Source organism: Neofelis nebulosa, chromosome 4 (genome assembly GCF_028018385.1).
Source record: "Neofelis nebulosa isolate mNeoNeb1 chromosome 4, mNeoNeb1.pri, whole genome shotgun sequence".
NCBI lineage: Eukaryota > Metazoa > Chordata > Mammalia > Carnivora > Felidae > Neofelis > Neofelis nebulosa.
In genome coordinates, this window is record NC_080785.1 from 42,829,544 (window position 1) to 43,117,901 (window position 288,358).

Genomic DNA, 288,358 nt, shown 5'->3' on the forward strand with positions numbered 1-288,358 from the left:
TACTCTTCTGCTAAGCACCTCCTCGAATGCACATCTAAGTACCATATTCTGTTGAAATGCCCCAGAAACGGATTCTTCATCCACCTACTCATTCAACAAAGACCCTAAGGACACATAATAAGTGGAGCACAGGGCTGGAGGTAAAAAGATGAATGTGATACTATCAGTACAACTCCCCTCTCCACACATACCAAAAAGGTCCCACAGACTAGGGACCCAACAGCTATACCGCACATTTACATAGTATTTTGTAAACAACTGATTCCTTAAGTCCTCTGCAAGCATTTATTCGGGTAAGAGATCATAAAATATATTTTTATAATACACATAACAAAAACACATTGAATGAATACAAATTAAATGACAGGAGGTGACGGAATTTAGTGTTTATAAATGAGATCGTCAATAACTTTAACAATTCAGAGAAGAAATTCAAAGTATATTTAAAAGATGTGACCATGCTTTACAATACTTTATCATAAAATAAAGAATTGGGCTTTCAAAGGTAATGCATGACTCAATAGTTTTTCAAAAGATTTCACAATGTGCTTCTAGACACTGTCCTGCTTGGACAGGGAAAAAAAAAAAGACAAGAACTTTGGCAGGCAAAGTATTAGTCCATAGCAGCTTGGTAAAGTTTACTTTCTTTATACAAAGATTCTTCAATTTACATTTATTCTTGTTACAAGAGCAGAAAGAACTGATATGCCAAGTGGAGTCTTAGCTATATAGCAAAAATAATTATTTTTAAAAGCCTGTACTCTATGAAAATGTGCACCACACAGCATCTATAGAAACTGAGTAAATGTAAACCATGTGATTATTAACTCTTCTATAGAAAATATTTAACCCCCAAATCTCCCACAATATCCCCTATGTCCACATCTCCTGTTTAAAGGCAGCCTCAAGCTTTAAACAAATGTACATTTGCTATTTAAAAAGTTCTTGCCTCCATTACTAAAAATGTTTCTGTAAAGTCCCTTGGAAGTTTTCTCAGTACTCTACTAACAAGATATCTCATGATCAGTAAACGATCACAAACTTTAGAAAGAAGTACCAAGGCTAGAGAAAAGATGAGCAAGTCAGAGGTTTCTGTCTCCAGCCCCCGGAAGACCTTTCTACTTTGAGACCCACAGCTCCAAGACAACTCACAATTCCTTACGTTTAAAAAAATATTTTGTCATGAATAACTGAATAATTAGGTTTCTAGGAAAATGAGGCTTTTTTAAATTAAGATTTAGCAAAACTGACTATAATGAATTTTCTTCCAATCATTTATGAATGACAGAAGAGAAATCAGTTGAAATTTTACATACAAAAGATATAAATACTGCATAATATGTAGTGAATATTGGCACATACCCTCTCGTAATTAAAGCATAAAATGCAATCAGCAAATCTGATGCTTTTAAGGTACATTTATGACATAGCTCAAAAAAAACTCTAAATGGCCTAGAAACTTCCCACAGCTTAAGGCTTCCCGATAGGTTTGTAGCAAGCATCAGGTTGCCAGAGGCGAATATCAACAAGAACTTGATTGAGTTTTTGCATCCAGAGATCCCTCTCTTCCTTGGTATCTGCAGACAACCAGTTCCTACAGGAAACAAACAAAAGGTCAGGATCTTTTCCTCCATTCCATTCCTCCCTATACTCTTGCTAAGGGTGGAAGAAAGCCTAAGCAAACCAGTAAAATGAGTTACTCTTTACCGTCTTTTAACAGATACTAATCAAAAGCCCCAAACTGAGGTGCTTCTTCAATTGCAGTAAAGGAAAACTATCCCCATAGACTGGTTAACTGAATCAAAATTCACACTGATCACATTTGGTTAATGATGGAGTTTCCACACTGAAAGATCTTGTACAGGTGGTGTGGCCTGGGCAATTTGGTAGTACAGGATACCCACTGAGTGTGGGCCACTTCCTATCAAGAGCTAAGGCACCACAGGTCTTTATCTAAGGAGCCTCCCAAATTCCTCAGACATGGGATCCCCAAGAGCTGGAATCACCAGCTTGTGGACCCTCACCTGGCTCTACAGGTAATACGATTTTGTACGGTCTCCTATTATTTTTGTGTTAGTACTGTGTTAGTAGAACATGGTATTTACAATAAATCATTTAAAGATTCTAAGACTTTGTCTATCCTGACCTCTCTGTCCCTATCAGGAATCTCTTCTTTGCACCCATATTTAGCCACAAATTGAATAACCAGTTGATGAGGCAGGTGAGGGTGAGGGAGGGGAGAATTCCCTAACTCACAAACCAGATCATTCTTCTAGGAACAGCAGTTGTTAGAAGGTTTTTATACTGTATTCATTCTGCATCTTTGTAATTTCTCCCCACTGGTGCTAGAAATTGGATAAGTAGTGAGCTGATCATCTATTAGTCAACAGATAGAACACAACATTTACTAATAATGACCATTTGTTGAGCTCATTCCATGCACTTGAGACTGTGCTAAGTGTGTTTACTCATTAGTCTCTGTTGCTGCTCTGTGGAAACCTAGGCTTACATCCTGACTCAGTGTCTTATTACCAACTATTACCATGGCAAGTTACTTTACTTTGCTGGCCCTCATTCCCGATAGTTTATTCTATTAATCTCCAACCAGAAATTTGCAGAGTAGCATGAGATTGTTTTTGTAAGTCACTTGAGTTCGTTGAGAGCATTTTGGAATGGAAAGGAAGGGACATGTAAAGCCTCTTTAAATAATATTTGCCTTCTCAATTGTATACAAAATCTTCAATCTTAACCCAAAGTACATTAGCTAACTGCTGTGGCTACACTATGAGTACAATGGAAAACTTGATTATCTAAGATACAGACTGAGTGTCATGCTTTTCTTAACTATATTAATTTGGTTATTAGATTGTTCCCTTACTGATGTGTGTGTATTTTCTTTCCTCATTAAGACTGTACTCTTTTCAAAGACTAGGACCATCTCTGGTATTTCTTAAAATGGTAATGACATAGTGGGCAATCAATTGCTTACTGGACAGAAATATTTATATTTATAGCTTAATACATACTTGGTGACACAGAGAGTGTCCCTGCATTGGCTAACAAGAGTCTCTCGGTCATCTTCTCTCTGTGGTCGGACAGTAATTAATTCAAAAGTGTTGCGTCTTGCACAAAATTCTCTGTTGGCTGGTTCTATTTGATGGCTTGTACAATTGGCCAGATTTATCCTTCCTATGGGATTCTTTAAAAACAAATTAATAGAAAATAAGATCATTTACATCAATGAGCATTAAGCAGTATTTAAGTTGGTACAAACTCAAAATTAAAAAGCCATTAATTTAAAAGTTAAAATTTAATTATAATAGGTTTAGAGAAACACATCTGTTATTGTTTCTTGCTGGACATAAAACTAGAAGCCAAAACTGTCAACTGGAGCTTTTAGCCAACTTAAAAAATAAACTCTTTATTATGGAATACTTCACACAGATGCAAAATTAAAGCCATAGTATAATAAGCTCCCATTAACCAGCTTCAAGAATTAGAAACACACATTACTTTGTAATTATTTATTTCCATTTTCCAGTTTGGGGATAATAAATAATAATACTTTGGCAATAACATTAAATTCTTTAAAAATGAGACTCAATTTATCACATGAAATCCTATTATCAAATTTCAGAAACAAAATTAAAATCACTATACTCCTGTGGTGATTTTCCATTACTGTTTTATCCCAGATTTAGGTAAGTCAACTATTAATAAAAACAAAATTGAATTTAATATATTTCTAACTAAAAATGTTATTTAAAAAATGGTATGAAACGTTCTGAAAGAAAAGACAAATATGTACCTTAAGGTATTTTAAGAGTGGCCAAATCACGGGTAATGGAAAAGACATAAAACTTTTACACAAATACTAACACACACAAAAACAGGTCTCACAACAAGAACATTTTTAATGGCTTAGTCAATGTACTCAAAGGGGAATCTGGGTGGGTGTGGAGACCAGAGGGAACTTCTGTATGAAAAACTACTTGAAAGTCAGAGCTTTCACCACTAACCAGGACTATTAATATTACCTTCCGTTTCTCATCATCTGGATAAGTCCAATAAGAGATACAATTTCCTGAAAGAACACACCATCTTCGATGCCAGGCACCAAAACCACTAACATCTTCAAATATGGTCTGAAAAGTCAATGAAACACTAACTTGAGAAACTTGAGAATCAATTAAATGATAAATCTATAGGCTAAACTTCAATGTGTTGACATATTTCATACTTCAAAATCTACTTACATTATTTTTACCATCTTCTACCTTAGTAATGAAAATCACTGATTGCTCATATCCAGAAATTGACCCAGATTTTCAATATCATCAGTAAGCACGTTGAAGAACTTCTAAACATTAACCCCAAATTAATACCTCTAATTTAGACATTTTTAAAGCCTAGTGTCCCAAACCAAATGCTCCTTAAATAAGAGAAAAGTGCTCTAAGTATTGTAGAGTAGAATACCCTGCCTTATATGTTGACAAAACTATTCATAGCTTATTAAGTTAGACCCATCTTAATATAAAAGACAGGCATTTAATATTCATTCAGAAGAACAAAACAGGATTAGAAAGGAGTCATCTAGTAATTATACATGCTGATGGATTACTGTGATAAACATCAGAGACCCACGTTTACAGCCATCAAGCACATCTGACATAGCATCTCCCTGTAGTCAGGCAGCTGGCCAGCTCATGTCTTGGGCGAGTGCAAGCCTTAGAGATGCAAGCTACATTCTAAAGGGAGTGAAGCAGCCATGTTGGTTAAGGTCAGGACTCTGAAGCAGGCAACTAACAATATCTGGCTCTTTTCTATGAAAGTACTTCTATTTAAACAGTGTAAGTGAAAGCCGCTCCCTCGCCGCCCCCCCCCCCCCAGACCTCACTATTTTTTCATTGTAGTCCTAATAAGCCCTAATTAAAAGTCTTTACTTTTGATTTAAAAGAAAAAAAAATTCCTTTAGGAACTACTATTTTTTAAAGCACAAGGCAGGGTAAAATGTAACAATTCTAAAGATCAGAGATTGGCAAACTTTTTCTGTAAAGGACCAGAGAGTAAAGATGTTAGACTTTGTGGGCTATAAGGGCTCTGTCACAACTGTTCAATTCTGCCAGGGTAGTGCAAAAGTAGTCCTAGATAATATGTAAACAAATGAGCCCATGTTCCAATAAAACTATAAAAACAAGCAGTGAGCCACACTTTGCTGACCCTAGCTAACATAGATAATCCAAAAGCATATTGGTGTTTGACTTCAGAATGCATATGGCTCTTCTACCTTCACAGGGATCAACTAAGCCTCATACCAACCCTAGGATAGTGGACATATGCTCTTCTCGTTCACTGATTTGTGTGAATTTACCAATAGTTGGCTTGAGTTAGGAAAACAAGCTCTGACCATGGAGGAAAGTTACTTTGTATGAAGAAATGTTTCCATGACAGAATGAAGTCTGTTAGCTTAATTAATTAGCCCAAATTAATTAGTTTACTCTAACCATATATCCTCTTACCCCACCTTAGTTTCCTCCTCCCCAATTTATCCGCTTTCCTCCCAAGGCATGCTTTTTCTAGGCAATACTGGCTCAAAACCATCCAGGGGAAAAAGACAGGAATGTTGTTCTTTTAATCTTAAACACAAAATTAGTATAAATGACTCACCAGCTCCCTCTTACGTTTATGTTCACCTTTTACATCATAAAGGTAATAGACATGGAAAAATTTTATGGGTAAGAATAACACATTGTTACTATACCCTACTATTATCAGAGAAGAATAAAAAGAGGACAGCATTTTCATTTTTATAGTTGAGGAAAGTTCAGGCCAAGGAAATCAAATGATGGTACATAATCACAAGGCAGAACTGGAAACTTCTAGCTAATCCAGAACTTCCTCTCTTGCTGCTCCTCAGTCAAGGCAGAGCCAGATTAGCACCATTTCAGAATCACTTAGTAAGTTTCTTTGGTTTGTAGTCACCTTGCTTCTAGCTGTTCTGACATATCAGGAAGGAAAACTGAACCAAGCAACTTTAAGTTACTACCTTTATCTTATAAAGGGTAGAGGTAGTTAAAAGGCACGTTTGGCAGACTTTATTTTAGGGAGTTCTGAGCAATTTCTTACCACATATCTGTAAGCATGGATGTAGTAAGAATGGGCTATAGGATCTAAGACAGAGTAAACCTGAAGAGACCTAACACTAAACTAGCTGAGAGGTGAGCTCAAAAATTAAATAAGTCTGACATTATATGCAAATGAACTAGCTGCCATAACAGAGTCTGTCAGTTGCTAAAGGTATGCTACAGTAAAATATGAAAATATTTACACTAAAAAAGTCAGTAGGTAAATATTGCCTTCAAGTCAGAAATTTATAAAAATACTTTTCCAAGAATATCTAGTGCCACCTACTGGATTTACATCAAAAAAGCTAAAGCAGACTGATTTACAGTTATGTTGGCCACAGAGCTTTCTGCACCCTCGGATAGCAATTGCAAACTGATTTTGTGATATCCTTTGTATCATTCAAATTCTTGCTTCACAAACCCAAAGCGATCAGATTTTCTCTACTTCGTGCACAATACCCACAATCTTCTGTATATTCTACACACGTACTTTTCTCCTCTGATAATGGAAAAAGTATAGTGGACCCTTGAGCAACCCAGAGGTTAGGGCCACCAAAAATCCACATATAACCTGACACCCTACCCCCCACCAGAAGTGACTACTAATAGCCTACTCTTGACCAGAAGCCATACCGATAACATAAGCAGTCAATTCACATACATTTTGCATGTTACATGTATTATACACTGTAAGCTTACAAAAAAGCAAGTTAGAGAAAAGAAAAGGTTAAGAAAATCATCAAGGAAGAGAAAATATACATTCACAGTACTGTATGTATTTACTGAAAAAAAATCCAAGTATAAACGGACCCATGCAAGTGTTGTTCAAGGATCAGCTGTACTTCTGAATAAGCTCAAACCATGAACTGTGGCTTGGGTCTTACTTCTGCTCACTCTCATGACCTCGTTCCATGTAATACTCCATAACCCTAATGCAGGTTCCCCATTGCACCTTCAACCCCTCTGCCCTATTAGAAGCCACCCACTCGAATGTAAAGATTCTCGAGTCTCTTTGATCTTATTTAAATGCCAACCAAACTCTTCTCTCACCCTACACAGCTCTGCAGGCACCACACTCTCTTTGCCCTTTGCAGCCAAACGTTGTTTCAAAGAGCTGCAAATGCTTTCATTCCTCCCCTCCCACCCTGTTCATAACCGTCTGCAATCTAGGTTTGTGCTCTGCCTTGTAAAAGAGTCCCATGGTCTCTGCTAGGTCCTGAGCTAACTTGACCACTCCCTCTTTCAGATTCTCTCTTCCTCAGCAACCATGACATACCACCTCCCCCACTAGGCTCCTTTGCGAGCTTCTCTTCCTGGATCTGTGCTTTAAATGTGAGTGTTCCTCCCGGTTCTGCTTTGCTCAACTTCCCTGCACTTCAATCACTATCGCTCAACCAAAATTCCTCTCTTGAGCTTCAAACCCCGATCTTTGGAGGTACCTAAAATTCAAATTGTTGGAAACTTAATTCATCCCACCTTCCCACCTGGGGTGGGGACTGACTGGTAGGAAGGAACTTTCTAGGGCAATATTCTGCATCTTAATAGAAATTTGGGTTACAGAGATGTATGCATGTGTCAAAACTCAGGGATGTACACTTAATATCTGGAGGAACATGTTAATGTCTACAATATACTTTAAAATTCTTCCCCCCCAAATATATTTTCAGCAGTGGCCAGAAGGATAGCTGGAAGGATGGCTAGGTAGTAGATACATGATAAAGCAAGGATAGTAAAACATGTTAAGGGCACAATCTAGATGGTGGATATATGGGTGCTTGTTGTAAAATTCTATCAACATTGCTGTATATCTGCAATTTTCCACAATAAAATTTGGGGGGCAAAAAACACTTTCTACCCAAACATGCACACTTGCTCCTCCCCCAAGATCCCTGATCTTAGTGGCATCACTGTCACCCAACGAGTTGTACAAGGCAGGGATGAAGGTGACATCCTTGCTTCTGCTTTCCACACCCTACGTCACACAGCCAAACCACTGGGTCTGCCCTTCCTCCTGCTTCATCTCTCCTGGCGCACCTCACTGCCAGGCCCTATCACCTCTCTTGGAGTCTCCTCACTAGTCTTCTTCAGGGTCGCAAGTCTCCAACCTCCTTTCCACATGTCAGGCAAATGGCTTTTCTAAACCTTAAATTTGATGTTATTCCTCTGCTTAAAATCCTGCCAGTGAACCTCATTGGCTTCGAGATAAAGTCCAAATTCTTTCAGAGGCCCTTTAACACCTGGCCCCATCTCCCCTAACCACACTGTCCGCAATCGCTCTCCTTACTGTCCCTCCTGCCCATAGACACTCACACCCTAAGCACCGGCTGAAATACCTGCCGCTGTCTGTGTCATCCTTTTCGGTCCTGGTGAGAGAGGGAAGGGCCCTCCAGGCCATCGTACATGCTCTTCCCCTTACCTGGAGCACTTCTTCCTCCTCTTTCTCCTTGTCTAACTTACTCGGCAACTTACCAGTTACTTCTTCCAGTGGTTTCCTTAAGGCCCTGTACCCATACTTCAGACCTGGTGTCCCATCAATGACCCCCATGCACACCAAGCTCCCACTTCTTACAGTGCTGTATTGCACTTGGCAGTTTACTTGTACTTCCCCCTGCTACACTAAAAGTTTCTCAGGGAAGATTATTTCTCATGGCCTATTAGATTCCAATTCCAGCACAGTGACTGGCATATAGCAGACATGCAACAAATCTTTACTGAACCAATTTATCACTTAATCACATGGGTTTTCATTCCTATGCGAAACCAAGTCTATACTTCACAACATGAAAAAAAGGAAAACAGAGTAAGTGATGTTACTTACTAGAAAACCTCTTTCTTCAACACTTGAATTCACTTGACATTTTATTTTTAAATAAATATGACCTTCCAAGGGACATAAAAAGGGTACCTGTGAAGACAGAGGGTAAATTATTTGCAAAACAGTTTCACTGTGATTTTTTTCTTGATAAAACATGTATAAATCATGAATAAAGAATATTATGCCTTGAAAGCACAGTATTTTCTAAAATTGGAATATAAAAGAGGTGGCCAAAAGGCCACTGGTTCCTTAGCAACAAATGCTTTTGAAGAATAAATTCATTCAAGGTAGAGTTTGATAAAAACAGAACCCTAAGTCCCAAGTTAATGCAATAAGGAAAACACAGATTTAAGAAGAGAATACATGTGCTTACCCATTCTCCATCAACAGAATATACTCGACTGGTAAGTTAATATAATACATTATTACCAGCAATAAAGAATAGTGAGCTTCAGAAATGGAAAAGCTGATCCTCAAATTCATATGGAATTGTAATTATTAATTATTAATAACCAAAACAGTCTTTAAAAGGAAGAACAAAATTGGAGGAATCATACTTCCCAACTTCAAAATTTAATCCAAAGCTACAGTAATCAAGGGGCGCCTGGGTGGCTCAGTTGGTTAAGCGTCCGACTTCGGCTCAGGTCACGATCTCGCGGTCCGTGAGCTCGAGCCCCGCGTCGGGCTCTGTGCTGACTGCTCAGAGCCTGGAGCCTGTTTCAGATTCTGTGTCTCCCTCTCTCTCTGACCCTCCCCCGTTCATGCTCTGTCTCTCTCTGTCTCAAAAGTAAATAAACGTTAAAAAAAAAAAATCAAAGCTACACTAATCAAAAGACAGTGTGGTAAGGGTATAAGGAAGATATACACCAAAGGAACAGAATTGAGAGTCGAGAAATAAACCCATACAGCTATGGCCAATTGATTTTCAACAGGGGTACCAAAACCTTTCAATGAGGAAAGAGCAGTCTTGTAAACAAATGGTGCTGGGAAACTGGGTATCTACATCCAAGAGTGAAGTTGGTTCCCTACCTCATATCATATACCAAAATTATCATATACCATTACCTAAAAAGGCTCAATGACTTAAATATAACAGCTAAAACCATAAAACTCTTAGAAGAAAACATAGGAGTAAATCTTCATGATCATGGATTTGGCAATAGATTCTCAGATATGACACCAAAGCATGAGTAACAATAGCAATACCAAAATACATAAATCAGACTTTATCAATATTGAAAGCTTTTCAGAGGTTTCTCCAAAAAAAATTAAAAATAGAACTATCACATAATCAAACAGGTATTTATCTAAAAGAATAAGAAACCAATTCGACAATAAATCATATTTTTAAAAAATAGCAAGAGAATTAGAACAAAAATGAATAAATAAATAAAAATAAAAACAGATTCTCAAGGGATGCGTACACCCCCATGTTCACTGCAGCATTCTCCGCAACAGCCAAGAGGTGCACACAACCTAAACGTCCATCAACAGATGAATGGATACAGACAATATGATGCTGAATCCTTTCTCCCCACTTCTGAATATGAGAACTACTCTAGGCCACGCAGATCCTGTTCTTTTCAAAGTATGAAGTTTGTCTTCCAGGCTCTGAAATTCCCCCGCATGTGTTCTCTTCTGTGCCCTAACCCATAGCCCCATACTTTGCACAGCAGATCCTTGAGGTCAACTATCATGTCTTTTCCATGTTGGTTCCCATAGCCCACTGCCGAATTCTATTCAGGCATTTGACAAATGTTTGCTAAAAGAATACTGTTTGGCCAAGTAAGTACCCAGAGTTTTCCTATTAAGGAGGAAGGAAGGGAAAAGGGAAGAAAAAAGAAAAGAAAAGAAAAGAAAAGAAAAGAAAAGAAAAGAAAAGAAAAGAAAAGAAAAGAAAAGAAAAGAAAAGAAAAAAGAAAAAAGGAGAAAATGTAGCACACAGGTAACCCCTGGCTTTTCAAAAGTCTGCCCACTTCACTTGTACAAAAGACCTACGTTAGTACCTGTTTTTTGCTAACTGAAAGAAATCCAAAGAGGATGTTCGCTTTTATGAAAAAAGGCAAAAAGCAAAAAGAGCATTCAGCATTTGTTTTGCAGGTGGCTGTGATGGAGGCAGCATGCACCCCTAAACAGCAAGAGTGGCACCAGTTCTTTCCTGGGGACCACACTCAGTATCTCAGCATCAAGCCGCCATGGCTCTGACCTGTGTCTGTGGGAACCTGTGCTTTGTTTTGATTTATTTTGTGCACCTGTTAGCAAATGTGTCCTAGGGTATCAGAAAATCCTGAGAGAAGCTACTTTTGAGTGTAAAAAGCGTCTTTTGAGTGTAAGGTTAGTTTCCAACAATTCAGTCCTCCAACACAATAAAGATAAAGTAATGGGAGAATTCTTAGCCAAAAAGGACAGATTTCAACAGACTAATTCCATGAGATAAACCTCTAACTTTTTGAATCTAAAAGGCATCCAAAATGTAGAATCAAAACATAAGGTACCTCATGATCCTTTTTGTTATAAATTCCCTCATTTTTTTCTTTTCCGTATTGTCCGTTATAAGTTCCTCAGGCTCTCAGTGCTAATTAATAGAATCTCACGTTGAACCCAGAGAATGCTGCCGGTAAAAAGAATCTCCGAAAAATGAGAAGAAAATGTTCACCCTTTCTCTACAGCTATGAAAAGTTGACAATATTCTTGGTCAGAAGCTTGTCCTGATGAGTGAATTGAGAATATTCACAAAAGGGTCAATATTCATACCCCCTGTGGAATGTAGAAACCTGTGAAAATGTATGATCCTATTCGGTTTTCTGCTTAACAAAGGGGTCTTTGAAGATATGCTCACTTCAAAGATCATTGTTAAGAGCTATAAAATGTAACTTACAACCAGGGTGGCTGTAATTTTTCATAAAGTGGGAGATCTCTGAGAGAAAGGGGTACTGTTAATAATTATACTGGCCCAATGGGCAGACACCAGGACTAGGATAGCTTTGGGTACAGCAGAACACACCTAATCACTCCTCCTATAACCTTGAAATTCTACAATGCTAACTGGTTGTCTTACTTCACATTTGTTTGCCCCACCGCTATGTAAATTGCCATCTCTATTTCCAGTAGGGTGTAAATACCTATGAGGTTTCTTTAAGTCAAAAGATGAGCTGTGGGATGTCCTTTTCTCTTTATCCATGAAAGTGTAATAAAATCTATGACTATTTCGGATTCTCTATTCAAAGAAAAGACTTGAGAGCCTGTGACTCACGGAGATTCGTAATTTAAATTCCAGGATGCCAGACTTAACCTCAAATAAGAAGGCAATTGCTATCAGTGGTCTCCTAAATCTACAGAGCAAACAGTCTGGGATAACCTCAACAGGAATTCCATTCTGAAGGTGACCTAAGAGATAACCTTTATGACTGCTGTTGTCACGGCACCAATAAAATAAGCAAACACTCACTTTATATCGCTGGTATCTGATTGGATATGGGTCACTTGTCTATTTTCTCAAAGTCAATTAAATAGGATTATTATAGGAGTATAAAAGGTCTTCCATTTTTCTCACCAATTTAAAGAACATCTAAACTTTACTATTTTAAGTATTCTCCTACATCAACTATAAACTATTGGAACAAATATTTGCTTCCCCCTGCCACTCACAAAAGCATGTGATTGTATTTGATTCAGAAAGAGATTTTAGAGTATTAGACACAACCAAATTGAGTGATTTGATTTTGTGCCCAATCATGTGGTTGGCTATTTAAGACATAATTTCAAAGATATTAAAAGAATGAAAATATCGGCATTTTTTTTTTATTTGTAAGGGTGATATTTTGAATTAAAATGGCACCCAAAACATTTCTCAAGACCAGTCTATATTTAACATACCTCATTGAAATCTCTTTCATTTTAAAGATTAACAAAATCTCTTACACGTGTAGAAATTGGCACTTTGTAAATTTCTATATACCCACAGAATGTCTGCAATTGATATTTGCAAGGAAATTAAAAATCCTAAAAAAAAACCTGTAAAACATATGATTATACTTAGTACAATTTTAGTGTTAAACACACTTTAATTTCAAAGTCACTGAACAAAGCATCATCTACATAGCAATAATCCTATTAGCCAATTGAGACCACTTTTATAAACATCAACAGTAGCTCTTTCAATATAGGGGAGGTCAACAATACTGAATACATTTTAGTTTTAGTTATTAATTTGGTATTTTAGTACACATAAAATCAAAGTTGAAGTGACTATGGAATCTTAAAGAATTGTAACATAAAAAAAGAATATAGAAGAAAAGACCAAGTACCAAACATGCATGAAAAAAATAAGAGGACTGTCAAAGAGAGCTTTAAAGAATTATGAGAGTAAAGAAAAAGACACCCATCTGCAAGAATCTAAAGAAAGAATAATGTACATCGTGTCCTTAATTATTTAAAATAACCAAGAATACATGAGAGTGGTTAGTGAAATGAATACATTTGAGCCAAAAATTAAGGATTGATTTTTTAAGCTCATTAGTTTCAAGCAAAGAAAATATGGCAACCTTTTCCTGGAACATATAGCCCAGTAGCTCTCGCTCTTTTACATCATAATTTATCTAAAACACACAAAATAAAAGACCCAAGATCACTCAATTTGTTAAACTACCTGAATTACTAAATAAAAAGTTATATAAAGTTTTAAAAGTTGACATGTTAAGATAAAATACATATGCATTAACAACAATCAAAATTTCAAAGGTAGTCTGTTTTATGTCTATCAACTAAAAGAAAAATGTTTCATAGAATTTTAAAGTTGGATTGTTTTAATCTAACCTAATATTCTCCGCTGGGAAAACAAGATCCTGGAGAAATGAGTTGACTTTGCTCCATGTTAAAAAGGAAATTACTAGCAGGGCCAACATGAGGAACCAGGCCTCCTAATTTTTATATTTCCTCACTTCCATATTCTGACTAGGAAAATCTCTTAAAATATTTAAAAATACCTCTGTATTATACCCAAAGACCAGAGTTTGCCACTAGTTCTCCCACTCTTTAAAATGGTCTTGTTGGGGTGCCTGGGTGGCTCAGTTGGTTAAGCGGCCGACTTCAGCTCAGGTCACGATCTCGCGATCCGTGAGTTCGAGCCCCGCGTCAGGCTCTGGGCTGATGGCTCAGAGCCTGGAGCCTGCTTCGGATTCTGTGTCTCCCTCTCTCTCTGCCCCTCCCCCGTTCATGTTCTGTCTCTCTCTGTCTCAAAAATAAATAAAACGTTAAAAAAAATTTTTTTTTAAATAAATAAATAAAATGGTCTTGTTGGCTATTTTAAAAGTTTAGTCATATTGGGGCGCCTGGGTGGCGCAGTCGGTTAAGCGTCCGACTTCAGCCAGGTCACGATCTCGCGGTCTGTGAGTTCGAGCCCCGCGTCAGGCTCTGGGCTGATGGCTCGGAGCCTGGAGCCTGTTTCCAATTCTGTGTGTCTCCCTCTCTCTCTGCCCCTTCCCCGTTCATGCTCTGTCTCTCTCTGTCCCAAAAATAAATAAAAAACGTTGAAAAAAAAAAAATTAAAGTTTAGTCATATCACCTTATGGTGAAAAAGCACTCAATAGTGACAGATGCAGATCTGAATGATGAAGCTTTTAATTTGGGGAGGAAAGTATGGGAAAGAAATCCCTTAGATTCATGAGTACTTTTCTAAGAAATTAACCTATCTTTCCCTATCTTGTCAAAACTAAATCTATAAAATAGTATTCATTTCAAAATACTGGTTCAAATGGGCAAGTTATTATGGTTAAAACTGTAAGCTTAACATGCAAGAAGTAATACATACTTGTGTGGTCAGAAGTAACATTTAGAATAAATCACTATACACTACTTTGAAGATTTAACTATTAAGAGATGAGAGAGAAATACTTCCAACATCAAGAATGTAGGTTTAAAATACTTGAAAGTGTTGGGGCATTTCTACTGACCTAATTTGTCTAAAAGTAAATAAATAAATACATTTGGATTACCTTGTCCAGAGCAAATTTAGTGTTTCCTACTGAAGATAATGACAGTATGTAAGACCCAACAAGGGCAAAGTTGCTGGTACGCACAGCATGGAGACCACCTGGACTGGCCATGACTGGAGAGAAAGGAAATGAAGGTGAGTCCAGAGTGATTTTTGCAAGTATAAGTAACAATTCTTCACCTCACCCCAAAAGAATTAAATTAAGTCACCACAGAGAAAACTGCCATTTTCCTCCATTTTTAAAAAATGAAAAAAAACTGTTAAGTACTTTACATTAACTTAGGTGAGGCAATATAGACATTCCTTATCATTCCTTTGGGATGGCTGTATGTTTAAGACACAGAACTTAAAAATGTGCACATAAAACAATTTTCCTACAAACAAAAACAACAATAAAAAAAGCAATCTTCCTAAAAGAGATGTGAAAAGACTTCATTGCTCTAGTCTAGGATGATATAATTAGCAGCAGAGACTATATCTGCAGTTTTTCTTAGTTACCCTCTTGTGCCAAGAAGAGACCAGAAGCCCAAAGGAAGGACTAAAACCAGCTCCATCCTAATCCCCTTTGGAAAACTCAGGCCTAAAGCCATTCTAGAGAATGCCTTTCACAACTTCCTGGGAACTAGAAAGATGCTTTTCTGACATGATACAACGCCAGTCATGATCAGCAAAGTTAAATGAGGTCAAGTCCACAGTGTGGAAAGCACAAAACCAATCTACAGAACAACAGAAGTTGGGGTGAAGAGTGATGCCACTGGCTGCAGCTATGGCCAGGTGACTTGCTATCATACGGTACTGCCTGCTAGAGCCTATATAACGTGATGCCTGGCGGCCCATGGTGACATCTGACAGCATGCTATTCTGCCCAGCAATCTTATGTGTTACCAGAAACCACACCGAAAATATTATTCAAAGGAGACTAAGGTGCACGCTCATCAGGACGCCTGTGTGCATAAAGCACGTGTGTGGTTGCTTAGCTCATTTACTGACTCTAGTGTTGGAAATAGTTCAAGATCCACTCACCTGAAGAATGAAGGCTGCTCTTCTAAAACAAAAGTGGTGTAAAGAAGAAACACAAGTTATTTCCTTTATTCGATACAAAGATTTAGATATTAAACAGTAAACTCTCTAATACTGCAAAAGCTACATTTCAGAAAATATTATTTTTTCCTCTTTAAATAATCAGATGTTTCCCCCCAGTATATTTTAAAGATTTCCACAGTGCTAAGAGTTTAGAAACGGTTAACCAATTTACAATCGTGTGGGTAAAATGAAAATTTCTCAAGGGAGCTAAATTTTTTAAGATTTACTTACTGTGGTTATAGATGTGAGAAGTCGCTTTGGAGTAATAGCCTAGAAGAAAAGGTAACAGTGTATTTACTGCTAAACATTATGATTCAGAGCTTAAAACTAACCAACCTTGAGATACTCCCACATAGAAAATAATTCTTAAATGTGAATACATTTATACTTGAGTCCTCTATTAAGGCTTTCTCCATACTGTCATTCCTGTTTTCGCTGGAGCTAAAGTAAAATTCTTCTAAGTGATGTTAGAAAAAGCACTAAAGACCAAAGACTGGGAAGGCTAAATACCACCCTACAAGTTCTCACGGCTTATGCCCGCACAAGTACTGGTGAACCGAGAACATGGTGAGGCAAGAGCTCAGAGGAAAGGCTTGAGAAACATTTAAACAGGTTATAAAAGCTGGTTGTCAAATAAATGTAGAGAAATTAAAAACTGATATATGTATTATCTCTGATGATGATCCCTTTCCTGGGTTTTTCCTTCTCACCTTGGACTTGTGTGCCTTTTTCTTCTTATCAGGGCCTGAGAGTTCTTTCTTTTGTACCTACACACAAACCCAAAGCATAATTAAAGATCTAATATGTCTAAGAATAACATAATATTGGTTATTTTACAAAGCTTTCACTGCTTACCAAGCTGTAAACTTCAATATTTATTTCAAAGTCATTGGATACATCTTGCCTGGGAAGATAAATCGTTAAATAAAACTGTAAGGAAAACACACACTTATGCCATTAAAAATGATGCCACTAATATTGTTACATGATCCTGAGAGTAAAGGAATTCACAGTGTTTTTAACTACAGGCAGTAGTTACAAACCATTAAAGAACATAAAAATTGGTAAGAAAAGTCTACTTTTACTATAATACAAGTCAAATATTTTCTTCAGTATTTTACAATTCAACGTCTTTAATAAACAATTTTTTTCTAGCTGGATTTTGACTCTGTATTTTCAAAATTAATTTGTGACACTAAATACATCTTTTCACCGAGTTGGAATATTAAGTACATTATAAGATTTAAAGCACATAAATAAAATATTAAGGTCTAGATCTTATACATATGTTTATATTTACTTATTATTTTTTTTTATTTTTGAGAGAGAGAGAGAGAGAGAGAGTGGAGGAGGGGCAGAGGGAGGGAGACACAGAATCCAAAGCAGGCTCTAAGATTCAAGCTGTCTGCATACAGCCCAGCATGGGGCCCGAACTCGTGAACTGTGAGATCATGACCTGTGCTCAAGTCAGATGCTCAGCTGACTGAGCCACCCAGGTGCCCCTGTATGTATTAATTTATATAATATATAATATTATGCATGTATTTATGTTTTATGTATATGTCAAAACATTAAATACATATATTCACATGGACGAAATGTGCTACACAATGGAAAGAAATATCAGAAACATGTAAAAGATTTAAACCAACAAATTGAAACAGTTATTTGTCCACATGAGAATGAACATACTGTATTTCAAAGACTATACATTCCATCTGTACTAACTCCATTAAAAGAAAATGTGTTTGACCCAGCAAAAGCATAATTTACTTACAGAGTAAACGTAGTAGGGAATGTCAGAGCATCACCATTAAGAGAATTTGAAGTACATGCTAATGGTGTGGCTACCATATTTTCAGCTCCTGCTTTTAGTATAATTAAGAAATAGTAATTTGCTGCATCTGCAAAAGGTAATCACATTACATAATAAGCACAAGCAAAATCAGATTTAGCTAATCAGCATTCTGGAAAACCAAAGGAATAAAGTAATACTGTGACTAATTTATATAATGTATGTAAAAATTACTAAAATCAACTTTCTAGACACAAAAAGCTAAGTAAGACATATAAGCAGTCATAATCATCATCAATAAACATCAGGCAAGATCTCTTCCTATTATTTATGTGAACTGAAATAATGCCACTCCATAATCCCTCAATTTCTGCTGACTTAGTATTTTACCTATTGACTAATTCTTTAGCTGACAGTATATTCCTCAAAAAGAAAATTAGGGTTTATTATTTCAAAAATAAAATACTACCTTTCTGTGAAAGTTACTTAGAGATAAATTCTAATAAAAACATAAACTGTTCCTTCACTGTCATTGAATACCCACATATTCAAGGTACATACTATGTTACCAATAGATTTCTTCCACACCACATCCAAATCAGACAACAGCAATAATCAGAACCTAAGTCACCTCCTCCCTACAATGATGCTTCAACTTTTAAAGATCTACATTCTTTCTTTTCCCTGTACCTCAAATTCACTTCTCACCTATGTCTAGCCCTCCTTTCCCTCAGAGAAAGGTCCATGCAAATGAAAATTTAAAGGAATCTTAAAATAACTTCACCAAAATTTAATGAAACTTTATTCAGCTCGCTATAATTACCCTGCCCTGTTTTCAGATCCTGGTGCCATACTCTCCTTTACCCACGTTGCTATGATTTTTCGTAGAATACATGTTTATATTTATTCAATCTACAGTGACAAAGGCGATACAATTTCAATAGAACCATCTTCACTGTGGTGGTGATCTTCACCTCTACAACCAATCATTCAAGATTTGGGGGATGGGTTTGAAACAGAAAAGAATAAGTAAAATAGGTTCTCTCAGATGTCCCCATACTTTCCACAAATTAAAGAATGAAAGTTGAGTGATCTGCTGTGTCAAGATCATCTCATCTTCGGAAATACTTCATGCTCGAAGCTATGTTTAACCAGCCCTGCTTTCAGTTAGAGCCATGTCTGTCACCATGTGGATCAGCAACCACATATGAAATTTTCCCTTGGTTATTTTTACGCACAGATCTTCCATCAAAGAACTAAAGGCCCAAGATACAAGCTGCACACTCTTTTGCATGTTCTACTTGCTCACATTGGCATCATTCCTGCCTAGGTAAGTTCATAATTTAACATAGGATCTAGAAGCGGTGAAAATAAAAATCACCATACCTGGTTTCTGAACTGTACCACAGACAAAATCTGCTTTTAGAGGCAAGCGGATTTCTGACAAAGTAACTGATCCCTTGGATGCGACAAATTCACTTGGGGATATGGGACCAGCCTTGTTCTTCCTCTGGGGCCCTTCGTTCTTCAATTTATTCAACTCATCAATCAAAAGTGTTCTCTTCTCAGCTATGTAAAAATATGCAAGGTCACAAATATTAAAACTGCATCTGTCTCTAAATGAGACCGATTCAAGAAAATGCACTGATGCGGCAAATGTACGTAAGATCAAAGACAAGATCAGTACTTCTTTGTACAAGCAGGTGGTGGGTGGTTGGGTAAAACCTTGACTGCTCATCCGTCTACCAAATCTTTATGATTTAATGCTTGAACTTGCAGCCAGTTTTCTTGTATGGTATAATCTCTCCACCCTAACATGCCCTGTCATCTGCCACTACACATACACAACAAAGTTCACAGACTTTTTTAGCTACATGTAGATAGCCAGGTGCACAGACGAGAGAGAGAGAGAGAGAGAGAGAGAGAGAGAGAGAGAGAGAGAGAGACATTCATATATTCATTTTCCGGATACTTCAAAACTGCATTTCTTCAACTGCATTCCAATTCCTTTCACCTTTCATGCAAGCTACATTTTATTTTACATGTAGAGTATTCACAAATGTTATAAGAAACAAACAGAAACACAGATCAACTAAAACAGAAAAAGCCCTTTCTTTAAAATAGAGATTTCTAACTATCCTGGACAAAATAAGTCCTGATTTGGAATTCTGTTGGAATGGTTTCAGGTGTATCACACGTACTAGCAATGAGGAGAAGTCTTTCTGCTTCAGCTTCTTCTAGTGACCCTTTTCCGTGATCTTCATCAACACAGCAGTTAAGAGCCTGGCTGGCTTGATAGATTACTGTCTGCTGCAAATTTATTTCATTATTGAGTTCCTAGGGAAACCAAAGAAACGAGAAAAAGAACTCACATTTTTTTTATCACCATTTTCACTTTATTTAAAACTTCAGTTGTAACTAATCCTGTTGGATAATTTCCAAAATATCCATAGAGTGAAGTCAAAATGAAATTCTTTCACTGTTCAAGTGTCTGGACTATGCACCAAAAACATTCAACACGCTATAAAAATTACACTATAAACATTCTTATGAAAAGACTTTCAACTCACACTGAATAAAAATTATACTCGGGGCTATGTTCGACAAAGTAAAGATGTAGAAATTATCTGATTCATTTTATTTAAATTACATGTATGTTGTACATGACTTCCTTAGCATCAAAGAACCTCTAAGAGCAAAATGAAAGTTATACTTTAAGGATATTTATGACAAACGTGTTTAAATGTTTCAGCTATATCAAACAAGCTTCCAACCTGCCCAACAAAGAGGACCTTTCTCAAGTTACAATGAATTCAAGAGTGATTTACTGAACTCCAGTGTGTCAGACACTGTTCTACTCACTCAGGGTACGGAGACGAATAAGGCTGGGCCCTTGTCCTTAAGGAGTGTACGATCTAGTACAGAAAACATTCCAAGTCTCCTTTCCACGGAAGTACATACCTGCATTTTCTGTTTGATGTTCACTTGACCAGGAAAGGCATTCTTTTTCTCATCCAACTTCGAAGTAACATCTTCCTTCCGAACAATCACTTGCTTTATTGAAGGACGTTCTGTTTCTTTGAATCTTTGAGATCTGTACGCATCAATGCTTCAGGAAATAAGGTATACTCTATTAGAAATCCAGCAACATGTTGAGCACTCTCTTTTTGTGAACATGTGGAAAATGCCATTTGGTAAAAGAGAGGCTGACAAAAGTCATTCCAAAGTTTTATACAGGTGAATTAATAACATTATAAGTTATAAATCTAAACTATGACCCTTAGTGAGTGAATGCCTTTTGAAAAACATGCTTACCTATAAAGAAGATCACGATCTTCAGAACCAATGCTATCACCTGACTCAGCTCGAGGAACACGGGTTCTTTGGAATTTCCCTGGCTTTGGACTTTCATCACTTACACTGGAATCTTTCAATTCCAATCGAGGTGAGAAAACTAAACTCTGCAGTGAAGCACATCAGGTATTAGTAGGTTTTATGAATGACACTGATTCTAAGTGATAACTCTGAGGAATTGAATAAATGCTCTATTATTAGGAAATGAAGATCCAATAAGTCAACTGATTTATGATGCATCATAAAAACAAAGGCAAACTAAAAAATAAGTTCCCTAAATAGTAAATGAATAAAAGTTCAAAGACAGCTAAAACCTGCACTTATAACTCTCTTAAAAACTTTTTCTAATTGAATCAATTTCTCAAACTGTAGCTATTCAATTTAGGGTGATAGCTAAAAACAATAATTGGCTCTCAATAAATGTTAGTTGTCTGTCTGCTGCTATGTACTAATATACTAGTGATTTAATATTCATATTAACCCCATGATATAGGCACTACTTTTAACCTCACTTAACAGGTGAGGGAACTGTGGCAAAGAGGTTAAATAACCCGGCCAATAAACAGCCAATGGCAGAGCCAGGATTTGAGCCCAAATGTCTGACCTTTTAAACCATGTCACAGTTTGCATTTTATCCAAGGTCACAGGAAACCACTGAAGCATTTTAAGCTCTCTTTTATGAGAACTGACGTCAGAGTTCCAGCATCCCCCTGGCTACCGAGTGCCAAATCCCCATGTACCAACTCAAACAAAAGGGCATCTCGTGATTGCTGCTTCTTTGTGTCCCGGGCCTGTTGACATTTAATCTTTTCTTACCTCCGGACTTACCACACCAACGGTCTGTGCTAACGGAGCAAGCAAAGACATGGAGGAGATGTTCAGTGCATCTTCCTGTTCTTCAGCGCTTTCTGCTTCTGCGTGGTCCATCTCCTCTTGGCTCTTTTCCATGTCCAGCTCACCTTCCACCAGGACATCACTGAAGATGTCATTAATTACTTTTGAACTATTGATATCATCGTCATCATCCACACTCATCTCAGTTTCACGTACCACTTCTGAAAAAGATTTCAGGAGGTGATTCTGTGACTCAGACCTTTAAGAATTAAAGGGATAGCAGAGCAGACCTAACGTTCACGGGCTTACTAAATAAACAGCAAAGCAGTGAAAGTTGGAACTGCCAAAAGCTGACTAAACACTTTGGATTTAAGAAAGAATATTAACTAAGAATGCGAACAACAAGATAATAGCCAGAAACTTCAGACTTACAAAAAAATGTTCTTTCGAGTAACTCTTTTTGTTTTTGGGGGAATGCCTTTTCACGTGGCTGTCAATAATAGGAAAATATTAACAGCACTTAAGGCAGGGTTCCCAAATAACCTTCAAGAACCACTAACCTCCCTAACAGTATATAAAGAGTGTGGAAGGGCAGTACATTTCCTTTCCCTATGAAAGTGAGTGATAGCTTTAATCAGATTTTCACAGGGATCTGTGACCTAAGATAACTGTTAACAGTGCTATCTCTTTGTGGAAGCTAGAATATTTCCTAGTGAAAAAAAGAGAGAAGGGTGCCTGGGTGGCTCAGCCGGTTAAGTGTCCGACTTCAGCTCAGGTTATAAACTCGTGGTTTGTGAGTTCAAGCCCCATGTTGGGCTCTATGCTGACAGCTCAGAGCCTGGAGCCTACTTTGGATTCTGTGTCTCCCTGACCCCCCCACCCCCCATTCTCTCCCTCTCTCTCTCTCAAAAATAAATAAAGATGTTAAAAAAATTTTAAAAAGAGAGAGAAAGAGGAGCGCCTGGGTGGCTCAGTCGGTTAAGTGTCTGACACTTGGTTTCAGCTCACGTCACACATGATCCCACAGTTTCATGGGTTTGAGCCCCACATCTCTGCACTGGCAGCATAGAGCCTGCTTGGGATTCTCCCTCTCTCTCCGCCCCTCCCCTGCTCACCCTATCTCTGTCTCTCTCAAAATAAATAAGCTTAAAAATATTCTTTAAAAAAAGAGAATATTACAGATCATGAGACATTTTGAAATACAGAACATTATATATTTGAATATGTGCTTCTACCAATATATTATATCTTATAGTGAGTTCAGAATTAATAGGAAATAAAGCATAAAAACCAACCAGTCTGCTGCTCAACCTTTGGGTCTGATGTTACTTTTAAAGACTTATCCTCTTCTAAAAACAATGTGATTTTCAAAGGGCTAGACTTCGTCATTTTATGTTCAGTGAAACCTAAAAAAAATTTTTAAGAAAAACCATATTACTATATGTAGGAACCTAGAATTTTTCAGTTGAGATATGTTTTGTATTCTTTTTTCTGATCATAAAACTATGCATTTCAGATCTAAATATGTATAGAGAATCCCCCAAGACAACTGTCCTCTCTTAACGTTCCCATCTCTCTTCCTCCCCAACAAGAGAAAGGGGACACCAATATTACCAGGCTATTTGTCCTTCCAGTTCCCCTGTATGTATGCAAATGTTATATCCTTTTGTTTTATCAGAAGGTCATCATCTATGCATGCATTTTATTTTTCACTTTTTAGAAAAAAGTGCCAATAAGAACACTTCATAAGCTAGCAATAGAAGGAAACTGAAACTACCTCAACAGAATACAGGCCACAAATGAAAAGCCACTGGCTAACATGATACTAAGTAGTGAAAAACCGAAAGCTTTTCCTTTAAGATCAGGAACAAGACAAGGATGCCCACTCTCACCACTTCTATTCAGCATAGCTTTGGAAGTCCTAGTCAGAGAAAATAGGCACGAAAAAGAAATAAAAAGCATCAAGATTTGAAAAGGAGAAGTAAAATTACCTCTGTTTATAGATAATAGGATATTATATGTAGAAAACACTATAAACATTCCACAAAAAATCCTGTTAGAATAAGCAAATTAAGCAAAGATGTAGGATATAAAATCAACACACAAAAATCACTTGCATTTCTGAACACTAACAAAGAAAAATCTGAAAGGGAAATTGAGAAAACAATCCCATTTACAATAGCATCAAAAAGAATAAAATACTTAGGAAAAAACCTAACCAAGGAGGTGACATAATTGTCCACTGAAAGCTGCGAAACATTGCTTAAAAACATTAAATAAGGCACAAATAGCTGGAAAGACATCCCATGATCATGGATTGGAAGACTTAATAGTGTCAAGATGTCAATAGTACTGAAAGCAATCTACAGATTCAATGCATTCTCATCAAAATCCCAGTAGCGTTTTTTAGAGAAACAGAAAAGTCCATCCTAAAATTCGTATGGAGCTTCAATTCAATAAATCTTGAATATACAAAATACCTTTGAAAAAGAACAAAATTAGAAGACTGACGTATCCAGATTTCAAAACATATTACAAAACTATAGTAATCAAAACGCTATGGCACAAACACAGACCAAGGGAACAAGAACAGAGAGCCACAAAAGAAAACCTCACATGTATGGTCAAATGATTTTTGACAATGCTGCCAAGATGATTTAGTGAGGAAAGGACAGTCTCTTCAACAAATGAGGCTGGGAAAACGATATGTACATGCAAAAAATGAAATTGGAACCTTATCTGATACCATATACAAAATTATCTCACAATGGATTAAACACTTAATTGTAAGACTCAAAACCATAAAGCTCCTAAACATAGGAAAACATCCATGACAATGGATTTGTCAGTTTCTTGGGTGTGACACCAAAAGCACAGGCCACAAAAGCACAAGCAGACAAATGGGACTACATCAAATTTAAAAACTTTTGTGCATCAAAGGACACATTCAACAGAGTTGAAAAGTCAACCTACAGGGGGCGCCTGGGTGGCGCAGTCGGTTAAGCGTCCGACTTCAGCCAGGTCACGATCTCGCGGTCCGTGAGTTCGAGCCCTGCGTCAGGCTCTGGGCTGATGGCTCGGAGCCTGGAGCCTGTTTCCGATTCTGTGTCTCCCTCTCTCTCTGCCCCTCCCCCGTTCATGCTCTGTCTCTCTCTGTCCCAAAAATAAATAAAAAATGTTGAAAAAAAAAAAAAAAAATTAAAAAAAAAAAGAAAAGTCAACCTACAGAATGGGGGAAGATATTTGTAAATTGTGTATCTGATAAGAGGTTAATATATGGAATATATAACTATGACTCAACAACAAAAATAAAATACCCTCATTAGAAAATAAGCAAAGAACTTGAACAGACATTTCTCCAAAGATGATATACAAATAGCCAACAAGCATATGAAAAGATGCTCAACACCACTAATTATAAAAGAAATGGAAATCAAAATCACAATGAGCTATCACCTCACACCCTAAAGGATGGCTACTATAAAAAACCAAACCAAACAAAACAAAAAAACAGAAAATAACAAGTGTTGGCAAGGATGCGGGAAAATTGGAATCCTTGTGCAGTGTTGGTAAGATTGTAAAATGGTGTGACTGCCACAGAAAATAGTATAATTATTCCTCAAAATACTTAAAATAGATCCACTATATGATCTAGCAATCCCACTTCTGGGTATATATCAAAAGAATTCCAAGCAGGGTCTCAAGGAGAAATTTGCATACCTGGCACTATTCACAATAACCAAGAGATGGAAGCGACCAAAATACCCATTGATAGACAATGGATAAACAAAAGGTACATATACACAATGGAGTACTATTCAGCCTTAAAAAGGAAGGAAATGCTGTCACAAGTTACAACATGGATAAACCTTGAGGACATTAAGCTAAATTAAATAAGCTAGTTACAAAAAGAAAAATACTATATGATTCCACTTATAGGACGTTTCTAAAGTAGTCAAATTCATAGAGACAGAAAGCAGAATGGTGGCTACCGAGGGCTGCAGAGAGGAAGAAATGGAGAGTTGCTGTTTAATGGGTACAGTTTCAGTTCTACAAGATGAAAAGGTTCTGGAGATCTGTTCTGCAACGATGTGAATATACTTAAAACTACTACTACTTAAAAACTGTTAGGATGGTGAATTTTAGTAACGTGTTTTTCACCAGACTTAAAAAAAAAACTAAAATGTTTAAGTGTCTCTGACATATTAAATGTCATTACATACAAAGCTATCGTATTCTTTTAAGCAGCTACATAATATTTGAGGACATGGATTTAGCATAATTTATTTAAACAGTTTGCTACTGATGGACATTGAGGTCATTTACACCTTATTACTAACAGTGCTACATTTCATCTCTTTGTATATACATCTTTGCACACTAGTTTTAAGAAGTCAACTTGTAGAAACACTTGTAGAAGAGCTAAATTAAAGAGCATGCACACTTTACAATTCAACAGATATTACTGAATCTTTCTCAAAAAAAAAAAAGAGTGGTAGTAATTTATCCTCCCATCAAGAGCATGAGTCCTGAGTCTGGAGAGAGAACTATGGAAGAAGCATATTGCATGGCTGAACTTTAAAGAATGAGTAGAAATAAAGACATTAATCTATCTTTTTACATTGAAGCAGTATTTCCGCTTTCCAATGCAATTTCCAAAACTCCAGTAGACTGAAAGCTACATATAAGTGGAGCAGAAGTGGAAAATGCTGACCTGTAGGTTCTGTGCTGGAAGGTTTTCCTGGTGTTTGATTTTCTGTCACCTTTTCCGTTACTGGAAGCGATGGGGTATTTGAAACAGCTTGGTGTTTTTTGAGGGGAGTGTTCTGACAGTGAATTTCCTGCAGAAAGGAAATGAAGATTTTATTTCTCAAAACTATAGATTTTCTGTCTATTTTTACATGTTATTAAATGAAACAAACACGAATCATTCTTTTATATAAGCTTCCTCAGAACAAAACAATGTATGTGAAAGGTCGCAGCCATGTTTAGATCACAAGAAGCCCTCAGTGCTGGTTCATTACTCTTAGTAATTCCCAGTACGTACAACTTTTAACAGACTAGGAGGCAGGAATGAAAATTCACATCAGAGTAGTTTTAGACAAACTGATTTAAGTGAAATCCACACAGAGAAAAGTAATTCCCCATATGTCACTTATCTCCTCCCACACCTATAAAATCTACTGACAGTTCCTGCATTAGGATTCCCCTAAACGGTTACTCAGGAGTAAAAGGCCAGGAAAACAAAGAACCAAAAACAGATCTGAAAAGAAGGAAAGAAAAAGAAAAAACAGGAAATCCCTCTGAGTCTTTTTTTAATCATTTATAAAGGCAATGGAAGAGAAACATTGATTGTTTGTTTCGGAAAAGGCTTTATGATTAAAGCAATAGTAGAAATAATCAAGTAAGAATAAGAATAACAGCAACCAATGCTTAGTAGAGCCTCATTTGTGCCAGTCACCTTCCCAAGCACTTGGCATTGCCTCCCTGAGTCCTCCCAATAACCCTGTAAGTTAGGTGCTACTACCTCCATTTTACAGATGAGAAGACCGAGACGCAGACGAGTTCAGCAACTTGCACACTCGGCTAGTAACTGGCAGGGCCAGTTTACAAACCTACACATTCTTATTCCCGATGTAATTTCAGACCGTGTTGTCTCTCGAATTAGAAGAAGCTTTTGATGCACGAACACAGGGTAAACTATCGAATGCTGTGCTGCAGACCTGGCTCTCTTGTGAAGGCAGGACTTCCCTACAATATTCTGTAATAAAGGTGGTTCTCTCCCCTAGACCCTGATGGCATGAGGGACAGCCCCTCTCCAGTCTCTAACACTAATTCCAAGGTCTCAGTAATCCTCTCCTCCTGCCCCTGCTCCTCTAGGCTCACGCCCCCTGGTTACACTGCACTCACCATCCTGCCTCTCCAGTCCAACACCTGCCATCACCTGGGTGATCTCAGTAGCCTCTTACAAAAAAAAAAAAAAATTGTAAGCAGCAAGAGATAACTCTTTTACAAAAGTCCGAATGAAAAGGAGGCAAAGAAAGGGGGGGTAAACAGGGGTCAGGAGAGTAGTTTTGGTTTTAAGATGACAGATAAGCTTGCTTATATATGGTTGCTATATATGGATGGGAAGCATTAGCACATTCCTTCCTTCCTTCCTTCAAGGACAAATTTATTGAGCCCCTACTGTGATCCAAGCACTAAAAACACAGATAAAGATGGATAAGGTCCTTGTGGACAGTGGTGGAAAGCAAAGGTAGAACAATTACAGGAAGATAAGTATTCCAGTCGAGGTAAATACAGGATGACATGGTGAAAAAAAAGAGGGGCCACTTAGGAAAAGGGCCAAGCAAGGATTTCCAGAGGGGACTAGAGTTTGACCTATTCCTAATGAAGTAGGAGCTCACCACAGAGATACTCTGTGCGGACAGAACAGCAAGGCAAAGGCCAAGAGATCTGAAAACGTGGATACATTTGAGAAACTGCAAATAGTCTACATGACAGGACTGAAGCACACGTGTGGAGGAGCAGTGAGGAGCCAGATTCTGAATGATTCTGGATGTCAAGCCAAGCACTTGAGACATTTTCTGATGATAGCTATGGAAAACTTTCCAGGATTTTAAGGAAGTGAATACACAAATATCTGCTTTATAAGACTATTTCCCTGGCAGCAGTGGGTAAGGTGGACAGGAAAACAGCCAGACTAGAAGCAGGGTTTTCAATACAAAGTTCTGGAAGTGATTAAGGTAACGGCAGAGGAAAACAGAGAGGACAGGCAGCTTGTGACATATTTAGAAAACATCCAATGATGTGTATGTGTTTGTGTGTGTGTGTGTGTGTGTGTGTGTGTGTGTGTGTGTGTGCGCATGCTAGGGGAAGATATAGTAATAAGAGGAGGTGGGAAGACACAGTAATAAAAGGAAGGAGCCAAGGAAGAACTCCCAGACTGTTTTAGCTGATGAGGTATAGAACAAAGACCTAGGTGAAAACAGAGACTCCATGGAGAATATACTTCTGCAAAACAGAGAGAAATACACTAGCTAGCCAGGCCAGGAGTTCAGGAGAGAGGTGAACACAGCATAGCTAAGCACCTTAGCATTTGTGTGCTTGGCTGAAGCTAAACATGAGGACAGAGAAGAGAAGCCCCAGGGCAAATGAGGAGAAAACAGGGTTAGGTCAGAACCCTGGGAAACATGATTTGTTAATCAAGAGAACTAGTAAAACAAAATCAATTAAATAGATCTTTGTCAAAGTATACTGGTTAAATGTATAGTTCTATTTCTACTGGTACCCACTTTAAATATAATTCTATTATTTTTAGCTGAAAAGTATATCCTAATACAGTATTTTGTACAAGTAGGCATGTAAATGAAGCAGAAAATAATTTACACTAAGGGACTTGGTTGAAGGCTGATTAATGAAATTTGACAGCAGGTAATATAGGAATAAACAGAAATTTGGGACATAATTGGTGACTGAAAAGGATTATGGATAGTCTGAAAGTGTGGTATGTGGGGAGGGTATACAATCAGTACTAAAATAAGTAGATTCTGAGAAACACTTTAGAACCAGCATGTAAGTAGAATATTAAAAGAAATGTGAAATAAATTGAATGATGAGAAGTTTTAAAATTTGATTTTAGGTAGCTCATCAGTGAATACGTTAAGAGTTCCACTGAATGGGAAAACATCACAAGAGAAAAGCAGAGTTGGAATGCATGCTGAAGGAGTTTATGAGTGGAAGGTGGCACAGTAAATTGGGACGGGATAAAGAAGTGTTTTACAACCAAACAGAACCAAGTTAGATCCCAGCACTGCTTTGGTACCAGGTTCACTTTCATATTTCTTGTTTACACCACCTGTTTGGTTTCTAGTTGTTTGCTTCTCGAGCTTTCGCCTTTTTCTGCACTCCATAAATTGCCCTTGTCAAATCGGCCACGAAGACATGCTAGTTCTTTCTCACGTTCCTAAAACAATCAAAAGCTCTATTTGATACGAGAGCAATAGTATGCTTAAGAATAATATACAAACATTACTAAACTTTGCTTGTCTTCAGTTTTAAGGGTAAAAAATTCACAATATTCATGGAATACAAGACAAAGTATTTCTAACTTGAAATAAGTGATACAAAGAATCACGATGCTATTTATCTCAGTCAAAAGACTGGTATCAGCATTCATAATTGGATTTCTAGGTCCTATGTCGAGACCACATGATGAATAGTGTTAAAAGCAGTAAGCCAGACCTGCTTGAGCTGTTGTGCCAAATGAGTAGTAGATGAAGATGTGTTTTGCTTGAATAATCTTTCTTGGATGGCCCTTGTATTTGGAGTGATAATGGGGGTTCTTTGGGGTGTGCTCCGAGCAGGACTTTGTTTGCTGTGTTCTTGACAACGCTCTCCAAAGCGCTCCAGGAAAGGCTTAATTCCTGCTCCTCGTACAGAAAACACACACATTTTGGAGGCCATTTAGAAGAAATAACAATTATCATTTCTATTGAAAAAGTTCTAAAATCCAGTAATGGCTCTAAAATGCTTTCATTCTATTTAGAATACTCATTGGGAAAGTAAACAGTAGGAAAATAGCTTTAAAAAAGAAATTTACCATACGATTCTATTTAATTCAAAGTCCTAAAATTTATAAGATTTTGTTCCTTAAAAAAGAAAGAAGAATTAAAAAAATTTTAAAAGATAGAGTGATGGGGCGCTCTGGTAGACTGGGTGGCTCAGTGGGTTGAGCATACTCTCTCTCTAAAAAAAAGGGGGGGTGAGGTAGAGTAAGAGAGCAGTGGGAGTTAGAAAACCTTTCAACTACATAATCAGAACTGGAAATAATCCTAAAGGATTGGAGATTCACAGTGTGTTTATTAATAGCACTCCCTGACCACCAAGTGCCCGAGCCATGATCACCCAACTACTTATATTTCTATAGCCCAATGTATTTCATCTTGCTTTTAGCAAGTCTAATATACTAAAATCCAGGGATTAAATCCTTCTCTCCCAAAAGAAAAATTAGAGATCATTCACTTTATCAAGGGATGTCTTCAATCTATAAAGTCTTAAACCAGTATTCCTTTGAAATAGTATGAAGTACATTTAAAGTAGAACAAATGAGGGGCGCCTGGGTGGCTCAGTCGGTTGAGTGTCTGACTTCAGCTCAGGTCATGATCTCATGGTCCGTGAGTTCGAGCCCCACATCGGTCTCTATGCTGACAGACCTGACCCTGGAGCCTGCTTCGGATTCTATGTCTCCCTCTCTGTCGGCCCCTCCCCCTCTTGTGCTCTGTCTCTCTCTCTCTCTCTCAAAAATAAATGTTAAAAAAAAAAAAAATTTAAAGTAGAACAAATGGGGGGTGCCTGGGTGGCTCAGTTGGTTGAGCATCTGACTTTGGCTCAAGGTTCATGAGTTCTAGCCCCACATGGGGCTCCCTGCTATCAGCGGGCACTCTGCTATCAGCATAACCCACTTTGGATCCTCTGTCCCCCTTCTCTCTGCCCCTCCCCCACTTAATCTCTCTCTCTTTCTCTCTCTCTCTCCCCCCACTCTCAAAATAAATAAATAAACTTTAAAAAAAGAAAAGTAGAACAAATGGGATATATACCACCCCCATCATGAAGATGATAGGGTTGTACTATATGAAAAGAGGCTTATCTCTATCAGAAATCAGCATTTTCCTACAAAAGGCCAGATAGTAAATATTTTGGGCTTTGCAGGCCCATTTGGCCACTGTCATAACTACTCAACTCTGCACTGAAGCATGAAAGCAGCCACAGACAACATGTAAATAAATGGGCATGGCTATGTTCCAATAAAACTTTATTTGCAAAAACAGGTAAAGGGCACAATTTGACCCAAGACTCCACATGTCACTTCACACCATTATCTCTAACTAAAACCACTAAGAATAGGTGTGCCTGGGTGGCTCAGTTAAGCATCTGACTTCGGCTCGGGTCATGATCTCGTGGCTCGTGAGTTTGAGCCCTGAGTCAGGCTCTGTGCTGACAGCTCAGAGCCTGAAGCCTGCTTCAGATTCTGTGTCTCCCTCTCTCTCTGCCCTCCCCTGCTCATGCGCATGTGCACACACTCTCTTTCTCACTCTCTCTGTAAAAACAAATAAACATTAAAAAAAAACATTTTAAACAAAATCCACTAAGAAGACAAAGAAACATGTAAATTAAATATCTCTGAGGCCTGATAATAAATTCTGGGCATATCCAATAGCCAAGAATAATAATAATTAAAAAAAAGGCTTCTTATCTATGCCATAAGTCTTCAGAAAATTGGGGATAACTAGTTCTGTTCCATGTGGGGATTTTGCTATTGCTTCAAATTCTCATTTCAGCTCCTCTGGAAACTGACTACTGCTTTCCTAGCCCATAACTAATGGATTCCCACTGTTATCTCTCTCTACTTCTCTTTTATAATGAACTACTGTTTCCGAGAGATTGTATTTTTAAGAAGTTAAAATTTTGAACTGAAAGTCTTTCCAAAAGCAATTCTAATGGAAAAGAATATTGTTCAAAGTAAATTATATCTCTATATATTTGAACCACGCTTTTTAGTCCTGGGTTTCTTTTTTTTTTTTTTTTTTTAATTTTTTTTTCAACGTTTTTTTATTTATTTTTTGGACAGAGAGAGACAGAGCATGAACGGGGGAGGGGCAGAGAGAGAGGGAGACACAGAATCGGAAACAGGCTCCAGGCTCCGAGCCATCAGCCCAGAGCCCGACGCGGGGCTCGAACTCACGGACCGCGAGATCGTGACCTGGCTGAAGTCGGACGCGTAACCGACTGCGCCACCCAGGCGCCCCAGTCCTGGGTTTCTCAACCAACAGCATGTGGGGGTATGCCAGAAGGTTTAAGCCCCCACAAGATAAATACGGATTTCTAGGAACATCAATTTACTATAGGGAATTTCGAACTTCCACATGTATATACTCACACACAATATAACCACATACAAATATAATTAGGAGTGGAGTCATTTGTATACACCTCATTTTCCTTTGCTATCAGGGGTGCCTTCATATTTAAGTTTGGAAAGCATTGCTCTGCACACTTGGTTTTAAGAATGTTTCTCCATTATGCCCTTAAAATGTGATTTCCAGTTCTATACGCTTTGTCTCCATCAAAAAGTATGGAAGAAAGAAACTACATGGTCATTCTAGAAAAAAACCATGTCTAAGTTGTTAAAATGTAACAAGTTACATACTTTGACCAGTAACTGGACAAGTCTACACTAATGAATATTCATTCAATGAGTTAGAGCTGAATTTGAAGAAGTTCCATTTTATACATTCAGACACTTGCCATGGCAAACCACGAACATACAATTCATGACTCGACACCTAAAACGCTGAGAACAGACATTCTGAAAACAGTCAGCAGTAACTAGATTTTTAAAAAGATACATAACCTGGTGTTGCAGATTTGTCTTTAGATTGAGACTGCCGACATATTTCTCTATTTAATTCTTCTTTGGGCCCAACTGTCTGGGATACGGTTGACTTCCCAGTTGGTTTCGATACCTCTGTTTTCAGGAGACTAACAGGAGTTTTGTGAAGTAGCTCAGGATTTTGTACCTCACAATTTTTAGCTTCAGCAAGGGATACAGTAGAAGATTTCACTGGGGAAGAAGCAGCTTTCTGAAACATGATAACACTTAGGGTAAATAACAATATTCATAATATCTAAAGGTAGACTTAAAACAAGTTAAATTCTATTTGCTTAGTAGCCTTTAAGTAAACTTATGAAAAACAATTTTTCCCCCTAATAGATCAAACCATTTTGAAAGGTTTGACAAAAAATCAACTTAGAAAATGCTACTATTTGGGGTGCCTGGGTGGCTCAGCCAGTTAAATGACTCTTGATTTCAGCTCAGGTCATGATCTCACGGTTCGTGAGTTCGAGCCCCAAGTCAGTCTCCGTGCTAACAGTGCAGAGCCTGCTTGGGATTCTCTCTCCCTCTCTCTCTGCCTCTCCCCTTCTTATGCTTTCTCTTTCTCTCAAAACATGTAAAAAGAATTTAAAAAAGAAGAAAATGGTACTCTTTTTTTTTTTTTTTTTCAACGTTTTTAATTTATTTTTGGGACAGAGAGAGACAGAGCATGAACGGGGGAGGGGCAGAGAGAGAGGGAGACACAGAATCGGAAGCAGGCTCCAGGCTCCGAGCCATCGGCCCAGAGCCTGACGCGGGGCTCGAACTCACGGACTGCGAGATCGTGACCTGGCTGAAGTCGGACGCTTAACCGACTGCGCCACCCAGGCGCCCCTAGAAAATGGTACTCTTTAAATTATAATATATAATTTAGTCTGCATAATATATTGAGGAATAATTTCATGTAAGGGATAAGGTCACTCCCTATTTTAAAAAACAATTTCTTTTATATTATCTCACTAGCACCTTTAATAAATGTTAAGCATATTAGAGCACATTGCATATTTTTGGTATTTTAATTAAGTCAGTATTAATTTAACAAAATCATATGTATTTGATGGCTAACTATAACATATTAAGTGCTTTATGCAAAGCACTTTGCTGTGGGTTTTATACACGTTGTCTCATTTAATCTTCCCAATAACCCTTTCTTTCCCATTTTACAGATGGGAAAATAAGGTTTTACAAGATTAATGTCTAAAGCCACATTTTCAATTACGTGGCAGAGCTTGGGTTGAATGCAACTCTATCAAATTCCCAAACCTGGCTCTACATTTAAAAACAATGCACAGAAACATACTACTCTTTTGCTTTTCTGTTTTTTAAGATTGTTTTTGAAAGCTGTTGATGTAATTCATGTGCAAGGGAAAACTTTCAAACATTTCAAAAGAATATATGGTAAAATTATCATACCCACCCTTGACAATCTTGTTCAGCAAATGCCTTTGGAAGGCAACTTTAGCTACTAGTTTATTAAATGTCCCTTCAGAGAAATTTGATATCTTATATTTATACACATACATAAAGCATTCTGCAGAGAAAATAATTATCAGTTGCTCTCCCTGCTGACTAAGAAGAGGCTCCATCATTCCATTATTATTATATACCTTGGAATTGTATGAACTTAGTGTAATTTAGTTGTCAATTACTAATTTATTTGGTATAGGCTACCAAATTTAGGATTTTTACTTTCTACGCCCCCAATTTCTAAAAATACATACAAACACCATGTATATATGATACATACCTACACACACATACACATTATCACTCATAACCAAAAAGAAAAGGTTTCCCAAGACTGATACTGCATGACTTACCACAGAGCTGGAAACTGTAGCATCATTCAAAGATGCACCCACAGCACTCGAGGACGGAGCTTTATTCAAAGAGGCCTCACCATCCCTTTGGGAACAGCATGCAGCTTCCTGCTTGACACTGCTGCTATTGATCCTAGCAGATGCTCCACTTGCAGAGGAAAATTTGGATAAACAAGTGGTACCAGGCTGTTCTTGTGCACTGTTTTGCTTTGCAGATGAGTAATTTACATCATCTTCCCACGAGCAAATAGTTGCGGCAAGGTTGGCCAGACGGCCCCTTCTACCAACTGGAGTTGCCGAGGCATCTGCAGGGGGTGGTTTGGGAGGCGAGGCAGCCCTTCCCTCTGATGGCATTGGTGACATGAGTGAGCTTTCGGGTATCTCGTCTGAAAATGTTTTCAGAAAAAGAGTAAGACCCATGTTCAAGCGTGACGCATACGTGTAATCCCAGGATCGCTCCACTCAGAATTTTAAGAAGAGGTTCGTAGAGGGGTGCTTGGGTGGCTCAGTCAGTTAAGCATCTAACTTCGGCCCAGATCATGATCTCACTGTTGGTGAGTTTGAGCCCCGCATCAGGCTCTCTGCTGTCAGCACAGAGCCGGCTTCAGATCCTCTGTCCACCTCCCCCCCCGCCCCATGTCCCTCCCCCATTTGCTTTCTCTCTCTCAAAAACAAATTTAAAAAAGTTTTAAAAAAATAAAGAGGTTAGTAGGTTTCAGAACTAATAAAAAGCTCTCGTATGCATGAAACTACCAGCTGCTTAAATTTGACAATACCTTTTCAAATCAGAGGATACTTAATCCAAATTAAAACAAAAAGAAACCCACGAACTTCTTATACCTATTTTTTTTCAATTTTTAATGGATCATGAATGCCCGAAGGTACTGTACATTTAGGTTATATTTTTAGAATTAAATCATTTTGTTACACTACTGCACAGTTTAAGCTTACAGATGCCACAGGTACTTTTTGTTTTAAAAATGGAGTAAACCAGTGCTGTACAATCGAACTTCCTGCAATGATGGAGACGTTCCATATCCGTGCTATCTAGTACAGTAACCAACCACTAGCCAGCCACATGTGGCTAGTGAGCACTTGAAATGTAGCTAGGGCAACTCAGAAACCTCATTTCATTTCATTGTAATTAATTTAAATCTTAAAGGCTACATATGGCTATTGTCTCCAGAATTGGATAGCACAGGGCTAGACAGCAGTGTTTTTCCACAGTTACTTCATTTTCCACAGTTACTTATCGATCTCACGTTAGTAATGGATAGCTGACGAAGCCCTGTACGTATTCCTCCTCTGTACAAACACTTTTTGTCTCTGCACATAATTATGCTCAAGTCGGTCTCATCTTTTTTTTTTTTTTTTTTTTTTAAATTTTTTTTTTTTTTTCAACTTTTTTTTAATTTACTTTTGGGACAGAGAGAGACAGAGCATGAACGGGGGAGGGGCAGAGAGAGAGGGAGACACAGAATCGGAAACAGGCTCCAGGCTCCGAGCCATCAGCCCAGAGCCTGACGCGGGGCTCGAACTCACAGACCGCGAGATCGTGACCTGGCTGAAGTCGGACGCTTAACCGACTGCGCCACCCAGGCGCCCCCAAGTCGGTCTCATCTTAAAGCTAAACACAAATACCCTCTCACCAACATATACCCCTCTGCAGCTGCCCCTCTTGCCCTGCACAAATATTCTCTCACCACTCAGCTCCCTTCAACCTGCCTCTGCCTACACCGCAGCCCGCAAGTTGCATTTGCTGTTGTCACTAGATGCCAGTGCACACTCTGTAGGCCTTGTGTTTCTGCTGGTGACATCATGCTCTGCTAGTTCTGTCCTTGTGCCAGATCTTCCATGGTGTCCTTGCAACTACCGACCACTTCCATTCGGCTACCACCCAAGCACCCCAAATAACATATCTGACGTTGAGACTGCCGCAAACATGTTCCTCCTCATCATGACCTCTTCCTCCTTCTCCCTTCACCTCCTTCACCATCCAGGCATCAAGTTCCAGAGATTGTCTCCTAAATCTTACAGATCTGGCCTCTCCCCTTCACTTCCACAGGCCTTCATCCCACATGTGGACTATAACACGAGCCTTCTAACTGATCCTCCTGCTCGAGTCTCTGCCCTATTCAGTCCCTCCTTACTTCTGATGCCAGAGTGATCTCTCTACAACATTTGCCCACTTAAACTCTTCCAGTATGCCACCATCACCTCCTGGTTAAATTCCACATGCTCTGGACCCCTGCTGCTTTCTTCAAACCGATCTCATTTTTCTACCAGAAAATACCTACTCTTTATGCACACAGTGTGTTTATGGTAACTCTGCTTTTTAGGCATTCTGTTGCTTCTGCCTAGGATACCTCCTCCACTGTCTGAAGCCAGTGGTCCTTTGGAGTCCAGGTTGATTGCCTCTGCCTCCTCCAGAGAGTCTTCCCTGAACCCCACTGCCCTTGCAAGACCCCTTTGCATACCTCTGTTGCTTTCCTGAGAATAAGCCCTGTCCTCTATGCAGATGACAGTTTTATTATCATGTTTTAGGAATGAGCTTACTGGAACTCTAGCTCCACTAACTGTTCTCGATCAGAAAAGAAACTTCAGATAAGTTCTATTTTAGTATAGTTCCTCATTTAATTGGCTGCTACCCACATCCTGGATAACATTCACTAAATCATTCACTGCAAGTGCTTTATTCTCAAGTGTCAGTGCTTAGAATCAGACAGGCTATGCCTTAATGAGATTTATTTTCAAAGCTGAGGTAGGCATGTGTTAACATTTGCTTTCAAAATGTTCAAAATCACTGCTGCAATGCTTTCTGCTCTAGAATGTTGAGGGTCTTATCTGTTCTTTTTTTTTTTTTTTTAAATTTTTTTTTTTTCAACGTTTTTTATTTATTTTTGGGACAGAGAGAGACAGAGCATGAACGGGGGAGGGGCAGAGAGAGAGGGAGACACAGAATCGGAAACAGGCTCCAGGCTCCGAGCCATCAGCCCAGAACCTGACGCGGGGCTCGAACTCACGGACCGCGAGATCGTGACCTGGCTGAAGTCAGACGCTTAACCGACTGCGCCACCCAGGCGCCCCGAGGGTCTTATCTGTTCTAAGCGTGGATTCTGTCACAGCCCTCTCTCCACTATCCGTAAATACCTCCTACAAAACAGAAATGGGACATCCTTGTGTTTAGGAACATGTACCAGTTAGCCTCCTTGGGCACTGTAAAGCATGGTGAGCCCTGCCCACTATTAAGATAAATAGGCATAACAGACAATATGGAACATCTGTACTCTGTTACATGCCCCAAAATACCAAGTAAGTCAGGGCACCTGGGTGGCTCAGTTGGTTAAGCGGCTGACTTCAGTTTAGGTCATGGTTGCATGCTTCGTGACTTCGAGCCCCATGTCAGGCTCTGTGCTGACAGCTCAGAGCCTGGAGCCTGCTTTGCATTCTGTGTCTCTCCCTCTCTCTGCTCCTCCCCTTCTCCCCACCCCCCAAAATAAATAAACATTAAAAAAAAAAAAAAAGCTAAAAGTCATCAGGTAAGTTATAGCAGGCAAGAGTTGAGCACTAGAGTCAAACTACTGAGCTTGGAATTTTAGCTTCTAATTCTAGGCAGGCCTCTTGCTCTCTCCAAACCCAGTTTCCTTTTCGATACCATGAACATAAAAGTGGGATGTATGTCATTAGATTTCTATAGGAATTAAATGCTATATTAGAACAAATAATGTTTAGAATGCCTAGCACTTTACACAGTATTTGCTCTTGAAATTACCATCACTGCCAAAAAGAATAACTTTAAATGCTCTACTGTCCAATACTTATCAAAATTTCAGACAAAAAGAATTAATATTTACGAAAGACTGCCTAAATCTGTGTAATGCATCCATTTCTTCAAGTCACTTGGTCTCAATTCTGTCTACGCATCAGAGTAACATACAGAGCTTAAAAAAAAAAAAAAAAGACAAAAGCACACCCCAGGGCTCCACCACACTCCTGAGATTCTAATCCAACAGTCCAAATGTTTCCATTACACGGCTCCAGGCCGAAAGCCAAAGCTAAAGGAACATTTCCTTGGGTAAGGCCCAGTTGCCAGTGAGCTGTCCACCTGTACTGTGCTGGCTCTCTTTGCAACTGTGCTTACTGAACTGAGCTTGGAGCCAGGCCGCCTGCCTACCTTGAAAAACCTTACACATTTACCACCTTCTGCAAAGTCATCTTTCAGGACCCAGGAAAGAAAGTTCTCTTGGGTCTTAGTTCCGGCCATGGTTCTGCTTTCATCTTGTAAACAAACACCAGTCACGTAACTGATGGTGTTTCACCTCTTTGCATGGGCTGCTAGTAAGTTCAGAACTCTGGCAAGTGAGATGGACCTTAAAGCCTGTATTTAATAAAATAATTTTACCCTTCCCTTCTTTGTTTTTCCTTCCCTTCACCCTGGAATTTCCTTATTTTTCTTGTTTTGTAATATAGTTGTTTTTGTAAGTCATCTCAAGGCTTTTTTTGGTAAGAAGATAGGAGACAAAATTGATCATAGAACACATAATCCTGCAGCATGACTGCTGATTTGCTGTGACACTCTCCATGTGAGTATGAGCCCAGGTCACTTCACTGGGTCCCAGCACCTTAGTGTAACATGCTTTATACGTGCTCAATAAGTGTGTAAGTGTTCTCTCCCCTCTATTAAATAGTACTGCATACTTTAGCCACTCAAATTTATTTAATTAGTTAATCCATCAAATGGGATTTCTTGCATATAGAGCTGAAGATCAGCAAGGCTAATAATGCCAAGGTAAGTTTGTTCTCTATTGTTTTTAATTGAAAATATAAGATGATTCTGTCATAAGACCATGCTTTTGTGAGCTGGTCTAAGAACCTCATCAGCACCCACTTCAATGAGAACACAACCAACTTATAAATATGCTATTGATATACAAACCATTTGTAGGCAACGGATACTCAGGAGATAGATAAAACAGAAGCGTTTATCTTTCGTGTGTTAACCAATAAATCAGATTTTCAACCTACCAAGTTGAGTCTTCTTGAAACAGATTTGAAGGACCATGCCATCCCTCTAATTCATACCTGTCATGTCATTATTATCCCAATGGCGCCGCTGCTCCGCCAGTCTTTGCATTCGTGTTTTCACTGAAGAGCCTGCCCTCGCTTCCAGTCTTGAGTTAAGCCCTGTCCTCACACCCGGCAGCGGTGCCGGGACAGCCTCGGCATCACTGACAGGAGCTGGCGTCTGTGGCTGCGCCCGAGGAGGCAGAGGACTTGGAGGACAGGCTTTTGCAGAAGCTGACTCCACTGGCTTTTCATTTTCCAAGTTAGAAACTTCTACTTCAGCGTTGTCAGAACAGCGTTTTTTTGATGGTGATGGTTTTGTACAAGATTTCTCTAGATTAAAAAGGATACCCCCCCAAAAAAAACATTCAGAAGTCTGCAATTTCTCATAGCCTAAACAACTTGCAGTAGGTATGTGACAAATTATTTTAAAAACATCATGTTTCTCTAGACTCTTTAAATGATTTTCCTTGCAACAAGAAATATGTAAAATTCTACTTTTAGTGACTTAGAAATCTGATATGAAAGATTTCTTTTTCAGCAAACATATAATTTCTAGTTTAAAACACCTAAATAAAAAGATGTTCAAATAATATTCTCCAGACATATGCCTGATACTTTATGTAGTCTTAAGACGCTAGGAAATAAAAAGTGCATACACATATAATAAGCAAATGTTTTGAATGATTTCAAAGATCACACAGCCCAATTACCTCATTTTTAGATAAGGAAAACCAAATGCAGAGCAATGATGTTACCTGCCTAAAGCAACACAGCTAAGGGTAGAAATAGGCTTTCTGTTTTTAAAACAATCTTTCGTGAACCATACCATATACATGCAGTATATCATACACGCAATATATATATACAATATATACCATGTATGTCTGATATATAGGTCACATATGTGTAACATATATACCATGCATGTGTAACAAATCACATGTGTAATATGTATACCATATATATGTGATATATATGGTATTCCTTCCTTCAAAATGTATAAACATATGAAAATAAATTCCTATTCTATGGTTAGCTTACAAAGTTAACTGTGAGCCTGCTCCATGCCCCCATCTCTTGTAATATTGATTTTGCCTTCTGTAATGCTCTTTTTCTATTTGTATTTTTAAATTTATACTAAGGAAAATTATTATCTCCAGACTATTCCACACTCTAGGAAAACACTAAAGCAGCCAGCTTACTGATGCAGGCTGGGGATGCCAGGATTTAGGACAGAATAAGTTAAATTTCCAGGTGAGTTTAGGTTTGTTTATTTGTGTGTATTTATTTGTTTTTGTTTAATTCACTGGTTCTTAAATTAACAACCTATACATCGAGCCTAGCTCTAGAGAGCTGGTTCAACTGACAGAGGATGAGAATACTCACTAAATATCAAGCATCTGCGAGCAGGTAAGCCTTTCGCTGCCCTACTCATGCCAGAGACACTATCTGAACTGGGTGGTCAGCTATTCTGGCATCGTTGGGGTGGATAAAGTCCATGCCACCACTGTGTAATTAAGTGTTCCCCTGCTCCTTTACTTTTCTTCCCTTGGGGGTTTTAAATAACCTTAGGTTGAGGAAAATAAAATTCAACCAATTAATTTGAAGTATTTATTAGATACTCTGCTCTGGCCTGGTAGTTCTAGGCCTAATATAACAGACCTAAAATAGAATAGAAGGCTGATCTTTCCCCAGAGGCTATTATATATTTGTCTCCCAAAGACCTTGGTTTTTCTACACGCGCAATAAAATGTTTGGGGCTGATCTCCTTTAAAAGATGCAAATTTTACTTTTCCCCACAAAGTCTTTTACCTTCACTACCAGGTAGAGGCTGTTGGTTACTTGCTTCAGTAAGTGGCTCTCTGGTTCTCTTAGCATGCATGGCAGACCTTGCTGCTGCTGTGGGCCTCTCAGCCATCTTTCTCTGAAGATTCTCTCGCCTGGCACGGGTTCGTTCAAGCAGTTTCTACATATATAATATATCAACATTAAAACACAAGTTTAGTCAAAAGTTCACAAAACTTGAGGCACCTTCTAAAATCACTAATTGCCATGTAGGATAACAGTTAAATACATTTCAAAAATGGGATCCTAAGTAATTAAGTCAAAATTCACCAAAGAAGCACCCCAATGTCAAAATTATTACAGGGGTGCCTGGGTGGCTCGGTCAGATAAGTGTCCAACTCCTGATTTCAGCTCAGGTCACGATCTCATGGTTCATGAGTTTGAGCCCCACGTCAAGCTCCGCATTGACATTGCAGGGCCTCCTTGAGATTCTCTCTTTCTCTCCCTCTCTCTCTGCCCCTCCCCTGCCTGCTCTCTCTCTCTCTCTCAAAAATAAACACTAATTTTTTTTTAACTATTACAGGTGTAATATGAATAAAATGTGTAAAGTTGGTTTATGAGATTTAAAATAACCAGAAATTTTTCTGCTTTTCATCAAAAGGTAGAATCTATTTCCATACCCTCAAACTGGGCTGGCCTTATGATTTACTTTGACCAACAGAATGTGGCAGAAGTGATACGGCATGACTTCCAACCACAGGCCTCAGAGGTCTTGCGGTTTCTCTTTGCACTCTCTTGGAACGGTGCCATGAGGTGTAGAGACACCTGCCCAAGACTGCACAAGCCTGCTAGAGACACCTGGCCCAGCTGAGAGCTGGCATCAACTACCGGACCGATGAGTAAGGCCACGTTAGAGCATTCAGTCCCAGCTAATTTGCCAGATCACTGCAGACTCCTGTATGACAGCTGGGGACACCACCAGAAGCACAGCCTAGCTGAGCCCAACACAAATTGCTGAGCCACTGAATCAGGAACTAATGTGGTGGTTGTTTTAAGCACTTTGGTAGGGAGAATAACAGTCCCCAAAGATGTTCATTTCCTAATTCCCTGAACCTGTGAATGTATTACTTTACTTGACAAAAGGGGCTTGGCGGATGTGATGAAGAATCTTGAGATGAAAAGATTATCCTGCATTACTTAGGTGGGCCTAATGTAATCACAGTTGTCCTTCTGAGAGAAAAGTCAGGAAGGTCAGAGAAGATGTGACAACAGAAGCAGAGCTTGGAGTGATGTGATTGGTGGCTCTGGAGATAGAGGAAGGGGCTACAAGCCAAAAAATGCAGGTGGCCTCTAGAAGTTAGAAAAGGTAAAGAAACAGATTCTCCTCTAGAGCCTCCAGAAGGAACACAATCCTGCCAACACCTTGATCTTAACCCTGTAAAATCCATCAGCCTTATGATCTTCAGAAAATAATAACTATATGTGATTTTAAGCCACTAAGAGTATGATAATTTGTTACAGCAACAAAGCTAATACAGCCACTAAGATTTGGTATAATGGTAAACAGCAAGAGATAATGGACATATTTACTTCTTTGAAAACCTGACATTTCCTAAGATGACAGGAAAAAAAAAAAAAAGCCAAGCTAAAAAAATCCCACATTTTATTTAATTGAATATCAATACATAATAAAATAATCTTGAGTTGATATCTTAACCATTCCATAAAATCAGGATTACTCTTTTCTTACCCTGAATCAATTAATGCTTCTATTTGAAACAGTGTAGTTGAACAAACACAAGATCCTATAAAACAATACTTTCTCTTTCAAAAGTATACAACTAAAGGAGATATGAGAATTATTGGCTGGAGTTTATACACTGCCCTGCACACACAGATACAGTAGTTAACACAGACTAAGGAATTACACTCCCATTTGACCTTTTTAATTGCTTAATTAAAAATAGAATAATTATTCTTTAAAATTCCTCTGAGTGGGGCGCCTGGGTGGCTCAGTTGCTTAAGTGCCGAGCTTTGGCTCAGGTCATGATCTCAGTTAGTGAGTTTGAACCCCCTGTTGGTCTCTGTGCTGACAGCTCAGAGCCTGGAGCCTGCTTCAGATTCTCTATTTCCCTGTCTCTCTACCCCTACCCCACTCATGTTCTCTCTCAAAAATAAATAAACATTAAAAAAGATTATAATTCCTCTGAATGTGCAAAAGAAATGGAGCTAAATTTAGAGGAAGGCACAACTCTCCACTTTTCTTGGGAATGATTTCTCATTCAAAGAGTGACACTAAATCTAAATGCTATATCACTGAAAGTAATTTATGAGCCAAATGCCTTCCAAAACACAAGACATTTACCCTTGAAATAAAAGTCTTCAACAAACTCAAAAGCAGTATTGTTACACCAATTCATATATATATATATATATATATATTTTCCCCCCTAATAAAATATATCACTACCCAGATAAAAAAAACTAGCCTAATTTTCTTCGTTCATGTACATGTTCACATTCCATTCCTGTCAGTTAGAATACTTGTGAGTCAGTATATTTTCAGTTACTATGAGCAAGAGGTTGGTCACAAAAGAATGCAGCTCTGACATTCAAACATATACAAGTACTCTATTGTCTACATTAGATTCAAAGATTTCAAAATCTATTAAAATAGGTAAGCAGAAGTTCCCTAATATATAAAATAAAGGTCAAAGATTAATTTAAAAGAAATTTATCTAAGGGACAAAAACTCAACAGCTCAATAAATCTAAGTCCCTATAATAATGCATCAGGAATCCAAGGGTTCTTTATTTATAAAGTATATTCCTTCAAATATCACACCTCCTGCTTTAAATAATAAAGGCATTTAAAAAAACTGCAATAACTAACGAAACCAGGAAATAAGACATTCCATGTGGATGAATCTAAAATAACTGAAGCTTACAGTCCTTAAGCAATTTCTGCCACACATACACCTCAAATCGTTAGACAAAAATCTTTTTAGGAGGTATTGCTTATTTCCCTGCCTTCTGAAACAAGAGGCTCAATATAAACTAACTCATTATTTTCAATATGCTCTATCAGCATCCTTTCCGAGATCAATACAGAGATTTTCATTTAATTCTGAAAAATAAGAGAAATTCCATTCAGACTAGTAACAGCATGTTCATTTATTTATTGCACAAGAGAAGATGTTTTACAGAGTATTTTAACTGTAGCTTTTCTCTTTTAAGGGTCCTACACAGAAAGCTCTGACTCAGCACGGCCAGCCATGGGGTTCCCTATGACGGTCTTAGGGAATGGCCATCCCCCATGAGATCTTCAAACTAAGAGGCTAACGCTAATGTTATGAGCATTAAGTTTATGGTTTTACATTCACCTAATGGCAAGCACAACAGCACCAATATTTATGTAAGTACTTTCAGTGTCTGCACACAAAATCTCATTTCATTTTCAAAATTTTGCTTGGCAGGTTCTGTTTTTACTACTGTTTTCACAGATGAAGGAACCCAGGCACAGGTTAAAAAACAAGCCATAAGTCTCATAGCTAAGTGGTAAGGCAGGATTCAAACCCAGACTCCAGAGTTTGAGCTCTTAACCACTTGCCTATAAACTCTCTTTTGATTAAACCCAATGACTCTTTTTTAAGAACTTATTGTCAGGAGCACTAACTTCATATCAACATAACTTTCTAAATGTTATCAGCTGATCATAATAATAAACAATAAACATCTGCCTTAACTGCTTGTTCATCCATGAACCAAGATGGCTTCTTTATTTCTGGTTCTTCCAGGAAGAATATAGAAAGATATTGCCCTGTGGACCCTGCCTAGATCCTGATTCAAACAAACTGCAAAACCATGACACTTAAGGAAATCTGAATATTGACAGAATATTTGATATTAAGGAATTGTTGATTTTTTAGGTATGATAATGGCACTATGATTTTTTTAAGTCCTTAGTGTTTAATGATAAATACTGAAGTATATATATATATATATATATATATGTGTATATATATATATGTGTGTGTATACACACATATACACATATATATATATGTGTGTGTGTATGAAATTATATAATCTCTAGAATTTGCCTCCAAATAATTCAGTGGGAGGGATTAGAGGGGAGTACAGTGAAACAATACGGTCATGTGTTGCTGGGTGATGAATCCATGAGGAATCATTACACTTGAGTAATTTGAAATTTTCTACAAGAAAGCAAAGAATATGGCTAAAATGTTCTAATAGTTACTGTTGTACATAGTTATTTGTTTGTAAAATAATTTGCACTGAATGGCTCTCTTTATTATTTCAGCAGAATGTTATTGGATGTGCTTGATGTTAGGATGTGCTTGATGTTTCAGAGGGAAACATCCCTCTGAATAGGAAAGAACAGGCCTGCATTCATGAAGCTCACATTCCGGCAGGAAATATATTCAACAGGTAATAACAGTGCAGGGAGAGCACTGCAAAAGGTGATCTGCCCCCTGAAGAAGGGAAATCCAAGTCCGAGCTGGAGGTTACATCAGTTTGCCAGGTGCAAGAGACAGGGAGAGGAAGAGTGTGCCAAACAGCACTGGTGACAGCAGGGAGAAGCAATGCACAACAGCCTTGTTTAAGAAAAGAAACTTTAGGATGGTTGTGGCTTTCTCAACCAGAGTTATCAAGAGAATTAGCCCTAATGCCCTGACATGAATGTAATGAACTAACATTTCTCCTATGCTTATAGGATGGCATGGTGATGAATCACCTTTGGGAAAATTAACAAAACAGCCTCTCAAATCATTTTCTGTGTTCTGTGGTTCTGATAAAGAACTCTGGTTGAGAAAGTCATTTTAACTTAGTTTCAGTCCTTTTCAGACAAAGAACTGCACCAGTTCACTTCCCTGTGCAAGAATGTTATGAATGCTATAATTAAGCACCTACTCCCTGAAACCATTTCAAATAGTTCCCTCATTACCAATTAAGGAAAACAGTCAAAGCTGTTTATTCCAACTGCAACTGATCTGACTTTTCATAATATAAACCATACACGTTTCTGAGCACACTCTAAAACAAAAGGTTTGTTTCAAATAAAAGTTTCTTTCAACTGAAATTTGCACTAGCTTAAGAGAGGCATTGTTAAGTAAAATGAAGTACAATTTTCAGCCAACTTTCAAAATGCTTGGTTCCTGTCAGTTACTTAGGAGACTAACAGGAATATTCAAGACACATAGGGCTAATTTTTTAAGGAAGACTATTCTAGATTACTAACATAAAATAATCTATCCTTTTTAACTTCAAAGTACGAGAAAAATACATGCTGCATGATCCTTATTTTTTAAGGCTAATACAAAAATGTGTTCTGGGTTTTCTGCAGATCTTTAAGTAAGTTTAACAAATTAATGTGTTTTCCCTAGATGATTGAGAATTTGAAACAAAAATAAATACTGTTATGTTTGAATATAAGTAAACTGTAATTGTTGAAACTATCTTAAGATTTATGGAATTGTAAATATAGGTTCCCCCCAAAAAAGTATTTCTACTCTCCATAGCATTTAAGTTTTGAATCTAGTGTAGAGACATCTTTAGGCCCACTCTGCAGCAACTCAAAAAAAAAAAAAAAAAAAAAATAGCAGTTTGAAACTTGCACAACCTAAAGGAACAGGAACTGTCCTGTAAGAAAAGGGAGTGGACAAGTGGTCTACACTAAACTGCTGAGTGTGTCCATGTACATTCTTAACAAGATTGACCAAAGCTAGAGAAATAATTGACACATGATGTAATTAATCCATATTCAATTTCCAAAGGACAAAAGAGAAGTTAAAAACTATCACTGTAATGTTAGGCTCCATAAACACACACAAAGAGGTTTATTTCTTTACTCTGGTTTTTTTACATTGTCGGCTATTAATTTTGTTTGTATATATTCGGCCAGTACTTTTTCCTTTCCATTCAAGTGTCAATCTCGGGGATTAAATTTCTTCCCTATTTAGCTGAGCAATCAAATCTGAAGAATGTATTCACTTTATAGGAACGGATGCAATGGTTTCAGTATTGGCTTATTAAACATTTTGCCGTCATTTCATTAACAGGATCTTTTACATGCATAACACCTCTGCGGGCGACCTGAACCCCGCAAATCACATTCCATTTGCAGGCGGCGACTGCACACAGCACTGAGTCATTCAGGCACCCGACTCCACCCTACACCTTATCCTCGCTTTCCCTTCCAGCAGGACCAGTTCCGCCCAGGCCCCAACCTCACTCTCGGAAGGGACGGGGCTCCACTTCACAGGGCGTTACAACAATCGGGGCTGGCAGAGGGCTTTTCGGTAACGCCTAAAAGGACAGACTCAAAATGTCCCTCCCTGAGCTTCACTGCCGGACAGCAATAAGTAAAACTCGGACGAACAGCAGCCGCAGAGTAGGCGACGTGCGCCCTCCAGCCGCTTCTCTCCCACGGTTCTCCCAGCCGCGCCCCGCACACACACGCTGCGCAAGCGCGCGCACGCGCCCTCGGCCCGGTGGGCCCAGAGGTCGGCAGAAGGTGGGAAGGGTGGGTAGGGGCCGAGAGCCGGGATGGCAGGCTGCGCCCGCAAATTTTCTCACCTCGGTAAACGGGTCCATCGCCCCGGAGTTCGCGTGTTGATTGCGAGACGACGGAAACGGTGGTTCAAATTCAGAAAAAGAAAAGTGAGTCCCGATTCAGTGTGTCACTTGAAGAGAACCAGAAGGCCGTGGCTGGGAGAACTCTCCCAAACTACTCTCCTCTATCCCTCAGCCTCCAGTGTCAGATTCGGCCTCCTGCGGCCGTTCAAATTTGAATTTCAGCGCCCGTACAGCGCGCCTGCGCGCGGGGCGGAGAGGACACGCCTCGGCCCGCCCCGGCTCTCCGTCACGTGGCTTTGACGGGCGCGGAGGTTCCCATGGGTGGCTGGCTTTTTCTCAGTCACACCCCAGCCCTGGAGGCCGGGATGAGGCAGGAGGTGCGGCTCCGCTCTGGCCGTCCTCCAGCCGCCTCGGGACCGAAGCCCCACCCCCAACGCTCGCACAAGCCACCCTGTTTAAGCTGATCTCTTGGAACCCGTGGTACTTGGACTTTCTTGCCTTCCTTCCTTCTTTAATATAGGATTAAGAGCCCTTGTGTTTGAAATCCCACTGCCCTTTTGGCCTTCTGTAGCTTTCTTTCCGCTCGCCTTCACGTCACCCTGATGGAGACTGCAAGCTTGCCCTCATGAGGGCCCTCCCTAGTGGGTCCTCGAACACTTGGGGCTAATGATCAGTGACCCACCCACCTGGGGCCCTGAAGACCTTTCTTATTGGGAAAATAACATTAACAGACTGTGTGTGAGAAGTTCATACACAGAACTCCTGTCTGCCTTCCTATTTGTTTCTTTAGAGCAGGCATGATCTCGAAGAGGGGCAGAGGGAGACAGAAATCTTGAGGCTCCATACTCAATGGAGAGCCAGACATAGGCGCTGGACCTTAAGACCCTGGGATCTGACCTGAGCAGAAATCAAGACCCAGATGCTCGATCTCAATCGTCTGAGCCACCCAGTAGATTCCTATTTTAAATTCCATCTAAATTTATACAGTGTTAGAGCTGGAAGGATTGAGAAGGCATCCACCTTAATCCTTTTACAGCCAAGAGCAAGGAAACCCTGAGACAAGTAACTCTTGTCCAGGAGAAATGAAAATCCCATTCTCAGCCCATGGTACCCTTTCCACCAGGAGATCAAACTGTGTCTCAATAATTAATCTTTACAGATTACTCGGAATTGTAAAATACGTTATATAATTACTGTATCAGATTCCTTTCTTATTTAGCAAGTCTGCTCAAGGGCTTGTGAAGACAACAGTTCTCGACTTGTTCAGCTGAAAAGCAACACCATGTAGATTACGGAGTCATTTACAGAGTGACTGCCTAAAGGCTGACCAAACCAAAACTATTCCTTCCAAGTTAGATGTTTTGGTATATTTAATAACACTTCCATCTTAGCATTCAGTAGACATTACAAACAGTATTTCACTAATAATCTCTCTGATTTGAATTTTGATGCTATAGGTTGCAGTAAAAAGAATTCTGAGTGTAGAGTAGGAAGAAATTGCTTGGGGTCTTGGCTCCTATAGGACCATGTGATCTTAGGCAAATCATTTAACCCAGTATTTTTTTAAACCTTTTTGGGAAGTAATGGGCCTTTTAAAAAATACAAGTAAAGCTGACCCTCTACCTAGAAAAATGACCATTTAATCATAAAGTATTTGACATAGAATTTTGTGAACCTCATGGTCACCAAGTTAGCAACTCTTTTTAAATTATTTTAAATGTTTATTTATTTTTGAGAGAGAACCTGCATGCACACGTGTGAGTGGGGGAGGGGCAGAGAGAAAGGGAGACACAGAGTCCCTTGCAGGGTCCAAACTCTGAGCTGTCATCACAAAGCCCAACCAGGGGCTCGAACCCATGAACCATGAGATCATGACCTGAGCTAAAATCCTGCACTTAATCGACTTAGCCACCCAGGCGCCCTTCCAAGTTAGTAACTTCTGCTTTAGCCTCTCTGGATTTTGATTTACTCATCTGTAAAACAGGAATAATCAACTGTGCTGCCTTCCTCAGAGTTGTCAGGAAGATCAGATGAAAATTAAATTGAGAGTTCCAAAAGTATTCTGTAATAAGGCACCACCCAAGTGTTTAGTGTATCAAATTATTAATATTTAACTCCAAATATGCTACTTATGCTCCAAAGTAAAAATGTTTGAATTTTTCTCACTGCTCGACAGGAAAGGGGTGTGTGTGTGTGTGTGTGTGTGTGTGTGTGTGTGTGTGTGTGTGTGTTGGAGAGGAGGGAGAAGAGTGTGTGGTTTAAACAACATTGGAAAAGAAGTCATTAGAAATTTACGTAGTCTTTGTGCCTTCCAGCCTTGGCTTCTGTGAGGCTTAGATTCTTTATAACCAGATTCTAGTCAAGACTAAAAAAGATGCATAAAGCACATAGTGCAATATAACTACTCCAAATATTAGTTTATCTTTCTTCATGTCTTTTAATCTTTACACTGATGACAATTGATGACAGCAACCACCACAATAGTTACAACTTGTTAAACACCTACCAGCTACCAGAAGCTGTGCTAGATACTCAAGTCTACTCTTCCTAGAGTACAGCGACTGTTACATAACATGTCACCTTTTTTCCATTCTTACCCCCTGGTAGTTCATTCTTCAGTTTATAAGCTAGAATTACTTTTCTTCTTTTAAAACTTGTGTTATAAAATATTTCCAGTTTACAAAAAAGTAATGAATAAAACAGATGACTATCTACCCACCACCTAGCCTAGCCTAAAGAAATAAATAATCCTATACTTGAAGTCTCCTGTGTGTCCTTTCTTAATTCCATTCACGTTCCGCTCCCCAGGGACAAAACTATCCTGATTTTAATGTTTTTCATTCCCATGAAATGTATGTACTTTTATTATATCTACATATATATCCATAACAATATATTGTTTTACATAAATTTTTTAACTATATCTTTCTGCAATTGTTTATTTTTCTGCTCAGTATCCTTTTTATGAGATTCATGTCAGTAATAGCTGTACTGCATTGATTTTCACTGCTGTATTATATTGTATGAATATACTTGCAATTTGTGTATCCATTATCCTGTTAATGGATGTTTAGCTCATTTCAAATATTTCATCCCAAAGATTCTGTGATGCCATAAATATTTTTTAATGTTGTATTTTTATTTATTTTTGAGAGAGAGAGAGCTGGGGAAGGTCAGAGAGAGAGGGAGACAGAGAATCTCAGCGCAGAGCCCAATGCAGGGCTTGATCTCATGAACCATGAGATCATGACCTGAGCTGAAATCAAGAGTCAGACACTTAACTGACTGAACCACCCATGCACCACAATGCCATAAATTTTTCATGTCTCCTTATATACACATGCAAAATTTTATCTAGAGTAATATACCTAGGAATTAGAGGATCATTTCGATAAACGTTTCAATATTATTGCCAGATATTAAAAATAAATTACTGTTCAAAATTATTGTCACAATTTTTAACTTCAGTCAGCAGTGCATGAGCATGCCTACTACTGCAGGGCCTCCCTAACTGTCAGATACTTTTTAGATTTTGCCATTCTAGTCTGTATTCACTTTTCCTATCACTCCTGATCTTGACCATTATTTCATGTGTTTCTTGGCTTTTCAGTTTTCCTTTTCTGTGAATTTCAACTCTATGTCCTTTGCCATGCAGCTATTTGATTTTTTCTTGTTGATTCATAGGTCCCCCACCTTGGGTAAAGAGATTATTTTTTTAATCTAATTATTTATTTTTTATAATTTACATCCAAGTTAGTTAGCATATAGTGCAACAATGATTTCAGGAGTAGATTCCTTGATGCCCCTTACCCATTTAGCCCATCACCCCTCCCACAACCCCTCCAGCAACCCTGTGTTTGTTCTCTATATTTAAGAGTCTCTTATGTTTTGTCTCCCTCCTTGTTTTTATATTATTTTTGCTTCCCTTCCCTTGTGCTCATCTGTTTTGTATCTTAAAGTCCTCATATGAGTGAAGTCATATGATATTTGTCTTTCTCTGACTAATTTCGCTTAGAATAATACCCTCTGGTTCCATCCACATAGTTGCAAATGGAAAGATTTCATTCTTTTTGACTGCTGAGTAATACTCCATGTATATATATATACCACATCTTCTTTATCCATTCATCCATCAGTGGACATTTGGGCTCTTTCCATACTTTGGCTATTGTTGATAGTGCTGCTATAAACATTGGGGTGCATGTGCGCCTTCAAAACAGCACACCTATATCCCTTGGATAAAAACGTAGTAGTGCAATTCCTGGGTCATAGGGTAGTTCTATTTTTAATCTTTTGAGGAACCTCCATACTGTTTTCCAGAGTGGCTGCACCAGTTTGCATTCCCACCAGCAGTGCAAAAGAGATCCTCTTTCTCCACATCCTCGCGAACATCTGTTGTTGCCTTGATTCATAGGTTTTTTGTTGTTTGTTTAGTATTTTCTGGAAAAATAACTCTTTTTGGCTTGTTAATATCTTTTCCTCACTTACGGCTCATCTTTTCACTTTAGGATATCTTGGATGTACATAAATGTTTAATATTAATGTAATTAGATCTATATTTTCATTTGGGCTTGTGCTTTTTGGTCTCAAGAAATCCTTCCCTACTCTGTGGTTATAAAGATGTTCTCCCATATTTTCTTCTAAAAAGTATTGTTTTCATCATTTTGCCTTTAAATTATCTAGATTGATTTTTTTTTAATGTGGATAACCAAAAGTCTTAGCCCATTCTTAATTATTTGCCCGTTCTTTCCCCACTGACCTATAATGCCACTCTTGTAATATATCAGCTTTTTATGGAGATGTAGGTCTATTTTGGAGCACTTTATTCTCTTCTACTAGTTTGGCTATTTCTCTCCCAATATCAAACTGTCTTAATTGTAAGTGTTGATATCTGGTAGATAAGTTAAAAATTAACTTGGCTTGGCTAATTGATTTGGCTAATTTGGCCCCTTGTTTTTACATATACATTTTATGATCAGATTGTCAAGCTCCACAAAGAGAAAAAAAAAGTCCTCTTGAGGGGCCCCTGGGTGGCTTAGTCGGTTAAGCATCCGACTTCGGCTCAGGTCATGATCTCTCAGTTTGTAAGTGCGAGCCTCACATCAGGTTCTATGCTGACAACTTGGAGCCTGGAGCCTGCTTCAGATTCTGTGCCTCCCTCTCTCTCTCTGTACCACACCCCGCCTCTCAAAAATACATTAAAGAAAAACAATTTTTAAAAAATCCTCTTGAGATTTTTATTGGAATTGTACTGAATTTATCACATATTTTGGAGAGAATTGACATCTTTGTGTTATTGAGCCTTTCTATTTGTGAACATGGTAGGTCTTCATTAATTTAGGCCTACTTTAATATTCTCCACAAATGTTTATAATGTGCTTCCATACAAAAATTTAAACTGATTGATTTATTCCTTTGTATTGTTGTCATTGCTACTTTTACATATAATATCTTTTTAACTATTTTTAAACTACTACTGGTATGTAGGAACATAAAAGATTATTGCAAATTTACTCAACTATCTTATTAGTTTTAGTAATTTATTTATAAAGAGGGATTTTTTAATGTAAATTATGCATTGTTAATTCCTTATGCAGAGCTAGTTTGTATCTTCCATTGCAATAATAGAATAATATCCAAATTCTTTATCATATCTACTAGGCCCTAAATAATCTGGACTCTGCTTGCCCTTCCTAATATCCACAAATATCACAATACTCTCCCTTTTTTTCACTAGGCTCTAACCTCATAGTTCTTTTCTGTTGGGAAAAAAAAAAAAACACCAAATTCCTTTCTTTTTCAAGAACTTTCTACGTCCTAGAAACTCCTTCTCTAGATCTACCCATATCTGTCTCATTAATTAAATGAGTGTGAGCTGGAATGTACTACCTCCTCAAAGACTTCCCTGATTGGGTGGCCACACCCTTCCTCTCTGCCTCACCGCCCCCCGCCCCCCCCCCCCCACTTTCCATCCTATTACTCTGATTTATTTTCTCCATTGCATATACCACTTTTGTGGAATTATTTTTGTTATGTATTTATGTTTATTATCTGCCTCTCCTACTAGAGGCTATGGAGTGTCAGGGACATGTCTTGTTTATACCACCTTCTGGGAATATGAGTTCAGTAGACATTAAATGATTGAGTATAAAATAACTATTATTCCTATTTTAGATATAGGGAAACTGAGATACAAAGTGATCAGACCATCACCTAATAATTTGAACTAGATCTGCCTGACTTCAAATGCTAGTTGTTTATACTTTTGACATTTCAGTTTATGTATTTATTTTGGTCACTAAAGACACAATAATGATTTAAATGTGCCCTTGAGCTATGTCTAAAGTCCTGAAAAATAGTAACCATGGTTTTCTCTTGGAATTTCTTTCTTTAAATAAAAAAATTCATTTTAACTATTAAGTTAAAGAAGTAAAAAAAAGAAATGCATGCTGTAATCACATGATTAGTAGTTAGACTATACAGTTTGGCCTAAATTATGTAAATATTTTAAAAATCATCAGAAGTGTCTTCCCTGTGAAAACTGCAACCTCTCAAGTTAGTTAGGTAAAGATCACAGCTTATTACATTTATCTAAGAATAGAATCAAGACATTGTAGATTAAAGGTGATACAAGTAAATGAGTATTTGCTCCTTCTAAGATCCTTTTCAACAAAAGAAATATTCTGTGTGTCACAGATAAAATTGATAGAGGGCTAAAAACACAAAAATTTGAAAGCATTTACTCAATAAAGACACTCTAAACATTGTATATTTACAGTTACTATTTCAAAACACATTCACACACATTCTCATTTCATTCACAAATGATACAATGATGTAAATATTCTTATTTTTACAGGGAGAGAAAAGGCCAAGGTCTAACCACAAGGCAGTGGCAAGAAGGATTAAAGTCAAGTTCTCTACTTCAGGTTATCTGGCTGAAGGGCCACTTCTTTTACACATTTATTATAATGAAGAAATAAGAACAATCAAAGGATGTTATACATGTTACTGGAAAGGGCTGTTTTAGTTGTTACGAACCCTGCTATTAATGGCCCCTAGCATCACATTTTAATGGTTCTTAGTATCAGGTTTTTTTTCTTTTCTAATTTAATTAATGAAAATGTTTCATATTCCAAAGTGAGGGAAAACAAATTGTGCTTTCTGAACATATTGTATTGTTTTTAAAACCCAGTGTAACTACAGACATATTTTCTTCACTCAATAGACTATTCTCAAAATTTACACAGCTTTAATCTCCTTTTTTACTTTTCCAAGTGGTGAATAAGGATATGAAGAGAATTAATATTTAAAGGACTATAGCAAATCTTTTATAAAGAGGAAGAACTCTTTTATGTACTTATCACATTATAATTTATATATTGATAATTTTACATTTCCATACCTAGACTTTTTAAGTTATATTCAGAGAACCAATATTTAAATTTTTAAATGGTGCATATTAAAGAAGAGCAGTTATTAAATATTACAAAGTAGAAGCCAATGCTTCTTAAATATCAAAATCTCTCTATTGAACATCAAAAATTAAATTTGATATGAGGAGATTCATTGTACTCCATTGATGTCTGTCCTGAACTTCTTTACCTCCCAAACACTTCAAAATTTCTCTTCACATACTACTTTTAGACTATGATTCTTCTACTCTTTCATTAATTCACAAATTGACACATTTGGGCATTTGTGACATCCACCTTCACTTCCCACTTCCCCGCTTCTTGCAGTTGGACATCATCCTGGTCTTCCTCGGCACCATTCATGCCTGACATGTAATAGGCCGTCAAGAAATGTTTGCTGATAAACCTTCAGTGATTACAGTCTCCTACACCCTGACCTCACCGTTCCTCAGACCTTCCAACTATACTGATGTCCTCTTCTCCTCTGCTCATCTGTCACATGTATGGCCACACATGGATGTTAATCAACACTTGGAAGTGCTCCATCTCTAAGATTTCAAACCCCAAAGCTGGCCTCCTGATTGTAATCTTGAATCTTTACCTCTTCTCTACTGCTGCTCACTCTTGCTAACCCTGCAAGCCCTCCTAACCCTAACCTTCAGTCCATTCTCCTTTCCCAACTTTTGGTCACATTTAAAATGTTACAGCTCATGCTTTGTATTAGCCCTGACCTTCCACCTTGCCCTTTTCTATGAGGCCCCCTGCTCAGTAGTTTTGCCTAATCAATTCTTAAAAGGAGGCTTAGTGAAAAGGGAGTTTTAAAAAAAGATAAGAGCGGGGCGCCTGGGTGGCGTAGTCGGTTAAGCGTCCGACTTCAGCCAGGTCACGATCTCGCGGTCCGTGAGTTCGAGCCCCGCGTCAGGCTCTGGGCTGATGGCTCGGAGCCTGGAGCCTGTTTCCGATTCTGTGTCTCCCTCTCTCTCTGCCCCTCCCCCGTTCATGCTCTGTCTTTCTCTGCCCCAAAATAAATTTAAAAATGTTGAAAAAAAAAATTAAAAAAAAAAAGATAAGAGCTGGTAGGGATCACCTAATTCAGCCCCTTAAAATAGTACATGAGGAAACAAGAAGATTGTGACTAGTCTAAGATTTCTAGAACCTATTATTGGCCCTTTCCAGGTCTCTCCCCCAAACATCGCCTAGCCCCCTTTGTGTTTTATCTGTTCCCTACCCAGCCAGTCCCCAAGGGGAACCATTTCAATACCATTTTCCTTGGGCCCTTGTCCTTCTTGCTGCATCTAATTTGCCAATTTCTAACCTTCTATTTTTTTCTATTATTCTTGGCTTGCTGAGCATTGAGTCAGTTCCATTTCAAATCTATCCCAAGTAACTGGATGTTTCATGTTCTCACAATTCTTTCATTCTTATCCACTTGAATACCTATCAAATTTTCTATCGGTTTCCCACGCCACTCTTTTAACTCTGCAAACGAGTTTACTACTCACTTCGCTTAATGTTTAGAGCCAAGGAAAGTGCTCAAAAAATAGAAAACTCTCACTCACTTGCTGTTTCCTGAACATAACCCTACTCTGCTACATCCCTTGTTTCTCACCTTGATCCTGCTACTGAAATGCTCCCACAATACCTTTGGATATCTATATGAGGCCAGCTGAATATCATGTCTTAAAAGACCCCACCCAGCCTACAGTGAGGTCATTTTCTACAGTGGTACTCAATTTGCACCACTTTATTTTGATACAATTTCAGACTTAAAGTTTCAAAAGTTTTATACATATACACATAGAAAAAAGTAGAACAATTCCAGGATGCCTTTCAACTAGATTCTTAATATATTAAAATTTTACTACATTTGCTTTATTCTCATTCCCTCTCTTTCTCTCTCTCCCTCTCTCTGTACATGCACACATACACATACACACACATATTTACATATATACATACATAATCTGAAGTATTTAAGGGTAAAAGGGCATCATGTCTGCCAGCTAATCTTAAACAGGTCAGAAAAAACACTTGTATGCACACATATATACAGATATTGTTGTATAGTTATGTATATATTACTCCGTGTATATATGTGTATATACGTATACTTGGAAAAAAGAAACAAAAACAGAAAACCTTTGTTGGATCCTCTTCCTCTGCTCCACAACTGATGACTAAGAACTCTAAATTCTAGCTTGAGCTCTCCTATCTGCCTACACACACTCCTTCGGTAATTTCATCAGTCCCATTGATTTAAAATGCTGCCCCTATACTGATCGCTCCCAGATTTATTTCTTTAGCATAAGCTCTTCCCTGAGCTCTGAACTCTAATATCCAACCACCTATTTGCAATCTTGACTTGGACTTCTAACTGGCATATTAAATTTAACCAAAATAGAATTCCCCACTAAACCTGTTTTTTCCCTAATTTTCTTCATTTCCATACATGATACTACTATCCACTCAGTTGCTCAAGCCAAAAACCTAGGAGTCACATTCAATTCCTCCTTCCTCTCCTCCCCACAAAGTCAGCCTGCGGATCAATTCCTCTATGTGCTGGGTCTCCTTCTTTCCCTTTGTACTGCTTTCATTTCCACTCTAAGTCACCAGCACCCTCATTTGGCCCACTATAAGTCTCCTATCTTGTTTTCTCACTTCCATTCTCAACCTCTTATCCATTGTCCTCAGAACAATCAGTGCAATCTTTAAAAACAAGTAAGCCATATTATGTCACTGCCCTGTTTAAAATGAACCAGTGGCTTCTGATTGCACTGAGAATAAAGTCCAAATTCCTTATGCTGGCCCCTGCCTACTTCTGAGATCTTTTCTTCTAACACTTTCCCCCAGCTCGCTGGACTCCAGTCATGCTGACCTTCATGTAGTTCCAGGATCATGGCAAGATCATTGCCATCTCAGGGCTTTTGCATTTACAAGTCCCTCCATTTAGAATGCTTGTCTCTCCCACCCACCTCACCCCAGCCCTGCCAAATTTACTATGGCTGACTCTTCTCCTTCAGATCTCGGCTCAAAAGTCTTTTCCTCAAGAGGTTTTTCCTGACACCCCCCTTACAAGTCACCATCTAGCATACTTTCCTGATTTACTGTACTTCATAGCACCTATCTGTATCTGTAATCACACATTTGTTAATTTGATTCTCGTTTGTTTCTCCCACTATAACATATGTTCCGAGAGAACCGAGACTCTTACCACAGCACCCTTGATGTATGTGCTCAAAGACTGGCTGATGTATGTACATCATGTTCACATATGTATGTATGCACTATGAGTAAGTTCTCTCAGGGTAGGTACTGTGTTCTTTTCATCATCTTTTTGCCTTGTATATAGGAGACACTTAAATATCTGTGAAAGGATTAAACTAATGCACATCTTGTTTTTTTCAAAATATAATTAAGATAGGCAATTTTTTTTGTCTGTTTAAAAAATATCCCTCCTCCCCCAATCACTAACAACAAAACATCCTATCAAAATAATCAGTGTTTCTCAGGATTTTTGTGCTCTTCTATTTTCATTGAGGTGAAAAGGAAGAGGAGGTTTCACAGAGCATTCTTTGATTTGTCTCCCACTTAAGGCTTTTCATTCTCTTGAAAAAGACATACTGAAAACATTCCATTCTCTCAAAACAGACATCCTGAAAACAATCAAGTGCCACTCAAAAAAATGTTGTTTGTTTGTTTTATTTATTTTTGAGAGAGAGAGAGAGTGTGTGTGTGTGTGCAAGCAAGGGAGGGACAGAGAGAGAGGGAGACACAGAATCCGAAGCAGGCTCCAGGCTCTGAGCTGTCAGCACACAGCCCAATGCAGGGCTCGAACCCACCAACCATGAGATTATGACCTGAGCCGAAGTTGACTGCTTAACCGACTGAGCCACCCAGGCACCCCCCCAAATTTTTTTAGAGTCACAGAAACTATTTTTTGGATTTTTTTTCCCTTTTATGAGTCAAGGAACATTATTTACAGCTTGCCCTGAGGCTTCTGTTAATGTTTGTTAAGGATGGGGTGTTGCAATTAGAGTCGCTCTGTTCTCCTATAAAAGCAGATTGCTGCAGAATAACTTTCCTCAACTGCTGTATTTTCAGTGACACAGAATGTTATAAATTGTTTCCAATAAACAGGAAGGAAAGGGGCACCTGGGTGGCTTAGTCGGTTAAGTGTCAGACTTGGGCTCAGGTCATATCTCAAGCCCAGCATCGGGCTCTGTGCTGACAGCTCAGAGCCTGGAGCCTGCTTCAGATTCTGTGTCTCCCTCTCTTTGCCCCTCCCCAGCTCACGCTCTGTCTTTATCTCTGGCTCTCTCTCTCTCAAAAATAAATAAACATAAAGAAAATTTTTTTAAACAGGAATAAAAGTCAAAAGTATTTTCTAGAAGCTTCTCTTCCCCCCTTTTTGAAGTCTCCTCTATAATTTAAGTGAGGGGCACCTGGGTGACTCAATCAGTGAAACGTCCAACTTTGGCTCAGGTCATGATCTCACAGTTCCTGAGTTCAAGCCTTGCATTGGGCTCTGCCCTGACAGTGCAAAGCCTGCTTCAAACCTTCTATCCTCTCTTCTTTCCTCCCTCTCCCTTTGCCCCTCCCCCGCTTGTGCTCACTCACTCTCGCTCTCTCTCTTTTTAAAAAATTAAAAATAAAATTTAGGGGCGCCTGGGTGGCGCAGTCGGTTAAGCGTCCGACTTCAGCCAGGTCACGATCTCGCGGTCCGTGAGTTCGAGCCCCGCGTCAGGCTCTGGGCTGATGGCTCAGAGCCTGGAGCCTGTTTCCGATTCTGTGTCTCCCTCTCTCTCTGCCCCTCCCCCGTTCATGCTCTGTCTCTCTCTGTCCCAAAAATAAATAAAAAACGTTGAAAAAAAAATTTAAAAAAATAAAATTTAAGTGAATACATGTGATTTGAATGTTCTAATTTATTTTAGCTACTGAGATAACTTTTTAAGAAATTAAACCTTTTCTCAGTTTCAAGCATAATATATATTTGATCAGCTCTCACCAAAACGAACCTTTTCTATAGAAGATGAAATAGAGTTATTTGTCTTTCCACTAGCATTTGCAATACTTATTAATTAGCAGCTTTCTCCAGTTGTCCCCATCTCTCTTTTCCTTTTTCTTGGTCTTTACTACACAGCTCCACCATTCAAGGTAAATGATCAAATGTATTCTAAGTATCTAAAAAGGAAGGTATTGATCTTTTTTCTAAAACCAAAACAAAAATGATCCTCTCTTATTACAGAGATATTTTGGCTGACTTTTTTTATTCAGTAACTCCATCGATTATGAATAGTTTACTCTGTAGCATGTACATGGATATACAGATTAACATTTGAGTTAAATAAAAGTTACTATTAAATAAGAAAAATATAAGCTTTTTACATAACAAAAATCTTAGCACACACAAAAGAATAATATTTCTATCAAAATTGCTATTTTTCCATCATTTTCATATCTAAGACCTGAATGGAAGTCATCATTAAAGATAGTGATCAAAATGATCCACAATATAATATTGGTAGTGTATGTAAAAATGACTATAAACGTAAAATGAAGAATAATGTTATGGTAGGATAACTACAATGACATCCTTGGATAACATTGGAAAACCTTAGTTTAGTCAAACTTTATAAAGAGGGGAAGTGTATCCTTAAATATAAGTTATTAAAGGCAGTTTTAATAAATTATTAACTTTATTTTGCGGTCAGTGCTTTGAAAATGGAGTAGTAACTGATAATCACATCAATCCTTTTGTCTCAATATTAACGGTTTATATAGAAACGGATATAAAGAAAGTTTCTCAGAAAGATGGAATTGTTCATTGTTCTGTCGGATATGTAAAAACAATGCTGACTCAAAAGCAGCCAAGTGGACAGCTGCAGATGCTGTACCCAATGGAAATACTAAGCAGGCATAGCACAAATCAATAATTAACAAAGCAGATGCACAAAGCTTGATGAGGATGAATAATTGCATAGGCAGGAATGGTAAAAGGAGCTGATAACAGTACTAGTTTTGTAAGAAATTAGATAAACTCTTTGTATTCACAAATTTGTTAGCAAGAGGACTTCAATGCCTAATGGTACACAAAGAATATCTTTTCAGAATGGTTTGATTAAATTGATATGCACCTTTAATAACAGTTATCACTAAAAGTATTTAGAAATCAAAATTACCCACAAGAAAATATTGGTAGGGTGAACATAAAAATAATTTTAAAAGTAAAGAATGAAATAGTGTTCTAGGTGCGCGAACTACAGGAGCATCATCAAATTGTTTATTTGGGGAATGCTTAAGTTCAATGGAATGTTGAAGAGGGAGGTATACATTTAGTGTACATCCTTTTCTAACTTTAGTTTGTGTGTGTGTGTGTGTGTGTGTGTGTGTGTGTGTGTGTGTAAACCCTTTCCTAACTAGTCAGTAAGTTTCTTGAGGATAAGTATCATGTTTTATAATGTAGTCTAAAAGCACTAAGCTCAATGCTTTATGTATAAATAAATACCTGTAGAATGAATAACATATCTTGATTTCTTCAAAATATAATGGATATGGACAATATGATTAAGCATGCTTTAGTAAAAGCATTCAGAGTAAATTCTTTACGTAGATGCTGAATATGTGACTTGGAAACATCTTTCAGGAGTCTTTATGTTTCTGAGAAATTAGTTCTTAAATTGCAGTGACTTTAATAGATACATTTTATAGCAAACTTGGAAAACATGTGTCCGAGTTTTAGGTACATAAGGAATTCAGGTTTTTAAGGTTCATTTATAGGCTTTTTCCTTGGGACATATGTTGAAAGAATAACTGCCCTTGTGAATGCAAGGAGTCATTGCTCAAAACTGTTTCAAGTGCTTTAAACTGAAGATTCATTCTTTTTTTTTTTTTATGTTTAGTTATTTTGGGGGGCGGGGGGTGGGGGGTAGAGGCACAGAGAGAGGGAGAGAAAGAATCCCAAATAGGCTCTGCACTGTCAGCATAGAACCCAATGTGGGGCTTGGTCTAACAACTTGTGAAATCTTGACCTGAGCCAAAATCAAGAGTCAGTCACTTAACCAACTGACCCACCCAGGCACCCCTGAAAATGTATTCTTTATCCAGATGCCTGTTTTATATCATTCTATTTTCTTTGAGTTATCATTGAAAATACATACTTTCTATTATCTACTTATTCATTGATTCACAGATATTTATTGAGTATCTATTGTGTACCAGGTACTATTCTAGATGCCAGGAATATAGCAGTGAGGTAGCAAAAATCACTGTATTTATGGAAATTTTATTCTAGGGGTGGAGACAGACAATGGAGATAAATCAGTAAACTATGCAATAAGTTAGTGTTTGGTACTAAAGGGAAAAAAATATAGCAGAGAAGTACGGTAGAAAATCTGAGAAGGAAGTGGGATTTTAAATTGAGTGGCCAGGAAAGGCCTCACCGAGAAGTGACATTTGGATTAAGTCCTGAAGGAGGTGAAGGAGCTAGTCCTTTGGCTGTTTGGGGAAAGAGCATTCCAGGCAGGGGAAATCCCAAGTTACATAAGTCTTGAGGTGAAAGAGTGTTTGGCATAGTTGAGAAATATCAAGGAGGTCAGCATGTCTGGACAAGACCAAGACGGAGTGTGGTGGGACATGAGATCAAAGAGATGACGGAAGGCTAGGTCATAAAGGACCTCATAGGAAAGAAAGGAAGCCATTGAAGTGTTTTGCACAGAGTAGTGACATCTGACTTTTTAACGGGACCACACTGGCCACTGAAGAGGGCAAGGGTGGAAATAACTGAGATCATTTATAGTTATGGCTATAATCCAACAAGAGATGGTGGTGGCTTGAACCAGAATGGTGGCAGGGGTTATAATGAGAAATGACTGGATTCCAGATATATTTTGAAGATAGTATTCACAGGATTTTCAGACAATATAATGTGAGGTTATCTACTACTTGTGATAGTTCAAATGTCCACTGTTCACTCCTAATTGCTAAAAAAGATACAAATTCTCACACGTTCTCTGTTATTTCTAGATTATGATGTTAACATAACTTTTCTTTTGTTCCTGGGTTTGAAAACACATGTCAGCTACTTGTGTCCTGTCTCAACCTTGAGAAAGGGTAAAGAGAAAATGTGGCTCAGAAATTTGAAAGTGCCAACACTATCCTATGAGCTCCTCCTAGACTGTAAGCTCTGTGAGACCTATGTCATTTACCTTATGTCCTCCAGGCCTGCGTCAGAACCTTGCACACATCAGGCTCTCAAAAAATGTTCAATGGTGTACTCTCTACATTTCCCAAGGAATAACAAAGCAAAGGACAACATCCAGCCGTATCAATTGCACAATCATAAATTAAAATTTGTATTTTTAGTATTAAGGACATTATTCTGGGATATTCAACTTGGAAATGTATTTGAGCTTCCGCAAATACTGAACACCGTTCAATCTAAAGTTGTTTTAGCTTTTCCGAACCTCTTAACTAAAGGGCGGAGAAGACTGGCTTTGCAATACACAGCTGGGCTGTCATATTACACCGCCTCTCAGTTGTGAAGCTACCGCAGCATTAAGCCCTCTTGAACAGGGCACAAACGTCTTCTCTACAAGAATAATCAGACAAAATGCACGTACACCAGCAGCCGAAGAACCAAGTCTGTCCCGGGGCTTAGCCCACAAATCTCCGGGGCCACGGGCCTGCGCAGTGCTCGCCGGGGGTTGTAGTTTCCTTCCCTCCTCTTTCTTCTTGCGAACTCGGCCGCCGTTGCGCCAGCGCCCCAAGTGGCGGGCAAGCTCTGTGAAGCGCAGCGTACGCCGCGGCGCGGAGCGTTTCCTAGCAACGGGGGAGCGGCAACGTCACGGCGGTGGGTTCTTAGCGCAGCTGCCCCTTGTAGAGCCGCTGTGTGTACCTTCCAGCACCTGCGGTCTGCAGGGAGCGCTTCTCACAGCCTCCTGGTGCGCACGTCTTCGTCCGTCCTTGTCCGCTTTATCCTGCCCCAGGACGCGGAGAGCAGCCTGCCGCCGCGACCCCTCCTCTGAGGTCCCGGCCCGAGGCTAGAGGCAGTCCGGCCGGTTCTCGCCGGCCCTCGCCCCCCGCGCCCCTGGAGCCAGCCAGCCGCCCGCGGCCTCGGCGGGACGATGCTGGAGTCCATTCGCGTGACGGGTGAGTGCCCGGAAGGGCTGGCCCCTGTGCTGGCGGGGGCGGACAGTGTCCTCCCGGCTCCTGGCGACGGGTGTGAGGCGACTCGGGGCCCCAGTCGCCCCGGAGGCCGAGGAAACGGCTTGAGTGGGCTCCGCGCGCGGCCGGGGCGCTCAACCCGGCGCCCGGAACAAGTGCGTGGCGCGCAGGAGGTGCTCAGGAAAATTCGCGGAGGGAAGACAGAAAAACGGTCCCTTTTCCTTTTGTCGCTTATTATCAGTAAGCACGTGCCATGGAATCTAGGGAAGTGAATCATAATCGACAGATTACTCATCCTACAAATGTGCGCTGTAAATAAGCCATTTCAAAGCATATTAGCTATGTAGTTAGGCATTATACTGTACTGGCGTCTAATTTTCTAGAATGTTCAGAAAAATCAGAGCTAAGCAAAAGAACACATTCCGGTATATGAGTATTTATACAGTGTTTATTTCTCTCTGTTTTTTTTTTTTTTCCCTGTGCTTTTATTTTTAAGTCAGAACGTTTTGGGTTAATACTATTAATAGGTCACTTTATGGTATGTATGATTCTAAGCAGAAGAAATGGGTGTTCAGACCCCAGGTCAGAAAATTTACTTGCCTTTTATATTATTTAAAAAATAGGTATTGATGTTAATCATTTAAATATTAGCTTACGTATTAGAAGAGTTCCCCTAGGACATTATTCTGCCTTTAATTCTCTGTAACATTTCTGCCAGACAGGGTTTTTGGTAGTCCAGTATCATGACGAACAACAGTAAAGGGAAATGCTTAATCTGCAAACTAGTGTCAAGGCCAGAATTTTTTAGTTTCAGGCACTGCAGTACCAAACAGACTATTTTTAAATTCTAAAGTTTTAGAGTTAGACTAGTTTTTAAATTCTAAAACTGAATTCTTTTCCAGTGAAAATACTTGTGGTCTTAATTTTATGCTGTTTTATTTCATGATTCATGTTTTAAAATATGGAGCTGATTTTGTACTTTATCTCATTGTTATTTGTGTTGACAGGAAGCGTAAGAGTTACAGGAAGCAACTTAAATTGGCATTAGTTTTTTAAATGTAATTTGATGCAGATACTATTTTTTCACCTTAAAATACAGTGAAAAATTTGAAAGTTACTTAAAAATACCATACCTTCTTTTTGGGAGCAGGTACTAGATACCCTCCCTCGCCCACACACCCAGTTGTGACAACCAAAAAATGCCACCAGACATTGTCAAGTGTTCCCTGGAGGGCAAAATTACCCCCCCTTTCCCATTGAAAGTCACTGCCTTGCAGAAAAATACAGTTTGATTTTGTCAAAGTGAGGGTTATTAGATACTGATTGAGAAATAATATCAATTATGATAATTTCCCCAAAGCAAAACAATCATTGTAGAGAGAGAATACCATTATGATATTAGTATTAGAAAGTGGGTATTCAGTCAGAATACCACTTAGATCCAACTAAGTGGATCTCCTGCTTTTCACTGTGCAGAGTTGGAAGTTTGAGGAGAGATACTTTAAGAAATAGTAGACTGATTCCTCTTGCCTCAACTCCCTTTCTGTGATTTAGTGGCAGAAATCAATCCAACTGTACGTGTTGCATACCCTGAGATAGGTTATTCTGCAGTGAATTTCTATAGTTCAGTAAGAATTAAAACAGCCATTTGAGAAGTAGAGCATCAAATTTACAGCCCCTTTAGAAATAATTGATCGGGTTATTTTTCAAAATAGTTTTTTTTTTTTTTTTCAACGTTTTTTTTTTTTTTTATTTATTTTTGGGACAGAGAGAGACAGAGCATGAACGGGGGAGGGGCAGAGAGAGAGGGAGACACAGAATCGGAAACAGGCTCCAGGCTCCGAGCCATCGGCCCAGAGCCCGACGCGGGGCTCGAACTCACGGAGCGGGAGATCGTGACCTGGCTGAAGTCGGACGCTTAACCGACTGCGCCACCCAGGCGCCCCTAAAATAGTTTTTTTTTTTAAATTTTTTTAAAGCTTATTTATTTTGAGAGAGAGAGAGAAAGAGTGCACAAGTGGGGAAGGGGGAGGGAGAGAGAGAGAGAGGGAGAGAGAGAATCCCAAGCAGGCTGCACACCACCAGTGCAGAGCTCAACGCAGGGCTTGAACTCACAAATTGCAAGATCATGACCTGAGCCAAAATCTGACGCTTAACTGAGTTACTCAGGTGCCTCTGAAAATAGTTTTTATATGGTACTTGACTAGTTAAAACAATAGTTCCAGAACCCTAATGCAAACGTTTTCACTAACATACCAGAAAGCCCAACTGGGACAACTAGAAACTTTATGAAGAGAATGTAGCTGAAAACATGACCCCCTTTTCCCTTGCTGTCCTCTCAGTACTTGTTGATACCTAAGAAGCCATCTTCTTCTGGTGGTTTTTAATCTCAGGATGGAAATAATTACTTAAATATTTCTGAAATCGCTTCCTATATGATATCTTACTCACTTTTGACTTATTAGTCATGACTTAATATAATTAAATATAACATTCTGATAGAGCTGCCGACTGGAGGAACAAAATAAGAAAGCTGTGTATGCTGTTTGAAATGGAATCAAATCAGAAAAGGGTTTTTTTTGCCTACTTACAGCTTTTTAAAGATAGTTTATTATACTAAAGCCACTAAAATGTCGATTCTAGAATATAGAAGTAATTACTGTTAAATTTACCTTGGAAATCCAAATTTAATGATTCTAAATACTTTCCCATTTACATTATTCCATGGAGTATTTCTGTAGGAGCTGACTATAATATTGAATTTAATAACAATACCGATAGTTAACACAGGCTGCTTACTACAGGTTGGCACTGTTCTTAGTACCTCATAGATATTACCATTTTCAATCTTCACACGAATACTGTGAAATATGTATTATTATCCTATTTACAGAAATGGAAACTACAGCACAAAGAAGTTCACTTGGTCAAGGTCACAACTAATAAGCAGCCAAGATTCAAACTGGAGAAGCTCCATTCCAAAGCCCATGTTTTCAACCACTAGGAAAGGCAGAACACTATTACAGTGACTATATGTTGATTTAAGCCACAGAGTTCAACATGAAGATCTCACTTAACATCAGTGGTGCATTATCTGTTAGTTGAGTCAAGATGTTTTTTAAGCTATTATCACAGGCAAATCTGTAAATAATTTTTGCCTGGAAAGATTGAATTTCACTTGAATATAAAATTGTTTTCAAAGTAGAAGACATCTAGCCCATTCAGTGAGTGACAGGAAACTGTAAGAAGCCTTATAAGAGTATATTAATATATGATTTCCTACTGCCCATATTTTGTATGTTATAAAAGAAGTGATAGAGTCATCTGGAAATGAAGCTCCTTTCTAACAAAAGTGAGTGTTTAAAAATACTGGAGACAAAAGTTTTCTTAAGGCCAGTGTTTGGCCATCTGATATGGATACACTTAGGCGCGTAGCTCCTGTTTGTCCTATAGCATTAGGCATCTGCCATTAAAACTTGTCTTCCACAGGGGTGCCTGGGTGGCTCAGTCGGTTAAGCGTCCAACTTCGGCTCAGGTCATGATCTCGCGGTCCGTGGGTTTGAGCCCCGTGTCAGGCTCTGTGCTGACAGCTCAGAGCCTGGAGCCTGTTTCAGATTCTGTGTCTCCCTCTTTCTCTGACCCTCCCCTGTTCGTGCTCTCTCTCTGTGTCTCAAAAATAAATAAACGTTAAAAAAAAATTTTTTTTTTTTTAAAAACTTGTCTTCCATATCACTGGTTGTTTCATTTTTTTCATGTGATCCTGGTATGATTTTCTTTCCCTCAACCTTCAGGCATTCAAATCCGGTATCCTTTCCTTTCCTCTTAAATACTGGTTACCTCTCAGGCCATCCTTTCATGAGCAAGTCAGTGAATGAGCAAAAACAAACACAGATGTTTGCCATAATGGGACTTACAATTTCAGTATTGGAGGAGTCCTTCATACAAACAAATGTAAAACTACAACTGTGACAGGTGCTTCAAAGAACCTTCCAGGGGAGGTTTCCGGAACAAGTGGTATTTGAACTAAAGGATGAGTGGGAATTAATCTGATGGGAAGAAGCACTCTCCAAACATAGGGGACAGTGTATGAAGAGGTGTTGTGTCTGAAGAGAGGCTGGTGAGTGTGAGGGATTGACAGAATGAAAGGAAGCTAGAGTGGACTGAGTAAGGGCGACATTGTGCAAGGAGGCAAGAGAGGCAGGGTGACCTGACGGTAAGTGACATCATATGCCACGGTCAGGAGTTTTGTCTTCATCCTAAGGGGAAAACCATGGGGAACTTTGTTTTCTGGCACATTCACTGTTGTTTCAGATGGTTTTTAAAACGGTTTCTTTTACCACAACCACCATTTTCTGGCATTATAGAATACCCTGCATATTTCTAACTAAAATAATAACACACAATTCCTGACCAAAGAACAACCGCATCACATTATAAAGAATCATTGTTACTAGTTGAGTAACACTGAAGTACTCCTAACTGGGATTGTGACATTTTTGGGAATCCTGAAGTAAAGTCAATTTTCTCAGTTCCTGAATGACATGAGCAGTGCCTTTTCATCTCCTTTTTTAACTTACAGTTGAGAAACTATATGGGGTTCTGTTGAATTCAGAGATGTTAAAAATAGTAGATTATCTGTTATAAGGCAAATTGGGAAATAAGTATGTCTTCAAAGATACTGATGTTTTCACATATCTTAAAAGATTAAGGTGTGGGGCTCCTGGGTGGCTCAGTTGGTTGAGCGTCCAACTCTTGATCTCTGCTCAGGTCATGATCTCACAGTTCGTGAGTTTGAGCTCTGTGTCGGGCTCTGCCCTGGCAGCAGAGAGCCTGCTTGGCATTCTGTCTCTCCCTGTATCTCTTTCCCCCTCCCCGCAAAAAGATTAAGGTGTAACTTACATTCAGTAAAGTGCACAAGTCTTAAGTGTGTAACCCAATAAATTTGTGCATATGTAACCACTGCCCAGAAGAAGATAGCCTCTTCCTAGGTTATAACCCATCCCTCAGTGGTAACCACTATTCTGACTTCTAACACCATAAATTAGATTTGCCTGTTTCTGAGCTATGTAAAAATGGAATTATACTGTATGTACTCTTTTGATCTGGCTTCATTTGCACAGTATTGCCTGTGAGATGCATTGTATTGTTGCTTGCACCCTTAGCTGCTTTTTCATTGCAATGTAGTGTTCTGTTATACAGGTTACCATAATTTATTCATTTTTTTCTATTCTTGATATTATATCATTTAAGTGATAAGCAACTACTTGATAAAGTGTTTATCTTGTTTTGGGACTATATTGTTTTGTTTTACCTTTTCTTCTGTTTGTAATCAATCTATTGTCTTATTATGTAAGATTATCCCATATTCTTAGGTTTCATAAATTCTAGTGAACTGTATGAAATTGCCATTTTCTGAGTCAAAATTGGTTGAATGGTATTTTCCACCAGCCGTTGTTTCTGGTGATCTAATCTTCCTTTCAGCTGGGGAATCTCATAATTACTGTGAAACCTCACCTCTTCACAGTCATGAAAAACAAAGTTTAGTGAGTCCCTCTCTCTTTCCTTTAGATGAGGAACATGAGGCACTGATGGGCTTAATGATTAGGCTAATATTACAGAGAGGTGATTGAAAGAGCTGAGGATGGAAGCCAGGAATCCTGGTATCCTTTTCACCTGTTCTAGAAACAAATTAAGCTTTCATTGTGTTGGTAATTTCAGTATATTCACAAGTAGGTGAATATACTGAGTATCAATTTTAATGTATTATTATTTCCTTTTTTTCCCCCCTCAATATGGGTAATCAGGTTGGTATGAATGATTTCTTTGAGCAACAAATTATTTTTGTTTACTCTAAAGTTGTAGTGAAGAAGATTGCTGATGGCTAAAATGTCACATTACATAGTGACTTTTAATATGAGAAAGTAGGACTGATTGCCTTATTTTCTGAGGGAAAATGAGTACACTTCCCCCAAAGAAGCCTGTGTATGCTTTTTAAAAGTTTGATTTTTCAGGGGTGCCTGGGTGGCTCAGTGGGTTAGGTGGCTGACTTCGGCTCAGGTCACGATCTCAACGGTCTGTGAGTTCAAGCCCTGCCTCGGACCCTGTGCTGACAGCTTAGAGCCTGGAGCCTGCTTCAGACTCTCTGTCTGCCTCTCTCTCGGCCCCTCCCCTGCTCACACACTGTCTGTCTGTCTGTCTCTCTCTCTCTCTCAAAAATAAGTAAACATTAAAAACTATTTTTGAAGTTTAATTTTTCATTAAAAATAGACCTACCCTATGACCCAGCAATAGCACTGCTAGGAATTTACCCAAGAGATACAGGAGTACTGATGCATAGGGGCACTTGTACCCCAATGTTTATAGCAGCACTTTCAACAAAGCCAAATTATGGAAAGAGCCTAAATGTCCATCAACTGATGAGTGGATAAAGAAATTGTGGTTTATATACACAACGGAGTACTACATGGCAATGAGAAAGAATGAAATAATGGCCCTTTGTAGCAACATGGATGGAACTGGAGAGTGTGATGCTAAGTGAAATAAGCCATACAGAGAAAGACAGACACCATATGTGTTCACTCTTATGTGGATCCTGAGAAGCTTAACAGAAACCCATGGGGGAGGGGAAGGGAAAAAAAAAAAAAAAGAGGTTAGAGTGGGAGAGAGCCAAAGCATGAGAGACTCTTAAAAACTGAGAACAAACTGAGGGTTGATGGGGGGTGGGAGGGAGGGGAGGGTGGGTGATGGGTATTGAGGAGGGCACCTTTTGGGATGAGCACTGGGTGTTGCATGGAAACCAATTTGACAATAAACTTCATATATTGAAAAAAAAAAGTTTAATTTTTCAGGGAAAAGAAGGAGAAGATGAAATCTTACTGGCTTTTTATGATGTTTTTATGCATGTGTAAAAGTCATTTTTTAAGTAAGCAATAATATTTAAAATTTAAAAAACAGTACTTTAGGGTCTCTCATAGTAGTACACTTTAATACAACTCAAATAAGATCAGTGTGATTCTGAGGATTTAATTTATATTCATCATGAGTTATTTGATCACCTGCCCCACTTTTATGAACTTCATGGGATATCAGCATTTGGCACAATTGGCGTTTTATTAAATAAATACACTATTGGCACTCCCAAACCCTACTCATCAGCAGATGGAGCTTAAAAAGTACTGGGGCTAATCCTCTCAGGTAGGTAATTAGCAAGTGAGCCGAAATGCTACAACTCCTGGTGGAAAGGGTTCTGTCCTACACACTCTGTCACCTCCCATTGAGTGTTTTTGGCAGATGGTTTAGGACTTTCATTAAGAATCCTGAAGTGATAGATTGTTTGAGGTGGAACAAAATTCTGAATTTATTAAAAAAAATTTTTTTTAATGTTTATTCATTGTTCTCTGTTGAAAAACAGCACAAGCAGGGGGGGGGGGGGGGGGGAGGGGACACAGAATCCAAAGCAGGCTCCAGGCCCCGAGCTGTCAGCACAGAGCCCGATGCAGGGCTTGAACCTTGAGATCATGACCTGAGCTGAAGCTGGATGCTCAACCGACTGAGCCACCCAGGCGCCCCCACAAAATTCTGTATTTAGTGATCACTGATGCCTTATGACAAAACAAAAGAACTCTGAGTTCAGCTCTGTAGTCGTATAGCTATTATGTTTTAGGAACCAAAGAAAGCATTTTTAAACTGAATTCATTTTTAAACAAATATATTCAACACAACACACCTGTAATAAACCATCAAAATTGGGAATTATTTAGAATAGTTTTATTCACTGATTTTAATTTGATGTAACTTTCTCTCCTTTTATTATGAAGACCAAAAGAAAAAAGAACCTGATTACCTCCCTTTACCTTCCTGGCTGTGCCTACTTCTCACCTGACTTTTCTGTTTGTGATACCCTTATTCTTATTGCAGGTTTTTTTCTCTTTTTTTCTTTTAGTGTCCATTTCATTCTTCCTTTCCTAATCACCTCTTGTCTCATAAACTTGTGATGTCTTTCTAGGGAAACTGACATTGTTCATGGGCATTTGGGCTACAGCCTGTGCTCTGGTGTTCCTTAGCCTATGTTTGCCAAGCCTGCCCAGTTTGGACTATCGGTTGGCAACATTTAAGTCTGAAACCCCTGAGGGACTGAGACCTACCGGCCTGTAACGAAAGTTGTGTTTGTTCTGTTTATTTTTGGCTGTTTTTTTCCATTTATTGAATGGCTTCTTTGTGTAATCAACCTTCAACATGACCCTGTATCTAGCTCCTACTTCTCATCTTGTGCATAGAATAGACATTTAGCCTCTGCATATTTTTGCTTTTGTCTTTAAGACACCAGAATTCAAATTTCACATATTGGCCTAGAAAATGTTAATTAGAGGGACTATTACCTTACGTATTTGGATTATTACCTGTTTTTTTCCTGGTATTTTACCAAATCTTTACCCTAAACTCTATGACTTCTAAGCTTTAAAAACTTACATTTAGGGCAGGGTTTCTCTACCACAGCACTATTTTAGAATGGATATTTTTGTTGTAGGAGGCTGTGCGATGCATTGAAGGATATTTAGCATCATTCTTGGCCTCTACCCAGAAGATGCCAGTAGCACCACTCCCTTGTTGTGACAACCAAAATGTCTCCAGACACTGCCATATGCCCCCTGGGGAGCAAAATTGCCTCTGGTTGAGAACCACTGGTTTCCCTGTTATATTTCCACTTCTGCAGTGACTTCATAGAACTGTAGAATGGTCCCAGAACTACAAATATCTGTTTATCTAGAATGGTTGGAGATGACCTGTTTAGGGTCGTGCCATTCATTCGTTCATTCATTTATACATCGTGCACTAACAATGTCTACCAGATCCATGCCGGATGTTGGAAAGGAAGAGATGAATAAAACACGGTTCTGGTACCTATCTTAGTACATCAGTGATTCAGATTGCCATGTCTCTGTACATGTTCTGTACAGAGAAAGAAAAGGTACAGTGCTGTGCTTATAGCTGACAATATTGAATAGCTGTTGATAATTGAATGAATGTTATATGTTATATACATAATAACAAGCCTGAACTCTAATTACATACACCCACTCTCAAATCATTTTGCTGTTTATTACTTTATTGTAATATAACATTGAACAAATGATTTAACATTTCTGAGGATTAAGTGATACAACATGTATAGTTTTCTGTGAAATCCCAAACTCACATAAATGTGTCAACAAATGGTATCTGCCATTATTGTTATTATTATGTATTACTACTCATTGTAGAGAGGATCCCTGAATGTCAAACCTTGAATGAGTGAATGACAGATGTACGTGGATAAAGTTTTTAAAAAATTGAAATAAATTGTTTCTTAGCAAGGCAGGCAGCTGTTCAAGTTGGCTAGCATTGAAGTTGCTTCCGTAGTAGGAGCCAAAGGTTGGGGCTAGAGGCATAAGGGTCCATGAGACTTGGAAAAGAGAATTGAGAGAATCATATGTCATTTGAAAGACTTAAGGTTTAGAAGCATACTTGGCCAGAGGTCGTATTTGTAGATAGGACTTGGGCTGGAATCTAGTTCTAATAAGTAGGATTTAAGACAAATTCAGACACTTCATCAATTTAGAATTGAATCTGAAAGTTAAGGGTCTAGCCGAAATCTCATGTTTCTCTTCACATTACTTTCTTCCTTCTCTGAACTCTGTATTTTCTGCTTTTTGCTTTTAAACTTATACTGTCTTGTATTACTATTCAAATCTTCATAGGCTTGTCTTGCCTTCAGAGCCAGATTGGAAGCTGGTTGAAGGCAGAGACAGTAGATTCATAAAGATGTTTCTCATAACGTATGTTTCTCATAGTACCTAGTTAGTAGTATTCCATGTATTTGTGGAATGAAACAATGCAGGTCAACACAGTTTTAAAGCAGAGCATGAGCGTCAGTATATGGGATGGTTTGTACCTCTTTAAAGCACTGTGAAATCTAAAGGCAAAACTGACCTCTCCTTAATTTACCATTTGATATTCTTATGTCTAGGTAATAACAGTTACAGTTTTTTTTCAGATTTGGCAAGGAAAAAAACCTTAATTTTCTTTTAACTTGTAGCCTAGAATTAAGAAAATCAAACAATTGAGTGACATTATGAAAACATGCTTTAACATACACATATCATTTATTTAATTTTAAAAATTGTTTCTGAGATAAATAAGGCAGTGTTGTCCTTCTTTTCCTGATAGCTATCTTTATTTACAACATCTAATTTCAAGATTGTATTGGCTTTTAAATGCCTTGGGTCTTGCTTTGATATTGTTATTTACTATTGAAAATTATATCCTTACTGTGAAATTATAGTTATTGGTAGAGTTGAATATTCAGATTACTTATGTGTATTATCTCACATTGATATTAAACTTTGATCATCTTAATGGCTTCAGGCTGAGAATTTTTAAAATTTAGCATATATATGCTTATATAGAAGTGACAATGTCTAGCATGACCAAAGCTTGGTAATATATTTAATATTTAAAATGTCTTTTCTAAAGATCGTTGCAAAATTATAAGGTTTGCAGAACCTTCAGAGTACTTTTTGTATAATAAGCAATTTGCTTCATCTGGTATCTTTGTTATTTCTTTTGTTTTGATTTTGTTTATTAACACAGAAAAGCTTCACTGGCCTGAGCAAGAACTTGCTAAGAAGTCTGTTCTAAATGCAGAAGAGTCATTGATCACTGACAGCAAAAGAAGCATTTCACATTTATCTACTGGGATACTAAAGGACATTTTCACAACTGGAACCAGTAGTTACAATGTTCTGCTACAGAGCAAAGAGGAGAAAAAGCATCATTCACAAAAACAGCCTTCCTCCACCTACTCCAAAAGATGTAGAAAGCCCAGCAAATCTCCTAGTTCTTCTCGTAGTAAAGATCTTCGCAAGATGAAAGCCCCAGTGCCTGTGATGAGCAGTGGTACTTGGTACTGCCTAGAAAGGCAGCCTGGTGTCTTTGTCACTAGTTCAGTGTCGAGTCCTATAAAGTTTACACATGATATCTCTGTTACAGGGAGCAGCATAGTACTGCCGCCTAAACCCAAAAACAAGGTAAAGCGACGCCATTTCTCCACTCTGCCAAAGCCAAAGCCACAGCCTCAGCTGTCTAGAAGTTTTGAAAAGGGAGATGACTTTTCTGGGAAGAAATTTTGTATACTGACTGCTATAAAGCCCACCAACTTGGAGAAAGAAAAACTGAGATTTTTCAAGTCTGACTATACCTACAATCCTCAGTTTGAATATGCAAATCCATCTCTGCCAAGTGTGTTGGCCAAACACAGCAATGCATCTGACCGATTTCTTAAACAGGTAAAACGCTACTTCAGTAGTGGTATTTCATTTTTATGTAACTAAAGCAATTATTTACAGTCTTATAAAAAGAAAAAAAAAAGAAAAAAAGACTTTAAAAAACATTCCAGTTATTTATATGTTATAGTTAACTCCCATTCAGTACATGTAAATATGTGATAGGAAATCTCCAGGTGAGTGCCATAGCCTATATGTAAACTATGCACTAGTCAGAATCTATGAAGAATCTGTTAGATAGACTTTGTGGCAGGAAGCAGCTATATTTGGAAAAAGCTTAAGATTCTGGTTCTAGGCTTTCATTTGGGAGTTACAGACATGTAGGCCATTAGCCAACCCAGAGACCAGTGTTATGCAGCTCACACTGTGTTTGCATTTTCCATTTGATTTTGAGGGCCTTAGGTAGATCATACAGTCTTTGGTTCCCCTATGCTATTACACTCCCATCTTTTTTAGGCTCCATAGGCATTTTGGAGAGCTAGACTTGATACTTGCCCATGAACTTCTTAATGCTTTGTTGTCATTGTTAATCATTGTCAAATAAATATTTCAGCACTCATTTAAAGAAGAAAATAGTGGAGTTTTAACAATTATTTTCAAGGTTAGAAAATCATGATGTGAAGGATATGAGCAACACTTTCGATATTGCTCCATTTAGACACGTGGCACATAGTTTTGTGTATTATGAGGCTTAAAAAACTTTGAAATCCTTAAATTTTTGAGGAGAAATTGGCTGATGTTTATCTGAAAGGCATAGTGTTGAGATGATAAAGGCAGACTACCTTTGGTTAAATTAACTTTCTGCACGCTTTTATAATACATGAGGTTCAACTTGGCTTTGTGAGTGATTGAAAATCTGTTTGTAGGCTAGGTGAAACTGCGTGGTTCCATTTGCCTGTGGTGTGTGCCCTATTTTAGCATTTTTGCTATAATACCGTTCCTTGGACTTGTGGCCAGCAGATTTTTGTTGTAATAAATGACAGAATCTGACAAGCCTTTTGAAGCCATTATGTAAAGCTTATTTTAGGATTATAATAATTTTAGTTTTGCTATTTATTTTCCTTTATTAGAAGAAACCTTTTCAACTGCTTCTCTAGATTTTTAATGGGCACTTTTTATTTAGAAGTGCTGAGATTGTACTAAATACTAATAAGGGCAACTATTATCTTTATTCCTGTTTTGGCAGTCATTTTGTGATTTTTATTTCGGACATTGCAATCGACTGAATAGGGATTTCACTCATTTAAAATTTATGATAATTATGAAAATGCTATTTGCTTTTTTCCCCATTAGTGCTGAAAGAGATGGCTGAGATTTACCTACCAATATTCTTTAATTTGGTGTCCTACCCTAAACCCTACCAATTGGGAAAGAGATTTCCCACCATTGCATCAAAATGAGTGTTCTCTCATTTCCCTGGAAGACAGAAAGATCAGCTGCTCCACAGATTGAGAACTGACACTGCTTGGCCTGTGGCTTTACAGTCTTTATTTTAACCCAATTCCGGCTTGAGGAGATAAACCTATACTTGGGTTGCTCGAGTAAATAGCACCAGCAGTCCTACTGGCTGTACTTCAAAGGCCACCCTTTGGGAGAATGCTGTCAACAAATGCCTAGTGTACTGTTTAAACCACTTTAATTGAATAAAAGGGATTCATTAGAACAAGGCCTCCATAAAATTTGCTTAAATTTCTATTTAGTATCTGAGTGGATTATGACATGATGTCATACATCCTTCCCCCGCCCCCAGCTGTGAAGCAAAAACACAGCTTCAGAGCTAGTCTTGGGATTCAGAAACATGCTACACAAGGGGACCAGGATAGCCAAGTCACCTGATGGTCTCTGGCCTCCACCCTCAAGGCCTTGTCGACCCCTAGCAGATAGTCAGGATCTGAATCCTTCAATGGAAGGCAGTCTGCACTGTTGTTGGAGTGACCATGGTCCTCTCCAGTGCACACATTGGCAGAACAGTGCTAAACTTTCCATGCACAAGATAAGTCTATCAGAATGGAACCAAAGCAGTGCTCAAGCTCTGGTCATTCTCAGTTGATTGTCCCATCAATGTCCAGGAGTTCCAGGATGCAGGTTTTTGTGATCTAAGCATTAGGTCCCCCAGGAGACAGGTCCGTGAGGTGGTTCATGGGGTCTAGCATGGGCTATTGGACTTGAATATAATTCCAGGTGGAGCCTGCTGAACCCTGCTCACCCTCTTGCTGACAGCCATGGTGGCCCTCACCTTCCCAACCCTTGAGTATTTTTAAACTTGACAGAAACTGAGAATATCTGTTTTGTGTGGCTCTGGACCTTTGCAGGAAGGAGTGCAGTGCTTCCTGGGAGTGGAAGAAGGGATCTGGGGTGAGAGAATGCTGAAAGCTGTTAAGGGTCAGGTGCATCCTCACCGGTGGCTTAGAAGTGGCTCTTCAGTGGTGCCCTCATACAGCAAAACTGGCAGCCAGTGCACTTTTTGTCCTACTTCCTGGGGGCTGACTGCCCCTGGGAAACCTAGATACCAAATCCATTTGGCTTTGCACTGTGCACTTTGTTGAGTAAGATTGGAAGTGAGAGATGAGAAGAGTCTTCAGGGTAGTAATAAGAGTCCTTGAACTATTTTCAGTATTTCCAGCAAGTCAAATGGAAATTATATATTTACATGATAAAGCCAATGGACAACTTAAGTGACTTGTTTTCTACCTCTGGCTGGAATCCTATCTCAGTGTAGATCCAGGCTAGCTCATGCTAACTAGAGGTTCTGATTAGTAGAGTGATATTTAATAACATTGGGAAAATAAGTCAACTTTTGTTTAGCTAGATAAGATAACGGTTGAATTATTTTCGTATGCATTAATAAAACTGGAGCAGTGGGGATAATTAGTGGTTGGCAAATGGGTTGCTTTTGTATGAGAGAAAGAAGGCTTTGGGGTATCAGGTAAAGACCTTGGGACGAGGCTCCTCTGGCTGTCAGGGAAGAAAAATTAAAGGTAGGTGTGCAAAAGCAGTTGATAGCAGGCCTGATACCACTGACTTAGAAAGGTCTGCTTGCAAGGTTGGCCTTAGTCTGAGAACTTGACTGGTAAACAGTTGACTGAAATAAAACTTTCCTTAAATGGTAAGAGTAGTCTGCTGTGCCTGAGTTGTGCAAACAGTGTTTATATTGGACACCTCTTTTCCTTTTGAGAGTCTGGAACTTTAGAACATGGTAGGCATAGGGGTGCTTCTGTACTAGTTCCCAATAAAAACCTTGGGTGCTGATCTGTAACAAGTTTCCTTGGTAGACCACTCTTTACCTGTTCTTAGAACTCAGTTGCTGGAGAAGTTACTTGTATCCTTTGTGACTTCATTTGGAGAGGACTCTTAGAAGCTTGCTTCTGGTTTCCTTCAGACTTTCCTAGATGTAAGAAATGGGGACTGGTGGGCCTAAGTTGATCTCTTAAAGGCATTTATTTCCAGTCATATTTTAGAAAAGAAGAAGAAAAAACTCTGTATTCAAATAAAACATCTGTTTCGGCTGCTGTATTTGCTGTCAGTTTGAGATTCCTGGTCAGTTGTAAGGCCTGCTTTCTGATATCTTTGTAAAGGTCCATTGTGTTACATTACTATTCACACATTGAGCCTGGGCCCTATATTCATATAATATTTACCATAAGCATGGGGTTCTTTGGCATTGTAATACTTTCTAATACTTTTTAGTTGTATGATATTTGTACAGAAGGCCAAGTAAATTAAGTGTATGCTAAGTTAGAAATTTTGCCTTGAGGGTAGCAGGGGAAGAGCGAACAAAAACATTTGTTCTCCATATACTTGTATTATTATGAAATTGTTGACATTGGCCTTTTATTTAAGGACCCTTGCTCCATTAAAATTGCTTTGAGGGGCGCCTGGGTGGCGCAGTCGGTTAAGCGTCCGACTTCAGCCAGGTCACGATCTCGCGGTCTGTGAGTTCGAGCCCTGCGTCAGGCTCTGGGCTGATGGCTCGGAGCCTGGAGCCTGTTTCCGATTCTGTGTCTCCCTCTGTCTCTGCTCCTCCCCCGTTCATGCTCTGTCTCTCTCTGTCCCAAAAAAAAAAAAAAAAAAACAAACGTTGAAAAAGAAATAAAATTGCTTTGAAATTTAAGGACAAAGTCACATGAACCATCAGTGTGTGACAGATTATAACTAGCATTGATAGACTACTTAATATTTGCTTGTTACTCTGATTGCTTAGTACTTTATAACTGTTATCATTTTTAGTTCCTCATATGAGGTGCAATACTTGCAGTTTTACCAGTTGAAAAAATTGACGTAGAGAAGTGTAGTAACTTTCCTGAGGTCACATATAGTAAGGTGCAGAACCAGGAGTCTGTTTCAAGTGCTGCTGACTTCCACACAATGGCATGTTGGAAAACCAGCTCTCAGTGTCCATGATGTAAATATGAATACTTCCACCATGATCAGTTTCAAGCAGTGTAACATGAACTGCTTGCAAATTAATAAAAATTCAGTCCTCACAAGCCAGAATGATGGGGCTCCAGCACACCACTGTTTCACAGTATGGTTTTAGCCTGGCTGTCCCTTTGCCACCCCCAGCACCCAAAGGGCACCAGATGGAAAGATCCTCTCACTTTGCTGGCAAGGATCCATGCCTCTGGCAGAAGCTAATTATGAGGACATTGAAGATATTTTTCCTCTTTATGATATATACTTATGTAATAGTGATTTTGCTGGTTTTTTTAGAACTGTGAGACAAAAGTATCTCCCAGTAAGGGCACCCATCGTCCTCTTTTAGTTATGACTTCAGTCTCAACTCAATACAGTGTTAATGAATGCCTTAGGAAGACTGGGAAGGGCTCCCCAGACAGGCTATCCATCCACAACATTATAGGTGTTGATTTCTCTCTTCCTGCCCTTGTGGCTCTGCCAGGGAACAAAGCAGCAACATCCCTTCCAGTAAGGCTCTGTACTATTTCTCTTTTACTATTGTCCTAACTGTTGCATTTCATCTGTTCCCTTTCTGCTTCAGGTGGAGTATACATAATCCAGAGTTGATAAGTGTTAAAATAAAATTACTTAAGTGTCTTCAAATGAAAAAAATAATGGAAAATAGTGTAAGGGGTGCCTGGTGGCTCAGTCAGTTAAGCATCTGATTCTTGATTTCGGCTCAGGTCGTGGTCTCACAGTTTGTGAGACCGAGCCTTGCATGGGGCTCTGCACTGATAGCACAGAGCCTGCTTGGGATTCTCTCTCTACCTCTCTCTTTCTGCCCCTCCCCTGCTCTCTTGCTCTCTCTCAAGATAAATACATAAAAGACATTAATCCATAAATTAAAAAATTAAAAAATAGTTTTCAAAAATTCCTTCTACAATTGAAATACTGTATCCAGTGTTTTGCTATTCCTAAGACTTTATGTATTTCAAAATAACTATTTGTAAGGATAGTTATTGGTTACCCATATTAATGGAAGGAAGCATTTATATGAATTAGTTAAAATAGGAAGATATTCCCTGCTCTCTCTCTGTGGAATAGTTCTCATGAAGGCAGCCACCACCTTTGCTTTCCTGCTGAAGACAGTGCTACTACACCAGCCATGAGTAATTCACTAGGGTCTGTAGTAAGTAGTAAACGCAGTAATAGAAAAAAGCCACAAACAGTGGCATGAAGTAGAGATAGAAGCAATGCTTAAAATCAAACATCTAAGTAAAAATAAAGCACTGAATTGATTTATAAAGAAAGAAAGAAAGCTTTTGAACCTCTGATTTGGTTATAGACATCTTGCATCATAACCTCTGGGGGAAAAGATGAACTTGGGAAAGATAGGGAAGTAAGTATTAAGGAATGTTAGTCTGGATAAAGAACAGACGTTAAAGGCTTGCAATTACTGGAAGAAATGTGCAGGTAAGTTTGCAAAATATTGAGATGTCAAAAACATACAATAAAACATCTTTATGTTTCTATTGTAGTATGCCAAAGTACTCCGTAGATGTGTACTTGTTAATCTTTATGATACCTTAAGATATAACCCTTTCAACCAATAGCAGAATGGATTTTAGCTGTTTGTAAGAATTACTATGTTAAATAAAAGGTTTGTCAGACATTTAAATGTAACTAAGAAATTGGAGAATTGCCTTCTTTTAAAAATATTCCTTGATTTGGGGGACGTGTGGGTGGCTCAGTTGGTTAAGCATCTGACTCCAGCTCAGGTCATGATCTTGCCCCACATCAGGCTCTGTGCTGACAGTTGAGAGCCTGGAGCCTGCTTCAGATTCTGTCTCTCCATCTGTCTATCTCTCTCTCTTTCTCAGAAATAAACATTAATATGTGTATATTTTTTTCTTTGATTTGGGATTGATTTGTAGGAATCTTGCTTTGTAGGAGAGAAATTGGCTCAGTCTCTGAAGTTTTCCTTGCACATTATGGTGTAGAATGAAAATGATTATTTAGAACTCTTTCTGGGACCTCACAGATCTCTCTCAATTTGAGACCTAAAAATATTGTGGCTAATTAAGTCAAGATTCTGTTTTGTGTCATATTATATATCCAGTTGTGTCATTTATTTTGTAAAAACTTCTGGTTCTTCTTTCACATTGTATATTAATCACAGAAAAGCTCAGTTTCCACAAGTTGTGTTAACTGAAAATTCTTTTACTTCAGATAACAGTGCTCTAATACAACATAATTGGCAAATAATTAGGTTTGCTAAAACTAATTTTCTTTTTTTTTTTTTTAATTTTTTTAACGTTTTTATTTATTTTTGAGACAGAGAGAGACAGAGCATGAATGGGGGAGGGGCAGAGAGAGAGGGAGACACAGAATTGGAAGCAGGCTCCAGGCTCTGAGCCATCAGCCCAGAGCCTGATGCGGGGCTCGAACTCACAGACTGTGAGATCGTGACCTGAGCCGAAGTCGGACGCTTAACCGACTGAGCCACCCAGGCGCCCCAAAACTAATTTTCTAAATAAGTGAAATTTGTTTCTCCAAGTACAAAAACCTAAAAGTTAGCCATTTCAATACAGTTCTTTCTATAATGTATATTCAGTATGACAGCTCAGGAGAATGCTTTTCAAACTTTAAGAAGATAACCTAATAGAGATGTAAAGAGAATAATCAAGGAAATCAGGAGCAAATCTGTTTTATCTTAAATTCATGTGAATTTTACATTATACTTTGTAATGTATCTTTATTCTGACATAGAAACATGTAAATTGCTTATCTCCAAGTAAATGTTAACTGCTAATTCAATTAAGCAAAGGCTGTCCAGACCAAGGAAAACTTGTTCCTGGGCCACATTTATCCCTTGGGTTGCCAGTTCACCACCTCCATTTTACCAGATCTATTAAATATAATAAGCTCTGTTGTACTGGGACCAATGGTTGGCATAACATAAAGACTTTTAATTTTAAGTGTGGTTCTCAGAAAACAGGTCTTGTGTAAATGGAATAGGTAATTCATTATATTAAAACACATGCTTTTGAATAATACATAAAATCATGTCATGTTCTAAAAGCAAGATGTGTTTATTTTCCGTTTTTGTAGGAAGCAACTTAATTGGAAATCAGACAGCTTCACTGATAGCAGGATGTCTTGACGCAACATTTCCTTGCAGCTAAGGTTTCCTTAGGCCTTATAAAAGGTTCCTTGAGGCTAAGGTTTAATTGTACTAATGTTGTAGTACTTTATCTTGGTAGACCTCAAGTCATTCAAATAAAAAGGGGAAGAAAAAGCAAGCCACCTTTAAATCTTACCTCTCCTTAGGTGACACAGTTTTGTGTTTAGCAAATCACAAACCTTTCACAGATACCTAAAATTGTGAGGTTTTCTTTTTTTTAAAGATTAAGAGTTTAGTATGTTCTGTATTAGATTGGAGAAGTGGAGTCATTTGTTAACCTAATAGCAAGGAAGATTTTTTTATATTCAGAGATGGAAATAGATCATCAGATTGTATGTCTTTGGAAGAAGCTGTGACCTTGATGACTCACTGAAACAGCATTTTGTTGATTTGCCTTTGAAATTTTGCCTAACATGCATTCTTAGGTTCTTAACAGGATCTTTGCTACAGAACAGCTTGAATATCTGCTTTTTCCTGATAGGTGGTAAAAGAAGAGTCTTCATTACTAAGCTGTTTATAAATCTCTTAATCCTGGTAGCAGTTGCCCTCTGATAGTCCCAGTCACCACTGGATACATCCAGACTACCCCCGGCCCTGACGATGCAAACATGCAGTGGGGGTGGGGGGCGGGGCGGGAAGAAGGCTGCAGGTGACATCTTTTTTAGTCCAACTGTGTTCTTTCATTTGTTCCCTTCATTGATGTTAGACTCAGTGTCTCAGATCACTCGATCTATTACATTCTGCATGTGTAGAATATATATGTTTTTAATACTTTTCTTATAATCTGGTCATAGTCTACAATTTCTATTTTATGGAAAACTGAATTATGTATTGGCAAAAGTATTTGCTTCAGTCTCCCCTGCTCTCCACACTGCATCAGTGTCTTTCTAAGATACAAGTCTGATGTCATTTGCCTTCCTGAAACACTTCAGGTCTCCTCATAATTCGAGATTAGGTCCGAAATCTGTAGCATGGCCTGTAGGTCTTTCATCTTTCATGATCTGGCTCGTGCTTACATTTCCAAGTCAACTCTGTAATCCCACAGTATCTTGTGGAAATTATCTAGCATAGCGTTTATCATGCTGCTATCCTCTTGTTTTTTTTTTCTTTTGTCTTCACCACTAGACTGAATCCATTGATAAAAAGAGTATTTTATTTATCAGCTATACCTGCAGGTTCAGCAGGACCTAGGGGAGACAGAGCAGCTATGTTCGCTGCCAGCCTGGACCTCCAGCTCCCACCTCCAGAAGGTTCTGTCCCCTCTCTCTTGAACAGTGGCCCAACTCCATCAGTGAGGAGTAGGGGCAGCTGCCTCCATCCAGGGTCCTACTCAACCCCGCCCCCAGACCCTGGACACCATGCTTGATCTGGAAGGGGAGCATGTGGGGCTTGGTAGGGAGCAGAGTCTCAGGGTTGATAGCTGGAGACCTCCTGAAGGCCTCTAGGAGTCTCTGTGCCAGAGGGCTTCTTCCAATCCCAGTAAGACTCTGAAGGAATTTGCCACATGGGAGTCAGATCTTGGTGTGAGGAGGGGTCCAGGTCAGGTCTGTGGAGCAGGAGGGGCGGACAGGCCTCCCCACTGCCCCCAGCCTGCTGTCAAAGGCTCCAAACCCAAAGACAATCCTGACAACCCCTCTACAATTCACAGGCTCCTGCCTAGGTCTGAAGGAGGTCCTGTGCTCCCCACCCAACTGGCAAACCTCTTCTTAATCTTCCCCTTCCTCCAAAAAGAGGAGACCCACAGACCCTGGGAGTGAGGAAGGCAGCATATGGGAGGGAAATGGTGAGATTGGGGACCCAGGCGGCTGCAGGAAGGCGGGACAGAGCACCTGCCAGGTCTGGGACCCCTTGTCTAGCCCTGCCGGGTGGGACGTTAAGGGGCAGGCCTTGCCAGCTGTTGGGTGTCTGAAATCTGGGTCTGAAGGCTGTGTGAGTATGCTGTGCACCATGCCAGCTGCTGGGTGACTCTCAGGCTCCCCACCAAAGGTCTACGGGCCCCGGGGCCCTGCATCCCCTCCCCAACTTCTCCCAGCTCAGCTGGGATGGAGCGCCACCTGCTGTGCTCACAAGGGGCTGGGGTGGGGGGCTCACCTGAAGTTGCCTTGGCCAAGCTTTGGGGGTCTGTTGGGCGATGCCTGGGGTTTGGGCGCACACTCCCTGGGTGCACCAGCCAGGGACCCAGAATCTAGCTCAGTTCCTGGCATTAAATAAATGAGAATTCTGATGCCTCTCCAGCCCAGAAACTCTATTTCACTTAATTTTGTATATGCTTCTGACACTATTCTTTCCTTTGTCCAGAATGCCCTCTATTTCCTCTAGTGGCCCACTTTTATTTACCTTTCTCCATCATCTCAATATTTATACCTCTATCAGAGTATTACTAAATTTTGTTGGTTTATGTGTCATCTTTTCCAGTCTAATGGTTAAATGGGGGCTTAGATTATAAAATATAAAAATAACAAAAGTATCAGTGATTAGGGGTGTCTGGCTGGTTCAGTCAGTAGAGTGTATAATTCTTGATCTCAGGGTTGTGAGTTCAAGCCTTACACTGGGTGTAGAGATTACTTAAAACCTTAAAAAAATGTATCAGTGATTAGCACAAATAAGATGAATGAATGAATGAATGAATGGCCCTTACTTTCTAGATGGTAATGTAGAAATTTAGTGATGTACTTTACAAACAATGGATCCATATTTGTGGCCCAAGGGTCAGGTTTAACCTGAATGTATGTTTTTTAAGGGGTCAACATAGTGGGTTTTTTTTTTTTTAATTGGAATGTAAGGATGAATCTATTGTTTCTCCCAGATATTACACTCAGTGGCTTTACAGAGTAGTGACTACTCGTAGCTAAAGGTATCTGAGTATGACTACTGCTCTGGTGTCCCATCAGTTTGTGGCTGCAGTACCTTAAATGGAGACCTAATGATCTGATTGAGTAATCCATATCTTAATTTGCTGCCAAGAAGTAGTAGTCACCATTGGAAAATTCATTTAGTATTTGGGATTTTGCTTTTCATTCTGAGAATCTCAAAGTACCAGAGGGAGTGTATGGGTGTGTACACAACTCATGCTTATCTGAAATAAGTATTTTCAAACTGATTTGAGGAATACTGCATGAGAAAAGAGGGTCACATAAGTTGGAAGACACAAAATGTTATATTCATCCCTGAGATTGACCATGTACAGCATCAAAATGAAGGCTTGGAAGAGTCTTGTTTAATTTTGTTTAATACAATATTTTCCAATCACATTTGGCCATAAAACTCTTAAAAATGATACCTTGTTAACCACTTTTCTACAGGAAACAGTTTGGAAAACACTGGCTTAAAGACAAGGTCTATATGATCTCCTAGGGGTTATTCAGTATTTGGATAGGTGGTGGGGGAAGAGTTCTAGGTGTTAGAATTTACTAAAAAGGAAAGTAATGAAGGGAGGGTTGGGACTGGATGGATGTCAAATCAGTTACTTTAAATTGTAAAATTAAAACCCAGCTATCTTCTGTTAAACCTGTATACAGTCATGTGGGAAATAGATTGCAAAACACATTCTTTCCTTTTCTCCTTTCTTGGTGTTGTCTCTAATTTCATCCTCACAACAACTCTTTGAGGTAAATGGCAAAAATTTTCATCTCCATTTTGCCTGTGAAGAAACTAAACCTGTGAAAAGTAAAACGACATACTCAAGATGACACATTTAGTAAGGCATTAATGTAAAACTAGATCTACTCATTTCTAGTCTTTCACAGTATCACCCCGACTCGTATCATAATAGTGTCCCTATTGTACACAGTTTTTCACTGAGTGAAAAGAGAGAAGGGAGATAGTTTTTCTACATAGGACTGTTGAAGTGGTTCATGATTGATGGTCAGATTTTCAAACTACTAAACAGTAAACAGAATTAGCAGGTATACCAAAAGCAGATCATTCACCAGAATGTTAAGATTTTTCAGAAAGTTTTTAAAATGATCTAAGATAATTCCAAGTGTTTTGTTTTGTTTTCTTTTTAAAGTAGGCTCCATGCTGGGTGTGGAGCCCAACACTGAGCTTAAATTTACAATCCTGAGATCAAGACCTAAGCTGAGATCCAGTCAGATGTTTAACCAACTGAGCCCCCCAGCACTGCATACAATGCTAAAAGTTTTATATAGAGATTTTTTATTTTCTGGATTAGTGGTTTAAATGTTACATTGTGCTATTGGACTATTCTTTATATATATATGAAACTTATTGGCAAATTGGTTTCCATACAACACCCAGTGCTCATCCCAAAAGGTGCCCTCCTCAATACCCATCACCCACCCTCCCCTCCCTCCCACCCCCCATCAATCCTCAGTTTGTTCTCAGTTTTTAAGAGTCTCTTATGCTTTGGCTCTCTCCCACTCTAACCTCTTTTTTTTTTTTCTTCCCCTCCCCCATGGACTTCTGTTAAGTTTCTCAGGATCCACATAAGAGTGAAAACATATGGTATCTTTCTCTGTATGACTTATTTCACTTAGCATCACACTCTCCAGTTCCATCCACGTTGCTACAAAGGACCATATTTCATTCTTTCTCATTGCCACGTAGTATTCCATTGTGTATATAAACCACAATTTCTTTATCCACTCATCAGTTGATGGACATTTAGGCTCTTTCCATAATTTGGCTATTGTTGAGAGTGCTGCTATAAACATTGGGGTACAAGTGCCCCTATGCATCAGTACTCCTGTATCCCTTGGGTAATTCCTAGCAGAGCTACTACTGGGTCATAGGGTAGGTCTATTTTTAATTGTTTGAGGAACCTCCACACTGTTTTCCAGAGTGGCTGCACCAGTTTGCATTCCCACAACAGTGCAAGAGGGTTCCCGTTTCTCCACATCCTCGCCAGCATCTGTAGTCTCCTGATTTGTTCGTTTTAGCCACTCTGACTGGCATGAGGTGGTATCTGAGTGTGGTTTTGATTTGTATTTCCCTGATGAGGAGTGACGTTGAGCATCTTTTCATGTGCCTGTTGGCCATCTGGATGTCTTCTTTAGAGAAGTGTCTATTCATGTTTTCTGCCCATTTCTTCACTGGATTATTTGTTTTTCGGGTGTGGAGTTTGGTGAGCTTTTTATAGATTTTGGATACTAGCCCTTTGTCCGATATGTCATTTGCAAATATCTTTTCCCATTCCGTTGGCTGCCTTTTAGTTTTTTTCATTGTTTCCTTTGATGTGCAGAAGCTTTTTATGTTCATGAGGTCCCAATAGTTCATTTTTGCTTTTAATTCCCTTGCCTTTGGGGATGTGTCAAGTAAGAAATTTCTGCGGCTGAAGTCAGAGAGGTTTTTTCCTACTTTCTCCTTTAGGGTTTTGATGGTTTCCTGTCTCACATTCAGATCCTTTATCCATTTTGAGTTTGTTTTTGTAACTGGTGTAAGAAAGTGGTCTAGTTTCATTCTTCTTCATGTTGCTGTCCAGCTCTCCCAGCACCATTTGTTAAAGAGACTTTTTTCCATTGGATATTCTTTCCTGCTTTGTCAAAGATTAGTTGGCCATACTTTTGTGGGTCTAGTTCTGGGGTTTCTATTCTATTCCATTGGTCTATGTGTCTGTTTTTGTGCCAATACCATGCTGTCTTGATCATTACAGCTTTGTAGTAGAGGCTAAAGTCTGGGATTGTGATGCCTCCTGCTTTGGTCTTCAAAATTACTTTGGCTATTTGGGGCCTTATGTGGTTCCATACAAATTTTAAGATTGCTTGTTCTAGCTTCGAGAAGAATACTAGTGCAATTTTGATTGGGATTGCATTGAATGTGTAGATAGCTTTGGGTAGTATTGACATTTTAACAATATTTATTCTTCCAATCCATGAGCATGGACTGTTTTTCCATTTCTTTATATCTTCTTCAATTTCCTTCATAAGCTTTCTATAGTTTTCAGCGTACAGATCTTTTGCATCTTTGGTTAGGTTTATTCCTAGATATTTTATGCTTCTTGGTGCAATTGTGAATGGGATCAGTTTCTTTGTCTTTCTGTTGCTTCATTATTAGTGTATAAGAATCCAACTGATTTCTGTACATTGATTTTGTATCCTGCGACTTTGCTGAATTCATGTATCAGTTCTAGCAGACTTTTGGTGGAGTCTGTTGGGTTTTCTGTGTATAATATCATGTCATCTGCAAAGAGTGAAGGCTTAACTTTATCTTTGCCAATTTTGATGCCTTTGATTTCATTTTGTTGTCTGATTGTTGATGCTAGAACTTCCAACACTATGTTAAACAACAGCGGTGAGAGTGGACATCCCTGTTGTGTTCCTGATCTCAGGGAAAAAGCTCTCAGTTTTTCCCCATTGAGGATGATATTAGCTGTGGGCTTTTCATAAATGGCTTTTATGATGTTTAAGTATGTTCCTTCTATCCTGACTTTCTCGAGGGCTTTTATTAAGAAATGATGCTGAATTTTGTCAAATGCTTTTTCTGCATCGATTGACAGGATCATATGGTTCTTATCTTTTCTTTTATTAATGTGATGTATCACGTTGATTGATTTGCGAATGCTGAACCAGCCCTGCAGCCCAGGAATGAATCCCACTTGATCATGGTGTATAATTCTTTTTATATGCTGTTGAATTCGATTTGCTAGTATCTTATTGAGAATTTTTGCATCCATATTCATCAGGGATATTGGCCTGTAGTTCTTTTTTAACTGGGTCTCTGTCTGGTTTAGGAATCAAAGTAATGCTGGCTTCATAGAATGAGTCTGGAAGTTTTCCTTCCCTTTCTATTTTTTGGAATAGCTTGAGAAGGATAGGTATTTTCTCTGCTTTAAACGTCTGGTAGAATTGGGGAAGCCATCTGGTCCCCAATAAGCCATCTTGTTTGTTGGGAGATTTTTGATAACTGATTCAATTTCTTCGCTGGTTATGGGTCTGTTCAAGCTTTCTATTTCTTCCTGTTTGAGTTTTGGGAGTGTGTGGGTGTTTAGGAATTTGTCCATTGCTTCCAGGTTGTCCAGTTTGTTGGCATATAATTTTTCATAGTATTCCCTGATAATTTCTTGTATTTCTGAGGGATTGGTTATAATAATTCCATTTGCATTCATGATTTTATCTATTTGGGTCATCTCCCTTTTCTTTTTGAGAAGCCTGGCTAGAGGTTTATCAATTTTGATTATTTTCTCAAAAAACCAACTCTTTGTTTCATTGATCTGCTCTACAGTTTTTTTGGATTCTGTATTGTTTATTTCTGCTCTGATCTTTATTATTTCTCTTCTTCTGCTGGGTTTGGGGTGTCTTTGCTGTTTTGCTTCTGTTTCCTTTAGGTGTGCTGTTACACTTTGTATTTGGGATTTTTCTTGTTTCTGGAGATAGGCCTGGATTGCTATGTATTTTCCTCTCAGGACTGCCTTCGCTGCATCCCAAAGCGTTTGGATTGTTGTATTTTCGTTTTCATTTGTTTCCATATATTTTTTAATTTCTTCTCTAATTGCCTGCTTGACCCATTCATTCTTTAGTAGGGTGTTCTTTAACCTCCATGCTTTTGGAGGTTTTCCAGACTTTTTCCTGTGGTTGATTTCAAGCTTCATAGCATTGTGGTCTGAAAGTATGCATGGTATGATCTCAATTCTTGTATACTTATGAAGGGCTGTTTTGTGACCCATTATGCGATCTATCTTGGAGAATGTTCCATGTGCACTCGAGAAGAAAGTATATTCTGTTGCTCTGGGATGCAGAATTGTAAATATATCTGTCAAGTCCATCTGATCCAATGTATCATTCAGGGCCCTTGTTTCTTTATTGATCCTGTGTCTAGATGATCAATCCATTGTTGTAAGTGGAGTATTAAAGTCCCCTGCAATTACCACATTCTTTTTTTTTTTTTAATTTTTTTTTAACGTTTATTTATTTTTTGAGACAGAGAGAGACACAGCAGGAACAGGGGAGGGGCAGAGAGAGAGGGAGACACAGAATCGGAAGCAAGCTCCAGGCTCTGAGCCATCAGCCCAGAGCCTGACGCGGGGCTCGAACTCGCAGACCGTGAGATTGTGACCTGAGCTGAAGTCGGACGCTTAACCGACTGAGCCACCCAGGCGCTCCGCAATTACCACATTCTTATCAATAAGGTTGCTTATGTTTGTGAGTAATTGTTTTGTATATTTGGGGGCTCCTATATTCGGCGCATAGACATTTATAATTATTAGCTCTTCCTGATGGATAGACCCTGTAATTATTATATAATGCTCTTCTTCATCTCTTGTTATAGCCTTTAAAGTCTAGTTTGTCTGATATGACTACTCCAGCTTTCTTTTGACTTCCAGTAGCATGATAGAGAGTTCTCCATCCCCTCACTTTCAACCTGAAGGTGTCCTCAGGTCTAAAATGAGTCTCTTGTAGACAGCAAATAGATGGGTCTTGGTTTTTTTTTTTATCCATTCTGATACCCTATGTCTTTTGGTTGGAGCATTTAGTCCATTTACATTCAGTGTTATTATAGAAAGATATGGGTTTAGAGTCATTGTGATGTCTGTAGGTTTCATGCTTGTAGTGATGTCTCTGGTACTTTGTCTCACAGGATCCCTCTTAGGATCTCTGGTAGGGCTGGTTTAGTGGTGACGAATTCCTTCAGTTTTTGTTTGTTTGGGAAGACCTTTATCTCTCCTTCTATTCTAAATGACAGACTTGCTGGATAAAGGATTCTCGGCTGCATATTTTTTTTTCTGTTCATCACATTGAAGATTTCCTGCCATTCCTTTGTGTCCTGCCAAGTTTCAGTAGATAGATCCATCACTAGTCTTATCGGTCTCCCTTTATATGTTAGAACATGTTTATCCTTAGCTGCTTTCAGAATTTTCTCTTCATCCTTGTATTTTGCCAGTTTCACTATGATATGTCATGCAGAAGATCGATTCAAGTTATGTCTGAAGGGAGTTCTCTGTGCCTCTTGGATTTCAATGTCTTTTTCCTTGCCCAGATCAGGGAAGTTCTCAGCTATGATTTCTTCAAGTACACCTTTAGCACCTTTCTCTCTCTCTTCCTCCTCTGGAATCCCAATTATGCGTATATTATTGCATTTCATAGCATCACTTAGTTCTCTAATTCTCCCCTCATACTCCTGGATTTTTTTTATCTCTCTTTTTCTCAGCTTCCTCTTTTTCCATGATTTTATCTTCTAATTCATCTATTCTCTCCTCTGCCTCTTCAATCCGAGCTGTGGTTGCCTCAGTTTGATTTTGCAGCTCATTTATAGCATTGTTTAGCTCCTCCTGACTGTTTCTTGGTCTCTAGATCTCTGTAGCAGTAGATTCTCTGCTGTCCTCTACTTTTTTCAAGCCCAGTGATTAATTTTATGACTATTATTTTAAATTCATTTTCTGTTATATTGCTTAAATCGTTTTTGATCAGTTTGTTAGCTGTCACTACTTCCTGGAGTTTCTTTTGAGGAGAATTCTTCTGTTCGTCAATTTGAATAGTCCCTGGAGTGGCACGGAACTGCAGGGCTCTTCCTCTGTGCTGTCTGGAGTAACTTGCGTTGGTGGGTGGGGCTGCTGTCAGACCCATTGTCTGCCCCCAGCCCACCGCTGGGACCACAGTCAGACTGGTGTGTACCTTATCTTCCCCTCTCCCAGGGGTAGGACTCACTGTGGAGTGGTGTGGCCTCTGTCTGGGCTACTTTCACACTGCCAGCTTGTGGTGCTGTTTCGATGGGATCTGGCGTATTAGCTGGAGTGGGTCCGCAAGGTGCACAGGGGCGGGAGAGGCAGACTCAGCTCGCTTTGCCTTTGGTGGTCCGCTTCGGGAGGGGCCCTGAAGCACCAGGAGGGAGGCAGACCTGTTGGAGGGATGGATCTGCAGAAGCACAGTGTTGGGTGTCTGCGCAGTGCAGGCAAGTTCCCTGAAGGGAACTGGTTCCCTTTGGGATTTTGGCTGGGGGATGGGCGAGGGAAATGGTGCTGGCCAGCACCTTTGTTCCCCGCCAAGCTGAGCTCTGTCCTCCAGGGCTCAACAACTCTCCCTCCCGTTGTCCTCTAGCCCTCCTGCTCTCCAAGAGCAGAGCTGTTGGCTTTTAACATTCCAGATGTCAAGTCCCACTGGCTGTCAGAACTCACGCAGTCTGGCCCCTCCACTTTTGCAAGTCAGACTCGGGGGCTCTACCTTGCTGGCGGGCCGCTCCTCCACAGCCCTGGCTCCCTCCTGCCAGTCCGTGTAGCGTACACCACCTCTCCGCCCTTCCTACCCTCTTTTGTGGGCCTCTTGTCTATGCTTGGCTCTGGAGAGTCCTTTCTGCTAGTCTTCTGGCGGTTTTCTGGGTTATTTAGGCAGGTGTGGGTGGAATCTAAGTGATCAGCAGGGTGTGGTGAGCCCAGCGTCCTCCTATGCTGCCATCTTTCCATCAGAAAAAGTGTTTTTTATTTTAAAACACTGACAGGTGTGAGGTGAAATCTCATTGGGGTATTGATTTGCCTTTCCCTAATGATGAGTGATGTTGAGTGTCTTTTCACGTGTCCTTTGGCTATCTGTTTGTCTTCTTTGGAGAAATGTCTGTTCATGTTTTCTGCCCATTTTTAATTGGATTATTTTGAGGATTTTTTGGTGTTCAGTTATATAAGTTCTTTATGTATTTTGGATACTAACCCTCTATTGCATATGTCATTTACAAATATCTTCTACCATTCACTAGGTTGTTTTTGGTTTGTTGGTTTCCTTTTCTGTGCAGAAGAAGCTTTTTTATTTTGATGTAGTCCCAATAGTTTATTTTTGCTTTTGTTTGCCTTGCCTCAGAAGGAGACATATTTAGAAAAATGTTGCTGTGGCTGAGACATTACTTCCTGTGGTTTCTTCTGCTATTTTTATAGTTTTAGGTCTCACAGTTAGGTTCTTAATGTGTTTTGAGTTTATTTTTGTTTATGGTGTAAGAAATTGGTCTAGTTTCATTCTTTTGCATATAGCTGTCCAGTTTTCCCAGCACCATTTGTTGAAGAAACTGTCTTTTTCCTATTGCATATTTTTGCCCCCTGTGTTAAAGATTAATTGACCATATAATTGTGGGTTTCTTTTTGGGTTTTCTCTTCTGTTGCATTCTATTTTTGTAGCAGTACCATACTGTTTGGGCTACTACAGCTTTGTAATGTAACTTGAAGACTGGAATTGTGATACCTCCAGTTTTGTTTTTCTTTTTCAAAATTGCATTTGCTATTTGGGGTCTTTGTGGTTCCATACAAATTTTAGGATTGTTGGTTCTAGTTCTGTGAAAAATGCTGTTGGTATTTTGATAGGGAGGGATTACTTTAAATCTGTCAGTTGCTGGGGTGCCTGGGTGGCTCAGTTGGTTAAGCATCTGACTTCAGCTCAGGTCATGATCTCACAGCTCGTGAGTTTGAGCCCCACGTCGGGCTCTGTGCTGACAGCTCAGAGCCTGGAGCCTGCTTCGGATTCTGTGTCTCCCTCTCTCTGCCCCTCCTCTGCTTGCACTCTCTCTCTCAAAACTAAATAAACATAAAAAAATTTTTTTAATCTGTAGGTTGCTTTGGGTAGTATGGACATTTTAACAATATTCGTTCTTCCCATCCATGAGCATGGACTGTCTTTCCATTTTTGTCATCTTCAATTTGTTTCAGTCAGTGTTTTATAGTTTTCAGAGTACAGGTCTTGCACCTCCTTGGTTATATTTATTCCTAGGTATTTTGTTATTCTTGGTACAATTATAAATAGGATTATTTTCTTAATTTCTTTTTCTGCTATTTCATTATTAGTGTATAGAAATGCAACAGCTTTCTGTACATTGATTTTGTATCCTGCAACCTTACTGAATTCATTTATCAGTTCTAATAGTTGTTGGATAGAGTTTTTAGGGTTTTCTATATATAATATGTCATCTGTAAATAGTGAAAGTTTTACTTCTTCCTTACCAATTTGGGTGCCTTTTATTTCTTTTTCTTGTCTGATTGCTGTGGCTAAGACTTTAAGTACTGTGTTGAATAAAAGTGGTAAGAGTGGACATCCTTGTCTTGTTCTTGACCTTAGGGGAAAAGCTCTCAGTTTTTCCCTATTGAGAATAATGTTAGCTGTGGACTTTTCTTTTTTTTATATAAATAAAATTTTTTTTTTTTTTTTTTTTTTTTTTTTTTTTTTTTTTTTTTTTTTAGAAAGAGAACAAATAGGTGAGAGGGACCGAGGGGGAGAGAGAGAATCTCAAGCAGGCTTCATGTTTAGCATGGAGCCTGACACAGGACTTGATCCCATGACCTTGGGAGCATGACCTGAGCTGAAATCAAGTTGGACACTAACCAACTGAGCCACCCAGGTGCCCTTGTGGGTTTTAATTTATTATGTTGAGGTATATTCCCTCTAGACCTACTTTGTCCCCAGTTTTTACCATAAATGGATGTTGTACTTGTCAGATGCTTTCTCTGTATCTATTGAGATGATCATATAGTTTTATCCTTTCTCTGGTTGATGTGATATATCACTTTGATTGATTTGCAAATATTGAATCACCCTTGCATCCCAGGAATAAATCCCAGTTTTAACAAGGTGCATGTGTCTCCCACAGGAGGCCCTGCAAAAGCTCACAGTCGGCAGATGGTGTTGGCCAGGTTTGCTCTGGTCTTCTGGAGGGGACTTGGAGCACAGGGACTGAGGCTGGCCTGGCTGGAGGGGGCAGGGTAGGTTGTAAGCAAGTTAGGTAGGGAGTGTGGTGATCCCTGCAGGTAGCATGTGTTTATGCTGGGGGTAGGCGAGGGAAATGGCCCTGCCAGCTCCTTTGTTCTTGGAGGAGCCTCCCAGTTTAATCTGCCCCACTGGAACAGGCTCTGCAATTAGTAAATCACTCTCCCTCCCTTATGCCCCAGGCATTTTTCAAACTGCTGCTTCTGTATATCTCTCTGGGATGTTTATTGTGCTGTCCCCTTAAGGGTGGGGACTCAGTTTTCATTTGCCTTCTGGGTTCTCTCAGAGCTGAGCCAGCTGATAATGGTAAATTCTAGGCTTTAAGTCCCACTGGTTGTAAAAACTAGTGAAATTCATATTCTCTGGTTTTCTGATTTAAATGATGTGGGGATTTGTCTTCCTCATGTGGGCTCCCCAGTGAGAGGATCTGTTTCTCTCCCCCCTCTGCGTCCACAGGTTCCCTCCTGCAGATGGCCTGTTTAGCTCCCTACCACACTTCTACCCTTCCTACCCTCTTCATTGTGGCCTCTTCTGTACCTTTAGTTGTGGAGTTTGTTTTGCCAGTCTTCCCATTTTCTGGGTTATTTACACTGATATGAGTGTTACCTAGTTGTATCCATGTGGCAAGGTGAGTTTAGGGTCCTCTTATTTTGCCATCTTCCTGATTATACAATTCTGGGGTTTTTGGTTTTGTTTGTTTGTTTGGTTGGTTGGTTTTTTTTTGAGAGAGAGAGTTTAGAAAGAGCAGGGGAGAGCAGAGAGCGAGAAAGGGAGAGAGAATCCCAGACAGGCTCCATGCTGTCAGCGCAGAGCCCAACGCGGGGCTCATCTCACAAACTGTGAGATCGTGACCAAAATGAAGAGTCAGACACTCAACCGACTGAGCCACCTAGGCACCCCGCTTCTTGTTTTCCTAGAGGAGAATAAGAGTGATTCAGGGTGATGAGGTGGTAGTGCTGTAGCCTTATGAAGAATGTTTTATTTTTATTTTTATGTTTTATTTTACATAACATTATAAATAACATCTAGATCAGGGGAGAGATAGGATCATTTCCTTCATGTTGAACAATTGTTTGTTTGTATTTACTTCCTTTTTGCTCTAGGTTTGAGCTCTCTGAAAATCTATTTGTTTTTATGTCTGTAAGATATACAAAGCTTCAGAACATCCTCTTATAAAGAGGAAGGATTCAGAAATAGTTGATATGAGCAGAGATACCAATATTGATTCTCTATTCTCTATTACTCTGGTATTGATTCATAATTTAGCAAAAAAATAATGGTTTTTGGTCCAATTTTAAAAGGCAGAACTCTTTGGTGGCATATTTCAGCCCATTTTTAGGAAGAAATATCCTACCTGATACTGTTCTTATAGAACTCAAGAGGAGATTCTGTTATATCATTTTCTAACACAGTGATGGAAGAGTTGGCATAGTTGTAAGATGGACACAAAAGCAAGAAACAAGGTCACATTCCTCCAGATTAGGGAACTAAGACCTGGGCAATAGGGTTGTCTATATATTAAGATGATTTGGTTCCAAACTTTTAAAACTGATCAGTAAAACTATGTAATATCTGATTGCTTCTGTTTGTGTTTGCTATTCTTATGGTTGGAAGGCAGCAGAGAATACATTTGATATTTACAGGTAAGTCAGGGCTAGATCTTCACATGGCTGAGGCAAGTGGCTGCTTCCTCCATGAGGAGGCCTCAAGTGTGCAAGCCATACCAACTCTTTCTACCAGCAATCTGCTCTGCCTAAAAATCTATAGAAAAATATTTGAATTGTTAAGATTGTTCCCCCCATGTGTTCTTTTTTTTTAAACACAAATACTCCAGAGAAAGGATATCAATGACTGACTAACTGGCAAGTGGGAGAAAGTAGGTGGTAAATAGAAAGACTCGGAGTTTACAAAGTAGAGGGCACTTAAACATTATATTTTTCCAGTCATAAAAGAAATATATGTTCAGTATAGAAAGTTGGAAAAGTATAGAGAAGAGAATAAAATCCCATTATTCTGTCGCTAACAGATAATCACTATTGACATTTAGTGTGTTTTCCTTGTCCCATCCCTAATGTTCATAATCGAGGTTAGTATATTTTTGTTTACATACCTATATTTTCTCATATCATTAAAAACTGTCAACCTTTTTTTGTCAGCATTATTGTCACTGCATGTATTTCATAAAATGGGTATACAATCAGTTAAGTCTTTTGGTTTTTCCTACTGTGTTTTAAAATTTCAGAGTTTTGTTAGTAGTCCACTCTAGGCGGCTTCTTGTAGTGGCCGTGCTGTAGTGGAGGTGCCGGCTAGGATAGGCCTGTGTCAGCCTTCACGTCGAGGAAGGAGGGCCGCAGCTGAACCAGCTACATCAGAATTGTTTTTTCCTTTGTCCCATCCCACAGTATGCTGAAGGGAAAGAGAGGCCTAGAAAACCGGGGAGGAATGAGAAAGAAATCACTATTATACCCTTCTTTCCCAGTGAAGGTTCTGTAGTCCTCAGGCCTGGCCTGTCCTCGGGGAGGGGAAAGCGCTTTAAATTCTGTGTGATTGACCTTTTAAAGTTGATTAAATTGACTTGAAGTGGACTTTCTTTGATATTTGAAAAATATTGGAAAGCTAATGAAACTGGTTGAGATATTTGGACATAGGAAGGTGATATCCTGGATGGCAAATTGAAAGTGATGATTGGAGAGGCGCCTGAATGGTTCATTTGGTTAAGCATCTCACTCTTGACTTCCGCTCAGGTCATGATTCACAGTTCATGAGTTCGAGCCCCACATTGGGCTCTGGCTGACAGCACGCAAAGCCTTCTTGGGATTCTTGCTCTCTCTCTGCCCCCCACCCCCCGCTCATGTGCTGTTTTTCTTTCTCTCAAAATACATAAATAAACTTCAGAAAATTCTTAAAAAAGGAAGTGATGATTGGAGAAAAATAATTAAGCTTCTTCTTGTTTTAATTCCTGACCAAATAATACTGGGAAATGTCTTCTGATTCACTTAAATGATGACACTAATGGAGAAGAGAGATTTGACATGAAATTTATTGCCTTTCAGAAGTAATTTGCCATGTGGATGAGGTATGTGAAAGCTTGATTCTCCAAGTGGTATAGATATGGATTCTCTGAACTCAAGGGAGAGCAGATAAACTTCTCCTTTCTTTTCTCTTAAAAAAAAAAATGGGTTGTGGGGGAGAATGGGGAGATGTAGGTCAAAGGGTACAAACTTCCAGTTATAAGCTGAATAAGTCCTGGGGATCTAATGTACAGCATGATGATTATAGTTAATAATACTGTATTGTAGGTGGCTCAGTTGAGTGTCTGACTCTTGATTTCAGCTCAGGTCATGATCTCATGGTTCATGGGTTCAAGCCTTATGTTCGGCTCTGTGCTGACAGTGCAGAACCTGCTTGGGATTCTCTCTCCCCCCCCCCCACCTTCCCCTCTCCTACTCTCTCTCTCCCTTTCTCAAACTTAAAAAAATTAAAATAAAATTACTGTACTGTATACTTGAAATATACTAAGATCTTAGGTGTTTTCGCCACACAGAAAGTGGTAACTACGTGAGGTGATAGCTGTGCCAATCAATTTGCTTGTAGTAATCATTTCATAGTGTGTACATATACTAAATCATTACATTGTACACCTTTAGAAAAACACGTCACATGGTACAACCTAAATATGCCACATTTTTATTTTATTTTTTAAGTTTATTATTTATTTTGAGAGAGGGAGCACACGTGCACATACACTGAGTGGGGGAGGAACAGAGAGAGAGAGAGAGAGAGAGAGAGAGAGAGAGGAAGAGAGAGAATCCCAAGAACGTTCCACAATGTCAGCACAGAGCACGACTCAGGGCTCGATCTCACGAACCGTGAGATCATGACCTGAGCTGAGATCAGGAGTCAGACGCTTAACTGACTGAGCCACCCAGGTGCCCCCACAATTTTTATTTGTATTTGTTAGTCATAACTCAGTAAAACTGAAGAAAAATGACTTTTTCCTCTTGATCATAACACTAATAAATGCATATTGTAAAGAATTTTAAAACTTCTGAAAAGTACAGATAATAAACCTCAGTGCAATCTATCACTCCATCCCAAACAGGAGCAGCAGCCTTTGGGTATATTCTTGCAGGCTTCCTTGTGCCTTTTTACATTGTTTATTGCCTTTTCCTTTTTCCAAAGCTGAGATCATACTCCTAAAATTTTTGTGGCCTGCAGTTAAGAGATTGCATAAAGCAGCAGAAATTGTAACAAAAATACTCACTGATGAAGTGACCACTCAACATTTCTGCTGTCTCTGTTAATGCTTGAATTTATTCACCCATTTAACCACCGTTTCTGTCTCTGTGCCTGGGCGTTATTATAATGCAGGTGGATTGGGAAGTTATTTCTTGAGGTTAGTGAAGGATACTGGAGATCTTTGTGATCACTGACAAATCTACCTAGGTTGGACCAGTTGAAAAACTGTTGAAGAAAGAAATCAGTAGAGATAACAATAGGATAGGCACTTTAAAGAATGATTGGACATGACATCATATTAACACAAGCTCCCATGTAGTGTTGCCACCATTATGATGCCACGTAAATCAGGATGAAATGAAGGATGTTATGTGCTATTGTATATCATTCTGATGGAAAAATCACTCCCCCTCCTCCCCAGCCCCCACTATTTTTATTCATTCATTGATGAATCAAAAAATTAGTACATAGGCATACATAAAGGTTGCCTAAATGTTATTAAGCTGCCAAGGTATGTTTTCTTTCTTGTATTTATAGGGTACCTTTTTAGTGTAAACTTCCTATCAAATTTTTGTTTCCTATTAGGAATATGAATGAATATGAACACTTAATAGCCTTCTAGTACCATTTATTGGCAATAACAGGGAACACCTGTATTTAAGTTTTTCTTAATTCTCTAAATTCTTTTATATCTGCTGTAATAAACACAGTAGTACCCCTTATCTGTGGTTTCACCTTCTGCAGTTTCAGTTGCCTGAGATCAACCTCTCTCTGGAAGCAGATGATCCTCTTTCTGACATATCGTCAGAAGGTCAGTGGTAGCCTCATGCCGCTGCCTGTGTCATTCGCCCCCCCTTCCTTCTTATCACACAGTCATTTTATCATCTCACATCACAAGAAGAGGAGTGGGTTATGGTACCATAAGATATCTTGAGAGAGAGGCCACATTCACTTAACTTTTATTACAGTGTATTGTTATAATTGTTCTATTTAATAGTTATTGTTAAACTCTTACTGTGCCTAATTTATAAATTAAACCTTATCATAGGTGGGTATATATAGGAAAAAAATAGTGTACATAGGCTTTTGTACTCTGCATTGTTAGTCATCCACTGGGGTCTTAGAACATATCCCCTGCAGATGAGCGGGGACTACCATAGTAACCAGATAACGACAGTTTTTCTAGTGAGTAAGCATATGCTAGAAAAGCTAATTTTATCCAAAATTAAGTACATACTTTAAAAACATACAACTACAAGTTATATTAAAAAAATTCTTTAACCTTTTTTAGGTCTAAATGTCAGTCCAATATAGAAGGCACCACATCTGTCTCTGCTGGAATTAAGGCCAAATTTCTTACCTTCTTCTCACCGTGTTTGATATATTGATGACTTGGGATCATTAGACTAGGGTATGCAAAAAATATTTGCTAATCTGCTGAAATGGGTTTTTAATTATGTGCTTTTATTCTTTTAATAATCAGAGTTGTCATATAAAAAATGTAGCCTTTTTATGCTATATTTCCATTCTCTGAGATGCTGCTTTTTACCGTGCACATGAGTCATCTGAGGATCTTGTTAAAGTGCATGTTCTGATTCACTAGGCATGGTGAGGGGGCAAAATTCTGCATCTGAAACCAGCTCACAGCCTTTCGACCACAGTTTGAATTGCAAGGCTTTCAAGAACAGTTTTGGGAACAGAAGCCAGGCAAAGCCTATCGAAGCCATTTCTTGTTACACTAACTTTAAGTCACATGCCTAGTTTATTAGTAATACATATTTTTTCAGTGGAGATATATATGTTGTATTGTAACTTGTAGTGTGTTCGTTTTCTGTAGTTGTGTTGAGCATATTATGTACAGCGGTGGCATTTACAAAGAATGAATGTACCGATCATGATGACGATGATGATGTAATAATAATTGACAGGTATTGACTACTTATTTGTACTTTAAAAAGATTGACTAAATTTTCTCAACAAAACCATGAAGTAGACATTATTGTTACCCCATTTAAAAATGGGAGGCTTACTGACAAGTTTAGTGACTTGCCCATGGCCACAAAGCCAGAAGGTGGATAGAACCAGGGCAGCAATGCAAGTAGTCTGACTCTAGTGCTTATAGTTTCAGTCTCTTTACTAGTCTGACAATAAAAAACTAGACTTCATAGCATGAATTTTCTAGCTTCTCTCTCAGTTCCTATAAGATATATTTGCATTTTCTAGCTTCTTTCCCAAAAGGCCTTTTGAAGATTCTTTTTCTTCCTTATGTTTTCCTTTCTTGTGGCTTTTTCAAGATACTAAGGATCTCTGATTCATTACTAGGGTTTTTTTTTTTTCTAGTCTTCCTTTCTGTATATCTGTGTTTAGAAAAGATCTCAATTTTCATATTCTTTTGATGTGAAAATTAATGAAGAATGAAAAGTAGGTGGTTCCCTGCCCTGAATGAAAGATGAAAATGTTTTTGTAATGTTGAGACTGTTTTCTGTGAAAGACTAGCCCAGGAAAACTTCAAATTTTATAAGATTGTCACAGAAGAATTGTGGATTATTTTTTTGTGTTCTTGAAAATTGGGGCTGTTATTTTTTTTATCCAAATGGCAGTTATAATTTAGTGATTAATCTGGAGACAGACCTTCCACTGTGAGTTCTCTTGCCAAACCACCAAATGGTCTTAGAGAAGCCAAGGAGCCCTCTGCCTTATCTCCTCAGCCTGTCAGGTGGTGACACTGTATGCAGTACCTTTGTCCTTTAGCAGGTGAAGGAGAAACAAACACAGAGGATTTCTAAGTACTGAGGTGTTTGTAAAAATTTGTGACAGTGAGTGAACAGTGTTTAGGATTAGATGTGGTACCTCAGTTGCAGTTTCATTTGGAAACCAATAAACACAGAACAGGTCATGATCAATAAGAATATAACTGGCTTATTACTCATCTCAAAATAATTCAAGGCTATTTTCATTATCTGTGTTGTTTTTTTTTTTTTACAGTCCATCAATATTATGGAACTGACTTTACAGAAATATGGAAGTTATGAAAAATTTGAGCAGGCCACCGGTGGCAGCCTGCTATCTAAAACTCGAATCTGGAGTCACGTTAGGAAGTACATGATGAAAGAAGGCTGCATGGGTGAGGTATGAATTGGGATGACACGAGATGCTGACTGCTGGCATTTTAACTCCTGGTGCCACATGGTTTTCTCTGCAGGTTTTGTTCTCCCATCCCCATTCTGCTCATTAAATTAGTCACCCAGAAATCTCACTAAATGCTAAGTTTATATCGCATTGAATTATTTTGCTCACTATGTGTTTTTCTTTACTTACTACCACTTCTGTATACTTCATGGAATTGTTGGAATTGTTTTATGAAAATTCTTAAGAGATTTGCCTCAGTGGCTCCTCTTGTTAGTAGCCAGTTCAAAATAAGCTTTGGCCCAACAGCGAACAGGACTCTGGCTTGTATACCTTCCTTTGCATCATTGTAGCCAGTGGGGACTGTATTTGAGAGCATGGCCCTCTACTTTCCTTCATTCCAGGAAAGGTTCTTGAGTTCCCCCGGCTCAAAGGAGGAAGCGTCAAAAGTGATTGGCCCTGAATTTCATCGTCTAGGTTTCTGGGAGATTTGAATTGGTATAAGCAAAATAAAAACATCTTGATTTATGGGTCTGTGGTTTCCTGTGAAAGCTGCTTAACCCCAGCCTTTATGTTTTGTTTCATATATTTATACTTTTCCTCTTGCTCCTTAGATTGTAGTACATCTCACTGAAGATCTGCTTTCCCGAGCTTCGATGACAGTGGTAAATGGATGTCCAACGCTGACCATCAATGTTTCCACTGCACGTGAGCACTGGCTGGAGGGAATGCTGAGGCATGAAATAGGTAGGGTAGCCCTTCTCCATTTGTTCATTTGTAATATCAGAAATCAGCATCAGAGAAACATTCTTTTATAATGGGGTTTTCTCTTAGCAGTATTTAGCAAAAAGTAATGAAATTTTTAGGTTTCACTTGAGCCAAGATAGTAATGTCTTACTTCAAATTAGATTTTTTCAGGCACTGTGTAGCTGTATTAAGCATGGATAGTCATTTAACTCCTCTGAATTTTAGTCCTCCCGCCTGAAACTTGAAGAAATTGAACTAAGTGCTCTCTCATATTTTTTTCAAATATCAAAGTCTGTGATTCTTCCCTTTACCTCTCCTAATGACACATGCAGTCCTTCTGAAGGCAGAGTACCTCCTGCAAAAGGCTTTAAGGTCAGGTCATTTTCCACTTTGTTTTGTAGGTACACATCAGTTTAATTTTAGAACTGTTGGTAGAATCTTTTTTTGGCTAAGAGTTAAAACGAGAATGTCATTTCTTGGTTTTTTTGTGTGCCTTTTCTTGTCCACAGGCACACATTATTTTCGAGGTATTAACAACCTTCAGCAGCCATGGAACAGTTGGACTGGTCGTAAAAAACATGAGCTAAAGCCAAACAATCCCACAGAGGAAGGACTGGCAAGTATTCACAGTGTCCTTTTTAGAAAAGACCCCTTTTTATGGAGGGCTGCCCTCCTCTACTACACTGTTTATCGAGCCAGCCAAATGTCTTTTTGTGAACTCTTCAAAGATATTGGAAAGTTTGTCAAAGACCCCAATACAAGATGGGATTATTGTGTACGAGCGAAGAGGGGATGGACTGATACTTCTCAACCAGGTGGGTGTCCCTTGACTATAGGTTTCCTGACTTGTGGTTAGTTGTCTGTTGATTTTGGTTACATCCTTCTCCACCAACCATAGAATTCACTTACTTATGAAAAAGTAAACCTGTTACTTGAGGTCAGTGCTAGTTTTCCCAAATCACGTTTCATTAGCATTATTTTCTCAAATCTCATTTTGAAAAATTTCAAGCCTACAGAAATATGGCAGTGATAGAACTCACACCCATATTACCCTTCCTGTAGATACATGAATAGTTAACATTTTGCCAGTTCTGCCTTCTCGCGCTGATTGTAAAAACAGGTTTACTGAGATATAATTCACATGGCATACATGGCATACAGTTTGCCCATTAAAAGGTACATGTCAGTGGTTTTTAGAATATTCGTAGTGTTGTGCAGCTGTCACCACTGTCTAATTCCAGAACGTTTTCATCACCCCAAAAATAAACCTGTACCCATTAATAGTCGTTTCCCATTCCTTCTCCCCCATGCCCCCAGCTCCAAGTAACCATTACTCTACTTTCATAGGTTTGCCTGTTTTGGACATTTCATACAGATGGAATCATATAATATATAACCCTTTGTGTCTGGCTTCTTTCACTTAGCATAATGTTTTTAAGATTCATCCGTATGGTAGCATGTATCCGTATTCAGTCCTTTTTATTGCTGAATAACAATATATATGTATATGAAATTTTATTTTTCTATTCACCATCAATGGACATTTGAGTTGTTTTCACACTTTTTGGCTGTTACAAATAATGTTGCTATGAACATTTGGGTGCAAGTTTATATTTTTAATTCTCATGGGTTATATATATATTTTTGAGTGGAATTGTTGGGTCATATGGTAACTCTCTGTTTAACCTTTTGAGGAACTGCCAGAATGTTCTTCAAAGTGACTGCTCCATTTTACATTCCCACCAGCAGTATATGGGGGTTCTTATTTTTTTCTTTCTTTTTTTTTTTTGATTTCAGGAATATAATTTAGTGACTCATCACTTCTGTATAACACCCAGTGTTCATCCCAACAAGTGTCCTCCTTAATGCCCCTCACACCTTTAGCCTATCACCCCCACCCAACACCCTTCAAGCAGCCCTCAGTTTGTTCTTTGTATTTAAGTCTCTTATGGTTTGTCTCCCTGTTTTTATATTATTTTTGCTTCCCTTCTCTTATGTTCATCTATTTTGTATCTTAAATTCTGCATATGGGTGAAGCCACATGCTCTTTGTCTTTTTCTGATTTCACTTAGCATAATATACTCTAGTTCCACCCACATTGTTGCAAATGGCAAGATTTCATTCTTTTTGATCACCAAGTAATATTCTGTTATATATATGTGTGTGTGTGTATATATATACATATATGTGTATATATGTGTTACACATGTGTATATATAATACATATATGTACCATACACACACACACACACACACACCGCACATCATCTTTTCCGTTCATCAGTCGATGGACATTTAGGGTCTTTCCATACTTGGGCTATTGTTGATAGTGCTGCTATAGACATTGGGGTGCATGTGTCCCTTCAAAACAGCACTTCTGTATCCTTTGGATAAATCCTTGGTCATAGGATAGTTCCATTTTTAACTTTTTGAGGAACCTCCATGCTGTTTTCCAAAGTGGCTGCACCAGTTTGCATTTCCACCAGCATTGCAACAGGGTTCCTCTTTCTCCACATCCTTGCCAACATCTCTTGTTGCCTGAGTTGTTAATTTAAGCCATTTTGACACATGTGAAGTGGTATCTCATTGTGGTTTTCATTTGCCTTGCCTCCATAGACATGTCAAGTAAGAAGTTGCTGCAGCTAAGGTCAAAGATGTTGTTGCCTGCTTTCTCCTCTAGGACTTTAATGGCTTCCTGTCTTACATTTAGGTGTTTCGTCCCTTTAGTTTATTTTTATGTATGGTGTAAGAAAGTGGTCCAGGTTCATTCTTCATGTCACTGTCCAGTTTTCCCAACACCATTTGCTGAAGAGACTTTTTTTTCCATTGGATATTCTTTCCTGCTTTGTCAAAGATGTTGGCCTTACGTTTGTAGGTCCATTTCTGGGTTCTTCATTCTGTTCCATTGATCTATATGTTTTTGTGCCAGTACCATACTTTCTTGATGATTACAGCTTTGTAATACATCTTGAAGTCCAAAATTGTGATGCCTCCATCTTTGGTTTTCTTTTTTAGGATTGCTTTGGATATTCATGGTCTTTTCTGGTTCCATACAAATCTTAGGATTGTTTGTTTTAGCTCTGTGAAGTATGCTGGTGTTATTTTGATAGGGGTTGCATTAAATATGTAGGTTGCTTTGAGTACTTTTGACATTTGAACAATATTTGTTCTTCCAATCCATGAGCCTGGAATATTTTTCCATTTTTTTGTGTTTTTTCAATTTCTTTCCTAAGCTTTCTGTAGTTTTCAGTGTATAGATTTTTCACTTCTTTAGTTAGGTTTATTCCTAGGTATTTTATGGTTTTTGGTTCAATTGTAAATGGGATTGATTCCTTGATTTCTCTTTCTGCTGCTTCACTATTGGTGCATAGAAATGCAGCTGATTTCTGAGCATAGATTTTATATCCTTCAACTTTGCCGAATTCATGGATCAGTTCTAGCAGTTTTTTGGCATAGTCTTTTGGGTTTTCTACGGAGAGTATCATGTCATCTGCAGAGTAAAAGTTTGACTTCCTCCTTGCCAATTTGGATGCCTTTTATTTCTTTGTGCTGTCTGACTGCTGAAGCTAAGGCTTCCAACACTATGTTGAATAACAGTGGTGAGAGTGGACATCCCTGTCTTGTTCCTGACCTTAGAGGGAAAGCTCTCAGGTTTTCCCCATTGAGGATGTTGTTAGCAGTGGGTCTTTTATATATGGCTTTCATGATCTTGAGATATGATCCTTCTATCCCTGCTTTCTTGAGGGTTTTTATCAAGAATGGATGCTGTATTTTGTCAAGTGCTTTTTCTGCATCTATTGAGAGGATCATATGGTTCTTATCCTTTCTTTTATTTACATGGTGTATCACGTTAATTGGTTTGTGGGTATTGAACCAGCCCTGCATCCCAGGAATAAGTCCCACCTGATCGTGGTGAATAATTCTTTCAATGTATTACTGGATCTGGTTTTCCCATATCTTGTTGACAATTTTTGCATCCATGTTCATCAGGGTCTGTAGTTCTCCTTTTTAGTGGGTCTTTGTCTGGTTTTGGAATCAAGGTTATGCTAGCTTCATAGAATGAGTTTGGAAGTTTTCTATCCATTTCTATTTTGGGGAACAGCTTCAAAAGAATAGGTGTTAACTCTTCTTTACTTTATTTTTTAATTTTTTTAATGTTTTATTTATTATTGAGAGACAGAAACAGAGCATGAGCATGGGAGGGGCAGAGAGAAGAGGCAGCAGGCTCTGTGGTTTTCATTTGCCTGGAGCAGACTCCAGTCTCTGAGCTGTCAGCACAGAGCCCAATGCGGGGCTCAAACCCACAAATCACAAGATCATGACCTGAGCTGAAGTTGGACGCTTAACCGACTGAGCCACCCAGGCCCCCCAACTCTTCTTTAAATGTTTGGTAGAATTCCCCTGGAAAGCCATCTGCCCCTGGACTCCTGTTTTTTGGGAGATTTTTGATTACTAATTCAATTTCTTTATTGGTTATGGGTCTGTTCAGATTTTCTATTTCTTCTTGTGTCAGTTTTGGTAGTTTATATGTTTCTAGGAATTTGTCCATTTCTTCCAGATTGCCCAAATTGTTGGCATATAATTGATTTATTCTCTTATCATTGTTTGTATTTCTGCAGTTTCGGTTGTGCTCTCTCTTTCATTTGTGATTTCATTTATTTGGGTCCTTTGCTTTTTCTTTTGATCACTCTGGCTAAGGGGTTTATCAATTTTGTTAATTCTTTGAAAGAACCTTTCACTGCTCTGTTCAGCTGTTTTTTTTTTTTTAATTTTGATATCATTGATTTATGCTCTAATGTTTTATTATTTCCCTTCTTCTGCTGGTTTTGGGCTTTATTTTCTGTTATTTTTCCAGCTCTTTTAGGTGTAAGGTTAGATTGTGTATTTGAGACCTTTGTTCCTTTTATGACTGCCTTTGCTGCATCCCAGAGGTTTTGGGCTGTTGTGTTTTCATTTTCATTGGCTTCCATGTACTTTTTAATTTCCTTTTTAATTTCTTGGTTAGGTGTGCCTGGTTGGCTCAATTGGTTAAATTTTCGATTCTTGATTTCGGCTCAGGTCATGGTCTCACAGTTTATGAGTTCAAGCCCCATGTTCGGCTCTGTGCTGGCAGCATGGAGCCTGCTAGAGATCCTCTCTCTCTCTCTCTCTCTCTCTCTCTCTCTCTCTCTCTCTCTCCCTCTCTCCCTCTCCCCTGTGCACTCAAAAGAAACTTCAAAAAATTTTCTTGGTTAACCCATTCATTCTTTAGTAGGATATTTGTTAATCTCCAAGTATTCATTTTCTTTCCAAGTTTTTTCTTGTGGTTGATTTCAAGTTTCATAGCGTTGTGGTTTGAAAGTATGCAAGGTATGATCCTGATCTTTTTGTACTTGTTGAGGGCTGATTTGTGTCGCAGTATGTGATCTGTTCCAGAGAATGTTCCATGTGTACTCGAGAAGAATGTGTATGCTTTACGATGAAATGTTCTGAATGTATCTGTTAAGTCCATTTGGTCCAGTGTGTCATTCAAAGCCATTGTCTCCTTGTTCATTTTCTGCTTAGATGATCTGTCCATTGTTGTAAGTGGGGTGTTGAAGTCCCCTACTATTATGGTATTATTATCAATGATTTTCTTTATGTTTGTGTTTAATTGATTTATATATTTGATTTTTCCCATGTAGGGGGCCTAAATATTTACAACATTTACAATATTTTACAATCTTCTTGGTGGATAAACCCCTTAATTATGTTATGTTGCCATTCTTCACCTCTTGTTAAAATCTTTATTTTAAAATCTAGTTTGTGGGATATAAGTATGACTACTCTAGTTTCTTTGATGACCATTGGCATGATAGATGGTTCTCCATCTCCTTACTTTCAATTGCAGGTGTTTTTAGGTCTAAAAATGGGACTCTTTTTTTTTTTTTTAACGTTTATTTATTTTTGAGATAGAGACAGAGCATGAATGGGGGAGGGTCAGAGAGAGGGAGACACAGAATCGGAAACAGGCTCCAGGCTCCGAGCTGTCAGCACAGAGCCCGACGCGGGGCTCGAACTCAGGGACCGCGAGATCATGACCTGAGCCGAAGTCGGCCGCCCAACCGACTGAGCCACCCAGGTGCCTAAAAATGGGACTCTTATAAGCAGCATATAGATGAGTCTTTGTTTTCTTATCAATTCTGATACCCTGTGTCTTTTGATTGTAGCATTTAGTCCATTGACATTTAGAGTGAGTACTGAAAGATATGAATTGTGTTACCTGTAGAGTTGGAGTTTCTGGTGATGTGCTCTGGCTCTTTCTAAGTCTTTGTTGCTTTTGGTCTTTTTTTGTTTTGTTTTCATCTTTTCCCCCAAAGAGTCCCACTTAAAATTTCTTGCAGAACTGGTTTAGTGGTCAGGAACTCTTTTAGTTTTTGCCTGGAAAACTCTTTATCTCTCGTTCTATTTTGAGTGACAGTCTTGCTGGATAAAGAATTCTTGGCTGCATATTTTTCCAATTCAGCACGTTGAATATATCCTGCCATTCCTTTCTGGCCTGCCAAGTTTCTGTGGATAGGTCTGCAGCAAACCTAATCTATCTTCCCTTATAGGTTAAGGCCTTTTTTCTTCCTTGCTCTTTCAGAATTCTTTCCTTGTCTGTGTATTTTGTGAATTTGACTATGATATGCCTTGGTGATGGTCAGTTTTTGTTGAATCTAATGGGAGTTCTCTGTGCTTCTTAGATTTTGATGTCTGTGTCCTTCCCCAGATAAGTTTTCAGCTATAATTTGCTCACATAACCCTTCTGCATCTCTTTCTCTCTGTTCTCTTCTGGGACTTGTATGATTCAGTTGTTATTCCTCTATAATAAGTCACTGAGTTTTCTAAGTCTTGTATTGTGCTCTTTTGCCTTTGTTTCCGTCTTTTTTTCTGCTTCATTCTCCATAATTTTTTCTGTATCACTGATTTTGCTGCTCTGCTTCATCTGTCCTTGCCATCATGGCATCCATTCGAGATTACACCTCGGTTAAAGCATTTTTAATTTGTCCTGACTAGATTTTACATCTTTTATCTCCACAGAAAGGTATTCTGTGCTTTTTTCAACATATTCTTATTATCATGGTTCTAAATTCTAGTTCATCCTGCTTATATCTGTGTTGTTTAAGCCCCTGGCTGTCATTTCTTCCTGTTCTTTCTTTTGGGATGAATTCCTTCATTTTTCATTTTGGAGGAAGAAAAAAATTAATAAAATAAAAAATTTAAATTAAAAAATTTTTAAAAATTAAAAAAAATAAATGAAGCTAGATCCTAGGTGTGTTTTGGTCTGCTTGTTGAAAGAAGCTTTATGGAATAGAGAAAAAAGGGGAAGAAAAGGGGGAAAAGAAAAATGTTTTAAAAATTGACATAACAAAATCGAATAGAATAAAAAAATCTAAAAAATTAAAAATAAATTTTTCTGTATCCATGGAAAAGAAAGGAAACAAAATTTAAACAGATAAATGAACCAGCAAACAGAATGAAACCCAATTGAAGTTACATCCAGTTTCCCATAGAACTCAAACTGTGAAGCGCTCTATAGTTGGTACACTAAGCAGGTGGGGTGACTTGTGCTGGTCGTCTAGGGGATGTGTTTAGAAGGCGCTGTTGGGCAGGGCTTGATGTAACGGCTCTGTTCTCCACTAGGTAGCACTGCTTAGCTTACTGGGGTGGATCAGTGTGGTGTGCATGCACATGTGCAGGAGAGATGGAAATGGCTTCATCCAGCTTCATTCCAACTCTTCAGGGGAGAGTCTCACTGAGCAATGGCGAACGGCCAGCTTGCCCCAGAAAATGTTCATGCCATCACGCAGCAGCAGAGGTTCAGAGATTGTGGCAAATCACAACAAACAGCGAGCACCAGGTTTCACCACACTCCAGTGTCTTTGTCCCAATACCAGCAAACATGGCTGCTCTCCAGGGTCCGCTGGGACCTTTCCCTGTGGAGAGGCTTTATGACCTCTACAAAATGCACTCTAAGCAGGGGAAGCACTTCTCCCCGTGTGGCACATGGACCCCTGGACCACTCTGCCTGCTCCTGGGGATTCACCCTACTTCCTCACCAGAGTGCCACCAGGCACTGAGCTCTGGAATGTCAAACTCTGTGCTCCACTGTTTATAGAATGCCGGTAGTATTGAGACTCCTCCTTTATTCCTGTCAGTGGTTTTGGGAAACAGATTTCTTGCTCAGTCCCCTGCAAGTGTTTTCACTCTTTCTCTCCAGGGAAATGTTTTCCCTGCATTCTCCCAATGACTGCACTCTTCTCCTTTGTCTCTGCCAAAACAGCTCCCTACCTGCTGTGGCTTTTCACTCCCCCAGTTCTCCTCTCCACACTGTGTACCTGCCAGTTTCTGGGCTCAAGTTATGCAAATTCTCTCTGCTCAGTCCTAGGTGTGCAGAATGGTTTGGTGCTGATCTAGCTGCGTTTCAGGGACAAGAGAAGCTGAGGGAGGGTCTCCATGCTGCTCTGCCATCCTTTGGTTCTTATTTTTCCATATCCTTACCAACACTTACTGTTTTCACTTTTAAAATTATTATTATAATCATCCTAGTGGGTATCTCATTGTGGTTTTTTGTTTTGTTTTTTAAATGTTTTATTTTTTAAAATTCCAGTGTCATTAGTATAGTGTTATATTAGTTTTAGGTTTACAATATTGTGATTCAGCAATTCTGTATTTATTCAGTGCTTATCATGATAAATGTACTCTTAATTCCTTTCACCTGTTTCACTCATCTCCCACCCACCTCCCCTCTGGTAACCATGAGTTTATTCTCTATATTTAAGAGTGGCTCTTTTGGTTTCTTTTTTTCTTTGTTTTGTGCTCCCTTGCCTCAGGAGACAGATCTAGACAAACATTGCCAGTGTCCAGTTATTCCCTGTGCTCTTTTCTAGGATTTTTAGTTTCGGGTCTCACATTTAGGTTCCTTAAATCATTTTCAGTTTATTTTTGTGTATGGTGTAAGAAGGTGGTCCAATTTTCCCAACACCATTTGTTGAAGAAAGTTTTCCCCATTGAATATTTTTGCCTCCTTTGCTGAAGATTAATTGACCATATAATCATTGGTTTATTTCTGTGTTCTCTATTCTTTTCCATTGACGTATGTATCTATTTTTGCATCAGTACCATACCGCTTTGATTACCAGAGCTTGGTAATGTATCTGGAAATCAGGACTGTGATAACCTCCCATATTGTTCTTTTTTCCCAGATTACTTTGGCTATTTATGGTCTTTTGTGGTTACATACAAATTTTAGGATTAATTGCTCTAGTTCTTTGAAAAATGCTATTGGTGTTTTAATAGGGATTGCATTAAATTTGGAAATTGCTACGTAGTATGGTCATTTTAGCAATATTGTACAAATCTGTCAGCATGGAGTATCTTTCCATTTGTGTCACCTTCAGTTTTTTTCATCAGTGTTTTATAGTTTTCAGAGTACAGGTCTTTCATCTCCATGGTTAAGTTTACTCCTAGGTATTTTATTTTTGGTGCAATTGTAAATGGGATTGTTTTCTTAATTTCTCTATATGCTCAATATCAGTGTATAGAAATGCAGTGGATTTCAGTATAATGATTTTGTATTGTGCAACCTTACTGAATTCATTTATCAGTTCTAGGAATTTTTGCTGGAGTCTCTTCATTAAGTTCTTCATTAGTAAACCATACTAAAAGCGTTAAATCTATACTCCTCTCCCCACCACGTTTTAGGTATATGGTGTCATAATTTACTTCCTTTTGTGAATCCCTTGACTGATTTTTATACATGTGCTCTATTTTATTACTTTTGTGGTTCCTACTTTCCTTATTCCTGCTTATAGTCTTTCCTTTCCACTCAGTGAAACGCCTTTAGCATTTCTTGTAAGGCTGGTTTAGTGGTGATGAATTCCTTTAACTTGTGTTTGAGAAATTCTCTCTCTCCTTCTGTTCTGAATGATGTTTTCTTTCAGCATTTCAAATATATCATGCCACTCCCTTCTGGCCTGCAAAGTTTCTGCTGAACAGCTAATAGTCTTAATTGGGTTTCTCTTGTGTGTAACTGTTTTCTTTTCCCTTGCTGCTCTTTTAAAAAAAAAATTTAATGTCTGTTTATGTTTTGGAGAAAGAGTGCAAGTGGGGCAGAGACAGAGAGGGAGGGAGACACAGAATCTGAAGCACGCTCCAGGCTCTGAGCTGTCAGCACAGAGCCTGACATGGGGTTCAAACTCAGAAACCACAAGATCATGACCTGAGCTTGATCATGACTGAGCTATCCAGGCACCCCCTTTCCCTTGCTGCTTTAAAATTCTCTCTTAATCTCTGCTTCTTGCCATTTTAATTACTATATATTTTAACAAAACAAAAAAATGAAATAAAGGAAGCTAGATCCCAGGTGTGTTCCAGTCTATTTGCTCAGAGACGCTTGATAGAAAAGAGAAAAAAACATTTAAAATTAAAAAAAATTAATTGAATAAAAAATTTGTTTAAATTTAAAATTTTGCTCTTTATCCAAGAAAGAGAAAGAAAAGAAAAACAACATAAACAAAAACAGAAGCAAAGAAAACAACCAAACCAACAAACAGCTTGAGACCCAAATGAAGTTACATCCAGTTTCCCCTAGAATTGAAACTGCAGCATACTATAGTCTGTAGACTAAGCAGTTGGAAGGGATTTGTGCTGGTCTTCTGGGGGATGTGCTTGGAGGGCACAGGTAGGCAGGGTGTGGTGTAACAGCTCTGTTCTCCACTTGGTGGCTCCACTTAGCTCAGTGGGGTTGGTCTCTATATGTACGCACACCTGCTAGAGGTGAAAATAGCTTCACCCAGGTCTCTAATCTCTGGCATGGAATTTTGTGCTCTCACAAACATGTGATCAAACACCCCTCCTTTTTCTTAGCCTTCCATCCACTCCCCACCTTTACCTTCTGTTCAAGCTGTCTACCAGGTGGCGCCTCCCTCCAGAGTTTTATTTCATATGGGGCTGTGTTTCAAAACCCCACCCTTCAGAGACCCCTGTGGTTTAGACCTGCACTGATTCTCTGGGGGAAGATCTTGCTGAACAATGGCTGGGTGCTGGCTTGTCCCAGAAAATGTCTGCCTGCTCCCAAAGCAGCAGAGGCTCAGAGTTTATGGTAAATCACAACACAGCTGGCACCAGGTTTTCCTGCACTCTAGTGTCTTTGGTCCAATTTCAGTAAAAGTGGCAGCTCTCTGAGGTCTGGTGGGACTTTTGCCCACTGGGAGACCTCTACCAAATGGATTCCTAGCAGGGGAATCTTTTCTCCCTGTATGGCACACGGGGACCTTTCAGAGTACTACTCCTGGGGATTTGTCCCACTTCCTCACCAGAGCACTGACAGGTGCACTGAAACTTCAGACCGCGCTCCACAGTTTATAGAATCCTGGTGATATTGGAACCCTCTGCTTTCACTCTGTAATAGTTTTGGGGAACAGATTTCTTGCCCAGTTCCCTGTGAGTGTTTTCACTCTTTTTCTTTCTCTAGTTGCTTTTGGGGGGAGTGCTTTTCTTACATGATCCCGATCTGCTGTATTCTCCCCCCCCCACCCCCCGCTCCTGTCCTCTCTCCGCAAAAATGGTTCCCTGTCCTCCATGGCTCCGTGACTTTTCTGTCCCCCAATTCACCTTTCCACACCATGTACCTGCCAAGTTCTCTGGCTCAAATTATGCAGATTGTTGCGTTAATCCTCAGATCAGTTCCCTTGGTATTCAAAAATAGTTTGATGCTGATCTAGCTGTGTTTCAGGGAGGTGACAAGCTCAGGGTCTCCATACTACTCCACCATCTTAACTGCATCTCAATTGCTATGTATATATTGGTGCGGATCTCCTTGAGTCGATTTTATCGGGAGCCATTTGTGCCTCCTGATCTGGATTTCTTTTACCTTCCCCAGATTAGGGAAGTTTTTAGCTATTATTTTTTCAGATAAATTTTCTTCCCTCTTTTTTCTCTCTCTCCTCCTTCTGAGGTCCTTAGAATGTTATTATGCATGATGGTGTGGCTGAGTTTCCTTAATTTATTTTCATTTTTTATTGTTTTTCTCTTTCCTGTTCAGCTTCTTGATTTCCATTACTCTGTCCTCCAGGTTGCTGATCCATTCTTCTGCTTCCTCTACTCTACTATCTATTCCTACTAGTGTATTTTTAATATCAGTTATTGAGTTCTTGATCTGGGATTGGTTCTCTTTGTTTTCCGTCTTTTTGTTGAGGGTCTTAACTGAAATCTTCCACTCTTTTCTCAAGCCCATGAGGCCATTACTTTAAATTCTCTGTCAGGCATATTGCATAAACCGTTTCATTTAGCTCTTTTGCAGGGATATTGTCCTATTCTTTCATTTGGGAGATATTCCTCTGTCTCCTCATTTTTTCTAACTCTCCTGGATGTGTTTCTTTGTGTTAGTAAAGTCAGCTACCTTTCCTGCTCTTGAGAGTAGTGGCCTTATGAAGAAGAGGTTTTGTAGTGCTGTGTGGTTGGGGTGGGGTGCCTGCAAGATCCACAGTGGTCTGCTGTTGGAGGGGACCTGCAGCCATCTGGGAAAACTCCTGTGGAGGTCAGGATGGAGGGGTGGATCTGCAGGAGAATACAGTTTTGCAAGCTGGGCGAGGGTCTGCTCTCTGAGGGGACCTGTAGCTGTTTTGGAGAACTGCTGAGGATGGGCTGGAGGGGGCAGGGTGCACTGTTAGCAAGCCAGGTGGAGAGTGTTTGTTCTGGTTCCTGCATGTGTCCATGTATCTAGGTTGTGGTTGGGAGAGGGATGGCACCCATCAGCTCTTTTGTTCTTGGAGAAGTCTTCTAAAGATTCTTGTCCCTCCAGCACGCATGCTGAGATTAGTAAATAAGTCTCCTTCCCATACACCCCAGTGCTGCTTCTATGCCGCACCTCAGTGGGGTTGTTTGGTATGCTTTCTCTTTAAGGTTAGGGACTCAGTTTCCTATTGCTCTCCAGGTCTCCCATGCCAGAGCTTTGTGATTTTTAAAGTTCCAGGTATTAAGCCCCACTGACTGTAAGAACCCATGAAGTTAAGCCCCTCTGGCTTTCAAAGCCAAATGTTAAGGTATTTATCTTTGTAGTGCAGGTCCCCTAGGTGTAGGGTGCCAGGTGTGGGATCTGCTCCTCTCCCTTCACTATGTTTTACATTGATCCTCTCTCCTTCCTGCATGCTTATGGTGTTCCTCTCTCCTGAAGACAATCTCCTATCTCTGCCCTTTCTACCCTCTTCAATGTGGCCTCTCCTCTACATTTAGCTGTGGAGAGTGTGTTCTTCCAGTCTTCAGGTTGTTTTTTTGAGTTATTTACACTAATGTGGGTGTCAATAACTATCTTCATCTTGGGACAAGGTGAGCTTAGGATCCTCCTACTCTGCCATCTTCCTTGGAAGTCCTACCACACTGGGGTTTTGATTTGCATTTCCCTGATGATTAATGATGTTGAGCATCTTTTCATGGTCCTTTGCATATTTCCTGTGGATAATTGTCTATTTAGACCCTTAGTCCATTTTTTTATTGGGTTACTTTTATTATTGAGTTGTAAGAGTTCTTTGTATGTTCTAATTACAAATCTCTTGTCAGATATAGGATTTACAAATATTTTCTCCCATACTGTGGAGGAAAAATAGCTATAAGGAAAGTGTTCCTTATAGCCATTTTTAAAAATCTAGATCCAGTCAGGGCTCTTGCATTATGTATCTCTAATAAGAGTTTTGTTCCTACTGAAAAGTAGGACCAGCTTATGAGATAGGAGCCTAGTTTACAAAGTGTCCCACTTTTTGTCCATAATTCCTATGCTTTTAGCATACCTAAAAAAAGTAATACTTTCTTAATGTAGGACTTAATGGAGGATAGAATTTTAGTCCATTTAATAGAGCAAAATTTTAGAAAATTTATATAAGTTATGTCACGGGAGAAAAATTTTCTTTGTGAGTGGAACACTCTTAACTAGTCTCCGTTCCCGTGGGCTGTTCCCACTTTCCATGTCTTCATATTTTATTCTGCTTTTAAGTGTCCATGTTAAAATCCAGTTCTAATTCTTATTTTCATATGGAGGAATAGTATCAACATTACCTGTAACTTTTTAATGGTGTAAGGAGTAGCATTTTTAAAAACCAGGGGTTTCTGAGATCCCATGTCTCCACATTGCCTTTGAGATTCACTGCTTTGTAGCCATCCTTCCCCTTGCCTCAAGTGCCTCTGTGTACATGGGAGTTAGGGTTATGACCAAATAGTGGGAGTGTGGGTGACATATTTATGAGTCCTGTATTTTTAACTACCTGTGTTTCTTTATAACTGGAAAAAATGCTGCTTTAATTATGGGAGAGGGGATCTGGAGAGAAAAAATTCTTAAAGGGAAGCTGCCACTCGGCACATTATCCTGGTGCTTCCCAAGACGCTCTATTTTATGTTATGAAGACAGTTAATTTGCCGTGTATATTTTCACTCAGGGCTGATTCCTACAGTAAAGGGAATGGGTTAGTATCTGATTACTTAGTAATTTTACTAAACGTCAGAAAATAAATGCTATTGTGGTTCCTCCAGGGTGCTTCAGTAAAGACCAGGTCTACTTGGATGGCATCCTGCAGATCCTCCGGTACAGAGAGACCATTGACTTTCATCTACTGACTGCCCTGGGGAAGGTGAGTGAAACCAATGGCAAAACCATTGGTTGGTGTGAAACCAACACCCGGGGTCATTATTTCCTTCAGCTCAATTTGATGATTCAATAAGATTCAGGTTCAAATTGTTTTTATACTTTGTGTTGGAGTAAGTTTCCTTCTTGTGATAACTGGAGGGAAGAAGTATGGTTGTTACAAAACCAAGTTTCAGAATTTCTTCGTGGACAATAAGAGGTAAATGAAGGGAAAAATAAATTTGGCAATGTATCTTTAATGTACATCTTCTAAAGCATTTTAAAGTGAGCTGCAAATATAACACTTTCCCCTTTATCTCCCAAATATTGTGACACGACCATGTGATTTTTTTTTTTTAAGAAATGTATCACTGATTCAATACAATATCTAAAACACAGTCTACTTAATATTTCTCAGATTATCCCAAAAATGTCCTTTGGATCCTGGCTCACAAAAAAAGAGCTACAATCAGGATTGGATCCTGCATTTGTTTATAATATTTAGTCTCTTTTTTTTTTTTTTTTTTTTTTTTAATTTTTTTTTTTCAACGTTTTTTATTTATTTTTGGGACAGAGAGAGACATAGCATGAATGGGGGAGGGGCAGAGAGAGAGGGAGACACAGAATCGGAAACAGGCTCCAGGCTCTGAGCCATCAGCCCAGAGCCTGACGCGGGGCTCGAACTCACGGACCGCGAGATCGTGACCTGGCTGAAGTCGGACGCCCAACCGACTGCGCCACCCAGGCGCCCCGATATTTAGTCTCTTAATCTGTAACAGTTCCTCTTGTGCTGCCCTCTACCAAGTGTTTTTGTTTTTCCTGACATTTTTGAGAGTCCAGGACCATTTTCTTGGGAGTTCCTACAATCTGGATTAATGAATTGTTTTCTTATGGTTAGATTCAGGCTAAACGTTTTTTACCAAGAATACACTACATGCGTGACTTGTATAGTTTATAGTGCATCACGCTAGAAAGCACACATGTGATTTTGTTCCATTATCAGTGATACTTCGTTTGATCACTGGGTAAATTACAATGGAAAGATCTGGAAAGATCAGAAAATAAAGGTATCTTTTTTGTATTAAATAAGTAATCTGTGGGGTAATACCTGTGAATGTACTGTTCCTTAAATCTTTCAAGGAATGGTTTTAATATCCATTGTTCTTTGCCCAATCAGTTAATTACACTAGTGGTAGCAAAATAGAGATATTTTGATTCTTTTGCATTTCATTCTTTTTTGTAGTATTGTTATGGACTTACTCTTTAAAAAAAAAAACAAAAAAAAAAAACTTTGAGAGAGCATGAGTGAGGGAAGGGCAGAAGAGAGGAAGACACAGAATCGCAAACTGGCTCTGCACTGTCAGTGCAGATCCCAAGGTGGGGCTCAATCTTGCAAACCGAGAAATCATGACCTGAGCCAAAATCAAAAGAGTGAGACACTTAACCAACTGAGCCACCCAGGAACCCCAGACTTACTCTTTTATTCAGCCCTTCCACTGGCTACTCCTTTGTTTTTAAAAACATGTCATCATGTTTGCTGGCTAAGTAAAATGCTCTGGGCTCATTTTAGACTTTTTCTACCCAAATCTCAGCTGAGATATTTTTCTTTTTCTTTTTTTTTTAAATTAACGTTTATTTATTTTTGAGACAGGGAGAGACAGAGCATGAACAGGGGAGGGTCAGAGAGAGGGAGACACAGAATCTGCAGGCTCCAGGCTCTGAGCTGTCAGCACAGAGCCTGACGCGGGGCTAGAACTCACGGACCGCGAGATCATGACCTGAGCCGAAGTCGGCCCCTTAACCGACTGAGCCACCCAGGCGCCCCTATTTTTCTAAGGATACAAATTTAATACACAGGAATCTGTTGCATTTCTACATATTAATAACAAAGCAGAAGAGGAATTTAGTCCCATTTATAATCGTACCAAAAGGATAAAATATCTAGAAATGAAGATGCCACAAACAAGTAGAAGGATATACTGTGCCCTTGGATCAGAACAATTAATACTGTTAAAATTTCCCTAATAGCCAAAGCAATCTACAGATTCAGCACAATCCCTATCAAAATACCAGTAGCATTTTTCACAGAACTAGAATAATCCTAAAATTTGTACAGAACCACAAACAACCTCGAATAGCAAAGCCATCTGAATAAAGAACCACACTGAATGTGTAAGAATCCGAGATTTCAAGGAACACTACAAAGCTGTAGTGATCAAAACAGTATGGTGTTAATACAAAAACAGATACGTAAATTAATGGAACAGGATAGCCCAGAAATAAACTCATGCCTTTATCAATTAATCTATGATAGAGGCAAGAATATACAGTGGAGAAAAGACAACTTCCCTCAGTAAATGGTGCTGAGAAAACTGGACTGCTTTCTTACACCATAGACAAAAATAAACTCAAAGTGGATTAAACACCAAAAACTAAAAGCAAACAGACACAGTAATTCTTTGCACATTGACTTTAGCAACATATTTATGGCTGTGTCTCCTCAGTCAAGAAAGGAAAAATAAATTACTAAACCACACCAATATCAACAACAAACCCATTTTCATTACACTTAGTGGTATAAATACTCAAATAATTTCAATAACTTAAATTTTAAAATGTAATAAAATACAATATGAACATGATTTCTTTATAATCTTTCCACTGAATCAGGAAGAGTGTTGATCAGAAGACAGTAGTTTTTAAAGCCAGCCATGTTTTGGAATTTAAAGTTGTAATGACAGTTTCTAGAACTTAAGCCAATCTTTGGTATTTATGGGTGAAACGTTTTATGTAAGTAAGTGAATAACGTGAAATTTTATAAAATATTTGCTTACAAAAATTCAAAATAAAAGTAAAATAATTCTACATAAAACACAATTTTATTTCTGAAATTAAATAGAAAATAGGAATTCAGTATATAATTGTGCTGCTATTCCTAATTCCATAATATGGCATTTATATTCTAGCTATTTCCTGGGTTCTTTTATTTAAATTTTGGACATTTGTTTAGATTTAGAGTTTCTCATACACATGTATTACATTTAGTTGTATAATTTCTAGACAAACTGAGTATAAGTCCAAGATTGAGTGTTAAATCAGTACTAGTGATTTTTTAAAACACATTCTTATTTAATAAAGGAACTCACTGATTTTTGTTATTTTGCAGGTATTAATTTGAAAACCAGTCCATGTAAAGTTTCACTTAAGACTTAGGGAAGAAGTTACTTGCGTATGAAAACTATCTTCCTTTTTTCAGGTCTCTTATGAAGATGTGGATCGCTTAAAAGGATTGGCAGTTATTGAAAACATGAGGGTCCCTCATTTCCTGCAGGACCATGGCCGATACATGGAACATTTAGAGAAGATCATGGAAGTGAATGAATTGACTGACAGGGAACTGAAAGATCTTATATATTAATCAGCATTCTTGCAGACATAGTGAAGCTATACCTCTATATTACCAGTTAGGTGCAGTTAGCACCAGCATATTTATAAAAGATGAATGTTTACATAAGTTTTCTGAAGAATGATCTGCAGTATTCAGCTGAATTTTTAAAAGGTTAAGTACAAACCTTACACTGTTTCCCTAACATGTTTCTATAGGCTGCAGGGGAAGTTCCTCCTATTTTCATCTGGATCTCAACAGAGTCTGATGAAAATACTACTGGTGAGTGTTTTTGAAGAATCTTGGTCAAAACTGAGTAATAAGCATCTGCCTGAGCACCAAGACCAGCCCTGGCTAAAGACTGAATTCCAGTCTTGTTTTAACTACAAGATTATATTTTACTTGATAAATAATGGCAATTCTTTGAAAAATTAGTTTTGTTATGCTCCCAAAAGCTAGCTGCTTTTTTTTCTTTATTTTACACATTGTTTCACCTTATCAATTTATAGGAACTAAATTAGAGAATTACCTCATTTTGTCTAGTTATTCCCTAAACTTTATTTGCTGAAACAAACTTTATCCCTTCCAGATTTTAACGAAGTTTTAGGGTCTTTCCCTCCCCATTCCTGTATATAGATGGTAAGTACAAGTGGTTTGTCTACATAGACTAAAATAGCTAGGGAAGAGAGAGAAGCTACTCACCTTTTTGTTAAATGGAGCGACCAGCAAGACACAAATACACTAATGTAGTTTCTGTAGGAGCTGGATGTTGACTAGGTAGCATCTACTGTCAACTTGACCATGCCCTGAAAAATGGAATTCCTGGACATTGCCATTTGGTAAACTGGTCTTGTGATATTGTCTGAGTATATTTTATTTCATCAAGCCAATAATGACAGTTTGACTTTGAAAAATGAGAGTTCTGTTCTGCTACATTTCCTCTGCTAAAAGCATATACCCCTAGCTTTGTATAATTTATTGATTTCCATACATACTTGGGTATATATACTTGGAATCAAATAGTTCTTCAAACAGCTTATTTTAATGATCAGGAAGAACACTGCTGTAAATACCCCATTCAAAATTGCTACTGTAATTTTTACCGAAAGCTATCTGAGAGTTTATCTTTACCTCATTTCAGGCTTAAATATGGTGCTAACACTGGTAGATGTATACTGCAAAGCCTGGTCCACATTCCTGCTAGGAAATTATTTTAGGAAATTTTATGCAGGCTAGGTTATGTGATTTTCTCATTCACGTATCTAGAAGGGCTTGCCTCCAAGAAGAATGTTGCAGCAGACAGGATGTATTCTAACTGGCATCTGGTGGTTCTCACAGAGCCACACATGTCACTTTTGGTAAGTAGCAGGCCAGGCCCTTTGGAGCATTAAACGTACCCACACAGTGCCATGATTGCTGGAGTGTGGCCTGCACATTTCTGTGCAGAGCTGGGGCATATACTGTGCCAACACTGACCAGATACTGGAAAACCACTCTTGACCCCTCGAGCATATTTCCTTGTAGCATAGTCCTCCAGTTTCAGCTTTGGTGTAGCATTTTCTAACTTTGTCTTCAAACTTATCAAAGGTGATTGTGAAAACTGTGCATTAACTGGAATTGAAGTATAGACAAATGGCAATATTTACGTCCTGTGATTTAAGCCCAAATGCTTATAAATTCAACATTTGTAGGCAATAACTGCTAATCATGTTACAGTTTAAATATAAAGGAAAATCACAACAGCCTTAATATCCTGTTGGTCAAAGGATTATTTATAGTGATTCTAGTCCCTGAATTTTAAAATGGATATTCTGTATCTGAGTTGGAAAAGGAAACACTTTCTTGCCTTACTGCTTCAGTATAAAGACAAAAAACCAGTGCTATCCAGACAAAAAAATGACCTTAAATCACATTGATTGTCTTAAGCTATTTTAAAAGTTAGCAATGAACCAAAAATTGTTGCAGATTAGAATACCTAAAGAGCTCTAAACTTTAAAAGTTGGGATTGAAGATTTAATTAGTGTTTATTCTCTTTCCTGAAATAGCACTAAGGTCAGTTTTGTTCCCTAAAATTGAAGTTTTAATAAATAGAAAATTTATAGCAGCAGTACTTAGGAGAATAGTTGAAGGTTGCATTAATTTTAATAGTTACTTGCTGTAGACTATTGAGGATTAGAATTTCATCAGTTTTGTCCACTGTAATTCTAACATAATTGTCTCAAATACAGTTAGGTTTTCACATCAGATGGGATTCAGAGTGAATTGTTTATATACCTAAATCCATAGTCTCCATTTCTTTACATTTTCACCTTTGTAAAGATGTTTAAGATTTGTATTGTTTGTTTTGTATATATTTGGGCATCTTATGTTTAGCTATAATAGAAATAAATAGCACTGAAGTTCTCAAATGAAATATGTGAGTATATGCGCATGCAAACCTTAATTATATTTTTGTGGTATTTCTGGGTTTTATATTGTATGGTAATTATTGAAGAGACCATTGTTTATCTTCTAATGTCCTTTTTTATAAAGTACTACATTTACCACATTCCACCTTTCCCCTAATTAATTCAGCTCATACCCTCATGGAGCTGTTCACAGTCCAGTGAGGAATAGTAGCACAGAACCACGTTACAGCATGGCCAGTCTCATGCCCAAAAAGTGCTACCAAAAGAACATAAACTGTAATCAATGGGCCTGCTTCTGTGTTTGAGGCACCTAAAGACCACTTGCAAAGTGGTTAGGGTCCACAATATTTCATTACCACTCTGCAAGGCTTGTGTTTGGAATCTGAGCACCTTTAGCCCAGGAGAAGGAGTAGACCACAAGTACAGCTGCTTGGGTCATCAAGGGCCTGGAGGAGATCCCTTGAGACCTCCAGCAAGTGCCCAAAGGAGCCAATGCTTTACCCTTATGCTTAGTGGTTGTCTTTGAATTGACATCTTTACTTGTGAAAACATTGTCAGCTGGCTTTGACATCCATTTTTCTTCACTGATTCCAGTACCTAAAGGAATTAATTTCTTAAAATTAGTGCTAGGATGTGAAATACTGATGTTTGTTAGCTATGGAAGAGCTTTAAGAATACATAGAATTTTGAGAGCACAGAGAGCAAGAAGGTGGCCATCTGCAAGCCAAAGAGAGATACCTGAACAGACCCTTCTCTTATGGCCCTCAGGAGAAACCAAACCTGCCAATACCTTAATCTTGAACTTCTAGCTTTCATAACTGAAAGAAACTGCACTTAGAGGAAGAGGACAAAACAAAGAGAGAACAGAAATTTGACACTGAGAAGAGACAACTGAATATTCCACTTCTTTCCAGCCATCCAGTTATCCTTTACTGGATAAAGACAACCAACTTCAGAAAACGATGTCAGCAACGTGGCTGAATAACACGTCCCTCATTTGTGCCCCTTCTCCAACCTCCCAATAATTTGGCATCCATCCATAGGCAAAAATGCCTTTGTGGGAGCTTTAGGATCCAGCAACACACACAAGCAACCGAGGAGGAATCTTGCCCACCCATGCATCGGGTAACAAACAGACCAAGGTCCTGGCTTGGACCCAGCAGTGGCCTGTGAACAAGTTTCAACCCCTCTCAGCTGCAGTCTGCAAACCCCTAGGAAACAATCTCAGGCAGTAACCCATGGACCAGAGAGGCTTTGTGTAAGTCAAAGTTACCAGCAGAAAAGTTTCAGCACACCATTGGAGCAAAAAATATGTTTAGATGCATTGAAGAGGAATAGTTTAGCCTCATCACTTCTCCCCCAAAGTGGAACAACTCCAGGCCAAGTGAGATCTCAGCTTGTGATTTCTCCTGTGGGGGGAAATGAGAGTACATAAGTGTCCAGCTTCCCCACCTTTGCAGAATGCTACCAAAGAGGCCCATTTCACTCTCATCCCATTCAGAGTACTGAATCAAGTCTGTGTGACTAGGGCATGGGAAGAAGCTGGAAGGGTAGCAGATAATGACTTTTGGAGGCCATTAAAGGGATATACAGTCTACCAACTGCATCAGTCTCCATTAAGCTGGCTCATGAGCTTCTGGGGATGCCTTACCGGTGGATCTCCCTGACTAGCCCATGGGAAACCCCCAGTGCTCGATGGCATCTCTCTCTCTCTCTCTCACACACACACACACACCCTGTGTCTGGCTCTCTGCACTCCCAACAGCACTGAGAGCATGCTTTGGCAGACAGCTAGTGACCAGGTACAAAAAGTCTGCCCAAATTCGTGGGCCAGAGAGGTAGAGCTTTAGCCCTACCCTTGGGAAAGCAAAAAGACTGTCCACACCAAGGCTTGTCCATTGCAAAATCAAGAGAAGGCATACAAACTTAATGCTACCACAAGAGGGGTGCCTGAGCAACTCACTTGGTTAGGTGTCCTACTTTGCCTCAGGTCATGATCTCACAGTTTGTGGGTTCAAGCCCCACATCAGACTCTGTGATCACAGCTCAGAGCCTGGAGCCTGCTTCAGATTCTGTGTCTCCCCCTCTCCTTACCCTTCCCCTGCTTGCACACTCTCTCTCTCTCAAAAATAAATTTACAAGATTTCTACCACAGGAGGCAGCAAGAAGCATGGGGCAGTCATATCCATACAGTCTGACAGTCCCAGATTCTCTACCAGAAGTGACCAAAGTTCCCCAAAACAGTCAAGATTGGTGGAGGTGTATTCTTCAAATACAAAGACAATGCAAAATTTAAGGAACATGAGAAATCAAGGAAATAGGACACCACTGAAAGATTATGATAATCCTCTAGTAACTGAACCCAAAGACATGGAGATCTGATTTAACTGATAATTCAAAATATTTAAGGAAGCTCAATGAGGTACAAGAATACACAGACAATTCAACAAAATCAGGAAAATACATGAACAAAATGAGCACTTTAACAAAGAGAAATCCTAAAAAGGATGAAGCATACTCTGGAGTAGAAAAATACAATGAATGAAATGAAAAATACAATAGCATCAACACCAAAGGCTCAAGCAGGAAAAAAAATCTATGAGTTAGAAGATGGGAACTCTGAAATTATCCAGTCAGGGGGAACAAAGAAAAAAGAATGAAAAAGTGTGATGAAAGCCTATGTGATCTATGGGATACCATCAAAAGAAACAATTTATAAATTATTGGAGTTGCAGGAGGAGAAGAGAGAGAGAAGGGAGCTAAAAGCTTATTTTTAAAAATAATGGCTAAAAACTTCCCAAACCTGGAAAGAAATTTGGATATCCATGTTCATAAAGTTTATGGGTTTCCAAATCCAGAGACCTACTCCAAGACACACTATAATAAAACTACCAAAAGCCAGAGTATTAAAAGCAGCAGGAGTAAAGAAGTTTGTAACTTGGAATCCCATCTTGTCAGATTGCTCAGCAGAATCCTCACAGGCCAGGGAAGAGTGGGATGATGTATTCAAAGTGCTGAAAGAAAAAAGCTGCCAAGAGTCAGCTGTGAAGATAGACAAATAGGAGGACCCTAAGCTCACCTTATCCCACAAATACAACTAGATAACATTAATAACAGTGTGAATAACCTAGAAAATGATCCAAAGACTGGCAGAACAAACTCCACAACTAAAGGCTGGGAAGAGGCCACCCTGAAGAAGGTAGGAAAGGCAACAACACAGTCTGGGAGCAAAACAGACCATGGCCAACCACTATGGAGAGGGAGCTGGTGGCATGAGGGGTGAAAAACCAGACTTTTACGCTGGGGATCCCACAACTGGGGAGAATGAATCTTCATAATATTTCCGTTTGAAAGTAAGAAGGAGTGCATTTCACGAGTTCTTAAAAACAGTGACTTAAAGCCTGGAATTTAAACATTCTGTGGCCTCAGCTCTGGTACAACCCTGAGGGCATCAGGAGGTTGAGTCCCTGCCCTTAAAGAGCTCAAGAAACAGCACGTGCAGATACAGCACAGATCCAGTAGTTTGAAAAATGCTGGGGTCAGACAGAAGGGAGAGTGATTTGCTGATCGCAGAGCGTGGCCATACAGATGGGTCACGGGACATTCCTCCAGGAGTCAGGGACAAAGGAGCTGGCAGGTGCCATTTCTCTCTTCCACTCCGCAGCATAAACAATGGGCATCTTCAGGAACCAGTGCAGTACCAACACTCCTTACTAATTTTCTTAGTAAGGCACGAAGCCCCATCACTCGTGCTTCAGCAGATCTGCCCTTCCCGGTCGAGCTCATCTTGGTTCCTGAACTGTGGGTCCCCCAGAAGACCCATGCAAACTGTGCCAACACTCTATCTCCAGAACTGTACATTTTGTGGGACCTCAGTTCTTGCAGTGGTGAGTCCAGGTGTCATTTCACAAGTAGATCACTGCATTAAAATGTTAAATGTTAAAACATGCCCCACCGAACACTGCCCACAGTAGGCAAAGAGAGCCTCTGCAGTCAACTGGATGGAAGGAAAAAGAAGCCAAGGCTCAACAGCAGAGAACAGGCAACATACATAGGAGACACTCCCTGAAGCACCAGGCCCTGGGGAATGGGACATTGCACTGAAGGGCACTGTAGGACCTCTTCTTCTGAAGGCTGTTATCATTAGAGCAAGAGAAGTAGCTGACTTACTAACATAGGAAATCAGACAAAATGAGGAGACTGAGAAACATCTCCCAAATGGAAGAACAGAACCAAACCACAGCAAGAGATCAAAATAGATACAAGTAATATGCCTGATAGAGAACTTAATGATCATAAAGACACTCAGTGGACTAGAGAAAAGAGTGGAGGACATCAGTGAGACCCTTAACACAGCGATAAAAACCAGAGATCAAGAACACAATAAATGAAATTAAAAAAAAAAAACTTGATAGAATAAATAGGCTAGATGAAACAGAGGAACAAATTAACAACCTGGAAGACAGAGTAATGGAAAGTAACCAAGTTGAGCAAAGGAGAGGAAATAAAATTATGCAAATTGATAATAGTCATAGGGAACTCAGTGACTCCACAAACATAAGAATATCTACATTATGGGGATCTCCAAAGAAGAGAGAGATAAGGGGGCAGACACTTTATTTGAAAGAAATAATAGCTAAAAATCTCCCATATCTGGGGAAGGAAATAGATCCAGATATAGAAGCCAAGAAATTTTACCAAAATTCAACCCAGGGTAATTAAAATGGCAAAAAGTGGCAATAAAGGGAAAAAAATCTAAAGCAGCAAGAGAAAAGACAGTTACTTACAAGAGAAACCCCATAAGGCTATAAGCTGGTATTTCAGCAGAAACTTTACAGGCCAGAGGGGAGTGGTATGACATATTCAAAGTGCAGAAATGGGAAAAAATCTGCATGCAAGAATACTGTATCCAGGAAGGCTATCATTCAAAATAGAAGCAAAGATAAAGAGTTTCTCAAACAAAAACTAAAGGAGTTCATGACCACTAAACCAGCCCTACAAGAAATACTAAAGGGGAATTTTTGAGTGGAAAGGAAGACCGTAAGTTAGAGAATATGAAAAGTAAAAAAACACAAAGTAAAAATAGGTATTTCTGTAAAAATTAGTCAAGGGATCCCTAAAATAAAAGGATGTAAAAATATGACACCATATACCTAAAACATGGGGTCATGGGGATAGGAGTAAAGAATGAGTTTAAACTTAAGTGGCCATCAACTTCATGTAGACTGTTATATGCATAATATATTATATATAAACCTAGTGGTAACCACAAATCAAAAAACTAGTAATAGATATACAAAGAATAAAGAGAAAGGAATCCAAGCATACCACTAAAGAAAGACAACAAACCATGAAAGAGAGCAAGAAAGGATCAGAGAAAATCTATAGAAACAACCACAGAACAAGTAACAAAACAGCAATAAATATATATGTATCAACAATTAATTAGAATGGAAATGGAGTAAATGCTCAAATCAGGGTGACCTAGCGGATAAAAAAAAAAAAAAAAAAAAAAAACCCGTCTATATGCTGTCTACAAGACACTAATTTCAGACCTAAAGACACTTGAAGATTGAAAGTGAGGGGATGGAGAAACATTTATCATGCACATAGATGATAAAATAAAGCTGGGGTAACAATACTTATATCGGATAAAATAGACTTTAAAACAAATACAAGAGACAAAGAGGGACACTATAAATAAAGAAGACAATCCAACAAGAGGATACAAACAATTGTAAATATTTATGTATCCAACGTGAGAGCACCCAAATACATAAAACAGTTAATAACCTATAAAAGAAGTAATTGATAGTAATACAATAATAGTAGGGGACTTTTAACACTCTATTTATACATCAATGTATAAGAAACAGTGGCTTTGAATGACACACTGGACCAGATGGATTTAACAGACATATTCAGAACATTCCATTGTAAAAGAGCAGAACACATATTCAAGTGCACAAGGAACATTCTCCAGAATAGATCATATATTAAGCCACAAAATAAATCTCAACAAATTTTTTAAAAAATTTGGAAGTTATACCATGCATATTTTCTGACCACAACACTATGAAACTAGAAATTGACTACAAGAAAAAATCTTGAAAGAGCAAAAATACATGGAGGTTAAGTAACATGGTATTAAATATTGAATAGGTCAACCAAGTAATCAAAGATGATATCAAAGATTACATGAAAACACATGGTTAGTTAAGATGGTGGAGGAGTAGGGCAACCCTAAGCTTGCATCCTCCCTTGAACACAGCTAGATAAATATCATTCTGAACACCCAAGAAATTGAGGATGGAGAGAACAAAGCTGTGCATCTCCAAGCAGAAAAAAATGACCACACTGTGGAAGGTAGGAACTGTTGGAGAGTTGATTTTGGGGAGAAAAGAGCCATGGGCTTTGCATAGGGGAAGGATCCCTGACCACTGAAAGAGGAAAGAGAAAGTGAAAAAACTGAAAACATGTACAGAGGGTTTCACAGGAAAAACTTCCCCAAAACCACTGACTGCAAAAAAACGAGAGTTTTGTGAGTATTTTTTGTTTTGTTTTGTTTTGGTTTTGGTTTTGGTTTTTGTTGTTTTTAATAAACAGCAGAGCACAGAACCTAAAGCTTTGGAGGTCAGTGCCATCACCAGGGACACATCCGGCAGTGCTCCACTTGGAAAGGAGGGCAGAGACCCAGTAGTGGGCAGCATGGTCTAAGGATAGCCTGGGCACACAGGGAAAAACAATTCCCCTTCATGGAGTGTATTTGGTAGAGGGAATACAGCCTCTCCAGGGTCCCCATTTGCCAGCATAGGAACAAAGATGCTGGCTGAGGGCAGCAAACCTTGGCACTGGCTTTGTGTTGTGATTTACCATAAATTCTGAACCACTGCATGATCATGCACCCATCTTCTGGGACAAGCTGGCACCAGACACAGTGCAGCAAGACCCTTCCACAGAAAATCAGAGTAGGGCCACACCATGGGGGTCTCAGAAGTTTAGAGATTTGAAATACAGCCACACCTGAGATACAACACAGAAGGGTGGTGCTGCCTGAGCTCATACACAGGATAAAGGCAGGGATATGATGGAACCTTGGGACACAGGAGTGGTGATTATTGACTTGTCTGTGAGGGCTTACTGAGGAGTGGTGGGCACAAGCTCCCCGTTCTGGAGATGAGAGAGTGGATCAAAGTTATTTTCACCCCTTGCCCACCACCAGCGAACAACTTCAGTGAGCTAAACAGTGCCATCAAGTGGAGACTGAAGCCACTGCACCAAGCCAGCACCGCCGGCGACCTGCAGGTGCATATTCACTAGGGAAGTCCATCTGAGAATCAGTTTAACAGGCCCCTCGCCCAGAAGACCAGCACAGACCATGTGCACACACCAAGTCTGATCATAGAATGCTGCAAAGCTTCAGCTTTAGGGGAAATAGAATCTAGCTTACTTTTTATTTTTTAATGTTTCTTTTTTTTTTTTTTTTGCTTATTTATTTTTGAGAGAGACAGAGACAGAATGCGAGTGGGTTGGGGCAGAGAGAGAGAAGGAGGCACAGAATCTGAAGCAGGCTGCAAGCTCCGAGCTGTCAGCACAGAGCCTGACGCGGGGCTCAAACTCACGAGCTGTGAGATCATGACCCGAGCAGAAGTCAGATGTTCAACCAACTGAGCCACCCAGGTGCCCCTTTAATTTTTAATTTTTTAATTTGTATTTTAAAAATATTTTTATTTATAAATAGTAACTATTTTAACTGTATTCTTTGGATATAGCTTCTTTTAGCAAGCATACCAAAACACACCTAGGATCTAGGGGTTTTTTTTAATGTTTTGTTTTCTGGACAAAATGACAAGTTGGAGGAAATAACCGCAAAAGAAAGAACAGAAAGTAAATATTATGGCCAGAGATTTCATCAATACAGATATAAGTAAGATGTCTGAACTAGAATTTAAAACAACAATTATAAGGTTACTAGCTGAGCTTGAAAAAAAGTACAGAAGACACTAGAGAATTCCCTACTAGAGAGATAAAGAACTAAAATCTTGTCAGGCCAAAATTTACAATGCTATAATCAAGATGCAAACCTGAATGTATGCCATAATAGAGAGGATGGACAAAGCAGAGGAACAAATCAGTGACCTAGATGATAAAATTATGGAATTAAGCTGGAGATAAAGATAAAATTAAACTGAAGAGAAGAGGGAAATAAAGGTATTGGATCATGAAGGCAGACTTAGGGAATGCCGCGATTTCTTAAAATGTAATAACATTTGCATCATAGGAGTCCCAGAAGATGGAGACGAAAGGGGGAAGAAGCTTTATCTGAGCAAATTATTGCTGAAAACTTCCCTAATCTGGGGAAGGACTCAGACATCAAAATCCATGAAGCACAGAGAACTCCCATAAAATTCTTCAAAAGAAGGCCATCACATAGATCTATCATAGTCAAATTCACAAAATACACCGACAGGAAAGAATTCTGAAAGCAGCAATGGAAAAAAAGTCCTTAACATACAAGGGAAGACCAATCAGATTTGCAGATCTGTCCATAGAAAGTTGGCAGGCCAGAAGGGAATGGCAGTATATATTCAATGTGCTGGATGAGAAAAATATGCAGCCAAGAATACTTTATCCAGCAAGACAGTCATTCACAATAGAAGCATAGGTAAAGAGTTTCCCAGACAAAAACTAAAGGAGTCCATGACCACTAAACCACCTCTGCAAGAAGGGGAATCTCTGAGTGGGGAAAATAGATCAAAGGCAACAAACACCAGAAAGAAACAGAGAACATCTTCAGAAACTCCAAATTTACAGGTAACACAATGGCATTAAATTCATATCCTTCAATAATCACTCTGAATGTAAATGGACTAAATACTTCAATCAAAAGGTATCAGAATGGATTAAAAAGTGAGACCCATCTATATGCTGCATGCAAGAGACTCATTTTAGACCTAAGGACACCTGCACATTGAAACTGGGGGGGATGGAGAGCCATCTATCATGTTAATGGATGTGACAACAAAGGTGGAGTAACCTTATTTCTATCAGACAAACTAGATTTTATTTTATTTTATTTTACTTTAATGTTTATTTAGTTTTGAGACAGGGAGAGACAGAGCATGAACAGGGGAGGGGCAGAGAGAGAGGCAGACACAGAATCCAAAGCAGGCTCCAGGCTCTGAGCTGTCAGCACAGGGCCCAACGTGGGGCTCGAATTCATGGACTGTGAGATCATGACCTGAGCCGAAGTCAGACGCTTAACCGACTGAGCCACCCAGGCACTCCCAGACAAACTAGATTTTAAAACAAAAACTAACAATAGATGAAGAAAGGCATTGTATCATAACTGAGTGGTCTATCCATCAAGAAGATCTAACAATTGTAAGTATTTATGCCCCTATTGTGAAACAATACAAATATATAAATCAATTAAACATAAAGAAACTCATTGATAATAACACCATAATAGTAGGGGACTTCAACACCCCACTTACAACAATGGACAGATCATCTAAGCAGAAAATCAACAAGGAAACAATGGCTTTGAATGACACATTGGACCAAATGCACTTAACAGATGTATTCAGAACATTCCATCCTAAAGTAGCAGAATATACTTTTTTTGTGAGTGCACATTGAACATTCTCCAGCATAGAACACATATTGGGTCACAAATTAGCCCTCAATAAGTACAAAAATATCAAGATCGTACTATACATATTTTTAGATCACAAAGCTATGAAACTTGAAGTCAACCACAAGAAAAAAATTGCAAAGACAACATGAAGGTTAAAGAACATCCCACTCAAGAATGAATAGGTGGGGCACCTAGGTGGTTCAGTTGGTTAAGCGTCCAACTCTTGACTTCAGCTCAGGTTATGATCTCAAGGTCATGAGATTGAGCCCCATGTCAGGCTCTGTGTTGAGCATGGAGCCTGATTAAGATTCTCTTTCTCCCTCTGCCCCTCTCCCCTGCTTGCACTCTCTTGCTCATTCTCTCTCAAAATAAACATTAAAAAAAAAAAAAAGAATGAATGGGTCAACCAGGAAATTAAAGAAAAATTTTAAAAGTACAATGGAAGGAAATGAAAATAAAAACACGACAGTACAAACCTTTGGGATGCAGCAAAGGAAGTATATTGCCACATAGGCCTACCTCAAGAAGATAAGTCTGAAATACACAACTTAACTTTACACCTTAAGGAGCTAGAAAAGAAACAGCAAATAAATCTGAAATCCAGAAGAAGGGAAAAAATAAAGATTAGAGAATAAACAATATAGAAACAAAAAAACCAGTAGAATGGATCAACAAAACTAAGAGTCAGTTCTCTGAAAGAATTAATAAAATTGGTAACCCTCCAGCCAGACTTACCAAAAAGAAAAGAGAAAGGAGCTAAATAAATAAAATCACGAATGAAAGAGGAGAAATAACAACCAACACCAAAGAAATACAAAGAATTATAAGAATATTATGAAAAACTGTATGCCAACAAATTGGGCAATCTGGAAGAAATAAATTCATAGAAGGATACAAATTACCAAAACTGAAACAGGAAGAAATAGGAAATGTGAACAGACCCATAACCAGCAAATAAATTGAATCAATAATCAAAAATCTCCCGGGGCGCCTGGGTGGCTCAGTCGGTTGAGCGGCCGACTTCAGCTCAGGTCATGATCTCGCGGTCTGTGGGTTCGAGCCCCGCGTCGGGCTCTGTGCTGACAGCTCCGAGCCTGGAACCTGTTTCAGATTCTGTGTCTCCCTCTCTCTGACCCTCCCCCGTTCATGCTCTGTCTCTCTCTGTCTCAAAAATAAATAAATGTTAAAAAAAATTTTTTTTTTAATAAAAAAAAAAAAATCTCCCAACAAACAAAAGTCCAGGGCCAGATGGCTTACCAGGGATAAAAGAGTTAATACCTATTATTCTCAAATTGCTCCAAAAAATACAAATGGAAGGAAAACTTGCAAAATCCTTCTATGAAACCAGTATTACTTTGATTCCAAAACCAGACAAAGACCCACAATAAAGAGGAATTACAGGCCAGTATCCCTGATGAACATGGATGCAAAAATTCTCAATAAGATACTAGCAAGTCAAATTCAACAGTACAGTAAAAGAATTATTCACCATGATCAAGTGGGATTTATTCTGGGGCTGCAGTCTGGTTCAATATTCACAAATAAATGTGATACACCAAATTAATAAAAGAAAGTATAAGAGCCATATGATTTTGTCAATAGATGCAGAAAAAGCTTTTGACAAAGTACAGCATCCATTCTTGATAAAAACTCTCAACAAAGAAGGGATAGATGGAACATATCTCAACATCATAAAGGGCATAAAAAAAAAAAGACCCACAACTAATATTATACTTAATTAGGAAAAACTGAGAGCTTGTCCTCTATACTCAGGAATAAGACAAGGATGTCCACTCTCACCATAACTATTTGTCTTAGCTTCAGCAATCAAACAACAAAAAGAAATAAAGGCATCCAAATAGCAAGGAAGAGGTCAAACTATCACTATTTGCAGACATGATGCTCTATGCAGATAACCTGAAAGACTCTACAAAAAATTGCTACAACTAATACGTGAATTCAGCAAAGTCACCGGATACAAAATCAACGTACAGAAATCTGTCACATTTCTATACACCAACAATGAATCAGCAGAAAAAGAAACGAAAGAATCAATCCCATTTACAATTGAACCAAAAACCCTAAGATATCTAGGAATAAACCTAACCAGAAATAAAAGGTCTATATTCTGAAAACTATAGAACACTTATGAAAGAAATTGAAGAAAACAAAAAAGAAATGCAAAAACATTCCATGCTCATGGATTGGAAGAACAAACATTGTTAAAATAACTATATTACCCAAAGCAATCAACACATTTAATGCAATCCCTATCAAAATACCACCAGCATTTTTCACAGAGCTATTACAAACAATCCTAAAATTTGTATGGAACTACAAAAGACCCTGAATAGCTTAAGTAATGCTGAAAAAGAAAAACAAAGCTGGAGGCATTATAATTCCAGACTTCAAGCTATATTACAAAGCTGTAGCATCAATACAGTATGGTACTGGCACAAAAACAGACACATAAATCAATGGAACAGAACAGAAAATGCAGAAATGGACTCACAACTACACGGTCAACTAATCTCTGACAAAGGAAAGAATATCCAATGGAAAAAAGATGGTCTCTTCAACAAATGGTGTTGGGAAAACTGGACAGCAACATGCAGAAGAATGAATCTGGACCACTTTCTTACACCATACACAAAAGTAAATTCAAAATAAATGAAAGAGCTAAATGTGAGACAGGAAACCACCAAAATCCCAGAGGAGAACACAGGCAGCAACCTCTTAAACCTCAGCTGGAGAACTTACTAGACACATCTCCCGAGGCAAGGGAAACAAAAGCAAAAATGAACTACTGGGACTTCATCAAGATAAAAAGCTTCTGCACAACAAAGGAAACAAACAACACAACTAAAAGGCAGCCTAAGGAATGGGAGAAGATAGTTCCAAACAACATATCAGATAAAGGGTTAGTATCCAAAATCTATGAAGAAATTACCAAACTCAATGCCCAAAATAATCATAATCATAATCATAATCATAATCATAATCATAATCTAGTTAGGAAATGGGCAAAAGACATGAATAGACACTTTTCCAAAGAAGACATCCAGATGGCTAACAGACTTATAAAAAGATGCTCAACATCATTCATCATCAGGGAAATACAAATCAAAACCACAATGAGGTACCGCCTCACACCTCTAAGAATGGCTAAAATTAACAATACAAGAAACAACAGGTGTTGGCAAGGATGTGAAGAAAGGGAAACCCTCTTGCACTTCTGGTGGGAATGCAAACTGGTGCTGCCACTCTGGAAGACAGTGTGGAAGTTCCTCAAAAAATTAAAATTAGAACTACCCTATGACCCAGCAATTGCACTACTAGTTATTTATCCAAAGGATACAAAAATGCTGATTCAAAGTAGCACATGCACCCCGATATTTATAGCAGTATTAGCAACAATAGCCAAATTAGGGAAAGAGCCCAAATTTTCATTGACTGATGAATGGATAAAGATACATAGATATAGACATAGATGTCATCAAAAAGAACAAAATCTTCCCGTTTGCAATGGAGCTAGAGTGTATTATGCTAAGCGAAATAAGAGAAATCAAATACCATATGATTTCACTTGTATGTGGAATTTAAGAAATAAAATAAATGAACATATGAACATATGGGAGGGGCAAAAGAAGAAAAGGAGAGAGGGAAACAAATCACAAGAGACTCTTAAAGATAGACAACAAACAGGGTTGATGGAGGGAGGTTGTTGGGGGATATTCTAGTTGGATGATGGGTATTAAGGAGAGCACTTTTTATGATAAGCACTGGGTTTTGTATGTAAGTGATGAATCACTGAATTCTACTCCTGAAACCAATATTGCAGTGTATGTCAACTAACTGGAACTTAAATATAAAATTGAAAAAAAAATAAAAATGGAAAAAAGGTTACATGAAGACAAATGAAAATGAAAACACAAGAGTTCAAAATCTTTGGGATACAGCAAAAGTGGTTCTAAGGGGAAGTTCAGAACAATACAGGTCTATATTAAAAAGCAAGAAAAATCTCAAACAACTTACCCTTAAATCTAAAGGAGCTAGAAAAGAAGAACAAATGAAATCCAAATCCAGCAAAAGAAAGGAAACAATAAAGATCAGAGCAGAAATAAGTGATATAGAAACTTAAAAAACAAAACAAAACAAAAAACAACAAACAATAGAAGGGATCAATGAAGCCAGGAGCTGGTTCTTTGAAAAGATCAACAAAATTGATAAACCTCTGGCAAGACTCATGAAAAAGAAAGAGGACCCAAATAAATTACTAATGCAAGATGAAAAATAACAACCAATAACAAAGAAATACAAACAATTGTAACAGAATATTATGAAAAACCTCTATGCCAACAAATTGGACAACTTAGAAGAAATGGATAAATTCCTAAACATACAACCTACCAAAGCTGAAGCAGGAAGAAATAGAAAATTTGAACAGACCAATTACCAGCAACAAAATTGAATCAGTCATCAAAAAACCCCCCAAAAAACAAAGTCCAGGACCAGATGGCTTCACAGGCAAATTCTACCAAACATTTAAAGAAGACTTAATATCCATTTTTCTCAAACTATTCCAAAAAATACAAGAATGAAAATTTCAATTGAAATTTGAGGCCAGTATCACCCTGATACCAAAACCAGATAAAGGCACCATAAAAAAAGAGAACTACACACCAATAGCTCTCATGAATATAAACACAAAAATCCTCAACAAAATATTGGTAAACTGAATCCAACAAAACATTAAAAAAATCATACACCATGATCAAGTCAGACTTACTCCTAGGATGTAAGTGTAGTTTATTATTCATAAAACAATAAGTTTGATACATTACATAAATAAGAGAAAGGTTAAAAACCATATGATCATTTGAATAGATGCAGAAAAAGCATTTGACCAAGTACAACATCCATTCATAATAACCATTCCCCGCTCCCATAAAGTTAGTGTAGAGGAATCATATCTCAACATAATGAAGGCTTTATATGAAAAACCCATGGCCAACATCATAATTGTGAGAACTGAGAACTACACCCCCCACCCCCACTTTTCTTAAATCGGGAACAAGACAAGGAGGTCCACTCTCACCACTTTTGTTCAATATAGTACTGGAAGTCCTAGCCACAGCATTCAGACAAGAAAAAGAAATAAAAGGCATCCATAGGGGCGCCTGGGTGGCGCAGTCGGTTAAGCGTCCGACTTCAGCCAGGTCACGATCTCGCGGTCCGTGGGTTCGAGCCCCGCATCAGGCTCTGGGCTGATGGCTCGGAGCCTGGAGCCTGTTTCCGATTCTGTGTCTCCCTCTCTCTCTGCCCCTCCCCCGTTCATGCTCTGTCTCTCTCTGTCCCAAAAATAAATAAAAAACGTTGAAAAAAAAAAAAAAAATTAAAAGGCATCCATATTGGTAAAGAAGTAACTTTCTTCTTTCACTTACAAACTTTCACTGTTTGTAGATGACATGATACCTTATATAGAAAACCTTTAAAACCACCAAAAAAACTAGTAGAACTGATAAATTAATTCAGTAAAGTCACAGGATACAAATCCATGTATAGAAATCTGTTGCATTCCTATACACTAATAATGAAACAGCAGAAAGTGAAATTAAGAAAACAATCCCATTTACAATTGCATCAAAAACAATAACGTGGGAATAAGCTTAACCAAAGAGTTAAGAGACCTATACTCTGAAAACTAGAAAACACTGATGAAAGAAATTGAAGATGACGCAAAGAAATGGGAAGACATTTCATGCTCTTGGATGGGAAAAAGAAACATTGAGGGGCACCTGGGTGCTTCAGTGAATTAAGTGTCCAATTTCAGCTCAGGTCATGATCTCATGGTTTATGAGTTTAAGCCCCATGTCATGTTCTACATTGATAGTGAAGAGCCTGCCTGGGACTGACTCTCTCTCTCTCTCTCTCTCTCTCTCTCTCTCTTCTCATTCTCTCTCTCCCCCCCCCCAACCTCGGTCTCTGCCCCTCCCCACTCTCTTTCAAAAAATAAATAAAAGGAAGAAGAAACATTGTTAAAATGTCTATACTACCCAAAGCAACCTACAGATTTAATACAATTCTTATGAAAATACCAATACCATTTTTCACACAAAATAGAAAAGATAATCCTAAATTTGTATGGAACCACAAAAGACCCTGAATAGCAAAAGCAATTTTGAAAAAGAAAAACAAAACTGGAGGTATCACAATTCCAGATTTCAAATTATATTACAAAGCAGTAGTAATTAAAACATTATGATGGGGTGCCTGGCTAGCTCAGTTGGAAGAGCATGTGACTTTTGATCTTGGAATCATGAGTTTGAGCCCCACAGTGGGTATCAAGATTACTAAAATAATAATAATAATAATAATAATAATAATACACTTTAAAAAACAACAACACACACTGTGGTAGTGGCATACAAATAGACACAAAGATCAATGTACTACAATAGAAAGCCCAGAAATAAACCCACAATTATATGGCTAATTAATTTTTGACAAAGGGGACAAGAGTATACAATGGGAAAAACACAAGTGGTGTTGGGGAAACTGGACAGCCACTTGCAAAAGAATGAAACTGGACCACTTTCTTTCACCATACACAAAAATTAACTCAAAATCATTTAAGAACCTTAAACCATAAAAATCCTTGGAGAGAGCATAGGCAGTAATATCTGACATGGGTCATAGCAACATCTTCCTAGATATGTCTCCTGAGGTAAGAGAAATAAAAGCAAGAACTATTGGGATTATATCAACATAAAAAGTTTCTGCACAGCAAAGGAAACCATCAACAAAACTAAAAGAAAACCTTCTGAATTGGAGGAGATATTTGCAAATGATACATCCAATAAAGGATTACTTTCCAAAAAATTTAAGAATTTATACAACTCAATACCCAAAAAATAATGCAATTAAAAATGGACAGAAGACATGAACAGACATTTTTCCAAAGATGACAGATGGACAACAGACACACACAAAAATGCTCAACATCACTCATTATCAGGGAGATACAAATCAAAGTACAATGAGATATCACCTCATTGTCAGGATGGCTAGAATCAAAAACACAAGAAACAAGTGTTGATGAGAATGTGGAGAAAAAGAAATACTGTTGCACTGCTGGTGGGAATGCAAACTGGGGCAGCCACTCTGGAAAACAGTATGGAGGTTCCTCAAAAAATTTAAAATAGAACTACCCTCCAATCCAGGAATTGCACTACTGGGTATTTACCCAAAAAATACAAAAACACTAATTCAAAGGGATACATACTCCCTATGTTTATTGCAGCATCATTCACAATAGCCGAACTATGGAAGCAGCCCATGTGTCCATTGATAGACAAATGGATGAAGGTGTGGCATATATACAATGGAATATTATTTAGCCATAAGAAAGGATGAGATCTTGCCATTGGCAACAACATCAATAGAACTAGAGTGTATACTACTAAGCAAAATAAGTCAGAGAAAGACAAATGCCATATGATCTCACTCATGTGGAATTTAAGAAACAACACAAAAGGTAAGCAAAGGGAACAAAAGAAAGACAAACCAAGAAACAGACTCTTAGCTATAGAGAACTGATGGTTACCATAGGAGAGGTGGGTGGGGGAATAGGGGAAGTAGGAAATTGAAATAAAAGAGTACACATATCATGATGAATAAAATAAAATAATTTTTTTTATATAAAAGAAAAGAACAGGCCAACCAGGAATACTACCTGGCAAAGTTGTTCTTCAGCTACGAAAGAGAGATAAAGACTTTCCCAGACAAAAACTGAGGGAGTTCATCACCACTAGACCTGCCTTATGAGAAATGCTTCCAATCACAATCATAAGAGGATGTTTTGATAATTTGATTCTAGAATTGTTAGAAAAATACATGAAGAAATTCAGAGCATATACACTTCGACCCAAGAGTTCCATATCAGGAATTTATCTAATGTATATACTATCACATACACATATCCATCACACATACATTGCATATATGTACAAGGATATTCAATGCAACACTGTAGTAACAATAGAGTAGAAAATAACCTTAAAATTCATTAACAAGGAACTAGTTAAGTGACATATTTATGTGTTAAAACTATATAGCCTATTTAAACATTATGTAGACTGATGATAAGTATTGATGCACATTTTACATCATTGTAGAACAATCTCCAAAATCTACTTTTAAGTAAAGGGCATGTGTGCAGAAAAATGTTTATACTCTGTTTCTATTTTTATTTTATTATTTCTAATATAATTTATTTTTAAATTGGCTAAAATACAGTGTGTAAAGTCTGCTCTTGGTTTTTGGGATAGATTCCCATGGTTCATCGCTTAGATACAATCCCCAGTGCTCATCCCAACGAGGGCCCTCCTCCATGACCATCACCCATTTTCCCCTCTCCCCCACTCCTCCATCAACCCTTAAGGAGAGGAGATGGGTGGTACATATACATACAGGTATATACACACTTGCATAGTCACATAATATCTCTGGTAGGCTACACAAGAAACTGGTAAGAGTGGTGACATCTGAAGGACTGAGGATAAGGAGTGAAAAAGAGACTCATTTTTACTGCATACTCTTGCATTGTGTGGATTTTTCTGCCATATGCACATAATCAATTATTCTTGCCTTTTGAGGGCATATTGTTTTATTCAGTATGAGTATGAGAATCCTAGGTTTATTCAATAACTATTTTTTTAATTGTTTTGCAGAGTCAATATTTTATTTTATTCAAAAATGAAATAAAAAAAGGTATACAGCAAAGTCTTCTTCCTACCCATGACTCCTATCCCTGTAGTTCTCCCCCACCAGAGATAACTATATTCAGTTTCTTTTATACCAGTTTATGCATATATAAGCAAATACAAACACATATATTCTCCTTGTCCTTCATCCTTTTTTTCACAAAGACAAATTACTATTATATAAACAAATCTGCACAATGGCTATTTTTACTTAGTAACATACCTTAGAACAAAAATTACAACCCACAAAAAGTAGACTAGACATCTTAAAAATTAAATACTCTTGTGCTTTGAAGTATGCCATGAAGAAAGTGAAAAGACAACCCACAGAATGGGAGAAAAATTTTGCAAATCATAAATCTGATAAGAGACGTGTAACCTAGAACATATAAAGACCTCTTAAAATTCAATAATAAAACAAATTCTGACTTCCAGAGAAGACATTGGAGTAGGAGGATCCCAAGCTCACCTCCTCCTAGGATTACACCAAATAACTGCCATATCAGTGGAAATAAACCAGAAAACAACCTGAAGACTGGCAAAACTGACTCTACAGCTAAATGTAGAGAAGAGGCCACATCATAGATAGTAGGAAGGGCAGAGACACAGTCAGGACCTGTGTCTGACCTATGGGACTGTCCACCGGTGAGAGGGATACCCTGGGTGTGGAGAGGGGAGAGGATCAGATCCCACACCACACACAAAGAAGCCATACTGGAAGATGAATCCCAGTAACATTTGTCTTTGAAACCAGAAGGGCCTAACTTTATGAGTTCTTATAATCAGTGGGACCTAACACCTGGAAATTTATAAATCAGCAGGCTCAGAGGGCAATAGGAAACTAAGTCTTCATTCTTAAAGAGATAGCACAATAAACAACCCCACTGAGATACAGCATAGAAACAGTTTGAAAGTACCTTCGGTATACAGAGATTTATTTACTAATCTCAGAGCATGTGCTGGAGGAGCAGGAACTTTTGGGAGACTTCTTCAAGAACAAAAGAGTGGGTACCATTTCCTCCCCTGCACCCTAACCTTGACACACAGACACTTATGGGAACGAGTACAGCATGAATATTCTCACCTAGCTTGCTAACATCATGTCCCACTCCTGTGCTCTTCTGTGGATCTGCCCTCCTCCATCGTGGTCTGGGTAGGAGTTTTTCCAGGATGGCTCCATGTCCCCTCTCACAGTGGACTGGTGCAGATCTTGCTGGCATTGTATTACCCACCCCTGCATTCCTCTGCAGATCTGCCCCCTCCAACACTTCTTTAAGCAAGAGACCATCCAAAGCAGTGCCATAAGCCTAGCAGGGTACAAGCAATCCCAACAAGGGCCAGCACCATCCAAAGTGACTCCTACCCTGGAGAGAGGGAAGATAACCACAGTCACCAGTCAGACTGTAGATTCAGCTGTGGCAATGGGCAGGGGACAGATAACTGGTATGATTCCAGACCCTGCCCTACCAACAAAAGCTTCACAGGAGACTACAGAGGGAAAGCACCCTGCAGTTTGATGCTACCAGCGCTCTGGCAAACACCTGCTCTGACCCAACTCAAATCCAAGGCTGCCCCAGATTGGCTCGCTAACAACACAGGGGCCAAATCTTGCCCACAACCAGGCAAATAGAACCATTTAAGATGACTGAACTGAAGGCAAATGTAGCTCAGTCACAACATTAGGGCATACACAAAATAAATAGGAGACACCCCTGAAGTGCCAGGTTCTGGTAAACAGGAACACTGAACTACAGGGCACTACAGGACCTCTTCCTCATAAGTACACTACTCTCAAGGGCCGGAGATGTAATTGACTTTCCTAACACAGAGAAACATAGAGTTAGACAAAATGAGGAGACAGAGGAATATGTCCCAAATAAAAGAACAGGAACAAATCACAGCAAGATAGCTAAATGAAATGGAGATAAGTAATATGCCTGATAGAGAATTTAAAGTATTGGTCATAAAAATTCTCATTGGCCTTGAGAACAGAGTGGAGGATCTCATTGAGACGCTCTGCAAAGAACCAATCATAGATGAAGAGCTCAATAACTGATATTAAAAATACACTAGAGGAAATAAATAGACTAGAGGTAGCAGAATAGATCAGCGACCTGAAGGACAGAGTAATGGAAATTAAGTGAACTGAACAGGAGAGAGAAAAAAGAATGAAAAATGAAAATAGATTAAAGGAACCAGTGACACCATCATGCATAATAACTTTCTCATTGTAGGGATCCCAGAAAAAGAGAGAGAAGGGGGCAGAAATCTTATTTGAAGCAATAGTAGCTGAAAAGTTCATGAATCTGGGGGAGGAAACAGAAATCCAGATCCAGATGGCAAGGAAAGCCTCCAATAAAACAAACCCAAGGAGGTCCACACTAAGACACATAGTAATTAAAATGGCAAAAAGTAGAGATCAAGAGAAAAATTTAAAAGCAGTAAGAGAAAAGAAAACAGTTACATACAGGGGAACCCTATGAGATGATTTTTTAGCAGAAATTTTGCAGGTGAGAAAGGAAGGGCATGATATATTCAAGGCGTTGAAAGAAAACCTGCAACTGAGAATACCCTAACAAGGTATCATTCAGAATAGATGGAGAGTTTCCCAAACACAAGTTAAAGGAATTCATTGGCAGTAAACCAGCCTTCCAAGAAATGTTAAAGGGGACTTTTTGAATGGAAAGACCATAAACAGAAGGAAAGTAATAAGCACAAAAACAGGAAAAATAAGAATATTTGTAAAAATCAGTCAATGGATTCACAAAATAAAAGAACGTAAAGTGTGACACCATATACCTAAAATGTGGGGGAGGTGGGGGGAGAAAAGTAAAAATTTAATGCTTTTAGAATGGGTTCAAACTTAAGTGGCCATCAACTTAATATAGACTGCTATGTGCATAAGATGTTATATATAAACCTATTGGTAACCACAAATCAAAACCTGGAACAGATACGCAAAAAATAAAGAGAAAGGAATCCAGGTATATCATTGAAGAAAGCCAACAAACTGTGAGAGACGAAAGCAAGAGAAGAAAGTAACAGAAGAACTACAAAAACAACCATAAAACAAGTAACAATATGGAAATAAATGCATACTATCAATAGCCAAATATGGAAGCACCCAAGTGTCCACTGATACATGAATGGATTAAGAAGATGTGAGACATATATACATACACATTCACACATACACACACTGGAATATTGCTCAGCCATAAAAAAGAATGAAATCTTGCCATTTGCAACAACATGGAAGAATCTAGGGAATATAATGTTAAGTGAAATCAGAGAAAAACAAATACTATATTATTTCACTCATATGTGGAATTTAAGAAACAAAAGAGACAAACCAAAAATAAGACTTTTAAATATGGAGAACAAGCTGATGGTTACTAGAAAAGAATTGGGAGAGGGGAATGAGTGAAATAGGCAAGGTGTATTAAGAGTACTCTTTACCACAATGAGCCCTGAGTAATACATAGAATTGTTGAATCACCATATTGTGTACCTAAAACTAATATAACAATGTATGTTAAGTATACTGGAATAAAAATTTTTAAAAAGTGAGTAGAAATGTGGAAGGACTTTTAAAGGTCAGCAAGTTTAATAAGCTTATCTTAGATTTAGGAGGGATCCCTTGTAGTTTTTTGAACTAGGGAATGAGAAATTAAAGCTGTGCTTCAAGAAACGTTAACTGGAAATTGAACTGAGATATTTCATTTGATCCCACTGGGACTTGGTGAGTCTGATTATACCAAGTATCATACTTGATATAGTTGTGCAACTTAGAGAACAATTCCTGTTGCAAGGAACTTAGTCTGGTGGAATCAAGAAACTGATTTTTAAAAGTCTGACTCAGTAAAATGTTAATAGCAGAACTGGTCTCAGCTTATATTATCATGAGGTAGCTGTTCTGTGCTGCCAGTGTAGTTCCACCGTAGCAAGAGATGGAGTCTGTCATGATTTTACACCACTAACGTGGGTTCTGTGATTCACACAGGATGCTTTAAAGTCTATCCCCAAATCACAGGAATCCTGTTGTATCATATAAATTTAGATGAATTTTATTTTTTTAAATGCTATTTGAGAAAGAGAAAGAGAAAGAAAAAGAGAGAGAGAGAGAGAGAGAGAATGCACCCAGCATGAGCACAAGAGTGGGGAAGGGGCAGAAAGAGGAAGAGAGAGAATCCCAAACAGGCTTCATGCTGTCAGCAAGTGCAGAGCCTGATACAGGGCTCAGTCTCACAACCATGAGATCATGACCTGAGCCAGAATCAAGGGTCAGATGCTTAACTGACTGAGCCACCCAGGCACCCCTAGATGAATTTTAAACAGCAGCATCTGTATTTCATTTTTCTGCATTTGTTCCCCTCTAAATTAGATTTCCATCCATCCTTAGGAAGTCTCATCCCTCTTTTACTGCATTCTTACCACCCCACATCTTCTCCTAATTATGCCCACCTGGTGGCTCCTTCTCTAAAATGCTTGGATTCCTTTGTCCTGCATGTCCCTGACACTTTGCTCTGCAGGTCTTTCTATAACAGGCTTGCTTAATCAAAATTATAGTCAACTTGAAGACACAAAAAATAATTTGGAAAATTTTAAAAAATTGTAAATGCTGAAAGGAGTTCAAGCTGAAATAAAAGTAATTGGTAACACACTAGTAAAAGTAAGTATAAAGCCAAATTCAGAATACTCCCATTGTAATATGGTTAAGTATTAATCACATAAGACTAGTATAAAGGTTAAAGGACAAGAGTATTTAAAAGTAATTATAACTACAATAACTTATTAATGAATACACAATATAAAAAGAGGTAAATTGTAACATCAAAAACTCAGAAGTGGGAGGAAAAAAGGATAGAGTTTTTGTATGCAATTGAAGTTGTTATCAGCATAGGTGGCTGCATCTATGTTTTATGTAAACCTTATGGTAACCACAAAGCACAAGCCTACAGAAGATTTACAAAAGAGAAGTGAATCAATGCATATCTCCATGGTAAATTATCAATTTACAAAGGAAGGAAGCACGAGAGGGAATAAGAAACAAGGAAAATACAAAACAGCTAGAAAACATTACAATGACATTAATACATCCTTACCTATAAATAATCACACCAAACAAAAGGCATAGACTGGCCTTTTGGATAGATTAAGGAAAGATTAAGGATAGATTAAAAAAACAACATCCAGCTATATTATGCCTACAAGAAACTTATTTCAGGTTTACTGTTTATTTTTTTGAGACAGACACAGAGCATGAACGGGGGAGGGGCAGAGACAGAGAGGGAGACACAGAATCCAAAGCAGGCTCCAGGCTCCGAGCTGTCATTACAGACCCCAACACGGGGCTCAAACTCATAGACCATGAGATATTACCTGAGCTGAAGTCAGACACTTAACTGACTGAGCCACCCAGGCTCCCCAACTTTAAGAACACACATAGGCTCCAAGTGAAGGTAAGGAAAAAGATATTCCATGTAACTATAAACCAAAAGAGAACAGAGGTAACCAATATCAGACGAAATAGACTTTAAGCCCAAAATGGTAATGAGACAAAGATCATCATATACTGATAAAAGGGGTCAATTCAAGAGGATTTAACAGTCATAACTCAACATTGAAAAGCACCTAAATATATTAGGCAAATACACACATGAATAGAGAAATAGACAACAATACAGTAACAGTAGGGGACTTTCAATATTCCACTTGCAACGATGGATAGATTATCCAGACAGAAAATCAATAAGGAAACACCGGACTTGAACTACACCTTAGAGAGAACTGGCCTAAAAGACATATACAGAACATTCCATCCAACAACAATAGAATACACATTCTTCTCAAGTGCACACAGAACATTCTTCAGGATAGATCATATAATAGATCACAAAACAAATCTTAGCAAAGTTAAGAACACTGATATAATACCAAGTAACTTTTCTAACCAAAATGGTATGAAATTAGAAATTACTAAGAGAAGAAAAACTGGAAAATTCACAAATATGTGGAAATTCAACAACATGCTCCTGAAAAACCAACGGGTCTAAGAAGAAATCAAAGGGAAATTTAAAAAATACCTTTCAAACAAATGACAATGGGAATACAACATAACAAAATTTGCTGGATCCAAAATTTATGGGATCCAGCAAAAGCAGTTCTAGGAAAGATGTTTATAATGATAAATGCTTACATTAATAGAAAAGAAATCTTGAACAACCTAATTTTCCACCTCAAGGCACTAGAAAAACAACAGACTAAGCTCAAAGTTAACAAAAATCAGAGCAGAAATAAATTAGAGACCAAAAAACAGTAGAAAAAAATCCAACAAAACTACGAGCTGGTTTTTTGAAAAGATAAACAAAATTGACAAACTTTTAGCTAGACTAAGAAAAAAGAAGAATCAAATAAAATCAGAAATGAAAGGCACATAATTGATACCACAGAAACACAAAGGATCATAGGAGACTATTATGAACACTTATATACCAACAGATTGGATAACCTAGAAGAAATGGGTAAATTCCTAGAGACATAGAACCCACAAAGACTGAATAAGCAAGAAATGGAAAATCTGAACATAGAACAATAATTAAGGAGATTGAATAAGTCGTAAAAAAATCTAACAAAGAAAAGCCCAGGACCACATCATTTTCCTGGTGAATTCTACCAGACATTTAAAGAAGAATTAATGCCATTCCTTCTCAAACTCTTCTAAAAAATTGAAGAGGGAACATTCCCAAACTCATTCTGCAAGGCTAATAATACTCTGCTACCAAAGGCAGGTAAGGATACTTCAAGAACAAAACTACAGGCCAATCTCCCTGATGAGTACAGTTGCAAAAATTCTCAAAAAATATTAGCAAAGAAAATTCAACATAACATTAAATGGATCACACTTTCATGATCAAGTGGGATGGATGGTTCAACACACACAAATTAGTAAATGTGATATACCAAATTAATAGAATACAAGATAAAAATCATATGATCATCTCAATAGATTCAGAAAAAATATCTAACTTCAACATCCTTCGTGATAAAAAACTAAAAAAATAGGGTATAGAAGGAATGAATCTCAACATTATAAAGGCCGCATATGAGAAGCCCAAAGTCAACATCATACTCCATGAGAAAAGTTTAAAAGCTTATCCTGTAAGGAGGCATCTGGGTGGCTCAGTCAGTTAAGCATCTGACTTCAGCTCAGGTCATGATCTTGCCATTCCCAAGTTCAAGCCCCATGTTGGGCTCCGTGCTGACCGCTCAGAGCCTGGAGCCTGCTTCGGATTTTGTGTTTCTCTCTCTCTAACCCTCCCCCACTCATGCTCTGTTCACCCCCCCTCAAAAATAAATAAACATTGGGGCGCCTGGGTGGCTTGGTCGGTTAAGCGTCCGACTTCGGCTCAGGTCATGATCTCACGGCCCATGAGTTCGAGCCCCGCGTCGGGCTCTGTGCTGACAGCACAGAGCCTGGAGCCTGTTTCAGATTCTGTGTCTCCCTCTCTCTCTGCCCCTCCCCTGTTCATGCTCTGTCTCTCTCTGTCTCAAAAATAAATAAACGTTAAAAAAAAAATTAAAAAAATAAATAAATAAACATTAAAAAAACTTTTTAAAGCTTATCCTCTAAGATCAGGAACAAGATAAGAATGTCCAGTTTCACCACCCCCATTCAACATAGTACTGGAAGTCTAGCCAGAGCAATCAGGCAAGAAAAAAAAAAAGCAGCTAACTTGGAAATGAAGAAACAAAACTGTCTTTATTTGTAGATATGATCTTATATACAGAAAATCTTAAAGACTCCACCAAAAAACTATTACAACTAATCAACATATTCAGTCAAGTTGCAAGATACCAGAAATCAGTTGTGTGTCTCTATACACTAACAATGAAATATCTGAAAAAAAGAAAGCAATCCCATTCACAATATCATCAAAAATGACAAAATACTTAGGAATAGATTAACCAAGGAGTTCTATATACCTAAAACAACAAGACTTTCATGAGAGAAATTGAAGAGACACAAATAAATGGAAAAACAGCTGTTTATGGATCATAAAAATTTATATTGTTAAAATGTCTGTATTACCCAAAGCCATCTATAGATTCAATGCAATCCCTATCAAAATTCCAGTGTGAAAAGCCCAGGACCCAGAGTATTTTTCCCACACAGAAATAGAAAAAAAATAATCCTAAAATTCACATAGAACGACAAAAGATCCTGAATAGCCAAAGCAATACTGAGGAAGAACAAAAAGCCAGAAGCATCACACTTCCTGATTTCCATCTATACTACAAAGCTATAGTAATCACAACAGTATGGTACTGGCATAAAAATAGACACATGGACAAATAGAACAGAATGGAGAGCCCAGAATACTCAATGGGAAAAGGGTGGTCTCTTCAACAAACAGTGTTGGGAAAACTGGATATCCACATGCAGAAGAATAAAATTGGATGTCTTTCTTTCTTAAACCACTCACAAAAGTTAACTCAGAATGGATTAAACACTTAAGCACAAGTCTTGAACCCAAAAAAATTCTAAACAAAAATGTAGGGAAAAAGCTCCTTGACACTGGTCTTGGCACTAATTTTTTTGGATATGACACCAAAAGTAGAAACAAGAGAAAAAATAAGTGGGTCTGCATCCAACTGAAAAGCTCCTGCACAACAAGAGACAACAAAATGAAACAGCAACCTATGGAATGGGAGAAAATCTCTGCACATCATGTATCTGATAAGGGGATAATGTCCAAAATACACAAGGAGCTCACACAACTCAGTGGCAAAAAATACAATCTGATTTTAAAATGAACAAAAGAACTGAACATTTTCTTCCAAAGAAGACATACAAATTGACAACATGTAAATGAAAAGGCATTCAACATCACTAATCATCAGGGAAATGCAAATCAAAACCACAATGAGATACCACCACCTACCTGTTCGAATGACTGTTATCAGAAAGACAAGAGGTAACAAGTTGGGAAGGATATGGAGAAAAGGGACTTGTACAATGTTGGTGAGAACATAAATCAGTTCAGCAACTACTGAAGCATTTTTCATAATAGCCAAGATATGCAAATAACCTAAGTGTCTTTCAAAAGATGAATGAATAAAGATGTGATACACACACACACACACACACACACACACACACACATGCACTGGAATACTATTCAGCTAGGAGGAAGAAGAAAATCCTGTCATTTGCAACAACATGGATGAGCCCTGAGGGCATTATGCCAAGTGAAATAAATCAGAGAAAGAAAATATTCTGTGATTATCACTTATATGTAGAATCTAAAAAAGGTAAACTCATGGAAACAGAATAGAACGATGGTTACAAGGAATGGGGGTGGGGAGATATTAAAGGATACAAACTTCCAGTTAGTTCTGAAAGGTCTAAAGTACAGCATGGTGACTATAGTAAACAATACTGTATACTTGAAAGGTGCTGAGAGAACAGACCTTAAATGTTCTCACCACAAAAAAGAAATGGTAATTATGTAAGGTGATTGAGGTGTTAAGAATCCTACTGTGGTAATTATTTCATAATATATAAATGTATTAAGTCATCAATCACACTGTATACCTCAATATTATATGTGAATCATACCTCAGTAAATCTGGGGAAAAGACAACCAGCTTCACTGGTTTGTGTGTGTGAGTGTGTGTGTTGTATCCCTGAGATATTTTATGCATATCTATCAAATGTGATACCAAATATGTAAAAACACTTTGCCTTATTTTTTAGCACAAATGGTAAATTAATACACATACTTTTCTGTATTTTGATTTTTCCACTTTATATATCAGATTATTCTAAGACATGAACTCTTCAAATAAAGTTTGGGGGGTTTGTTCTTTTAAAAAAATAGGTGGAATTTCAGTGGGTGATAACTTCAAGAGATTGTGGAATGCTGGACAGTTTTTCCAATATGGGGATGAGGTAAACCTGAAAAAATCACAAACACCATTTATATCAAAGTTCTTAACAGCAGCAAGTATGCGGTTATCTCAGGTGTAAATATCTCAAATTTAGATAAAACAGATGTTTGTTTCTCTTTCCCTTTAAAAATAAACTCTATCAGGGGCACCTGGGTAGTTCAGTTGGTTAAGCGGTCTGACTTTGGCTCAGGTCATGATCTCATGGTCCGTGAGTTTGAGCTCCACCATCGGGCTCAGTGCTGACAACTCAGAGCCTGGAGCCTGCTTCAGATTCTGTCTCCTTCTCTCTCTGCCCCTCCCCTGCTCACCCTCTATCTCTCTCTGTCTCTGTTTCATAAATAAATAAACATTAAAAAAAAATAACCCTATCATATTTACTATTCTTCTTTGTTAATTACTTTATTATCTCCCAGGAAATTAAGTATCTTGGATCTTACAGGTAAATGGGTCTTCCTGGATTTGGGAAGACCGAATTCTCTCTCTAGTGAGTTATTTGAGCAGTAGTGGGAGTGGAGTGAAATTTGAGTGCCACTCCACAGCTGTCCACTTGAGGGAGGATGAGCTCTTTTCCCTTCTCTCTGGCTCTTCCTTTCCTTATTTTATTTTAGGCTGGAGACCCCCTAGATGATTAATCTTGCTGGTTAACCCTTAAATTTAAGCCCAGACCTACACTCTAACTTTAAACAAGCATAATTCTCCTAGGAAATATTTGTATATCCCTTTAAAGAGCTCAAGAGAAGTAGTTACTAAAGTCTCCTGCAGGGCTATTCCAAAATTGGGTGCCCTCTTCTGTCCAATCTAAATCTCTAATAAGTTTTCATAAAAGTTCCTTGAGTTGGGCTAAAAGCCAATATTCATACTGTGTATAAATATATGAAGTATACTGTATGCTAAAGTATATTAAATACTATTTACAGTCTTGAGGGATATCTTCAGTAGTATTGCAATATGTCTATTTAAAACAAGCAACACCTATGTGAGATAAGAGCAATTTGAAATTCAGATGCTATTTTACCTTACCACTGCTTCCTAACACAATTACCTAAGACACTTCCTAGAAAAACCAGCGTTGGGGTGCCTGGGTGGCTCAGTCAGTTAAGCGTCCGACTTCAGCTCAGGTCACGATCTCACGGTCCGTGAGTTCAAGCCCCACGTCGGGCTCTGGGCTGATGGCTCAGAACCTGGAGCCTGCTTCCGATTCTGTGTGTCTCTCTCTCTCTGCCCCTCCCCCATTCATACTCTGTCTTTCTCTGTCTCAAAAATAAATAAACGTTAAAAAAAATTAAAAAAAAAAGAAAAACCAGTGTTTTCCTTTTAGAGAAATGAGAGAGAAGATACCAGATCCTCTAGTCAAAGAGATTTCTCAGCTCAACAGCTAACAGTGGCCCACAAACTGAGGTCCCCATTGTTTCTGGATCACAGACAAGGCTAGGGAATTCACGATTTCTGACCCCAAGCCCCACCTTGATGTACCACACCTCTGTGGCATCTTTAGATCTTCTGTCCCAGACCCCAGATACCCAGTAACAGTGCACCCTTCAAGCTCTTTAAGCTTCTGGACTGTCTTCAAATGAAACCGTGGAAAGCAGACAAAGGCCTTCACCTCCCTAACTCCATACCCCCAGGTAAACAGGGTCCTGAAAACTGGGATCCTGGAGGGTCTGTGGGAAGGCAACTGAGGCATTTAGGGGTTACATAAGTGACTAGACTTGTCAGGGACAAGCCTAGGCTTTGAGAACATGAGCATACTGTATGTTGAGGATGGGAATTAGAGCCCTTGCCTCCAGGGTCTGTCTGGAAGCTGCCTGCAAAGGCTCTCAGGTCTGATCCCATAAATTCACTGGGTCTAGCTGGCCTCATCACCGAAACTACTCAGTCCAACTGCTGCTTGCATGTAGGCCCATGAGACTCCTTAGTGTGATAAACATGAAAAGATTGGACTTCTAAAAGATTCTCTGGTAATTTAAACTTGGATAAATAAGTGGTGAACCATGATGTTCAGAAAAATTCAGAAGGAAAACTAAACAAATTCCTAGAGCTCCAGTTGTTTACCAGTTCTACAAATAGTGGGCATTTACTCGACATCAGTCTCTGAAACCTGGTCTTGGGTTTGGTAATTAAAGTAATGAAGAGACCCCCTTGGCATCAGCAAGCCAAGGGCTCAGACACTTAATCCAGCAGTCACAGTAATAATGCTTCCGACGCCTGTCAACTTTGATCCTTCACTTGTTCAGTAACTGTTGATCTCCGACATAGATTCCAGGACTATTCATAGTTACTGTCCCCACCGAAGGAATCTCTTAGCTACTCATTAAAAGCCACACTAAAATTCTAATAAACTGCCACATTCCTTCTTGATCCTTTAGTCACCCCCCCACCCCCATCGCTAGCTTTAGTATTATTTATAGTAGGCTCAGCTGTGTTTCTAGGCACTTAAAGACCCTCCTTCATTGCTATTTCTTAAGGTGGGAGTCTCAGGGCACCTTCATGGATCCTGCTGGGCTCAGTGCTCTATCATCAGACTCTCTGGACTACAGCTTAGGAGCCTGCTTGCCAGAAAGCTCCTGGGTGCTTCTTCCATGCAATGGAGTGGGAGGCCCACTGACCCGGAAAGAATTTCCCCTTGCTTGATAGCTGGGTCAGACATAACACTTTAGAGAAGAAGGTAAGGTGATGGCGTGGGAAAAGCAGTATACGAGGTGCCCCCCAGCTCCCAGCAAATCTGTGCTTGTGGCTGGCTCATCCTGGCATTTCCTTGCTTCCTGGCCTTGGGCTTTTCAAGTCAGTGAATGGAGCAGGGGTTGTGTGGGGGGGGGGGGGGGGCGGTGGGTGCGGGGGGATGGTTAGCCAGGATTCATTAGCTATTTTTAAAGCAAAGAATAGGGATAGTGTCCTGTTGGCCCTTCTTTCCAGAGAAAGCCATCTCTGGAATCTCTGTTTAAAAATGCCACCTCAGCACATCTCAGAACCCAGAAGAAAGAAACTATCACAGGAAACACAGCAGGCCTGGGCCCAGTAGCCTGACACCTTCCTCCAGCTGCCAAGTCAGGCTCTGTCCAAGGCTACCGGTTCTGATGCTATCACGCAATGCCGGCCAGTTGCACTCCCTCATCACAGTAAAACTGGAGTCCTTTCTGCTCCCTGCCCTCCACAATAATCACTTAATTAAATAATTCATCATAACGGAAGTCAGCAGGGTGCCTGGGCAAGTCCATATTCCAACACAGACTATTAACTGGAACCCAGCTTGCTCAGCAGACACTTTTTTTTTTAAAGTTTATTTTGAGAGGGAGAGAGACAGAATATGAGCAGGGGAGGGGTAGAGAGAGAGAGGGAGAGAATCCCAAGCAGGCTCCATGCTGTCAGTGTAGAGCCCGACTGGGGGCATAAACTCACAAACCATGAGATCACGACCTGAGCCAAAATCAAGAGTTGGCTGCTTAACGGACTCAGCCACGCGCCCCAGCAGACACTATTATTAAGCATCCCCACAACCCAAAGCAGCAAGTGAAGCCTGCCTCGTGTGATTTGACCCCACACTCAGGAAAACACAAGCAGATGGGAAAGGTCTGAGGCTGTATCTCTGTCTCGCTTCTCCCTCCTTCCCCAGCCATAGGCAACCACCATCACACAAGGACAGGGCTCTCCAGAGACAAAGTAGCACGCACTTTTTTTTCTGCTGCTCTCTTTTACAGGCCTTTGAACTTCACTGCTCCCATGGGCCTGAACTGTCCATGTTACCAAACCCTAGCTGGCCACCCAGATGCTCAGATAAAAGGGGAGGAGCTGGAGACACCCTTGGAGGCAACAGCCAGAGGCCCCAGGGTCCCCCCAGACCACACCTCCCTGCTGCCTTCATATCTTGTCCTTGCTGTTTGGGGCTGTGATGGCTGAGGGACCCGGCCACCCCTGACTCTCTCCCACCTGTTTTCCTCGGTCTGTGTGCTGCTGGGGCAAGACCAACGCTGAGTCACTCTCGGCTTCTCGGCTACTCGGCCTCCCAAGAGGTTTCTGGAAAGCAGGATGTCACAGCAGGAGCTCCTTGGCCTGTCCCTTTTGCATTACTTCAACCTGCCTTTGTCAAGGCCACTTGTTTTCTTTCCATAGTCTTCCTTGCCTGCTTGACATGTCCCAGGCCAACTGTAGTCCTTAATCACCGTGAAACCAGAGTCCCTTGTCTCTTACCTACTCTGTGCCTCAGCTTCTTCATCTGTAAAAGAACACACAAACAATAGTACCAACTTCACTGGACTCTTCTGAGGAATAAAAGCAGTTAAAAGTGTAAGGTGCTTAGGACAGGAAGGAGCCAATAAGTGAGGGCAAGGATTATTTAAGATAAGTGAGCAGTGTGGAAGCCATTAATTCCTTTCCTTTGAAAGCAAACCCTGTGACAGTCACCTGTGATGCGCACTTACCTCCCATCGCACAATGGTGGAGACATATGCCAGGCTGGGTTCTCCCTTGCTCGAGTGGGACGGTGTCTGTGTGGGAGCAGGGGAGGAGAACTCCAACCGTTAGATCCAAAGAAACACAAAGAAAACCACCTCCCTCTGGCTTTGAAAGAATGCAGCCCTCTCTTGAGGGCCACGCCCTTTTTGCTTCCCTTGACATCTTCCAAGCAGTAGTGAGGGAGTCATAGCTTGGGCCCAATTATTTGTGGCACAGGAGGGCTTCTGGCTAGCCTCCTAGTCAGTCCCACTAAGTCTGTTGACAGTAAAGGACAAGGCTGGTGGGGCAGAACTGAAGAGACAGCCCTACTGACCGGCTCCTGCACAGAGAGAGGACGAGAGCTCTCGGATAACAGGACCTCTGTGGGACAGTTGTCAGGAGAGGAAGGTTCCATTGGGGCAGGAGAGGAGGGGCTCTGGTCGCCTGCAGTGCTCCTGTGAGCGAGGCCCAGGGAGGATGCCAGGGCTTCTGCTTGGTGCCTGGGGCTTTCCGGTTCCCTAGTGCTTAATCCTCTTAAAAATCCTCTTGGCTTTTCCAACAAAGTGGCTTCGCAGTGGGGTCCCTTCTCCAACAATCCTGGTGGGAGAAGAAAGAAAAGAATGGGGAGGGAAGGAAGAATCTGATGGAAATGTTACATTTGTGCACAGAGCTGGAGATGGGGTGGAAGGAAACTCTGGAGAAGGGTAGGGCTTAGTAACAATCCCCGGGGCAGTGGGGGACAGATACATTCCATCCAATGGACTCTCATTCAGCAATAACAAGAAATGAGCTGTCAGGCCATGAGGAGACAGAGAGGAAATTTAAACACGGGTTGCTAAGAGAAGAAACCAACCCGATAAGGCTACAGACTGTATGACTCCAACTATATGGCGTCTGGAAAAGGCAAAACTGTGGAGACAGTAGAAAGACCAGTGGTTGCCAGGGGGAGGGGATGAACAGGCAGAGCACAGAGGAGTTTTGGATCGAAGTAGATAGATGTCTTTATACATTTGTCAAAACCCATGGAATGTACAAAGAGTGAACCCTAATGTAAACTCTGGACCTCGGTTAATAATAATGTACAATACTGTTTCGTCAGTGGTAACAAATATACCACAGTGATGTTAACAACTTGGGAAACTCTTCAGAGGGAGTACGGGAACTCTTGTGTTTTCTGCTCTGGTTTCCTACAAACCTAAAACTACCTTTAAAAATAAAATCTATTAGGGCACCCGGGTAGCTCAGTTGGTTAAGCATCTGACTCGTGATTTCGGCTCAGGTCATGATCTCGCTGTTCATGGGTTCGAGCCCTATATCGGACTCTGTGCTTATGGTGTAGAGCCTGCTTGGGATTCTATCTTCCTCTCAGCCCCTCCCCTGCTTGCTCTGTCTCTCGCTCTCTCAAAATAAATAAGCATTAAAAAAATTAAAAATAAAATAAAAATAAAATCTATTGAAGACAGCAAAAACGAGAAGAAAGAAAACAAAGCAAAGCAAAACCCAAGCCCAAACCATCCCCCAAAGCAAAAACCAGGAGGGCTGGGTCTCGAACTAGAAGAGCTGCCTCAGCACACAGCTTCCTGAGCAATGGCTTGGACCTTAGGAGCTAAAGCTGAGGCCACTCTGCATATGAGGTGTGGCTGCTGAGTCTGCCTCCAGCTCAAACAGAATGGCCTTCATCAGGGCCATTTAACTGGCTTTCTTTTCCCTTCCTCTCACTTAAGAAGCCTTTATTTCCATAGTTTTGGTGCAAAAGTCAGCCTGGCTAAAAGGATTGGGGCAGGTGGCTGGCAAATGCTGGTGGAGGTTTGCACTCTAGATGAGGCACCAAAAAAGGTTTGCTCAGCTGGGAAGCTGAGCTCACCCTTTCCTCCCTGCCGTGTTGTTTCCTTCTAACTAGAGCTCTTTGGGTCAAGGCTCAGCCATCACAGACTCCGTGCCTCCAGTGGTCCAGTCTGAGTCCAAGGGAGAGGCACTACTCACCCTCCTACTGGAGAGACCGTCCCTCGGAGAGGGCATGGCTGATGCCCAGGGACGCTCAGAGCCCCAAGGAAGGCCTTCCTTCCTGCGCCCATGATCAGTGATGCTCCTTGGAGTTGGGCAGTCCCAAAGATGATCTCTGGTGGAAAATGGGCCTCTTTCACTGCATCCAACCCCAGACTCGAGTCACAGGGATCACACTGTGTGGTGACAACAGTTTCTGGGTGCTGGTCTGCATCAGGTTTTCAGTGCGGAAGAAGTATAAACCCTCAGCTCCCATGGTGACCTGGAATAACCCAGGTGATCCAGGCTCATGACTCACACATTCACTATCAACCGTGCTACTTACACAGCACTGCTGTTGGCAAGTGTAGAGTTGATATGTGTGCCTGGACTTTGGGCTGGGTTTGGATTCCATCTATTTACTTACCGGTTGTGTAAGCTGCAGGAGGTTAAGCTCTCTAAGCCTTCGTTCCTTTGGCTGTGAAGTGGGTGTTATAATCCTGGTCTCACGGGAGACCTCAGGGAGAACCATGCCATCTAAGGGGAGGGACCCTGGTGGCGGTTAACATGTGCTTGCCCCCCTGCCCAACTGCCCCCCAAAATAGACCCTCCCTCAATACTCCCAGGCTGAGCTTCCTGCGGACCCAGAATCAACAGATATTCCTCAGGAGCACTATCAGGCAGCTCTGGGCTAGGGATCTGATTGAAAAGTGATGAGGGCGGGGAGGGAGGAAATGATATCACCCTGACAGAATTCTTGTCCAGCACAGGAACCTCTGCCAAGCGTCCAGAGGCACAAGTGGGGCTCGGTGTACAGGACAGTCTAGCCAAGGGCTCAGAAGACGAAGAACAGGCTGGGAGGGAGAAGGTCACAGAATGAATTTTATAGTGATCTCAGGGGGTCGACAGGGATGCGAGAGGCATCGCTGCAACGTGGGGTGTAAATGAGCAGGCTCCCCGGACGACGGCGTCACAGAGGCACGGGAGTGGGCACAAAACACCCGGGCCAGGGAGCACCCGGCCCCTTCCCCCAGGACTCTCACTGCAACCAGGCATGTTCATCTCTGTTTATTTTTTTCAGAACAAAACTAAAAATCACCACTCAAAATATTTGAGGAGAGTGCTCAGCTCAATCACAGTTAAAAGCTTTATGTAATTTGCAGCCAGAGCATCATGGACTGGTGGTCAGAAAGGAGAACTTCTGGCATTGCTCGGACAGGGCCTGGCAGCCTGAGACGGCCCTCTCTTGCCCTGTCAGCCCCACTACTGTCCTCTGTATGCTGCCACCCAGGGCGGCAGCCGGCCAGCCCGAGTCTGCTGAGGTGGATGGCATCCACACGTTAGAAGCCATCTTAGTTCCCCACTGTGCTTCCGATTTGACAATCCGGTACCTCCCTCCCCCATTAGGGGTCCAAAAATGTCCACAAAGAAGGCAGGCAGGTCGAGGCCCAGGTGCTAGTGTTGTCAGGATGAAGACTGAGACAAAGTTCTGAGTCCTCGTCTTCACCTGGAAGGGCGAACTCCCTGCCCGGGGCCTTCCGGGTCAGAGGTGAAAAAAGAGATTTGGTGCCATCATCGCTCGTGTTTAATGTTGGCTTCACTTCGCTCCAAAGTGACCCCGTTGCCATTCCGAGGGCATTCCTTCTTGTTCCAATCCTTTTCAGTGTAAAATTCGGCTAGCACGGGGCAGTGCTCAGAAGCCACTCCTCCCCAGGACCAGTTATCTGGAATCCAAGGGTTCGTGAGGCCTTCTCTCACTACAGCCCAGTGACCTGGAGAGACAGAGGGAAAAGAGACGCAGAGATGAGGCCTGGGGCTGGGTGGGGTCCTGGCTGGGGTCCTGGCTGGCAAGAAGAGGCCTCTGTTCAATGTCTGTAAAGTCAGGATTCCCTGGCGATACTCCTCAGATATCCAGCTTGCCTGTGCAAACAAAATGTTCCAGCCAATTTGGTTTCCTGGAAAAGTGAGGGCTTACCATGTAGGCACTGAACACCCCCCTGCCCCCCGAGTCTAGGCCTCCTGCCCATTCACGTATCGGCCTATGGTTAACCTCCTCCTCACTATACACCTTTTCTAATCTGAGCAGCAAGAGTAAATATATTTGACGTAAGGTCAAATGTCTCTCAAAGATGTCCAAAGTGAAAGTTTTATTTCACAAAGCAAAGGCAGTAAGTGGGGGAGGTAAAGGAGTTCTACAGGAAAGAGTAAAAAGGAAAAAGTTCTTACAGAGGCTTATGAGCAAGTAAAAGTATTTTAAAATAATGCTTTAGGGGGTGCCTGGGTGACTCAGTCAGTTAAGCGTCCGACTTTGGTTCAGGTCATGATCTCATGGTTCATGAGTTCAAGCCCCGCATCAGGCTCTGTGCAGACAGCTCAGAGCCTGGAGCCTGCTTCAGATTTTGTGTTTCTCTCTCTGCCCCTCCCCTGCTCGCCCTTGTCTCTTTCTCTCAAAAATAAATAAATATTAAAAAAAAAATCAAAAAAAAAAAACTCTAATGCTTTAGAAACATATAAAGCACAAGTATATTTGAAAAACAGTGAGGGGCGCCTGGGTGGCTCAGCAGGTTAAGCATCCAACTTCGGTTCAGGTCATGATCTCAGGGCAGTTCGTGAGTTTGAGCTGTGCTGACAGCTCGAGCCTGGAGCTTTCTTTGGATTCTGTGTCTTCCTCTCTCTTCCCCTCCTCCGCTCGTGCCCTGTCTCTCTCTCTCAAACATTACAAAAAAACTAAAAAAACAAAAACACAAACAGTAACAGAATAGTTAACAGAATAGTTACAGAAGCGAGCTTAGTGAGGGAGCACGGCCAGAGACCTCCAGTGAGAAGCGAGGTCACGTTAGTGGAAGCGCGAACAGGTCTGGGCTGAGCCACGGCCTGCCCACGTGACAGTTCCATGATGGTGGCCACTCTTCCCTGTACCTTCGTCTCTAGCTTCGCAGCAAGGGGACGGATGAAATGATTCCTACCTTCCTTCTGGCCCTGTGTTCTCAACCGTCCAGCTCTCCTGATGAGAGCCACTCTCTGCAGGCACCTCCTGGCAGCTGGGCAGGCTGTGGCTGCTCTCCGGCCCACCGCGCATTTTCTGCAAGCTGCATCTCGCCTAATGTGATGATGGTCACTCCCCCCGAGACCCGCTTCCCTCGTCCTTCAGATCCTCCCCGACACAGTCCCACAGGCAACCGGCACCCAGACAGAGGTAGAAGCTGGTGACACAGTCCGGACTGGCGAGAAGATCTCAGCCCTGGCTGCCCGTTAGGCTTCTACAGAGGCGACCCCAGAATTGCACTTTCACAAATGTGGAATGTCTCCTTGAAGTATAACATGTGTAACACGTTGGGACTGAGTGAAACAACCAGGCAGGATTGAGGACCACTGTTCCCGCCATTCATCAAAAAACCTTACCGTCACTGTCGTATTTCCGACCGATTGCTTCCTGACCCAAAGTCTGCTCAGCAGACTCGGTCGGGGGCTGCGTTGCAGCGCTCAGATTCCCCACCACACCCTGATCCTCATACAGTCTGTGAGAAGCATGTCCCCTGTCCTACCGTGACGCTCTGAGACATGTCTGCTCATCCTCAGTGACTGTCCCTCGCCCAGACAGTGCAGCAGGAAGCCTCGGGCCACAGCACGGTGCCTGAATGTTATGGTGCTTAAGGACTGTCTGCTAAATGACTGAGTGTCCTTAAATTAAAGTAAGCTATCAGCTCATCTCTGAATCGGTACCCTGCTGGCCTAGAACCAGGTTTGCCTGAGACACAGTCAGTTTGCCACTCCTGAAGATCAGTGAATGCCTCTTCATTATTTTTCACAGCCCCTCTTAGCCCTTAAAAGTGGCTCTGTTTGAATGATAATTATACAGGCACCTAAACGATACATAATCCTGTCAATGCCCACGGAGGCGGTGAGAACTCCTGACCAGAGTTATCAAGCCAAAGGACCTGGAACTATCAGTTCAGATGGGTCTCTCTTACACCATTTCTGAAGAGGAAAAAGAACGAGTGACTTCTGCTTTACCTGTGAAAACCTTCTTTAAGCTTTTACTGATCCAGATGTTGTCCAAAGACTTTGAGCCTTGGGGGTTCTTGGTGCTGATGTTGGTGAAGGTGTGTGCAGGGACCAGGTGGTAGAATTTTTCTTTCCTTAAGATATCATAGTCACTGCTGTCAGGTCCCTGGCCGAAATCTCCTAAAACAATCATGTCTTTTTCTCCTGGAGGTAGAACAAAGAAAATCAGGTATTTAAGAGGTTATGGGAGGTAAACCCAATATTCACTATAACCCACTAAGTGGGATCCTGATTCTCTGATTGGACTCCCCAGGGTTAGGAATGCATATGCTTCTCATTCTTCCAATTTTTCCCAATACCGTGTACAACAAACATAAAACCAAAATATACGCAAAAGTTTAAGAGTAGGTTTGTAACCCATTTGGAAAAGGAAAGATATGTGAAGCAGAGATCGCCTCTGTTCCAGCTCAGGTGTTCCAAATCTCATGGCAGAAAAAGCCTGAGGGTCTTGTCCAGATATTTAACAAGAGCTGGAAAAAACATTTATTGGGCACAGTGGGGGAAAAACATGCAAATACTACAAGAGGGTGGCCATCTACAAGTCAAGGAAACCATCCCTCTGACAGCTTGATCTCAGACTTCCAACCTCCAGAACTGTGAAGAAATACATTCCTATTGTCTAAGCCACCCAGAGTATAGTATTTTGTCATGGCAGCTCTAGCAGACTAATACAGGGCCAGAGTGAGAGGTTTTTCCCCTTGTTTTCAACATTTCTACCATTGTTTGATGTTCACTAAAGCAACTTAATCATCACGAAGTACTGAGTCATCACAAAGTATTTCCCGGAGGGAGCAGACATTCTGAGAGGACAGTGGACCCCAGCTAGGCTCTGGGATTCCCATACCTCTGCCGTCTCGAGATTCCCTTCAGGGGAGCCACATTATCGTGGCTAGCAGGGTGTCTGTCCTAGCTTTCAAGGGAGTCTTTAAGAAAGGCAGTTCATAAACGAGAGCCCAAGGTATCCGAGACCTGCAGGAAGGCTTTCTCCGGGACACCAACGTGTTTCAGCAATAATGGCCAGAGGCAAAGAAACCTGAAGTGAAATGACAAAAGCCACCAGCAGAGGGCACTCGTGCACTGCAGATGACACCCGCTCTGGGGACCATGAGGGACAAAAGGGGGTGCGATGGAAGACCCTCCTGGGGTTCCACCTGTGGCCTACAGAGATGTAATGGTACCCCTAGGCTGTATCTCAACAACATCTCAACATGACTTGAGAAATCAGTGCCAACTTCAACAGGAAAGCAGACTTGAGAATAAAATGAACAACTCCTACCTGGCCAGTGCTAAGGCCATCCATGAGCCTTCATCCTGGCCATCCATGAGCCTTCACCTGGTATTGGGCCTTCTCCACAGGTAAGAAGCTAAGTCTCTGAGAGGCTGAGTGGTTTGCCAGCCCTCAAGCTCACGGCTCTTCATAAAGGGCTAGAATGCGAGAGCCATGAGGACATGGGCGGCTGTTCATCACAAAATCCCATGTGCCTGGAACAGTGCCTGCTGCACGGCAGACACTCGATAAGCACATATGGAACATATAGGTGAATGAGGCACGAGGAAAGCCCCCAGAATTAAGGTGTACTTTTTGAAAGGAGAAAAGACAAGGATGCTATGTTTACTAAATAACAAGAAAAGCCGAAGGTTAGGAGAAATGAGGCAGGACGTTCCCATATAACGAGACATGTTTTCATTGGGACGCAGACCCGAAAAAGTTTGGGCCAAAAGCGATTCTGAAACCAGGAGAGATGCTGGTGTCAGAGGTCAGCAGACACAGCTCCGTGTGACTTCAGGAATGACAACACCACAGCTCTTTCTGAATGCGCACATACAGGTCTCTCACAACTCATCCGCTTTTGGTTAAATTGCTCTCCGTGATGGGGCGTCTGGGTGGCTCGGACAGTTACACATCTGACTTGCGTTTCGGCTCAGGTCTCTCGGCTTTGTGGGTTCAAGCACCACGTTGGGCTCTGTGCTGGCAGCAAGCACAGTCCTTGCCTCCAAGAATCCACAGGTACACAGAGGCCTGAATTCTCCTAAAAAGCCATCTGCCTGGGATGGGATCCTTAGTTCCCAGGAGCGGCAGGGAGGATGCTTGGGGCTGACTTCCTCAGATAGTTCCTAGACTTACAGGACGCCAGTGACAATAGCAAGAGCTGGTCGCCACTGAGGGATAGTCCTACCCAGATGCCAAGCCATACTATGCACCCTGTTTCACGCTGAGTTCACAGAGAGAGCCCCAGGGGGGTCTGAAAGAAAGCCATCCCATCAGAGGACTGGCACACCACACACTGAGGTCAACCCAGATGCGCATTCCAGACAAAGGCAGAAAGGCCCAGAGTTTGCTAATCAAATTGGCTCTGTTTGCTCTGATAGCTGTGGAATAAAAGCTTAGTCTTTTTTTAGCTCAGCCACCTCTGCTAATAATCAATTTGCCCTTGTACCTTGGGCACGCTCGAGAACTTCCTGAACCCTTGGGTCTGCTGTGTCACCAGTTAACAACTGGATATTAGTTATAAGCACAAGGGCACTGGGAACATGAGTCACTGTCCATACCCGGACAAGTCAAGGCAAGCCGGGCTATGGGTCAACAGTCCCTTGGCAACTTGGAATGAAAACCTGACCGCACTCTGGATGTCAGAAAAAACAGTGAGACGTTATCAGAGAAGTTATGAACTGGCATCTTTTTTTTTCTGCTTCCGTGTACAGACAAGGAAAAGCTTGAGGTCGAGAACAGAAACGTCCACAGATTTTAAATGCTATGAAGTCATCTTTTTAATAGGCTAGAGACAAGCTGTGGGTGAACAATTTCCCACAGAGCTGCTTCTCGGATGGAGTATCTCAGCTTAGACATCTTTGTGACTTTTTTTTTTTAGCCGGAAGACCCCTGATTTAAGTAGAATGCTAGTCACAGCACATCCTGGTTCACAGTGTAAGTTGCCTATCAACATCCACAGCAGCATTATTCACAACAGCCAAAAGATGGAAACCAGGTATTCACCGACCAATGAATGGATAAACAAAATGCAGTATATATACACAACAGAATAGTATTTGGCCTTAAAAAGGAAGGAATTTTTTTTGAGAGAGAGAGAGAGAGAAAGAGAGAGCATGTGCATGTGAGCAAGGGGCAGAAAGAGAGAGAGAGAGAAAGAGATAGAGAAGCTTCTATCAGGGGCTCGCCTGAAGTGGGGCTCACACTCACCTGATGTGGGGCCCAAACTCACGAACAGTGAGATCATGACCCGAGCCAAAGTCAGATGCCTAACGACCGAGCCACCCAGGCGCCCAAAATGGAAGGAAATTGTGACACATACTACAACATGGATGAACCATAAAGACACGATGTAAGTGAAGTTAGCCAGCCACGAGAGGACAAATACCGCATGACTCCATTTGTACGAGGTACCTAGAGTGCTCCAATTCATAGAGACAGAAAGTAGAAGGGTGGCTGCTGGGGGCTGGGGAAGGAGGCGGTGGGGAGCTTGTGTTGAACGGGCACAGAGTTTTGGTTTGGGAAGATGAAGAAGTCTTGCAGACGGATGGACATCATGGTTGTAAAACCATGTAAATGTACGTACTGCCACCAAACGCTTAAAAAAAACGGTAAATGGTAAGTGTCTGTTACGTATGTTTTACTACAATCAAAAAGTCTTTTTAAAATGTAAAGCTCTAATTTGACCAAATTATTTTTATAGCCGAATTCTCACGAGTCACCCCTGTGAGGGGCCAATCTAACATGGACAAGGCTTAGAAAACTAGAGACTATTGGTGAAAACTCAAGAACACGTTAAGACAATTCTGGGCCTCCGGCTGTAAACGCCCACCTAGAGAAGGGCAGGGCTCTGAAAAGTCCAGCCAAAAAGCCCAGTCTTTTCAGCAGCGTTAACTCTTCCTTCCGGTCAACCTGCACACGGGAAAATTTCTGTATTGCTGGGGCAGAGCCTGGAAACAGAGAGCCCACTTCCTACTGAAGCTCTGCTCTTTTCACTGCTCTCTTAATCCTCTGGTATGTTTTGAGTCAGCTCGTGTCCGCTGAGCCCTCACTGTGTGCCCGGTACATCCACAGATCACCACCACGCCTCCCCAGCCGCCCCTGTTGAGGCGAGCGCTGGCCAGTCCCTGACTGGACGGGCTACAAGTAGTGTGGTGATTTCCCTGAGGTCCTACAGCGACCGAAGGAGCCAAGACTAAATGTGGGTTTTCTGAGAGCTCCGGGCTGATCTGCATCCCAGCAGGGAGAAAAAATCTACCTTGTGCTAATCAGGACTTTCCCAGTCACCAACTGTCTTTCCTTCACAAGACGAGCACGTGTCAATCTGCAGGTGGCATCACCACAGCAGCAGCTGAACGCAGGAGGACTTGTCACGGGGGAGGGTGTCGTCACTTTTTTCCCCCGTAATCCTTTCCATCAAAGAGGCTGAAAAGCCCCAAAGCCGACAGTGTGGAGCGTGCATGGTAGGCCCAGAGACGGAGGTGTCACCATGCACAGGGGTGGCTGGGCTCCACGATATGCAGGGGCTGACAGACGGTCTTCTGTGCCCCCAGCATGCACTGCTGCTGACAGCCCTGTCAGCCTAAGGGATCGGAGGGATGCTCTGAAGAGGCAGCCCCCTGCCTGCCCCCTGCAGAAGTGGGAGCTGTAGGCCCAGCCGAGGATAAAGACAATCTCCTACCTTTCAGGGTTTCCTGCAAGGTCTGTGCAAAGGTAGCCAAGCGGTGGCTGTCACTGTGATTCCTGCTTGGATTGTCGCCCCCTGGGAGGATGATGGATGCCAGGTGAAGGTTCACAAGGGTCAAGTCATTGCTTCCCACCTAGGCAAGAAGAAACAAAACAACAGGGACAGGCTCAGATGCTCATATTTCCTGTATTCGTTGCTTCTGACTTAGGAACAGCTTCCTGCACGATGTTGACAACAGCAAACACAAACAAGGCAAGCTCACACTCCAAGAGATAATGCAAGACAGATCACGCTTGGATTCTTTTGAGGCCCCTGTAGGACATCACACCCCCCTTTCCAACTTAGGGTCTGGAAAACCAGGTGCATCTGGAAAGGTCAGGTTTTGTTTTTTGTTTTTTCCTTGTAAGCAACCACAAAACGGGAGGCGGTGGTTCCCGCAGCTGGTGGTTAAGCAAGACTGGGGTCTTACCCTCTAGGGCCAGACCATGATCCCTCTGCCAGGACTCACCGCTGGGACCCACTTCCTTCCCCACCCCACACACATCCCACCTACCCGCCCCCTTTGTGTTCTCTTCTCTCTGGAGACCACTGTGCCCTGCTGCTCACTTTCACCAGATTTCAAAGGAACAGGAAAGCTAGCTGAAGCCTGGCAGCACGGGATACGTCGCAGCCTTGGGTCCCCAGGGCAGGTGTCATGGTGGGCAGGGACAGAAACACACAGAGATGGTCTCCTGGGCACAGCAGCTTTGCTCAGCTGCTCGGGTTTTGGCACTCCTGCCCTTCCATTTGTCGTGGTGACAAACGCTAAATACTGCCAGGAAGGACAGGGGTGCAGGGGGAGCCCCCACGAAGTGAAGGCTTCACTTCATTTCATCTTACAGACATGACCCCAGTTCACCATCATCACCACCCAGCCTGGAGAGCCCTCTGCAGCTGTGGCTCTGACCACAGAGAAACCACCTTAAGGCCACAGGCAGGGAAACCCTGCCTAGGAGGAGAACCTGGAGCCTGCTCCAGATTCTGTGTCTCCCTCACTCTGCCCCTCCCCTACTCACACTCTGTGTCTATCTCTCAAAAATGAATAAACGTTAAAAAAAATAAATAAACAAAATTGGAGACACCGGTTGGTCTGGCTGTTGCCCTGCTAGGTCAAAGCAAGTGCAACCACTTTACATAAAACAGAAATCCAGGGTGGCACTAGGAGGTTTTGAAGAGGGTAACTGGCAGATTTTGCACATCAATCTCCTAAGCACAACCACAGGCACCCCCAGGCGTGCGTGTGCACACAGAACCCCAGCAACTTTGCAGCCGGGGGCAGAGCCTGGTCCAGATCCCGGCTGCAACCAACACAGCTCCCAGCACAGAGGCTGCCCCTGCCACGTGCCGCCAGAGACCGTGCTGTGATTTGAGGCAATTCTCAGGCTCCAGAACTGCTCTGGAGCACACAGAAGTGGGGGGGAGGGGCAGGGGGTGCTCAAACACCCAGCAGGCTCTGTGGCAAGGGACCACTCTTGCCTGACCCTGGATTTCACAGGTAAGTGCCATGGGGATAAGGTCAATTGAGTGCCAACTGGGAGATCTATTTTGGCTGCTGGCTTCTTTTTTCCTCCTAATGCCCAGCTTCTGACTGTTTGTTGTTCACGACATATCCCAGGTGCATCCCAGGCAATCAAAAAGACAGCTCAGATCAGTCCCCCTGCTCCTATCGATGCTCACGTAGGGAAGGGCTCATCTGGAGAGGTCAGTGGTGGGGCTGCCCTGACTCCACAACCCAGAAGCTCCTCTTGAAACCCTCCAAACTCAGATGACCCCTTGAGGGTCTTCCCCTCCCCACCCCCAACCTCCCACCCCACCCTTCCACCTCCTGGTAAGGAGAAGCATATCCTCAGAACCCATTCTGCTGTCCTCTAATCCAGTGATCTCCAAATGCCAGAGGAATGAGGAAGCACTGAAGGTACCTTTGAAAAACAGGCAGTCCTGGGCCCTGTCCCAGAAATTCTGTGTGTTTGGGGTACGGTCCAGGAATCCCTGATTTTAAGACAAGCCCCCCAGGTGATTCTGACGCGTGTTAGGTTTGGGAGCCAGCCATTTGATCTTCTGTGCCCAGATGCCAGAGTTATCAGAGCTAGAGTCCTCACCGCCCCCCACCCCCCGCCCCCCGCCCCCAATCCCTCTCATTCCTGTTCTGGACAAGTTCACCGGCCAAGGGAACCCCAGGAGGACATGCTGACCTGACCCTCAAAGAGAATGAAATCAAGACAAAAAGATGAGGCCGCTCTGGATCTCAGTTTAGAAAGGGACCCTTCCCCACCCACCCCCCCAACCCCAGCTTTTAGAAGTAGACCTTCACAGAAACATGGAATGGTACCTTGAACCTCGCAAGGTACGGGCTGGGACCCGTGGGCTTCCCATGCCCGTTGCCAGGTGAACTTTCCTGCGAGGTGGCGTCTCTCAGCTCCACCCCGGCCGCAGAGTCCCACAGGAATCCAGAGAATCCAGCCCCCTGCGGGAGAGGAACAGCTATCAGTCTGAATCAGGATTCAGCCCCACGCTGGGGGAAGAGGCAGGGGAAGCCAGGAGAAGATTTGGGGGGGCAGTGGTTGGTTCTGCACTGGGTCCTGAGATCACATGCACAGGGACTGTTTCAGAAACAAAAGCACACCCCCAAAGCCACAGCACGTTCCTCCTTGCCCCCAGCCCCAAATATCCCACGCTGCCAATTTCAGAGTTTTATGTGGAGCCAGAGGGGCCTAGGCTGTTATCTCTTTGGGGGTGAAGTGAAGGGAGGCTCCAACTAAGCACAGAATTATCTTTTTAATCATCACATCCCTATGACAGACACTCATATCCCTGTCTACCAGGCAGGGGGTCAGCTGCTCAGAGAGGTCAAGTAACTTCCCTAAAATCCCACAGCTGGTAAGCAGCAATGCTGAGAATCAAATAGAAGACTCTCAGCGGTAGGCTTTGCTTACCAATTAGTGGCTGCGTACAACAATCAGTACCTAGCACCTAGCAAATCCTCAGTATTTGCTGGATGAATGGAGGTCAGTGCTAAGAGTCACAGTGGTTTAGAAGTGGTCAAGGGCCCTCTTCGGGTGGACAGGTCTGCAGCCCCGGTGCAGGGCCCCATGAGGGCCAGAGAGTCGTGTCAGGAGTGTCCCAGGGCTTGGTGCTAAACGCTGCCATCTCCGGCTTCAGAATCTGCCAGCTTCTCACTGCTATCCCTGGGGGCCTTCTGCAAAGAGGAAAAGCTTCCTCTCCCACCTCACTCCAGCATCTAGAGGCTCTGCCGCCCGAGACTGGCAGCGGGACCCGTGGCATCGCTGGAGGGGCCGGTGGTGCTCATTGCGAAAAGAAAGGAAGTGACTCTGCACAACCTAAGTGGCCTCTGCTGAGTCCCCAATATCGGCTGGACCCCAGCCGCACGCCTTGCTGGGCTCAGCACCTCAACTAGACCAACTTGTGTTGAGGAGGAGGGAAGGGGCGAACAGGGAACTGTGTTCTGCATGCTTTGGTATTTATAGAACCATAGGCCTGCCCGCCCACTGGAGAGAGCACCAGCTTAAGAATCAGAAGAGCTGGATCTCAGGGCCACCTGTGTCACTCAGCTGCGGGACTACGGGAGCCCCCCCCCCCCCCCCACTTTTCTAAACCTGTTTCCTTGGGTACAAAGTGAGGGAAATGGGATTTGCCCTTTTGGTTTGGGAGGGTTATCCCCCTTTACTGCTTCTCAAGCAGTGGTGCCAGAGTAACCTTCCTAAAGTACCATTCAGATGGTCAGCTCTGCTGAAGAACCTTCAGTGGCTCCCCAGTGTGCACGACCCACTGCCCGAGGGGCCCTCCCAGTAGGCACCTTCCTGTTCAATGCGGCCCTTCACACCTGCTCACCCACGTTCCCAGCAGGACCGGGTGTTCCTGGGAGCGTCTCCCAGCCCCGGGACCCAGGAGGCCCCACCTCCAGAAGAACTGCTGTGCCTCCAAGCCGGGCCACGGGAGATCAGGTGTTAGAGCCAGAGCCCTCAAATGGGATTCGGGGCTGACTCCACCTGGTGGCGGCTAGAGGACTTTGGGGCAAGTCGTTTTGTCTTTACAGATCGCAATTTCTCATGTGCGGCTGTCCCTCCAGCTGTGGGGCAAGGACCCGAGAACTGAAGAGAGGCGCGTGGACGTCACTGCAGGCATGGGGCAGACGGCAGGTGCAGCTACCCCTCTCCCATCTCCGTCCCGGGTAGAGATCGAACGTGTGCCACTCACAGATACAATTTATCAAACAGTGTTTAAAGAATTTTTAGGTTATCTGCCCATATTTAAGATTCAGTAAATGTCGCATTAAAATCCAGGTATGTACATCTTTTGAGAGACCAGAAGATTTGTCCACACGAGGCCCACAACCCTCCACGGCAACAAGTGCGTGGGCACAGCCTTGCAGCCTGGCACAGCCTGCCGCCTCACGTGGACGCTGCCAGGCCCTGCCTGGCCTGTGTGCAGTTAATAAAGCATTTCAATGGACATTATCTTTTTAAATCCTACAGCCACCCAGTGACTTAAGGAAGGGGCTATTGCTCCCATTTTAGAAACGAAGGAACAGAGGCTGAGAAGGTTAAGTGGCTTGAACTCGGGTCTCCTTGCAATGGCACACTGTTCTCCAATGGCCTTGATGCCCCAAGCTGGAGCAGGGTTTCCTGCCTCGTCCCTCCAACAGGCTGTGAGCTCCCGGAGGGAGGGGCTCCATCAGCTCAGGTTGAATCCCTGCTCTGGGCTCACAATGAGTGAAAACAGGCAGGGCTGCGTCACCGGGTCTGTTTTTCTTACCGATGTCTATCTGGCGTGTAGCAAAGTGCCTGGCATGCAGTAGTAACCTTTCCAATTTTTCAGTGGACAAATAAAGAGTGTTAAATGGACTATAAGATCCTAATGAACCCACCTAAAAGATACTATTTTTTTAAAAAAGGCAAGGTGTGGGCGGGGCAAGGGGGGTTGCGCCTGGGTGGCTCAGTCGGTTAAGTGTCTGACTCTTAGTTTCGGCTCAGGTAGTGATCTCACGGTTTCACGATTTCAAGTCCCACATCAGGCTCCGTGCGGACAGTGTGGAGCCTGCTTGGGATTCTCGCTCTCCCTCTCTCTGCCCCTCACCCACTCATGCTTACTCTCTCGCTCTCTCTCAAAATAAATAACATTAAAGAAAAAGGCAAAGTGGTAGTGTTATTTCTATGTAGACTGAGTAGGAACAACCATGGGCTACAAAGGGAAAGACTAGACACGTTCCAAGTTGGCTTAATTTCCAGCCTATGGGGAAAGTACACTGGCTATCGCCTACAGTAACAATTTACACTCCAAAACATAAATCCCAGAGAAATAAGATTTATATCACCTTTTTAAGTTGTGGCTAAAAAAGAGAGCTTATTGTCAATAATTAACCAGATAACTTTAAGCCAGTATATATTTATAATTTAAAAGTTCCAAATCTCAATATCCCTCACATAAATGCTATTTGTGTGTTTATAAACATGTTGGATATACTAGAGAGAAAGAAATACAACATCTGCATTTATAGAAAAACTATGTGATGACACAATTTCCAACTCAAGATTAGCTACCAGAACTCTATTTTAAAATCTAAAACCCCACTAATATCAAACATTCCAAATGAGTAAAAACCTCAGTCTTGAATAGATCTGTCAGAGTGAAAACATATCCTTACAGTGATTTACCCACAGCCACAGGGGAAATACCAACGAAAGAAGACTCAAAATTAAAATCTGCTCAAAATGTCCACAGAACATTTCCATGTGCACAATTTCTACCACCAAAAGCAAATGCTTCGCCTATGAATTAAGTGAATTTGAAGTTTTCAGTCAATGAACAATGGGCTCTCCACAAACTTGGCAGAGGATAGAACTGTGGCGACAGGATTAAGAGGACAAAGGACAGAAATACCCCATTTGCAGCCTTGGCTCCAGACAGGATTTCTCCTCTCCTCCCAACACCCCAAACCCCCGTTTCCGCCTGGGCAGCCGTCCATTCCCGATCGAAACATGAAGCAAGAACCAGGGCATTTTGCAATGAATAGCAAAGAGCTAAGAAATGTGCAGCAACACAAAATTGCACCAGGGATGTTGGCAAAGGAAAGTTTTAAATGTCTGTGATTAGGGAAAAGAAAGGTTTCCACAAAACGGAGATAAAATCCAAGTTTTGCAGACAAAGGTACCTTCTGGAGCGGCGTGGAGGGCATCTCGGCGACAACGGCCTTCCAGCATCCCCGGGGCTGCTTCCACTTGCGGATGTTGGGCAGGAGAGGCTGGTTTAGCTCCGTACAGAACTGCAAAGACAGAGCACAAGTTGGTGTGTGTTCGTACCGAAAGCACACCCAGCTGGGGGCAGCCGGAGGAGCCAGGAAATGCCTGAGCCCGACTCATCAGCCTTATTCAGAGGCTTGTCGGACTTTATCTCTGTTCTTAGGGTTCGTGAAGACGCAGAGGACTAAAAAAGCCCCACAAATTAAAAAGCAAACTACCTATAAACACACAGTTATCACCTGGGGGCGGGGGGGCTCTCAGTTCATAATCATCAATTTGCTTTGTAGCATTCTAGCACAGATAGCTCAAAACAAGCTGTCAGAATCCTTTCGATCCTTGTAAAACCGGTGGTTTCAAGGTCCCAGGAGGGTCTAGATACCAAACGTGGAGGAAGGAAGAGGAATACGTGGGGGTCTTTTCTCCCCCGAGCCTAGCTCACAGGTGGAAAAGCCGCCCCCCCCCTCCATCTAGAACCACTATATGTTCGCTTTGATGCTCTTCCGAGAAGAAAGCCCTGCTGTCGTGGCTCCGACACCCCACGTGTGTTTATAGGCTGTGCTTCTTTTCGCTTGCACGGCTCCTCCAAAATGGCATGGGAACCACAGAGGGACTTGATCACCAAGGCAAAAGACAACCGCACCGGCCAAGTAAATGAAGGGTTAACAAACTACGTGCTCCCAAAGAGGTGGACCAGCTCCTCGAACTCACGCCTCAGTCGCAAGCCAGCCTCTTGACGACGGTTCCTTTGAGGGGGCCCCAGCGTTTGTCATACTTGGGTTTCGTTTGTGAGATGCTCCAGCATTGGATTCCGCCCCTTCTGGGGGGACACCGTGTGTCATGCAAGGCGGGGCATGCCAGTCACCCGTTTCTGTGTCCGGCCCTGCAAAGTGAGTCTTCTGGCTCCCCTGGGCGCCTCTCTACCCCCTCTCCCGTGAGCTGTCCTCAACTAACCTCACTTCCCTCCACTGCTTCAGCTTACACCTCTGTCCCGAAGGCCCCCAAACCTGTACCTGCGGCTCAGATTTCTCTCCCAAGGTGTGAACGGCATTTCGACAACCTTTTTAACATTTCTACCTGAATGTCTCCACAGAACCACAAGCCCAACGGGGTCACAAAGGGACCTGCCGTTCCCCTCCCCCCATGTCTATCTCAGTTCCTGGTATTTCCATCCTTAGAGCTGCTCTGACTCGTCCCTCTCCTCCTCCGGCCTGGCCCACTGATTCCACCGCCTCATGGGTCCGGAGCTCCCTCTTTTTGTTCTCTAGTCCCATGGCCGTGGCCTGTTTCAGAGCCCCATCTTCTCTCACCTTGGTCACCAGCAGAGCCCTGAAATCTTCCTGCCTCTCTGTCATTCAGTCACCCTCCATGTGTCCTCTGGGTAAGTTGTGATGGCCATGCTGATAGCTGCTATCCCTGTGGTTCCTAAAGTACTGCCCGGGGCCCAGGAGCTTCATCACCTGGGAGTTTGTTAGAAAGCCTCCGGCCAGGGTCTGATCCTAGACCGACTGGATCAGAAAGGCGAGTGAGGCCCGGTGACCTGTTGTTAACGAGCCCGCCCTGCAGGTGATTCTGATCCCTGCGAAGGTTGGAGAACTGCAGCTGGCCAGACCCTCACAAGCCTCTGCCCCAGAGGCAGGCAGTGCTGTGGGCAACAGCTGTCAGCTGCCAGCCCTCTGCAGGAGCACCTCAGCTGCAGAGAGCTGCATTCCTGGCCCCTCCTGGGCGGGCCTCACACTGCTTAGCTTTAAGAGGGAAGATGAGCATCCCTCCCTGGGCAAGGGAGGAAGCATGGCAGGAGGTCTACTTTAGATACGTGCTGTTCTCTCTCAAAATAAATAAACTTTAAGAAAAAAAAGAAGAGCAGGGGCGCCTGGTGGCTCCATTGGTTAAGCATCCTACTCTTGATTTCGGCTCAGGTCATGATCTCACGGTTCATGAGATCAAGCCCCACATTGCACTCTGTGGTGACAGTGGGCAGAGCCTGCTTGGGATTCGGTCTCTCTCTCTCTGCCCCTCCCCAGCTCGTGCTTGCACGCTCTATCTCAAAATAAATAAACTTTCAAAAATCTTAAAGAAACAAAAAAGAGATGTGCTGTTCTTGGGGTTCTGCTTTACAGTAGACGGTTAAGTGTCTGCCTTTCCCCGATAGCAGATAACATAAAGAACAGAGACTGTACCCAAGTCACCTTTAAAAAAATTGTTTTATTAAGTTTATTTATTTTGAGAGAGAGAGAGAGAGAGAGAGAGAGAGAGAGAGAGAGAGAGAATCCCAACCAGCCTCCGCAATGTCAGCGCAGAGCCTGATGCAGGGCTCAACTCACAAACTGTGAGGTCATGACCTGAGCCAAAATCAAGAATCAAGCCCTCAACCGACTGAGCCACCCAGCACCTCCCAGAGTCGCCTTTATAAAGCTCAGCTGACACTGAGCACGGTGCTCCCTGACACTCACCAAGCCTCTGCTGGTGAACCAGGAAACGCCAGGGAAGACGGCACTCCCCAGTCCATGTATGACACACAAATTGGGGGGGGGGGGGGGACTGCTCCTTGCAGCTGATTATCTAAATAATTGCCTCAATTTTAATCTCACTTTGAGTTTGCCTGAGAAGTGTTCTCTTTGGGATTTGATCATTAGGGCTTTTATCGGTTCCCGACCATGGACAGTGTGCTATTCCTAATGAGGGCCTTCACCCCAGATGAATCCCCTTGGCCAGATGGTCTTGGCTGGAAGCCATCCTTGGATGGGAAATGAAGCACTTTGGAAAATGCAGCCGGAATGTATTGACTATAACTTTAGGGAATCTAGCGAGGAAATGGACTCCACAAAGGGTCCAATTTCCTGCCAGGGAATCATTTGCTTGCTGAGTGATCATTAGAGCTGAATCTGAAAATCATTAAAAAGGAGAGAAGCTCCGAATGCCCATCTGGTGCTTCACTCTTCTCCACGCAGGGAGTCCCGCACCTGGCTGCTCACCCAAATCTCTCAGGATGCACCCTGGGGAGGCTCTATTTTTAAATACCCCCTCCGGTGATTAGCCAGCCACCCAGATTAGAGAACCCGCAGGACCCTGCTGTGCTGGGAACTGCAACATGTAGGAGCCACAAATCACATCTTTCCTAACCCTCAGAGAGCCTTCAGATACCTGAAGACAGCTGAATCTCCCGTTCACACTGTAAACACCAGCCCCACTTAAACACTCCCATTCCGGGCAATGCCACTGTGATCAGAAGGGTTAGCGTGCGAAGGAAGAAGGGACACAGGCTTCCATTGCTCTCCATGCTTACGACTCTCAGAGAAGGCCTTTGGAACCTAAAGTCAGCTAGTCAAAGTGTCATCATCGGTATCTTCTGGGAATTCATGAAACATGCATATTCCCAGGCCCCTCTCAACCTACTGAGTTAGTAACTCCAGGCGGGGGCCAGGTGATCTGCATTTTAACAGCCCCTCCAGGTGCCTTGGATACAATTTTAAAGCTGGTGTTATCAGATGAGGGAAAGACATTCTCCTTTTGTTTTCTATCTAAAAGCTTTTCTTTCGTGGGTAAACTCTAGGAGATTTAAGGAACCCTAATTCCTGACCTTTAAGGGCTACCTATATTTTGTACATCTGAAGCCTTGATCTTGATAACCTCTCTCAGCTCACAGAGTAGACATCCCCCCACTATGCCCTCTTATTCAGTATCTCATATTATCAGAGACAATTAATAGTTTAAGGAACCAGGGGAAAATTATTTATGGCTAGAAGCGTTCTATGCCCACATCTGCATGCACAGACCTCAGTGCTAGGTAAGGGGTAGGACTGTCTTCTATTTCTAGGGCTGAAAAAAGAATTGCCAGTTTGTTAACTTAGTTGACTGCACTACCAGTTCACAGCAACACTGAAGAGCACCTTTTAGATTCCTGCTACTCAGAGTGCGGTACGTGCATCATCAGCACTGACCTCACTTGGGAGTCTGTCAGAAATGCAAAGTCTCCGGCTCACCCCATACCTACTGCCTTGAAATCAGCATTTTCTCAGGACCTCAGAGTGATTTACAAGCTTGGCAAGTTTGAGAAGCCTGCTTCGGAGCCTTCCTTGTTTTGTAGACATCGTCCCTATTACCTGCCCCAGCCGGCCTGCATGAGGCGAACACCCTACCAGTTATTCGTGAGTGAACTACAGCACAGAAAGGTTAAGCCATATGTGAGTTTCCAGTCAAGATCACACGGTGGAGAAGAGTTAGAGGAGGGTCTGAACTGAGGTCTGCTTCCCACTACTCTATCTCCTGGCCAGGCAGGTATAAGAGACGGAGTAGGGCAGGCTCCCAGATGAGGCCAGCCCGCCTTTCTGGACGGACCCTTGGGTCCTTCCTCCTGAAAACTTCACAGGAAAACAAAAGCAACCTCTGAGAGCCCTCCCTCTGAACTCTGCCTAAAATTGTTTTATTTAGAACAGCTGGTTCTCAAATTTTCTGCTTCGTCCCCATATCAGCAGGTAGAAACAATACTCTTCCAAGTAAAAGAGGCTCACCAGGGCAGAAAGGGTGGAAATGGGGGGTGTGTAGGGTTGGGACAAAATCTCCCAGGGAGCTGACCTGCACAACCCAAAACTACGACCCTACAAATGTATTTCTAGAATCCTGGGGGCTAGCCCACCATCTGCCTCCATCAAAATCACACTGGTTCTTGTTTTTAAAAGCACAGATTTGTGAACTCCATCCCTCACAGAATCGGAATCTCTGAGGTTAGGGCCAATCTGTGCATTTCTCACAGGATCCCCGATCAGCTTTGAAGTGTGAGCAACTCAGACAAGGCTCTGCAATTGCTTATTTTGAACTCAGCCTTCATATTTTTCATATCTGTGGTCTGGAAAGACAGTTTTCATTATTCAAAACAAACCTACCATTTCAGCTATCACCCCCACCCTGTGCAAGCATCTGACTGGGCCTCTTCTCAGATAATCCCATGAGGTAACACATGAAGGGAGCCCAGCGCACAGGAGGCATGCGACAGATACTCGCTGAATGGATGAATCAGAGAGGTCTCCTGAGGATCCCACCTTATGGCTTCTCTCTCCCAAGATGAGTTACAAGAACGACCATAGGCTGGACTTGTTCCTCTAGCTTCAGACCAAACATGGGTGATATCGTCATTCTTTCACACCCACCTCACTACCAGCTTCATCAACACCAAATCCCCTCTGCTCTTTGGCTCAGCAATCATGGGACTCAGTGTCAGAGATTTTAACTCCAATCTACAAGATGCCCAAGGCATAGGCATTCAGAAATGCCAAGTCCTAAGAGAAAAGACTCTTGGCTATGTTTTAGATGTGCTGCGCCCTGGGTCTGCCCTGGATCAGCTGACTCAGCTTGTCTCTGCAGTGACAGAAGGGTTCCAAGGCTTGAGACCAACCGCGATTTGTTCGTGGACCTTTGGACTTTTTTTTTCTTTCTTTCTACTCCTCCCCCTTCCTGAAATAAATATTCCTTGCTCATCCGGTCCTGAGTGAGAAACACAAATAGGAAAAGCAATCTAATTTCACTTGGTGGCCTGTCCAGCCACCACCAAGCTCAGTGGTCCTTTCGTCTTCCCCGTTCAGTTAACTTAAAATATCTGTGAGCTAGGTATTAAGATGTGTTACAGTGGTGCCCACAGAGTTAGCTGGAGACAGACTTTTCGGACTACTGGCAGGCATTTTCAAAAGCAAACTCCAAATGGCCACCCTTATCTTGCATCCTGGATGGTGGGGGAGGGGTGTCCTCACTTGGAACCCTCTGGGTCAAATTTCCAGATAAAGTTGCTTTGCTTTGAGTTGGTTGTTTTTGCTTGCTTTATGGATTCTGGAGGTGACCTCCTGGACAGTGAGTTTTCCACATGTGAACCGTTAGTTTTCTCTGCACACTCAATGACAGCTTCTGAAAACGCAGTATATGATGGATAAAGCAGCACAGGTGAGCTTCCTTAAAAAAGATAAGTTGCCATCATAAAATAAAGAAGTCCCTGACTCAGACCATGCAAGGTCAAGAGACTAAACTTTCATTTGGATGCCACAGGCATGGGAGCAAATGACAGAGACAACAGTTTCTGTACCGTTAATTGTAAGCAAGGGCTTATCTTTGCCAGCATCTCCAAGGGCGGAAATGCCATGGACAATAATAGAAGCCAGCACATCTATGGGTATCTGTAAATGATCCCATTTGGAGTGAAACCAAAGAATGGTTGAGGTCATTAAAAAACGTCACTGTACTCTAAAAGAAAACACCAACGCAAAAGCAAATTACATCTCAGTATCGACTCAGTAAGAACCATGTTTGGCCTTCTAAGTGTAACAAGCCTATTGCAAAGTTTTTCTGGGATATTTGTTTAGCCTTTAGAATGTTGATATTTTGAAGGTCGATGGGGCAGCCAAGTACTCAGTTACATTGCTTAGTTCTCCTAGGAGCTAAGTGCCTTAATGGTTATCAGCGGTCTTAATGGCCCTGGCATGCCTCTTTGCAGAGCAAGGGCTCACACACACAGTATAACATGGACACAAAGCAAAAGCGAAAAGTCTTTCAACCTCCTCTTTGTCTCAATCTGTCCAGAAGAGATCAAGTTTGCTCGGTGGCTTATGCCCTATGTTCCCAAAGAGCCAGGATTATCATAGAAGAAAGAAGCCCCTGTCTTAGGTCAATGCAAACACAGGCACGTATCCTTGAGGGGAGACAGGTGCAATGTGGGACAGAGAGCAGTATAGGGTGAGGGTTCTCCAGGGCTCTGAGCACCTCTGACTTTACTGCTACAGCACTGCCTACAGGGCCTTCCCTACAGGGTCAGGAATCCGCAGAGGGGGAGCGTCGGTCATTCTCTCTGCTCCTTGGGGGCTCATTGAGCAACTACCATATTCCAACATTAAAAGGAAGAACTGGCCTTGGTTTCTTCTAGCTTCGCAAGTTTCCTCAGTGGGCCACCTTCATGGGCTAGAAGAAGAGGAGGAGCTTTGAGACCCTAGGTCTTGGTCTCCCTATCCATCAAGTGCAGGGACGGGAGGAGATGACCCTGTCCAAGGGCATTTCCAGCTCCAAACCATATGATTCTGGAATTCTAGGAGGCGAGGATGAGAAAAGAGGGAAAGGCGGAGGGGGGAGGGGTGAAGGAAGCGTAGGGAGAGGAAATACAAGATTCTCATAAACTCCTCTCTCCCTCTTTCTCTGTGATAATTGCTGTATGAACTCCATGGAGAAGCTGATTGCATTGAGAGGACACTGAACCATCCAAAGGCCTTTCCCCCAAACCATGAGAGTGGATTCCACTCTTCCAAAAAACGGCATCAGCTTTCTTTCATGTCCCCTTGGCTCCACCCGGAAGACCCCTCACTAAAGTGCCTGGAATAAGAGCATACTCTTAATAGGTAGTAATTTTAATAGGTTAAGTTTGGCTAAGTCCAACAATAGTCAGAAACACAGGTGGCCAGTAACCTACAGCCCAGTCAGCTTCTGAAACCTGTAAAAAAGTAAGAGCCGGAGGGGGAAGGGAAGGGCAGGGAAAGTAAGTGCCAATAATTTGACAGACACTTTTCACAGATTATCACATTTACTCCTACTGATAACCTTGCGAGGCAGGTAATAATGCTCCCGTTTGACCCCTGAGGAAACCAGGCACCATGGCAAGGTCACTCACTGCCAGCAAGTGGGCCACGTGGGATGGGAACCGGGTCTGGCCAGCTCTAATGCCGAAACGCACAGAGGGGAGAAAGCTCAGAAAACAAGCCCGCCAACTGATCTAGGCGACGGTGTATGTGGTGCAGGCACCGTACCACATGCTTTCCAAATCTGGGGTTCTCTGGAACTGAGTCAGTTTCATCATCAGTGCCCCCGGGGTCCCGGGGACACAGAGTTCTGGAGAGGTCACCACATCAGACCACAGCTTACCTCCTGGCAGGGACCAGGCACTGGCAGGACATGCCCATTCTGTAACCTAGAGCCAAGCACTCAGAGCTTCATAAGGCAACCCCTGCTCTAAAGCTCAGACCCCATCCTTCCTCATCGGCGGGGAGAGGCAGTGAGCTTATAGCCCCTTCATCACTCGGCACAGGGGCCACTTCCAGATCAGCTCCATGAACAAGCTCTTTCCATGGGCACCCGAAAGGAATTCTGGGCGAGTGTTCATCCTTGTTTAAACATTATCATGCTGAGGAAGATCAAAAGCAAACAGAGACATTTCCTGACCCTCCACAAACAGCTAATCATTAGCTGCTTTTACAGAGTCAAGGGAAGGGACACCCATAGGCACTCCTGTCAACAGAACGCTGCTGGTTCTGGTAACCTCTCCTCTGTGTTCTCCCAAGTTACTTATCATGGGTTTCCTGAACAAGATGGTTAAAAATGACAAAGGTGGTGGGGGTGGGGGGTGCCTGGGTGGCTCAGTCAGTTAAGCGTCCGACTTCAGCTCAGGTCACAATCTCGTGGTTCGTGGGTTCCAGCCCCACCTCGGGCTCTGTGCTGACAGCTCAGAGCCTGGAGCCTGCTTCGGATTCTGCGTCTCCCTCTCTCTCTGCCCGTCCCCTGCTCATGCTCTGTTTCCATCTCTCAAAAAATAAATAAGTGTTGGGGCGCCTGGGTGGCGCAGTCGGTTAAGTGTCCGACTTCAGCTCAGGTCATGATCTCGTGGTCCGTGAGTTCGAGCCCCGTGTCGGGCTCTGGGCTGATGGCTCGGAGCCTGGAGCCTGTTTCGGATTCTGTGTCTCCCTCTCTCTCTGTCCCTCCCCCGCTCGTGCTCTGTCTCTCTCTGTCACAAAAATAAATAAAAAACGTTGAAAAAAAAATAAGTGTCAAAAAGTTTCTTTAATAATAATAAAAAATAACAAAGGGCTAAAAAGCCTTTCAAGGACAATCAAAACATTTTTCTGCAAGGGGAACTGTAAAAGGAGAGCAGAGGGAGGGGGAGATTTCATAGAGGTGGAAGTTAGGTTAGGAGGAGACGGAGCCACACGGGGCACGGGGATCCCACACTGCCACCACCCTCACCACCATCCTCATCATCCCTCACTGTCGCCCTTCAGGGACACTTCCAAGGTTCTCGTCTTCTCCAAAGGTCTTCGGATGTGAAGACTCTTCATCTCAGCTAGGAGCGAAGACTGTGGTAGTTTTGTGGCTTTTTTTCCCCCTTCTCTTTAAATTGAGGCTTATGTCCGGATATAAACGAACACAAGCTCATTATGGGATAATTTGTAAAGTAGAGAAACACAGAAAAATCTAAGCAGAATACCACTGGGCAGGACAAGCACTGCCAACCTTTTTTTTTTTTTTTTTTAATTTTTTTTTTCAACGTTTTTTTTTTTTTATTTCTTTTTGGGACAGAGAGAGACATAGCATGAACGGAGGAGGGGCAGAGAGAGAGGGAGACACAGACTCGGAAACAGGCTCCAGGCTCCGAGCCATCAGCCCAGAGCCTGACGCGGGGCTCGAACTCACGGACCGCGAGATCGTGACCCGGCTGAAGTCGGACGCTCAACCGACTGCGCCACCCAGGCGCCCCAAGCACTGCCAACCTTTTGTGGATTTCCCTGCAGGCTATTTCCTATGGAGTTTGTTACTACATCTGTCCGTCCGTATAGATGCACATGGTTTTGCGTTCTGCTCTTCCTGCTTACCACTGTGCCACAGGATTACAATACCTTCTAAGTTCACGGCATGAGCCATCTGACATGCTATGATATGGACAGGGAAAGCCATACCACGGTGGTGGAGGTTTCATTACTTGGAAGAAATTTCTGCTTGAGGCTCATTTCATTTCACTGTCAACATCTTAAAATCACCTAACAAAGTAGTTGTAAGACCGATTCTACCCTCACCTGCTCAAAATGATTTCATCCACAGGTGTAAATAAAAATCCCGAGTAAGTTAGCATTTAAAATTATAACGTGTTCATTTTTGAAAATGCATCAGGAGGTCTTTGTTTCTTTAAACATATATACCTGTGATAAACACACAGCAGTACAGGGCCCCAGAGTGCATTAAACCCCTGAAATGTACAATCAGAAGGGAAGTGACACTTTCTTTTTTTAACCCCCTGATATAAGAGATGGGAGTTTTTATAAATAGTTTCTTTCATCTTAAGATAAATAACTTTCACCTTTATTTTTTCCCTCTAGCTTTGTTTTTTTTTTTTTTTTAAATTTTTTTTTTCAACGTTTTTTATTTATTTTTGGACAGAGAGAGACAGAGCATGAACGGGGGAGGGGCAGAGAGAGAGGGAGACACAGAATCGGAAACAGGCTCCAGGCTCCGAGCCATCAGCCCAGAGCCTGACGCGGGGCTCGAACTCACGGACCGCGAGATCGTGACCTGGCTGAAGTCGGACGCTTAACCGACTGCGCCACCCAGGCGCCCCTAGCTTTGTTTTTTAATAAAATGTCTCTCTAGAGAATTTGTCCTGCTGTCCGTCTATCTGTTAGGACCCTCAGGCATGTACAGAAGGTGGGGGCGATCGCCAGGTCAGAACTCAATGGGATGTCTACTCCACTCTGGTGCCTTAACCTAAGCTGTGATGTTAAATGGGGTCATGTTCATTATTCAAGGATGAGGTTAGGAACACAGACTCTAGAAAAAAGCTGCATACATCCAGAGTTTTGACTCTGGGCAAATGACTATTCACCTGCTCCACACCTCAGTTCCCCATCTGTAACAAGAGGACACAAACTGTTCCTGCCTTACCAGTTTGCTATTTCTTAATTTTTAAAAAACATGTATTCATTTTTGAGAGACAGAGAGTAAAGTGGGGAGGGGTAGAGAGAGAGGCAGGCTCCAGGCTCTGAGCTGTCAGAGCCTGGAGACTGAATCGGAAGCTGGCTCCAGGCTCTGAGATGTCAGCACAGAGCCTGATACGGGGCTCGAACCCACAAACCATGAGATCATGACCTGAGCTGAAGTCAGACGCTTAACCAACTGAGCCACCCAGGTGTCCTTGCCATTTCTAAAGCAGGTAGCACAGGGCTTGGCACACAGCAAGTCTCCTGTGTGTTCTTGTGGCTGTGCTACAGATTGGGCCACTCCACCATGACAAGGCCATGGAAGGAGGGTCCCCGCCTTCAACTGTCCACACACGATGGCACAATTCTCAAAGCAAACCAGCTGAGGAAGTCAGCAGGGGCAGGGGCCAGGGCCAAAAGCCAACACATCGCAAGCTGGGACATAGAGACCACTGAAATACAGCGCTGCAGATACGGACAGAAAGACGGGAAACTAGTTGCTAATATTCTTCTCTGGTGAAGAGGAAAGAGGATTCATGCAAACATTCAATAAAAATGTAACAAGCATTAACTGTGTGTGTATCCTGGGTCAGGCTCTGGAGCTATAATGGTGAGCATTAGAAACATGGTCCCCTGCCCTCCCTGAGCTTACAGTCTATGTATGAGGGGCAGGGGGTGATGTAAGCCCACTTTAAAAAAATAATTATATTTATGATACTTTTATTGAGGTCATTCTAGTGCCAAGTACTGAACACACATGAATTCATTTTGTTCTCAAAATAGCTTCCTAAGGTAGGTGTTATTATGATCCTCATTTGATGGATGAGAAAACAGAAGCACAGAGAGGCTAATTAACTTGCCCAAGATCACACAGCCAGTAAGAGGCAGTGCTAGCATTTGAACCCAGGCAGTCTGACTCCAGAATCCATGTTCTGTGAATAGCCTTCTTTTGTTTCTGTCGACACAGTTATTAATCAAATAATCATCCACACACAAAACTGTGGCTGAGACGTGGGCCACAAAGGAGTGGTTCCAGGAGCCTGTGGCATCCATGACAGTGGCAGTGGGGGTGGGGGTAAGACAGGTTTGACTTAGTCAGGGACGGCTTCCCTGAAGAGGTGATGCTTGAGCTCAGAACCCAAGGATGAGTCAGAGTTAACTGGTTAAAGAGGAGGGGAGAGCAACCCAGGCAGCCGGACAGCACATGCAAAGGGCCTGTGGTGGGACAGACATGGAGAATTTGTAGGACAGAAAGGTGAATGTGGCTACAGCACAGAGGATGAGGGGCAGAATGGTGAAATTAGCCCCAAGGGATGTCAGAGCCTGACCATGCAGAGCTCTGTCTGCCCTGAAGGGAGTTTGTTCCTCCTCCTGTGAGCAATCCTAAAATTGACAGAGGGCACAAAGAGATCTGCATTTTTACACGGGTGTAGAGCTGTAGTATACAGTGTGGGCTGGAGAAGGGCCGCCAGGCCGTAAGACATGGGGACAGCTTGACTAAAAGGAAAGTAATCCCAGTCTGAAAGATAATTAAGAAAGAAGCATAACTTGGCTTTAAAAAAATGAAAACAGGTACTTAAACCAATACAGCCGAGTATGGGAATATTCACAGCAGCACTATTCACAACAGCCAAAAGATAGAACCAGCTCAAATGTCTGTCAACCAATGAACAATAAACAAAACGTGCTGTATCCATACAATGCACCACCAGCGACCCACAGGAAAGGGATGACCTATTAATACCTGCTACGACATGGGTGAACCTCAAAAATACACTGAGTGACAAAGCCAGACACAAAAGGCTCCAAATTGTAGGATTTCATGTACATGAAATGCCCTGAACAGGCAAATCCATAGAGACGGAAAGCAGACCGGTGGTTGCTAGGGGACGAGAGGAGGAGGATACTAGGTTTCCTTCTGGATGACGAAAATGTCTTGAATGAGACGGATGTGATGGTTGCACAACACTGTGAATGTAGTAAATGCCATCGGATGACACACTTTCAAGTGAACTCTGCAATGGTTACTTTTTTGGTATGTGAATTTTACATCAATAATAAAGAAAGTGAGGGCACCTGGGTGGCTCAGTCGGTTGAGGGTCCAACTTCGGCTCAGGTCATGATCTTGTGGTTCATGAGTTCGAGCCCCACATCGGGCTCACTGTTATCAGTGCAGAGCTCACTTTGGATCCTCTGTCCCCCTCCCTCTCTGCCCTTCCCCTGCTCTCTCTCTCTCTCTCTCTCTCTCTCTCTCTCTCTCAAAAATAAATAACACATTTAAAACAATACTAAAGAAAGTGACTTGGACAATGAATTGGATGTTGAAAGTAAAGCAGAGGAACCACTCTGTTCATTCAACACACACCAGGCGCTACACCAGGCTACAGCTGTGCCTGCGGGCTGTCCCTCAGGAACCCTCCATCAGGGTGTCAGTTCCACCCCTAGGGAGGCCACCTCTGCACAGGGACAATCCAGTGTTTCACCACATGGTCACTGAGCACCTGGAAGAGGAGAACACCACCCAGTAATTCCTGGAATAGAGGCTCTCTGAAGCTCAAAAAAGACATTTTTAGGGCAAATAAAATAAATACTTTGTCCCAAATTAGGCACTAAACTTGTGAGTAATGATTGAAACTAATTATTCCAAGTGGAAAGCAGGTCTGAAAATAGCAATGAGTTTTGGAGGATTTTGCAGCTATTTTAGGAGAGTGTAGGAAAGCTGCAGGCAGAGTGAAGGACCCCAAGTCAGAGCAGAAACACCGTGATGGCCATGCCAGGGTTTGCCCTGAATATGCCTCTCCATAGATTCTAACATTTTTACCTGGCTCAAGAAACATGCCAAGGACGAAGGATGAAACAGAGTTTCATTTGTCACTTCCTAATGAAATGCTGAACTGAAATTTTGCTGTGAAATGTCAACCATATATGTTATGATGTTTTACTTGTAAGCAAAAAGGCACCTGACCCAAGCTTGTAAGGTGACAGTAACATTTCCTAAGACAAACCATGTTGGTTTAGCCTACCGGAGCTCTTCCCTTTCTAGAATTTTCTTCCGTCTTAGATATTTTCAGGTGACAGGCTCAAAGAATGGGTAAGATGGGTACCAATTGGGGAAACAGTGTTTCTAAACCCCCCCCCCAAAAATCCATCCCACAGTACAATGTATTAATAAGAGTTTTTAAAAAAAATCTTTAATGTTTATTTATTTTTGAGAGAGAGAGACAGACCATGAGCAGGTGAGGGGCAGAGAGAGGGAGACACAGAATCCAAAGCAGGCTCCAGGCTCTGAGCCGTCAGCACAGAGCCCAACATGGGGCTCAAACTCACGGACTGTGAGATCATGACCCGAGCTGAAGTCAGACGCTTAACCGACTGAGCCACCCAGGCGAGTATTTTTACTTCTGAGGTTTCAGATATGACAACAGAAAGGGTTGGGGACACAGAAAAGGAAGATGGGAGGAGAGGAAAAGCCGAGACAAGAGGGTAGGTACTTACATTCAAAGAAAATAATCCAAAGAGAAGCAGAACAAAGCCAATGGTTTACATTAGCTCCCATCCCTACCCTCCTATGAGAACACCCACTTTTTTTTCAGCCCCAGAGATAGATTTTCTCAGTCCATAAACACTGAAGACTCATTCACTCTTAGACTCACTCTAGGCTGCAGAGCGCCCAGCACTTTCCTGTGTGTTCCTGTGAAGCATCCAGAGTTATTTAGGAACCGTTACATTAAACACAAAATTAGTTCTTATGGACCCCCAGGGAAATCGTTCTGGTTGCCATTTTTCTTACAGAATGCCAGCCTTCAGCTATTCTAAATGGTGTTTATGCAGCCTGCCGTCCTTAGCAGCCATAATCATAAAAAATAAAGACTTCAAAGCCGTGGGTGAAAGTATTACTGATTCATGACTTATTTTATTTTGATTTGCATTATGCCAAATCCTACGCTTTAAAGCCTTCATATTTCCTAAATTATTTCAGGGCAAACCACACAGATTTGATTGTTCTTTTCCGTGTGGGCAGCAAGGGATGGAGAGACCTGTGATTTTTTCACTCCCAGGCACGTGATGACAGCAAGAACTATATAGGTGGCAGTTCATGAAAGAGCATTCTCATTTTGGAGAATGTCCTGAGACTCATCACTTCTCAGTTTTCTGTGCTAATGGGAGAAATGGAAAGCCAAATCCCCAAACTATCTTTTAGTCAACCTCCCTTCCCATTACATTTTTGGCCAGAGGCACTTAAAAATAGCCTAACTGCCGGAGGTTAGTTTCACAGGCTCTAGAGCTCCTTTCAAACTACTGGGAGTGAGTAGAGTACAAGCAAACGGGGCACTGCGAAGCGTTACAAAAATCAAGTTGCACACCTGGCAAGGGCCGTGTCCTGGATGCCAGAACAGTGTTCTGCAGGGCACAAAGAGAAGTCCACGGTAATGAGTCGTAACCACAACAGCGCTTGGTACTAGACAGCTCACCACGGGGCAAACGCTACCACTGGCTCGGACCCACGCCATGGTTCGAGAAATGGGGAATGTGGGGCTGGAGGGATTAGGATCACCCAGAGGGCAAGGGGCTGAGCCAGGACCCAAATCCATGTCTATCTGACCCCATTGTGCCCTTCAGCTTCCTGCTGTGGCAAGTACAAGGTGAGGAGTCACATGATCCATCTTGTGTTTTAGAAGGGTTACCTGGTAAGCTTACAAATGAGGAACTGAAACAAAATTAAATTACAGAGACCAAATCATCCTTTTATATGTTTTTTCAAAAGTGGTGTTTTTTTGTTGTTTTGTTTTGTTTTGTTTTGAGAGAGAGAGAGAGAGAGAAAGCATGAGCAGGGAGCAGGGGAGGGACAGAGAGAGAAGGAGGGACGGAGAGAGGGAGGAAGGGAGGGGAGAGAGAGACAGAGAGAGAGAGAGAGAGAGAGAGAGAGACAGAGAGAGAATCCCAAGCAGGCTCTGCACTGTCAGCGTGGAGCCCGATGCAGGGCTTGATCTCACGAACCGTGAAATCATAAACTGAGCCTACATCAAGAGTCGGATGCTTAACTGACTGAGCCACCCAGGAGCCCCCTTTTACGTATTTTAATTTTTCTTTCTGCTTCCAAGCTTCCTAGAAATCTCACTTTTCTAGCTATGGCATAAATACTGATCAACTGACTTGAACTTTATTCAGGCAGAAGCTATGCAAGTGCATGCACACACACATGTTGCGTTTTTTCATAAATAAAAGCAAATTAAGTGCTGTTACTAAATAAATTAAGTACCAAAAACAACATTAAAAAAATGTCCCGGCCACATCCTGAAATGAAGCCTAAAAATACATGTTACTTCTTCCCCTCTCATTTTCAAATATAGCCACACAAATGAAGTGCACGGCAAGGATGTCTGGTAAGGACAAATAAAATGAACAATCGATATGTAGCAATTTTTTCTTCACCTAGAGGTTTCAGCCAGGTGGACAGAAGAAGGGAAGACAAATCTTGCCTGATACAGAAGATTTGCAGTAATACAGTCACAATTTTGTAATCAACATGGGGAAAGGCTTTAATCTCCCTCCACTGCTCCCACCCGCCTCTCCAGAGCTGGCGCAAATGCTGAAAATTCAGGCAAAAAAACAGAACTTGTCACTTTCCCTTCCAAGTTCAGCTCTTTGGCTTGTAAATTCTGGGGATCTTGCTTTAGTCCTGGGTACTTCTGATTCCTGTGGATCCCCAGGGCTGGACACATCAGGAAGATGCTCGGTGTCTCAATAATGACACTACAGAGCCACTTAAAAAAATCTCTTGACTGGCTAGTGGTGTAGGAAGCCACTAACAGATAACTAGGAAAGCAGGTAATTTTAGAATGATGCATATATGGGGAGCTACTTTGTTTTCTCTGGCTGCCTTCTTTGAACCTAGTTAATTCTGTCTGTGAAAACGGGTCTGCATTTCATGGACCAGAGTTAGGTAGGACAGGCTGGGGGCGAGGCAAGGAGTGTAGGACAGCAGAGTCAGAATGCAGAGGAGGAACCAAGTCTAGGATCTAGAAAGAGGTCTGGGATTGTGTTCACAAGGGATGTCAGTACACTTTTCTGAAATTCTACCAAGATAGATCAAAGTCTCTGAAAGCAGGTTGGATGCTTTCCCAGAAGTTTGGAATCTTGTTAAGGCCCAAGCTCACCATTTCAGTGCCTCCTGAAGGTTAATAAAAAAAAATATTTTATCAGCTGTAGGAATTACTCTTTCTAAATGGGTAGTTAACAACCTGATAGATTTCTCCACTGAATTAATTCAAGCCTTAGTGACCAGCTCAATCAGGACAATTTTACCTGCTGAGAACACGAGAATAAATGTTTTTAGCGACAGAGCAAAACAGTTTTACCTGCCTGCCCTTCTGTTCCATTTTAAATGACAAACTAACTTAACTTTGCCTCTGTTTCATTTTAAATGACAAACTAACCCTAACTTTACTAAGTACATAGTCATGCTCTTAAGAAATGAATGAATGAATCATTCGTGAAAAGTCTCAGAATTCTCTAAAGAAGTGAATTGAAAGTTCTCTCAGTACCAACTCATTGTTAGCATTTCCTGATAACAGAAGCATTTGAGGGTGGACTAAATAAGACAGGAAATTGCATGTAACTCCTGTCACATGGCTAAGTCAATGTTTGTACAAGGTGGTGGCTACATGCAACGATTTTGAAGGGAGTGCAGTGAGTTGAGCACATTTTCTCTCTATTGAAAAGAAAATAGGGGGGCGCCTGGGTGGCTCGGTCGGTTGAGCATCTGGCTTTAGCTCAGGTCATGATCTCACAGTCTGTGGGTTCGAGCCCCACGTCAGGCTCTGTGCTGACAGCTCAGAGTCTGGAGCCTGTTTCCAATCCTGTGTCTCCCTCTCTCTCTGCCCCTCCCCCACTCTCACTTTGTCTCACTCTGTCTCTCAAAAATAAATAAATATTTTAAAAAATTTAAAAATAAATAAATAAATAAATAAATAAAAAAGAAAAGAAAATGGAGTCAAGAGACCAACAAGATCAGAGGGGAAAATGCTTAGGATATACTGAAGGACAAACAGAGCCTTTCAAGTACTGAAAAAAATCCCAGGGCAAGCCTCTTCCCCTCTTCCCAGCCAACAGATGGTCTAGGACAGCAGTTTTTAAACATTTTTGACCATGAGCCATAGCAATAAATACATTTTTATATGGCAATCTGGTATATTCTATTTGTCTGCCTGCCAACTGTGTATGTATGCATGGAAGTATGTATGTATCCATGTATCTATCCATCTATCCATTCATCCATCCATCCACCCACTCACCCCTCCACACATTTGTATATGCATGTAAGATAATGATGCCAAATAGTAATGTGAACCCACAGGAACAAATGAAGAAAACTGGAAATAGTAAATAATAAGGTTAATGGAGCTACTGCTATAAATAGATACTTGTTCTCCTTTCTTCTCTCATCTTCTTTAAAAGACATAATAGTATATAAAGTAATGACTATAATAATGTCTAGTTGGTCTGTAGCATAGTAGTTAGATGTAACATGTGTAGTAGCAACAGCTCCCAAAGGGGGAAGAGGGAATTCAGCTATATAGAAATAAGGTTTTATCTCTCACTGAAATTAAGTTAGTACAAATCTGAAATAAGTTAGTATAAATCTAATAAATTAAGATTTATATGGCAAATTCAACAGCAACTACTAAGAAAATAACTCAGAAAGCATAGTGAAAAAAATCATTATGGAAATTAAAATGCTACCGTAGAAAGTATGCACTTAATGCAAACAAAAGCAGTGAAAGAGGGAAAAAAGGAACAAAAAGACATAAGATATAGAAAACAAAAAGTAAAATGGGAGCTGTAAATGTGACTGTATCAATAATAACATTAAATGTGAATGGATTAAATAACCCAATCAAAAGGCAGAGACTATCAAATTGGGTAAAAAAAAACAATATCAAACTTATCCTGGGTACAGGAGATACAGATAAGATTCAAAGATATGAGTAGGTTGAAAGTAAAAAGACAGAAAAAGATACATGATGCAAACAGCAACCATAAGGAAGCTGGAGTGGCTAAACTAATATTAGAAAAATAGACTTTAAAATGAAGGCTGTTACAAGAGATAAAGAGGGACATTTTATATTAACGAAAGGATTATTCAATCAGAAAGACATAACCATTATAAATATATATGAAACAAATAAAAAAAAATCCCAAATACATGAGACAAAAACTGACAGAATTGAAGGAAGGAACAATAGTTGGGAACTTCAATACTCCACTTTCAGTAATGGTTAGAACAATTAAACATAAGATCAACAGAAAATAAAAGACTTAGGCAATAATATCAACCAAACAGACCTATAAACATTTACAGAACACTCAGCCAAACAACCCCAGATACACATTCTTCTCAAGTATACATAGAACATTCTCCAGAAGAGAACACATTCTAGGCCATAAAACAAGCTTTGATGCATTTGAAATGACTGAAGTCAGGCTCAGTCAGTTAAGTGGCCAACTCTTGATTTCAACTTAGGTCATGGTCTCAGGGTACATGGGTTCAAGCCCTGCATTAAGAGTCTCTCTCTCTCTCCCTCTCTCTCTCCCTCCCCACTTGTGCTCATGCCCTCTGTCTCAAAATAAATAAACATCTAAAAAAAGGAAAGAAAAAACAAAAGGACTGACGTCAAGTAAAGCATGTTCTCTGACTGCAGTGGAATGGAATAAAATTAGAAGTCAACAGCAGAAAGAATTTTGGGAAATCCACAAATAAATGGAAATTAAACAACACACTTGTAAATTACCGTGGAAAGAAAGAAGAAATCACAAGGGAAACTAAAAACTCTGAGATTAATAAAAATAAAGATGCAGCATACCCAAACTTATGGGAGTAATCTAAAACATCACTTAGAAGAAAAATTTATAGCTGTAGATGTTTATATCAGTAAGGAAGAAAGGTCTGAAATCAATAACTTAAGCTTCTACTTGCAGACACGGGCTGGTGGGGATGGGGGGGAAGAAAATCAAACCCAAAGCAAGGAGAAGGAAAGAAATAAGAAAGATCAGAGCAGAAATGAATGAAAGAGAAGATAAAACATAATGGAGCAAATTAAAAACTCAAAAATTCTTTGAAAAGCACAACAAAAAAATGAGAAACCTTTAGGTAGACTGACAAAGGGGGAAAAAAAAAAGAGAGAAGACTCGTGATTTCCTGCCTGAACTCTAGCTGCTCACACAGACTGGGCAATGCGATCAGGGGGAAAAGCTAAACAGATGTGGATCTCGCCCAGCGCTGGTTTCTTATTTCCAGGGTTGACTGCTCTCTAGTTTCTGCCTGCTTTTGGTAGCTCTTAGTGCTTTCAAATAGTTGTTTGCATTTTACCCAGAGTTTATAATTGTTATTTGAGGGAAGTTTATACTGCTATAAGCTGCACTGCCATTTCCAGAACTGGAGACTCCAGATACCCTCTTGAAGAGGAAAGAGGGCATCTCAAGCAAAGAGCTAGCACAGGAAAAATATTAACATGGACACGCTATGTTTAAATCATGGGCTGGATAAGTGCACAAGACCAGCCCATTTATAAGCCACTAGAAGAGGTCAGCAAAAGGCTCTCTACTTAATAATACAATTCTAAGCAAAACACGGAGAGTGGTGATTTTTCAAGGCCCTCTTCACTTTGAAGCCTGAACGAAATCATCTTTCTGCTTTTGTTATAGGCCTCGTGTTGGCCTCTGCCTGAGCTTGAGATCCAAACAGACATGCTAAGATTTCTCCTCTTTTCCTCTATAAATATATAATCAATTAGGAGACTAAGAAATAATGAACTTAGAGTATGAAGCCAAAGTAACGGAACCACCCAGAAGAACAGCCCCAGGGACAACCGTGGGTAGAAGGCAATAGTGGGTTCAGACGCACCTAGATAAGACAAGCTTCTGATACAATCTCTTTCCTTTTCCCACTACCAAATTCCTAGCGTTGTATCTAAATGGCTTCAAAATGCTACGAAATGTTTGTTAACATAAAACCATCATGCATTCATTATAAAAACAGAACTGTTGTACAGAAATTACTAAAAATGGGTAAGTGCCTATAAAATTCTTAAGTTCTATATCAAACCAGTTCATAGTTTTGTTTTTTTTTTTTTAAGAAAAGCAAAAAAAAAAAAAAAAAAAAAGAAGAAGAAGAAGAAGAAGAAGAAGAAGGCTTACATAAAAATGCTTTGGCTTAGAAGCCGGCCAGGGTAAGCTATGATTTGTTAGATGAACTGGGCCAGAGGCCAGGTTCCTAAGGGTGCAGGAGAGATGGGGAAGTGTGAAGGCTGACCGTGGAGGGGGGAGAGTTTACATTCAAGAAAACTACCAGCACACGAAAGAAGAGAAATAGGACAGTAGCAAAGAGGAAAGTAGGACAAGTAGGGACACATTTCAGGTTTGGGGACCTGCTACCACAGATTGTTTAACCCCTCCCTTCCCACTGAGCACTGAACTGCCGTTCATTATTCGTAATTAGAAAGCATGATAGAACACGCTTGCTATTTTCTGTTTTTATGGATCATTTCCTTAAGAAACGCTTCCGCGAATGGGATCACTGGCACAGGGCAGGGGCATCTCAAAGGCTGACAAAATATGCTGCCCAAGAGCTTATGGAAGGACAGTGCCTCATCACCACCCTTCCCCAGCAATGAATGCCGACACTGGTTTTATTGGCACTTTCAACATCTTACAGCATTGCCTAAAATACTTTGCTAATGTACTAAATGTGAAAGAATCTCTTGTTTAATTTGCATATCTTTGATAGCTAATAAAGCTAAAGGGGATGTAAGAATCTTATTTGGGACTCTACATTTTGCTCACTCTATACAAAAGCTTTTCATAAAGACAGAAAGGTAGTGGGAGCCCCTAAACATACATGGTATCTTGTGATTCTAAAAAAAAAAAAGAGAAAATACATCTCTCTCTCTTTTTTAAATGAACTGTGAAGTCTGGCCCATAATTCACCAAGATGCTCCATTTTCTGGCAGCGAAGGTGCCTGGGGGGACCCCAGCCAACAGCCCTTTGCAGAACGGGGGTGGGGCCCAAGTGTGCAGTTGTTGAAGCAGAGCCGGTGAGGGGGTGGTTGTGGCAGCCGGGCAGTGGGCCTGAGCCAGACTCCACGCGGCGAACAGGGGCAGCCTGTGCTTCATTCACAGAGGCCTCCGTTTCTGCTTCCCGGCCCCTCAAGGAAGGTAAAAAGCTGCCTGCTGGAAGGGATTTGGCCAGAAACATGACTACCGTGAGTTTAATCATGCTTAGACACTGATATGGCTCAACCCACTTAAAAAAAAAAAAAAACAAACAAAAAAACAACTAACAGATACATGAATACAGACCATTCAAGATGGCATTCAGATTAAGCTCAGACTACATGAAGGACCAGGCAGGGGAGAAAAAATAAACCCAGGGAGCTGAAGAATCTCATTCTGATATTTTTAAATGAAGACAGAGGGCTATTTTTTAAAAGGTATTTTTAAGTAGACTTTACGTGAAGATTCTCGAAGCTATTCATGTTGACGCTGAGCCTAAATGAAGGGGGTGTCTGCTGCATGTTCTCTACTGCCTCCTCGGCAGGTCCTTGGACCCCCGCGGCCCTCACACGGCTGCGAGTTCCTCCACTCTTGGATGCTCCCCTGGTACTGTCCACATCTGGAGCCCTGAACCTCTAGCCGCCTCCTCCTTCAACCCCAGCCCACATTCTGTTTCCCCTGCTGGACCAAAGGGTCCTCGGGGGAGACAAACATTATATGCTTGTGTCTGTTTTACTACAAGTCATGCTGTTCAAAGACCTGAGTCTCAGCTCTCCCTCGTCTGGCCAGGGCCTGAGCCTGTGGGTCTGCTCCCACTCCTGCGATATGCAGAGATAGAAGCTTCCACAAAGTCTGCTAAAGCTAATGTCCAGATTAAAGGAGATCACGGGAGATAGGCAGTGGCTGGAAGGGAGCTCTGGAATGGAGTCCCATCCACTGGGGTCCACTCTTGGTTCTACAACACAACTGCTATGGGCCCTGGGCCAGGAGGACATTTCAGCTCCTTTGGTCTCCATGTCCTATCCGCAAAATGGCAGGGTAAGATTCCATGGTTTGAACAGTCTCCCTCAGCCCTGGCATTCTGAGATGTTTTATATGCCATTCGAATGCATTTACGAGTGCATTCGAAAGAAATGCATTTACGAGTGCATTCGTGCATTCGAAAGAAATGCAAAGAGAACTCTACCCTCTTTGGTATGCAGTGCAACTTAGGCACAATGTTAAGTACTCAATTGTTGCACAAACTAAATTAAGTGGAAGTCCAAATCACAGTAAAAAAACAAAACAAAAAAAAAAAAACCTCCAAAAGCATGGAATGGCAGAGCTAGAACTTATGTATGTACCTGTGTGTGTGTTCAGAAAACACCAGCACCGGTTATAGATCTAAGCATTTAGCATCCTTAGGTCACAGACACGCATTGATGTGACTGTTATTTACATCCTTTTTCTTTCTGAGAATTCCCGGGAAGCTACTAACTTCCAATTCCAATGTCGCCCACCCCTAGGGTTCAGCTGCAAAAGTCCCTGACCACCACGTGCAAATATCAAGTTAAAGTTTTCTGCATTCAGGCTTGCTAGTGAAATGCATGCGCTTCATCTCGTATGTAAGGTACCAAAAGAGGTCCAGGGGATCATCCACAGCACCTGTAAGAAAACTAGACTCAGAGTCGGGCTGCAAAGCTGAAATTCTATGAAAAATATCCAGCAGCAGGCATGAAGACCAGCAGGCATTTTGTCCTGGTCAATCTGGCAAACAAGGAGAGGGCAGGGGTGGGAACTCCTTTTTTTAACAACCTCTAATGCCATCAGCTCAATCTCAAGTTGGGCTTCTCCAAAAAGGAGGAGAAAGAGGTATCAGTGATGATGATGATGATCACAAAGACGACGACACCAGGGATGACATCAGTAGCAGGGACAGCATTAGCTACCATTGCTCTGGTGCTTACTCCATACAAAATCTCTTTTAACTCATATACTGTCTTGTTTAATTCTCATAAAAAAATCCAAGTGAGGTAGGTATTACTGTGATCTCCACTCACGTTAAAAAAGAAACTAAGTCTGATCAATAACTTGCCCAAGAGATCTCCTAGCTGGTAAACATCAGAGCTGGGTTCAACCTCAGTCTATGGACCCTTGGAACCAGGGTTCCAGGAGACACAGCACGGACTCAGTCAGCTTGTGATTAATGGCTGAGTCATGGCCTGTAGAGGCTGGGGTGGGGATAACACGGGCAATGGTCATGAGCTGGGTGGCCTGAGCCTCACACAGGCAGCTTTTCAGGCAGACTTGGATCCTGGGTTGGGTCGGCCGGTGCTCTGCCCTCTGGCCCGTCCAGTAAGAGGGTGACTCCAGCTGGAGCAAACGGCCAAGCTATTGTTTGCAACTTTGCAGGAAGGTATTTGAAAGGGTCATTGAAAAATGATCTACTAAATCAAGCTGTACCAATATTTTTATTTCCTTTCATGCAATGCCACATTGAAAGGCATTAGATGGGCCTGTTTATAGAGCCTGGGAAACAAATCTGTGTGCCTTAAGTTCAGAAAAACAAAAGCATCTCACACTTAAAGCAAAGAGAACACAGAGAACGGGATTGTGTGCATCCTTCTCAGAGCAAGTCCTTGCTCTTGGCACCTGATAGATGCTTGATGACAAAGCCCATCTAAATCCAAAACATTTATCAGAGAAATGTCACATGTCCTGACATTTATGCAAATTAAATAATCTTCCCATGGTTCCAAGGCTTTTTAAGACAAAAAATTGGTAGAGAAACTTAGCTTATTAATTGTATGGCTTATAGATTTTTTTAAGTTTATTTTTAAGTTTTAAATTTATTTATTTAATCTTGAGAGAGACAGAGACAGTGTGAGCAGGGGAGGGGCAGAGAAAGAGGGAGAGAGATCCCAAGCAGGCTCTGCACTGTCAGCACAGAGCCTGATACAGGGCTTGAACACATGAAACTGTGAGATCACGGCCTGAGCTGAAACCAAGAGTCAGACGCTTAACCAACTGAGCCACCCAAGTGCCCCAATAGCTTATTTTCTAAATAAATGACAAATGACTGTCACTTGTCCAGGAAATGGCTTAATGTAGTATCTTTAGAGAAGAGAAATTGAGAGACCTTATCCTCCCCGGGGTCCCCAACCTCCACCCCAATCTACTGCACTTAAGACAGATAATGTTAGAAGAAGCAAAACCTAGAAGCCTATTGATCTGTGTGCAAGGGTCACTGGGCATGAACTCACCATCACTTCTCCCCAGAAAGTGTGTTTTAATGGTGAGTAGGGCACATGAAACATAGAGGCCCCGAAACCCACTAGGAAATAGAGAAAATACTAGAAAACAGGGTATGAGAAAAAGAATTTCCCCTCTTCACAATGGGATCAGGGATCAACTGAGAAAATAAAACCCAAGGTTTTTAGGGTGGGAATGAACCAGAGAGATCAGTTTTATGTAAAGAAAGGGGATCCAAAGAAGGTCCTCTGCCAGGTCCAACAGCCAAACAGGGGCGAGGCTGGGAGGGGACCTCAGCTCTCCCATAAGAGAGCCTCCCCTGAGCTGGCCCTGTGTGCTGCAGAAGCCAGGAAAGCCTTGGCACTTTTACGACAGACAGGCTTTCTACCTGAAACCAGGGGAAGTAGAAGTCAGGCAAATTTGAAGCTAAAATACAGAGACCATAATGCACTATTCGGGAGAAAAAGCACTTGAAATCTTACTGGCTAGGACACTCCAAAACACTGCTGCTTCTCTTCTGCCTTTTATATTATGTTTTACATAATATGATTATTTTACTGGTCATATTGAACCTGCAAGTACCTGTGAGGGAAATGACCCCTCAATAGCTTATATCTTACAAGAGAAAGGCATTCAGGTAACGGGTTCCCATTCTTGGGACTGTGCCTGGAGGTGACTAGTTCCACCATGGCAGGATCTCAGGAGTCCAGTAATCGCAAACCCCAAAAGCAGATTGCCACCGGAAGCCCAGCGGTGAAGATAGTCGAAGAGGTTTGAAGTTTGTAGGATGTGTCTCACTGAGGCCTTTCTGGCTCTACCTATTAAATTAAATAAGACAGGGCGCCTGGGTGGCTCAGTCGGTTAAGCATCTGACCTCAGCTCAGGTCATGATCCCACAATTTGTGGGCTCGAGCCCCACGTCGGGCTCTGTGCTGACAGCTCAGAGCCTGGAGCCTGCTTCCGATTCTGTGTCCCCTTCTCTCTCTACTCCTCCCCCACTCTCTCTCTCTCTCTCAAAAAATAAACACTTAAAAAAATAAAAATAAATAAATTAAGACTATTTTCTAAATGAAAGGAAGAAGCAGGAAAACTAAAGATAAAAACTGGGTTCTTACAAATAGAATGATGTTTAATTCTCTTTTGGTGTAAAAAGAAAAAAACAGAGCTTAATTGGCCACAGAAGCAAAAGTCTGACACCTCAGAAGTTCTCTATTAAGATGGGCTAGTCAATAGCAGAGATGGTGACAATGAATGATTCTCCCCAGGACAACTTCTTGGACTTCAGTGTGCACAACTCAATGGGTCTTGTTCGAATGCAGACTGATTCTGGGGGCGCCTGGGTGGCTCAGTGAAGTGTCTGACTCTTGATTTCAGCTCGGATCATGGTACCATAGTTGTGAGATCTAGCCCCATGTCGGGCTCCACACTGATAGCCCAGAAACTGCTTGGGATTCTCTCTCTTCTCTCTCTGCCCCTCCCCCCTGTTCACGCGCTCTCTCTCTCTTTCTCTCTCTCTCTCTCTCTCTCTCTCTCTCAAAAGAAATAAACACTAAAAAAAAAAAAGAATGCAGACTGATTCCGGTGTCTGGGTAGAGACTGAGATTCTGCCTTTCTAATAAGCTTCAGACGCTGCTGATCTACAGATCACACTTGGAGTAGCAAAGCTCTCCCGCTTACTAAGAACTCTTCTTGGTGGTTCTTTAACTTATCCAGGTGGATGAGAATCCATATGTCACAAGGCTCTTTGGGAACGTAACTTATTCCAGCATATGAACTGGGCCAATCTTGCTGCAGAAAATGGTACCATGGCAGGTAATATACCATGTGTCACTCAAAATGCCACTGACTACCAAGCTCGTGTCAACTGGTTGTTTCTGGACTTGCCTCAAAATGTTTCCTACTTGGGGGTACCTGGGTGGCTCAGTCAGTTAAACGTGCCACTTTGGCTCAGATCACGATCTCATAGTTCGTGGGCTCGAGCCCTGCGTCGGGCTCTGTGCTGACAGCTCAGAGCCCGGAGCCTGCTTCAGATTCTGTCTCCTTCTCTCTGCCCTCCTCGGCTGGCACTCTGGCTCTCTCTCTCTCAAAAATAAGTAAACTTACAATGTTTCTTTCCTACTTGTCTGGCACATAGAAAGCTCAACAGAGGCCCGTAGTATAAATGGATGAATGAACAAATGAACAATGGAAAGAAGGAAGGAAGAGGACACTAAGTGAACTTGGCTCCCACCCTGCCTCTGTGCATATTTGGACCATCTTGTAAATCTTTCTACCTGTCATGTATGGAGATAGGGGAACAATTCAAAACCATCATCAGCCTTGGTGAGAAACGGGAAGGAGGAGGAGATGGGGAAATAATGCGTGTAGCCAGTAACTTATGGGGATCACTGAGCCCCGGGCACAGAGTTAAGTCCTTCACATTGACGTAACTTCATCTTCTCAAAACCTCTGTGAACTGGGGATTATAAAGATTTCCACGTTACAGACTGAGAAACTGAAGCACAAGAGGGTTACTAACCCAAGACACCCCAGTGAGGAAGGAGCAGGCAGGCTCTGGGCCCAGGCTGCTTGAGCTGCACATTATACACCCCTCTTCACAGCAGCCTCAACACTTAACCCTCAGGGCAGCACTGCTACCCCCCACAGCAAGCCCTGACCTCCTTCTCTGCTATATTCCACAAGCAGTTAGCACCTCAAATTGGCTTGCCCGTGCGGCTTCTCCAAACTGAATATTAACACAGCATTAAAGACCTAATCGTTGCCTGTGTTTTTATTATACTGATACACCTTAGCACATGGACTCCACATGTTTATGAGCTTTGTTGGATGGTTTCTGCAGTTTCCCTAATTGAAGAGCAAAACAAACAAACAAACAAACAAACAAACAAAAAACTGTAGAGAATACTGAGAAGAAAAACTGTTTTTGGAGAGCGCACTTTTACAAGGTTTCAAGAACATACAAAGAATCTTCATATACTCCTTCACCCGGAAGGGCCACCCGCCTGCACTCTGCCCCATTTGCTTTATCATTTATGCTTGCTCTTTCTCCCTCTGGCTCACATATGCACACATAGATCTCCACTATTTTGTTCTGAATCATTGGAGAATAAGTTATAAACAGCACGCCCCTTGATTCGGAAATACCCCAGTGTATAATTCCTAAGAATAAGTCCATTCTCTTACACGTACTAGTCATCAACTCCGGGAAAAGTTCACGTTGATCTAATACTTTAATCTAATCTACAATCCACATCCAACATTGTCATTTGGCCCAAGGATGCCTTTTAGAGCTGAACCTCATACGTTTTAATGGCTGGATGTCTATTAAGAATTAATACAAGTAATTAAGAATTAATATGAGTCGAGTGCTTTGGCATTTAGAAAGCCCTTCCACGACACCAACTCATTTGGTTCTCGTGGTGCCTCTCTGAGGTCAGGCAGGCAGCATTATCCCTGTGATGAAAATGAGGCTGAAGGAATGTTACATTCAGAGCCAGAGCTCAGCATCCCCTCCCCTCACATCACTGCTTGGTGCTTAAACACTTTGTTTTCATGCCAACCAGCAGACTGACCGCCAATCCAAACATTTAAAATTCTATAAATACAATAATATTGCTTCACTGTTTATATCTCTAACCACTTTCTTTTATGTTAACATTATAGATTCTAATTACTGCCCACAGCTCCATACTGAGGAAGAGTCTGAGGTGCCCCAGGAGAGCAGCTTGGTATGAGTTGGGAGGCCCATGGGCTGGCTCTTGGCCTTGCCCAGTCTGTTTTCCAGAGCCTGCACCACCATGTGCATAGAACTTGAACTCATAACTGGCAAAGGATCCCCAGATGTGTGCTTGGCTTGATCACAGAAAGCTGAGACACTGGATATCTCTTCCAGAACACAGTGAAACCTAAGTTTCAGGTGGGGAGGGAATTTGCTAATCTTCACAAACAGCCTAGAAAGATCAAACTCATGAACTTGCCTGCCGAACAGAAGCACTGATTTCGGAAATGGAACCAAGAGGTTCAAATCTTTACTCTGCCACTTAGCTAATTTTCCTTGGGCAAGTTACCTAACTTCGCTGGGCCTCCATTCTACCATCCGTAAGCCCAGATGGCAACAGCCACAAGCAGAAATGATGTGCGGTGGCCAGCAGGGAGTCTGGCCCATCGCACGGTGTTAAGAGGAACAGAAAGCCTGCATGGCGAGTCCCTGCTGTCACACAACCCTGAAGGAGCCTTGCAAGGCTGAGTTTGTAACAGGATGTGAGCAATGTGGGGAGTTTTGGTGAAAATTCTGCATGGTTCTCTGACTGTTAAGAACACAAACTAACAGAGCCACTCTGCAGTAAGTGCTGTCTCTGGTGACAGGAAGCTGAATTCTTCCTGCGTGTGGCACTCTGCTCTAAGTTTGTGAACGTGGGGTAGAAAGAACAAAGTATTTACCTTTTCCAGGGCCTCTCTGTCAAGTAGTTCCTGCACAGCTAGAAGCTTGATGCTGCAAGAAAAAATGGAAACCACACTTGAGAACAAATCATTTGACGTCACCAAGCATCAGCCAAGTCCCGAGAACAAAAGTTTGACGTGTCAGCCTGCATTTCTGCTTAGTCCCATCTAAAATCAACCTCTGCTTTGAATTGAAATAACCAATTCAGAACTATTAAAAATATTTCTAAATTGTACAGCTGATTTCATCATATGATCCAGAAATTTCACTTCTGGGCACATACCCAAAAGAGTTGAAAATAGGAACTGGAACAGATACTTGCACACCCATGTTCATAGAGGCATTAGTCACAACAGCCAAAAGGTAGAAACAACTGAAATGTCCATCAATGGATGCATGGATAAACAAATATGGTATATACATGCAATAGGATTATTTCTTTTTAATGTTTATTCTATTTCTAAGAGCAAATGTGAGCAGGGGAGGGGCAGAAAGATCCGAAGTAGGCTCTGAGCTGACAGCAGTGAGCCTGATGTGGGGCTCAAACTCATGAACTTTGAGATCGTGACCTAAGCCGAAGTCAGACGCTCAACTGACTGAGTCACCCAGGTGACCCTGCATGCAATGGAATTATTATTCAGCCTTAAAAAGAAGGAAATTCTGGCCTATGCTATAACATAGCAGTTGCCCGTGTTTATGATTAGTTGCCCATGTTTAGAATTAGTCTTCCCTCGATGTCCTTTTGATGATAACAAGCCAACAGCTAAATTCACTGCTTATAAACATGGACGGCTCAGCTGCTCATCTGTTTACCACACAGTGATCAAGCCCTACAGTATGTGGGTGGCCGAGGGTACCCAGAACTGGGACATGGTCCCAGCCCAGGAGGACCTCACAGCCTCTTGGAGGCCACAGTCAGACCACAGTCAGAATACAATGTGCAGGGTACCAAGTAGACAGGCCAAGATGCAGAGAGAAGCCTGGCCCTGGCAGAGAACAAGGAAGGCTTCCTGGAGGAGGGTCTGGCTAGCCTTGACCTGGGAGAAAGGCGACCCACAGAGGGACAGCAGAGGCAAAGGCACCAAGCATAGAGTAGGGGTGTGGAGTGTACACAACCCGCCCGTTTCCAGTTTAGGGGCCAGAACTGTAGCCAGCAACTCAGATGAGAGAATTCAGAAGTGGATGCAGGATTTACAGGGAAGATATCTTTCCCTCATGGCATGCTGCTTTTGACATGTCTATGGACACATGGAAGGACTCATCAGTACATGGACTCATCAGTACATGGAAGGAAGCATGAGAGCTCACTGAGATTGTTCAGGGAGTGGGCCAGCTTCTGATGGTACATGACGCTCCCTCCCCACTGAGCTCATCTGTTTATGGCCACTGGCCACTGTGTTCTCTACCTCCAGCCAACCTGCACGGGTTCTCCGGAGTAGAAATGTCCCCACTGCCCACCTGTACCAGGAGCCTCCCTCCAAGGGGGTCATGCTCATGTCAAGATTCACCTTAATTTACAGAATTCTTTTTTAAAAAATTTTTTTAACATTTATTCATTTTTGAGAGACAGAGAAATAGAGAGTGCAAGTGGGGGATGGGGCAGAGAGCGAGGGAGACACAGAACCTGAAGCAGGCTCCAGGCTCTGAGCTGTCAGCACAGAGGCCTGATGTGGGGCTCAAACCCAGGAGCTGTGAGATCATGACCTGAGCTGAAGTCGGATGCTTAACTGACTGAGCCACCCAGGCTCCCCCAGAATTCTTTACAGTATCTCCATATGACTAAGCAAGCACATCCAACCAAATGCAATGGTTTACATAAAAGCAACTCCAAGAAGCACAATAAAAGTTTTAAAGCTTATAAGACACTATGACCACTGCTAACAATTTAGCAAATATAGGAGCTCAGAGGACTCTGGGCATTCCCTCTGCTCCAACCACGCTGACTCTCCTTCATCTCTTGGACATTAGTTTTGTTGTTTGTCTGGCTTGGGTCTTGCGCAAGATCTTTCCAACACTGACGCTGGCATATTGTGTCATTCCGGGCCAGATGTGAAGGCCACGTCCTCTAAGCAGCATTCTCTGGTGGACACCGAGGTCAAGCAGTGTCCCTGATGATCACATTTTATTTTCTTCAGTGCACTTCCTGATCTCTTAAAGCATTTATTTCTTGGGGTGCTCTTGCTTGTCTCTTTCCAAGCAGCATGGAAGCTCCTGGCACCTGGGGGCTCCAGGGTTTTCTCACTACTACATTTGCAATGTCTATCACTGGCACGTGGAAAGCACTCAAGGAACATTCACTGACCGACTAGCAGGGCCCAGTCGATATTACAGCTGACCCATTCCAGCTTGGATCTACTGGCCAGGCCTTAGTTTCTCCCTCTGAAACAGAATGCCTCAAACAAGATGACTATGTGTGTTTTCCCTTGGTGACAGGCACAACATTCCTGTACAAATGCCTGCCATTAATGGGACGTGCCTGGTGGCCGGTCAAAGTCACTGGCTACTCCTCAGCACATTCTGATTCCCAACACATGAATCTAAATTCCAGGCCACCAATTTGGATGGCGACTTACATGCTGGGTTAGGGATTTCCAGTTGCAGCTCAAGTTTCAGAAGCTTAAATTGCTTCTGAAATAAGCACTGGAAAATATTTCTACCAGAGGAAATTTTTCAGTGGTCTCTTGTTCCTGCCCTTATCCCTGGCTATGAAGTCTGACTCCAGATCAGATATCAGACATCCACCGAGTAGAGGAAAGGTTTAAACACTGTTAAGATCTTCAGCTCTCTTTTCCTCTCTGCTTGCAAAGATACTGCCCTCAAGCAACTGTAGAACATGAGCTGAAAATCAACAGTTTCAGGCTCTACAGGAAAATGAAATTAAAACAGGGGCGCCTGGGTGGTTCAGTCAGTTGAGTGTCCAACTCTTGATTTCAGCTCAGGTCGTAATCCCAGGGTCATGGGATCAAGTCCTGCATTGGGCTCTGCAATGAGTGTGGAGCCTGCTTAAGATTCTCTCTCTCTCCCTCTGCCCCTCCCCCGCCACTCTCGCTCAAAAAAAAAAAAAAAATCAATGGATTCTCACTTAAGTCAAAGCCTGAAGGATTCCTGTTCTCATTGCCTTCCTTTGCTCTTGAATGGGGGTGGCAAATATGTGGCATGCCTATCGCCCCTCCCCAACCCTCTCCACCTCTTTCCATAAACTCTGCCCCATTTAACTTAGACACAGGTTCAGGATCCTTCTCAACACTCCAGTGAGGCACAACCAATCTACTCAGGTTGGCACATGAGATTACACTGATTTAACATCTACTCTAAAACTAATACCAAAGGGTATTAACATATGGACGGGTCAGAAAAAAACAGGGGCATCCCCACACTACTAAAACGCAGTACTGTGAGATGAGATTGCTTTACGGGCAGGGGGAGAAAAGATGGAGAGAAGGTGAAAGGACACTCAAATCCATACGGCTTGAGTTTCAAAATGGAAAGAACACACGCTAGTAAGTGAATGCTACAGCAGCTTGTAACATGGGATTTCTTCAGGGAGCTGTGGGGCTTTTTTCCTCCTTAGCGCTGTAGTCTTTAAGAGTATATGAGATGCTTCCTGTTATATAACTATTCCTAATGTTTTTTCTTACTTTATTGGAAACTCTCCAAGTCTGGGGTATTTATTTCAGTATTTATGGTATCAGATTCTTCTAACACATCAGATAGTCCCTGGGATGAAATGTCACTCATACCAAGGAGCAACAAACCCTTTTACCAAATCCTCCAACTGGCATTTCTTAGCCTCATCTCTCAGTCTGTTTTTTTTGTTTTTTTTTTTAATTTTTCTTAATGTTGATTTATTTGGAAGGGGCAGAGAGAGGGAGACACAGAATCAGAAGCAGGCTCCAAGCTCCGAGCTGTCAGCACAGAGCCTGACACTGGGCTCTAACCCACGAATCCCAAGATCATGACCTGAGCTGAAGTCAGATGCTTAACTGACTGAGCCACCCAGGTGCCCCTCTCAGTCTGTTTTATTCCTCCCTCCCTCTCTCCCTTCTTCCTCCTCTCCCTCCTTCTGTCCTTTTGCTACTTCCATGAATGTATATTGAATACCTCCTATATTTCAGAAACTGCCAGGCACCATGGTGACAGAGATGAACACATACTGTCTCTGCCCTCAAAGAGGCTAGGATTCTGCTTGGGCATGTGCTGGGGAGATGTGTCCCTGAGACTCCCCTGCTTCTGTGGACCGGCAGAGCTGGACTAAAGAGGACATATCTGTTGGGCTGCCTGGGGCTTGGCCAGCATCCTCTGAAAACAGCAGGGCTCCCATCAGATGGAATGACATACAATTTCTTTTTCTGCACTCCATTGAGAACAGAGGTAAATAACAAATGCAGCTGGCAGTGGCGATTTACTTAGAAAAATGACAACTTTATGGACAAGTTCTGAAGTCTAAATGGACGACACTTAGACCTAGAATGCATGCAATTAATGTTGGTTTAACTAAGCTAGGAGGAGTAAGGTAATTGAGGGCAAGGTCTTATTCAGCTGGATAGAGCCTGGTACAGTGAGGTCTATCAAGGAACTAGAGGTGGCAATGGGGAAAGTGCCAGGTGACACCAAAAGCAGGGACGAAAAGCAGTAAAGTTAAAGAGACAGAAGCTGGAGGGCACCTCTGCAGTCTCGGGTGGCTTAGGACTGCAGAAAGAACCTTGATGGCCCCGAAAAGGCAGATAAGAGGCAGATAAGATAAAAGACAGATAGCTCTATGGGTGCTATAAAAACACTTAAAGGACAGCTCCCAACTATGCAGAAACTCATGCAGCCAGAACAGATTATAGCCTGAAGGGGCATCAGAATCAAGAATTCACTCCAGCTCCCTCTCTCTGAGGATTTTGGCACTGAGTTTCCACTGCATTTGTGAAGTGATACATGATAGTGCATGAGACACAGCAGCATTCGATAAATGCATAAAGGATGGATATATAATATGGTGGAACCATCCACCCACCACATGGATAAAATATTTAAGGGTTATGTATTATGCACCAGGCACTATTGGGCGCTGGGGATTCCGTGATGAGCAAGCACAGCATCTGCCTTCAAACTCCTGAGTGTAATGGAGGAACCAGGTATGTACCTCAGCCACGAGACGAGCACTCTCAAGGATGCCATAAGGCCCTTTGGAAGGGCATTACACAAAGCTGGCAGGTCCCTGGGAAGTGACTTCTAGACCAACGCCTACAGGCTTGCAAGGCTGAGAGGTCGAGTGGGAGGAAAAGCATGAGCCAAGGAACCGGGGGACAGAGTGAACATGGCCCACCGCCACCCCAAGACTGAACACAGACCAGGGAACACAGGGGCAGGGAGGGTGGGATAGACGCTGAAAGATGATTCTGCAGAAACAAGTGAGGCCAGGCCTGCTTAGAGGGTCTGTTAAGCCACATTAAGGAGTTGGGAGAGAGACAGAGCGCAAGCAGAGGAGGGGCAGAGGGAGAGAGAGAATTCCAAGCAGGCTCCATGCTCAGTGCAGAGCCCGACTTGGGCCTCAATCCCACCACTGTGAGATCACCACCTGAGCCAATATCAACAGTCAGTTGCTTAACTGACTGAGCCAACCAGGTGCCTCTGGACTGCACCTTGAGGGCAAGGAGTAGCTAGGGATGAGCTAGGGCAGTGGTGTTGTAGAGGGCCCAAGACACTCGAGATGCCCAATAAAGGTATAAAAATGGCTCTGGTGTGAATGACTTGGGGTCGGGTCAGGTCAGGGTGGGGGACAAGAGTGGAGGCAGTGAGACCTGAGCTCTGCACCCGGCATACCAGCCCAAATTGTCTCTGGGACAGGGAGCCAGACAAGTGAAGGAGGGGTTTCCGCTTGCGTCTTCAGCATCTGAATCTCCGTGACAGTAGAAAGGACACTGCAGGCAGCCTTCCAGCAAGGGACAGGGGTCCCAAGAGCAGAATCGGGAGAGGAGGTGGAATCGCAGCCAGTGGCCACAGGTAATGACGACTCACTATCCACATGTCCCCCCACAGGACATGGGAGCCACTTAGGAACAGAAACTATGTCAACCCAGTTGTCTGAATGCTTCTCCTTTTTCTTTGAAGGAAGGCTCCACACTAACTTCCCCTGAACAAAGTAAGGGAGAGCTCTCTCTTGGTCATCAAATTTTAGAAAGGCCATGGATGTTAGATGCAGACTTGTTTTCCCTGATGCTTTATTTTCTTCCACCATTAGCTCAGGGCTGGGCAAACACAGCAGACATCCGCCTCTGGATATTAGTGAGAACAGGCCGCAGGGAGAAGGCAGGCTCTCAGGGAAGGCACTGCTTTTCTCAGATATGTCCTCTTCAGCATCTCCTCCTGTCGCCGCCAAGCACCTGCTCGCCATCTCATCCTTCCTTTCCAAAGCCAGGCGCCGAACTAGAACATCAGCACCAGATCAATCTATGTGGTATTTAGCTTGGGTAGCTGTTCTTGGCAGGTCTGAAAAAAGTGGTCTGCCAAACGGTGGGCAGGAAACTTCTCTGATGACAGTCTCATGGTTTCTGTGCTATTTAGGTTTTCAACTGCTTGAATCAATTACAGTAATTTCTATTTCTTACAAATTTCTTAGAATATTGACCAAACCATTCAGATTTTCCGATTTTGAGCACAGAATGGTACTAACCATCACTCTTAACTTAAAAACAACCTCTGCTTCTGTGCTTATGTCCTCTTCCTGGTTCTTTAATGCATGGAAATATTTTTTCTCATTTAAAAAATTAGATTTGTGAGAAATCAGTCTACTTTGTTGGTCTTCTGGAAAAAATACCTCCAGGATTCATCAATCCTACCTTTTTTTTTCCTAATTAAGTAGGTCAACATTTACCTTCATTAATTCCTTTCTCCAAATGTCTACTGTTTTCTTTTGTTTCTCTATTTACCTTCTTGAGTGGGGTATTCATACTTATATTTCTTATATAAAAGCCATGAATTTTTCTCTATGTAAATATTCGTCTTTGTTTCAAATTTCATTATGTACCTTCCTTGTTACCTTCCACCAAATCTACAGTTGCAATTTGGTTCTCTTATTGGAGCCCACGGTTCTTTGGATTTTATTTTTCTATCTCTAAGTAATTGGGATTCAAATTTCATCATTTTGTATTCTCTATAATTCTACTGCACTGAAGTTAAAGGAAGCACCCTGTACATTTTCTGCTTTTTAAAATCTCTTGATAATTTTGCAGGGTCTATTTTATGATCCTTTTCTACTTCCTAGGTTTGAGTAGTTCTAGCACTTTTTTTTTTTTTTTTTTTTGGATCTCCCAGTGTGTACCTTTAAGTTTTCATATTAGTGTGGGGGATTAGGGAAGGGCTCTGCAGTCAGTCTCCCTGGTGTACAAGCTTAAGGAACTTTAAGAATAGTAAGTGGGAGGCAGGGAAGGGACCTGGCATCCACCCCTGTGACCTTGACCAGAGATGACACAGGAGAAGTATTTAGCACACTGCTTAGCTCAGGGTAAACTGCCATCAGTGGTGGATATTGGTACTAATATTGTTCAGAGCCTTTCTTTAGCTATTAATACTCCTCTAAAGATCAGAATAAAGAAAGAAACAGCTTTTTTGTGCTACCAACCCATTTCCAGACAAGCGCAACAAACCTTTATCTCCTGCTCTCCTTTTGATGTCATTTAACAATAGGCTACAGTTTACTTCTCAGACAAGGTCACTTTGTCATTGTTCCATTCTATAGCTCTTCTTAAGGACAATTTCTGACACTATTTGCTTGATAACCAGACTTAAAATAATAATTTAAATTGCTCTCTACGTCTACTGATTCCTGGGCTTGTGCTACCTTTTCCTGAGCAGTATTTTGTTTTATCTCCCAAACTTCTACAACATATCTTTAAAGTAAATTTTAAAGTAGGAGCCCCTGGGTGGCTCAGTCAATTGAGCGTTTGGCTCTTGATTTAGGCTCAGGTCATGATCCCAGGGTTGTGGGATCAAGCCCACGTTGGGCTCTGCACTGAGCATGCAGCCTGCTTTGGATGCGCGCGCTCTCTCTCTCTCCTTCTCTCTCTCTCTCTCCCTCTGCCCCTCTCTCCCACTCATGCTCTTCTCTTTCTAAAATAAAAAATAAATTTAAAAAAATAATAAAGGAACATGTTTATATGTTTTCCAAGCCCCTGCATGTCCGAGAATGTCTTTCTGATCAGCTTCATACACAAAAGACAACTCAGCTGAGTGTGAAATTGTTGGGTTACAACATAACTACCCAAACTGCATAGATGGTTTGCAAACTTACTTGATAATCAGAAGAACTTTTAATGTGTCCTATTTACAGAACCCACCTGGGGAGGAGTGATAGAGGGGCTGGGAAAATACCTGAATTCAAAACAAGACAAAACTCTCAGCATTCTAATCTTCCAACAGCTTCCATAGACATAGATTCTCTATTACAAAGAACAAGCCTAAAGTCAACCTGATTTTTGTTACCCTTTTCCCTGTTTGGATTCTTGTTAACTTCCCCATCCCCCTTCATCCTTGTTATTCCCTGTGTTTCCCAGGCTATGCCCAGATGGGGGCCTCTTTTCCATGACAATGTTCAGACTGTGGTGAGCCAGCGCCTAATTCTCACACCCAGTCTCTCCCTAGCTCTTGGAGGTAGCTGATGCCAGATCACTGATCTCTGTAATCACCAACACCAACAATCTGAATATGGGCTATCGGTTTGGTTTCCCACATCTATAACCTTGTCTCTTCTTTTTCTTTTTCTTTCTTGTATTTTCCAGAATGATTTCTCAAAGTTTTTCCCCCCCCAAAACTCACATCACTGATTTGATTTCCCATAGCACTTGTATTAGTTTTCTGGGGCTGCTCTAACAAATTGTCACAAAGCTAGTGACTTAACACCACACACATTTCTTCTCTCACCGTTCTGGAGGCCAGAAATCTCAAATCAGTATTACTAAACAGAAATCAAGGGGTCAGAGCAGCCCCAATCCCTCTGGAGGCTCTAGAGGGGGATGTATTCTTTGCCTCTTGCAGCTTCCGATGGTCGCCAGCGTCCGTGATGTGTCTCCATCTCCATGACCACAATGACTTCTCTTCTATCAAATGTCCCCCTGCTTGTCTCTTAAGGACATTTGTGACTGCACTTAGGACAATTCAGTGTAATCTCCCCATCTTTCAAGATCCTTAACTTAATCACATCTGGAAAGACTTTTTTTGCCCCATAAGGTAATAACATTTACAGGTTCCAGGAATTAGGATATGGATATCTTTTGGGGGTCATTATGCAGCCTACCACACATTAATACTCTTTATACTCCTGTTGTTGGATTTTGTTTCCTCAAAACCCTTTCCTTATTTACTCCATCACTTTTTAAAATTTTATTTCTGTTGCCCTTTCCCATCAACACATACTTTCCTTATGTTTTTCTGCCCCTGTTCGAGAGAGGCCATGTCTTTTTGGAGTATGCTAAGGATGCCACACATTTCCCCAAAACTGTATTTTGTGGCCTGCTATAGATGATTTTCTGGGTCTTCCGAAGCTGCTGTCTTTATTCTGTTCTGCTGGACTTCTCCACAAAGTCCTTTTTTGTCTTATTCATCCATAAATAAGGAGAAGTTTGTCCTGATCGGTGAGTGATTTTCAACAGACATTATGAGCAGACTGACAATGGTTCTGTTTTCTGCCCCTCTGTGTAAAGGATGAATCTCCTCCTCAGACCTGCTATGGAAGGGGACTGGCTGAGGGCATAGCTCCCAGCCAGCTCAGAACCTTCACTCTAGTGAGGTTCACCTCCTCCTCTGAGACTCTCAATCAATCCAAGATCGGAAGCATCCTGTCTGCCAGCACGTGCAGCTGTCAGGGCACCTTGCCTGTAGCACTTTGCTTTTGGGGAGTAGATTTACTAGAATGCACTGAATTCATGCCAGTTTCCCCCTATTTCCCATCTGGTCATAGTCTGATGTTTTCTTTCTCTACTTGGCAATGGGGGAAAAAAAACCCAAAGAGATGGCTCTACAAGGGCCCACATACGAGGCCAGTAACTGAGGATGGCAAAGAAAGGCTAACCAGTTGGAATTTGCTTTGAGTGCATGAGTCAGGAACTAACGATGAAAGAGGTATAAATTACTTTCTCACTTTTTTTCAGGCAGGGGTGGGGGGGTTGTGAGGAGGGGTCTCCTCTTGGTGACCCTTTGTGTCATAAGCAACATCCCAGAAAGGCTCCCTGAGACCAGCACTGTCTGCCTCATCACTGTCATTGGTTGAGGCCTCCGAGATTCTGCCATTTGTCAGTCCTTCTCAGTTTTTGCTGGCCTGTGAGTTTTTGTTATTTTTCTGTGTCATAATGGCTATCTCAGCCAAACCTTCCAGAGATGGGTCTCTGAAGGGCAGAATAATGTTTAGTCTCTTGTTTTTAGCAATTGGCTTGCTCTTGCTCAGTAAATGGAAAGACTGGCTCTTCCTCAAACTGCAGGGTTCTTCATGCCCCACGTGGGGAAAAATATTCAAAAGACACCCATCTCCCTCAATCAGATCTGGCTCTTCAGGGCTCCCAGGGCTTCAGCCTTCAGGGCTCCTGAGCACCTGGCAGGGTGCCCACAGGGTAGAATCAGGATAGTACCCTCCAGAAATCTCTTCAAGCACAAACCAGTGGGATGGCCAGAAGTGAGGAAGCCTGATTTTAACTGAAAACAGCTGAAGATGATCAGACCCAAGACTGGACAAGCTAACAGTGGAAGTGAGGTTGGCTCCCAACTGGAGACTGGGAATCACTTTTCCACACCTGCGCTTTTTTCTCAGCAGCAAACTGCCTACTTAATGCCACTTTTTAAAAGGTTGAAATATTTAACCTCATCTAAGGTCTGAAGCCCCACAGGAGAGCACATTAGAAAGTTAATAGCATGGTTTCACGGCACGAGAAAAAGCTACAGTAGACTGGGCAATTTTATTCATGGGGAATTTGGAAGAAAAGACACAGGAACAGACTGAAATGTTGACAGAATCAATGAACAGGAGAAAGGGATGTCGTTAATGGAATGTCTTCCAGACGTCAGGTATGGCACTAAGCCTTTACCACGTTATTTTCCTTAGACCTCAAAGTTTCCTTAGACCTCAAAGCTATGGTAGCCATAGCTGTGACAAACTGCAGATTCCAAAGCTAAAGAGTATTCAGGGATTGACTTGGCTTGTAATGCTACAATATTATTTTTTTTACTCCTGGCTTTGGGATGTTTTACCCTCAACTGAAGACTCAGGGATTTCAACTCTTATTTTATAGCTTCAGAGAGATTCGGTGTCTTGTGAAAAATCCACACGAGGGCAGGGAATTGCACCCAGGTCTGTATGATTTAAAAGTGCTCTCCACTTTTTATTCATTCGACAAATGTTTACTGAGCACCTACTGTGTGCCAGGCACATTTCTGTGCAGCAGAGATAGAGCAATGAACAAAACAAAATCTTTACTCTCATGATGCTTCCATCTACTGAGGGGTAAGGAGTGGTGGTCTGCTGGCATATGTTTAGCCCCCGGCCCTAGGGGAGTAGGGCCTGGGGAGCCATAGCATTTGCCAATTTCCATGGTGTAAATACTACCATTAGAGCCCATTTCAGCCCACCAACTTGACATGACTAAACACAGAGACGGGAAGGGCACACCATCTCACACCAGCTCCGGCACATCATTGGTGAGGAGGGATCTGCAACAAACCATTATTTCTATTATATTTATGATAGATTGAATATGTAATAAATTACATAATTATGTAATGTGCCTAGTGGTGATGAGTTTATAAAAATTAAAGGGGGGTAAAGGAGTAGCAAGTGGCCAATGTGCTATGAGGAAATCAGGAACACTTATCCCATGAGATGACCTGGATCAGACACTGGATTTTTTTCTCATCTGTAAAATCGGGATAATGATTCTAACTAGTTAATGGGGTCATCACAAGGATTCAATGAAATGGCAGCGATTGTAAAATGTTGTCTTCTAGTATATAATAGGTACTCGATAAATGAAAGCTATTAATATTGATCTGAACTGAGATGGAGATGACCTAGTACACAATTCTCATCTTCCTTAGAACTAATACGAATCTAAAGCTTTCATTTCATTCCTAAAAACCAAACTGGTATTTTAGCCACTTAAACAAGTTCTAAATGATTGAGCAACAACCTGGAAATGTTCCCATAAAGATGGAGTTGCTAAATTCGGATTTAATAATGCAAGGCCCTTTAACACTGCCATTGCAGTTTCCCTATTGTTATTATTGAACAATTTGATTAAATTCTTTAATAGCACTATAATTCCAGATCAGTCCAGGCCACTCTCCCTCAAAGAAGTACAAAGGACGCCATAACTCTTCTTGAGCTGAGTAGACCACATAGTTTTGTTCTCCTTCATCCTCTAAACCGAAAACAAAAAGATACACAGATAATAAGTAAAACATATACTATAGAATTGGCTCTTAAACTTGCTCAAAGCCCTAACAGTCACACAGGATGCAAGTCTCTTGACAAAAGGGTAAAGACTAGAACCCCCCCCCGCAAAGATAAAATTGTATAAAAATGTTGAAAAGAAATTAAATGTTAAGTTATTTTAAATTGAAGAGTGAAACTTTTCCCTCAAACTGAGAAAAATTATCAACTACTTTTATTATTTCTTTAAGAACTGAGGTACAGTAATAGGTTCATTATCAGGACAGAGGATTAAAGAAGAAAGGAAAAAACTTTCTTCCTAGCCTGTCATCTGTCGTGCACAGAGCCAGGTGCCCCACAAACACCCCCAGTTTGTCTGCCCATCGCAAAGACCTGGCATCATAAGCTCTGCTTTAGAGCTCTGCTGGAGCGAAGCCATCATTCAAACCCAGGGCTCGGGGCCCTGACTGGTACCTCTTGATTTCATTCCAAATTCCCACACTGGTGTCACATCCAACTGGTTAATGATGGAGCCTTAGAACTTGGATGAGGTTCTTGTTGGGTCATTCTTACCCCACGTGGTTACGATAATGCAGGCCCAGATGTCCCTAAACCAAGGGAGCTCTCAAATTGGTACTGTTCCTTCTCTAATCCAAATGACCTGGGGATTTCTTGGAACTCATACCTTCCTCCTTAATTTATTTCAATACACTTCTGCCCAAGAAGGAGCCATCTGACCAAGACCATTCAGAAAATGCAGATATCATTTGAAGAGGTTTTCCTTCAGAAAGAAGTACTTTTCACCACACTCCTCTCCAGTTGCTTTTCCTAAATCCTCTTTGGTTGCTCCTTGGCTTTCATTGGGGGAAGGTAAAAGCAGTAATCAGATCAAATGAGTTTCCTGCAGTCTTCCCCTAGCAGCTCCTTCAGAAGCATGTGGAATATACTTTGAAGGGTGATCTTGTCTTCCGTTTCCATTCACAAAGCTTCCTTCCAACATTTAAATTTTTTTTAATGTTTTATTTTTGAGAGACAGACAGACAGACAGAGTGGGAGTGGAGGAGGAACAGAGAGAGAGGGAGACACAGAATCTGAACAATGCAGGCTCCAGTCTCTGAGCTGACAGCAGAGTCTGACACAGGGCTCAAACCCACAAACTGCAAGATCATGACCTAAGCCAAAGTCAGATGCTTAACCAACTGAGCCACCCAGGGGCCCCATAATCTTTTTTGCATTATATGTATTTCCTTATATATATCAAATCCTGTGAGGATGGAAGTAAGCAACACACACACATACACACACACACTTTTCCTTTTCTTTTCTTTTCTTTTTTTTTTTAATGAGTACTGGCCAGCTATCATGTCAATAATTATAGGTTTGGGGTTTTTTTTGGTCCCCACCCTTCTTGTATTTTGGGATTCACGGGGGATTCCTTGTTACCTAGTTTTTTTCTGTAAATGCCCACTAGTTTAGGTTTTGCCAACTAGTTGCTCTTTTTGCTCCTATATTTTCATTATGAAAATTTTCAAACCTTCAGGAATATTCAGAGAACTCTACAGCAAACATCTACCACCCACATTTTATAATTGTTAGCATTTTCACTCTATTCGCTTTATCACACATCTGTCCTTCCAACTATTCACCCACCCACCTTTTATTATTATTTTTTAACACATTTCAAAGTAAGCTACCACCCTGTGATTTGTCTGGTATTTCACACAAAGGCTGGCTTCAAAGTAATTCCTCTCATTTTCAACGGAACCACTCCCTGCAGACTCCTAGAGCCCAGTGTGAAAGCCCACCCTTGGACTCTACTGAAGATCCCTTGGTATGAAGGCCTGCTCTCCAGGCCTTTCTCAAGGCTCCCTGGGAAGCTTTCATTAACCAAAGGCCCTCTCACCCTGGACTAAATCACCACTCTCCCCGCCCACCCCAGCTTCAACTCCTCCACCTTTTAATGTTTCCATCAAGCCACCATGAAATGAATATTTCTAAAGCTCAACTTCACATTTGATCACATATTTTCAGCCAGGAAAAGAGTGCTATCTTCACACAGTACTCACTATAAATGATTCCTCTTGGTGCACTTCAAAACCAAAGGACACAGGCTTTTCTCATGGCCGTGTCAGCCCACTGACAATGTCTTAGAAACCACCAGAGTGGTATGCCCAAGGAGGCTTATTTGCTGCTGTTTTCAACTATGCACTGGCATCGTCATAAGAACTTAGTTACTGGGAAAAAGAAAGAGTGCTTAACTGAATGTTCAGGAGAAAAAAAATTCCCCTTTCAAGAACATACTAGAAATTAGAAAATGATCTAACACAATGCAGGGTCTGTGATTCCAACTTACGTCTCCAGCCAAAATTTTTCATCTGGCTTCAGTGTTAACCTTTCACCTCTTAGCAAGGCTCCTCTTCCTTTTAGGCCAGACAAAATTCACCCCTGGGTTTTGTCAGAAGCAATGGCCTCATTAATCAGCTTAAAAAGCAAACAGTCATCCCTCCTTGTAATGCAAACCAGCCAGTAAGATTCTTTGAGCAGGGAGTTGTTTAAAGCAGCAATTATGAGGGCATAATTCACAGGAATCTTTTATTTTATGTTTTTAAAGAAGTCATTTACAAAGCACATATTTATTGAAAAAATTTAGAAAAATACAAAAAGAGAGAGAGAAAAGAAACAATAACCATAATCCTGCTACCTAGGAATTACCATTAATTTCTTCATGTATATCCATTTAGACTTGAACAAAATGAATATATACGTTTTGTGAAATTGGGACTATATTGTCCATGCTGTTTCTATTATTTTTAAATTACCATTACATTATAAATTATTGTCATTATTATGAATTGCCATGATTTCATGTCATTAAGTATTATTTGATGTAATTTTAATGGAGACATATAAAGAGATATAAATATATATATATATATATATATATATATATATATATGCTATACTTAATAATTTTTGTTGGACATAAAAGCTGTCACAGTGAGAATAGCTTGGCCTACAGTGTGCCACTTTGGCATGTGGATTGTTTTGAGCTAAAGGCTATCAAGAGTCAGCAGATTCAAGAAAAACTTTTACCTTTCCCTTAACTACCAAAAAGAATTTAGATATGGAGCCTGGTCCAGAAAGAGAGTTATTACCGCAGATAACTTTTCATGTGAATGACCCATCTGTAGGGCAGAGCAAACAGCTAATTATCAAACACCTGTTTTTGTCCTGCATCCTTCGGTCTGTGAATCACCCTCCTCCCCTTTGAAGCCCCAGGTCCCTAGCCCATTCCTTAGCTCAGGATGGCATATAAGCCTCAATTGCCAGACTTGCCCTTGGGTCTCGTATTTTTATGGGGCTCTCATTGGTGTGAAATTAAAATGTTGTTTTTCTCCTATTAATCTATTTTATGTCAACTTAATTATTAGATCAGCTGAAGAACCTAGAAGGGTAGAATAAAATTTTTTCCACCCCAGCAGCTGTTTCAATTTTTTTCACTATTCTAATTATCACTTGGTGAACAATTCTGAACATACTACTTTCTGCATAACTTCAGCTGTTTCAAACAATAAATTTCCAGGAGGTCAAGGGCTATGTGTATTTTTAAGATTTTAAATAACTTTTGCAAAATTGCTTGGCAGATTTAGACTTCTACTAGCAGTTTTATGACCCACTCCCTTACCCTGTATAATTTATGTAAAAACTCCCTAATCCAATAGATGGAAAAGCTGTTATTAAGCTGTTTAAATTTACATTTATTTGACTATCAGAGAAACTGAACATTTTAATTTTCTTTCATCAGAGCCAGTGAGTGATGGCGAGGGAGGGGGGCAGTGCCAAGGAAATATCTTCCAGCACCTGTGAGTCACATTGGAAGGCCTGGTATAGGGATGGGGGGTGGGGCTCAGCAGCCCTGTGCAGGGTAATCAAGGAACAATCAAACCTCTAGACCCTAGTGGAAGTTCTGAAACCATTTCTCTCCTTCCTCTCCTTTGTTAATTGGATCTATTTCTCTGGAGACACTAGGACAGGAATATACAGGGATTTTAAATTCCCAAAAATTCTTGGTAAATAACTACTATCAATATTTTGCCCAAAAAAAGTTTTGCATAGGGGCATAACAGCTGGAAGAAGTATGATGAAAGCCTACTTACTGGAGAAAGAGTATAAAAAGTGTATTTGGAAACATTTACTTGTTGGCTCAAAATCATATGGGTAAACCAGAACCAGAACTGAGGGCTCCCATCTTCCCCATGGTTTTGGAAGCAGCAGAAGAGGTAGCTATACAAATGTGCGAAATGCAAAAAATTTAGATTGGACATAGGTCTGCAGTCTGCGGGGAAGCCACCAGTTTTCCAGAAGGGGAGAGGGTGCTCCTGAGGGGCATCACATGTACTTGCCTGCTCTGGCCTCCCACCCGGGAATAACCCCAACATCAAGGAATGGAGCCAGTCATGGCTCCCCAGGATCTAACCACAACACTGCACTCAACAGGGCAGAACAAACTGGAATACAAATCCCAGGCTCCCAAAATGTCACATCTACAAGCCTTCAAAAGTTGAGTATCACAATGCAGGGACAAATGGCACTTACTCTTTGCTGAGAGTCTTGGTTCCTTGTAAAACTTCAACCTCTGGTTTCTAGAGTCAGCTTCAGATGTGCGGGGATCTGGCTGGTCTCTGGATATCTGTCCCTCTGAATTATGAAGGGGAGAAAACCCCCTCTATCTAACAATTAATGTTTGCTGCTGGGTGTCCATTCTACGAACTGCAGCTAAAAAGTTAAGCCCCTTAAAAGTAACAGCAGCAGCCACCACTGCTGAACTTTTATCTCCCAGGAATCCCAAGATGCACTAGGAGCTTGGTGTCCCAGCAGGGTGCCGAGTCACAGTGAGGACAGTGGCTGGTGGGCTGCGACTGGTTTTTGTTAAACAACAGCATCTCACCCGGTATCTTCAAAGCAATAGGTCCCAGACACCACCACTATGAATTCCAGCTGCTGAGTGTGAAACCTTATCCTCCAGCCTGCAATTCAGGCCCCTCCAGTTCTTAACTCTTTAATTTAAAATGCTGAATTCAGGGAGACCGAGAGGTCCCCTCCCCTGCCCTCTCTCTTCCCCTCCTCACCCCTTACTAGCTGGCTCAGAGCCTCCTGTGTGGTGGAGTCAGGCCCAGAAAGCTGCCTGGGATCCCTGCAGAAACTGCTGGATAACTCAGACTTTATCAGCCCAGTTCTCAGGGAATTCCAAAGTAGGTTTTAAGTTGACAACTTCAAAATCTCTTCCAGGGAGCAAGCAGGAAGAAAACAGACATCCCTGCTCTTGGAGGCTCCTGCATAAATGTCAGTGGAGTGAGTTAATTTCCAAGAAGCGCTGGCTTGTGTTTTGCAGTTAGGACAGTAGTTCTTGAGCTGTAGTGTTAAAACAGACTGGGACCCCAGCCTGGAGTTTTCTATTTAAGTAGGTCTGAGAGGGAGCCTGAGAATTTGCATTTCCAACAAGTTCCCAGGAGAGGCAGGTGCTGCCAGACTGGGAACCTTACTTTAAGAAGCACTGAATCAGAACATGATATCTGAGGAGGAATGCCACTTAGGTGAAGACTTCAACTTTACATGGCAGACATCTGAGGTTTCCTTAACTGGACTCGGCAAGGAGGGCTCTCTGGGGAGACTCTTGGTGGCTTGGTGGGGATGCAAAATAGGACTATCGCTTTGTTTCTCAAGTCGGATATCTGTTTTCTGTGGACACTCAGTTTGAAAAACCAAAGCCCAGCTGACCTTGAGCCATGATGCCCATTTACTGCATGGCCTCCTCTTTCTTATGGTTCATTCCATCTTCTTCCCTATCCTTGCCAGTCAGAAGAGCTCCTAGGCCACTTTTCCAAAACCAATTCACTCACCTGTGCTCTTAAAAGACCAGTCACATTCTCTTTCCCCGGATCTGCTTCCACTCTTTCTGAAACCCATCTTTCTCCACCTCTAGCCACTGCATGGTACTGGTGCCTGCTCCCTCCTTGAAACCCTTCTCCAGAAATGCTGCTGGACCCCCAACACCTTCTCTGAATCCTTCTTACACATTTATTCTCTGGCTTCCTTGCTGCGTATGCTTTCACTCACTCATCCTCCCAGAAAACCCGGGGCCAGACCACAGTGATTAACAGCAGTGGGCAAGATGGGGCTTTGCCCTGCTGTCATGCAGTTGACAATCCAGTGGGGCCGCTCCCATGGACGAACTGACTATACCAGTGGTCATTTCACTACAAACATGCCAAGTGCTCCAAAAGAAAAGCACAGAGTGCTTAAAGTACTTACAAGGGGGTGCAGGGGGGTGGCTAACCTAGTCTGGGGCTGGGACAGGGAAGGCGTTCTGAGTGAAGCCACACTGAACAGTGTCTGGAATTGGAACTGGCCTGGCACTTGTCTTCCAGGGCCTTAAATGTTTGCTCTAAACATATTTTCAAGGATCCTAATCATATTTTCTCTCTCACAGTGACTAGCAGTGATTTAAAAAAAAATATTTCTCTCTCCAGTACCTACTTCCCCTCTTCATTCCACTTCTGTATTTCCAACATCTGCTGGACTCTCACTACAATGTCCCAGCGGGACCTCAGACTCAACACGTTAAATGAGATGTCTGCCAGCCAAGCCACTCTACATCCCCTTCCCCCATCTTAGACATATCCAATCAAGGCCTGCGCATCATTATTCTTGAACCCACCTACTCCCTGCCACGTCCACCACCTAAAAAGCCCACCAATACAGGCTAACTCTGTCCATCCAACCATCTTCTGAATTCATCTCCTGTCATATGTTAGGTTCTCCAAAGCCACAACCATACTTTCCTAATTCAATGTATATTTTTTGCTTATAATAAAACACATACTCATTATAGAAGATTTTGAAAATACACAGAAAGAAATTAGAAAATAACCACTGATAACATTCTTATTTCCACATGTGCATGTGGTTTTGTATGTCTTATATTTAGAAATGGCAATCATAGTATGAACATATACAGTAGACTGCTACACTGGTGAGTCCCTCAGAAGATTCCTTTTTATGAAAGACCCACACTGAGGGGCACCTGGGTGGCTCAGTCAGTTGGGCACCTGAGTCTTGATTCCAACTCAGGTCATGATCTCACGGTCCATGGGATTGATCCCCGAGTTGGGTTCCTCACTGACAGTGTGGAGCCTGCTTGGGATTACCTCTTTTCTCTTACTCTCTCTCTGCCCCTCCCCTGCTCACACACTCTCTCTCTCTCAAAATAAAATAAATAAACTTAAAAAAAAAAAGATCCATATGGATAATCTAAGGCAGGTGTTATGGGATGAATTGTGCCCCTCAAAATCTAAATATTGAGGTCTTAACTCCCATTACTTCAAAATGTGACTGTAATCGGAGATAGGGCCTTCAATAAGGGGATTAAGTTATAAGGAGGTCATAGTGTAGCCCTAATCCAATATGGGAGGGGGGGTTCCTTATAAGAAGAAGAAATTTGGATACAGACAGCTACAGAGGGAAGACCATGTGAAGACACAGGGAGATGACAGTCATCTACAAACCTTGGAGACAGGCCTTAGAAGAAACCAACCCTGGGAACACCTTGATCTCAGACTTTTAGCCCCTGGAACTGTGAGAAAATAAATTTCTGTTGTTTAAGCTGCCCAGTCTGTGGTACTTTGCTGTGACAGCCCTTACCATATCTGCAAAATGGGACTAAACACTCCTGTTAATCATGATAAAATAGAAAGGTATTTGGCCAGGATCCAGAACATCCAGATCCTTAACCAGTCCTTTCCTGTGGCCACAGCCACCCACAAGTCCCAAAAGGGACAGCACCAGCCCAAGGAGTACATTAATTCCTGGGTCAGGCATGACCCACAAACCACATGCAGCCTCCTACAAATCCACCCTGAACACATGTAGCCCACAATAATTCCTCCGGCCTCCGGCATTTAGTGGTGACTCTTAACAGCCTTGCATTAAAATGCAGTAACAGGAAAGGATCAGAAACTGACACTAGGTAGCTTGAAAACCACCAACAGCAGGAAGGAAGAATCCTGCCATGGGCACCAGGACAGACATCACCAATCAACAATGACACAAATATGCTAAGATCAGGCTTGGTCTTAAAATCCTTCTCTCAGTGTTCAAGCAGCTCCCAGGAAGGAACTAGAGCTGGCAATGAGAAAGGCACCGTGGGCTTACAGAGCATCCTACATTTCTATAGAATGAGATGCTGTAACAGCTACATGAACTAGTTTCTACAAAACAGCCAGTATAATAAATGAGTAAATGGCCTTTCGTTTAATCAGACCTAGGATCAAGGCCGAATGTGAGATAGCTAAAGCAAACACTTAGGGTATGCTGAGCACTAGGGAAACTGTTCCTAGTTTTAACATAAATGACTTAATGTAATTCACGCATTTGCATAATCCACTATTAACACTGCCCCACAATCTACAGATAAGGACACTGAGGCACAGAGTGGTGGCCCAACTCTCCCAAAGCCAGATCTGAGATCTGAGCCCAGACTAGCCTTCACTAGGTGAAATCTGTGCTCTTCACCTTGCCGGTGGGGGTTCCCAAGCTTCAGAGTGTCTCAGGATTGCCTGGAGGACTTGCTAAAACACAGCTAGCTGCGCCCCTCCCCAGTGTCCTCATTTCTGGAGATCATGGATGGGGCCTGAGAATCTGCATTTCTAACAAGCTCCCAGCTGAGGCTGACACTGCTGGTATAGGGACCACACTTGGAGAACCACTGCCCTATGGAAGGAAAACTCCCTCTAACGATGATAAGCTCACAGAACAGTTGTGTAGAACTCCCGGGCCAACACAGGAAGAGTGCTTAACACAGGTCCTAGTATAGCACACGGGGCCCACAAATACTATTTTTCTTCCCTCTGATTTCAAGTGAGTTTCAGGCGTCAGCCAAGAGAGGGGCAGCGCAGACCATCCACCTTCCCGTTTCTAAAATTCTACCATAGCCTCCCCTGAGAGCCTGGGCCAGCTGCTGTGGAGTACTCATTTTCAGGGGAAGCACACCCCCAATGCCCAACCTCTGAATAGGAAACCATGTCGTTCTGATGCATCAGCATGGATAAAATCTCAGCACAGCTTCAGCGTGAACATCAAAGTCAACGGGCCTGAATTTTATCTACAGCCAAACTCTGAGAGGTACCCGCACTTGACTTTGTGTTTCTAAATATTAACATCTGAATTCTGCAAACTCTACTTGTTCTTTTAAAAGGGCTGATATAAAGGGGGTGTGGGAGGGGGAAAGGCCCCAATTTACATTTAGCGTACCGTTTTCCCAGTTTGGAAACTGGTCAGGTTGGCAGGCCACTTTCGCTCCTGGCCAGGGTGAGCCCACCCTGCCCTGTTCCCAGCTAGTCACACAGGAAACCCCCATCCCTGCAATCCCAGCCCAGGGCCGCCTCTGAACTGGAGTAACCTGGTCCCGCTGGCCCAGGCCCAGGCAGACAGCTCATTCGGGTCACTAGGATTCACACTTTAAAAGGAGGAACACGCTGATGAGATAAAAATAAAACCTGCTGAGTATAGAGGAGGCTGCCGTTCCTGGAGGGCAGCAGGCCTCAGGCAGGCATGTGGGTGCTGTCTCTGTCCCGCCCCAGTGGTGGCCAAGGGCCTCTTGTCCACAAAAGGCAAGAGCCCAGATCCCTGTCTGGCTTAAGATCCATGAACTGAGATTCCAGATGGGCAGTCAGTTCACATGGGGATGGAATCATCCAGAAAGAGTGATTTCTCTCCCAAGACTCCTCAATAACTACAACAGAAATAGAGCAAGCAGTATTTAAAGCATACACCCTTACTGATTTTGAACGTAATGACAATACAAAATTATATACAGAATATTCTTTTTTTTTTAATGTTTTTTTTTATTTTTATTTTTTGAGAGACAGAGAAAGACAGAGCGCAAGTAGGGGAGGGGCAGAGAGAAAGGGAGACACAGAATCTGAAGCAGGCTCCAGGCTCTGAGCTGTCAGCACAGAGCCTGAGGCAGGGCTCAAACTCACGAACTGCAAGTTCATGATCTGAGCCAAAGTCAGATGCTCAACCCACTAAGCCATCCAGGTGCCCCCTATGCAGGATGTTCTTATTGCAGATCTCAAAACAAGACATGGTGGCTACGGGCAGGAAAGGCCCTGGAATAGAGGTTATCAGATCATCAAGTTTCAGGGTAAGGCCCTTCCCATCACTTACTCCCTAAAGAACTTGCCCAGAAACCACTTTTTTCCAGATGAATAGCAGCTTTAGGCATGGCTAAGCCAAACTCCTGGGCTCCAGAACCCTTGCCTTATAGATAGCCAGTAGGACTTCAAGCAGGTGGCCCACCCTGTCTGCACGGTAAAACGGACACACCAGTCTTGGAAGTTCTAACCCAAATGGATCACGTTCAGAATGCCCCCCTTCACTCCCTCTGCCAGAAAAAAGGGCCTCCTCATTCTGCATTTTTCTACTCAAATATCTGTCCTCTGATGTCTCAGGCAGAATTTAGGCGTTTCTTCTATGTTTCCAAAGCCCCTGCTCACATTCTCACTACAGTTCCAATCATACTGACACAATGATGAGTTTTTCTCCTCCACTGGAATCTGAGCTCCAAGAAGGCAGGTGGTTGTTGTTTTTCTTTTTGTTTTTTCTCAAGTTAGTTAACATGCAGCGCAGTACTGGTTTCAGGAGTAGAACCCAGTGATTCATTACTTTACATATAACACCCAGTGCTCATCCCAATAAGTGCCTTCCTCAATGCCCGTCACCCATCTAGCCCATCCCCCGCCCGACTCCCCTCCAGCAACCCTCAGTTTGTTCTCTGTAGTTAAGAGTCTCTCATGGTTTACGTCTCTGTTTTTATCTTATTTTTCCTTCCCTTCCCCTAAGTTCACGTGTTAAGTTTCTCAAATGCCACATCCGAGTGAAATCATAGGACATCTCTTTCTCTGACTAATTTCACTTAGCATAACACACTCTAGTTCCATCTGTGTTGTTGCAAATGGCAAGATTTCATACTTTTTCACTGCTGAGCAGTATTCCATTGTCTAGATGTACCACATCTTCTTTATCCATTTATCAGTCAATGGACATTTGCGCTCTTTCCATAATCTGGCTACTGTTGATAGTACTGCTATAAACATTGGGGTGCTACAATGCTATGAACATTGGCAGGAGTTGTATGTGAATCAGGGCCTACCACCCAGAACACCCTCCAGAAACATCTGCCAAAGGAATGGTACCTTGCAAGAAAGAACATACAAAAGCATCCTCTAATGGAAAAGCCCCATGAAAATGAAAATGTAAAGAATTATTATTTATAACTTAAGTTATTAAGGTCTAAAGGTTTTTAGTTTTAATGGCAAAAGAATACTATAAGAACCCTACATCAAACACTATATTGATCTCACGGGCCCCGACAGCAGCCGGGCAGCTTTCCACCCTCTCACTCTGTAAAATGCTGAAGGATATGTCTTCTAGACCTCAACTCTCCAATACAGCAGCCAAGACACAAAAAGAATGTAAAACATTTCGTGAGTACTTTTCAAGTTGATTGTGCACATAAACGTTCAATGTAAATATTTTGGAAATGCTGACTTCAATAAAAAATATTAAAATTAATGCCACTTGTTTAGTCTTCCCTTTTTACACTGTCAGAAAATTCAAATTGCATATGTGTCTCACACTGCATCTCAGCAGGACGGTGTGTTCTAGAAAGTCCACCAAGAACTGTTCTCGCTGACCCAGCCCTAGAGTGCAACACGGTCCATTCATTTCTTGGGGTTCTTGGGAGAAAAATCCTGTTCCTTAGTGTCTCTGTCCAGGGATTTAGCACTGTTATCACTCAGCCTTCAGCCAGGCTCCTGGAGCCCGGGGACCTCATGTGGGTGGTGCTGGGACAGTCTGGCTGACTCGGGAAGGCAGCCCACATGTCGTCTGGGGCTTGAATGCACATGGGGCTGGTGTGTGAATGGAGGATGCGGCGGCCTCAATTCAGCCCATTCTGGCAGCGTGAACTCATTGTACCCAGCGGGTTCCTGCCCTTATTTAGGTCAGTGGCCCCATTACCCCAGAGTCCGAGAGAGAGAGTTTCTATGGGGTTTTGTCTTTGCCATTCTTTGCTACCCTTGTGCCCTCTTTGCGGAAAATACCGTGTTGCGGAGGCACTAAAACTTTTATTTTCAAAAGAGCCAGAGATCTGGTTTCCACGTGCTACTCACTATAACCCTTCCTGATAAAATGGCCTAGGCACTCTGGGAATGTGTTACTGTTTTCAAAACTTAAACCTATCATTCAAAATCTAGTGCCATTTCATTTGGGGGAAAAGAATCACATTCTGCGCTTTTCACCTGCAGCTCAATTTTTATAAACCACACTTGAGACAAACGCTTTTCCCCTTCCCCACGCAGCACTGGGACCAAGAAGGACCGGGGCTGCTTGGGCCCTGAAACTTGAAACCATTTACAAAGCTCACCAGAGGCCAGAAGTATTTTGCAGGCCGCTCCTCCCTCCCCCATCTGAGATATAGAACAAGCCAATCAAAGGGCAGTGACTCAGTTAGATACGATAGTTTTGAAAGGTGAGGAGTCTTTGGAGAGTCTGGAGTCAAAGAATAATTTTCTTTTCTCTTGTTTACCTTCTAAATTATTTTATTTATACAAATAATACATGGCTACATCCTCATTGTGAAAATAATCCCCAAAATACAGAAGCGAGAGTGACACAAAGCCCACACAACTGCCACCTCCAGGACTTTGTTCTCAGCTTTTGTTCCCCATGCAACTCAACGTCTGCTTGTCCTGTCTGCTTGCTGGCCCCCACTCCCCTGCCCATCGGCACTGCCTCGAAGGCCAAGGTTCCAGGCACAGCCACCCCTCCCCCAGTGGAGAATCATCACGGGGAGGGGGAAGGGGGGGTATGGCCTGTGTCTGCAGGCCACTGATGGGAACAGAAACTGCTCCCAGCTTCATGCACCGCTAAGCTTTATCCTGTCTTAAAGTCATTACAGGATGGTTTTCCCCCCACTTCCTAGAGGATAAGAGCCATGATTGATTCATTCCTATACCCCTAGTGTCCAGCACAGGACCTGGCACCCAGGAAGTAATCAACGGATATTTGCTACACTGTCCCAAAGCACACCTTTCTTTTTAAACCACTCCTGCCCAGTAATCTCTAGCCACTTCAGGAACTCCACGTAGGCTCTCCAGAACTGGGTAGAAAGGGAGACGCACCTAGGAGAGCGGCAGTCCCAACTTCTGTAGCCCAGGTGGCCCCATCTCTTTGCCAGGCTTTGGACACCCAGACTTCACTCCCCATCTGTTCTGGGGCAGCTACAAATCCCAGAGGGCCAGACAGCCCTCACCTGCATGGGGGCTCTAAGACTCAAGGCTCTATGATCCACACTCACACAACTCAAAGGGCTTTCCAAAGGAGGCCTGCTCACTAGAGATCTGGCCTGGAGGAGCGATCACATTTCACCCCCTCTTAAATCTATTTCAGCCACTAGTAAAATCCACCCATATTTACTACCACTATTCTCTTCCTCTCTGCTCAGTCAGTAAATGTTTACCGAACAAGTACCCTGTGGGGGACACTGAGCTTTGAGAAATCACGTGAGAAAAGGTTCTGCCCACAAAGAATTTTCCGTCTGATTGGGAGACACCAAATCAAGGCACTGGAGCTCACTGACATTATGAGGCAATAAAGGGGCAAGCAAATGATCAGGGCAATGAGTCCTAAAGAATCAGGACTAAAGACAATGCTCCCTGTCCAGACCCCTTGGTCACAAGCTGCAATGCTCAGCAGACACCAGATGGTTGCCCTCACTTACCTCGCAGGCCACTATGAGGCCACCTCCAGACCAAATGGAAAGGAAGAAGAAATGAGACAGGAGTGAAGACTCATTCTCTAGGACAAAGGGAAAGGGCATGAAAGCTGTAAAATGTGCAGACCCTTTGACCCAGCAGAAACCCATGGGAAAACACGGGTGTGCTTAAAGATGTGTGCTTATTATGAAGTTGTTTAACACACATTTTTGTTTTAAAGAGAAAAATTTAGGGGCACCTGGGTGGCTCAGTCGGTTAAGCATCCGACCTCAGCTCAGGTCATGATCTCACGATTCGTGAGTTCAAGCCTGGCATCAGGCTCTGTGCTGACAGCTCGGAGCCTGGACCCTGCTTCAGATTCTGTGTATATGTCTCTCTCTCTCTGCCCTTCCCCGCTCGTGCTGTCTCTCTCTCTCTCAAAAGTAAACATTAAAAAAAATTTTTTTTTAAAGAGAAAAGTTTAAATGTCAAACAACACAGATTAAATGGGGAGCGCAACAGGACCCATCTCACAGGCTGTGTGACGATAAAGTAGATTCGTATGTAAAGCCTAGAACAGTGCCTGGCACAGAGTGAGTTCCACACAAAACCTCCTGTCCCTCCTCATCACTGCAGTTGCTGCTGTTTCTAGGTGCGTTACAATGCCTCCATCTAATGCAGTCATTTTACTATGACAAAGAACATTTAATGACATGGGGGACACCTGAAATACCTTTGGTGAAAAAAGTACTTTAGAAGACTATACATCAATGGATCCCAATTTTGTGCAAACAAGCATGGACCTGTGAGCAAAGGAAATACAGCAGGAATAATAGCAGTTATGTCAAATGGTAGGATTAGGGGTGATTTTTCTTCATTATTTGTTCTTTTCTGACTCCTCGAAATTTTCACAGTAAAATGTATTCTTTTCATGACTTTTTCTTTTTTACATTAACAAGCAAGAGAGTGACAACTTTAGGCCCACTGCCTAATTTTCATGAAGCCAATTGGCCGGTTTCTTTTAGCTCCTGCAAGTGAGGTCCGGGGTCTATTTTTACCGCCATGTTCCCACCCCATCACAAATAACGATTACTCCCACCAGGCAGCTTTTTTAAATGACGATCCAGTCTTCCTATAACGGCTAATTACCTCTGAGCCTTTCAGATGATTCTAAAAGAGAACCAGTTTCAAAACCACCAGCCTCTCCTGAGCTGGAGTCCCGGGGAGAAACCAAACTGGCTGGGTATTAATTTAGTTTCTGGTGGTTTTCCGCTTTCTGCTGCTCATCTGTTCAAAAGGGAAGGGAAATGTAGGAAAATGCCCACAGAACCGGGACGAGCCTGGGTGGTGTGGCGCGCGAAAGGCGGAACCCTCCTGAGCTACTTTCTGTCCAGGCACAGCCCATTCGGTGAATGCTCCAGGCCCAACCCAAATGGCCACACTTCACAACCACGGTGCAAAGAAGCCCGGATGCTGGCCCAGGTCTGGCCACCAGGATTGGCACCAGGAAAGGCATCGTTTACCCATACATTCTGCCTGGTCTCCCAGCCTGCAGCTCTCCCTTCTAACCCAAACCCAGAACTCAACACTTGAAACCAATATGCCCTGCACCTCACCAGAGAGCAGGGGTATGGGGTCCTGGCCCATGGTGTCGGGGCAAACACAGAATCACAGGAAGGAGGCTGCAAGGTCTCGCTCCTGCCCCGCATGAAGGAAAGCACTGGCGTGGCTGTCTCGCTTCACACACTAGAAGGGAACAACAGAGGGTTCAGGAACCGGGCTCTGGGTTCAAATCCTAGTCCCACTTAGCAGCTACATGACCTCGAGCCCTATTAGCCTTTCTAAATCCTGATGTCCAGGGCCATAAAATGGCGCTAGTGGTGGTCCTGCCTTGTAGGGGCATGGTGACAGTTAAACACAAGGCACATAAAAGCACATGGCTCAGTTCTTGGGCACACCGGATCATCTAAGAAATGTGAGCTCAGTTTAAATGACAAGCCATGCAGTACCCGAGTCAAGCTGTGGGTTATCAAGTCTTGCCACAAAGCCTAGCATTGAAAAGCAACCTGTGCCATTATCCATTTCCTGTGGGTACCCTCGGGGCAGTTGGATGCTACTAGGTCTGTGTGTGGAGGCCCCAGGCGTGCTTGGCACAGGCTAGCAAACAGGGTGAGAAACCCAAGTCTCCGCAGAAAATAAACAGCCCTTCCCCAGCAAGACCCTGGCCAGGCCACCCCACGCAGAGGCCCTGGCTGAAATTCCAGGCTGCTGGCAGGATCTCATGCCTCTGAAGTCTTCGGTGGGGGGGGGGGGGTAGAATTCCACACAAGGGCCTGGCCTAAAACGATGCATCCTGAAGATTTTTCTAACTGTGTTCACATTTCTCAGCTCTCCCATCAACCCTCGCCTAGTCCCTTCCTGCAAAAGCACACTCACTAAGGCAAACTGCTCCGGGCTCGGGATCTACGTCCGTGTCAAGTCCTCAGGTAAAGGACTTCTGGAGCTTGTGTCATGAAGCCCCTGCTACAGTGCAGATTCTCAGCCTTTGCACCTGAGCCTCTGCAGCTCTCACAAGCTCTCAGGTGACGCTGATGCTGCTGGTCCGCTGCAGGGGCTAGAAGCCTTTGAAGGAGAATCCTACAGGAAGCCAGAGCGGCCACAAGGGCAGCTGAGGCAGGATGGACCAGGGCTTAATCCCAGTTCAGGCTTCTTCGGGCAAGAGCCACAGAGAGAATTTCTCACCTGTAGAACCAGCTTTCTAGACCTTGGGCATACGGGCATGTTCAGGTTTCTGAAAATTCTGCACGAGAGGGTGCATGATGGAGGCTGGCAGAGATAAGGGGCAGGTTGGGAGGGGCTGGAAGGTGGGAAAGAAGACGAATCCCTGGCTTACCCGGGGAAGGGAACATTGTACACTGTGGGCTGCATACACTCCTCTATGCTCACAGTAACACTGGGAGACCAGCAGCCAAGGAAACAGAGGCTCTGACCAGTGTCACTTAGCACGTCATTATCAAAGGCAAGATTTGAACCCACACCAGGTCTCTTGGGCTCCAAAACCTGAGCACCTTTCTCCATAGCCTGGTGTGGGAAAGACGCGGGACCCCTCATCCAGCTTCCCTTAAAAGGTTAGCATCTTGGGGTGCCTGGGTGGCTCAGTTGGTTAAACGTCCAACTTCGGCTCGGGTCATGATCTCGCGGTTTGTAAGTGCAAGTCCCACGTCGGGCTCTGTGCTGACAGCTCCAAGCCTGGAGCCTGCTTCGGATCCTGTGTCTCCCTCTCTCTCTGCACCCCTCCCCCCCCACTCATGCTCGCTCTCTCTCTCTCTCTCACAATAAGAAATAAATGTTAAAAAAAAAAAAAAAAAGGTCAGCATCTTGCAAAACAGTGTAATTATCAAAATCAAGGAAGTCATGGTGACACAATACTATTATTAACTACTCTAAAGACGATATTCACATCTCACCAATTGTCCACTAGGGTTCTCTTCCTGCTCCAGGATCAATCCAGGATCCCATACTGCACTGAGTCACCACGTCTCCTTGGTCCCCTGCAACCTAGGACAGAACAGCCCTTCTTTCCGCTGCCCTTCTTTCTTTGTCTTTCATGACGCTGACATATTTTAAGAGTACTGGCCTGGAATTTGTACAATAGGTCTGTCTCAATTGTGTCCGCTTGCTGTGTCCTCGTGATTAAATGCGGACTGCGCACTTTTGGCAAAAGTTCCCCAGGAGTGAGGTTGTGCTCTTCCCAGGGCTATGGGCTCGTATCAGGAGATGGATGAGGAGCTACCTAGGTCTTGTTAGGGTGGCATCCTCAGGTGTCTCCACTGGAAAGGCTCCACCTTTTCCTTTGTAATTAGTAAGTATCCTGTGGGGAGACTTGGGGGCCACCAGAATGTCCAAACGGCTGATTTTGGTGCACGTTCACATGTGGATGCCTCGGGGCTAAAGCTGCAGGACTCTGGGAAACCTGGTTATATGGTTGTTCGCAGCCAGTTCGCACAACAGACAACCTGAGAGACTCCAGCAAATCTCTGCAGCGACAGCCTCGGGCATGAATCCAGCCTGGGAAATTTGGTAATCTCAGTGACAGAAAAAAACGAAAACACAAACAAATCCCTTGGTGTCATCTTCCCAGGAGGAATGTTCTCAAGGGCATATTTAGCACCCTAAAGCATCCTTGCTAAAAAAATCGGAAGGTGCAGGTAATGATTCCCTTAAAGTAAGTTTTTTGTTTGTTTGTTTGTTTGTTTGTTTGTTTTTCTAGAACTGGGCTCATCTGGAGCAAAACTGGGAGTACTTAAAGGAATGTGATGTGGGAGAAAATACCCAGAAATCTTAGGAAAGAACAGGAAGAATTCAAGATTTACTGGAAGCTCCCAGCCTCCAGGGCAAGTATTCCTCCCACCCCAGATGCAGCAGGCACCACAATTTCTGGAGACAGAATATTAGTCCCATTTTGGGGAAGAAGCAGCTAAGACTCTGGGGGATACCATCATCCAGGCCGCAGAGGGAAAACAGGGGTCCGAACCCAGGCCCATCCAATGGCACCTATTTCTCCTAAGCCTCTGCCAAGCTCATCCGAGGTGTCCTCAAAGTTTCAAAAGTCATGGACATATTAATCCCGGACATTGCGATTATTATTGATTCTTATTAAACCTGGGCATGAGGCCTCACTTCCCACCAACACCATGTCCTGCCACCTCTTAGCAAGCCCCCACCCTCCCTGCTTCTGAGGGTCATGCCAATAGTTAGAAAAGTTAAAATTCTTAAGGGAGGGGATAAAGAGCTTTTAATACTACTGCTAACGATAATAATGATGTTTATGACATTAGTGATAAATCCCCCTTCCTAGAAAATACTTATCATCTAGACAGTCCCTGGAAAACCAAGGCATTTCTTGACACCCAAGGGAGAAAGTGCTAGTGAGGGCAGCATCCTAAATAAATGGGTCTAAGGCAATACGTGCTAAGCGCTGGAGAGACACTGCAACTTTCAGAGAACTTTTCTCAGATTTCTCAGACAGAAAAAGAGTACCTATCTCCTATCTCACAAGGACAAATCTTCATCTGTGGGTCAGGATTCCAGTAGAAGGCATTATACAAAGCTTGTATCCTGCCTGGGCTGGCTGGGTGGGTATGCAGTCCGGAGGACCCCCACCGCTACCCCCCCAGGGTGGAAGGTGCTCTTCGACCTCACGGGAGCAGCAAGGAGACTCTCCTGGGCCTCCCTGTGGCCCTCACCTCACTGTACAGGACCCCTGGCACATCTAGTTCATCCCACCAGCCTCACTGCTCAGGCCACAAGGCATCAGTAAGTCAGACCCCCCCAAAGACAGGGATGGATGGCACAGGTGGGCTCCACCCCAGTGACTGTGAACAGAGGCGTGGGGAGACAGCGCTGGCTGGAGCCTCTGGGCAAAGGGCAATCATGACCAAAGCATGTGCCATACATTGTGCCTTGATTTAAGATAGCACTCATCCTGTTCCCACAAACTAAGGAATGCTCAACTAAAACTGGAGAAATCACTACACTCTCAGTGCATAGAGGCATCAGGACTTTCTTGATGGCTTTCTTGGCTTCTTTTATGAATTATTAGGAAGGGAACCATTTTTCAGACCCACCCTTGATTCCACCATCAGGGTTCCACCCAGGATTCCACCATCAGGGAAGCCTTCCTCTGAGCCTGGCAGCTCTAAGTCCCTCATTTCTCCCATGAGCAAACCAGACCTGCTTCTCTCACCTTTCTCCTACCTCACAGTCTGTCAGGTCTGTGGCCCTGTTAGCCCTCTTGGCCCCACACTCCACACTAATAGGGTATCTACTTGTGGCACTGGGACAGGAAGCCTGCCTCTGGCTTCTCACTGTATCACCAGGTCCCGGTCAGGTACCTGCCGAGAAAGCACTCAATAATACCTGATCATCAAGGGAATACAGAAAGGAACAAAACAAGAAATGAGCTAGAAGGAGACCGACTGCACAATGAAGGATTCATTTCAAAAATAAAGATTTTAGGGGTGCTTGGGTGGCTCAGTCGGTTAAGTGTCCAACCAGCTCAGGTCATGATCTCACGGTTCATGGGTTCAAGCCCCACGTCGGGCTCTGTGCTGACAGCTCGGAGCCTGGAGCCTGCTTCGGATTCTGTGTCTCCCTCTCTCTGCCCCTCCCCCGCTTGCACTCCACCTCTCTCTCTCTCTCTTTCTCTCTCTCTCTCAAAATAAACATAATAATTAAAAATAATAATAATAAAGATTTTCATAGTCTCTAAGGGCATAAGTTTGAGTGTCTGGTATTTGGAGATTAGGTAAAGACACACCCAAGTCAGCACCGGAACCAAATAACCAATCTTAACACACAGAGGGACACGTGGATTTCCGATACACTGCCCACATTTTAAAAACGTACACCTCCAGACTATTGAGTCAGGCAGGCTGCAATGACAAGGGCTGATTTAGGATCCAGTGCTGCCTCTCCCATCTACGTCTCTCACAGCAGACCCCCATAATCGATCCCTCCATTCTTCCAGGGCCAGCCCAGACCTAGCCTGGGACTCCTCCACCCAGTGCACACTAACTGTACCGTTCACCCCCACTGCTACCTGCCTCAGAAGTATCTGGGGCTCTGTTAGAGATCATGACGGCCAGCTCACGTCCCATGCTTCCTAAGACAAACCCACTGGGACTGGGGTCAGGGAATCTGCATCTCTAAAATGATGTCCAGGTGAGCTTTCAGTAGGGGGACATTTGAGGACCACTGTCTAGCAGGAACTAACAATCACTTAGAGTCCATCCTATTTGGCCTCCCTGGACTAGAGTAGCATCCCCGGATGTCCATGTGCGTGGGGGGCTTTTCCTATGAGACTAAGACCTGAGAAGAGTGTGCACAAGCAGAAGATTCAATTCATAACGCTCGGGTTGTGAAGCAAGGGGAATGCAGAGGTAACAAGCCTCAGAAAGAAGGTGGCAGTGGGAGGGACCAGGACTCGGGAAGTCCTGTAAGATGCCCTCACCCCTAGGGGATACTCATCATGGAGGGGGAGGCACAGGGAATGGACAGGGCAGGATGTCAAAAGAACTACTGGGTAACGATTGCCAACTTGAAAACTCTGCCAGTTTGGACCTGGAATTCATTCACTGATTTATTTACTCATTCCTTCATAAATTCCAAGATTTCTTCCACCAACGTGCACTTAATGTGCCAGGATATGGGTCTGAACCTAAAGCATGAATCTGGCTCCACATATGTTCAAGTTGTTGCACAGGAGGTGCCTGAGGTCTAGGGGACATGACGAATGAGAGGACAGCCACTACAAGCGGTGGCCTCCTGAGTCCACTACCTCGGACGGTAAAATCCTCCTTACCACATGGAATGAGAAATCCAAAATGTCCCTCATATTTAATTTTTTTAAAAATGTTTAGGGGCGCCTGGGTGGCGCAGTCGGTTAAGCGTCCGACTTCAGCCAGGTCACGATCTCGCGGTCCGTGAGTTCGAGCCCCGCGTCAGGCTCTGGGCCGATGGCTCGGAGCCTGGAGCCTGTTTCCGATTCTGTGTCTCCCTCTCTCTCTGCCCCTCCCCCGTTCATGCTCTGTCTCTCTCTGTCCCAAAAGTGAATAAAAAATGTTGAAAAAAAAAAAAAATTAAAAAAAAAAAAAAAATGTTTATTTGTTGAGAGATAGAATGTGAGCAGAGGAGGGGCAGAGAGAGAGGGAGACACAGAATCCGAAGCAGGCTCCAGGCTCTGAGCGGTCAGCACAGAGCCCAATGAGGGCTGGAACCCATGAACCATGAGATCGTGACCTGAGCCGAAGTCGGACGCTTAACCGACTGAGCCACCCAGGCATCCCAAGGTCCCTCACATTTAAACTCAGACCTTGTTTTCACCTCCCAACAGAAGTAGCCATCGTTCTTCTGGAATGAAAAAGACTCAAAACATGGGGTTCAAAAGGCCACACAGAATAAATCCAGGACTGGTGCATCTCAGGATTGACAGGGGTCTGCCTGGCCCTAAGGACTCAAGCCGAGATGAGAGGCTCTAGGCAAAACTCTCCAAACTCCTCACATCCTGTCCAAGTCTAGATTACTGCCAACTCTGCCAGAGCACGGTGATATGGCCCCAAAGGCCACCTTAGGGGGAGGTGACGATTATTCTGGAAAAAGCCTTAAGAAGAGTGTATGCCTGGAGGGGTGTAGCTGGTTTGTTACTAGTCGCTTACTGGTCACCTACTGATGGTCTGGATTTCTGAATTCCTTAAAAAACACAGTCCTGAGCACATCCTTAAATAAGATTGCCCCTCACCGAACATGGAACAACAGCCAACAGTGTACAAAGGCTGGGCCTTCTGGAAGCTGTGGTCCCTGGAGCTTTTCTAGCCCTACGTCACCACTAGGAGAGGGTATCTGGCCACCTCCGGGCACAACTCCATCAACACGAATAATGAAAACTCCAGAGCTTCCTGAGCCCTCCTTTGCTCTTTCCACGGCTTCCCTCTGCCCTTGGTCACCCTGGACCTCTGAGTGGCCTTCCAAGGTCTGTCTGAGGGGGTCCCTCCCTTCCTGTCCAGCCTCATCTCTCCCTCATTTCCCCTGTGGGATTCCTCCTGTAAATCGCCATACTCTGCCTTCGTTACTCTACAAGCATCCTCTCCTCTTCTGGCTCCGGGCCTCCACACTTTCCCTCTCTCTGGAACTTTGTTCCCTGAGTCTCCTCCTTCTCCATCAAACTTGTGGTTGGCACTTTGGATCTTATAATTCATCATCAAGTCTTCTGGAAGCCTTCCACAACACCCCATTCATCCCAAGACGGGTTAGCTTCCATGCTGTGAACGTCCCACTCTGTGCCCTGCTTGCCTCCTCCACTGGCCCGCGAGTTGCTTCATACAGACACAGGCCAGAGTCCAGCAGGGTCAGGCTGTGACTGGAGAGCAGCAGTGAAGGGTCTTGGCTGGGCTGTTCCTCCTTAGCCCCCTCCAATGTCCTGAGCCCCACACAGGAGACCGAAGGACAGAAGGAACTTTGTGCCATAGCCTTCCGTTCCCGCCCAGGGGCATCTGGGCGCCACTCATCCTCAGGGAGAACATCAGAACAACCAGCCCCCTTACCTAGGAATGGGGAAGAAGGAATTCTTTCTACTCTATCCAGAAGGTCTCTAATTCATTCATGGAAACACAATTTAGTTATTGATCCAAAAAGTATCATTTCTAGCTTCAGATTTTAAACTTTTTTTTTTTTTTTTTTTTTTTTTTTTGGTAATATAAGAGGAGCTGGGTGATAGGACAGTCTGACTTCAGTAAACCAGGTCTGCCCAGTATTACCCAGTGTGGAGATGCAGCCCTTCGACCGGTGAGGTTCTACTGCTCGAGTGCCCAGGTTTGTTCACGTTGTGGTAATACCGCACACTCTATACTTCCGATTTCTGCATTTTGCCGCGTGTATACAAAAGCTATTCAAATTCATTTTCAGAGAAAAAAGGGATCCTTCCACATAAAGATGGACACCATCAGTGCTCTGAACATCACAAAGAAAGGTATCCGCTACCCCCGAGAAGACAAGCAGACAATTTGCTGCCTGTTCGTTCTGGTCAAGCTGGTCTTCCCTCTGCCGCTGCTCAGAAATGCCTCCTGCCGAGTTTTTCCCTTGATTCACGTGACATGAGGAGTTCTCTGCATCTGTTCTCTGGCCTTCTTCCCTTTTAAAAATAATTTGTGGTTTGTGTGTTTTTACACAATACAGATTAGCTGGCTGGGGATGCGTCACTGCACATACACCATCACTCTCGGTGTTTAAAAATAAAAACTGCATCTGCAATGTAACGCTCAGGCCTTCCACTTTTAGAAAAGGATGAAAGGCTTGGGTGCCCAGAGCCTTCTTTTCAATCCGACTCAGGCCCTTATGTGCCTGTGCAGAGCCTGTACAGAATTTAACCTGCAGGGTTCCGACAACTCGAGGGCGCCTCTGTGCTCCCAAACTGTGGCCTCCCAGACCTGCCCATTCAATCTCAAAAGCACATGGCAGGGGTCCCAATCAGCCTCACGATCCCAGACTCCAGAAAAGGCTGTGGTCTCTGGCCATCAACTCAATGGGATATATTCCCTCAGACTAACAAAACAGAGCACCCTTGAGTCACAACATGAAGGGCGTCTGGTTGGAGACCCCGTGTTGCCGTCCGGGATGGACAGGACACAAGTGTGCATCTGGTTTCAATCAGAAATGCCCACGTGTATATCACCTGAGATGGCTCACACTTGATCAGGCAGCTGAATGGGTCACAAATCATTCCCGATCCGAGTGTTCCTCTCTCTTATTCCGTGTGGGCTGGAAGTCTTACCATGGGAAGCAAATGACAGCCCTGGCCAGTACCACCACTGGTCGCGGCCATAATGGGGAGGACTCAGCAGGCTGGACAGCAGCTGCTTTCAGGCTAGTCCTGTGTCCCTCTCCCCATCTCCTGGGTGCGCAAAAAACACCCTCTTTCATGCTTACCTATATAGCTGTGCCAGAAAGACTTCACCCACAGCGGAGCATTAAGGGCTGAAACGCCAATTTCAGGTTCTAAACGAAAGCCATCTCAGACTGGCTGGCCTCAGGAACCTGTCTCCTGGTCCTATCTGATTTTATACCACCTGGCCCAAATGAGGAAACTGCAAAGTTTCTGAGTAAAATCGAATGTAGAAATCTTTTCAAGTTCAGAAACCTCTTAATCATTTTTCTGGGGAAGAGGTCAATGACCGGTAATGACCAGTAATGACTTAAGAGAAGACAGCTGGCAAGAGACCAGAATGAGGAAGCCCGAACATTCTGGGTGTGGTGGGTACAAGTCACGCTCCCGGCCAGCCTCAGAAGCTCCCACACAACCCCAGAAGGCAGAGACCAGGACGGATATGCAATTTACTTGACGGTGGGTTTCTCCTCTCTGAAAATAACCTGGGGACCATCAAGCTACAAGGCTTTCATCCCCAACTCCCCCACCTTCAAAGAGAGGGCTGTTTTACATCTGTACTCGGATTAGTGTTATTTTTGTGTGTCAGGCTTCCATTAGGTATCAGACTCAGAGAACTAAAATAAACGCAGAGAACAAAGGAAACCAGTGGAAGCTGCCAGATGTTTTTCTCTCGGTGAGTCCACGAAGGCCAACCTGTGTGCTGTTGCCTGCCCAGCTTCACCTTCAAGAGTGGCCTGTGCTTAAGGATCAAATGTGCGGTTTTGAAAAATCAAACAAGAATCGCTTCTTGGTCACCATTATATTGATTTTTGTCTGCTTATGCCCAGGAATTAAGAATGGGAGATTGAGGGCGCCTGGGTGGCGCAGTCGGTTAAGCGTCCGACTTCAGCCAGGTCACGATCTCGCGGTCCGTGAGTTCGAGCCCCGCGTCAGGCTCTGGGCTGATGGCTCGGAGCCTGGAGCCTGTTTCCGGTTCTGTGTCTCCCTCTCTCTCTGCCCCTCCCCCGTTCATGCTATGTCTCTCTCTGTCCCAAAAATAAATAAAAAACGTTGAAAAAAAAAATTTTTTTTTAAAAAGAATGGGAGATTGACACAGGAGCCAAGTCAAGAGTCACCCAAGCTAAAAATAAGGGTCAGCATTGATCCGGCCCTGAGCTATGGGAGCCTTAGGTGCATTTCTCATCTACATGTTATCAAAATCAAAGAGGCCCATGTTGTTATTTTTATTTAATAGATGGGGAAACTGAGACACGGGAAGGTTAGGTAATCTAACACGTCAGATGCAGCAAACATCAGGCATAGAATTTGAACTATTCACAGATCCCTTAACCACAGCATTAAACAACCTCAGCAAGGGAATGACAATAATTAATTTTGGGGAAGCCTTCCTTCTCAGTCATCTTAGGGAGTGGTCGGGTACACACTTTCTTCGGTCCCTTAAGCACCTACGCTACTGGAGCTCTTTATCCACAGCAGGTACTGGCTGGATTTCCAGAGTCTCACACCCAACAAAAATCTACCTCAAGAAGATAACAGAAGCAAAGACCTTCCAAAAGATTTAGGAAAATTAATGTCCGCTGATAACATAAAGAAGTTGACTATGTTACACCACAGTTACTGAATATTTAATAATCACATCAGTATTAATATTTCAAGACTGAATAAAACCATTCATTATTTTTTTTTTTTTCTGGGACTTGGCACTAAAAAAAAAAAAAAAAAATCCCTATTTTTCAAACTGACAAATGTTCCACCCTTCACAATTCAGATTAGTGCTCATCTTGAAATTTTTATAAATTGGGTTAACCAGTCAGCAAATATGTTTTTGAGGACCACACCACATGTTGGGCTCGATGCTTTGGAGCCTCCACAATGGCTGTCGTCACTGCATCTCTCGTCCTGTGGAGGCTGGCACAGAGGAAATGGTCAGACACCTACTACTGACAACTGCAGAGGCCAGGGTGAAGGGCAGGAATGCCTCAGTGGCATTGGCTACAATTCACATGTCCACAGTATCTGTCCAATTGGACCCAGTAAAGGACAGTCAACATGTCATGCATTAAGCAGATACGTTTTAAACGTGGATGTCAATATTTGCTAGTATATTCTTACAGAGCATTTCCAAATACGAAATTATATAAATCCTTGATAATGTTTGGCAGATCCGTAGCAAAGTCCACCAATGAGCTTCATAAGAATTCATCTACTCATTTCTCCAACTCATTTAAAAATGAATATCTATAGTCAGCCATTTATATACTTCAGAGCTTGATGTTTTTTTTAGGCTCTTTTTTTTTTTTTTATCTGACACACAATATATTCATTTCAGGTGTGCTACAGAGTGATTTGACATTTGTGTACACCATCCAATGATCCCCATGGTAAGTCTAGTTACCATTTGTCACTGCACATAGTAAATATAATGCTACCGAGTAGATTCCCCATCCTGTACAGCACATCGCCATGACATATTTATTTTACACCTGCAAGTTTGTACTTCTCGATCCCCTTCACCCATTTCACCCCCACCTCTCTGGTTATCACCAATCTGGTTTTTCGGGGTTTTTTTTGTTTTTTCTCTAACACAAACCACTCGTGTCAGCAGATAACTAGAAATCAGGACAAGAGGAAAAGGATGTTGAATTAACTCTCATCAACTACTTACTGGAGATGTCACCTGCGTGAAGGAAAGGCCTGATGGAAATTTTGCTTTTCATCGAAGCTGATTATTGATTCATAGCCACTGGGTTCTTGCAGGATCCAGATGACAGCCATCCAGCCCCCCCATCTTAATTACAGTCACAACGCTGCTGGCTGCAGCATCCTACCTCTCAACAGTGTTGCAGGGATCGAAGGCCATTACCACACCAACTAGACTGACCCCTGCACTGTGCTGGCAGGTGCCAGACACGCGGAATGACTGATAAAGTTATGTCACCATAACCGATGTTGGTAGAATAGGAAGTGCCTCTTCCTACTCCTTTCTGGCCTCATCATCACATCCAGTCATTATTGCTATATTGATTATCAAAAAAAGTACGTGTTCTAAAAATCCCATAGTAAAAATAACAGCGCTTATGGAAAAAAGAGAAAGATACCATTCAAAACTGATGCAAATTTGTACCCAGAGAAGGAAAGAAACTAGCGATTACAATTTAAAAAATTATCAGCACAGTTAAAAGTAAATGTTATCACTAGGAAGTAGAGGAACAGGACTTACAGATAGTTATTTGTACACCTGTATTATAGCAGGATTATTCACAACAGCCCAAAGGTAGAAACAACCCAAGTGTCTACAGACAGGTGAATAGATAAACCAAATGTGTCATATACATACAGTAGAATATTCTTAAGCTTTAAAAAGGAAAGAAATTTGGACACACACTACAACATGGATAAACCTTGAGGACATTAAGCTAAGTGAAACTAGCCAGTCACAAAAGGACAAATACTGTATATTTCCACTATCTGAGGTACTTAAGAGTAGTCAAATTCACGGAGATGGAAATCAGCACGGAGGTTGCCAGGGGTCGGGGGAAGAAAGGGGAATGGGGAATTAGTGTTTCACAGGCACGTCATTTCAGTCTGGCAAGATAAAAAAGAGTTCTAGAGATGCCTTGTGGTGATGTTTGCATAAAAATGTGAATGTTCTTTTTTTTTTTTTTTTTTTTTTTTTTAAATTTTTTTTTTCAACGTTTTTTATTTATTTTTGGGACAGAGAGAGACAGAGCATGAACGGGGGAGGGGCAGAGAGAGAGGGAGACACAGAATCGGAAACAGGCTCCAGGCTCTGAGCTGTCAGCCCAGAGCCTGACGCGGGGCTCGAACTCACGGACCGCGAGATCGTGACCTGGCTGAAGTCGGACGCTTAACCGACTGCGCCACCCAGGCGCCCCAAAAATGTGAATGTTCTTAACGCCAATGAACTATATACTTAAAGATGGTGAAAACTGTAAATTTCATGTTATGTATGTCTTACCACAACTTTAAAAAATTTTTAAAAAGAAGACTTCCCCTAAAATTCTAAGAGGTAAAGGTGGCTTGATTGAAAGATGGGGGAGTTGGAGGCGTTAAGTTCTAATGACAAGGGCAAACTGCACAACGCTCAGACAGATCCGGCAAAGTCACTTCCGGAACAGAGTGCACAGCCAAAACAAACCAAGAACAAGGTGAATGGGTTCCTCCCTGGCTTGCAGAGTTCTGCTCGATCTGTGCACTGCTGGAAAATATTAATACGCTGGAACATATTAATGTGGAACAAATGATTTCCATAATATACTGATATCACTGCCATATTTACCATCATAACAGTATAGGAGCTAGCCTACATTATAGAAACACGTGATGCGGCAGGAGTTTGGTATCTAACGTTTCGAATAATAGTTCCTAACACTGCTAAAAGAATGGTAAGCTTGCAAACTTTTAATCGGTTCAAATTTTGTATATACCCCTGCCACAGCAATGACCCTGCCTATACCTCCACCCACAAGCACACATTTATGCATCCCTAACTGTCCATTTATTTTGAATTACTTTTCATTGCTTGCCTTGATTCACGCTATTCCCCTTAGCTTAATGCAGAAATTCTGATTTATGAAGTTGTGAAGGGAAAAACAGACAATTATTTGGGTCCTTCCAGTAGGCTGCAGCTATATTTTAATAATCCAATAGGAAGATGTGGGGATGTGTTTCTTATGTCCTTAAATGAGGCTGACAGAACCCTCTAAGACTCCTAGTGAAGGTCTGGAGTTGAAGCCAGGGGAATGAGCCCTGCTTCTCCCTCTGGAAAGCACGGTCAGAACTTCAGGCTGATTCCACTTGGGATAAACTTTCTGGGATCAGAAGAGCCAATCTGCCCGACAGCCCCTTCCCCACTGGCCATTAGCACACTTTATTGTGAACCCTGAGGAAGCTAAAGATGAGACAGCTAGATTTTTGAGGAAGAGGAGTGTAAAAGACAAAAGGAAGGAACGTGGCAGGAGAAATCGGTGTCCTACTACTCGAGGGAGGGAGGGCCTGGAGAGGTGTTACAGTGGGGTCTGGGTGCCAACAGAGTCTCGGCCACCTGGCCTCTGGAACCCTGGGGAATGCAAAGATAGGCTCACATGCTGCTGATTTCCTACAAATGCCAGGAAAAATAAGAAACCCACCAAACAAAATTAATCTAATCTCTGGAAAGGAAAAGGGGAGTCAATGCACCTCAAGTGTCTATACTTATAACTTCACAGCTTGTGTTAAATGGTCCTTGTGTTAAATCCCTTTTGCCAGTTGGTAAAGGGATATTCTGATTTATGCTGTACACTTTTATGCCAAGGTGAAGGCCTTCTATGGAGCTTAAAAGAAACTTGATATAGAGCATATGATCCCTACAAAGCCTAACAACACGCTAAACAAACACACTGCCACTAACACAAAGGGCACCCAGTGAAACATCAAGGCTGCTTAGGAACCATGAACAGATGCAGAGGCATGATTCTTCCTCCCTTACAGAAGCCATCTCCAACTCAGGAGGCTCATATCTTACCAGCGACCTTCATCGGTTGGAAAGCGCAACATCTTTCTAGGGTAATAATGTGCGGGGCCACAGCTCACAGGAGTTGGGAGCACGGGATCTGGGAATCTACGTGTTCACCAATCACTGTTAAATCCTGTCTGGCAAAGGGATGCTTGATGCTAGCATGATCAATAAAATAAAAATTTATTAATCAGACGCCAAAAGCCGGCCAGTCTACTTCTAATCTACTCCCAAGAGAAATTCTTGCCCACATGCACCAAGAGACAAATATAAGAATGTTTGCAGCAATACTGCCTGTGATAACAGAAGACTGGAAACAGTCTAAATGCCCATCAACAGTAGAATGGATAAGTAGACTGTGTTACACCCACACAATGGAACAGCACAGCGGTGGAGCTGAATAAGTTACGGCTACAGGCATGGATGAACCTCGGGAGCGTGAGGCTGAGTGCAACAAAAATTGAGCTACAAATAACGTGGCACTTTACTCCATGATATAAAACTCAACAACGCATCTGTTTATGGACACAGACACATGTGGCAAAACTCTCCAGAAAAGAAATGAAACGATGAACACAAATTCCCCAAGGAGTCATCTCTGTGTGTGGAGGACACAAAAGAAACTTTAAAATAATGGTGTTCTCTTTCTTACATTGGGTGGTAGCCTATGGGTATTCATCGTATCACTAATTCTTTACCTCTTACCGATATTTTAGGAAAGTTTTTGTGGTTTTACAAAAAATGCTATTTTAAAAAGCAAAGGGAGTCAACAGCCTGCCTCCTGGTTATGGGAGAGAACTATAGGGTAATTCTTGCTTCAAACTGAAGGGACTGGAATTCTTCGGGGGAAGGAAGAAATATAGATTTGTCCTTCCAGAGGTATCTCCTGCCCTCACACACTCCCAGGTCTGATATTCCCAGGGTCCACTTGATTCTTGACTCTGTGATGGTCACTTGGATAAGATGGGCTGTGGGTTCAACACTGTGAGCAGCTGAGTGTATGTGAGGCCTCCTTTTTCTTAGAAGTGATCAAAAGACATCAGTGATTTAGAGCAGGCATCAGCAAACTGCACACCCACAGGCCATATCCAGTCTGCCACTTGTCTCTGTACAGCTTGTAAACAAAGAATGGTTTTGACATCTTTTATGGTTGAAAAATAGCAAAAGAAGAAGAATATTCTTTAACATGAGAAAATTATATAAAATTCAAATGTTAGTATCTATAAAGTTTTACTGGAACACAACTACCTTTGGTGTGTTGTCTGTGGCTGCTTTCACTCCATGACAGTGAACAGAGTAATCCGCAACAGAAATGGTATGGCCCAAAAAGCCAAAAATATTTACTCCCTGACCCTTTGCAGAAAAAAAATCTCCCAACCCTCATCCCAGAAAAAGGTTAAAAAAATGCTCAGGTCAAGTTGAGAAGAACCTAAGACACAAAATTTGCTTCTTTGCTTATATTCAGCCTTATTCCATAAAGAATTTATGGCTTTTGTGAAACTATACAATAAAGTAGAATATAGATTTTAAAAATAAGGGCTGGGAATAATCTGATGAGAATGGGGAGACAGGCCCAGAGAGACAGACCATCCAGGTTATGAGATCTACACAATTATTGATAACGGAATACCAATCTGTGCCTTCGGCAGCCAAAGTACTGTGGGAAAACTCACAAAGTCTGAGGAAAACAAACAAAAACGTAAGTTACTTGGAGCAAAGCTGCTCCCCCATTGGGGTGAAGCCACTGCACTGACTGGCAGTGTCCTGACAACATCCCCACAGTGAGCTTCCGGCGACAGAAGGCAAGTGTACAATTCCGCGGAGCCCTCGGTCAGGATGGTCTAGTAGGTAGATGTGATCAGATTTTTCAAACAGAGACCATGCTCAGCCTTACTGGGTCTTCATCATCTCCTCCCAAGAGCACAACTTGACTGTGTGTTAGCCAAGTACAAAACCTGTGCCAAGCAAGCCAGGTTCCAGTCTCTGTGGAGAACACGATGATGTGTGCGTGCCATCTGCACATCCGAAGACACTCAGGAACAGCCCACAGTCAGCTGCTCAAATTTGAGAACAGTTCTACAAACTGGAATGTGAGCTGGCTTAGAAGCAGGGGATTACAGAGAAGGACTGGCACCCTTCTGGGCCCTCCTCTCTGAGGCCTGCCTGACCCCATCCACCTAAGAAGCCCTGACTCACCAACACCAGAACTTAGGGGCGGCCGTGGTCACTGCTGTCCACGGAGAAAGGAAAAGGCAAGAGGTCAAAGGTCATCAGCACATGAACAGTGGAGCATAACTGGACACGGACACCCTAAAGAGCACTTATAGAAGTGAAGCAGAACTTTAAAAGGGTGAAAAGAGGGGCACCTGGGTGGCTCAGTTGGTTAAGTGTCCGACCTCAGCTCAGGTCATGATCTCGTGGTTCATGAGTTTGAGCCCCACATTGAGCTCTGTGCTGACAGCTCAGAGCCTGGAGCCTGCTTCGGATCCTGTGTCTCCCTCTCTCTCTGCCAGCCCCCTCATGCTCTGTCTCTCTCTCTCTCTCAAAAATAAATAAACATTAAAAAAACTTTTTTAAAAGGGTGAAAACACCCAGGATACTGGATTTTACTTCAAGGGTGCCATTTTAATGCCTGCATCTGCATGGCGGTCCCATGTCCATCTGCTGAAGGGAAGGAAGCTCTTTGCTTCTATTTTATGATGGTGCAGACTGAGTTCCAGAAGTTTCCAGCCTGCCTGCCCACTTCCGGCCACATGCCCCTGAGAAAGTCCATAACTTCCCTGTAAAGACCCAATGGAAGGAATATGAAAGCTTGATGGGAACTTAGGCAAGGAAAAAGCTGTTGAAACCAGTCTGGTTTTAATTACAAAATAATAAGCAGTCTGCTGATTTAGCATTACATAAAACCATATTGGAGATATTTTTATCTGTATATAATTTTTTAAAGGAAATACATTCACATACTTCAAAAAATCAAGGTGCTAATAGAGACACACACTGAGAGATCTGGCTTCCCCCACCCGTCCCCTGTCCGTTCCACACCCTGTCCCTACCCCTATGCGTCCCTCACCATAGATTACCATTTTATTGGATCTCTGGTGTCTACCCAGCATCTTTTAATGCATTTACAAGTGAATACAAATATATTGTCTTATTTTTCTCTCCTTTTCTTACACAAAAACACGTTTTTCTCTACCTTACTTTCTTCCCTTAACAATACAGAATGGCTAGCTTTTTGCACGGACCTTCTGTTTCTTCTGTGACAGCTGCAGAGAGTCCTCTTTGTGTGGCTGGGCCTAGTCTGTTAACAGTAGAAACACAAGCTATTTCTAGGCTTTGTTGTCACAAACAACATGCAACCTTATCCAGACTTCCCTCAGATGTGTTTAGGTTTGTTTGCAAGATAAACTCCCAGCAGCAGATCACAGATTTTAATCCCACCCATCCCCCAGTCTACCATTTTATAAATCATCTTTATTTTTATCGATGGCTTTAGTCAATTAGTCAATGGTAAAAAACATAAGAGATGACAATTGAGGTAGGGAGTCTTAGGAATCCGTGCTTTTGTTGGCAACACTAGAGAGGGGATAATATTCTGTGGCAAGGCTGTCCGGGTGCCCTGCCCCTTCTCCTCCTACTCCTTCTTGTTCATACTACAAAGAGTTGGAGAAAGAACAACTGAGAATGTGGGACATAAAAGCAAATGCACCAAACAAGTATCTGAAAAGGGACGCCATGCGCTCCATTTCCCCGCTGGTCTAAGATGCTGAGGTCTCAGGGGCACCAAGAGAAAGTTGGATGTTTTCTAACTGTGTTGCCATAATTATTTACCTCCTACACCAAAGTCTTTCTGAATGTACCCACATTTCCATCTAAAATGAGGGGGGTGGTTGGGGACTAAGAATAGGAAAGATCCTCAAGATACAAACCAACCCAAGGTGCTTCTCACCCTGCCTGTGAGCCACCATGCCTATGTCCTGAGGGGGTCATTTCTCCTCCCTATTTCTATTGTTGAGGACAAGCTACAACTATGAAGACAGTCACATGCTCCCCGAGACTCCAAAAGCAGTGCCAGGCAGAGGCACCATGGCCCTGGTTTCTGGGAAGGGACATCAGGGGAGACCTGAGCCTTTCTGGACACCTTTCTTCCACTAGCCCCATAATGGGAAAGGAGAGTGGGCAGCGTAAGAGGAGAAGGAAGCAAATAGCTGTGGTCCCATCACGTCTCCCCTCCCCTGCCACCTTTATCTTTAAAACCCCCTGTCGGGCCAAGCGGTGAAGGGCTACGATGGGCCGTGCCATCTGATAATGACGAGACAAATGGTAAATCAGACAGAAGACTGTCACGCCTACTGCACAAGTGGAGAATTATCCCATGGCACTTCCTCCTGTGGTTGCACAATTATTCTGAGCATATCATGCCCTGCCAGTTACCCAATTCCTTTATCCGTGAATCTGGTTTTGTGGAGAAGAGTCTTCAGAGAGCCTTTCGTACTGCTCTATAGTTCCGTACCCGAGCGCCTCTTGGAGTCGTTGCTCACTTGCTGGGAGGGACAGTTCTCAACCTGCTGCCCTCAGCACCAGGAGCGAGCCCTGAGGAAAACTCCCACGCCCCGCCCCACCCAGGGCCAGCACAGGGGCATCTTGGGGTGGAAGCGGGCGTGGGAACACATCCTCAAAGCTCCTCAGGTAGTTGTGAAGCACAAAGAGGGTTGAGCAGCGCTGCGAGGGGAAGTTACGTGGGCAAGACTCCAGGCCCCAGCCCTTCATGCTCACACGGGGGTGTGTACTGTGCACATTGTGGAGTCCCACCTCCAAGTTCCTTTCAGGAAAAGCTTCTGCTGATTGTGAAAGTCTGCAAACCACTGCACGTAGATAAGCTTCTATGTGGTTGTAATCCTGTTTCTAATTTTATTTGTTTTTATTTTTTTATTTAAAAAAAATTTTTTTTAACGTTTATTTATCCTTGAGACAGAGAGAGACAGAGCATGAACGGGGGAGGGGCAGAGAGAGAGGGAGACACAGAATCGGAAGCAGGCTCCAGGCTCTGAGCCATCAGTCCAGAGCCCGACGTGGGGCTCGAACTCACGGACCGTGAGATCGTGACCTGAGCCAAAGTCGGAGACTCAACCGAGTGAGCCACCCAGGCGCCCCTGTTTCTAATTTTAAAATAATGCATCCCTACAGCCACCATCCTTAGAGCACCACCAATATTCTTGATATCGTATACTCTTGGTTACATACAGTAAAACCTTGGTTGCGAGCATAATTCGTTCTGGAAACACGCTTGTAATCCAAAGCACTTGTATAGCAGAGTGAATTTCCCCATAAGAAATAACGGAAACTCGGAGGATTCATTCCACAACCCAGAAATATTCATATAAAAATGATTACAATACTGTAATATAACACAAAACGATGAAGAAAATACACACTATAAAGTAAAATAAACAAATTGACCCACATGTATCTCTGATAAACCTTTGTGGCTGAGGTGAGGGAGACAAGAGAGAGGGAGGTTATCGCGTAGGACGACTTTCACCATCACTAACAGAATCACTGCTCTCTGTTGGCTCAATGGAATCTTTTTCTTTTTGTGCAACTTTAACAAGGAACCTGTCCAATGACCTAGAATGAAGCAAAGCATTCCTTACTCTTGTTTGGACAATCAAAGGACCGTCCACAGGTGCTCTGAAGTGACCAAAAATACACTAGTGCCAGTGGTGGGCACCTTCCAACGTTCAGGAAAATCACTGGTTTCAGCCAAACACCGCAGCCTGAGACCGAGCATCCAAGCATGGGAGCCAATCAGCCACAATCCCGCAACAAGAGATAGAGGGAGAGGGAGAGGGAGGGGGAGGGGGGAGAGAGAGAGAGAGAGAGAGGGAGTGAGAGAAGGAGAGGGAGAGATGAACCGCTGGTTCAGCTGTGATCATGCGACGTTTGGTGTCACATAGAACTCATATTGCAAGACATCGCTCATTTACCAAGTTAAAATTTATGAGAAATGTTTGTTTGTCTTGCAAAACACCACTCGCAGAACAAGTTAGCTGATCCAAGGTTTTACTGTATATATAGTTACCGTATGGACTTATATACACATACATGTATAGAATTTCTATATGGCATTTCTATATATAATAATGCTAAAAGGATGAGATAAAATTCACATCAATAAAACTCCAGGGAATTGCCAGCCCCCGCTGGCCCAGCAGTGGCGGGGGGGAGGGAAAGGCTGATTACCAGAGTAGGAGCTAAACAACTGAATCCCTCAGATTAAAATGGAAACATTGCTTTATTTAATTACATTTTTAAAATACATGCATAGAAAAACTGAAGAGCATCTCCACAGGAAAAAGTTGGTGTACAGGTGAGCAGATGGCTAATGGGTAAGCTCTTTTATTCCAGGCAAAGAAAGCATTTCTAATTTAGGGCTTTAAGATCCCAGGAGATCAGATGGAGAAAGATCTTCGCCTTGGAAAGGTACCATCCTGTAAAATGCTAAGGTCATATCTCTTTTCCAGTTTAAGTCAAACCTACGGAAGACAAAACGGAGCTTTCTCTGGAACAAAGACCCAAAGAGAAAGGGTTCCAGACGTGAGGCCTCCCAAGATGAACAGAACACACACTTAGCAGGCTATTTCCCCGGGGCAACTGAACCAGGAAGACAAGCCACACTTGAAAGACACAGCTGTTCTTCAAGGGTTGGTGATCAAGTGCCAGGCACGGTGCTGGCGTAGGTGATATAGGTGGCATAGGTGGGCACGCCCTACTTTGTGGGGCTCATGGCAGGTAGAAAGTAATGACCAGTGCTGAAGGGCTTTGGAGGGGCCTGATACAGGCTCCAGGCTAGCTTCCCCAGGAGCCACAGGGTTGCAAGCACCTACAGAAAGAGAAAATGGTAGAGAGACCCTCCCAGGAAGAGCCCAGATGGGGAAGGGGAAGCATTCCTGACTGGCAGAAGCACAGAGAGCTGAGAGATGGCTGGAGAGCTTAAGGTAAGGCCAGAGACAAAGGGGCCCCAGTTGGGGTGGGGGTCCCTATTACTACAGGGAGTCTGGACTCTACCCAAAGAGCTGCGGGGAACCACCTACCACGGGGTTTTCAGAAAGATTAAGTTGTCCTTTTAGAAGCTGCAGCCTAATTGCAGCATGTGGAAGGGAAGGTGCGGGAGGCTCAGAGGCAGGCCTGGGCCAAGACAGAGAAGGAAATGACAAGTGCCTTGAATACCGATGATGATAATGATGGTGGTGACAATAACACCAGGAAGAGAGGATGCTGCACGTGCTTTATACTCACTAATTCAGGTACATGTCCCAACAACCTCCGAGGAGGTGCACTATCCCCCCCATTTTCCAGGAGAAAAGGATGAGGGATAGAGGGTTTAAGATTTACCTTAAGTGAGATACTTGTTAAAAAGGCCAATGAAATACAGACACAGAAAAACTGCTGAGAAGTCAAATAAGATATTACCTAAAGCACAGAGCGATAACTCTTTGATCACTTTAGTGAGGTACAATTTACATGCCATAAAATCCTCCCATTGCAAATGTACAATTCAACGATTTTTAGGAAATTCACAGTCACGCAATCATCACAACCCAGTTTTAGAGCACGTCAATCCTCCCCGAAAGCTTCCTTGTGCCCATTTGCCATCATACCAGCCCCAAACATTGATCCACTTTCTCTCCCTAAAAATTTAAGCATTAATAATATAAGTCAAAATATGCTTTATCATTTTTCGATTCATTATTTTTCTTTCCACAGAAGACACTCAAGGTGTCTTGAGGAGAACCAAGTAGCTTTATTTTTAGGTTGTACAACTTTATACCATATGCTATTTCCCTCCCACATCTTCTTCCTTACTGAAAATGATTTAGTCTGCTTTTTGGCATTAGCAATTTATTTAGGATTGTATTTATAATATAGCCAAGCACATATCAAATTAGCATGATCTAGAGTCAAATACGATTATCTTCTTAATTTGAGAGGTTTCTCTGCACACACAAAAAACAATACTTTATTTCAACTGGGCTTTTGTGTTTATTTTAAGGGAGGGTCATTAATAAGTGAAAATGATAACATCCCCCATAGAAGTATGAACACTAATGCTTGAGTATCTGAAACCCTGCTAATATTTTCCCTACACACCCACAACTGTAATAGTGATGTTTCTCAGCACTGGAGGACAGAAATAATTTTATTCAAATAGCCATTGCATAAGAGAACTTGTTGAAGTCCCTAAGCTCCCACGAGACCCAATTTTTCTATTGTAAAATGGGGCCCAGAGATAATTAGATCTACCTCTTCTTCCCTTCCAGGTTTCTGCTCTGCCCCAGACTGTGTGAGGGAAGGGATTCTCTCCAGGCCACTCCTGCAGTGATTTGCAGCCCAGCAGGTGCATCGATCTCCCTTGGGAAGGCCTTGCTTTGTCCTCTTTAGGGAGGGGCCTTTGCTCAGCATTCCTGCCCTTCCCACATCCCAGGTTCACCCCCATCACCAGGCAGGTGGGTCAGTTTGTGGCTCCCAAGTTCCTTCTTTACTCAGCAGTCCCAGCATGGGTCCGGGGTGCAGAAGGGTTATCAGGTCTCACCTCCTCACCCCGGCTTTCTAGTCCACGCAAATCCCACTGGCTCCATCCACACCACATACTCCATGGTGGAAACCGTATATGCCCCAGCCTCTGCCCCGTCCCCCAGTTCTCCGGCTGTGAGAAATCACCCACGCCCCTTCTTCAACCTCACTGGAACAAAGTGGTCTTCTTGTCAGCCCCTCTGGCTTCCCTCCTTCCCTTTCCAGCCCATGCCCCCGGGTCCAGCACTTCTACCAAAGCCAAGGAAAATCAGCCAGGCTGAGCCCTTGTCCCCACAGTAGTTACATCGTTCGCTGTGCCTTCTTTACAAATGGCTCCAGAGGGGACAATTTTGCCTCCCAGGGGACATTCATTTGGCAATGAATGTTTGCAGACATTTTTGGTTGTCACACCTGGAGAAGGAGGGTGCTCCTGGCATCTAGTGGGTAGAGGCCAGGGATGTCACTAAACATCCCACAATGCACAGGCCAGTCCCCACAACCAAGAATTATCTAGTTCAAAATGTCAGAATGTGAATCTATCATAACCTCAAAATGAAAAAAAATTTTAAGTCAAAATTGCCAAGGTTGAGAGACATCATTCTAAGGCACATCCTTTATTACATGTGAGGGCAAAATTCACTGAGTAGTTGACTATTAAGTTTTTTATCTTAAAAATGGGTGTGTGTTTCGAAGAAGATTCTAAGAGAGACGTGTAACAAATTTCCTTTGATCCAGGTATCCACACTTGCATAGGGTCTGGATGTGGGCCAGGTTTGTAACCATTCACCTGGTGAAAGCCATCAGAGAGAAGGCCAGAGTCTTAGAGGAAATGGACGGCACATGAAGGGGCCTGGACACATAAAACAATGAACAACCGGTAGCAAATGCCACCCTCGGCTCATCCAGAGGCTGCCTGGCAGAGAAAACAGGGCTTGGGTAATGTGGGCAAAGAGGCAGTGACTGATCCAGGGACAGTTAATATCCAGGGCCATGGATTTCAACTGTGATTTGTACAGTCGAGGCCCCTCCCAGGCCCCTCACCCAGAGAAGCTCTCCTTTCATTGGCTTCCCCATGTGTGTGACTTCATTTAGGAAAAGGTTTTGTTGGTTACAAAGAGTTTTAAAACCACTGTGAGGGTCTATATATCAGAGTGTATCAGTCAAGATTCTTGATTGCAAGCAACAGACACCAACAGTCACTGATTTAAGCAGAAAAGTACTTCATTGACAGCATATCAAGAAGCTCAGACCGGGCAATCAGGAATGAGAGGCAAACATGCCCCAGAACCGGGGTGTGAGAAGCCCTCTGCCACGATTCCAAACTCGAAGTTGCAGCCTGTGCAGCCAACAGCACCACCCTTGCACATCACTAACTGCCAGCAGCCACACCCTCTGCCGTCCCAGAGACATGATCCTGTGTAAACTGTCCCCACAGCCAGAGCGAGCTCTTCGCGTCCCTGAGCTGTCAGTGCCACAGGCTCCCAACTCAAAGATTAGGATGGACGCATCCACCTGCAGAGCCTGCAGAGCAGCTAGGCCCTAGCTGCAAAGGATGCTGGGAAAGTGAGCATCTGCATTTCCAAGTCCTTAGAAGGAAGGTAATATTCCAAGCACCAATGGGGTGGGGTGGAACAGATCTAAAAGAATGACCGTGGGATAAAAGGGCTCTGGGTTCTCAAGGAAGTAAAATGCATTGACAAAAGGGGGGAAAGACTTAAGTACCATTTATATAATTTTTTTGCATGTTTTAAATGTTTCACATCAAAATTAAAGGCGCCTACTTGGACACCAAACACAAACTACAGTTTGGCCTTGAACTATGCAAATGACCTAGGTCATGGCACTAGGTAGGGAGACATGGCACTGACATTGACTTTAGCAGCCACCAGGCCATTTGGAAACGTGATAGAAAAAGAAATTTCTCATTTTCACCTGGGTTCTTTTAGGTAAAATCAGACGTCAGGTACTATTGGGCTTGGCTGAAACCAACTACAGAGGAGAACTTACAAGTAATTAGTTAGAAGGCAGTGCACAGCCAACCACATACAGGTCCTCCCAACTTGACTTACTGAGAAAGTGGAAGAAGAAAGAAGCAATTAACACTAAAGATAAAGATCTATTTAAAACGATGGGTATATTTATAACTCACACATACCCAGACACTCTGTGGGTGGAGGCATGTACAGACATATGTCTGTGGTCAGACACACAGGAATCCACGGACACGTGAGAAGCAAATAAGATTTATAAAAATGAGACTCCATAAATGATGTTTGAACTATTAAAAATAATTCTAGGGTCTTTGATCTCAAATTTGACCAAATGAGACTCACGGCTAGAGTTGTTCTGCACAAATAACATTAATCCGTTAATTTTAAACTTAAACATTTATAATTTAGGGTCACTACTTTTTTTTTCTTTTGGTTTAAGCCAGTGGAACGTGTTTTGGCTCTCCCACCGAGTCCACTCATATTTGTAGATCTACTCACACAGGAAGGGCACTCTAGAGCGCCGGGCTGGCTCATTCGGAAGAGCCTGCCACTCTCTTGATCTCAGGGTTGTGGGTTCAGGACCCAAGCTGGGTGTAGAGATTACCTTAAAACATAAATAAACTTAAAAAAAAAAAGAGGACAATCTTAAGTCTAGAGTATAGTCAGAGAATTGATTTATCCTTGAAAAATATGAATCACAGAGAAAGGCAAAATGAAGTAACATTATTTAGGGTGAGAGGATAAGGTGAAAGGCGATTAAACCGAGACTTCCAAATGTCACAGAGCTTCTGACTGGCTGGTTTTTACTTCTACCAGGAAAGAGTCAGCAAAATAGGCCTAAACGACAAATTAAGGATGTACATCAAGTGGAGGAAGAGCATTGTGGTAACAAGGACAGTTAAACACTAGAATGAATAACAGAACAAAACTGTAGAACTTCATTCTCTGGGGATTTTAAAAACAGGGAATCAAAGTATCTACGATCTGACCTAACAAAGAATGCATAGGACCTCCATGGAGAAATATGTTAAGATCCATGAAACGTTCCAAAAGAAGATTTAAATAAATGAAATACAGATGTTCACAGAAAGGGGGACTTAACGTCGCACTGACGTCAGATTTTCTCAAACTTCATTTATAAAGTCAGTGCAATCCCAATCAAAATTCCCAAATCCCCAACAGGATGTTTGAGATGCAAACTGATTCTAAAATTTACATGGTTAGGGAAACTTTTTAGTAGGAGAACAGAGGGGACTCACCCGACCAGATGCCACAGTATCAGTGTGGGCACAACATAGGAGCACACAAATGGGTCATTAAATGTGATGCTAATGGTGGCATCCCAAATCAGTGGGGAAAGGATAACTTGTTTGCAGATGGGATTAGGAAAACTGGAAAGAGTTAAGAGTAGATTCTCCACCTTATGCCTACACAGAGATGGTCTCCAGATAGATTAAAAACTTAGATGCAAAAGAAAACTATGAACTGAGGCGGAGAGGAAAATGTAGAAATGAACTCGGGGTGAGATGAGTTTGTGAAACAGCAGCCAAAAGGGAAGCTACAGGTTCAACCATATCAAAATAAAGAGTTTCTGTTGCTTGAAGGCTACCAAAGACAAAGTTGACAGGGGGTGATGGACCAGGTGAGGAGCTTTGCAATCTCTGCGGACTGGCATCTAGAACGTGCACAAACACTTCCAAACAGCTAAAAATAATAATAATAACAATAAAAATTTTAAGGAAATTGTAAAATTTATGAAATGAGCAAAAGTTGAGGAAAGTTGTTCCCCAAAAAGGAAATCCAAATGGTTGAAAAGTATGTGAAGGACATGCTGGCCTCGCTGGTGGCAGGGAGCCCAAGGCAGACTGGTTTGTCCCCATCTGGAGATGGATAAGTATATGTGGTCCCCGCCCTCACGCATGGCCAATGACTAAGCAGTAGTCAGGAGCAAAGGACTAGCTGGCAACCATAAAAATACAAGGTTTCTTCAGATTAAAAACACTCCATTTTTAAAATCTACATCTCAGGCTATATATTTAACACTTCGTACTGGAGATCTATGGAAGGGGATGAATGGGGAAGGGGATGAAGAAGACATTTGACAAATAAAACAAAATGGCAGTGGGGCCTAGCATTGACTGGTGACAGAGTCCCATAAACTGAAGATCATGACTGAAATCTCCACAGCCAGGTTCAAAAGAATAAGGAATTATAGAAATATTATATATAAAATTTCATTTGTCTGTGATGACTTAGGCAGACTCCCATGGACAGTGCTCCTTCAAGGTTCTTTCCTGGCTCAGGAATGTGATTTGCAGATATTGTTATGAACTATCCAAAGCTCGCCTCTCATTGCAAATCCTGGCGTACTGTATTTGGCTTTAGATAAAAAGAGCTAAAGTTTCATCCAAAACACATAACCTTAAATATAAAAATCAGAGGACACCAAGTACTTCCCAAGGACAGTATTAAAAGTCCAGTGTAGACAGACTGCTCCAGCCAGAATAATGAAGCACAAAGTGAAATTCTCCAGGTTCCTTCCCAGATTGAGCAGGAGGATGGGGGTGGGGGGGGGGGCAGGAAGAGGGCGAGAGATATTTATTCCTGTAGGATGGCAAGCACTTTTTCCTACTACAGAGGAATTATTCTAGTTTAGGTTCCAGTATAATGACCTCATGATTAAGGGGCAAAGAAGAGGGGGGAATACGGAATAAAAAGAGAGTCAGTATAAAAATATCTTGTATTTTATCAGCTTGGAAACAGGTGTGAAAACATCCCACCCAGATCTGCACAGACATTTCTCCAAGAAGATCTACAAATGGCAATAAACACACAAGAAGATGCTCAACATCATTAGTCATTAGGGAAATACAACTCAAACCCCTAATGATACACTACTTCATGCCCACCATGATGGCTATGACCAAAAAGAGAATAACAAGTACTGGAGAGGATGTGGCAAAATAGGAGACCTCATATATTGCTGAGGGAAATATAAAATGGTACAGCCATTCTGGAAAAGAGTCCAGCGGTTCCTCAAAATGTTAGACATAGAATTACCGCATGACTCAGCAGCTCCCCTCCTACATATATACCCAAGGGAAATTAAAACACAGGCCCACATGAAAACTTGCACATGAATATTCACAGCATTATTCATAATGGCCAAAAAGCAGAAACAACCCACTGTCCATCAGTTACAACTGCATAAAGAAAATGTGGTGTATCTGCATAATGGAATATTATTCGGCCATTAAAAAAAAAGAAATATACGTGCTACAACATGGATGAACCTTGAAACATGCTAATAAGTAAAAGAAGCCAGACACAAAAGGCCACATATTATATAATCCCATTTATATAACCTATCCAGAATAGGAAATCCAAAGATATGGAAAGTAGCTGGCTGGTTACCAGGGGCTGAGGGAGGGAGGGGAGTGACGGCTAATGCGTCACTAATATGGAGTTTTCTTCGGGGGTGATGAAAATGTTCTAGTATAGTGGTAAGGGTTGAACAACTTTGTGAATATACCAAAAAGCCACTGAATTGTACACTTCAGAAGGCTAAATTGTAGGGCATGTAAATTACATCTCATTTAAAAAAAAAATCCAGCCCGCCAAAGTCCCACATTCCTGACTTCACCAGATGACAGAATGGGATGATTTCCTCAATACCAGCTGGGACCCACTCCGGGGAGTACCCTCCGATTAAACTTGTCTCTTCATGCTTTCTAGATATAAAAAGTCTAGGAAATCTCCAAGTTTATGGACTCTCTGCCTGTGAATATGAAAGACGTTGGGCTCTGAGCAATTCTTCCTGGCTTTGAATTTCTGCTCCATGCTCACCAACCATTTGGCCTTAAGCAAGTTTACTTCAATTCCTTAAGATACATTTCCTTATATGTAAGATGGGGACACTCTACCTACCTCACTGGGATGGTGTGAAGGTAAAAGGCTTAGCAATCACACTTGGGGCAAAGTAAATAGGTCAATAAATGTCAGGGGTGGTCTCTTCTTTCCACAAATTCCTGATTGTTACTGTGCTGAAAGCAGGCTGTTCATATAGTCCAGGTGTGCAGATAGCATCACACGGGCAACTACAACAGAATGGCCACTTTGGAGGGAAACATGAGCCAGGGGGGTCCACAGCTGCAGCACTTAACAACACAAGCCAAGGAGAGCTGAACCTGAGTTGGCTTCACGGTGGTCCCTCTGAATCTCACCTTTCCTCAACAATTCTAAAGGGCGCTACATTCTAAGGGGTAAACTCACGGGCCAAGGGCAAACAAGGAACTCGGCAAAGTGGAGCTGCTGCCTCGGTAGGGTGGGTAAAGGGTTTCAGGTCACTGCTACGTTTCAGGAGAAAACCAAGCATTGGCAAGTTGCAAAGAGAGAAAGATCACAGCCCATAGGAGCTGATCCATGCTGACTGTGGCTGGCAAGAAAGCCATCTCTCTAATCGAGCAGACTGTCATCGGGAAACTCTAATACAATGATCTCTAGCATTTAAATGGTTAAACAACTACCTTGAATCATCATCTCTCCAGGAAAAACCCAGAGGTGCGGATTCCTCACAAATAGCCAAGAAGGAATCCCTGGGCAATATATCTTACATCATTGTGTTGTAATAGGCTGAATTGTGTCTCCACAAGTCATACGCTGAAATGCTAACGCCCAGCACCTCAGAATGTGACTGTATTTAGAAGCAGGGTCTTTAAAGAAGTAATTAAGATACAAGAGGCCCATTAGCGTGGCCCCAATCCAATATGGCTGGCATCCTTATAAGAAGAGGAAATTTGGACACACACAGGTACGGAGGGATGACCCTTTGAGACACAGTCAGAACATGGTGTCATCTACAAACCAAAGAGAAAGACCTCAGGGGGTAAGTAAAAACCTGCCAACACCTTGATTTTGGACTTACAACCTCCCGAATAGGGAGAAAGTAAATTTCAGTTGTTTAGGCCACCCAGTCTGTGGTAGTTTGTTAGGACAGCCCTCGCAAACCAATACACATAGGAACAACCACTTTTTCTTCTCGGAATTGAAGGGCACATTTGGCAGAAATGGTGATCACTTTCCCTCTCTGTGGAAACAGCCTCAGGATTGGAAGAGATCATCGTGATTTAGAAGAAATGTATACATCTAAATGGATAACCTTTACCTATTCAACCAATCATAAAAACACTGCAGCTGCTTTGATGAATGCAAACATTGCATTTGAAATCGGGGGTTATGGGTGATCTTGTCATCACCTCTCACTCTCCATCCAATTTATTTCTCTTTTTTTCCTGAAGATCTATCTATCTGTGAATCGGGCAGTACCCCATCTAGCAAGTAGAGGGGAGTTCCCATCACCTAGTTTATTTCTATACCTTGTTTTGGTAGATCAGTGACAAGAAATGCCTGATTTTCAAAGATTTGATAAACGGTTGAGAATGGCTTACATTTTGAACAACCATCTCACAATCTCAGAAGCTCTTCAATTAAATTTAGTCAAGAGTTTAAAAGACAGAAGCAACTTCTAAGTTGAAGTTCTAACGATACCTAACAACTACTTGCATTTTTATTAGAAATGTCGGAAGCATTAATAGTAACATAATTGAAGATTACAAGTCAACCCCAAACAGTCTTGCCTGGCATTTAACTGAAGTCAGCACGTGGGTACAGCAAGACAACGGTCTCTCAACGGTTCACATGTATGGACATGTATTTAGCTTTATAAGGTACTTTTTTTTTTTTTTTTTTTACTTTATAAGATACTTTATCTACCCAGTCCATTTGCTTAAATCCCTCCCAGCTTGCTGTTATTCATGAATTTCATAAGTAGCCCATCTATGTCACAGAAGAAAATGCTGACTAGTACAGGTCTTAAGTCAAAAAAAAAAAGAAGCTCATTACTTCTTCACCTATTTTATTTCTAAAAGTTGCAAGAGAGTTTTGGGGGGTGTGGGAGTTTGGGGATAATGAGCCCTTGACCTTATAACTAGTAACAATTTTTGAGTCCATCTTCTAGAGAAAAGAATAGTGGGTCAGTAACAACCTGTAGTCACTGCCAGAGATTTGCAGTATACATACAGTGCAAATATTGTCTCTAGGCTACATAAATAATATACCTTGGGCCCAGGTGCCCAGATACCAGTATTTTTTAAAACAGCACAGGTATTCTCCTAACCAACTTCTACTCGAGGGGACCCACCAGACTATCCTTAGTCCCTTTGGAAAACATGCCAAGGGACGGATGCCCATGGCACATGGAGTACTCCTGGCTAGATCAACTGTGCATCATGTGTTTACCCAGGGTCAGCTGTATCCGTCCCCAGATTTGTTTATGTCAGCTGTATGTGTTACTGTGGTCTTCTAAAATGTGACATCAACTGATGACACAGGGGTGTAAGCAGAAAGAGAAGTGGTTTCTAAGAAAACTAAGACAAATGCTTGGGAAGCTTGCATAAGAGCAAGTCGTTTAAAGAAACTGTTGTCATAATAGGTGTGGGCAAGACAACTGTTAAAGACTGAAAAGTCATAAAAATACAGTATCCTGCACTCAGATTGCTTTGCAAATATCCTTGCTCCACTCTGAAGAAACAAATATAAGAGACACACACAGGTATCATTATAGATCAGCATATTTATGAAAGATCATGACCTAGGGAATTCAAACCAAGTTGGTGAAGGAGAACGTCTAGTCTAGGATGCAGGCAGGCAGGCTAGGGCAATGAATGAAATACAGGTACATGGAAAAGCATTAGTGAACTCAGACTCATTTTTATCATTAAACTTTAGAGTCTAATTTCTTGGGTTATAATCCAAGCTCTACCACTTAAAAGCTGTATGATCTTGGAAAAAAATCACTCAGCTTCTCTGAATCACCTCTCTATATCTATACAAGAGGGCTAGTGATGATACCCATTTGTGACCTCAGTCCCAGGAGTCGTCAGCGTTAGTTATCATTGTTTCTGTTCTTGGTACAATGACCACTACCACATGGACACTAAGTACGGCCATCACTGGGTGATAGGAGGGACATGCAGTATTTTGCTGTTTTTTAAAAACAAAAAACAACGAGTCTTCAAATTAAAAACAATGGGGAACCACTTTGCAAAGAACTGACCGGTAACGTGACACAGTGACCTGACATTGCAGAGGCTGCCCGCCAAGCACAGAAGGTCAGCGCCCTGGGTCTACTGGCAGAAGAGTCCACGGCCTAATGCCACTCATGGTACTTCGAGGCCACTAAAATGCTTACTTTTTCGCCACTTAATTAAAAGAATACTGCAAAAAATTTTAAGTCAGACTAGATTTGCTCAGTGAAAATCTATTCTGAAGTTACATTTTTTTAACAGAGTATTGGATCAGTATTTTTAAAAACAACAGTCCAAAAACAAAACAAAACAACCCACAACAATCCATCCGATGAGATCTCCTGCTTTAAAAGACATCGTGAGGGTGTCTGGGTGGCTCAGTCAGTTAAGTGTCCCACTTCGACTCAGGTCATGATCTTGCAGTGCACGAGTTCGAGCCCTGCATTGGAGCTCAGAGCTTGAAGCCTGCTTCGGATTCCGTGTGTCCCTATCTCTCTGCTCCTCCCCGCGCTCACTCGCTCTCTCTCTCAAAAATAAATAAACATAAAAATTTTTTTTTGAAAAGGTACTGTGTTTTTTTAGCACAGGCTGAGAAAGATAAAGTACAGATTTCACTCACTGACTTCTGGGTGAGCAAACAGGATTCAGATCCCTGGAACGTGATAAAACCACACTCAAAATGCACACAGCCTTCAATGCGGCAACAATATTCTCTTGGCTGAACCACTGTGTTTCAGGAGTTTATGGTGGCCTCTAGATAAAACCATTGAAGGCCCAACTTAACAGCTGAATCAGGTAATGGCTGAGCCAAAATAGAATTCCCAGGAAACAGGGCTGCTGGAAACAAATGACAAAGCAACACAGGCAGGGATCTGTGCTCAGTAAAGAAAACCCAGGGTTTCTCTACCCAGGAGTTTGGTGGAAGAATTCAAGCCTTGTCTTTAAAATGAAATGTTTACTCTGAGCATACCTTCCCAGGGTTCCTATCTGGCTGTTTGACAGCTGTCAATCCAAATATTACAATAAGAGCTGTTGTCCAGACCACACCTATGTACAGTCACAGGCAACAGAGTCAGGGAGCTTCCGAGCCTCCTAAGTATTTGTTGAGGACCACGTGCCTGAAAGCAGAGCAGGGCATCTTTGTGGCATCTGTGGGATGTTTCGATGCTGGCAGTCACTGGTGTGAAATTGCCACTCAACTGTTCATCCCTGCACTCAGACCGGGTGTCTGTGATGAGCACATCAAATTTGAATGAAACGCATCATTTTGTTATTGGCAGAGACCGTTATTAAGGAATTCTGAGATAAAATCTTTTTGTAAAGTAGGGGAATTTTGAGATAAAAATAACATGCTGCAAATAACACATACCTCAATACGATTCTCTGCTGTGAGGCACCGTTCATGGAAACCTGCTGTGTTCCCCGCCTGAATATTTCAGATTACAAGCCTGGGCAGTGAGCCAGCCTGGACCCCTGAGTGTCAGGAACTGTTGGGGGGGGGGGGGTGGCTGCTGACTTTCACCCTGAGGGCCATGACGCTCTTACACCTCAGATCCCACCCTCCTCTCAACCACCCTCCCTCCCAACCACCTGCCTTGGTTCTATCCCCTCATCTTTCCTCTCTACTGAGGACTTCACATACCTCCAGAGCCCAGCAGACAGGTACCAGATCCCTGTGATTAAGTTTCACCTCCTCCCTTCTAGCACGTGGCACCCTGGTAAGTGCCAGTGAATGCATCCCCTTGTAAGACTGTGAGGGTAGGCTTGATGACAGGGTAGGCTCTCCCTGTGTCCCCAACCCAACTGGGGAAGAGACAAGGAGTAGGTGCTCAATCAATATTGAATTAAACTCATTTAAATGTCTCTTAATACAAATAGCTACCCAAAACCCGCCAAATATGCCCTTGTTACATGTATAATTGATAGTAAAAAGAAAGTGGCCCCATTAGACACCTGGTCTGAACAGAGGACAGACCACAAGACCTCTTCCTATATCCACTATGGACTGAGACCCGCCTTGTCCAGAAGGAGCACTGTGTACTTGTCCAGAGTGAGGCAAGAATAGAGGGGAGGGGTGAGGCCGGCAAGTTGCATCATGTCAACACAACATAGAGGTGTGTGAGCTAGCCCGGGATTCCTCACCTCTGAGCCTGTTTTCTAGGGATCCACATGGTTAATCCCCACAACATCTTGAATACACGCAAGGCTTTCCAGTCTTTGCCACTAAAGGATGCTCTCATCTCCACCCCACTCTCCCTTCTCCCACTCACTATCCTCTGTAGCCTTTCTTCTGAAATCTAACTTTCTCAATCTGTACCCACTACCCACCTTCCAGGACCTGCTCCAAGTGCCTCCCCCAACCCCAGCAGCTAGAACAGGCTGGTAACAGGTTAAGTCACCAACCTCTGCTTCTAATCTTCTGTGGCCTCCTCCTGGGAAAATAAGAGCCCTGGAGGCCCCACCCATCTGACCCTGCCTCCCCCTGCACCCCCAGCCACCCACTGCTCCCAGAACTCTGGTTTCTGTCTGGAGCAAGCATTCTCAGGGCCTTTGCACTTGCTGGTCCCTCTAGGGGAGTACCCTTTCGCCCAACTTTTCCTATGCCTCCTTCTCATCCATCAGCTTTAGCTGAGGGCTTCCTTGACCCCCATCCACCTCAGCAGGCTTCTCTTCAACTGGCCACCATCCTCCTCAGCATTTACCACTATCTGTAATTATCTACTATGCATTGACTTGTCCATTTCCCCACCTTACATGGAAGCTCCATGAGAGCAGGGACCGTGTCTTGTTATTAGGAGTCGGACACAGAACCTAGTACCCTGGTAAGAGCTCAAAAAATATCTGCCGAATGAACAGATAAGAAAGGAATGAATATCCCTTGGGAGAAGCAATACTATCAAGCCTCCAAAATCAGATCCCAAATGGGCCCATCTTTCTTGGAAGATAAACTAACATCTTCCCCTTTGGTGAAATAAAGTCTGCATGGTGCACACACCAGGATTTCCCTTCATTCACACTATCTTCTCTTATTAATACACAGCAGTCTTGTTACTGACCACCTTTCCCTCTGGAAACCACCCAGAGCTCGTTGGCTCACAAAACCGGAACTCTACCTTGGAGTTGAGCCAAGGTCACAGACTCAGAGTTGAGGGGCCGGGTGGAGAGGCCCTGACGCCCTCCGGATTGCTCTACCTCTGGCCATAAGCCCTGTCCTTCAGAGGAACAAAAACAGGAAGGGAGCAGAGGCCTCGGGAGGTTTGACATGGTCCTAGGAGTCTAGGTGAAGCCCTGATGCCTGGCCAGCCTAAGACCCAAGACGGAGAGGAAAAAGCAGGTGTGCCAGGGGTCAGTGAAAGGACATGGTGTTTGGGAAGAGACACTCACACTCCCCACTCGAAAATCAGACAAACGCCTGGCTTCAAATCCTGACTCCGATCAACATTTCTGAAGGCCACACAGACGCTATTTAATCTCTCTGAGCCTCGGTTTCCATAGTCAAAACAGTTCTCCTAATTTCTACTGCAAGAGAACTGCTGGGCATTTCGCCCCAGACGTTATGTCCGGCTGCATCTCCCCACCCTTCAATCTCCCAGGATCAGCCCATTATTCATACAGGAAAAACATAACCAGAAATCAATCACAGTCAGTCACTTTCCCCCCAAAATCTGGGTTTCTCAGACTATTCTGAGGCTGAGCCACACAAGCTGATTCACATTTACTTAACTGTGTTAAATAATAGGCCAGGCTGATTCCTGGATTTAGCATATGCATGTACACAGCAGCTACTCAATACGTATTTTTCAATGAATGAATCAAATGACAAGATGGCTTGTGTCTATATTGATCTTACTAATCAAGTCAGATCAACTAAAATCCCATTTCTCACAATCAGTACATGTTGCCAGGCACTAATTCACCTTGTGCTTGGATACTGCAGACAGACATGTAGCAAGAAAACAGACTAAGACCATTATAAGGCCGAAGACTTTGACATGTTCCTTTCTGATAGAGGCCATGGGGAGAATGTGCAAGTGGGATATTTTCTTAATGTTTATTTCTTTTTTGACAGAGAGAGAGAGAGACAGAGACAGAGAGAGGGCATGCATGTGTGCACAAGTGGGGGAGGGGCAAAGAGACAGAGGGAGACTCAGAATCCAAAGCAGGCTCCAGGCTCTGAGCTGTCAGCCCAGAGCCTGACGTGGGGCTCAAACCCCCAGACCGTGAGATCATGACCTGAGCTGAAGTCAGACACTCAAACACATGAGCCACCCAGGCGCCCCAGTGTGCAGTGGGATATTAAATCTCTTTATTTATTAATTAATTTTTTTTTGGAGATTACCAAAGTCAGCGCCTCCAGGGCTTATACTTTCACAAACCAAAGGGACTTTTCAAAATAGGACAACTACTCAGCAAAAACCAAAAATTAAAAATTAATCTTCATTCCATATGTGGACTGCCACCAGATTTTGTAAGGATGTTCAGCGGAAGTATTCCTCTTTCTGCCTTGCTCCATAAACACCGAACAAGGGAAAATATTGCCCAAGACTGAGATTTGGCAAAGGAATCTGATGAAACCCATCTGTTCTGTGCCATAGGGTGATGTCCCTGAAGGCTACTGGTGACTGGATGATTATCTAGTTTTCAGCTGTCCTACCTCAGTTTCCTGCAAAACACGGTTTCTTATTACTCACACATTCTTGTCCACCCAGCAGTAGCATCTCAAGGCAAAAAGGGACTCTAACTCTTTAGGGTCCCACACAGGTACCCTTTGGCCTAAGAAAACACACCTGCTAAAGCAAACCCACAGAAAGGAAAATGAAGAGCCAGTTAGTTATTCCCTTTGCAAAAGAAGTATTTTTTTCTTTTCTTATGTTTTTTCAAGGGTTCTTTTTTTTTTTTTTCTTTCATTAGCTACATTTAACAGATGGAAAAACTGAGGCTTGGAAAGGCTAAGGAATGTCACCAATTTTACACCAAAAAAGGTTTTTTAAAAGGAGCCATGGGTTTTTTAAATGCCCTTACAATGGACTTATTTTCTTAAATGTGACTAGCACACAAATCAGCAAGTGCCCGTGACTGGGCAGAGGGCGGGATGCCTGAACAAGAGGTAGGATCAACATGGCTTGCTTACAAAACACAGCACGCTTGCAAAGAGCACGGGACTGAAGTCAGAAGGTCTGGGTCCTAGTCCCAGCCAAGTCACTAATGAGCTACGGGATGGAGGCAAGTCATTTAACTTCTTTGGTTTTAGTTTCCTCACACAGAGATGGAGAATCATTGCTAAAAGCAAGCATTACCTACATCCAAGGTTAATGGGGAAATGAAATGAATATGAAAGCATTAGACACTATGAAGACATAGCCAGAATACTTGTGTTATATATATGTATGTATATATGTGTGTGTGTGTATATATATATATATATACACACACACACATATATACATACATACATACACACACACACACACACACACACACACACACACACACACAGGTGTGAAAATAAGAATCACCTAGAAAATCTCCTGCATCCATTCTTGCCCACACTAAATGTATTTCCTCTTGCTAATGAAGGGATCAATTGGATGGTGAGAGATTTCTGTGAATCAGGATGAACACACAGCCCTTGGAGAATGTGCACTGCTGTTCTGAGGACATGTGAGCCACTCTGGAACAGCCAGCCATCTTCTGGTACCCTAGGACAGCCACACAGGCAAATGGATCCACTCCAGCTCTACGGGGGATCAAGCCCTAAGCCTATTACTATATGTTTACCAGATGCTAATAAGGTGGTACGAGTGCCGAGAACGCTCTGAACACATTGTGAACATGCAAAAGAAACCAAGACACAGGACGACACAGGGGGCCAAATGTGAGATATGTGACGAGGACCTAGGTCACCGCCCTGGCTACTTCTACACCCTACTAGGTCTGGGTAAGCTCTAGCACTCTCACTTGAGGACAACAATTAAATGTCTTCAACAAACCATCATCCTTCTAGGACAAACCCTAACCCCATGCTGGATTCAACTTGCTAGCGCTTTCCCTGGCTGACCCAGGTCCACGCTGCAGAGCAGAGCCCTCTCTGAGGCCAGCTGTCCCCTGCTCTCTCTCCCATTTCCTAGCCTTCACATTCACCTGTTCTAAAAGCGGAATAAGCCCTTTAACTCTGGCCAGAAAGAACATCGTACGCTGGACAACTATAGGGATGATCAGAACAATCCAAGAAAACATAATACCTGGAAGGCTCTGCATGGATTCACTGGCCTTGTCAGAAAAGCCAGTAAGGGGGAGGTGGTGCTTTACAGACTAAACCAGGGGGCAGCTGATCACCCAGCACATAGTACAATGGGACTCAAACTTCAGTGAGCATCGAAACCACCAGGAGGATGCATGAACACACAGAAGCCCAGAGTTTCTGAGTCAGTAGCTGACGCTGATGCTGGTCCAGACAGCACACTTTAAAAACCACTGTCACAGTAAATGGACAAGAGCTGCCCGATCTGTCACTCCCCCTGGGCAATTTCAGATCTTGATTCATCCCCCCAAATTGAGCCTTAAGAAAACTGAGGATAAGAATTAAACAGCCATCCGTCCTTTACCCTCCCTTCCCCTTTCCCATACATGCACCCAAGTTGCTATGGATGAAGAGAAACAACTATCAAGCCATTCCTGATAAATATCACCCAGCATCAAGTCCAGTTCTCACCTGTGAACAAGATGATTTTGCAAAAGGAGTGAGTTACAGTGCAAAACAGAGGACACAGCAGCGCAGGCAGAGTGCTGGGGAGCTCTCCTGGTCCAGTTCTCTGACCTGGTGCGTGATCCCTCAGTCCTGTGATCAGAGTGTGCCACGGGGACAGTGCCAGGGAAACGGTGTGACCTGGTTTTCTCCTCACTCATTTATCCTGATGCTCTGCCACAATGCACTGTGATTGCCCGCTGAGAACTCACTTCGCATCACTAAACTGCTGCCACTGAACTGTCAGGCTCACCAACAATCCAGTGCAAAGGAAAGTAGCTAGTGGCCACAGACACACTACATGTCTGTCTGGTGGGTGGCAGGGCGTAATCCCTCAAGACCAGGACCAGAGGATTTCTGGCCAAGAAGAGACCATTAAAGATATTTCTTTCCTTCCCCAAGCTGATTACATTATACACCACACTGTTTTACTAACAGCAGGAGTTACTGCTACAATAATATTGTTTTGTTTTACAGGGGGGGTTAATGGAAGCTCCTACAGAAAGCAGTGTTGTGAATAATGTAAACACGCTGCGATAAGAGCCCATCCTACAAGTCTCTTCTCCTGTGGTTCAAAATGGGAAAATCTGGCCAATAGTCACCACATGTCAGCCTGACCTTTCCTGGCTATGGGACAGGAGAGGTTACATACATTTGGGGTTGCAGTTGTGGGCCTGAACACCAACTTCAGGCTAAATAAGGAAAAAGAATGAGGAGTGATTCATTCACAGCATTTTGGTGAATATATAGAGTGTATGTGTTTGCAAATACCTGGCTTTTAAGTTGATTTTGTGCACATAAATAGGCATATTTGGTGAAAAAAAGTGACTTTGTGTCTCATTTTAAACAAAATCCCAACTAGCTCTTTCTCATATGCAAAACTGTGCAACGCTTCCCAGGTTCTGAGTGTCTGATCTGGTGTAAACCCCATGAAGTCCTCTAAGTCCAACAACATTTTCCAGAACAATAACACCAACACAATCTCCACTTACCCCAAAATTATGAATTGATCTCAGATATGCCAGGTTTAAGACATGGGCCACAAGCCCAGATAGCTGTATTCAGAAAATTCTGGAGCAGGAGAGAGAGCTCAGCTGCAGGTGACAATGTTGGCTGGGGCCTCAAGAACACTGATTAAATAATCTTGCCCTCTCCCTACCCCCCAAAAGTCCACTCATTTTCATGTACAGATGAGGCCACGCAAGAACTGTCTTCACACCCCACCCCCTCCATGGTTCCTGTCCTCACCTGTTTTCCAGGAGTGTCATGCACACCACTTCTCGCACCCCGGGGTTGTTGGCCTTCTCCACTGAGCAGCCCTGCAAGTTCCAGGTGGCCAGCCTCAGCACCGGCCGCCCATCCCTTGTGCCTCCAAAGGCCTCCACGGAAGGACGAGTGGAGATAATCTGGGTGGGCCCCCCTGGCGGGAGGTCCAGGTCCTCACTCTGCAGGCTCAGCGAGGTTGGGCTGGGGTGAGGTTTGGCGGTGAAGGTCAGGCCCCCATTGGTGTGGGTAGAGGGGGGCCTGGACCGCTCCGCGAACACCTGGTGCCGGATCCTGTCGAGGAAGGCGGCGTTGATACCGCCCATCCTCACCAGGTCCTCAACGCTGCGGAAGGGCCCATGCTCGCGGCGGTAGTCCACGATGCTCACAGCCATCTTCTCCGTGAGGCCTCGTATGCTCATGAGCTGAGCAGGGGTGGCCGTGTTGATGTTGACCCGTGGGGTGAGGGGCACAGTGGTGGCGAGGTGGTGAGGCTGCTGCTCGGCCAGCAGGTCCCGCCGCAGGGAACTGGGAGAGTGCTGCGCGGAGCTGCCCTTGCTGCTCACGCAGATCTCAAATTTGACCTGCTCCAGTTTGGTGGCACCCACGCCGCTGACCAGCGCCAGGTCCTCCACCTTTTTGAAGCCACCAATGTACTCGCGGTACTCCACGATGCTGCGTGCCACCGCACGCGTCACACCAGGCAGGGTCATCAGCTCCTCCTCTGTGGCCGTGTTGATGTTGAGCCGCTCCTGATTCACCAGGATGTTGCTGAAGTTGCAGGCCGCGCTGAACTTGCGGCTATGGGATAGATCCGAGGGGTCCCGCGGTATGGAGCGGTGGCAGCCCAGGGTGCTCCCCATGACGGCCAGGGTCAGTGGCCCAGGGAGGCCTCACCACCGCAGAAGAACTCTCTGGCTAGGGAGGAAGCCCAACAAACCTTACAGGCACAGAAGGAGGAAAGGTGCACGATGCAGGGAATGAAACGATTACCAAAGACAAACACTAAATCTCCATGCCCAGGGTGTCCAAAAGTACCTTTCACTTGGCCACCTGGAAAACAAATTAATAAACACACAAATCGATTGGATCAGTTAATCAGTTTGCATTAGCATTCCCTACCTAGAGCAGGAGTTCTTAACCAGGAGTCTCAGGCTAATGGCTGTCCGTGAACCCCTGAACACACAGCGAGGCTGGCCCGTATGGATTTCCCTCTGAAGAGGTCTGGTTTTTATCACATTCGGGTCCAAAAAGGCTATGAGCTTCTTCTCTTGGAAAGAGACCTATCCTCATCAGCCCACACCTCTGATCCCTGCCTCTACTCACCTCTCACCACCATCCCCCCTTAGGTCGCCCCTACCAGGGCTCGGGCAGCAGAGAGGGCGTATCTCCCACGCCCACCCCGCCGCCGGACATTCAGCACCACCTGCAACTTGGGAATCCCGTCCTCACTAGTATAGGCACCAAGAAGGGGTTTACGGACCCCCACCAGACCCGCCGCAAGTCCCCGCGCCCCACCTCTCCGCTGGTCCCCCGGGGCGTCCTTCCACCTGCGGCTCGGAAGCCTGAGCTCAACCCGGGACTGCGCGGGCCCCCTGCCTCCAGTTCTGGTGCCCGCGCAGGTGTGGGTCAGCGGCTGGGCCGCCTCGAGCCGCGCGTCCCGGCTCTTTCTGCGGGAGAAACTCTTAGAGTCGCTCTCCCAGAGCCAGCAAGAGCTGCAGGGCTGCGCGGAGGCGGCAGCGGCGGTGAAATCCGGCCGCCGAGGCTGCACCAGGACTTGCGGCGTCGCCGCAGTTGCGTTGATGGAAGCAAAAAGTCCTGCGCCCGACTCGGACGCGGGATCCGCCAGGACCGTGTCGGTGCCGAGTACCAAAGCCACGGCTCCAGTTCGCCGTCCGTGTCAAAGCCAAAGTCCTGGCGGCTCGGCCCGCGCCTCCGCCGGCACCACGGCCACGCCTCCCCCAGCGCGGCAACTCCTCCGGGGACTCCAGAGGGAACGTGGAGGCGGGGCCGAGCGCCAGACCAGAGCCCGGGAGAGCGGAACCAGAGAGCGTTGGGGCGGGGCCCTGGAGTGCGGGGGGCGGGGCCACGGAGCGCGGGGGCGGGGCCAGAACGCGAGAGGGTGGAGTGCGGGGCCGGCAAATCTGAGAGGCGGGGCCCTGCTGCGCGGGGGGGAGGGCCCCGAACGCGTGGGCGTGGAGATGGAATGCGGGAGCGCAGGGGCGGGGCCATGGCGGAAGGGGGCGGGCCACGGAGGCGCGGAGGCGGGATTTAGGGACTGAATGGGCGGGGCCGATATCGCTGCTGCAGTGTCGGGTCCTGAGGAGGCTGCCCTGGGGCCTGCAGCTCCTGAGTGGAGATACTACCAAAGACTTAAGGCTAAATGTGTGAGGTGGAGAGTGTTTGGTCTTGACCGAGGCGAGACCTGCCGAGCTGCTTTTCCGCAGGAGGAGCCCGAAAGAAGAGAAGGCGTCCATGGGCGCAAATACTACCAGGCCACCAGTCTGAGTTTAGATCATCTTTGGGGCGTGGCTTAAGGTCCGGGCACTCCAAGTTGTGGGGGGGGGGGGGGGGAGGGCACCCCTGCGTGTCAAGGGTCTCGCTCAGCTCTGCGGTCAAGTCTGAGAACGTTCCCAGAGGGGACTGAATGGGATCTTTTTTACTTCTGCCCCCCACTTCTGGCCTCCTCTTTTCTTTCACTGGAGTATTGCCTTTGCGCTGCGATCACAGAGATGTCCTCAAACAATGCTAGTAACTCCTGCTGCTAGGAGAGGTCACGCACCACGATTATTCAGAGATATGTTTGCACACAACACTTAATAGGGTTGCTCTTTGGCACGTATAGCGCTCTGAGTATATATCGATATGTTTCTATAAGTATTAAATCTAGTCATTAAAGAGACAGGAAATGCTGCTTGGAAATGAAGATTGCTTACCAAAATTCAGAACAGTCCTTGGATCATAACCACTAAATGACAACTCAGTTAACGATTAAAGAACCTGCTGAAGTACAGCAGATACATGGAGCTAGAGTATTTGATTAAACAAACCATGTGGTGATGGTTTTGAATACTTTGACCCTGGGCATTTGGTGTGCTCTGAAGTTTCGTCCCAACCAATGTGACCAATGTTCCTGCTTTAAATTTCCCAGGGCTAGGTCAGCAAAAACAGTAACTCTCAGGGAAGGCACAAAGTACTTCAGATGTGAAGTAAGAGGCAGCCAGGGCTTGGCAAAATGCTATTGCCTTTCTGAGGCACATTCCCCTACTGTGTATACGGGTCAGGACTTAACTGCAAGTGACAGAAATCCCAGTCACACTAACTTAGATGAAAAGAAGGGAGGGAGGGATTTCCAGGTTCTTATGTGCTAAACCTAAGGAAGAGAGCTTATGTCAAGAATGGCTGCATCCAGCTCAAATGATGTCATCAGGACCTAATCTGACTCCCTCCCTCTATCCCCTTCACTTGCCACCCTACTCCCCAACCCCAGTACTAAACTACATTATGCCACTCCTTTCCTCCTGAAATCCTGTTGTGATAAGGAAAAACATGTTCAAGAAAAGCAGGAAAATCCCTTGTAGAGGAAGGAAAAGTCTTTGTTGAGCAGAATGCCTTGAAGAACCTGGGGGCACGGCCAGTGGGATTAGAAGCAGAGAAACTACATATTTTATAATACAAACCAGGACACATGGGAGGGTAAGAGGGGCACTGACAACTTTACTGGCACAACAGGCATAACCTGGTTTTATTCTCTGTAAATCGAAGCATATGCTCCCCCTTAGTAGAAATGAAGCCAAGAGGTAGCTAAACCCCTGGGTGTTGAAACAAAGTAACAAAACCACAATAACATGACTAAATTGAAAGTGACCTGCACACCACATGTTGGTGAGGTATGGAGCAACTGAAACTCTCAGATACTGATGGTGGGAATGAAAGGAAGTGTAACCACTTTGGAAATTAGTTAGGCAGTTTCCTAAAAAGTTCAACACTCATCTACCGGATCACCAAACCACTCCACTTAGGTATTTACCAAAGAGAAATGAGAGCATGAAACCCAAAGATGTGTAGTGAATGTTCTAGGAGTTTGTTATAGCCCCAAATCACAAACAACCCAAATCCACCAGTAGGTGAATGGATAAACAAATAGTGGCATATCCATACAATGGAATACTACTCGGCCATAAAGACAAAATAATTAATACACACAAGAATCTTGGAATCATCACGCTGAATGAAAGAAGCCTGGCAAAAAAGTGAGAGAATATGATGCTTGATTCCATTTATACTAAATTCTAGAAAATACAAGTTAATCTATATACCGAGAAAGCAGCTCAACAGTTGCTTGGGGTTGTGATGCATGGAGGAGTGGATGAAACTGGCCAAAGAGCACAAGGAAACCGTTGGAATGATGGAAATGTTTGAGAGGTCATGGTTTCGTGGGTGTATGTATGTCAAAACAGAGACTCACACACTTTTTGTGATGTTTAATGTACTTCAATTACACCTTGATAAAACTGAAAAAAAATCCTCAAAAGATAAAAAGAAATGCTGCTTGAACTAGAAGAAGAAAGAGGAGGAGGAAGAGGAGGAGAAGATGGAAAATAAGAGGAAGAAGAAGATGGGATTATTTTGGGAGAAGGAGTAGGTGAGCCAGGGTGAAGAGGAGGGAGGTGAAGGGGAACAAAGGGACCCAGGAAGGAGTTGAGTCTGGAACCAACAGAAGAGAAGACCAGTGAACAGTCCCAGTTAAAGACAGGGCCCCAGGAGAGGGGACACCTGAAGGCTTTAAGACTAATAATGTCTCAGGGCATCTGGGTGGCTCAGTCAGTTAAGCATCCGGCTCAGGCTGTGATCTCACACTACAGAGCCTGCCTGGGATTCCTTCTCTCTCTCTCCCTCTCTCCCTGCCCCTCCCCTGCTCATGCGTGTGCTCTCTCTCAAAATAAATAAATAAATAAACTTAAAAAAAGATTAATCATGTCTGACAGTCTATTTTATCCAATGTGCTATTCTCCAATGTAACCCCCACACTTATACTCTGAATCTTTTTTTTTTTTTTTTTGGAGTAGGCTCTACCCCCAACATAGGGCTTGAACTCATGACCCTGAGGTCAAGAGTCATACGCTCTACTGACTGAGCCAATCAGGGGCCCCCACACCCAGAATCTTTAATAAGAAATGTAATGGCCTCGAATGAGTGCTATCAGGGACATAAGGTAGAGAAGCTGAGTCTCTCTGGAGAGATATGGGATAGTGAGAAGGGGCCAGTGGGAAGCTGCCAGTTGAAAGATCCAGGATTCATTGCAAGCAAAACTCACAGCCTGAGTGACCCGGTGACATGTCTGACTTTCAAGAATCCCTACTGAGACTGGCAGCTTGGCTGGTGGGAAGAGAGGTCCTGCTCCACAAAGAATGGAAGTTTGAGCCAGTGTCATTTGACACTGTCAGAAGGACAGGAAGTGAGGGCCTGGCTGACACCTGTGTTACCTGAGTATGTCAAAGAGCAAGGGTCACATCATCCCCTCTGAGTGCCACGTCCCGTGGCCACTGCTCCTTACAACAGAGATCTCACCTGGGGCTTTGGCCAGAGAGACAGAGTGAGGGAGGTCGCTGGCCTGCTTCTGAGTCAGCAGTTTCAAAGGGAAATGGCGCTTCAGGGGAAGGGAGAGGTGATGGAAGGGAAGAAGGGAGAGCAGTTTTCAATTTAAAATTTCAACATGCATGGCACTAGAAACATGTTGATGAGGAAGACACGATTTCTCTATTCCCAGAGCAGAGAGGCCAGCAGGAATGCAGACATTAAATTGATAAGAACAGAGCATGTTAGAATAAAGGGAAGGGGAGGAGGATACGGCTGTAAATTAAAAATAACTGAGTGTAGGGGACTTCCTTGGGAGGTGAAGATGAGATCTGAAAGATGAATAAGGAAAGATACTGCAACCCACAAAACCTCAGCCCTTGCAGAGAAGTTCCCATTTTCCTAGTCAACAAGGGGTTCAGTCAGACCACTGACAGCTATCCTGGCACCCACACTCACGCAATGGCCAAACTGGATGTTGTCCTGAATATTGGTATGACCTCAACAGCAGATTTGTCACTCTCTACCACAGTAGGCTTCTGTGTGTTCCCAAACTGATGAAGCATGAGACATTGACAGTATATGGGAACTTTCTAAATCAGACCCTGCCTCCCTGGGAGTCACAGCGTTTGATGGCCCAGAATGCCCCCAGATGGACCCCATGGACAGTGGCAATGGATATACCCTCAGTCTTCAAATTTCTTCTTCTGTGTGTAGACACTCAGCCATGAATCTCGCCACTAGAAGCATTTCCGTTGGGTTCTCTAAATGAGTCTACTGCTCTGTTACACAGCGGTATGTGGTTGACTGTGACATTGGTGGCCCCCAGTGAGTCATATGTCCCAGTACTCTCATCCCTGTGTGATCACTTGTCATGTGATTTGCTTGGCCATGTGATTTGCTTTGACCAGGGGACATTTACTAGAGGCAAGCAAGGATTTGATAAGCATTTGCCCATTGGATCTCCCTGGAATGTTTCCTCTTAGAACCCAGCTGCCGTGCTATCGGAAAGTTCTGGCTTATCCTGTTGTGACAGGGGGCATCCCCACCCTCAATAAGCACTGAGGCTTCACATGGGTGAGAGAGGCCTTCTAGGACCTTCCAGCCTAGCCCAGCCACTAGCTAGATGAAACCACAGGAGTGAGCCCAGGAGAGACCACAAGGAGCAGAGAAAACAACCCAGCTGAGCCCAGCCAACCTACAGAACTACCAGAGTGTCATTGTTATAGGCTTACAATTACTGAAAAGGTTGCCTCACAGAAGTATTTATCATATAGATGTGACCCTCAGGCCTTGTTTTCCCAGCAAGAAAAACCAATGTCATAGTTCCAAATGTAGTTCCCTTTACAATTCACTGACATTTGTCCCATTCTTCAGGTGACCTCACCAGGCTTTGATTTCCCTCAAGGAAAGTGGTTTGAGGTTTTTTTGTTTTTGTTTTTGTTTTTCAGTTGGGTCACAGGAGAATTTGGAAACCTTCAGGGCCCTTCTCTTGTAGAACAGTAGATGAGTATTGTATGACAGCTGTAGCAATAAAAAGAAAGTGGTTTTGTTAAACTATCGTATTTAAACAAAATAAATTAGCATTTTTATAATCGCGTTTATTTCTACAGCTCTATTTCCCCTCCCCCATGAACACGGAAGACAAGATGGAGAAGAGCAGGGAAGAGGAGAAATGCTCCAAGAGCAACAGTCCCATCCGTCTCTGAAGTTCACCCAGGTGGGGCAAAGGGGCCTTTCATCTTGTCCTCTAGGTGGCCCCTGGCATCCTGTAGGTACAGCATTATCTTGGAGACTGCTTTTGAAGGCTTTGGAAGTGTCAGATAGCCCCTTATCTGAGCCCTGGGAGCGAAGGCTGGGCAGGTCATACTCTCTATCCCCCAGTGCACAAAGTCCTCTCTCAGCGGGCCACACACGCACAGCATCATGTACATCTTGTCCAGTTCCCAGTGCAGCTGTTTGTGTTCAGCACCTGGCCAATCCCCCACACTTGATGGGCTCCAAGGAGCTCGTGATCTCCATGCTTCATGTAAAGTACAGGGAGCACGCCTGACCTCCCAGCATGCTTCCTTGTTTATCTCACTGCTTTGGCCACCTGAAGTTTCCTCTTCTCCACTCTTTCTGCTTCATGCCAGTTCTTTCTGGCTGACCTCAAACACAGGTGTGGATGAAAGTGAAACTTTATCCTTCCCAATGACCCCCTGCCAGCCCTGGCTGCTGCTAGAGGCAGAGGATGGGGTCACACCGTCAGGCAAATTCTGTTTGTCAGACCACTGTCTAAGCTGCCGGTATGGAGGGCCTTTCCTGGAGGATATACCCTGGGGGAATTTGGTTGCATCCAGGACATCATCACTGCTGCTGGTGTATGGGTTCAGGGGAGGCCAAAGGGCCATGCTGGGGGCTGTGCTGGGGTGGTCTCCTCTCTAGGCCAAGTAGGGGACTGTCAGATGCTTTGCCTGAGCTGCTCACTTTCCATCCTAACTCCTGGTTCTCCTCAAGCCACTGATTTTCTGTCCTGCTCTTCTGACTATTCTCAGAGTAGGAATTAAAGGTGGAAGTGGCAGACTTATTGAAATTCCTCTGCTTTGGGTTAGCAGAGTCACGATGCCATACCTTGCAGGATGAGTTTAAAGGGCAGCTGTGGGTGGGATCAGCCAAAGGATGGGGCTCAGGATGATGGTGTCGCCCTCCAGCTCAGATCTCTTATAGGCCAGAAGCACATAGATTACCATCACTTCATCATACTTCTGGCCCATCTATGAGTCCTTGATCCCTTCCCATTGTGTAGCCCTGGGATACCATCAAGTCAGTCTGCCCAGGATCCTTGGAGTCAGGGAGTGGCTCCATGTAAGGCATTAGTTCCTCTCCATGGTCCATGTTTACCTACAGAACCTTCATGATTTCCTCTAAAGTACCCCCCCCCCCCGATTGGGTTGAGGATGAAGAACTTCTTGAGGTTTTCATACTCCACTGTCATATAGAAGAGAATATTGTACGTTCTGCTCAGTACTCATTCCTACAATAAAGAAAAACTTCAAAAAACAAAAGAGTTTAAAAATTAGAAAAATTGAAAATAAAAGTTAGAAAAATAAATGAAAAAAACGAGAAAATGGCAAAAATAAATAAAAATAAGAAAAATAAAAGATTTAAGAAAAATAAGAAAACATGAAAAAGAAAATAAACGGTGAAAATGCAAAAAGATTAATTAGAAACTTTTAGATGAAGAAATAAAGAAAAAATAAGAAAGATAAAAAATAGAGGAAAACATTTTTCAAAAAAAATAAGCAAAATAGACAAAAAACTGAAGAGAAAAATACTTAACTTGGTGAAAATCCCTCAGGACTAGAAGGACCAAAACTCTAGGCCCAGCCATGGATTGATATAGGTGCTTAGAATTCTATCAAAATGCCTCCTTATGAAGCCATGACAAGAAATGGACCCATCATAGCCAGGGATACTCCTTGGCTTTCTAACTTTTTATCACAAAAACCTTTACCATTATAAAATTAAAAAAAAAAAACACAGTTTTTGTTTATGTGGATTATAACCATAGATATTTGCCTTATTAGAAATTAACACCCGTAGGATGCTTCAGTGACTTCTTTACTTCTGGTTTGAAAAGCTATAAAAAGTTTTGGTTTTTAAAAAGCTCATAATGTCTATGCTTAAAATATTCAATTCTTTTTTTTTCTTTAAACTCTGATGGATCTCAAAATGATGCCACAACTTAACTAATATCAAAATACTATACAGAAGTATTCCTTTGCATAAACAGTATAATTTTTGTCTGCTTTGGGTATTAGGGTAATGTTGGTCTCATAGAATCAGTTAAAGAAGCATTCTTTCCACTTATATCCTCTGGAAGGAATTGTAGAAAATTGATATCATTTCTTCCTTAAATGTTGGGTAGAATTCACCAGTGAATCCATCTGGGCTTGATGCTTTTGTTTTGGAGGGTGATTAATATTGATTCAATTCCTTTAATAGATGTAGGCCTATTCAGATTTTTTGTTGTGTAAGCTTTTTTTTTTTTAATTGAAGTTTTTAGAAAGAATTAATAGAAACATTTCCATGAAAGTAAACTAAATAAAAAAGATTGTGAAAAAAATTTCTCCATTTAGGTATCATTTGTCTGTTTGCATATGTGCCAATCTGTTTGCTGATAGGTCACTAAATGGTGATAGAAATAGGGGAGCCTATTTCTTCTGGTTAGATACATAGATACTGGAGGAGACAGTTTCCAATCAACTTTACATGCAAACCTGCATCTGCTTTGGTTTTACTAAATGGCTTAGCATCAGCCCCCACAATAGAGCTCAATACCAGTTAAAAACAGACACCTCCATTCACAACTTCCAGGGAATTCAGAAGTGTTATTTCTCCTTCCTTTACTGGACTTGGCCTTCTCCCAGGGAAGTGGCTTGAAAGGCAGGAATGAAACTTTGGCAGTACTGGGTTGTGTGTCTTTGCATCAAATTTCTCCGTGAAAGCTCATAGTCTACTGACTGATATATTGTTTAATTTCATGGCTGACAAGTGAAGGCCTTTGTCATTTCCCAGACATGGTAAATGCCTTTCCAACTAGCATTTTATTTCTTATGGAGCATTTGGCTGGAGGTTATTGTATCAAAGTCCCAACAGAACGAGGTGGCTTCATTTACAGTACCACAATGGGGAACATTTACCATCAGAAGCACCGTGTTGCCCTCCCTCCCATCCCCATCTGGAATTATTGCTATTATAGAAAATAATATTCATTAATCTTTAACGGTGATGTGAGTATCATCACCACGTTTGGGAATTCTAGTTCCCATTTGCTTTATTCACTTCCTCTTAAAAGCAACATTTCCAGTTTCAGACTTCCACTTTTTCGCAGAACAGTTAATTCTTTCTTGTTTATTAAATTTGAGGGTTTATAAAACATTCTTCTTGGTAAAGGCCATTATTTCCATTTCTGAATGCCTAATTATGTGTCTTCTCCTTAGCATAGAATACTCCAAAATCAGAAGAGGGAATGAGGCAACTCTTCCTACCTTAGGATAAATCATGGAAATACCCTTGGACCCTAGTACTTCTGGAGGTAGGGTGAGGAGGCTCCTTCAGCTGGGCCATGGGCCAGCACGAGGGAGCACTGCTGACAGGAGCTAGGGGAAAAGGCTGTCACACACGTAGGAACAACAGGTACACCTCACCTGCCCCTCCTCTCCTCCAGGCTCACTTACAGCTGGTCCTCAGTGTTGACCCCCTGCCAGGTTCAACCTCACGATGCACTTTTATGATTCTCACCTTTTCTTCTCTTTCACCATTACCAATGATGCTCATATTGGGACCATGTTTCTCCTCAATATTGGAAAAGTAAGCCCTGATAAGTTGGTCTCTGACCTCACAACCCCACTCGCAAAAATGACTTCCTTAAGAAATAACCTCGAAGACCTTAAAGAGCATCCCCCAAAGTGTGACCTAGCGGTGGTGAGGAAAAGGAGTTTAAGAGACTCCAGACACAACATTATATATATTAAACCCCTCAATGGGGAATCTCTCCCTTTTCATTTCTCCAAACCTCACTGTGGTTGTGTTGAGGAGAAACTCTCAGTTTGGGGCCACCACGACCAAAATATGTTCTCATATTTGTTCATCTCTGTCCATAAAGAAAATGCTGACCTCAGGCTCAGAATTTTGGCAGGCACCGGTATCTAGCTAGAACTTAATTATATTGCTTTCCATTTTGGGGGGTTTTGTTTTTTGGCTATCTCATATTTATAGCAAAAGATACAACTGTTCATATTGTCATATATTTTCGTGCCCAGATGGTACTCAGATATGATAATAGACCATGAAGGTGTTCAAGAAAGACTGCAGTGTGAAAACTGTTTTAAAGACAGTGGTTCTTGGGGCGCCTGGGTGGCTCAGTCAGTTGAGCGTCTGACTTTGGCTCAGGTCATGATCTCGCGGTCTGTGAGTTTGAGCCTGACACAGGGCTCTGTGCTGACAGCTCAGAGCCTGGAGCCTGCTTCAGATTCTGTGTCTCCCTCTCTCTCTGCCCCTCCCCCACTCATGCTCTGTCTGTCAAAAATAAATAAACATTAAAAAAAATTTGTTTTAAATAAAGGCAGTGGTTCTTAACCTTGGCAGCACCTAGGAATCCTGGGGGCAGTTGCCAAAATCCTAGTGCCCAGGCCCTTCCCCAGACCAATTCCATCAGAAACTCTGGGGGGTGGGATCTAAGTAGGGGTATTTGTTAAGCCTCCAGATGACTCTGGTACATAGCTTACAGTAGAAGCAGTGCTTCAAACTGATCTTAAGTCTGAGCATAGATGAGACCAAACATTTTCTCCACACCAGAACAGCAGGATCAGCATCTGGAACACGAATAACCAAGGTCAACCACAGTCCTAAAATCTCAGTCCAAAAAAATTATGGAATTTTGGAGCTAGAGGAGACCTGAGAGCACTGAGACTAGATCCTCATTTTATCTTTGAGGACCTAAAAGGCCAAGAAACTTGCTGGGAAGGGAATCTCTCTTGAGGGGCCCAGGCTAGGGCTCCTTTCCCACCGTCATGCTGCCTCTCTGGTGGCTATAAGTGCCCCGTTTGTGAATTGATCTGGAAGAAACTACCATCTTTTTTGAGGAATAAGTTAAAGGCCCAAATGTTGGAAATTCAGCTTCCAGAAAGTACATAGAAAAGACGTTATACAGAGCCCAAGAGGTCCCATGGACATTCTTCAAAGTACGTGCCACAGTTGGAAAGTGCCAGGGTAAAGAAGTTGAAATGGGTTTCATCATTGCAAGACTTCTCAGGGCCTTCAATTTACAAATGTGCATAGGGAATCTCCAGAAGGAAACAGTTCAACAGCACCTATTTGCCCTTTTATGTGGAATGTTTCCCAGAACTAGCTTTTCTTGGGGAAATGCTAGGTGGGCACAGTTGCCTAAAGCTCTGGCCTGCTCTCTATCCCTCTTATCTTGCTTTATTTGTCTTAGTAGCACTTTTCACTTAGATATTTATTGTCTGTCTCTTTCTCACCAAAATATAAGCCCCTGGAGGACACGGAATTTGACTTCACTGCTGTATCCCAAGCATCTCCAAGAGGGCCTAGACCTTAATCAATATTTGTCAAAGGAATTAATGGGTGGTCTCTTAAAACATAAGTAACCATGACTGCTTATCTAGTGGGATTCCTCCCACTCATGGTTGTAAGTCTCTCACCACCATGTTAGGCTGAATTTGGACGTCTGTATGCTGCGGGGAGTCTCACAGACTAAGTAGCCCTGGTGACACCTGGGTCAATGGCCAGGCTCTGGCACTAATGAACTTGGTGACCGTGCAGAAGTCAGTTGACTTCTCTGGGTCCCATTTTCCTTATCAGTAAGATGAGTGGGTTGGATCAGACAATCTCCAAACGTCCTTCTCAGTTATTGTATGACAAATGGCTAAATTAAAATATCTGATATAATTGAGGATTTTTCTATTTCTCCTTGGAGTTCTATCAGTTTTTGCTTTATCTTGGTTGAAGCTCTATTTTCAGGCCCATAAATATTTAAGATTGTTATAATCTTCTGATGAATGAACCATTTTATCATTATGAACTAACCTCCTTTGTCCTAGTAATATTCTCTGCCCTGAAATCTACTTTGTCTAATATATCTTCCCCAGCTTTTTAAAAAATTAGTATTACCATAGTACATCCTTTTCCATCATTCTACTTTTAACCTAGTTGTGTCTTTCTAAAGTGGGTTTCTTGTAGGCAGCCTATCCTTGCCCCTTTCTTTTTTCCCACCCAATCTCTCAATCTCTGCCTTCAAATTGAAGCATTTAGACTGTTTAAATTTAATGTGGTTATTGATATGATTAGTTTTTTTTTTTTAAATAAGCTCTATGCTCAGTGTGGGGCTGGAACCATGACCCATGAGTTACCCATGATCATGAGTTACATGCTCTACTGACTGAGCCACCCAGGTGCCCCTATATGGTTAGGTTTAAATTGACCATCTTGTTGTTTGTTTTCTGTTTGCTCGGTTTATTCCTTTTCCTCCTTTTCCTTTTTTCTGCCTACTTCTGAACTTATTGCTTTTTTTGTAATACCTTTTCTGAGATGTAATTTATATACTGTATACTTCACTCATTTAAAGCATACAACTTAGGGGTGCCTGGGTGGCTCAGTCAGTTAAGCATCCAACTCTTGCTTTCGGCTCAGATCATGATCTTGCAGTTTGTGGGATTGAGCCCCGTGTCTGCTCTGATGTCAGCACAGAGCCTGCTTGGGATTCTCTCTCTCCCTCTCTATCCCTCCCGACTTCTCTCTCTCTCTCAATAAACAAACAAACATTAAAAAGAAAAGAAGTGCTCCTTCTTCTTCAAGCAAGAAAAAGTCGTGTACAATTCAGTTACTTCTAGTGTATACACAAAATTGTGTAACAGTTACAGAACATTTTGATCACCTGAAAAGAAACCTCACACCTTTTAGTATCACCCCCAAATCCTCCCACTCCTACCCCTTCTCCAGCCCTAGATAATCTCTAAGCTACTTTCTACCTCTATAGATTTGCCAATTCTGGACATTTCACATAAGCGGAGTTATAGAGTATGGGTCTTTGGTGACTGGCTTCTTTCACTTAGCGTAGTGTTTTCAAGATCCGTCCATGTTGAGGCCTGTGTCAGTACTTAATGCCTTTTCATGGATGAGTTCCACTGTATGGACACACCACATTTCTCGATCCATTCTTCATTTGATGGACATTTGGGTTGTTTCTAGCTTTTGGTTATTATGAATAATGTCGCTGTCAACATTCATGGCTTTGTGCAGATGCATGTTTCATTTCTCCTGAGTATAAACCTAGGCACAGAATTGCTAGATCCTATGGTAACGCCACGTTTAATGTTCCAAGTCCTGCCAGACGGTCCCAAAGTGGCTGCCCCATTTTACATTTCTGCTAGCAGTGCATCAGGGTTTTTAATCCTCCATGTTCTCTCCAGTGTGCATTAGTATTTGCCTTTTTGCCTATAACCATCCCGGTGGGTGTCAAGGATTTATCTCACTGTGGCTTTTTGCATTTCCCTGATGACTGATGATGTTGAGTATCTTTTCATGTGCTCCCTGGCCACTCGCACATCTTCTTTGGTGAGCTGATTGCCGTCTGTGATTTCATTTTACTTCCTCTGTGGCTTACTTGCTATAAATCTTTGTCTTGTTATTTTAGTGGTTATTTTAGGGTTTATAGGATACATCCTTATGACTACCTTCATGTGATATCACATCACTTCACGTACGTTCAAGAACCTTACAAAAGTACATTTTCATTCCCCCACTCCTGGCTTCTGGACTATTGTTGTCACATCTCTGGTTAAATTACAAGCTCTCTTCTCTGTAGTATACTGGTGCTCTGTTGCCTTGAGGGAATAAGACGTGTCATGGGAAGCTAGAAGAGGGAATGTAAATGGTTAGTTTTTTTAGCATTTTTCACTGTTCCTGGAGGGCAGGCCTGGTCCAGTCGTGAGGATCGCCAGAGAGAACATCAAGAGGGGCCTGGACTCAAATGCAGGAAAGAGAAGAGGAGAGCTCAGCCTGGTAGAAATCCTGAAGAATCTGGGAGGCACCTTCAACACATTGCTGGTTCTCCTAGTGGTCTTCCTGGCTACATTCCTCGACATCCAACCCTTGGGCTCATGACTAACACATCTGTCAGTTGCAGTGACTGCATGTGAGTCGGGTGGGGCAACAGAGAGTCATGGGCTTGGTGACAGAGAGAGCTGGGCTCGAGTACCAGCTCTCCCCTCATAGATATATCCAGGGACAAGAAACTAAACTCTCGTGAGCCTCGGTTTCTTCACCTATAAAAATGGGGAAAGAAGTTCTTACGTCGTAAGGTTGTTAAAAGGATTAAATGACGTGACGTAGGTAAAAGTGGTCAGCATGTGACGTTACAAGCACTCCATTAACATTTCTATCCCTTCTGTATGCCTCATTATCTCTTAACCAGTTACAGTTTACATTTTTTATGTTTCTCAAGCATTCATAATTCGTTGAGGTTGAGAGTCCCTTTTCCTTCCCATAAACTGAAAATTCTAGCACGTTCAAATATTTTTATAGGACTGCCACAAACTTCCTACTTTTCAGTGTGTACAATTGCCATGTATTGGGCTGGCTCAATGCCAAGGACGTGCTATGCACCCTGCATGTCTCATTTCCATAGCTAACTATCAACCCCACAGGATGGGCAGAGTTTCTCAACCCTGTAACTACTAACATTGGAGGCCAGATCATTCTTGGTTGTGTGGGCTGCCTTGCGCATTGCAGGATACTCAGCAGCATCCCTGGCCTCTACCCTCTAGATATCAGTAGCACCGCCTCTGTTGTGATAATCAAAAATATCTGCAGACATTACCACA

The 288,358-nt window shown here is 42.1% G+C and overlaps 3 protein-coding genes across 9 annotated transcripts in view; 1 reads left to right on the plus strand and 2 right to left on the minus strand.

The window, feature by feature from the left end:
* Positions 1–262: 262 nt before the first annotated feature.
* ANLN (anillin, actin binding protein) lies at positions 263–48,969 on the minus strand. Its single transcript, XM_058724603.1, is given in 24 exon segments — positions 263–1,594; positions 3,027–3,199; positions 4,038–4,145; positions 8,944–9,030; positions 14,934–15,046; positions 15,956–15,977; positions 16,247–16,285; positions 16,726–16,782; positions 16,871–16,919; positions 17,793–17,919; positions 19,197–19,379; positions 20,012–20,147; positions 20,772–20,919; positions 21,126–21,271; positions 21,981–22,219; positions 23,294–23,404; positions 26,713–26,839; positions 29,857–29,964; positions 30,243–30,427; positions 33,388–33,640; positions 35,253–35,638; positions 40,335–40,649; positions 42,132–42,285; positions 48,704–48,969. Coding segments are annotated over 24 exon segments (3,408 nt in total). The 5' UTR covers positions 48,722–48,969; the 3' UTR covers positions 263–1,470.
* On the plus strand, positions 48,660–125,324 carry MATCAP2 (microtubule associated tyrosine carboxypeptidase 2). Of its 4 annotated transcripts, XM_058724589.1 has the most exons (8): positions 48,660–48,787; positions 55,563–55,632; positions 75,910–76,604; positions 104,031–104,174; positions 104,786–104,918; positions 105,428–105,733; positions 119,442–119,539; positions 122,789–125,324. In XM_058724589.1, exons 1-8 carry the CDS (start codon positions 48,674–48,676, stop codon positions 122,948–122,950), a joined length of 1,722 nt encoding a protein of 573 aa, XP_058580572.1. In that variant the 5' UTR covers positions 48,660–48,673; the 3' UTR covers positions 122,951–125,324. The 4 variants fall into 4 exon arrangements, with proteins under 4 accessions (XP_058580572.1, XP_058580573.1, XP_058580574.1 ...); XM_058724590.1 differs by lacking the exons at positions 48,660–48,787; positions 55,563–55,632 and adding an exon at positions 64,061–65,265; XM_058724591.1 differs by lacking the exons at positions 48,660–48,787; positions 55,563–55,632 and adding an exon at positions 64,123–65,265 and having other exon boundaries at positions 76,309–76,604.
* Positions 125,325–161,148: 35,824 nt separating this feature from the next.
* The window catches only part of EEPD1 (endonuclease/exonuclease/phosphatase family domain containing 1), a 205,027-nt gene continuing 77,817 nt past the window's right edge, over positions 161,149–288,358 (minus strand). For 3 of the 4 annotated variants that reach the window (XM_058724596.1, XM_058724594.1, XM_058724595.1), the window contains 7 exons: positions 272,379–273,446; positions 204,562–204,613; positions 175,045–175,155; positions 171,205–171,339; positions 168,831–168,969; positions 164,110–164,304; positions 161,149–161,867 (listed from right to left, as the gene is read on the minus strand). In XM_058724596.1, the coding sequence (XP_058580579.1) occupies positions 161,668–161,867; positions 164,110–164,304; positions 168,831–168,969; positions 171,205–171,339; positions 175,045–175,155; positions 204,562–204,613; positions 272,379–273,256 (1,710 nt within the window). In that variant the 5' untranslated portion in view covers positions 273,257–273,446 and the 3' untranslated portion in view covers positions 161,149–161,667. Of the gene's footprint in view, positions 161,868–164,109; positions 164,305–168,830; positions 168,970–171,204; positions 171,340–175,044; positions 175,156–204,561; positions 204,614–272,378; positions 273,447–273,911; positions 274,395–288,358 lie in introns of those variants that run through there. The other variant, XM_058724593.1, reaches the window with a different exon arrangement.

Excerpts from the sequence above, each read along its gene's own strand:
- MATCAP2 (XM_058724589.1), top strand. The coding sequence starts at position 48,674 with ATGGCAGGCTGCGCCCGCAAATTTTCTCACCTCGGTAAACGGGTCCAT. Across the intron at positions 76,605-104,030 it reads CTGACCGATTTCTTAAACAG|TCCATCAATATTATGGAACT; the intron begins GTAAAACGCTAC and ends TTTTTTTTACAG. Across the intron at positions 119,540-122,788 it reads TACTGACTGCCCTGGGGAAG|GTCTCTTATGAAGATGTGGA; the intron begins GTGAGTGAAACC and ends TCCTTTTTTCAG.